This window comes from Typopeltis vanoorti, chromosome 25 (assembly GCF_054136105.1).
Source record: "Typopeltis vanoorti isolate ZY-2024b chromosome 25, IOZ_Tvanoo_1.0, whole genome shotgun sequence".
In the NCBI taxonomy this organism is placed as follows: domain Eukaryota; kingdom Metazoa; phylum Arthropoda; class Arachnida; order Uropygi; family Thelyphonidae; genus Typopeltis; species Typopeltis vanoorti.
In genome coordinates, this window is record NC_143573.1 from 10,865,587 (window position 1) to 11,109,379 (window position 243,793).

Consider the following 243,793-nt stretch of genomic DNA (forward strand, 5'->3'; position numbering starts at 1 on the left):
CCAAAAGAAAGAACTCCTGCTGTCATCTCAAGGGAAGTTGGGTCATTTTGAGAAATCAGGTACAAATATTTGACTCGTATTGTGACGGTTGATGAAACTTGGCTTCATCACTATGACCTGTGAAACCAAACAACAGTCAATGGAGTGGAGATAGTGGTTCTCCACGGGCAGAGAAGTTCCGATCCAAAACGTCAGCAGGGAAAGAAACTGAGAAGAGGCGTGATGCTTTCCCAGGAGAACGCACAAGTTCACACTGCACATGAAACCCAACTGACTGACTATTTCCTCTTCCCAAATTTAAAGAAACACTTGAAAGGAAGAAAATTTACCACAGATGATTAAATCATATCTGCAGGTTTTTTTATATCTGGTCCACACACAAAAGGTACAAGACCTATAGAACATTGGTGCCGTGGTGGGGGGGGGGGGGGGCAAGAGGAACGGAAGAAATGAGGAGCCTGTTCACATTTTGTTTGACAGCTGAGTGTCGTAATCTTTAGGGAAGTCGGAGTGGGGGAGACTGTTCCGAAGGACAGAAATAGGTGGAATAAAAGAGGAGGAAGTGAAGTTGGGTCGGTGACTTTTAAGATGGACTGTAAAAGGGTATTACTTAGCAGTGGCTCTTGTTTTAATGATTTTGAATAGTGGAGGAATAATAGTGGCCAATTGAGCAGAGTACTGTCGATGAACGTTATTGTGGAAGAGGCACAAGAAAGAAGCTTAACTTCTATGAGAGAGGAATTGAAGTGGATCTGTGTCAGAGTGGAATCATTAATAAGCTGGATTGCCCTCTTCTGGATAAAATCGAGCAATCTTAGAGAGGATTTTGGTGCACCCACCACAATTATGTGAGCAATATTCCATAGTTGGGAGGATTTGGGTTTCGCATAGAGTTAGAGACTGTGAGGTGTGAAGTAGTGTCTTGTGCGACGAAGTACATCAAGTTCTTTGGTGGCTGCAGAAGCTATAGTTGAAATATGGTTGTGCCAGGAAAGATCGGAGGTGCAAGTCAGTCCAAGAAGAGAAATATAATTGTGTCGGGATATCTCACTATTACTGAAGGTAAGGGGGAAGGGGGATGTGAGCTCTTTCTTGAGAAAGATCAGAGAGAGAACTGTGTGTTGATGGTAGTGAGGTTTACAAGGTTGTCCTTGCCCCACTGGGATATAGCTTGGAGATCTGAGTTCAGGTCCCTGGTCGTGGTAGATCTTGAGGATTCTAATACTTAAGCCAATAGGTTTGTTGAATGAAAAGGAGCAATGGAGTGTATTGTCGTCAGCAAAGCTATGGATAGGACTGGAAGTCTATCATACATAAGATAGCAGGTCGTTAATATACAGCAGGAAGAGAGTGAGTGAACGAACAAAACCATGGGGTACTCCTGCACTGGTGGCGAAATCGAAGGAGAGTAAATCGTCCACATGACACGTAGTGAGCGACCAGTGAGAAAGTTAGCGATGTAGAGTGGGGAAGGAAGACAACACAATACGATGGCAGTTTGGTGAGCAAACCCCTTTGACAAACCCGCTGGTCATTGATTACTTGATGTGTTTCTTGATAGTTCAAGAGTTGGTTATTGATGACCTCCATACATTTTAGAGTATGGCGGCCATCAATAGAGTAATTTGACGGTAGTGTGTTGGTTGAATTTTTTATCACCTTTCTTTGGGATCGGGGACCTGTTTCCATGGTGTCAGTTAAATACGATATACAGGATAGGTGTTATTTCTGGGGGCACAGTTTTTAACACAATAGGTGGGATACCATCAGGAACAGATTATTTGTGTTCAGGTCGTTAAATATTTCGGATTTCGTTTTGTCGGAAGTCTACGGAAGACATGAAGGGAGCCGTTCTTTGTGGAGTCGATGAACTTTGGCTAGGCCATCAATGCAAGAATTGGAAGAGAAGAGTGATGCCAGTAAGTTGGCCTTGTCTTTTGGTGAGGTGACTAGAGTACTATCGGATGCGAGAGTCGTGGAGACCTGGGTGGGCAGAAGTTGTGCCCAATGGCCTTGGCAAGGGACCAAAAGGAGTGACTTCCATTTGGGCAGGAGACGATTTGAAGCATTTCGCCTTTTCAAAGTCTGAGCTGGACTTGGTGGTTATTCTTTTACAACTGTTGCTGGCTGCAGTATAAACAGAGAGGGAAACTGGAGTTTTGGTCGTCAACCAATTGTGGTAAGCAGAGATTTTTTTTTCTTTTACAGCATAGGCACACTTGTTTGAGAACCAAGGCTTGGATGGTGGCTGAGAGTTTGGACTGGAATAGGGGATGAACACCTTCATTCCTGCGGGAACGATTTTTGTTATTCGATCTGAGCATAGGTGTTTGGATCAGAAGAACTGAAGCAGTAATCAGACCATGGGAAGGAGGAATAGAAGTCACGGAAGTCTTCCCAGTTGGCTCCCTTGTAGTGCCAAAGGACATGAGACTGTGAACTGGTGTGTGTAGGTTTTTTGAAGCAAAAGAGACTTGCATGAGGTTATGGTCCGGGTTTCCAAGAGGAGAACCAACAACCACGGTATACCTGGAAGGAAAGCTTGTTAGGAAGAGGCCAAGTGTGTTGGCAAATTGGATGGGATTGTCTGGTGTGTGTACATATGTATAAATAAATCGAGGGTCTCTTAATAAGACTTTCTCTCGTGATCCCTGAATACCTTAACATAGCCCTGATTATCTGTCTAATTGTAAACAACCGAGAATTTGATCGGAATTTAAATTTATTAATTAATATAAAAGATTGAAGATATTAACATTCTGCTTACATGCAAATCACTAATTGGTAAAGGATTAATTCAAAGGTCATGTGTTCTGACTGTTGCTTTGTTTGTTATATGCGGGCCTGGTTGGCTGAGTGGTTAGCGTATCCGCTCTCCAGCCAACAGGCTGCTGGTTTGAATCCCGCCGTGGACATGGATGTTTGTGAAAGTACTAGTGGCGGTAGATGGCGTTGGTGTTAGGTGATGAAGGTTGGTGGAGTAGTGAGACAAACAGTTGTAGAGTAGATACCCTCCCTCGATGAGTCTTTGGTCTCCCTGGAGGTATGATGTAATAATAATAATCCCATTATTAGCTTATTTTGTTGGGGGATTTCCATAAATCATTCACCTAGTTTCTCTGGGAGACTGGAGTTTTTTTTATCGTGAAAAAGAAATAATAAATGGGGGGGTAGAATTTACAGATATAATACTTTGGTCTCATCACTGCCTTAATGCTTCAGCCGTAATTCCAAAACAGCCAAACTACGTTCAGTTATTATAAACATTAAACAAGTCTGTTAATGTTTTTTTTAAGTATATATAAAAGCTTTTCTTTGCGCAAGTCTTTATTTCCTCTTCGTATAAAGCAAAAAATTGAAATGATAAATTATGAATCACTATAAATGCTGGTCTGGATGGACCATATTCTTTAAGACACATAAATTTCATCTCTGGTTTACAAACTCTCTTGGTGGAATTCACATTAAAACAGTAACTAAAAATATAAAAAATAATAGAAAAATATTTCTCTCATTAAAAAAAAAAACAAAAACGTTCTTAAGTGGCATTTCTGTTAGCATTTAACAAGGAGCTATGGATTATATACAAAGATAGTTGGAAAACTGAATTATTATATCTAAATATGATCAAAAACTTTAAATTGGCCATCAGTAGTAAGCTCGATAATTTGAAAATACTAATGGAATCGAGTTTTCTTATTTGTTTTTCAGAATGCAGAAATTATACTGTTTGGCCAGTTAAACGCCTTCTTGACACAGGATGAAAGTTGCTGAAAAGTTTCTATCAAGATATGACACCGTGAGTAGCTTCTTTTGTCAGTAACAATTTAATATTTAGCGCAATATTTAAATTATTAAGCTTAAAATAAAGTAGTTTTAGTAAAATATATAGAAAGAACAGTTAAAGTAGAAACAGATGTAACACCTTATTACAAAAAAAAACCATTCATCCACAAAATTGTAAGCCTAATGTAGAGCACATCATGCCGAGCCGTTTTCCTTCGTGCCAAAATGACTGATGTTGCAATGATGTATTCTTAGCACATGTTAGCATATAGACACTGAATCACCGATACCAGTCGTCTGAATATCACATTTTACTCGAAACGATTACTGCCAACTAGAGTTGTTTTATCCATCAGGTAATAGCATAATAATTTTTTGTCACAAGGAATAGGCGTTTGAGATTGATTCCAGGATGGCGACTTTTCTATATTTCATTCTCTACTGCACTTCAACTACATTTAACATATGTGGGATGAAATAAAAGACAAGAATGGTTTGGACGAGTTGGAATAAAAGATGACATAAAAGTGTTTATTAATGAAGTTGATGTATATTTTTGCTACATTTTTAACGCGTGAGGTATCCTCAACGATTTCTTCATGTTTGATAATTACTCATTTGAAGTAACAAATTTGGATAATTACCACTTTTTTTAATATTAAAATAGTACTCGAAACGCAGTTATTGCAGCGATTGTGATTATTTGTATATTGGAGTTTACATTTTATTTGTGTGGTTTCATTTAGTTTAACTGCCATTCATGAAATATCAGTTCACTGATATGTATGAAACTGGATTATTTCAGCCTTTTCTGTTATTAATATATGTTTATTTTTTTATCGATTACATAGTCGGCAAATTTTAATAATGCACTTTTTTTTGCCACGTACGTTTCGCAATAAAAACCACTGTATACAAATCATTAAAATGTCTGATTTTCCAAAGTGTGTTTGGAACAGCTAAAACACATAAGCTACTTATTCAAATCTCTTACTTAAAATTGCAAATAATTGCCATTCCGTCTATAAATAAATTGCTCAAAATAGTCGATTCCATTAACTCTCGTTGTCATCTGTCTATTTTTTAAAACTAAGAATCCCCCCCCCCTCAGACCAACGATCACAAGTCTAGCCAAACACACACCTGAGTCATAATACTATTCCTCAACGATGTACTGGTATGATCTGAAAAGGTAAGGGTATGGTATTGAATCAATTCTAGTCCCCTAAAAACCACTGTATACAAATCATTAAAATGTCTGATTTTCCAAAGTGTGTTTGGAACAGCTAAAACACATAAGCTACTTATTCAAATCTCTTACTTAAAATTGCAAATAATTGCCATTCCGTCTATAAATAAATTGCTCAAAATAGTCGATTCCATTAACTCTCGTTGTCATCTGTCTATTTTTTAAAACTAAGAATCCCCCCCCCCTCAGACCAACGATCACAAGTCTAGCCAAACACACACCTGAGTCATAATACTATTCCTCAACGATGTACTGGTATGATCTGAAAAGGTAAGGGTATGGTATTGAATCAATTCTAGTCCCCTTCCTAAAAGGGCCCCATCAAAGGTAAACCCTTCTGACCTATTTTTAGTTTTTGTTCTGAGGTACAAAACCTCAATTGCTAAGGCACTCCATTCAAATGAGTTGCTTTGATCAGATCAGATTTCATTACTGATATCAAAAAAAAAAAAAATAAATCAGCTAACGCCTTTATATTCCCGTATGCGGGGAGTAGGCGAGGCCATTTAGCCCTATCTAACTTTTGGAGACTGAGTGGGCAGTTCAATCTCCACTGGTACCCAATCAGAGACAGATGGCCCAAGGCTATCACTAATTAAGCGGTACACAGTGAAGAGAGACGGCTCAAATGTGCCGTCATCTCGTGGTCCCTAACCCTAACACAATATATTTAATGTCTGAAATAATGTGGGTTCTACGGTCGATTTTCTTGAGTTTACAGGACGAAAAACCCGAGTTTCCGGGAGGAAAAACCTGCTTGCCCGTGCCAGAGATCGACTAACTCGGGAACCATTACTGATGTTCCTAATAATAAATTGTTTGTTTTTTTGAACCATATCCCACATTAAGGTATCCGGAGAGTTCATCGAAAAGGCAATTTATCGAAAGACAATTCATCGAAAAGGCAATTCATCGAACGACAATTGGTTGAAAATGCAATTCATCGAAAGAAAAAAAAAATTCGCCCCAAAAATTTTACTTTTCGAAAATGTTATGATAAAAGTGATAAATTTAGAACAAACACTGAACCGTGCAGAGTGAAAAAGCAATGTTACTTTCATAGGGAATAATTAAAGACCAATATGGTTTCTTATTGTCTTTCTTATCTGATAACTGTTTCATGTCTGTTCATGAGACTGATTTCCTGTTTCCGGGAGGAAAAGCCCAGACTACGCAGGCTCCATTATTATTATTGTTGTTACTAGTAGTAATATGCGACTTCAACACAGCAGTTATTATGGAAGGAATTTTATTCCTTCCATAATAATTCAAATAGAATTATTACGGGATGAATAAAAGTTTTGAATAGCGAATCTGATTCAGATTCGCTATTTGAAACTTTCACAAAAAAAAAAAAAAATGTAGAACCGTTCCAGTTTTCAGTTCAGCTATATTCGGGACAACAAAGAAATAACGTGTCCAAATTATGTATTACAATAACTCTCTGACTTAGAGGAATTAGTAGAAGTTGTCGTTACAAGAATCTGTCTGCACGGCTCAGTTTTTGTTCTAAATGGATCACTTTTATCACAACAATTATTAGCAATTCCGCTTTGGCTGAATCAATTTAATGAACTTTTAGTTAAAATTTTCGGTGAATTCCATTTTCGACGAATTGGCGTTCGATGAATTGTATCTGCGAACGTAAATGCATTGAATTTGTAGATGTCCGTAACCTGCTTGCACGAAGTCTTACGTGGCTTCATAAAGTGCCCTGTGGTGTTCATTTCCCCGCATGAGAAATTGAACTCTGAACATTCATGTAATGGAATACTCTTAGATGGAAAGTCGACGTGTGAGACCTTGAAGGGGGAAAAAGAAAAAGAAACGAAATTGAGAAATAGTTTCAGAGGTCACGTAAGCCTGTCAAGTGCATGAGAATGTGATATATCTGATAAGAACTCGTTCTTCGCCTCTCTGGTTTCTAAATGTCTCTTAGAAACAATTACACGGAAAAAAACTCCGGTTAGGAAAGTACTAAGGAATTGCGTGAACCCTAATGAAAGACGTAAGGGAAATGTTCAAAACGTAAGAAAAAGAAATAATTTTCTTTCAGTGACGTATTACAGCAAGCTCGGCCAGTAGTACTATCTTAATATGTACTCGATAATACTTCCTGTCCGGCCCAGCAGAATGATTAAAAGGTGTTTAAAATGATGAATGGCAAAGAACCACGGGTGCTGCCTCTGATAGAGGTCAAAGATCATTTGTATTAAGGAATAAAAGGACAAATTATTTAAAGCGGCGATGATGGATTGAATTGGATTGGATTACCAACCTAATTAGTTATTTCTTACTTTCACCTGATTGGTTAAAATAAATTAGCAACAAATCCCATTGGCTGAAAAGAAATGCCATATCCATATTTGCTTTTATTACTGTGCTACGTTTTTAATTTATATCGAGAATCCTTTGGGAGATCGAAAAAAGTAATTAATTTTTAATTACAGAAAACAGTTACAAAGCTGACAATCTCGTGTTTTTAAAATTAACAGGAAAATGTGGGACTTGTATCATGAGAAAATGGGCTCAATCTATTTAACGTGAATTACTCGCTGAAGCAAAAACACACGTTTAGTTCACGTGACACGAATTAGAAATGTAGCAGTCCTCGGAAACTGTTGATAATAATCATCACCGACTCCCACTTACATAATGCTATGAGCAATAAACAATCGTGACTATGACGTAATGAGTCTAAATGACTTGAATTGTAATTTTAAGCCAGTTTGCAACCACCCATCATGAATGAGAACTATTTCATTAACTCAAATTAATTTCGTAAACAGATCCTTTAAAAATCATACCCGATCGTGAATCGACAAGATTTTCAATTTCCAAGCTTTCACTTGACAACAGTTCCCAATTTTCCCTTCAGAAATTAATAATTCTTAAATTTGATCATTAGTTTATTTTAGCTATTGGGTAATAGCATAATACGAATGAATTTTTAACATTCGAAGTCCTATACAGCTTACCGAAACTTTTGTTGTTCATTAAACTTTTCCCGGAGTGTCATAAAATTTTCAGCCACATTGCTTACCGAAGGATATCTAAAGAGGATAGATAGTAGGGTCTTTCGATTTCCATTATATTCTATCGATTTCCGTTATCTTCATATGCTTCAAATCTTCCAGTTAGCAGTTGTTCAAGTGTGGAAGGCGCATTTCCCTTTGTGAGTTACATTTTCTTCCATTTATCACTTTCAAAACGTCTGCTCTAGTGTACTTGGCAGTATCCTCTATTCTGGAATGCAAGAAGTCAAGTATTGAGAAATACTTGGCTTTTATTTTATGTTTATGTTGGACGATATGCAATGTATGCTTAAGGCCAAAACTAGGCTATGACCATTTTGGCTCACTTCCTTTGATTGGCACATGTTGAAAGCAAAGGGAAAGGCAGTGCGAATTTTTAGGTGTAACTAATAAAGGTGGGGTGGGATTAGATGATTCAAAATGTGTGGATTTGCATCTCTAAGTGATGCAAATCCACAAATAAGACCAGACCTCTCGTCCATATGCCTTTAAAACCAAGTAACTTGGCTTCTTAATAAACTAATCTTTGCTAATCATGGTGCAACTAATTCTATCTTCATAATCTTCTCTCTCTCTCTCTCTCTCTCTCTCTCTGTGTGTGTGTGTGTGTGTATGTGTGTGTGTGTGTGTGTGTGTGTGTGTACACAAACCCATCCTTATAATCGTTCTATCTAGCCATGATCAAACTCAAGACTTCACATTCAAATGTAGAGATTCTTCCTATAGTTCTACGGAAGGTACATATTAAATAAATCTTTCCTCATAATATTTGAAGTATAAATGTAATGATTCACTAAGTAACAAAACACAATTCAATAGATCACGATCTTAATTTCGGAAGATTCAAATTATCATGAAATAAACTACAAAAACTTGAAATGAGCAGCAAACAGAATGTGAACTGGGTCGTCTGATTATGCCGAAATTAATTTGATAAAATATTTATCCTAAATATCAGCGAACTATTTTTGTTCTCATTTGCCAGGCACGTAGTTCTTCCAGTCACTCTCCTAATGAGAAACTTGGCACAGCTCCTCTGCAATTCCAAACTAGCTGACAGCGGTAACTGTGACAATAATACGTCTCATTGACAGAGGGCTTTCTAAACGTAATTAATATCTATCCACCCATTTGGTTCATGCTCTGAAAATCGTTGAGTTTCATCCTCAAATGTGACATTTCTAGCTGTTTTGTTTTATTTTCTGTTTTAGATGAAATAAAAATTTATTTTTAGCAGAATTCGGAAATGAGTCCTCTTTAAAAGAAACACTCCATAGCACAGACGCAAAAATCTTCTGTTAGAAAGATCCGACTTTTGGACCTAAGTCCAAATAAACACAATCAAACCAATCTTTAGATGAGCATGTTGTACGCTGCTTAGTGTTGAAGTTTTAATTGAAAATTATTCTTTTGCAAACGTAAACCATGTGCTTCCATCTCCACTCAGTGCCCGTTTTTTTTTCTCTTACATTCAAATTCGTTATACACCCTACCAGTTTCACTTTGCGTGGGATTGGGTGAATGAATCTATCTCTTGACCTTCTGCATCTACTCTTCGCATAATGGAGTTAACAGAAATGTAAAACGTGAAAATGAGTACTTTATTATGTTTTACATTTCCAATATGACCTGTTGGGATCCGCCTCCAATACTGGAAGTCTGCCAGCTGAAAGTCTTAGACTAACTTTAGTTACGTGTCAGAAAACAAGGCAATTCATCAAATGGCTGAAGGACACGAAATAAATTATGAGAACTTTCTTCATTGTACATCGGAATTCAAAAACTTCTGGAAAATAAAGAAAAATGAAAGGCCACAAAGAAAACATCTACACGCTGCAGTTTGAGAATGGCGCTAGTTCCAAGTAGACAAGCATTAGAAATAAAACATCAGTGGGAAACTTCTGTCATAATCGAAGTGATAATGGGTCTTCTGGGTTACCATCAGAATATTAATACCTTCATGTGTAAAATTAATAATTTAAATTATGCTGCACGTTTTTGGAAACTTGTTATTTTGATCATTGTTTTTATATACCATTTTATCTTTTTGAGGGTTTGTAATAGGAAACTCTCGTTTTTTCTAAGAAATGCTGTGACTTGTGACATTGATCTAAAATATACTTTCCCGCAAAATGTTCCATTTTCCCAGATTTCACAAAGTGTGACGTCATTCAAGAATAACAGATATGGGGAAACTACTTCTGGGAAAGTGTGTGTCTGTCTGTCTGTGTAGACGAAGCTCTTCTGGAATGCGAAGAACCTTTATTAGTTTCAACTGAAATGAGTTAGCCGGTCTTATCTTTTACGGTGGTGGTAGGATTTTTGTTTTTTGTCCCACATCCAGGTAAACCGACCAGTAGAACACACGCAATTTACAGACAAAGAGTACTTATAGGCATAGAGCTAACCACCTTATTATTATTATTATCTGAGACCTCCGTGGAGTCAAGGACTCATCGAGGGTTGCTACATATCACCCAAACCAGCTATCATACCTTCCCTTAAATTCATTCAAACTTGATGCACTCACTACCCCTAAGGTCAAACTATTCCACTCACTGACAGCTCTCTAGGAGAAAAACCCAGCTCTTACCTCTTTCTTGACTGAAAATAAATTTAATTTCCATGGATGCCCCGTATTCTCTTCCCATCTTCCATATAACGAAAATTTTCATCATTTGAAATGCTATAACTCCCATTCAAAAGTTTATAACTCCGCCATGGGATCCTTAGGGGTCTCATGCCTGGATAAAGGAGGAGGGTCGGTCAGCTGAGTGTCGATGCTCTGACCGTAAAGAAAAAAACACGATTGTTATCTGATGCCTATACAATCAACAGCTACAACATGCCGACTTGGGCGTTGTCCGGATAAACAAGGCCCGCGATACCAATCGAGCGATCGGGGTTGGATCGAAAAGTGGGATACCGAAAGGAAACAGAAACAGAAACTGAAACTAACAGAACTGTTATCAGTAGGAACGTGGAATGTGCGGACACTCTGGATGTCAGGAAAATTAGAACTACTTCGTGAGGAAATGAAGAGATATCGCTGGGATATACTAGGATTGGCAGAGATGAGATGGACATCATCTGGAGAGCAATGGATGCGAAGTAATATGGTCAGGACATGACACCATGCACGAAGCAGGAGTTGGCTTCCTTCTTAGCAGCTCGAGAAGCACTGTTAGACTACAAACCAGTTAATAAACGAATCATAGTAGCAAATTTCAGGCAAAGCCATTCAACATATCAATAGTCCAGATATATACACACCCACATCTGACAGCACAGATGAGGATATTGACTTATTCTACAAAGATCTGACAGAGACAATAGAAACAATACCAAAGAAAGATGTGCTAATTATTGAAGGAGATTGGAATGCCAAAGTTGGAATAGATAATGATGGTTGGGAAAGAGTCATCGTAAAACATGGTTTCGGAGAAAGAAATGAACGAGGTGAAATATTGTTAGAATTTGCTGTGGACTACGAGATGATGATCTGTAACACAAGATTCCAACAAAAGGAGTGTAGAAAATGGACGTAGCGATCAAATGATGGGAAAACCAAAAACATGATTGATATGATTATGATTAAAAGAAGATGGATAACATCAGTATAGCAATGTCGAACTTTTCAAGGAGTGGATATAGACTCGGACCATAGTTTAGTGATTGCAAACATCAAATTGAAATTAAAAGAAGAAATATAAACCGCAACATAAGAATAGAAGAGATACAGCACGAATAAGTGACGCATAAATAGGAAGAAGGTATAGAACAGTGTTAGAAGAGAAACTTAAAAGTGTGGAGAAAGAAAAAAAACTCGAATTTAAGAGTGAAAAGAGTAATGAAGGCGATAGAAGATGCAGTTGAAGAAACAGTACCAGAAGAAGAGAAGATCAAGAAGAAATGGATTACACAAGAAACACTGAAGTTAGTACAGGAGAAAATAATGTTGAAGATAAGAAGGGATACATCAGAACAAATAGAAGAGCAATATAGAAGAAAGTGTAATGAGGCGAAAAAAGCCGTCACAATGGATAAGATGAAATGGTTAGAAGCCCAATGCAACAATACAGAACAGTACTATGGAGAGCATTAAACAAGGGAGGTATACAAAATGATCAGAACCATTAATAGAAAGCGGCAACCAAAACAAACCATAATTAAAGATGAAAAAGGCAAAGTATTGATGAATAAAGAAAAAATTGCACAGCGGTGGACAAGATTCTGTAGTGAGTTATATGAAGAAAAACTAGATTCATATAGCATTGGGAAACTGACTGAAGGATTGAAGCAGATATCAACACCAGGTAATGGGCATGATATGGACATTTTAAGAGGAGAGGTAGAAAAAGCAATAGGACGGCTAAAACACAACAAGAGTTCTGGTAACGATAACATTACTGGAGAAATGATTAAATATGGTGGTGAAAGTATGGTTACAGAAATGCACCAACTACGTAATATGGTATGGAAAGAAGGGAAAATGCCAGAGGAGTGGGTGAAATCAATATTAGTGACACTATACAAGAAAGGAAATATGCTAGAATGTAAAAAGTATAGAACAATTGCCTTGATAAGTCACCTTGGTAAAGTGATGATGATCATATTGACAGAAAGTTTGAGAACACAATTGGAAGCATACCTTGCAGACGAGCAAGCAGGATTTAGGAAGGATAGAACTGCAATTCAACAGATTTTGACAATGAGGTTAATAGCAGAGAAAGCTAGGAGAAAAAACAAAAACATATATACTTGCTTTGTTGATTTTCAGAAAGCATTTGACAGTATTGACCGGAAAGTGACATTAGCAGTTCTGGAATCCTATTGAATTGATAAAAACCTAATAGCTATATTAAAAAATGTTTATCAGAATGCAGTTGCAGCAGTTAGAATAGGTGATTTGGGGAAATGGTTTAAAACAAGCAGAGGGACTAGACAGGGAGACCCAATATCACCAAGCATTTTCATCGCACATTTAGAAAGAGCAATGGACAAATTGAAGGAAGATGCCAAAGAAAAATCTGTACACGGAATGAGAATTAACAATCTGAGATTTGCAGATGACATTGTTATTATTGAAGAAGACGAAAGAGAACTACAAAAAACACTGAAACTGTTAAATGAGAAAGGGAAGAGATTTGGACTTGTTATGAACTTGAAAAAAACAAAGACAATGGTATTTGGTGAGAACATGAAACAAAAAATACAAGTGGATGGAACTGATATAGAAAATGTAAAACATTTCACATATTTGGGAAGTAAACTGACATATGACTTGGACTGTAAAAAAAGAAATATAGATCAGGATTGCAAAGGGAAGAACAAATCTGAAGGTCATGGATAACACTGGAAAAGTAAAGTGATCAGCCTGCAAACAAAACTAAGAGTACTGGAAACATTCATCTTCAGCGGTGTACTGTATGGATCTGAAACGTGGGTAATAAATAAAGAATCAAGAAAAAGAATTTTGGCATTTGAAAGAACTTGTTACAGGAAGATTCTAAGAATAGGATGGGTACAGAAAATCACCAATGAAGAGCTCTATCAGAAGATAAACCAAAACAGAATCTAATGCAGAAGATTATAAAACGGAAGCTGCAATTATTTGGACACATCTGTAGAATGAGTGAGGAACGGAAGATAAAGACATTTATGTTTGGTATTTTGGATGGTTTAAACAGAAGAGGTAGACCATACAGAGAATGGATAGACGATATAAAAGATTGGTGTGGAATGGGTGTACAAAAACTGCGACACTGTGCACTGGACAAAGAAAGGCAGAAGAAGATAGTGAAACAGGCATCAGACCTCAACGGGCAGTGAGCCCATGGTTCATGATGATGATGATGATGAAAAGTTTATAGACCTCTATCATATCACTCCTCTTTCTCCTGTTAACCAGAGTCTGCAATCCACATATCGCAATCTGTTCTCATAATCTAAATCCCATAATCCGGATATAATCTTCGTACCTCTTCTTTGCACCCTTTCCACAGCTTCTTTATCCCCTTGGAACCTGGGAGACCAAATCTGTGCACAATAATCTATGTGTGATCTCAACAAATCCTTATAAAGAGGCAAACTGATTTCGTTATTCTTACATGGCAAGGTTCGCGTCAAAATCGCAATTATCCTCTGAGTTGTATTCGCAACATTTGCTATGTGACCTTTGAACTTTAAATTCCTCTCCACCAATACGCCAGGATCCCTTGCCTCTTCAGTTTCTTGTAGCATAACCCCGTTAATGTAATATGCCGCTAGAACTGTAATCACGCCTTTACACTTACTGGAGTTATGGTTACGAAATCCAAGGATACGTGGAAGTTAGTGGGCTCTTAATTGTCTGTTAGAAAAGCCACTGTTGATGATTAAAATATGGACACCGAGCCATCTTAAGTTTGAATTCAGTGTCAGATCATATTTTATAGCAAAACTAAACAATTTAAAGTGATATAGAATTAAGATGATACAAATGAATGATTCCTGATACAAGAATTTTACAAGAATGCTGTTGAGAAAAGCACATTTTATGATTGTCTATTTTTGCATTTTTAAATCTATTAGGTTCAGAGGAACAGCGTGCATGTTTATCTTTTAAATCAAAAGTTTTGCAATTTAAAAATTTCACTCAGTAAAACTAGTGTGTTTATAAATGAAGCTTAGCGCTCCAAGTTGATCATTAAACCAAGAAACTGTGGATCACTCGATAAAAATGAACTATTTAAATTGAGAATTACGGACCAGGCAACCAAGGCTAGTGTTAATATTATGTCTGTTAATTGCTTGTGTTCTCGTGGCTGGTTTGTGTGTTTATATAACTACAGATTATATCCTATTTAAAAAAAATCAAATCTAGATCGAGTCCCTTCTATTTGGACGTACTGACAGTTCTTCCAGTCCATTATTTACAAGCGAAACAAATAAACAGGCGAACAATCCATATAACAAGCTTTCCAGGGAAAAATTAGCTCGTGCCGTGCAACCCGAGTTAGTTTTTAGGTTACCAAAATTGCTCCAATTATCTCGTTTCTGATGCGTATTCACTGTAGCTGTTCGCTTTAATTGGATCGTTTTTCTTTTTCGACCGAGTCCACATGTTCAGTGGAATATTAACCCGAGAATAAACGCACATCCCGAGCACGTCCGTAAAGTCAACTCCAATCACGTGCGTTCAGCCCGTTCCACCTTGATACACACCTCGGAGTAAGGAAGGTGCGTCGCTTACTTATTCCACGATAATTACGGAAATAAATTATTAACATTTGCCGGCGAAGAACTCGTTACAATTCTTTAAATAATACCCAATGGGTGAGGACATTTTCTCCGCTAGTTTTAATTGTAATACATCAAAAGTTGTTACACCTTCTGCCTTTCCTTTCGTCAGCTTACAAAATTTGTTAAACCTGCTAATTAATTAGGAAGGAGTGCGTGAACTCTTATTTCCTGTTAATTTAAATTGCTGACACACGTACTGCACGTGTATAAACAAGGCACCCAATTATGGTTTCGTCAAATACTAGCAGGTAATAGTTTTATTTGCTCGGTGAAACGACAGAATTTGTACCGTCAAAGTTCAGGCCAGTGTGATGGAGGAATCTTCATTGTCACGCGATGGTACAACGTTTGAGATTAATATATTTGCACGAAAAATTGCACATGACTAGGAAATATTATTCTTCAGTTTGCCCTAAAAAAGATGTTCAGGTATTTTATAACCATATAAGTATTTTCTGATAATACATATGGCTAACCAAAGGTACATTGTCTAAACAACTCATGGCTTCGCGTTCATATTAATGTTTTTAGCTTTTCCGGATTCAAAAGACAGGAGTCTCCTCTCATCTTCCCTCAATAAAGTCCAGGCCTCACAACCATACAAGAGGATAGAATTCACCAAGGTCTTAGTCTGGTTGTGATTTCTATTCTGTTATCTCCCCACAATGGTTTTAATTTCTGTAGGGCCACGGTTGCCTTAGCAATTCGGTATTTAATGTTGGTTTTTTTGAGCGACCATCTTGACTCAACGTGCTTCCTAGATAAGTGAACTTGTTCACATTCTCGATTTGTTTATTGCCAATTTGTATTTTTAAGAATTCAGTGTCTGCTTTTGAGGTTATCATTGTTTTTGTTTTTTGGTAGGTTTATGTATAATCCATATGTTTTTAATGTTCCGAAAACGCGGCTGGTTATCTCTTGTAATTCTTCTTCACTTTCTGCCAGAAGATCGATATCGTCTGCAAAACGTAAGTTATGTATTCTTAGTCCGCCAATAATAATAATTAATAATGAATAATACATTAATTAATAATACGATAATTAGTAATACATTAATTATCCTTTCTACGCTACATTAACAAACAAGCTTTGGATCTGGGACCGAACAATAAGTGTTAAGCAAATATGCACGCAAATATAATTGTACAAGTCACAGCAGACACCATTTATTGGCTTCCGTAAGGAACTCCGAGCATTTAACTAATTGAGAGCTGCAAATGTCCCTCTTGTTAACAAAATGTCTTCGGTTATTTGATATCAATGGCGGAATAAGATTCCCATGATAAGTTCTGCTGAACTGTCAAGAAGGGACAGCTTAGAAGCAAGAGGTCCCCATTACTTTGGATTCCACAATTAAATCCGACTTGAGCCACCAATATTTGTGAATTCAAAGTGACTTTACCGGAAGGTATTCCTCTGAAATACTCTCAAGGCAGAACACATAGTAATCTCTAAAGCAACATTAACTGCAAGCTGTCAATAAGTGATATAACAGATAATCATGAAAAGTAGCTGTCTTAATAGCGTTCTTATACAAGTGACAACATGCTTTATGACAGTAGTTGAACCTAAACTGGTCTTATACTAGACATTACTTTATTTTACTTAATACTGCCATATAGTCCAAATTAAAATTACGAACTCCGCTAATAACCCTGCATATTAAATTTCATCAACCCAGAAAGAAATTATTTCAAATCGTTTTACCAAGAAACAGTCAACGTTTGGTAAACAATCTGAAATTGTGTTAACAATTTTTATTACTGGTTGCATGGATTGATAAATCCATGGATTGCAAAGATCGAGCTCTGCGTTCCAGAGCTCGATCTTTGGTGCAGACAAGTCGGGTTACGGAAGAAACTTACTTCCCCCTCCCCGCATAATCAACTTTACGAATATACACAATAAATACTATTTAACATTAGGAAAAGATTGCCTTTTCATCTAGCATGCAGCGAACATTCACTGGCCCCATTCTCACAAGCATAAACACATATTTAGGTACTAAAATAGTGTCTCTTTTTTAGAGGGGGGAGGAGGAGGATTTTTTTAATTTTACTCAAATGAATCTATCACTCAAAATTTCGTCTCTTTTGATGTTTCAGTCGTTTATACATTCCGCAAAAAAAACTGATTTTGTGAAGTTATTCATAACATCAAAACTCTACTTATTATACTTTTATTTATTTTATCCAAAGGTCTCGAAAAGTAACACCGTCGACTTCACTCTGCAGCTAACAGTCAACGCATCCAAACCACATTTGCCACAAATTCCCCTCTTACTTTGAACTTATTTCCGCAAGTGCTTTCTACCGAGCTCCATCGTAACGTAATCGCTATAACGATACTGACAGCTCCCCTTTAGTTACAATACCCTTGAAAAGCTCTCGATTTCTAGTGACCTAGAAATCAAGAGCTTTTCAACTGGAAGTTAACGAGCCAATCACGTATGAAGGTAGCTGGGATTTTCCGACCGGAAACACGGATCATTCACACAACAAAATAGGCAAACCAGCCAGATGAATCAATGCATCCGTCGCAGTTGATACGATCATGATTATTACCAAACCTTGCCGAGTCATTTTATCGTTTTCATGATTACATTACTGCTTAAAAGCAGTGCTAGTAGATGATAGTATTAATTCAGAATATCTGAATAGATTTTCTGTAATAGTAGATGAAGAAATCAATAAATCAGTACTAAATTGGATTCCATTTTCTGAAAGGATAATGCTGTTACAACTTAAGGGAAACCCCGTTAACATAAATATCATCCAAGCTTATGCACCCACAGCTGACAAAAGTGAAGAAGATGTTGAAGAGTTTTATGAACACCTAAAAGAGATTAAAAACCTAACAAACATAATATAAACATAGTGATGGGTGACTTCAATGCAAAAGTAGGAAGAGGGGGTGATGGAGAAATTGTTGGCGAACATGGCTTAGGCACCAGAAATGACAGAGGAGATCGCCTAGTCCTGTTCTGTCAGGAAGAAGATCTAACAATAGCAAATACCTGGTTTAAACTTCCACCCAGAAGACTGTACACTTGGAAATCGCCTCAAGATAACCAACATAATATTGTCAGAAATCAAATTGATTATATACTGATAAACAAAAGATTCCACAGTAGTATAAAGAGTGCAAAGACTTATCCTGGAGCAGATATCTCATCAGACCACAATCCCATAGTTGCAGAAGTACGTCTTAGATTAAAATCAGCTAAAAAATCACAAAAGAAGAAAAATAAAATTGATGTAGAAAAACTGAAAGACCCGAACATAAATAAAAGTGCCAAGACACAGCTTAACCTGCGATTACAACAGCTTAACATAGAAGAAAATAAAAGTGTAGAATTTCTTTGGAATAGCTTAAAGAATGCCATCGTAACAACAAGTATTGAAGAAGTAGGTTATGTGAATAATATAAAACAACAGGAATGGATGACAGATGAGATTCTTTCTCTTATTGATACAAGAAGAATGTACAAAAACAAAGACCTAGCCAGGTATACAGAAACACATAACATCATCAAGAAAAAAATAAAAGAAGCCAAGGAAAATTGGATGAAAAATTTATGTATTGAAATTGAACTGCTTCTGAAGAAACATGATAATTTCAGTCTGTATAAGAAAATCAACGAAATTTCCGGAAAACTGAGGAAAAAGCAAATAGTGTCTCTAAGAGACGAAAATGGAAAAATAGTTCTAGAAGAAGAGAATAAAGCACAGATTTGGATAAAATATGTAACAGAACTTTTCAATGATACTAGACAGAAGCCTATAAATATAAAAGATAACATTCAAGGACCAGCAATCATGAAATGCGAAATAGAGAATGCTATACGAACAAGTAAAACAGGAAAAGCCAGTGGACCAGATGGTGTGCAAACAGAATTTTTAAAATTAATAGAACCAGATAACATCAAACTTCTTGAAAAACTATTTAATGAAATATATGAAAGTGATGAATTTCCATCAGATTGGCGCAAATCTACATTTATCACTATCCCAAAGAAACCCAAAGCAAATTCCTGTGGTGACTTCCGACTTATTAGTCTAATGAGCCAAACATTAAAAATATTTTTGAAAGTAATTCAGAATCGCATTTATAGAAAAAGTGAAGAAACTCTAAGTGAAACACAATTCCGCTTTCGGAATGGTTTTGGTACTAGAGAGGCCCTTTTCTGTACCCAATATTGATACAAAAATGCATAGAAAAACAGAAATCTGTCTTTATGTGTTTCATAGATTTTGAAAAAGCATTCGACAAAGTCAGACACACTAACTTAATAGAAGTCCTTCAACAAACAAGGCTAGACGAACAAGACATAAGACTAATAACAAATCTGTATTGGAATCAGTCAGCTACCGTTCAATTAGACAACATTACCACCAGTGATATTAACATCAAAAGAGGAGTGAGACAAGGATGTGTGCTTTCACCACTCCTGTTCAACATATATGCAGAGGTAATCTTTAAAAAAGCATTGAAAGAATGTCCAGAGGGAATCACAATAAATGGAAAGATTGTTAACAACCTACGATATGCAGATGACACCGTGCTAATTGCAGATAACATTATGGATCTCCAAAAACTCATTGACAGAGTATACATAGAAAGCCAAAGAATGGTAATAAATATAAACATCAACAAGAAAAAATACATGATCATCAGCAAACATCCAGCCTCATCAATGAAACTGACACTCAATGGGAAAAATATTGATCAAGTGTCAAGATATAAATATCTTGGTTGTTGGCTTAATGAACGGTGGGATCCAGAAATAGATATAAAGACAAGGATTGAAGTTGCACGGCAGTCCTTCATGAAAATGAGAACACTATTCTGCAATAAAGACCTAAACATGGAAGTCAGATGCCGAATGCTGAAATGTTACGTGTGGTCTATTCTGCTCTATGGAGTTGAAACATGGACATTGAAGGAGACAACCATCAAGAAAATCGAAGCCTTTGAGATGTGGCTATACAGAAGAATGCTAAAGATATCATGGACAGAAAAAATTACCATTGAAGAGGTCTTAAAATCCATTGGCAAAGCTAAACATCTTGTACAAATAATCAAGAAACGAAAAACATCATATCTTGGCCACATCATGAGAAACAGCAAATACCAACTTCTACAAACTATTTTGATAGGAAGAATTGGTGGCAAAGGAACTAGAGGAAGAAAAAGAATATCATGGTTTGACAACATCAAGACGTGGACAGGAAAGAGCAGTGCACAACTGCTCAGATTAGCACAAGACCGCAGTTTGTTCGCCAAGATGGTCGCTGACCTTCCATAGAAGATAGCACAATAATAATAAGAAGAATAGATTTTTGTTTATCAATATTTAAATACCTTGCTTTGTCAATTTTAAATAACAATTCTAGTGATATAAACATTTCATTTATACCAATAATTTTAATAAACTTTGTTATCAGTAATTCGAGTTTATATAAACGACTCTAACATTGTAACAGGCAATCGTCCCTTCAAGAAAATTACTGTTGCATTGATATAGTGATAAAAATAAATATCCCGTACATAGTTTCCTATAATTTCACTGTCATTTCATGAGTAAAGGGATAAATATTCCAATTAGAATATGAATTATCATCTTAGCCTATAGACCACTTTTTTTTTGCAGAGCAGCCGCTAAGCGGCATGGCATAAACTCTATAGACCCTTTGCACGTTCAGAATTTTTGCTTCCTGTAGATCTGCGAATGTTCTTAATTGGGGGGGGGGAGATTCAAACATGGATCTCTCTCTCAATCCACATAATACTAGAGATGTGTTATGGGATTCAAATTCGATCAATTCGTCAACTGTAGTAACACCTGGAAGTCTGTTGTGTTGGGAGAACCACATAACAGCAACCTAGTATGGCTCATTGTCTTGCTGAAATGCATCTTTGTCCATCTGCTGCTATTGCTAACCCACTTCCATTTACATGCTTTACAATACTACACAGTAACCTCAACGCTAGTCGTATCTCTAATTCTATTATTTCAAATCTTATTGCTATTTTGTTATGTGGCGCATTCCTTTCTCAAAGTCTCTTTGGGCCACCGCAAACAGACTTCCTGTTTTAGTCGCTGTCCATATTTCACTTCCATACGCAAGCACTGAAATGATGTTGGCATTAAGTAGTTTTCTCTTATTTTTTTAACCATGCAGGCAACTTTTCTAGCTGATTATCTTTATGTAGTCAAAAATGCTTCGTTTCTTAGAGTGCTTGTTTGTTTTTGTTTTTCCTTAAAGGCAACTAATTTTTCAATGTATGGACTTGGATGATTTCAATAATATCTGCTTATTTCAGTTGATTTTGATCTGAATTTCTCAAAACTTTTGTTATAGTTATGCCATCTTTAAACCTTTTTTCCCTGTTTTCTTTGTCAAGGTTTCCTTAAGCATTTTCTGATTTTTTGGTTAACATTTCTTCATTTTGCTACTTCATTTTTATTTAACAAAACACTGTCATCTGAAAATCATAAACCACTGAGATTTTTCCAATGAATGGAAAAATCCGGTGACATCGGATCTCCATGTTTCGCCCCTCTCTCAATGTCCAATTATTTTCCTCGATGTTTCTAAATTTATACTAGCTAAGTTCTGATATAGTTTCTAATGTGATATATTTTACTGTGATGACTTGTTGTTTAAGTTATTTCATTGGTATAAAGAATGATGAACCTCTGTAACTTAGTTGGTTTCGATGGAGCCGTAGGGTTCGAATCCCGTCTACGAAGCAAATACAGAATCTATTGCGAAGAAGTTTGCTCTAAATCCTGCTTGTTCATGTGGCGGTGCATCATCTAAAAATCTTGTGGTTCTATTTAAAACAATAGATATAAAATTTTTGTACAACTGCGCTAATAAACCGATTGACCTATACATATTGATATCTTTGCTAGCAGTATGTATAGGTCCTTTGTATAATAATGAGATAATCATTGATTAATGTCAATGATGAGGAATGTTTTCTGTGTGTTCTGATAAGGCATCGTCGGCAAGACTGTTATTATTCTTTGCTAATTTAAGGACTTCCATAATTCTTCTTATGATTAATACTTCGCTGTCTACCTTATCTAAATGAAATAAAGACTTTGTGTCAGTTACCCATCCCTTGTATAGGTCCCGATACGAATTACTACATATTTCTGCTATTTTGATTCTATTGTAGTGTACTATTCCTCGCTTATTTTTCAGTTTTGGAATTCATTTAATTTTCTATGCAACCCATGTTTAATTATTTTCAGTTTTTTTTCTGTTTTAGTGATTTCTTTTGTATTTTTTTTTTAATGTATTTATGATTTACTGTGTCTTCACTTTCTGTTGTTGGTTTTAATTGACAATTTCAAAATCTCTCGATGTTTATTTTTATCCTTACTGTCACTAGTCTGTGATCATTATCATAGTTGACAACAGCGACATCTAATATTTTCCATGTTGTTCCCCATAATATAATCAATTTCATTAAAAATTCTCCATCTGGTGATTTCCAGGTCCACTTTCATTTGTTTCCTTTTTTAAAAAAGATGATACATTTTTTTCAAGAAACTTATATAGTCCTTGGCTCTCTGCAAATTCAGTCGGTCTTTGAACTGTTATTTCTTGCCTACAAAAGTCTCTCGTTATAATTTTCCACTGATATCTATTATCCCTAATACGATTGGAGGTTCTCATTATCATTTTTTTCATCTGCAGAGGTACATATTAGGTACATTTGTATTACGCTCATTGCACTTACTGATTTTCAGTCTAAGAGTTGTTCTTCGGGAGGTTTGTTTGAATTCACAAATGTTATTTTTTAAATCTTCTATGACTGTGATTTCAAATCCTGCTTGATCATAATCTTCCCCAGAGGTATGTAAAATATATTTGACTATTTCAATATTTCCATGCCAAAGTTTTGACATTATATTCAATATTCAATTTCCTAATCATGGTGGTCTTTACAGAAACATGTACAAATACCACCTGGTTGAGTTGAATGGCCAATTGTGAAATAACGGCAGGGGTCATAATATTTTTGACTACCTCCTGTACGAGTACATTCACAGAACAGGCTGCTGACTATCGCGAATGCGCTCGCCATGAGTCATGAATACTTAAATTTTGATAAAGAAAGTCACAGCAGATTATTAATCTTCGATTAATATTTATATTTGACATCTAGCATTTGTGAGCACATTGAGGCTTACAAACAGAAAGTGCTACATATCGTTGACACAAATTTGCCAAGAGATTTGTGTTAAAGAATAATAGATCAGAGAATATGATTTAGCCAAGTTTATCCACCATCACAAACATTGTTTTGTATCTCAGTAGGAAAGATTTTATTGGTAGCAGGATGTTCCTGAAAAGCCATAAAAATCAAATATTAATCTGACTTTTTATTACATAAAAACTCCCCTAATATACCTCGCCATTTCTCCTCCCTCATGCAGTTTTTCTGAAAATCATTAAACCACAAAATAATCATTTCATCGAGTCTTCATAAAAAAATAAAGCGCACAATATATATTAGTACACTTTTGCCCTTTGAAGCAAAAATCTATGATTAAAACAAAGCAAATTGAAGTAAAAAGTAAATGTGTATCAAAGGTAGCAGGAAAGAGAAATTGCTAAATGCCACCACCATCATCATTCTCGTGGCACATTCGCTAGATCCTTTGGCTGATTACGATCTGGGTCAGCAGTAGGTGGTACTATAGAGCAAGGGTGGAGTACAGTTCGTAATATTTCTTTTTGTCCTTTTTTGTGGTAGCTCCGTCAACAGTTGTTGCTACGGTAACAGTGAACACTAATGGTTTCACAAATTATAGTTCGTTTTCCTGAAATTATTCAATATACATGCAGCCACCAGGTGTCAATCTTGGCCGGACAGACAACCTTGCATCAAGAATAAGACATGACCGATAACTGTATATATCAAAAATGGGTACATCAAAAGTAAGGAATTTTGATGTCCTGTTGAGTGGACTTATTTACCACTAACTTTTGGAACGTTTCCCAGACGTCAGTTATATGATGTGCAAAGCGTTTATTAATGGTTAACATAACTGGCTGAAATGATGAAAATAGCTTAAATAAGCGCGCTGTAGTAATACCAATTATCTCATAAGACCGATTCTTCGCTGACGCCAGCATTTTTTAAGTGGATTTTGACAGTGTTGTGCCCATGGTTGGATTGTGATGTGCTGGGTAATATTAGGAGAAGTTTGCCTTAAAGTTAACCACAAAACAAGTGTGGCGCTACGCACTAATCAGGACCATCGAGCTCAACATGCACTCGCTTACACACGCCATAGTTCCTCTTCACTGCCTTTCTCTTCAAAATTGACTGTCTACTCTGTAAGGCGTCATCTAGAAGGTCACTCAGATTAATACGACAGCACTAGCGTAATCAAATTAAAGTGGTCACATGATCTGATGCCACCATAAATTATGCAGACATCGTAAACGCCAATTTGCTTTAGTGGTGTTACTGCCCTACTTGACTCAGGATGCAATAAAAAAAAGTCCTATCCTGTCAGGCATATCTTCAAGCAAATTGAAGCCACGCATACACCCAACCTAAGTGACACTTGCTCATTAACTGATTTGAAAAACTAAAGATTCATTTCTAAATTAAAAACAGTCTGCTGTGTTTCCATCAAGATATATCACGTGATAATTACTTAATGCGTGAAAAAAAAGACCAATTCTGGATCGATCGTGGCCCTCTTGGAATTAGAGCAACACAATATTAATGTAAAACTGTCTCCCTACAATATTATGCTCAGTGTTTTCACGAGCATATGAGTTGCGTGGAGAACACTCATAACAGTTGAGGATAGTTCTAGAAATATTTAGAAATCAGGGACGCGGACAGAATAATTAAGAAGGGAAGATCCGATTCCAGATACATGAAGAAACCTGACGAAAGTGAAACTGGAACAGGTTTCAATCCTTTATGGACTAGATTCCTTCCACGTCTTACTTTTCAAGGTGTTTTGCAGTTAGTTTTACATTTTTTCTATTTTCTATCAATGGTCCTAACAGACACTTAAGCGTCCACGACCTTTCCAAGTATTCTTGGACTTCGCAGCTATAACTCGAGGATAGGGTTGTTAGCCCTATGCCTCCCAATATGTCTGTAGATGTTTGTGTTCACAGGGCCGGTTTGCCTGTTGTGGGGGGACGAAAACTCGAGTTTCCGGGTGAAAAAAAAAACCTACCTCCGTAGAGACCGGCTAACTCACCTTTAGTTCGAAAGAGGCCATATAAAGGTTTCTTGCGTCACTGACGGAAATCGAGCCCAGGTGTTTCCGATCAAAGGGCTTCGTCTATACCGACTGAGCTACGAAGGATCAGTTTTACATTTATAACACATTAATAATGAAATTTATTTTTAAAGAAATTGAACACCCTGTTCATACTTTCACTATTCTAAATGTTGCTTTTTTTAATAAGGTTAAGTTGTGATAGCATAAGCTGGTGACTTCATTTCGCTCGCTTCTTTTTCGAGTTACTAAAATCCTGAAGTGTGGAGAAATCAGCAGCTATATTTCCTGCCCTTGGAGTCGAAAATTAGAGTGAAGCCTTATATTCCTTTAAAAAACATTTTGGGATACTATATAAAAAATATTTGAAGACAAACAGTATCACTTTTTAATATGAATAAATCCCTGCCTCAATGTTCCTACGACGGTTTAGGGGATGATCGTTCAAAACTAAGCATTGATGAAGAAACAAAAGGAGCTCCACTTACCACTGCATAAAAAGACACACGACAGATAAGAAAATGGTGAAACGTGAGAAAGGGATTAAAGAATAAAAGACATGACTTTGACAACACAGAAAGAGGAATGGAAAACTGCCTAATTTGGAATGTGTTCTGTCTCTCTTGATATCCAGTTATAGCGTGACAGGCAGCGCTGTGTTAAATGGATAGAAAGTTATATTCCTTATCTTTCTAAACAACAGACAAATAAATTCTACAAACACGATCAAAAATTGACTATAAATCAACAAAATGAATTAAATATGAAGTTAATTGCTTAGACTGATAAATTTGGAGTCGTCTGCTCTTGACCACGTTTATGTTTTTACTTAAATGCTATCTATAAACAATTTGCAATTAATATTGTCTTTTAATTAGTTAAAATGCTGTCCAATGCCTTCATCTAATATTTTAATCATAAAGGTAGGATTTTGTATTATTATTTCAGCTTGATTTTCTCATCGGTTTCATAAAACATCACTTCATTACAATACCCAAATCACTCATTCCTTTTTTTGAGTTACCTTTGGAGTTTTCCTCTTATACTTTGAGTTTTGTACTCTTCTTTCTGAAGAAGAGTAAATATAGAGGGAAAACGTATCATAATAATGGGGAAAATATTTACCAAGAATGTTTTCGATACACATTTTTCTCAGCCAAAAAATTGAGTCCACTGTGATCATTAAAATTCTTTCTCTACCCGTCCCTCTAATTATTGTATAATTTTCACTGATCGTAGTGTATTCTAGAAACAAATCAATTATTTTTATTCCATTCAGATTAATGATTACTGATGTGGAAAAAAAATACAGGAGCTGTTATTGGCATCTTGAATATTGAATAATGCAGCTATTTGAGATTTAAAATTACATCTTTGTGATTAAGAAAGAGAAAATTGATAATAGTTTTACTGCATAAAATATCTTACGTCCACAACTGATGGTTGAATGCGAAATAATTTTCAAATGAGACTTTAGTGCATAAAAATGTGAAAGCCGTTCTTCAGCAAATGCTGCTTAACCCTTGTTGTATAAAGCTAGATGACTTTTTTAAACGTTTATTTGTTCAGGCGGTAATAACACAGTATGCTTTGTACTTTGGTCAACTTCAAAGTAAGTCCGTTGATCTTTTTAATCTGGTTCAACCATGTTGGTCTTGGCCGTTCTCTTTTTCTTTGTCCTTCCACTTTGTCCTGGATGATAAGTTTTTCCAGGTTGTGATTTTCACGTCTTGAAATGTGACCAAAATATTTGAGAATTCTTTCATTTTCAATGTCACATAGCCACCTCTCGATTTTTAGTTGACTTATACTTTCATTAGACCTTTTGTCCATCCAGGAGACACAACATCCTTCTCCAGTACCACATCTCGAAGCTGTTTATCTTGTCCATAACTTTCTTGCTGAGTGTCCAAAATTCAGCACCATAAATGAAAATCGAAAACACTAAGCTGTTGACCAAGTTTTGATATAGTGTTGATAGAAATGTTTCTGAATCCCATCTAGAATGCTATAATGATCAGTTATCCAACATCATTGGATATTGCAGACCTTCTCTCAGCTCAAGCAAAAACAAAAGCTGCAGAACAGGTAGTAAACGTATATAATACATCGTCTTGTGGGATCAATTGAATCAGCATAATCTGGCTTATTGTTTCAGTTCGTTCTTCCTCTCAAAAACGCTGTTGCTCTAATGAACTAGTGATTGAGTTAATTTTTTTTCTTTGTTTTATTTCTGAGTCATTTTCTCTGAAGTGGGAAACAATACAGAGATGATAACAAATTTCATAACACGCTTATGCCAAACATTCTTTGTATTTAACTGCAGCTGTGCCCGATATAGAAGAAATAAAAAAAACCTACCATGGCCTAATTTCTTGATCGTTGGGATGAGAAAGGAATACTGAAGATGTATTGAAGTGACCTTATCGTTGCAGTCACTGATCCACTTTCCGATCTTACTGAAGAAAACGACTTATACCTTTAATGCTTTTGTCTTTGCCAGAATTAATTATTCGCTCAGTGACAACTTTCTGTAAGAATAAATAGATCTAGTATGTAAGTATTATGTCCTAACGTCTCAGGAGAAAGTGGAATACCCATTTCTTTATTTTTCTTCTTTGTTATGGAAGTGGAATTTTTAATTTATTCTTTGTAAATACGTTTATGCATTCAATTAACGGATATTTTCTTATATTAAAAGGAATCTCAAATCGTCCTTTGCTAAAGTTAAAAACATGCATTGCCTTTATTAAACCGAAAGCATTTGCGTGCGTTTCTCTACGGGAAGGTAGGCAGTGGGGTGGGGAATTATCAGATATTTCTTTCGCATTTACTTGTTGCGTGCTACATTACGCTGCAAAGAGAGATAGAAAGAACAAAAAAAAAAAAGTTTCCTTCGCAACACCGCCACGTTTCAGGTACATTTACTAGAGTAAAAGGCAAATATTTATCACCTGACTACTACAAAAATTTTTCATAGCAACATCTGAACTATTCGTTGTTTTGTCATCTTGTACCTTCATTGTGGATAAGGGGAAAAGTACTACGTACGACAAAACCGCCATAAAATTGATCTTCCACTTTGCAAATATCCATGCCACAGTGGATTTGAATCCACACCCTGCTGAACCACAGAGGGGAAGACGTTTGGTACTCACCTGACTACACTGGCTTTATTGAGAGGCTAAACCATTACTCGTGAAAATCAAAGAATGGAAATGGATTTCTTCAAGTGTTTTTGAAAAAATAAAAACTTTTTTCGAGAACAAAGAAACATCAGTAATGTAATGTAAAACTAAATTTTTAGCAATATCATAGTGCGATGAACATTTTTGGCATGTAAACGATAGATGTTCTTTTCCTTCAAATGGTAGGTTTTAGTGCTTAGTCACGTAAGTAGGCTTTATATAAATCTAATTAATGCGCGGATAAAAAGTGATTTATCCTATCTGCATAGTCTACTGTGCTAGTGAATTGTATATATTCTATGGATAGTCTTGCCTTCCTTATGAGATGAAAAAAAATGAATCTCCCAGAGGAAAACCCTGCCGCTTCTGTATGAGACTTCAATAGATACTAAGATGCCTTTGAAACACCTAGGTCCGAATCCCGTCTAGTACGCCAAGAAACCATTGAAGGCTTTTTCAAACCACGATGCAATGGTTCTTCTACACAATCAAACCAGGCCACATAATACACGACCTTAACAATGCACTGACCACGGAGCCTATCTATCTATATGTTCACTGGACATCCACAGATGCCGTACGTCACTTCGATGCTCAGTGATGTGCCACACCAGGCCTCGCCATGTAGTCCCGTTGTTTGCTTTTTCTGGAGACCTCAACTCTCTGAAGATTAGTTGCTCCACACACACACACATAAATTAGCTGGAATATAGCTGCCAATCGAGTGTAAATTTACCAATCCCCAAAACAAAGAAATTGCTTATAAGGTATATGCGGACAATCAACTTTTTATTTCACATATATTTATCATTTTAAGAAATCATTCACTCAAAGGGTTAACCACTTTCTTTCCCGAATTCCTCCATCAGCAGTCCAATGCATTGCTTAGAAGGAAACTTCGTTTTAACGACCTTTTAAGTGTTATAATCATGGTTTGGTTCTCTCTCTCTCTTTTAAAGGTTTTAAAGGCTGAATTTTGTTAGTTTAATATTTTTATAATCTGATCCTGACTTAATACAAGGTCCATTTAAAACAAAATTTTACATATTAGTGAATAAAAATAAACTGAAACTTAATGTTTTTAACAAAATGGGTTGGATTGTCTTCCTGTAAAGAGAAAGGAGATATCTGCGAAAATCTAAAAGATTTTAAAATTAATATAACATTACGTTAAACCAATTTTCAATTTGGTTTAATGCGATTCTTTATATTTTCAACGATTTTAATTTATTTCACCTCAGAGAGAGAGAAAGAGAGAGAGACAAGAGTCTACACGAACTACATCTCTCACTCCCAATCTTCCATTCCCTGCATGGCTGTTAAAAGAATTACTGGGAATGTTTCAAAGAACCTTTTTTCGGAATAAATGGAGGGTGAAGAACTGAGAAAAAAGAATGATTGTTCCAGAGAATAGATGCTATCGGAATGAAGAAGGAAAAAGCTTGTTAGGAGGAGTCCTTCAGTGAATGTTAAGCATCTGATACCGTCTTTTTATTATTCAGCATTAAAGTACAGTGAAGGGATGATGGACGACTGTGCCAAGGAATAATTTCCATAAAAACGTAAAGTATACGGTATAAAAACATAACTTCTTCGAGAGAGGAGATGAGCTTGTCAGAGGGAAGTCATCAGTTTATCGAACTGTCCTCTTTTGAACACCATCATTAAAGTTTTGGGGTTTTTTAGTGCGCTATTTTTAGAAAAGTAGGAATGATTTGCGTTAGTTTTCTACGCAGTAGTTGAAAAATGATACCAAGAGTTCCTCTTTACTTTACTTTACATGATGCCACTATTGTGACATCGGAATGACAGACAGAGAAAGAAGAAGGAAGTTGTACCCAATATCAATGGTTCGAGTTACCTGGAGAAAAGAAGTCACGCCTATGATATGCTTGGAATGAGAACTAGTTAAGAAAAGATTAAGGATGTAGAGAAAGCGATGAATAAAGACAATAGTTGGATCGTCCCTTCCAGCAATTACTTCTGGATCTATTTCAGCTTGATCATTGGAAATAGGAAAGAACAACAGTTGGAATTTAGCATTATCATCTCACTGTTAGACAGATGGAACTGCAGAACATTCAGCTGCACAAAACGTTGAAGATATAGGATTAATTTTCAGAACCTGTAGAACAAAAAATACTTCGTGAGAAAGAGAAGGTCAAAAGGAGACAATTCTAGATTTGACATTGTTATTCGTCATAATCAGCTACAATAGAAAATGAAATAAGTTGCATTTGATGGTTAACACTAATCGAAAGATTGTTACTGGATGCCTGAATAAAGATAGAACCAATTTAAAATTTCTTGATTATAAAGAACCTCACAATTCTGGGAAACAACACTGCGTAATAACTTCTTGATAATATCATTTTAAATGCAAATAGATAAAGAAAGTCCTATATCAATATTACTATAAAGAAAGAGTGGATAGACGAAATACTTCGTATGGTTCAACCTCTTTAAACTCGCTAAGAGATTCTGAAATGTATAGACTTATATTGGCATCCAAAGCTGCGGAGAGTAAAAGTGTTACCTTTTTTTTGCTCAGGTTTCTCAGAAACGAATAGTAAACTGCAAACCAGACCAGACCTTTCTCTCTCTCTGATTGATAATATATATTACTCGGACAATATTGACACCAGTAAAACGGATTTCCTGAGAGAAACCATCTGCTGCCATTCGAACATGTCTGAACTATTTTTTCTGTATTGCTTATAGAAAGGTCGATAAAAAGGCAATTTATAAACCATTTTATTCCTATTTCTTCATTCAATAGTTTCTCACCATAAACTAGTACTATTAACCTCTTCCACCCATTTTATACTTTGGATAAAGACAACGCTTACACTCCACACACATAAATAGGGCACTTTATTTCCAAGGGAATGATTGCAGTTATTTTTACTGGCTACATTTATATCCTTCAATTTTTAGTAACTTCATAAAACTTCACTTTCTGTACGGAAACAAAAGGATTGCAAGGTTTATCAATATTTTGGATACATGAAATTCACATTTGATGACTTTCTATATCGTATGTACAAAGATTCCCTCCTAAAAGCACATTTCACATAAAAAACATTTAAAAATTACTGACATCAGTTTAGATCAGTGTACAAATTTCAAGTGTGTGGGGTGGAGGGATTCGTCAAACGTGGCAGTAATATTTTTCATGTTCCGTATATTGTCTGAAACTTAGATAACTTAAATAAAATTACGTATTTTTAATTCAGGAGGCTGTTTTTCTTTGGACAATTGACAGTGACGTAGCTAGGGGGGAAGTCCTCCCCAGGCGGAACTTTGAACCTTTTGAACTTTTGCAGTTAATTCTAAAATACACTCTCGAGAACTCAGTTACTGCGAATTTTCCTCACAATTGCTGTGAGTGTTGCTAGTTGTGAGAGGAGTTTTTCTAAATAAAATTTGATTAAGAATTACCTACATTACTATGAAATAGACTTCGCCAATGTCATCGACGATTTCGCTAACAGAAAAGCAAGAACAATAACTTTTTGGAATGTTAATTTATTTCCCTATACGTCATTTTGACTTTTTGTAGTATTTTTGGTGTGTATTGAGAGTGGCGGCAAACTCAGGGACCGCCCCTGGCGGAAAAAGCTCTAACTACACCACTGGCAGTGAAATAATAGCACTTCAATTAGTATTAGAATGTTAGTTATGCCATTTTCTTTATATTTGCTTGGAAAGATTTTTCTAAAACTTATCACGGCCCTGAAACACTGTTCCTAGGAGTATTTCTATTTCGTTTCTTCTCACTCTGTTAGTAAACATCTATTTTGTTTAGATGCTGCCCATACTCCAACGTATAGGATAGAACTCATACTTATTACTCGTAGAATGGGATGTCAAATTTGCGGATTATTATTTAAAAACTTCCTAATCTTTCCACCTCATAAAATTCTCTCGGAACGTTTCTCTCACTCAATATTTTTTAAATATTTAAGTGATAATGAAAACGTACTCTCGGATCCAACTCTTCCAGTACATAGAGAAAATTATTTAGAGAGTTGGCGCTGAAACTTCAGCAATATCGATGTTTTAATTGTCATAAAATGTGCAAAAAGATGCATCAAACAAATCTGGAATGATTAAAACATAATATCTTACAAAGAACTAAAATACAAAAGCAAACCAAAAGAGAAGAGTGGACGATAGTGCTGCATGTCAACCAGTCTTCTGACTGACATAACAATCCAGCGGAAATTTTAAGTTTTAGTAACCGAATGAAATTATTTCACTTATACTCTGGATTTACATGTCCTAATATGACTTTGACCTTGCAAACTAGCTAGCTAATGGTGTATATGAGAATTATTTCAATGCATGCCAAACAAAAAATGCCTTCGCGTGTCATCCTCTGACACGCATTTCAATAATTTGCGTACATACTCGATGTTGGCAGTTAGCAACATTAAATAAAACAGTGTTTCTACGTAAACTAAGTTTGCATGATCTATAGGATCGCGCATGTTACTGTATGAGCAGTAAATTAAATTACAGACTAATTAAATTAATCCAATAGGGCTTAAATATTTATCTTATTCGCTTCATAGAAAGCGTTGACTCCAACCGTAAAAAAAAGGCTTACTACGCGCTGAAAATTTTAATTTATAAAGTATGCGATTATGTAATTATATTTTAATTGATAATTTTTATTAAAACACTAAGGAATGGTATTTAGTAGGTAACTAATGACTTATAGATGAATCGAAATACAAGTAAAAAAATATCAATGCCGTAAAAAGAACGAGAAGCAACAAGACAAAGATTTTCTATACATTGACGGCTTGTTGAAATCAAATGAGGACAGCAATACTCCATAATGCCTCGTAGGAAGCACTTCAGTACACGCGAAGCAGAATTGATTTCGCGAAAATGTAACAAGAAATCCTAAGCCAACCTTCAAGTGAAGAATTGTTCATAGTCATCCGTGGAAGACCTCTAATGTAGCTCAGCGAAATTAGAGATGGCTTCTGCTCATGATAAAATACTCAAGATGTCTCTCTCATATCACCTTACATGTTTGTGTGTATCCGATGCAATAGCTTCAAAAAAAAAAAAAGACAAAAACAAGATGGAAGTTGCTACTCAACTGTTTCAATAGATTAAGAGACGTACTCTTGGTTAAAAAATAATGAGATATAGTGGATCATATTTATAGCATTAGTACACCTGTGAAACTGCATCTCATGATAGTCTATTACATTAAGAATGTTTCTTGTCTTTAGTCTTCTATATTTAAACTAAAACAAGAAAAAAAAAAAGGAAATTGAAGTAGAGATCAGTGTATCATGAAGTGAGCCTAGACATGTATTTCCTGTCCGTAATAACGTTGTAGCTTCTCCGCGCTCTGTGCTTGATGATTCAGCGAACTACATAACGATCCTTTGCTATTACTTTTTCAAGGCCAGGATCTCTGGCCTGGCTATGTAACTCAGCGCCTTTCAGTACAAGGCACGGTATTAAAATTACCGGTAGTTAATAGCATAGAAGCATAAACCAGACAGACCAAAACAAGGCAAAAAACAGTTTCCCAGGCCTACTTTCAAAGTCAAGAGCAATCACGCAAAAGGTTTGCTACTACTGTGTAACCTTTTGGGAAGATTATGCTTGTGATAAAATCATAAGAATATCACACTCAGTAAAATAATGCGTTTGATTCATAAGTGGCAGCAATCCCTTGAGTAAAATGCTATGTTAATAACTCTTAGCATTCTCCTATGCAAAGGATAGGAGAATGCAATGAATAACGAACTTGTATTTTTAGTTTGTCTTCATTCTTATCCTTTCATCAATGACTTATGAGCTAAACCATTTTGCTTTAAGATGATCTGTACATGACCGAGGAAGTAAATTCTTGACATGAGAGCTAATATAATTTCGTTAGCATTTTTGCCTATGTGTACGTAATACAAACTGCAACATGTGTAAAGTTTATAAAAGAAGGCATTATAATGTTTTGGAATAGTCTGTTAGCTTCTGTGAAGCAGTTTATCAAACATACATCTGCGTTTAATAGGAACAAATATCCTACGTTTCCATAAATTTAATTTAAATAAATAACAATTTGGCTTTGAATATACATAATTCTAACTCACCGCAACTCGAATGAATACTTTTAGCAAAGAAGTATAGAATGAATTGTAATCTAGTAAAATGGTGGTTGGTTGTCAGAAACGCAGTGCATACGCTTAGGAATGTTGTGAATATTTTAAACACAATATCAAAGTGCTTGAATACAAAAAGCGAACATCTTCTGTGCAATGAAGATTTATGTAAAGGTGTAGCTCACACTTGGGAACCAAAACTCTGTTGATAAATCATTGTAGACGTACATATTTCTCTCCCTTCACGTCATGACTAATTAGCTATCATGTTGGGAAATTCATCTAAAGAATCAGTTAATTAAATAATTAGAACAGACATAACAGATGTGAGATCCTTCAAGAACGCCACTTAATGAGAAAAATCTGTTTGGAGTGGATTTCAACTTGTGAATTAGGGAGGAACAAGTTATATGTAATTTAAGTCATGTAAACGAAGTTTCACAATGTTTTATTGCGGATACGATTCTTTCACTGTAATGATTTGTGTTGTTTCTTATCTTAACCGATTTTTCTTTTTTGTCTGTTCTTCGGATGTACATTTGGAAAGGCAGATAGGATCATGACACAGGCCGGTTGGTGACCAAATCCAAAGGCTTACCCTAAACCTTTGGATAGATTGCCCCCTGAATCACAGACGATTTAGATGTTGTGAAGTAAATACGACGTATAGTCACCTGAAATAACTTTTACACTCAGAAGTTTTTCTCCATCAGAAAAAACATAAAAAACATTCCTAAATTAAAGCTTTATTTCTATTTTTATCAAAAATAGTGGACATTAGAGAAAATTTTAAAAAATGCTTAGGAATCTCTTTCCCATTAAAATAATAGTACAATAGAACCTCTCAGACAGTGGCGTACCCAGAGGAGGGGTGCAGGGTCCCGGCAACCCCAAAGAAAATGGAAAAAAACACTAGAAAAAATTTCCAGAAATCTTCTCCTAATTAAAATTTATTTTTTATTTATGTTGCGTCGTGTCTTCTGTTTCTATACTACTTATGAATTAGCGGTCACATAAGGTGGGAATACCCTATAGCTCTCGGGAATCACGGCCGCTGTGAACGCAAGGTGAACGAAGTAGTCCTCAGGCGGACCGAGCGCTACTTCGTTTGCCCGAGGCGGGCCAGAGGAGATCATGGATATCGTGTATTGGCGATCATTTCGAATGCTCAGTCATAGGCCATATGCGATGCGTAGTGTGTATTTCAAATCGTCTACTCAACTCCTCCCCCCCCCAAGATTAAATCCTGAGTGCGCCACTGCTCTCAAATGTCTCTGTAGCCAATGATAGGGATGTCCCCCAAGATTAAATCCTGAGTGCGCCACTGCTCTCAAATGTCTCTGTAGCCAATGATAGGGATGTCTCAACAGTTGTCTTCTGGTTAAAAAAAAAAAGGATTCGAATCCCATATCTATCTAAAATGCAAGGGAGTTCGAGGGATAATACATTGAGTTTACAAATGGCAGTAAACCATAACCCTAGCTGTGATTAGCCAATAACGGGAAAGATCCATTAAATAAATTATATAAACACAGAATTTTTGCGTGCTCCAAAGATTTCATTCCAGTATCAACTTAATCTGTCTACTTTGCCTAGAAATATCTTTGTACTGTTTCTTAAGAAATGAATAAATGTATCTTTCTCCCGCTCCCGTGATTTCCTTCATGCATTATGGGCAAGGATGGATTACAGTCCATCACCTCACTTCGTTAAATGCTTGCAGTGAAGAATTTCCTGGACAGATTACAAGACACGAGAATTTATTCACTATTCGCTGTCAGTCCTTATATTTCATCCTATTTATCCTATAAATGAATGATGCACTTTAGTGTGTTGTCGGTGTGATGCCTAAGAGTTCTTTATAGTTTCGTCCTTGAACACGATACCACTAGCTCTCTCTTATTACGGTAATCTGATAATTAATGAAACCTTCCTGCTTAACAGCAGTCTGAAATATAGATGATGATGCCATAAATGGATGAAGTAGCTGGGAAATACTGGACTAATGAATGAATCTTGGGAAAATTCAATTATGAGCTGCTTGTATCACTTCTCTTTACAGACGTCAGCAACCAAAGGTGATCATCCTAAAGTACATATTTTGGAGATGGCTGCTTGTAATGCCAGAATTCGTAAAATTCTACATTAAATATGCAAATACAGGATTAAATATTTGTAATGTTTTGAGTCCTGTAAACAATATTAGGAAAATATCGATGTTAGTATATACTTGCAACACAAGACAAGGTTTTAAGTGATGTGCAGAAAAAAAATGTAAACTGTTCGAATTACGGGTTTCATGAACTGGCGAAAATCCATTTTTCTTTAATATCAATCCCTCCCACGAAATGTATAAATCTTTGGTACATTGGGTAGGCTAAAGTTACATAATCCTAAAACCCTGCTCCAAAAAACAAACTTAGACCTTCAGTAAGCAGAATCTATAGCTCGCCTGCTATTTTTTTTTTGTTAATAACTAATAGTGTAAGAGGGGGAAATGTACATGTATTCTGAATACTATATAGGCTTATGAAAAAGGGCCCTCTCTTTTTTATGCTTATATGCAAAATAATCTTAACCAGCTGCAGTGTTATTGCTGTATGAAGGAATGACTATTTACAATGAGCTTTCTTTTAATTTTCATTTAAATAGCATACAGTTATAGTGTATCGCAGCTGACCTCAATTACTTGCTCATTGAAGGTTGGATACTGAATAGCTAAACTTCGACAGTTTTTTATGATAATCCGGATTAGTAGTACGCCTGTGGAATTTTACCGATATTAGAGGGACGTTACTGGGGCAATGGGACAGCTGACAATTAGTGATGTTACTCTAATAACACATTTGGATTAGTAATGTTACTCTAATAACACATTTGGATTAGTGATGTTACTCTAACAACACATTTGGATTAGTGATGTTACGCTAACAACACACTTGTGCAAATATGGCTGCAGCGCACTTCATTTATTGATGCTCAAACTGTCGCAGTGAGTGAAGTCAGGGAGTTAAATCACATGATAATAAATTTGAATATTTAATAAATTTTGTCTTTCACTGTTAACTAATCGAAGGATCTCAATCATGAAAAAACTTTTGACTGAAGTTCTTTAATCTGTCGCATACGTCAAGACAGTTTTAACAAAGCTTCCAAATAAAGGAAACCAAGAAAAATTTTAAAATTAAAGAACATCCATCACTATAGACTAATAAATATTAAAAACGCATATGTGTATAAGCAAAAGATAATAGTCTAGTTAGTTCAACTAGTTTCATGTTTCAAAAATTTTATCGATAAGTGTTATCCCGTAAGCTCTCTGGTCAAATTTCACACGAAACTTTTATAGTTTCTGTAGTCGGCTCTGAAATGATGTTGGATTTAATATCCACTTAATTTGTATAATTTTGCATCGCCGATGTGAAGCCTTTTGACTCTTTATTTTAGTAAAAATTTATTAAATCAATTTTTTTAAATTTATTAGGATCAGATCGTCAGTCTTAGCCTACTGGATATATTTTCTGTAAATTACGTATGTGTTATCATGGTGGGTGGGTTTGTTTTGTTTACGGGATGCAAAACTCGAATTTCCTACAGATAAACTTGCCACCTCCTTACGAAATGGCTAACTCACCTTCAATCGAAAGGCCTTGGAATGCTTTATTCGTCAGTCCTTCAACTTCTCTAGCTGAAAGTTTAGCTTTGTTTTAACTGCAATGACACCACTCCACTCTCCTTACCTGACATCACTTCACGGCATTAACCTCCATTTCAAAAGGGGTTCATACAGTGCGTGTCGTTATCAGACTGGAAGTCTCCTTTTTACATTTACTTTCATGAAAAGGAAAGCTTCCAGCTCCTTAACCTTCAGTAGCATCAACAAGGAGGTTATTCACTTTTATAAGAAACAAAAGCAGCCCATTTGTCGAGCCACTGCATGTTAAGCTACAGTAATAGTTGTCTAGTAAGGGCGACAGATGTGATCTTTTTGGAAATGCGATTAGTCAGTTCAAGATAAGTTTGACATGACGTCATGAACTGTCACACGTAGACACCACACATTCCCAGATCGCTTGAAATACTTTCCTTTTTTTTTTTAATGATATTCTTTATAAAACATTATTGCAATTAAGACTTATTCAGAAACTCGAATGTGATTGGCCAAATCGCCAAATGACGGCATGCATCGACACTAAACAACTAACTTATACTAACTAGTCATGCTTGAAAAATGGATTACTTGCCTATTCGTATACCTGTAACAACTCCAATATAAGCTGTTTTATGTTTTTAAAAAAAAGCCGAATATTATTTAAATTTGTTTTTGTTTTATTAAGAAGTTTTAATCTCAATATTCATATAAACTTTAGTAAATTAACAAATACTAATTAGTACATGTATTAACGTTAATAACGTAAATAACGTTTGCTATTTAAAATTCTGCTATATACAAAATATATAGCAGAATTTTAAATAGAAAACTAATGAAATATTCCGAAAACTGTATTTTAGAAGTACAGAATGGATTTAGAAAAAGACGATCATGTATAGACCGGGCCTTTTGCCTAAAATTAATAATAGAGAAAAGAAGAGAATTAAATTTAGAAACACATATTGCATTTATTGACTTTGAAAAAGCATTTCACAAAGTCAAAAGAAACATTATTTAACATATTAAAAGAAAGACAAATACCAAATAATATCCTAAAAGCTATCACAAGTATATATGAAAACAATCAAATACAAATAAGATTAAATCACTAGCTATCATATACAAGAGAGATAAACCAAGGGGTTTATATCTTTCGACAGGGATGTCCCCTCTCAGCAACTCTTTTTAATATTTGAATTAATGAAATGAAATGAAATAATAATAAAATGGAATAAAAATTTCCATCAAGGTATTAAACGTTCTCCTACTGTGAACTTAAACACTCTCCTTTTTTGCTGATGACCAAATAATAATTACAAATTCTGAAGATAACTTACAGAAAGCTATGTTAGATGTAAATAAGATAGTCAAAGATTATGGTATGATAATATCAACAGAAAAATCAAAAACTATGGACTTTAAAGGACAAGATCCAGTAAGAACTAAAATAGTAATAGATAACAAGATCTTAGAACAGGTGAATTCATTTAACTGCCTAGGATGTACGATCACATATGAAAATGAAAAAGATATAAATCTAAAAATTGCAAAATATTTAAAAATAACAGGTGTAATTTAACTCTATATTTAAATCAAACCTAGTTCAAAAACAAACCAGGCTAAAAGTATACAATACATTAGCCTACCAGTCTTATTGTATGGAAGTGAAATCTGGACAATAAAACAAAAAGACAAATGAAGATTAATAATAGCAGAAATGAAGTTTATGAGAAAATTTGCAAAGTATACCCTATTTGATCATAAAAGAAACGAAGAAATTATGAAAGAATTAAACCAAGAACCAGTAATGGAAAAAATTAAAAAATATAAACATAAATGGATGGAACACGTTCAAAGAATGAAAACAGAAAGATTACCAAAACAAGCCTTAAAGTACAAGCCATTAGGAAAAAGAAAACCAGGACGTCCTCTTAAACGATTCAACGATGACTTCTGAGGCAGGAAGGCCATGCTAAACCTAAATTCTTGATATGCATGATGACGATGATGACGATGATTAATTAGTAAGGCCGGGGTTCGAATCCCGCAAGAAGCATTTATAAGGAATTATGTAACGAATATGAGTTAAATCTCACACGGAAGTAGCATGTTTCGCCATCCACAAAAATATACAAACTGACCAGGATATACTTTCCTCGAGTTCTTAAATGCTTCAAATTAATCCTGTTTGCTTTTAGATAACTCTCTTTAACTTTAACGATCGCCGGCATATTTAACAAAATACCACACCAGTAAAACAGTTCGTACCTACCTAGCGCTGAGCGAAACTTGAAATTCAGACACAGAGGACCTGGTGGACATGCGATCCGCGAAAATAACCACATGGGGGCACTTGTTACATTTAGGATCCCGATTTGGGGATATCCCCCTTGCTTCAGCACGTTACTGCCCGTGCCAAACTGATTCAAAAATCGTCAGGAGAAGCGCCACCGTGCGGTAAAGGGCGTATTCAAAATGTTTGTGCTTACCGTATCTCCAGGGAGACATCTCGTGAGCTACGACAACGCCATCGATTGAGCGAAAAGACCTACAAACCGTCAGTAGTGAAATTACGACATATCCGAAACACCTGCACCGATTGTCAGCTCGCTCGAGAGTGCTGGGAAGTACTTGTGGAGACATCCATCAAGGGAAGTCAAAGATGAGTAATGTAGGCATGAAACTCTCAGAAACGAGGTCACTGAAAATAAGTCGACACTACTGCTCTGTTTCAAAGGAGGTTCCGTTTTTCACATTGTTTCTGATGGTAATATTACAACTCTCTATATAATTTCATGCACGACAGGTTTCAGAGGGCACAGTGCAGCGGGAAGGAACTTGCTGGCATTTTTCATGTGGAAAAATAATATTAAATATTTACAGGAAGGGAATAAGCTATTAAGTGTGTGTGTGTGTGTGTGTGTGTGTGTGTGTGTGTGTGTGTGTGTGTGTGTGTGTGTGTGTGTGTGTGTGTGTGTGTGTGTGTGTGTGTGTGTGTGTGTGTGTGTGTGTGTGTGTGTGTGTGTGTGTGTGTGTGTGTGTGAAACTGAGCAATTTAGTGTCTTGAATTAATTAGTAATTTGATTTGTAATTAGAATTGTATTCACATATACAATGCCAATGCCTGTTCAACTCTTGCAAATGTCCATGACATTACCTAAATATTAAAGTAAAATACATAAAATATGATAAAATGAAATAAAAGCTATCAATACCAAAAGAAATGAATATCGAAAAAAAAAAAGGGGAGCGCAAGATTACCTGAAAAGATACCACCCAACTAGAAAACTTAGTGACGACTCAAGAAGAGACAGGACGCGCCACCTGCCTAAAATCGCTGGAAAGATGGCAACAATGAAATAATTTCACAGGAATTATTTTCACAGGAAAACAAGGAAACGTTCACAAACGGAAATTATTTTCCATGTTTTGAGCACAGAATAATCAGTAAAAATGTGCCACTAATTTTTCGAACTCGCAGCTATGGAAATGCTGACGTAAGAAGTTAGTTTCTTTGCGTCACTTTAAACTGAATAAAAAACAATTTCAATCGAGGACAGGTAGTATGAAAATTCTGTCCAAAAGTCTCTGGATGTAAGGAAATGGAAAGACTGGCAGCACACCACTGCTGGATGTTACTTCATTATGAGTTAGTCTGTTCAGTGGCGCCATTTACATCTTGCAGTGTTTGCTTGTAAATGGGATTTAAATGTAAATGATTCCATTTTTATATGGTTCTGTTGTTTTTAAACTACGTAGTGTAAAGTATTAAAAAGACTTTGCATGAAGCAAAGGTTTAAATTCGAAAAACTACTTTTGAGAAGTTTCGAGTTTGAAAATACTTTTCGAGTGGATTTTATGTTTCGAATGTTCATTTAATTCATCATTTCAAATTCAAAATAAAATAAAAAATGTGAGAGAACTGATCGATGGAAATCTGACAACGTTTTCCGAAGATAATTTTGTAGAACGGAAATAATATTTGAGGACATTTTGGAGATTCATTTGGGATAGCAGGCAGCACAGAATACGATATACAAGAAAGATTGCCAGCCAGTGTATTTCTCTCAGTGACAAAAGAGCTGAATACAGTATATAAACTGTGACTACGTTATGCCAACACGTTTGTTTTATAGTCAGTTCGGAAACTTTTAGCTGGTGCATCGCGTACGAAGGTATTTTTGAAGGGCATACGAAAGTGCTTAAAAAGGAAAACTGACGCAATGAGCGAAGAGCAACAAAATTAATAATTCCATGAATATAATGGTCCAACATAACGCATTTTAAATAAAACAAACCTTTTTCTTTTACAATATTCCATGTAATTCTATATAATATAATATAATCTGTACATTAATGATATTGGGAAGGATTTGACAAGCGACATACAGCTATTTGCTGATGATGTAAAGATAGATAGGGCAATCGGGAATGATGCAGTACTTGCAGAATGATTCGAATAGCTGGAATTGTGGGCATTGGAAAATAGGTGTCAGTTCAATGTTAGTAAATGTAAAGTCATTCATTTCGGCATGATTAGATATACAATGTCGTATTATATTGGTGGGATTATGCTTGAAGAAACTGATGAGGCTAAGGATCTTGGAGTGTTAATAGATAGGAAGTTGAAGTTCAGGGGCCATGTGGCAAAGATTGCAAATATAACTCAAAAGATACTTGCAATGCTGAATCGAACGTTCACAAGTAAAGATAAGGATGTTATTTCACCTCTTTACAAAGCCTCGATTAGACCTCACTTGGACAATTGTGCGCAGGTCTGGTCTCCTGGTTTCCGTTGTGATTCTGATATATTGGAGAGAGTATAAAGGAGAGCGTACTCTCCTTTGTACTTTCTGTTTAAAAATGATATCGGGATTATGGAATACTGATTATGAAGACAGATTGAGAATTTGTAGACGGCAGACACTAGCAAACAGGAGAAAGAGGGAGTCATATGATTGAGATTTTGAAACTTCTGAAAGGGTCATACAGAATTTCAATTGATGGAATTTTTCAATTTATGGAGAATGGGGAAAGAACAATAGGAATCCTTCGAAGCTGAGAATGAAGGCCACCAAGAAAGGTGTGAGGGCTAGATTTTTCTCTCATAGCGTGGTGAGTGATTGGAATGGATTACCATTGGATGTTGTATGTGCAAGCAGTGTGAATGAATTCAAGAATAAGTATGATAGCTGGTGTGTGTGTGTGTGTGTGTGTGTGTGTGTGTGTGTGTGTGTGTGTGTGTGTGTGTGTGTGTGTGTGTGTGTGTGTGTGTGTGTGTGTGTGTGTGTGTGTGTGTGTGTGTGTGTGTGTGTGTGTGTGTGTGTGTGTGTGTGTGTGTGTGTGTGTGTGTGTGTGTGTGTGTGTGTGTGTGTGTGTGTGTGTGTGTGTGTGTGTGTGTGTGTGTGTGTGGCCTCCTTCGATGAGTATCTGACTCCCGGGAGGTCTCTATTAATAATAATAATAATAATAATTCAAATTTCCCGAACTAACCGCATTTTAAAAGCAGAAATTATTTCCATTCTCCTTCTTAAGTAGCTTCTCCAAATTGGCGGTTAGCAATCATGGTACTCCAAAGTATCCGATCCTCTGCCATTCTTTTGATCTCGGAATAGCTCTTGTTACCCATCCATTTCTTTACATCATCAGCACAAGAAGTTCTCGGTCTACCAGGAGATCTTCCCTCTAATTTTCTTTTCAGTATTTCCAGAGATGTTTTCCATGCTGATTCTCTTAATATGTCTCCTGCCATCTTGCACGTTCTCTTTATAATGTCTTCTGTGAGTCTCGTTTGGTTCTTATTAACTTCAGTACCTCTTCATTAGTTTTTTTTTCGTTCCAAGAAATCTTCAGTGCTTTCCTATAGCCCCACATCCCAAAGGCAGGCAATTTCTTCATTATGAATTTTGTATATGTCCACGTGTTACATCCATAATTCAATGTGGACCATACAGAGAATTTTATCATTCTTGTTTTAGGCTGTTTATTTATTCCAAAATGCTTCTTTTGCCTTAACTATTCTTGATTATATTTCTTTAACTGTTATTCCATCTTCTGTAACCATTACTCCAAATAATTATAAGCTTTTACATTTTGAACAAATCCTGTTGATACGCTTAAATTTGTGTCTTGTTGCTGTTTTTTTTTTTTTTTGCTAATTACCATATACTTGGTTTTATCTGTATTTAATACTAAGCCATAATTCTGACTCTTTTTGATTAGTATTTTAACGATATATTTTATCATTCTATTTTTGATTTCGCTATGAACACCAAATCATCAGCAAATCTAATATTGTTAATTCTAATGTCATTTCAATTTCTTCATATTCTTTCATTATCATTTCACTGTACACATTGAAATGTATAGGGGATATTATATACACCCTTGTCTCACTCCTCATTTGATATCTATTGTTTCATTATTAACGTCGTTTATAACTTGGGTCTTTTGATTCCAGTATAATTCGATCATTATTCTGAGGTCTTTTGTATTAATTTGAAATGTGTTTTAAAATAATTATATTTCTATTAACTTTTCATGGCTTACTGTGCTATTAAGAAATTTTATTTTTGAATGTAACTCTATAATTTTATTTTCTTTATCTAATTTCTGTACTTCTAAGCAATTACTATTGATCCATCTATGTTTTTCTTCTTTACATTTATTTATTATTTGTCTGTCTAATCATTTATATTCTTCACTTCCATTGGGATTATTTATCCAGGTTCTTCTTTTATCCATTAGTTCTAGTATCTCTTCAGTCATCCATGTTTTTTTTTTAATGTTTGTTTTTCCCAATACATTTTTCTGCTCCAGTCAATATTCTTTACAACTGTGCTATATTATTCCAAAATAAAGCCTTGGCGTTACTGTTATTTAATTTATCGATATTCCACTTGAATGTTCTAAATTTGTTATATTTTTTTAAACTTTATATTTATTGTAATGCTCACAAGTCTGTGGTCTTATCCACAGTCGGCATTTGGCATAACTTTTAAATTTGTTATTCCGTTTCCATATCTTTGATTGATCATAATAAAATCTATATGATTAGCATGTGTACTATCGAGAGATCTGCAAGTACATCTTGCTTTTTCTTTTTCTTCATAAAAAGTGTTTGTAATTAACAATTTATGTTTTAAACAAAATTCAATACATCTATCACCTGTGTCATTTCCTATGCCATATCCACATGGGTCTACAACAGACCTTAATCGTTCCTTTCCTATTTTGGCATTCCAATCAACTATAACTATTAACACCCTGTCTTTCACTCCTCCAATATCTTGAATAGTTTTCTCTATTTTCTCATAAAATTCTTCAATTTCTTCATCATTTTCAGATGTGGCGGGTGCATAAATTTGTAACATCATTAGTGGTTTTGTCTCTATTAAAATTGATATTATTTTTTCAGATTTCCTGTTAACATTAATAACTGAATGTGAGAACTCCTTTTCTATGACGAATGCGACTCCGTATCTAGACTTACTTTCTCCACTTCCCATAACTTTATATTCCTTTCCATTTGGAACAGTACTTCAAAATTCCATTGGTTCTACAGGGTGGCCACAAAATAACTTTCCCTCTTTGGAGGCATCTGTAACTAAAACCAATACACGGAATGAGACCACATTTTATATTGAGACTTTTGAAGGCACGGGAAGATGATTTTCGCTAAAAAAATATTTAGTATCAAAAGTCGCCGATAGGAGAAATTTTGGCGCTGGCGGAGACGAAAACAACGGGTAATTATAATTACATTAAAGGCAGATAAAACGGAATAATAACATTTCTGTACTGGTCCCTGCGTCGTCGAACATCGCAGTAGCAACGTCTGTTACTGTCTCTTCTTGCACTGCTTTCCGTCCTCTGCCAGGTCTAACTCCTAGTGATCCAGTTTCTTCATAACTTCTTAATCATAGCTCTCAGTGCTACAGCTGACATAGGACCTGTACGCAGGTTATGAAGCCTTCTAAATTCCCGAAGGGCCGCTGCGGCATTGCACTGTTTAAGGTAAACCAACTTAACAATAAAGCACGCTGAGGCAAGGTAGGATTGCGCATAATTCGTCGGTCATTCGAATAACTGCCTGAACGTTCCCAATCCCGTTTTAAGTGAAATTGGTGGCGCTGCTGTCACGTACGCACAGTAAAATTTGCATAATTCTTTTTATCTGCGTTTATTGCAAATATCTGACTGCTTTCGGCTCCGCCAGCGCCAAAATTTTCCCTTTCGGCGACTTTTGGTACTAAATATTTTTTTCGCGGAATTCATCTCCTCGTGCCTTCAAAAGTCTCAATATAAAATGTGGTCTCATTCTGTGATTGGTGAAAAGGTTAGCAATTGTGCATTTGTTAATGCAAGGGATCGAGTCGTCAAAAATGATTCAAATTTTTAACTAATTCAGAAAGCAATTGTCTCAACAAAAGTTAATCCGAATGTTCGCTTATGTTTCTTCTAACTCCAATGTATGGTCTAGTACAGGGGGTGGGCAACCTTTTTAAGTGTGCGACTCACCAAATCTTTGATGCAAAATTTTCTCACATGCCAACCTAAATTTTGGTTTCAATCATGTAAGATGAAAGAATAAAAATTAGTGAAGGAATTTTTACTTAAAAGTCCTTTACCTTGTTGATAGCGTGGATGTTTTTTTATTTGCCTTTAAGTGCAATGCTAGCTGCCATATACAGCAAGATGCAATCTTTAACATCAGCAAAAGAGTAAACAATAATTCTGATTTCTTTGGTTTTTTAATAAAGATCAATCAGACACATGTTTTTCCGATATATTACAGTGCACAATCTCATAATCGTCTTACTTGACTAAAGCACAATAAAAGAAAATAAAATTAAAGATATCCTTTTATTAATTCTTAATCCCTTACGAGTAATATATAAAAACTGCGAATAAATAAAAATGTTATTTTACCTACATAGTATGTTAAACAGACGTCTAACGGATCATTACCATTTTTAGCAGGAAACATCAAATCAAAACTAGAGAAAGAAAAATAATGAACGTTTTATTTATTTAGCATCCATGAGACTTCTGCTGCTGCATCACTGATGACAGATAATTTATATCAGGTTTATATTTTGTAACCTTTAGAGATATGCATGTGCTGCCACTTTCATCTGTAAGGCTACTCCTATTACGAAACTTAACAAAGTTCATCACTCAGAGCAATAATTCACAAGAATATGTAGATGCAAAAATGGATAGTAATGCTGTTGCAAGGGTTTTTAAACATACAGAACTTTCTGGAATAGTATTCCAAGTCCTGCGTTTCTCGTTTTCCGCACTTTTTTTTGTTACTTCCGTCTCTAATCGCTCCTTTTCAATATTTTCCAAGTCAACTCTGAGGTCAACAAATTTCTGCCTCCAAACTGAGATACTTTGAAAATCAATCAACTGCATTTCAAAATCATCGATATTTATCCACGAAAACATCTACAAGTTTAATTCATCCAGTGTTATAAATGTCTGAAAACTTGATAAATTTTGTAGTCTCTTCTAATTCTCTGAAATTAACAAATCCTAGAGAGAACTGCTCAACTCAACAGTTGACACAATGACATTTAAAAATAGCTTTTGAAAACATCGACGGTCTCTTTTGTCATCCTTTTGGAGATCATTGATGTATTTCTTTAGGTTTGGAAAATATCTAAATCTCTCACTGTCTACATCCCTCATAAAAAAAACTCAGTTTCATTTCAAATGCCTTTATGTCATCGAACATAACATCTAGAGTCTTACCAGAGCCCTGTAGTTTAAGGTTCAAGCTATTTAAATGTTCACAAAAATCTGCAAACAAATCAGCTTACAAACCCACACGATGTCATACATTTCTTTATAAGACATTTATTGATTAGTCCAAAAGAGATTTATCTCATCCAGGTCTTTGGTATACCGAATCCACTTCATTCAATAGATTCTGAAATTGGGTTTTATTCAAATCACGTGCAGAAATGTAATTAACAACTTTGGTTACTGTTTGCATCACTTCTTGAAGATCCTTTAGACCAGCTTTTGCATATAAAGTCTCCTCATGCATGATGCAATGAAAATTTATCAGTGGATGATCAACATGATTTGTAAACAGATTTACAAATCCTGCTTCTTTACCAATCATGCTGGGTGGGTGCACCATCTGTTGTAATGGATACCACTTTTGAAATATTAATTTATCCAATAGATAATTCGTTCATAACTGCTTTTCATATTTCAACCCCAGTTACAGGTAGTGTTTACATACAGAGGAAGAAAGAAAGGAAATCAAGAAGGGAATAAAGCGAAAAGTAAAAGGAAAAAAGTAAATTACAACTGAATGATCAAAGTTGTACAACCACAAGGAACATACAAAAAAAATGGCTTTCTTCATATAGCTTCAAACTTTAATGAAAATCGGTCACGGAGTGTAAAAATGGGGACAGAGACGTATGGACACTGACAAAAATTATAATTTGGACTCAAAAAATGTCATCATAATCACTCTCTGCATAAACCTACCAAGTTTAAGCAAACTGCAAAAATTAGTACAATTATAAGCCTACCTACACATGCCAATGAAAGAGAAGAGTGCGCATGTCATCTAATCACGTGCAGATACGTCATAATCCTGAATATTGATAATACATTTCACCTAACTTTAACAATAACTTATGTTTATGGCAATGTAAAGAAAATTTGCATTTATATCGAATAAATTAAACATTCACAATAAATACTTCCAATCTATATTTTAATGACTTACGATTTAATTAAATCCAACTATATACATTCTTTAGAAAACTGATAAATTCTTTACGAAACACGAAAAATATATATAAAATGATTTTAAAGGAGTCACGCCACGTTTGGCTGCCTGGCGAATGATGCAACAACTGAACGGGGCAAAACTTGTACGTCAATATATCGCGGGGGGATAGATGGCTTGGAAATAGAATGTTTGTTTCATTTTCTTATTACTTATTATTAGTAAAACAGTTGATAGTGTTTGTTTCTTTATTGTATTTTTATTTGGTATCGCTCTACTTAATAAACTTGTATTCTATTAAGTTTAAATATACAACTCAGCGAAGACGTGATATGTATTTATTTATTCAATTATTTTTTAAGATGAGCACTGGGTTGTGTGCTACGTTTGGCACGCGTGCTAAGGGCTTCCTATCCCTGGTCAAGTTGGAGTTGAAATCAAGTTGAGGATTATAATCACGATACCCAACTTACTTATTATGACGCAACTGCATCTAATAAGATTTTAATTTTTGAAAGCGTCTAAACTGATGAGATTGTCCTCGCATTTTAATTGCTCCTTGAATCCATTTAGCAACAAAACTGTTTTAAAATTAGGGTGTGTTTCAGTGGGAAAGACTTAAATAAATTTGTCCACTTTAACTAGTTACTTCCCAGTTGAGATTGAACCATAATACTCTTCTATATTTGATGGAGAGGAAGAGAGAGGACACCTTTAAAAAGTCAACTTATGCAGGAGATAACTCTGCCTTCTTTGCTATACTATCGAGTCTGGAAAACATCTCAACAATACTGAGATAAACAGTAAAGTTCAACTATCATTTCACTATAGAAAATCAATATTACTTCTATTAAGAGGTGGATTGCATTGCGACTTTTTAAAAAAAAAAAAAAATTATCTTCCTTCCCGTTTTACGTTTGCACGCATGCCCCTCACCATACCATATATGGTATGGTGAGGGGCAAATATTGATTAAACTGCTGGATTAGCATTTCTTATCCCATAAGGCAGGCTTCAATTGCGATTCTGTCATGCACTGAATAAATTATGAGATAAAGAGTACCTCATATTCCACAATATCTAAAATATGAAAGTATGGAGTATGCCTAATAATCCCATCAACTATGCTTATCGGAACCTTTTTCCTGCAGCTTACTTTAACTATTTACTTACTCAAGCATAGTGCAGATCGTTGAAATGCTGAGCACTGACAGGATCCAAAAAGCACTGTCTAATATTAAACTAGTAACATATACGTCTGTTTTAGATGTTTGAGGGATTTGATTAATTTTTGTAGATGCAATAAATGGCGTCTGACCTGTGCTCCCCCAACCAGTGGCATCTCGTGGCCTGAAATCGTGAGTGTGCTGCAACTTTCGAAATATACATACACATTGTAAGTATAGTGTATACGTGTTTGGATAAAATATGGAAATTATGGTAAAAATAAAAAATTAAAAAATTAAACATGAAACAGTATTGTTCATTATCGATAAAATTATACAGTTTGGCATAATTCAAAATTACTTAAAAATAAATTCCATTATCATAACCCCAGCAATGTTCTGAAATAAAAACTGTAACAAATGTTATGTCTTTAATTGTAATGTCCAAATATTTAAAGAGACGGAGTAAACACGATAAGCACTACGAACACTCTACTACTGGCGCAAACTGCATATAAACAACAGTGGAACTGCGCGACGGACAGTGCCGCATTACGCTAATAGCTCGTATCTCACTATGACGTGTATATGCTTGCGCGCGTAGCAATATGACACTGCGGTAAACACAGTGCTGCTAGCGCCCTCCTAAGTGCTGCAAGATGGATTTTTATTATTTTTTATACAAAATAAGAGAATTTTACAGGATTGTTGATGATAAAATTAAATATTACAAGCAAATATAAATAAATTAATAAATATATTTATGTATAGAGAAAAATTGGGGGTGCTGCAGTTCCGTTGTACTTATGCACGAGCCTCCCCTCTCCCCAACCAATATAATGTTTTTGCTTCAAAATCATTGTTCAGAGAGAGAAATTCTATAGATATGCCTCTTTAATCCTAGGGTATTATTTTGTGTCGTTTGTACTAATAATAAGCAATGAGTTGTTAATTCCATTGTTTATGATCGTTTGGTTTCCAACTTCAATCTTTTATTTCATTCTCTTACGATACAAATTATGTAAACATCAACAATGCACTTAAAAATGACAAATTCAAATAAGGTTTCTGAATTTTTTCTGATTTAAGAATTAAAGGCATTACTTAAAAAAAAAAAACTCCGTTAATTTTAAGACCAAAAAAGAGGATATACGTATAAAATGGGAGTAGGGGGGGGGGGGAATATTACAAGCATCATAAGATGATGAGAATTGACCGAAAGTTCTAGCCACAAAATTCCACAAGTTCTTTTGTTCAAATAATTATCCTTTTCTTTTTAATCTTGTCAAATGGAAAGGATTAGTAGTGCTGCCATCTATCGAGTACTTCTTTAAATCGTTTGCAAAATTCTGTGTATGAGTAGCGTCCCAACTTTTCAGACGTGGAGGGGACGGGTTTCAAGTGAAAAGTGATGGGGAACTGTATCATATATATCCAGAATCGAACTTGGATGTGGTTGTCGTGACACCGATAGTATAATACACATTAAAAAGTTCTAATGAAAAATTTTCGAAATTCACTCTACAGCAACTACTTAGCGCTATAATGCTGCAAAATGAAAAGAAAAAAATAATTGCTGGAAACTGTATTGTCGATGTTGAAATTAGAACTAAAGTAGAAGTAGCTATCAGTGCAGCGAATAAGGTGTTTAACACACTCATTCGAGTGTTACGCACAATTCATGTAGAAGGCTGTTTGCGTGCTCGTGTCTCCTTGACAGCTTGCCTTTGCACAGATACTTTTTTAAGACAATTTCTCGATATTATTGTAGGCTACATCTGGCTTGTAGGTTGAGCACCCCGCTGTGTTACCGGAGCTCCACTCCTTTCCTCGGCACCATCAATCTTTCCCTCCCTATGATTAAACAACCAACCCAACGGAAAATTTAACTTCATTTTTAGTGAGTTCACAGAATGCTATTTATTCGATGTATTAGCGACAGAAATGGTAACATACACTCACAAAATATACAGATTAATATTTAAATAATTATTCATTCTTAAATTACTAGTGGAGGGTATACGTTAAGTTAAATGATTTACAACGGGTGTCGTAATCAGTGGCGGCTCGTGGCTTGAAATCGTGGGTCTACTGCAACTTTCGAAATATACCTTGGATAAAATAAGAAAATTACACTAAAAATTAAAAAAAAAATTAAACATGAAAAAATATTTTATTATCGATAAAATTATACGGTTTAGTATAATTCAAAATTACTTAAAAATAAAATCCATTATCATAACCCCAATAATGTTCTAAAATAAAAACTATAACAAATGTTATGTCTTTAATTGTAATGTCCAAATATTTAAAGAGACGGAGTAAACACGATAAGCATTTCGAACACTGTACTACTGGCGCAAACTGCATATGAACAACAGTGGAACTGCGCGACAGACAGTGCCGCATTACGATAATAGCTCGCAGCTCACTATAACGTGCATATGTTTGCGCTCGTAACAATATGACACTGTGGTAAACACAGCTGCTAGCGCCCTTTGCCCTCCTAAGTGCTACAAGATGGATTTTTATTATTTTTTATACAAAATAAGAGAATTGTAAAGGATTGTTGATGATAAAATTAAATATTACAAGCAAATATAAATAAATTAATAAATATATTTATATATCGAGAAAATTTGGGAGTGCTGCAGTTCCGCAGTGCCAATACACGAGCCTCCCCCTGGTTGTAATCCACAGGGGTGAGGAATTTTAGACACGAATTTTAATACTGAAAGTAGATTAGCACTTTTTAAGGCAGAAATTATATCAAATTAGAAATAGAAAAGTCGTCATTCATGCTAAGGATTTGAAATATTTAGAAAACGCTCTTGACTTATTTTTTTTCTGTGTATTGTGCACGTCTAAGGGCAGATGTTACAGCTTGTTATTAGGATAGTACACATACCTCGGTACGTATATTGTCACGTGCTGTGAGCTATCGGTAATGCATGCGCATACGAGCAATCAGACGACCCATATACAACAACAGTGTCGTCGGCGGCAGCAATCTAATCATGTTATTCAAACCATGTTTTTGCTCTTTGCACTGTGATAATATATCATTGCAGCCATGCCATAGCGAGAGTGGGAGGAACCCTCTTGGGAGCAATTTTCCTGCATAGTTATCGGTAAAACGCAAAACAGGCCTCGAACTGAACTTTTATTTTCTTTCCACTTTTACACTATTTTCAAAATTAAACTAATGCATTATTTAAGTACTTAGGACTGTCGTGCAGCCTCTGTTAAGTAGGGTTAAATCAGAATTCTGGACCTTTATAACGAACACCTCTAACCTCTACGTACAGGAGGAGCAAAAGACATAAAGGTCAGTAGTGTCACTGTCAAGATGGCTATTTTTAATTCGATACCCAAGCCTTAAATCATGCCCATGAAATGATGGCAAAAGACTACAGAATGAATCTGATGCAAATTAACTATATTCGGGTTCTACGTCACCAGCTAATTATCTTGCGACCACTCTTCTACCCTGGTCCTAAGTCCTGGTCCTTTTCTTTTAGGGGGACCAGGTCCCAAAGGGACCCCTGGTCCCCCTAAAAGAAAAAGGAAAAAACACTAGAAAAATTTCCAAAAATCTTTTCCTAATTAAAATTCTTTTTTTTTTTTAATTTATGTTGTGTCTTCTATTTCTATGCTACTTATGAATTAGCGGTCACATAAGGTGGGAATACCCTATAGGCTATGGGAATACCCTATAGCGCTCGGGAATCACGGCCGTTGTGAAAGCAAGGCGAACGAAGTAGTGCTGGGGAGCTACTTCGTTTGCACCTATCTAGGCCAGAGGAGATCACGGGGATCATGTATTGGCGATCACTGCAGATGCCCAGTCATAGATATTGTTTTCAAATGTTTTATTTGAGGAATCTCGATTGAGTATAATTTTATTTTCACAATATTTAATTAACATATTTCTGCAATATTAATCTATTGAATAACTTTTCATACGGAAAACAAATTTCAGACTTGTTTTGGAAAAATGGTTGCTGGCTCCATCTCGTGGAAGATTTACGAACAAGGTTTGCTCTAAATAATAGGACAGCTTTTATTATCATGTCAAACTTTCTCTGTTGTGAATAGTGGTGATGCTGTTTGGCATTGCGGAAATTTTTTACCAATTTTTCAGCCGAATTAAATATATTTTGTTAATTAATAATTATTGTAAGTTTTTACATTGGCTTGTACAGTATAAGATACTAGATAAGAAATGTCTAGTGTATTATACTGTACTACACTACACTACCTTTCGAAAGAACAGAGCCTCCAAATTGTAATGTAAAGAATTTCAGGATAATGCCTTGCTCGCGAGATTAAAAAATGCATAAAGGCTTAATCAGAAGGCCTTCGAGTTAGATCTGTCTAATGTTATGGGCTTTGGCCGTAATTCTTAATGAGTCAAACTGAACTGTTTCGATAATATGGGCCGTCGCCAGAGTATATCGCGCCTTGAGGCCAACAATTACCCCCCCCCCGATGGATTATAAGACAAAAATATAATAAAATCTACAATTGCTATTTTGTTTTTATTATAAGAGAAACATTAATGCAAAACGATTGCATAATAATATTAATGAAATGTTTTTATCGCTCAATAAAAGTGTTTATGAGCTCTTCTAAATTTAAATTATAACCTATGTCTGCCTCTATCGATATAGTTGCTAGACCAACCAATCTTTCTTGGGTCATTGCTGTTCGCAAATAATTTTATTTAGTTTAAGCCTGGAAAAACTTCTTTTTGCACTTGTTACGGTAACGACGGCACCTATCGCAATATGGCTGAACGAGCGCCCTTATTAAGACGCGCCGTGAGGTAGGCTGCATCTATGCTACACTCTGTCAACGGTACTGGGTTCGATTCCAGTCGACGACTAGGGAATTTTTTTTTTATAAGCCTTTCTTCGGCCTGTTCTGAATTTAGCGAGAACGAAACATTCTAGAAAAGGAGGATTATCCTGATTGGAATTCAACTATTTCCACAAAGTTGATTTCTTATCCTCCTCCAAAGGAGAGTTGAGGTTAACATAATCAAGTCCATACTATCTTCAGCCAAGTTATTTAAACATCTGTAAGAGTTCAGATCATTTATATTCTTGATGTTTTTCATTCGTTCTTGATTTTCCCGACAATATCTTTCACATGTATGTGTGAGCGTTCGTGCGGGTTTGTATCATTACGCAGTTCCTTCTCAATGAAAAGAGATGGTCTAATTTTTCCTCAGACCCACAAAGATGATTGCAGTGTGTTACAAACTCTCTTTGCTGCTTGAAAGACAATAGTTTTCTTTTTATCTCTCTATTGCTGTTATCACTTGTATCATGAAAGAAATTTCTTCATTGAAAATAGAAACCATTCCAAAGTGCGTCCTCCTATTGATCAAAACCCAAGAAATCCAGCAAAATTACCCATCATCCTTCACCTGTTGCATTATTAAGAAATCCTAGAACAATAATGATAGTTTCTGGCTCTACCATGAGCCAGGCACGACACGAACGCCCCAGTAAATCAAGAATTTACAAACCCAAATAGAACTCCATTAATAATGAGGGGAAAACTTTTCTATAAGATCTATCGCTAGATGTTGAATGTCGGTCTCGTCCCACTTGATACTTTTCTATAAAGATCGGTATTACTTTGACCTACTTTTCAGAAGAATTTACGGAAGACTGAAATTGTTTATCTTTGTGTCTTAATAAAGGTCATTTATACCAGGCTCTGTCTTAATATTCTCGATGTTTATACAGTACGTTCTGTACAAAGGAAGTATAGAAGAATGAGTCATGCTGCACGCATATATTATGCGTGCAGCATGACTCCAAGGTAATATCCCGAAAGCTTTTCTTAGTAGAAGCAAGCTATAAATGTAATTTTAGGGAAACCTCCATAGAAATCTGAAATATTTCAGAGACTGGAAAACCGATGTGGTCAATATAATGTGTTATGAGGACATTCATATAAATGCAAAAAGAATTCAATTTCGTGGATGCGAGGAGATCCTCACTCAGCCGTGTGTTCCTAGACAATGGATGTCCCTGAGACCGACTGAGGTTTTTTTTTTTTTTTAATAATACACAACACTCAAACATTTCAGTGATTCCACCGTTTACCACATTTGTTTTCTTTGTGAGAACACATCCATCCTATGTCCTGTTTCGTTAAAATAACAACTGAATGCTGTGCTGCAATCAGTGGTGTAGCTAGAACTTTTGCCGCCTGGGGCGGTTCCTTGAGTTTATCGCCCTCTCAATACACACCAAAAATACTACAGAAAGTCAAAACGACGTATGGGGAAATAAATTAAAACACTATATTTCTTTTTGAAGTAAAACTTTAATTCCAACATTCTAAAATGTTATTTTTCTTGCTTTTTTGTTAGCAAAATCGTCGATGAGATTGGCGAAGTCTGTTTCATAGTAATGTAGGTAATTCTTAATCAATTTTATTTAGAAAAACTCCTCTCACAACTAGCAACACTTACAGCAATTATGAGGAAAATTCGCAGTACTATTACAATATCTGGAATGAGTTCCCGAGACTGTATTTTAGAATTAACTGCAAAAGTTCAAAAAAGGTTCAAAGTGCCGCCCGGGGCTGACCTCCCCCTCCGCTCCTCCCTAGCTACGCCTCTGGCTGCAATGCTAAAATTATTGTCATCCCTCCTCACGTAAATGGGGGAGCAATCATGATTGCTTCTCCCCCTCTGTATTCCCCCCATTTCTTGGGGGGGGGGGGGATCTGAGATATTCACATAGCACCCTCTGATTTTCCGTGACTCAATCAACAACATGCTACAACATAGTAATCACAGCATTAAGAAATCACATTCGTGTTAAAAGAATGTAATATCTGAAAAGTGTCTGAAGTTGATGTTGAAGTGTCTACTTGAGGGTACCACTTTTCTTCGAACGATGTTTTATTTCCTAAGATGTGCTCCTCCATTCATTCTCACGTTATCTGTTTCGTCCCGCAAATGTCTTAAGCTTCTTAAAGCGTATTAAGTTTATGGGTGCATAAAGTGACCTTGGCCGTCACAAACAGCTGGGGGGAACATGGGCGGGGTTACTTCAACAGCCTCGGCCCCTGATAACCTTGAAGTGCCATCAACTGCGCATCAATGGAAATTTCCACTGCAAGCCATGTTTTGGAGACGTTTCCTGCCAGCTGACTAAGGTCTTGACTCGCTCTCACTGGGTGTCTTTTTAAAGCGCTTTTACAATGCACGAATGTGGATTGTAAAAGCGCTTAATGCTTAAAAGACCGTAATGGATCTTCATTCAACGATTTTTCAGAATACTTGAAACATCTGCTTCTTTTCAGCAATGCATTACAGTATATAGGACCCTGGGTGCTTGACTGGCCTTCCACTTTACATCATAGTGAAATAATAATAAATGGAGTTTTAATTTAAATTGTAAGTCTTATTATAATGACTAGAGCCTTTAGTCATTAAAATGAGGTCTTCGTATGTTTCGCATATCATTTAGATGGTCGCATAGTAACGTTCTAGCTAATCAACTGATTACTTAAGGAATCAGCTGAAGCTGATTCCTTAAGTAATCAGTTTTCTTCAAAATGCATTAAGTAATGCATTTTTCTTCAAAAAAATTAGCCAGCAAAGGTTGGTCGATTGGTAGAGCCTCTGCTACTAATGACTCACAAAAAAGTTAAGCAAGTTTGAGCGCGGTAAGTAGTTGGAAGGTGTGATCAATCGTTCGATGCTGTTAGCATACCCTCCTCGATAAAATAACAACTGCAGGAAAATATGCAAAGAAAGGAAACCAATCAGCGGAGTTGCTGCATTTTCGCTATCTTCGTAGAGCCCTCACATTTTTCGACTTGTTAGATGTCTTCCACGGAGAGAAGGCAAAATTTATGGAATAATTGATTTTTAAATACAGGAAATGTGCCCTTTATTTATTGGTTGATTTTTATATCGTAAAAAAAAAAGTTACTAAGCTATTGTCTTGGTATTGCGTCAAAAACAAAGGCTAGGCTAACTCATCTTCAGTTGAAATCACTTATAAAGTTTCCTCCAGGATGTGAACCAAATTATATTTTTAACTTGGAGTATCATTGATACTACCTCAGCTACGAAAGTTTCCAATCACTAAAATGTTTCGTTTCAACTTCTCTTTAGCCATCAGGTGTGAGATGAATTTCATTGTCCAGTATCAACCCACTCTGCTTATGGGAGCCTATAAGTGTCTTGAAAAAGTTCATGTTCAAACTCTACATGATACTTAAAGGTTTATTTAATCTTTAGCTTATTCACAGTATTAAATGTACTATTTTTTTATGTTGAGCCCATACACGAGAGGTTGATTGATCAACCTATAGTACATCAGAACCATATATGGTTAGTTGGTTGGGAAAGGAGAAACTTGTTTACATTTGATTTAAAAGCCTGTATATTGTATTCCTTGAGGAAACATCAGGGAGAAGACTGTTCCACAATACAGCAGTAGTAGGGATGAAAGAGGAGGAAAAAAACTTGTTCTGCGGATTTTAAGGTATACTCTGAAGGGATGTTGGGCGGCAGCTGCACGTGTTCCAGCGGACTTAGTACTGTGTCTGGGAATTATTGATGGTATTTTAGATGAATATTTGCCATGGAAATATTTATAGAATACACAAATTGCAGAAACCAAACGTCTGTACGAAAGTGGGGGAAGTGAGTTGATAAGAGATGGACCATTAATCAATCTAATTGCTCTCCTATGTAATGAGCAAAGCATTTCGAGGGAGCTTTTAGGGGCTCCACCCCATATGCGAGAGCACTATTCAATAGCTGCAAGAGGAGAGATCTCATGTTGTCTGGAAATTTAAGTGTTATCAAAAATAATACTGGAAGAAAATGTTTTTTTTTAGAAATAAGACAGAACTGGGTTTTACTTACATTGAAATTAACGAGGTTATCTGAGTCTTATTGGAAATTGGTTTGGAGATCAGAATTGAAGGCAGTGATGGATGATGTTCTGTAGGTTGAGATAAGTTGTGTAGAGTACGGTTTGTCAAATGAAAGGGAGTGCTGTCATCTGCAAAACTGCGTATTGAGTTGGAGGTCAACTGAAGTAGGTCATTGATGTATAGAAGGAACAGGGTTGATGAGAGAACAGAATCTTGTAGAACCCGGTATTAGTTGAATGGTGAGAGGATAAGGAACCGTCTACCATCATCCATAGCGTGCGTCCAGACAGAAAGATGGTAATCCAACTACAGAAGTCCTGAGACAGACCAAATGATGAGAGTTTGCTTAGTAAACCTTTGTGCTATATCTGGTCTAAAGCTTTGGAGATATCAAGTGAAACCACTTGAGATTCGCCAGACTTCTTCATGGCATTTGTCCAGAGATGGCTGATATGTGATCGGCAGCGACGGAATCCATACTGGATTCTGTCGTTTATTAGCTGGGTGCCTTCAAGGTAAAGTAGTGTAGGAGTTGGGAATTGATGGTTTTCTCCATTACTTTTCACAGGACTGGGGTGAGTGAGATAGGAAGGTAGTTAAATTGCAGTGATTTGTAGCCCTTCTTGGGAATGAGTTGAATATGCACCTATTTCTAAGCTGTGGGATGGATATCAGTGGAATAAGAGTAAATACAAGCGGCATAGGATAGGAGTCAGTTCTGGTGCACAAACTTTCAGGACAATTGGAGGAATGCCATCAGGGCCAGGAGACTTTTTTGTGTCTTAATTGGGACAGTATTTTCTGATCTCTTTCTGGCAAAAGGATATAGGGGAATTGTATGTTGGGCATCTGGAATGGTTGGGGGGAGGACATTACCATTGTTAGCTAAGCATGAAGCCAGAAGACTGGCTTTTCTGCGGTGATGATGATGCAATAGAACCATCTCGGTATGAAAGAAGTGGGAATAGTGTATGCAAAAGTTACGACCAATTGCTTTAGAAAGAGATGACTAAAAGGCTCGACTGCCGTTTGGACAGGTTGCAAGTTTCCTGCTCTTTCAAACTGTGTTTTGAAGTGTTGATAGTTTTCTTATATCTATTTTGTTGTTGTTATCATCATGATATATCGTTCTTTAGTTGAATTTCTAATTGCTACACTTCCTCAATTTGAAATAAAAATATGTAATATGGATTTAGAAAATAACTTCCTAAACTGGGAATATTAAATGCATATATTCGCATCCTGCAAGTCATGTATTATCACATCTGCTTCTGTTCCATTGTCTTAATCGAAGAAGCAATTTGTGTTGTCATAAATGTTACTGAATGAACAGAATGTTCAACGCGACTGTGGGTTTGCCGGACTCATGCGTTAAATTTAAATTTAACAGTGTTTCCTTCAAATAATAAATAAATAATAACATGATAGACAACGGGGGGGGGGGATTCCGATATTTGCTCGAAAATGTAATGGTGTTTTGTAATAGGTGATGTCTGTTAGTTCTCTTTAAGGCCTTATAGTTGCAATCTCATTAGTATGCACTTTACGATCTTAGCAAGAAAGGTTAGCATACGCCATAATGTAGAGGTCAGGGACGAGAATGTAACTGAATTCCAGCAGGATGCTTCCTGTTCCTGCTACTGCGAAATGCATCAGGAAATTCTCCCTGCTGCAAATAGTAAATTGAGTAGTTAACATTATAAACGAGAATGGCTAAATCAACTCCAAATAGACCACCCCCAATCGCTTTGTGCACGATATAAATGACTGTTGAATTCAGATTAATATTCAAAATAAGTGCATTTCTATATTCTTACCTTAAAGCACCATTCTCACTCGAATATAATATTATCCAACAAAGAATATTCATGTCCAGAAGGCATTTCATTTTTATTCATTCGTATGGGGGTTACTCCAGTTCCTGATCCGTGCTGTAAGACTGGCTGAGCTCTCCTAATCAGGGATTAAGTATGCATTTATGACTGTAAATCCGTGTGTGTGTGTGTGTGTGTGTGTGTTCACGGGTCAAGTTTGCCTATTCTGAGAGACGAAAAACCCTCTACCTCCGTATGAGACCAGATAAAGGTTTCTCACATTATGGACGGGAATCGAACCCAGGTCTCTTCGACCAAAGGGCTTCGTCTACAACGAATGAGATACGGAAGCTCTAAGGCATTTCATAAGATATATTTATCTACATATATAGATATAACTGGTGCAAACATACAGTTGTGAGTTTTTAACATTTCTTATTCCATTCTGAAATCTGTGCAAAGTCAAATACGTTTGCATGTGCTTAGTGAAAGGAAACAACTAATAGTAATGAAAAACAGTTCGCAGATTTGCAAGTGGGAATAGTCCTCTTAAAAAGAGTGCTACGTCTATGCTAAATTATCAGCAAACCAAATTAAGATATCCCAAGTGTTTCGTAAAGAAACGATAATACGTTGTACGGTTTGGTTGGGCTTTGGTATGATGCAAGTCAGTGAAGATTGATTTTTATTAACGTAAAAATGATTTAGAATCATTTTAATTTAGTTGTGCATCAAAATGAATATACATATTTCTTCAAAATTCCCTTCGGAACTCATATTAATCCTAAATATGCCAGTGCTATGCTATCCGTATAGTATAATATCCATGTTATAAAGCAGACACTCCACTTCGGTTGTAAGATCCGGGTTCGATTGCTAGGTAGAGGGCGCGAGGAGCTTTTAAGGGACCAAAACAAAACTGCCTATAGAACACACTCAATTCACGGACAGTATAGTCGCATAGCGTTAGTTGCTCCAGCCATATGCGCAACCAGGTACTGTTGTGTATAATTTATGTGCAGAACATATTGCGTTGTTTATTTATTTATTGAAGAATCATTAACAATGTGATAGCGTTCATTTAGATTATGTGGATGTGCTTTTGAATTAAGTATGCCATGCGACATCGGATTCCAGATCTTGTTTGCTTCTGTACTTAACATAATCAATCATTTTCCGTGTTGCTTCTAAACACAACAGATCAGTGTCAGTCCATGAGTTTCGAGGCGGTTATCAATTGATCCTGACCATAATAGTTTTCATGACTTATACTTACTGAATAATATAGGATAATAACGGCTGTGGCCTGATGGAACAACAAAAAGATTCTAAGTTTCACTCCATCCTCGCCTTGTTTTATTCTTTCGTTGCATACTTTGATTTGTTTAGCCTTAAAAAATAAGTTTTAGATGTTTTAATTGCACTTATCAACAAAATGGAATTCCCTATATGAACAAGTTTGATTTTTTTTATTAGAAATGCTGCAGATCATTATTTTGTACGACATGAGCGGCGAAAGTCGTATAATAATTCTATTAGGTCAACTTAAATGGTGCATGCAGTACTTTAGAGGAGTTTGGATGAAACGACTTTTAGCTTGGCCATATTGCAAGCTGCCACATTGGTCGTTAACCAGTTCTTGCAAGCAGTGGTGTAGCTAGAGATTTTGCCGCCCGGGGCGGTCCCTGAGTTTGCCACCCCCCTCAATGGACACCAAAAATACTACATAAAGTCAAAACGACGTATATGGAAATAAATTAAAATACTATGTTTATTTTTGAAGTGAAACTTTAATTTCAACATTCTAAAATGTTATTTTTCTTGCTTTTCTGTTAGAAAAATCGTCGATGACATTGGCGAAGTCTATTTCATAGTAATGTAGGTAATCCATAATCATTTTTATTTAAAAAAACTCCTCTTACAACTAGCAACAGTCACAGCAATTCTGAAGAAAATTCGCAGTAGTATTACAATATTTGGAACTGAATTTCTCAAGACTGTATTTTAGAATTAACTGCAAAAGTTCTAAAAGGTACAAAGTTCCGCCCAGGCGGACTTCCCCCTCCGCACCCCCCTGCTTGCAAGTGCAATACAATTAGAGCAAATGAGGATGAGTGTGGTTAACGTCATTAAAATGGAAATGTTGGAAATAAACCAAAGAAACTATCAAACGAATTTATAAAGTGAGAGAGAGATAGGAGAATGTGAAAATAAGAATGCGTTTCTAGTTGTATATCGGTAGATTCAGGACATCCATAGCTATAGAAGTGCCAAACATTTCATACTGAATTGCGCAGTCTCGGTTAGAGTTGGATGTTAGTGAAGAGAGATCAAATATCAGTACTTAGGTCAGGGTCAGACTTATGCAGCGTAGATTGCTGTGGTAGGGCACTAAACTATTGAAATAAAAATGGACGCGGACTGAACTCTGAGAAACAGTTCTTAAATTAGAACGGAGGTCTTTGGGTATTACTGCTTCCAGGAGAACATATTTAGCAAAATATCATCCTATATGTTTGATATGGAGGTGATCTTGTGATGCAGGATTCTTCTCCTGGTTTGTTTTATAATCCCAAATTATGTCCGCAAAAGTGAAAACCGAACGTTGTTTTGGCATTCCACACAATTTTTCATCCTAAATTGTGAAGATTTTGTGGAAATAATTCAGGTGAGTATCGACATGGCAACGCACCATATCATAACAGAAATCAATGACCAACACATTTCATTGCGTTTTTGAAATAAATACTTATTAAGATATCGAGCAAATATATAAACACATTTCTGTGTTGCAATATCTGAAAATAGTACGGTTTAACAAGTACGATGACTTTTGCACTAAATTTGTACTTTAAAAATATTAATTTGTGAAGAGAGAACTCGAACTTTTTCACCATTATCTAGAAAGAATGCGACATGCAAACATAAAGTGATGAAACACAGAAAAAGGAACAGGCAAATTGGAGGCGAAATTGGGGAACATTCTAAAGCAGGGGAGGTCACCAAAATACGTTTTTGAAAACCACTACTTAAGCTATTAGCGAACGAAGCGTTCGTGTCATGGGGACATTTTTTTCTGGGGTAGTGGAATTTTCCATTAGTGCTCTGGCCCACACTGTCTCCTGCAGGCAGGGAGACTTGAAGATAAGTTCCCTACTTGAATTTGCAATAGCATCACAATCATTATTCGTAGATTTAATTCTTCCCACAGGTTATTAGTTAAGACTGCAAAAAAATTTTTTTTCAATAAAATCTAAGATGAAGAAGCAAAACGATGAATTTTTTGGCAAACAGACTTCTTTGCCAAATTTAGTTTTCGGGAAACTTTAAATAGAGTATGGCGACACAGAAAGATGAAGAGAAGAAGAAAAACTAGTTCAAGGAGGATATTTTATGGATTTCACCTAATAGTTGTTATTTTTCGGTCTTTTATTCGAAATAGGTTCTCACAGAGTAGAGAAACTAGATCAGTCATATAACATGATCCAAGAATTACCAAATATCCAAGACCTTTTGTATCAGAATATCCACAGATATTTATCTAATAATAAGCGATAATAAGATATTGGGTACATCTTATTCTCAAATAGTGAAATACTTTATCTTCACTAGTAATAATTAATTATTGCATGATCAAAGTTCGTTTTAGAACTTCATCGGGTATTAGAACTCGTCACAATTTTATGAGTGCACATTTTATATCCTCCAGTTTATAGTTCAAATAGAAGGCACTAAGACTAAATTCTCTTGATTTGAAACGATGCCCTCAAGCACTATGAAACTAAATGCAACATTAAAGAAATAAAGGATATTTATTTACAATAATATCGAATGTACTTGATAACTATGAAAGATGTGCTAAAAGAAATAGTGCTGCTAGTCCAGTTTTATATTCATTCGATGAGCGTTTAAGTTTTTTTACGTGTTACATATTTACGTGTTAGTCTGTGATAAAGAGGAGAGAAAATAGGCCTGAAAATACAGAACTGCGTGATTCCTAATGTGTTTAGCTGATAAGAGCTATATTTAATGGAAACTATACTCTATCGTATGATTTCTGAATATTATCAACTTTTGTTTACTACAATCCGGTTCCAAATAAACAACGCATCCGCAGATTTAATACTTTCAAGATCGTTTGTGCCAGTTGATCGGAACCATACCACATCTCTCTACCCATTAACTCTTTAACCTACATCTGTCAGTCAACACAACCATTCAGATATCTATTACTGGGTTATCAAAAAACACGAAATCACATGCTTGCTATTCACAGTATTAAAACGATTCCAAACAACACACTTGAAGTCAGTTCATCACTCGATGTTTTTTTTTAATCGTGTATATTCATGTTTAAATATTCTAGAGCCTTGAGATAAAAATAAAAAATCAATATAATGTTATACAGCTTAACATTTATAAACGTACTACTGAGATTTTTTTTTGCCTTAGAAGATGATCCAAAAAAAAGTAAATAAAGAGAAGCTTTTAAGAATATCACATTATTAACGTCATACCCACGAAACTTGGATATTAAGTTTCTATTTTCACCCCACAAAACTCGGATATTAAGTTTCTATTTTCACAACTGACGAATACTGTCTTTGATATGATTTAAAAAATCGAGTTTCCCTTTCTCTGGCAATCGTAAATTTTTACTTTTCATCTCCCTAAAATGAAACACAGTTGATTAATTTAAACCCATATTAAGCTTTGTGTGAAACCACTTAAAGTGCCAGAAATGCAGCGAAAGATTATTCGTTGTCAACATGACAGATTATAAAAACGATAGTGTACAAACATCACGTGACGGGTTGATAGATTATTTTAAGAACGAGTGTGTATTGAATGCCGTCGTTATACAAATAATCTTGAAATTCAAGCATGCGCATTTTGAGTGAGTGGTTTCTGGGTTGTTTTATCTTTCTGAAGGCCATTGCTTAGTTTAGTAGTTTAAACCGGAAAGACGTCACATCTGATCAGATTAGTGATTACATATTTTGTTCTTGGTCCTCACGAAGTGATGTACTTTAGGCTTCCGTCTTTTTAAGGTTGTGATTGTTGATTGGAGGGGTCGATTGATAGAGCCTCTGCTCCTAATGGCTCAGTTAAGTAAGTTTGAACGCGGTTAGTAGTTGGAAGGGAACCAATCGTTCGATGCTGTTGGCACACTCTCCCTCGATGAGTCTTTGGACTCCCTGGAGGTGTCAAATAATAATAAAAATAGCGGAATATCAATAGGCTGCCTGGCCGGTGGGCCTTGGTAGTTACGTATAAATATTCCTTTTTTTTATTTATTATTATTTTTTTTTATTTAAGGTGCATATTACCGAAACTTGCGAATTTTACTCCACTTGCATAAATTTTTAAAACAGGCGAAACATTTTTGAATTTTTTTGATTTTTTTTTACATATTATTTTTGCAATTTATTTCATACATCCATAATACGCATAAACATTCCAGTTATAATTATTTAATAATATACTTTATTAAATAATAAAGAGACTTAAACTATACTGATCTCTCGGGCAGTCGATTTGATTAGGACTGCTCTCTTAAAAGCCAACTTTGAATGTGCGCGAATTACAAGTGATCTTGCATTTATAGCATTTTCATACCCACATCATTAATATATTCTTCACAAAAATAGCTGTTGTCGCTAGTAGTACATTTAATTTTAACATTTAATGCATTGTTTCATATTGATGAAAAATTAATAATTCTCATTGATTCTCGTCTAATCAATATATCGATGAGAACAGCAACCTTTATCTTTGATAGGGATAAGTAGAAAAACATTCATGTGTTCAAAAAAAGGAGGCGTTTTCTTATTTGTGATTAAAAAACAGATTGCTGGTTAGGAAAAGCGTTTGAAAACTAATACTCATTAGTATGCGGACTTTTTAGTCGGCATTAGCTGTTGCTAGCTGGCTGAGGAAGGACGACTTCCTCATAATGCGATATTATTATGTCAAGGGCAGTGAGTCAAACTTCCGCTTTCTTTATCTGGCTCACAACAAATAAGATAAACGAAACTGGAATGAAAGAAGTCTTGGTCATTGCATGTTAATCAAACTGAAGCAACTAGCGTTTCATTGCTTATATACGCTGTGAAAACAGATGTTTCGGTATCATAGCAACGCATTCCAGCTGAAGCTACAATAAGCCCACTCACGTTGCATACGTGGGTACGTGTGTTAGTAATTCATGAAATAGCCGTAGGAAGAGAATTAAATTACGTGTTATTAATTTTAACGAATTTGTCTGTGACAACAATGGGATGCAGGAGTTTCATGTTATTCAAAACCCATTTGGATTCGTGCCAAAGCACCTGAGGCTGTCACGAGTTTCCCGTCTAATCATTTCCTCTTACAAACAGCAGAAGACTTCACTCGAAAAACTCAAACCATCTTAAATATTCTATTTTTGTGATGCAATGATTTGCTTTATAAACCCGAATAGTTCAGTTAATATGAAATATCAAGTAATTACAAAATCTGAAATCGGATGATAGTCGTTCATATATTTTTTTCCCCTGGATGTTTAAGTTAATTCATTTTTCTTATTAGTGTATATATTTTAGGAGAGGAAAGAAAACGAATAGTGCAGTAGGTTTAAAGCAAAGTATATTATTATTTTTTTTTCACACTAAGTATGTACCACACCTCTGTCGATGTCAGAACTGATAACCTCCATTCATAATTCCAAGTTTCACATAAAGAAAATTGTTACATCTTCTTGCTTTTGTAAATCATATTAATTTATTTAAAATTAATAGAGAATACATTAATTATTATATTATATATTTAATAATAATATGTCAGTAATTTATAATGATTTTTTATTATGTCTTATTAATCTGCCCATAGAAAATTTAAATAATTACTTACTATTATAATAACAGAATTAACTTATGTAAAATACTTAGGTGGCGCTTTGTGAATATAAACAGTTATTGTTTAATTAGCCTTTGTACTTGTACTGATATATTAGATAAATTAGACATAGGAGATCATGTACTTAAGATTATAAAAATGATTCACACCAAACAGAAAATGCAGCTGTTTAACTCTGGGGCTTCTGTAGTGAAAATAAAAAGAGGAGTTAGACAAGGTTGTATCCTTTCACCAAATCTATTTAATATCTCTAGTGAGACAGTGATGAAAAAGATTAAAAAACAAAAAATAGGAATTAGTATCAATGGTATAAAATACAACAATCTTAGATATGCTGATGATACCATTCTAATAGCAGAAAACCGAAACAAATTAGTCAAAATACTGCAGCTACTAATTGAAGAAGGTAAAGAACTTAAATTAGATATAAATGCAAAAAAGATCAAATTTATGAAAATCTCAAAAGAAAGCAGATCCAAGCTAGAAATATTCATAAACAATATGAAAATTGAACATACAACAGAATACAAATATTTAAGAACCTACTTTACTGCAGATGGAAAGCAACATAAAGAAATAAAAATAAGAACAGCCATAGCTAAAGATGCTTTCTGGAAAAATAAATATCTGCTCAAAAGTTCTGTGAGTATCGAGACAAAGTAAAGAATGATAAGAACATTAGTGTGGCCAATTTTCACATGTGGAAGTGAGACCTGGATATTCATGAAGAGAGCAAGGCAACAGATAATGGCCTTTGAAATGTGGTGCTATAGGAGAGTTCTGCAAATCCATGGACAGAACATGTGACAAATACAGATGCCCTACAGAGAATGAGAACACGGGGATCTTTATTACAGGAAATGATCCAGAGAAAGATGAGATTGGCAGGACATGTACTGAGAGGTTCAGCAGGACAGAGGATACTAACAGTTTTAGAAGGAAGAATTATGGGAAAAGGATCAAGAGACAAAAAACGAAGGACATGACTTGAAGATATAAGATCATGGACAGGATCACATGGCTATGCAGAAACAAAAAGGAAAGCCACCAACAGAGAGAACTGGAAGGACATGGTTGTGCATCCTCTCACTGAGGAAGCTACATGAAGAAGAAGACTTGTACTGATGATGCATGTGATACTCAGGCGAAAATTCTACGAATAAAGAATATTTTACGTGAGTTAATTCCGTTATTATAATAGTAAGTGATGTGTCTACTCATGGTATTTCCTTACTGAAAGTTATAATTTAAATAATCGTGTGATGGATACACCATTACGGCAGTATCGGATTCCTCTGAATTTCGTAATTTTTCAAAGCTATAAATTTGCTTTGTACTGACGTCATTTTTCAAATCTCAATTTTTCTAATGAGTAATAAAATTATCTCACCTTGCCGCAGATGAGTTTTTTTTTCCGGTATCATTTCATATGTAATAAACTTAAAGCACATATTTACTTAATTTAGCTTTTTTTTACGTGATAACTTGAGTTAAAAATACTGGACACCTACAGCTTGTGAGTGGAGGGAAGGAAGGAGAATAGCAAAAACTGTCATGACTACCTCGTTGTGGAGAATTAAATATGGTTGCCATGGTACTTCCAAAATCAGCCTGTTGTGCGTAGGCGTGTGTACTTGGCTAAACTGTGAAGGGTAGAACTGCAGGATAGAGATAGACATGAGCTCATTCTATTTCCCTAAATCTTATTATGCTAAATGACAATTTTTTTAATATAAAAATTTGAATTTGTTGTGTGCGAATATTTTTGAGTTCCACTTTTATCAAACCTTGAAAAACATTTGCAGGTTTGTGCTATTGCAACCTCAAGCCTCAAATAATTTGGCAGCGTCATCTTTGATCCACCCAACCAACAGTAGTTAAGGTCACATAAGGGGGGGGGGGATCTGGAAAGTTCTTAAACCCTTTAACAACCCCATGTTTCATCAAATTGTAATAATTTGTTCTTTTTATTTTAGGATATACAGGGTGTTCGGGATAAATTTGACATATTTATAATTAATTATATTTTTCCGTAAGTTACATGTATTAACACACACTTCTCTTCATTTAAAAGTTTGGACCCTTCTTCATTCATATACAAGATGTCAGAAAGGATGGATAGCTGGAACCCACCTGAATCATGGAAGAGAATAACTTGTATCATGATGATTCGTGCCCGCCATCAAAATAAGGATATTACGACTGCTGCCCAATGCTCCCTGAATACAGTAAAAACAATCAGGCATGAACTAGAGACTTGCAATGGTGACTACGAGGATGTAGCAAGAAGAAAGATCCCTAGCAGACGATCTGATTGCGTTCGTACAGCAGAATTCCTCGCAAATCTGCAGGAACAGGTGTTGAAGAACCCTGGCATTGGAATTCGGGCTTTGTTCGTGGAGTTGCTAACTGTAGTCAAGCCCTGGATAACAAGGGTAGCCAATGGTAGGCCGTATGTATGGCAGCAGGATTCGGCCCCTTGCCACACCTCTGGGAAAAGTCAAAAATGGTTGTCTGAAAATTTCTACGACTTCACCAGTCCAAATGTTTGGCCTCCAAACTCCCCAGACCTTAACCCCATGGATTATTTTGTATGGGGCGCAGTTGAAAAAGACACCAATCGCACTTCCAGTAATACAAAAGCCCAGTTAATGGATAAAATTAAAACAGTTTTTGCGGCCCTTCCCAGGGAGACTGTAGCATCAGCTTGTTCGAGGTTCCGAAGCAGAATTGAAGCTGTGATCGATGCTAATGGTGGTTATTTTGAGTAAATCTTGTTGATAGTATTGTAATTAACTCTGCCTGTAATGTTTTTTGTCAATTCATTAAATTTAATAGATACAAAGAAGATTTTCTTTTTCCTTACGAAACTGTCAAATTTATCCCGAACACCCTGTATAAGAAGACATCAAATTAGTTAATTTTTGTTGTAGGTATTTATCAGAACTTTCCAGACATCCCTCGTAGAATAGAGCCAAACAGTGAGAAGTGAATGCTCCCAGTAAGATTAAGGAGCAACCAACTAATGGAAATTTCAGAGCCGAGGTTCAAAATACATCCTCTCAGCACATAAGACAACATCGAAAAAAAAGATATTTTAGTCCAACGAATGCTGATCCTATTGCATCAAGATGAGCAGCTAAGAGTATGAAACAACCAGCCCCTTGCACAGCATTCTGCCTTGGGATATGATTTGCTGGTCGGAATTAAACCTCTGTTGCGTACCTCTGACCAACATATGACAGTGTGATCCACCACCTGCTCCTACTAGACCACTTGTACTTTAACATGAAACACCTGTGTCCAGCTGGGGACAGACAATAACGTGCTATGCCACTGGACCTATACTGTAACGAGGTAATTTAAGGAACACACCAGTGGCAGCTTGTGCATAAGCACTGCGACACTGCAGCACCCCCAAGGAAAAAATGGAAAAATTAAATTTTGTTTGTGTTTATAAATAATAACAATGCTTAGAATATTATATAAATGTAATACAACATGTTAAAGTTACAGAATATGTTTCGACATTGATTGAATAGTTAATAATTGGAATTGTTCGTTTAACGCTTTAGATTACGAAACAAATGCACTGCGATCTAACGCAGTGTCGGAATTTTCACATTCGGTGAGTTTCGGATATACTCGCCGATATTCGTTTGCACTTGTCACTACACGTAACAAATGAATCCGACACTGCTCGTCGAGCAGTGTCGCTACAGATAAATTGTATGCTTGCGCGGGTTATTTCTGTGAGAGATACGAAACTTATTATTGGTGTGTTTCGTGGTGAGGATGAAATAGTTTGGGTAACTCTTATTTTATTTATGGATTTTATTTTCAAATAATATTTTTAATAAAGCAAAATTTTTAATATGTAAATTTACTTATTAATAAATTGGTTACTGATTAGGAAAAAAATGGATTATTTTTCTTTTTTAGTATATGCATCACCCCCCACTTAAAATTTTCACCTGCCGCCACTGGAACACATGCAAGTCATTCCATCTTGGCTGGCAAATTAAACGGATCTCAGCCCAATCAAACACCTACGACATGTTCGAGTAAAGACATATGAGAATATGTGGAAATTTCACTATCCTCCATTCAGAGATTGCAGGATGTCTCGCGAACGCGCACACACACACACACACACACACACACACACACACACACACCATGGTCGAAGATGTGCACCAATAATATTCGATGTATAGTAGACTCAATGCAACGGATACAAGTCGCTAACAGAACGAAAGAAGGCCTATCGCAGATTAAATCTGAAGTCCTAGATTTGGATGCTGAAGAAATATTTGAATCTTCATTTAATGGAAAGAAACTTGAGAGTCCGAACCTGCGAATCAGAAACGTCGACGACAGAAGTCACAAGAACAGTTCAATAGATATATTAGATTGCTAGAAACACGAGGAAGCGGAAGTGTACTTGGTTTTGAAGATGACACCAGATGGCTATCTACCAATTTTAAAACTCTTAAGATTAAAGGAGTGTAGCATACTAGTAGTAGGCCAGGCACTTCTGACTAGATCAAGATAAAATAAGGAATCGTGACGTGATTGGTTGATAAGAAGATGACGCCATCGTGTGTGTGTGTGTGACGTCATGAGTTTGGAATGTTTGGAATTTCCCTGTGGGCATATGTGTCAATGCTTCAGTTCTTGTGTTTTGGTTTGCGTATGGAATATTTGGTGGATGATGGTAATGATAAAGATTCGTGTCGTGATTAGTGGTGTACTTCTGACCAGATCAAGATCAAGATAAGATAAGGAATCATGTCGTGGGTGTGTGTTGTTTTCAGACGTCATTTGTTGTTGTCAATAAGTGACATAATTTGTAAGTTGTAAATAAGTGACGTTATTGTTTTGAATGGAAAAGGGAGATATATTAGTGGATAAGGAATCGTGTCGTGATTGGTGGGACACTTCTGACCAGATCAAGATCATGATAAGATAAGGAATCGTGACGTGGATGTGTTGTTATCAGATGAATATAAGTGACGTAATTTGTTAGTTGTTAATAAGTGACGTAATTCTTAATTGTAAATAAGTGATATTATTGTTTTGAATGGAAAAGGAAGATGTTAGTGGACAAGCATTCGTGTCGTGATTAGTGGGATACTATGAACCAAATAGGGGTAGGGTGAAAGGGGAAGCGATGTCAGTGTCCTGGATGTGTGTTGTTACGAGTTGTATATATGTAAATGGTTTGCATATGGTATTATGGATGATGGATAGTGAAAAATAAAGTTTGGAATTTCGCTGGGGCCCTCATCTGTCAGGAACATCACATTGTGGGTGATGTTTAGAGATAAGGAATCGTGACGTTTTGTGTTTGGAAATTTCTTTGGAACATATGTCTCTCTGTGATATCACATGGAGTTTTGGTTTGCCTATGGAATTGTTGGCGATGTTTTTGAGATAAGATATCTTGGAATTTTCCCAGGGTGACACTCACCCTTCATTGTCGTCATGTTTTGTCTTTGGTTATCTATAGATGGCTGTACTAATTTTCCAATACATTTCGGGGTATTTCTTTCCTGTTAAAGGGTGGGATTCTTAGAGTAGAATCCAGTGGCGGGCACGTTTAGGCTTTTCTGAATAATTTAATTATATGCTGGTGTCCCACAAACACACACTTTTTTTTTTCCCATAGCTCATCCGTATTTTATTCTGTATTCATATTCTAATTCATATTTTATTCGTAATTCATCCGAATATTTTGATTTGCCTATAATTAAGATCTTAAAGATCAATAAATAAATAAATGAGTATGAGAATTTTAGTTTAGAGTGAATAGATGGCGGCAACGTTTATGATTTCTGAATAATTTAATTATATGGTGATGTCCCACAAACACACACTTTTTTCCCCCATAGCTCATCTGTGTTTTATTCTATATTCATATTCTAATTCTAATTCATACTGTTTTTTTATAATTCATCCGAATATTTTGATTTGTCTAAAATTAAGATCTTAAAGTTCAATAAATAAACAAATCGTGTGTGAATTCACTGTGATTTCAAAAGTGATCTTACTGAAACATGCATAACACATCAACGACACTGTTTGTTCTTTTAAGTTTACACATTTATTTCACAGATATTATTTACAATGTAATATGCAGAAATAGGAATTTACAGATATCACCAATGCATTTGGTGTTTTTTTTGTCGGAACATTTCTTTGATGAGGCATATGTGATTACCTGATTTTGATACTGCTTCCCAGAGGAGTATGCCTATTTCAACATACACCAATATTAGCAGCACTGCTATAAAAGCAAGTATCTGCCACTTTTGCGATGGTTCTTGATTTTCACCTGCAAAGAAAAAAAAACGTATTATTAGTGATTGAAAAGTTGGTAGATTACATCCTAATAAAGTAGTTATATTTTGGAAGTATCAAAGCTTTACAGAAATATACAAATTTGCCACATGAAACCGTGAAAAGTTGGTTAGCAACACAGCCTACTTATGTGAGACATAAACCCATTAGAAGGAAGTTTAAACGCAATGAAATCAAAGTCCGACACTTTTACACACTTTTCAATGTAATTTGTCTGATATGTCATCCCATGCAAAAGAGAATGGGGGGGGGAGGTTCTTCCTTATATGCATTGATTGCTTTTCCCGATGTGCGTGGGTTCGAACACTGAAGAAGAAATCGGCAGACGCTGTTGTTAATGCTTTTGAGTCTATTTTTGAATAAGTGCCATGTTATATAAACACTGATCAAGGAAAAGAGTTTTGCAACAAGAAAGTTCGTGCATTGTTTAAGAACCATGATATTTATTTCTACACGACAAGGAGCGAAATGAAAGCACCCATTACAGAAAGATTTATCAGAACATTGAAAACAAAGATCTACAAATGGATGACGTATACTAAAAGTAAAAGTTATACGAATGATTTGCCGACCCTTGTACATACTTAAACCTCACACCACACTGCGCTATCGGTATGGCTCCTTCGCAAGTTAACCTTCACAACGAGGATCGTGTTTGGAAATATTTGTACGAAACCCAAGAAGAGACTACCAAACCAAAATTTCAAGTAGGTGATAGTGTGGTTTTAAGTGATGATACCCACAAATTTAGAAAAGGGTATTGAGGTAACTGGACACGAGAATTGTTCACTATTGCTCAGGTTATTAATAGAAACCCTGTAATATATAGAGTTCGCAGTCGGGACGGAGAGATAGTGGAGGGAACTTTCTATGAACCTCAACTGCAAAAGGCTGATATACCCAATGAACTTCCGGAAGACGTGTATCTAATCGAACAAATACTTAAACAACGCAAACAGAAAAGAAAGCTTCAGTATTTTGTTAAGTGGTTCGGTTATCCCTCATCGTATAATTTTTGGGTTCGTAGCGAAGAGGTTTTACTTAACTCTTCCCAGTAACGTCAGTATGAAAATGTTTTCTACAAACACGAACGAAATTTCAAGTGGAATTACCATATGAGATCAGATTTAAAAGTAAATGGGAATTTGCTCTTGCCGAAATTCATCTTCCGGGACAATTTAATAACATCGATTCCGGTTACGATGAGTTTCATATGATACGTGGAGTTGGAGGAGAAGGAGGAGTCAACACTATTGACAACAAATCGCAGGAAATAAAGTTTTCTAAAAGTCTAAAGAAGGATTTTACAAAGTGTACAAGATTCCCCACGGCAGTTACAATTCACCCTCTGAACTTCTTCAAGCATTGTTTGATGTGAGTTCTGTGATTACTGGAAAAAAGAACCCAAACAACACCATTTCTCTGACAGTCCCAAAAGATTACAACCTGTTGTTTCCCAAGGAGGCTTCGGGTTTGGGCCTTCTACTGGGTTTTAATCAAATTGATGTTAAACTGAAAGGTACAATCACAGGGAAATATCCAGTTGATATAAAGAGGGGTGTAGCCGCATATTTTGTTTATTCTGATTTAATCCAAGAACAGATAGTTGGTGATACATGTGCACCATTGTTACGAGTTGTTCAGTGCAGCGCCAAGTATTCCTTCGTTTTTGCTCGCCCTGATTGTTATCCGTTACGAAAACAAACATTTCAGTCAATTAGCATCGAAATTCGTTCTGACAGCGGCGAGTTGTTTCACTTTCGTGGCGGCAAGACAATAGTTAAATTACAGTTCCGACAAGTCAAGGATGACTGATTATCTCAGATGTTACACACTGCAAGCAGGTGGGGCTCAAATGTTTACGGATTAGGTAGTTTTCAGAAGTGCCTTCTCCTTTCCAAGTCCACTTTTAAAACTTGCAGCTCAATTTGTCGGTCGTCAAGTCTTAAAAGCCGGTCAGCATATGATAGGAGATGTATTGGAAGGGGTATCTGCTCGTCGAGCCTTTATAAAGAGAGCATCAGAAGCTGCGAAAACCATTGCTGAAAAGGCTCAGAGTCGATTACTTCAGAGAGGTCAAGGAAGCAAGAAGAAAAAAACGAATACTAAAAAGCGCAAGCGAGATGACATCTTTTGCTGAGGATATGATGTTAGAGTTAGATTTTTTTCCCCACCCTCGTGTCAACATGCGTGTGGAAAGAAGTTCTTATGTCACCTACCAACCAATATCCAGTACTGATAGCGGAGGTCCTGTGGAGTTTTGCATACCAGGTACGTCTGAAGAATACTTGGATTTGGGAAAATCATACCTACGCGTTCGTGTGCGCATCACTGACAGTGATGGTAAACATATCGAAGATTCTACAGTTAGTGTTGTGAATAATTTTTTCCATTCCCTGTTCAGTCAAACTGGACTTTTTTTCTCCAAGATAAGCTAGTGAATGTTGCATCAGACACGTATCCTTATAGGGCTTATATTGAAAACCTACTAAATTATGACGGAGATGCTAAAAACAGTCAACTGACAAATGAACTATTTGTTAAAGATGATGTGGCTAATGTTAGTGATATGTTTACCATGAATGTGTGATGCGTAGATGACAAGGTCGAATTAACCAATCGAAACGTATCGAGATGCTTGGGCGAATACACGCTGACATCATGCATCAAGACCGGTACTTGATCAACAACGTTTCTGTTCGTGCTCGTATGGTTCGCAGTTCTCCCGAATTTTTGACTGCAAATGCTGATGCTAAGGCTAAAGTGCAAATTGAAGAGGCTACACGTTTTGTCTGCAAAGTCAAAATAAACCCAAAGATTCAACTGACTCACCTGATCTTGATCTTGATCTGGTCAGAAGTGCGCGGCCTACTACTCATACCCCTTCTGTGGAATGAAAATTCCTAGATCTAGGATAAACGTACATATACGAGTAAGAGGATGGTTTGAAAAGTTCTCAGGCTCAACCAAAGATGGCAATATTATCGGAGATTTGTTTTTCTAAATTGGTACATCTCTCGTAAGCATTCATGTGAAATTGCAAGTCGTTCTATCTTGTAGTTTGTTTTATACAGCTGTCTGAAGCAAAAGTGTTATCTGTATCCCTTGAAATGGATAAATTTGAGTATCGTGCGGTTATAAAATTCTTTGTAAAAGAAGATTTAACGCCAAGAAATTCATTCGAAGTTCATAAAAGTTTATGGGCACTCTTGTCCTTCTTTTTCTACAATTAAGAAATGGGCTGCCGAGTTTAAATGTTGCTGTACCAGCCTTAAAGTTGATCCACGTGAAGGAAGTCCAAAAAGTGTAACAACACCAGAAATAATCGATCAAGTACACGATATGATATTGAATGACAGGCGAGTCAAAGTAAGTGAAATTGCTGAGACGATAAGCATTTCAAAAGAACGTGTAGGATATATTTTGCATGAAGAATTGCAAATGAAAAAGCTTTGCACAAGATGGGTGCCGCGCAGATCAAAAACGCACTCGCATGAAAATCTCTGAACAGTGCTTGGAGCGTTTTAACAAGCATAAAAGTGATTTTGTGCGTCGATTTATTACTATGGAAGAGACTTGGATTCACCATTACACACCAGAATCCAAACAGCAGTCAAAATAGTGGACAGAAGCTGGTTGTTCACCACCAAAGAAGAGAAAGTCGATTCCATCAGCAGGAAAGGTCATGGCATCGGTGTTTTGGGATGCTAAAGGCATTTTGTTTATTAATTATCTTGAAAAGAGTAAAAGAATAACCGAGGAATATTATTCCTATCTTTTAAGCAGACTAGACGAAAAAATTCGTGAGAAAAGACCCGGTTTGCAGAAGAAAAAAAATCATCTTTCATTAGGACAATGCACCGGCCCACAAAAGTGTGTTGGCAATGGGAAAATTAAGGGATCTGCACTATCAGTTGTTGGAACATGCGCCCTTTCCCCCAGATTTGGCTCCCTCTGACTTCTGTCTCTTCCCAAAATTAAAACCCTTCCTCGCTGGTCAGCGTTTTTCTTCGAATCAAGAGGTGATTGCAGCTGTAGAAGGGTATTTTGCAGATCTTACTGAGAACCACTACAGGGAAGGGAAGGGATAATGGTGCTGGAGTATCGTTGGAATAAATAAATTAGTCTTAAGGGAGATTATGTTGAAGAATAAAAATAATTTTGAAATTATAAATTCGTTTTTTCATTGTTAGGCCAAGAACTTTTTCAGTCCACTCTCGTATGTATTAATACCATACGTGATATGTTATTGCACTTCCTCCCTGTTCTGGAATCGAATCCGCTCTTCCAACTTAGAGGTGGGGGAATGCCAACCACCGTGCTACCTTCATTTGTGAGTAGTTTATGTTTCATTTGTAAGGTGGTTCGTTTTTGCAATGAAATCTCAAAAACAACAAGAATTTTAGATGTAAAAACATGTTTTGAAACGAATTCGTGTGTTCTAACAAGACTGTAGGCCTTCTCATAATAACCGTAAGTTGTTCGTGTCTGTTTTAGAATAAAGTGCATGTTTTTGAAATCAATTCATGGAAAAATCTCAAGTGGTTTATGTCCTCGACCTTTGATCTGTTTTTGTTTGTTTCTTTGTTTGTTTTTTGTTGAAATGGCATCCAATGTGCGAGAGATATAATTCCCTTCACGTGATTGTTATGTGAGCTCACTTGAAGCAACACGAGATACTCTCCAATGAAATAGTTTTTCAGGCCAGTATCGTTTATATTATTTTAAAATAAACTTGCAAACATACCTGAACACGGATTCGTTGTGTTGAAGTTATAAATGATGTGTATACTTAGGGCTATCCAGCGGTTATCCAGCTGTTTTCTAGATTAAAATTCAGTTTATGTACCTTCTCTAGCTAATAAATAAAATGAAAATATTCCATTGAATTATTACATCAAGAAATTATTTTATTTTGTTATGAACCTACTTTGCATAGTTATTAGGACTGCATTCACTATAACACGGAACTCAACATATAGCGAATGACGCATTTGACAAGATAGGATTTATGGGCTTGCACATTCCCAAATTTAGTTCTTTCTACATAACAAGTCATAATATGTGAACCAGTTCCCTGTGTAGCATTGATTTGGTTACAATTATAGCGAACCACCTAAGACTGCGAGGCTGGCATGCCATCTCTTGGCTAATTCACCTTTTGTTGAAAATGCCAAATTCAAGTCTTGTTCTGATGACTGCGATTCAGATGTGTCCCTACTGCTAAAGCATTTATAATTCTATAGTATTTCCTTACATTGCACTTACAAGATAATACTTCATCCTGTAAAATAAGATTTCATAGACTCTTTGAAGTGAGTGTTACAACATTGTCTTTAACCGTGGAATGTCTATAGAATAAGTTGGAATTCAACATATGGATATGAAACACAGTTCACTTTATACACATTCCGACCTTGAATGTACATAAACGTCATCACGTGTATGCAAAATACTTGGTCACGTGCGCCATCACGTATTCTAGGCAATTTTTTAAGATACTGGTCAGGAATCGTCAACAGCGTTGATCACAATGGGAAAAACAAAGGATCTTTCGGAGTTCCATAAAAGGGCTTATTGTAGATGCCCGTCTAGCTGGAGCCACGATTTTAAAAACGCAGAGCTGACTGGTTTTTCAAAATGTGAGATATCCCAGGTGATTGATCGTCATCAAATTCCTCGCAATGTTGACTTTTTAATCCAGCAGGTGGCAGTTGTTTCATGGATCACAATCCAACTGTCCATCGCCGAAGAATTGTTCAGCAGTGGTTCAGCGAGCATGACAGTGACTTCCACCATCTTCTCTAAACGCCACAAAGCCCGAATCCGAACCCTATTGAGAATGTATGGGGCATGTTAGAAAAAAAGATCGGGGAGTAAAGTCCTCTTCCGTCAAATCTGAGCCAGTTAAAAGACTGTCTGGTATGTTGTAGACGTAGATGCAATCCAACGCCTTGTGGAATCTGCCGAACCTCATATGTGCTGTAATTCGGGCTAAAGGAGGTCCAACACGGTGTTAATTAAAAGTTTCTAATTCAGTCGCCTTCCAGTATTTCCTATTTGGAACTCACAAATGCTGTTTATTGTAAATCTTTCTTCTTTTCTTTTCAGCCCGTATTTTTCAGGCTTTTAGATTCTTTTGTTTCTCTATCCGGCATTATATAATAAATCAAGTTTGGTTGGATGAATTTCACTGAAAGCTGGTATATCTTTACATCCCTCCCTCCCCCCTTCTAGACACACAAAAGCACCTTTTGATATATATATATATGTGTGTGTGTGTGTGTGTGTGTTTATAAACTATGAACAGTACATGAGCTAAGCGTTGTACCTAATTCGACTGTTGCAAATGGCGCCATTACACAAGAATGCAATTAGAAAATGCGCTTTTTTTTTTTTTTTTTTTTTTTTGTCTCCGATCATGGTTATGCTTTTTTCGTCTATCAAAATCTGAACCTTCACTATATAATTATCTTTAATCTTACACCGAAACTACTGAAGTTCCACAAGATATACTATTCTTTCATTCAACAATCCTCTTTCATTAACCAATAAAAGAGTCAATCCACAACTGATGGCAGCACATTTAAATGAGATTTTATTTAACAAATAAGTAAGAATAAGAGTTCTGTCATTCTTCTGTGTGGGGGGAGTTCTGATAACTTCATGAAAACAAACCACGGATTGTTTCATTTCTCGAAAAATGCAAGAGAACATACCAAATTAAGTTGTAGAGTTTATTTTATATTGTTGCTGACCTAATAGGCTTAGTTTATTCAGCCGTAATCACAACTTTACCAAAAATCCAGATCTGTAGACAGGATGGAACGTTTCTTCTTCGGATAATTTGCAGACCTTTTATACATAATTATATCCCTAGTTCAGCTTCCTCGTTCAATAAATTAGGTTTCTCTTTCGCTCAGCTCATTTCCTTTGAACATCTATTAACTGGATAGAAATCAGGAATCCATTCCGAGCACAGAATGATGTTCTCGCATTTGGGTGGTGCCCCTGAAAGCTCTAAAAAAAATTCTTGACTCGGGTCAAGAATTTGTACACAAGAAAGCAATAATATTGATTAACCGTGGGTGTGAGTTCTGATCCCCAGGTGGGCATTGATGTTTCGGAATGATTGGGGAGGGGGGATGAAGTTCATTGTCCGGCGTGATAGAACCACGCTTATTGGAGGCTTCAAAAAGCTGTTAAGTCTCTACTGCAAGGTTTTCCATTTAATCTAAATATACGTTCAGTTTCTACAGTTTGCATTTTTCCAAATATTTTCATGGTCACTTTCATCTGAATGGTATCAGTAATCGCTCTCTTCCCCCCCCTTCTGAATCTGTTATCAAACATGCGAGTTGGTATTCAACTCACAGAATCAGTTTTAATGCAAGTGATATGAAGTCATTAGCCTCTATATGTGAGTTGCCCAGGCGTGAAGATACTTCACGCGCAAACTTTGTTTGCTTATACTTGGATAAAAGATGAAACCAAGAATGTAATTTCTTGGCATGTTTAATTTATAATCAGTTTTCGTTTTTCTTCATTATGTTCATTGTTTCCCCTGATGTGTTTCTGGAACATTCTCAGCTCTTATGTCTTCCTTAAAGAATAGAATTTACAGGCTTCAAATTCAATGTTAATAAGTTTCTCCTCAGTTTTCTAATCATCCACTGGTTAAAATACAATAAGATGAATAACGTCCTGTTTAAAAGAGCCAATATAGATAAAAAAATAAGTATTTCTTACATTTCGTTGGATCTTTATTACATATAAAGTGTGCAACTACTGTTTCGTAGAATTTTCCCAAAACATTGGAAATCGGGGAAGGTTTTTTTTTTTTTTTTTTGCTAATACTTCTCAACTAACTACGTTTGTATAAGATATCTCACCACGTGTACGAAGCCTGACAAGCAGGTGACCGGTGGGAACCGTCCTCAGTTTAATCTACGAGCGTCCTTGGCACTCAAGCGGAGATAAGATAGTGAGCAGCACGTGTTGTATTTATAAGCCCCGAATTGAAGTCCATACTGTTTATCAAGCTCATCGGCTTCCTTGTGTCAGAGATCTGTAGTTATGTATTTGTATCTTTAAAAACTTTCGCTCTTTAGACAAAAAATGAAAGGTTTTGGCAATAGGAATATGAATCATAAAAAAATAAAATATGAATAATAAAAAAATCCACTCTATAGGCTGATTTAATTTATGAGTTAACATAACCTGTTCTTCGATTGTTGTGCGCAAGTCACAAAATTAGCATATTGCAGATCTGCAAAGACAATGTTCCAATATTCGTTGATCGGAACTCGGCGGTGTATTATTTTTTATCAATGTGTGAGCTCCTTCCGATATTTTTGTCCGTGTGTTGAAGAGGGAAATCTAATATTTGCATCTAAAACCGGTTGACTTAGCTATGATCGAAAAATCTGCCCCTAACCCCCCTTTTTTTTCTGTCATTCGGGATTTTAATCAAGGTCTCAGTCGTTTATATTCTGCCCACGTAATAGTAATATGAATTTAAAGACAACATTTCCTCAAAATGAAATTTGTAATCACATTGTCGCTGTTAACTGAAAATATTTGACTTCGCGTGTGATAATTAAAGAAAAAAATAATCGTCCCAGTTTAGATAGTAAGTTGCGAAACTGAAGAAAAGATAGAGGCCGTTTAAAAAAAAAAATCGATTGTTTCAGAACGGAAAGAGATTTAGAGAGTTCTTAAGATACAAAAGATTCGTTATCTGAAAAAAGAAGATACGTCTCCTTGTTTATCGCTGATCAGTATCTTTGGCTATGCCACCAGTAAGTTATAAGCTTGCTCTGTGATTTTTTTTTTCTTTTCTTTCAGCTGTTGATTCTAAGGATCGGTCTCTATGTTTTTCTTCAACTTCCAAATATCTTCTTTAACCACTGATTTTGATGTCTTTTTCAGTACTTTTGGAACTCCAACTCCCCAGATTGCGCGTTTCTGAGTTTCAACTTTTATAGTTTAACAAAGCAAAAGAGATAAATATGTTTCTCATTCAGTTAAAGGCAAACTAGTATTTGAACTGAAAACGGATTTGCTGTTTTGATAGCAGCACATTAGCACTGCTCCATCTTTCTGGTGAGTTGCCTCAATACACTTTAGACAGTTCGTGGAGACCCTATTTTTTGGACATTCATTTTAATATTCGAAAGGTTTTACTGGCCCTGTGGTGGTTTGAATATTATTCGCCATAAGTTAGAAGAAATCAAGCAGTTTAAAGAATACGGTTGAATTTATGGAAAATTAAGCAATTCGAAGTTTGACTTATTTTGGAATTAATTCTTTTGAATAAAAAGAAAATGAAAAATACAGTTCAGTAAATTTAACTAGCATTTTAATCGGCAAAACTTTAAGATTTATACTATTAGATGTAAGAGATACATTGACGTTTGAATAATTTAAATTCAAGTAACTTTGAATGTTTAAGTACCTTCATGCATATATCGTTAATAAAACCTTGGTTCTAAAATTTAGGAAAAATAAGTTTTTTTTTTTTTTTTAATTATTTAATGGAAATAAAAAGGAATCATTGACATGTTTCGATGTTTGGGGAACCCTACTAAAGAGTTTTCATTCCACAATGGTAAGAAGATAAACAAAACATTGCATGTTAGGGTGTCCATCCCAAAATTAATTATTATTATTATTTTAAGTAACTATAGTAATATGTACACATGCACATACACACCCAATATTTGCTTACAAACTTGCTCTCATTCAGCCAAAGGCCAAAACTTCGCCAACCAATCAAAAGAGCCACCCACTTCTCACCTACCAATAGCTTCCATGTGTGATACATCCAACGTCACTTTCGGTCGCAGCCTTTGCCTCCGTACGCTCGGCTGAAGTTTGTCTGTTCGGAAGGACAAGCAAGCAGTTAGTAAATTCACGTACTATAATTCGTCCAACTTTTGGGTTTATCTTCGGAAAAATTGTAAACGTTTAAGTCAGCTCAGGTAAGTTTATCTTTTCCATGGTGGTAAGGAATAGTATTTGATGGAAATGTTTGATGTTTATATATTTCCAGAAATGTAGAAGCCAATGTTTCTCTACCTATGGATGCTGAGAGAGTGTTTTAGATAAAGCGCACGAACATTTAAGTAGTAGTAAATAATAAAAATTCAATATAATGATAGAAAGTTATTTTTGACCAAAAGAACTATGGGAGAGATTGACTTCAATTTGGGTTTATATAGGTCAAATTTATTTGAAACTAAGTAAGAAAATACGGACAAGTTTCGCCAACTTAGCTGTTTGGCTTCTTCAGGGTAAAAATAGATGTAAAACAATTTAAACGCTAAAACTGTTAATGAAGGAAGAACCGAAACAATTGTATTTTTTACAAAAAAAAAAAAAAAAAAAAACAGAAGAACGCGTACATCACACGCAATGGAGGTACATGATCTTACTTGTTATGTAGGGAACGTTCTGTAATTGTGATGTATGCGTTCTTCTGTTTTTTTGTAAAAAATACAATTGTTTCGGTTCTTCCTTCATTAACGGTTTTAGCATTTAAGTTGTTTTACATCTATTTTTACCCTGAAGAAGCCAAACAGCTAAATTGGCGAAACTTGTCGGTATTTTCTTACTTAGTTACAAATAAATTTGACCTATAAAAATTCAGTATTTTATTTAGTCTTATATACGTATCAGTAGTATATTGATACCTATGTAGTAGTGGACATTTACTTTCTTTTCATGTATGTAGACTTGTGATCCCACGTTGTGGGATCCCAACAGATAATCCGAATAATTCTCGCATAACAATTTTCCTTTGAATTTCATGTCGCTTCAGCATGCTATGTTCTGAGTGTGCTACAAATCAGAAGATTCTGATGAGTAGATTAATGATAAGGCTTTGTTGCAAGAGTGACTATTGTTATATGAAATCTGATAAATGAAAATTATCCTGGTGGTGTTGCATTGAATCATGATTACTCCTATATGTGAAGAAGAGAGCAAAGCCTCCACTCCTATTTTTTTTTTTTTTTTCTTATTGGAATAAGGCATAATTTTAGCACTACTAGTTTGCTACAAGTAGGCTAAAAATAAAATGAAATTAATGAAATTTAAAATTAAATTTCAAATATAATCGGATTCTATTGGATTTTTTTTAATCTATTTGTGATTCGAATTTAAAATCGAATCGAAAGAAAATTTCGCGTGTTCTTGTTGTGAACATATCTGCTCAGGAATATTTGAAACAATGCTGAATCTGGGATAGGCAAATATATGTCCCACCAAGAGTGATTAATGTGCTTATACGCATTCTAGAAAAATCCTAACATTTTCATTAAATTTCCGAAGATTTATAAAATCAATTTCAGTGAGGCAAATCTGGATCCAGCAGCACTCTTATTACGTCACATAATTTCCTTTCCATAGATTCTACTCTACGTTCTTAATGAAAGATTTCCCGCATGCTGTGAATGTAGAGAAAGAAACAGGTCTTCCAACCAAGTGATGTACAATCTTTTTTTTTTTTTAATATGAAAACTTCCATCTGCGATATGTTGTTGATAACTTGTATACAACACATTAAAAGAGGTAGTTAAAAGGTAAGATAAATAGTACTGCTATGAATGCAAAGCTTTTATTTTACTTCAAAAATAAATAAATCGAGGTGCCTGTGTGTTTCCTTGTGGTTACGATCCGGCGTCCATAAATGTCCCCCCCCCCCACACACACAAAAAAAGATGAAATATTGGTATATGTTCAATGCCTGTCGAAGTGAAGTGAATCCCTCGCATCTGTCCGGTTATGTTTCTTCCAACGATAAGTTTTGTTGTTGCATGTTATCGTTATCATTCATGTTAACATCACGTTATATAAAATGTGCACGGGGGAAGGGGGGGGGGGGGGATCTTCGTTCTGCGAAGATTATTTCATGAAATATTACGGTAGGGAAATAACTCTTAGAAAACAAACAAAAAATGTTGCCCAACACCATTTTTTCCCAAAGTGTGTTTGCGCATCACTGAATTGCCAATTGTCACATTTTTCAAGAACATAAACTTGGGAAAGAATGTCTGACCATAAACACGTCATCTAATAGCGAGGCTTCCCTGCAGTACATCAGGAAGCACACCCCAAATCACACTACTGTACTTTGTATTTGAGATCATTTTACGAAGCAGCGGATAATATGAAATAATAAAAAACAAGTATATATTCCTTTCGCAAAATAGAATAATCCAAAGGTTGTTAACCTTTCAGACCACATTTTTATGTTTTCTATCAGTAGATCTGCCAACCTACTAAAATTATTCCTCATATTACCATTAGATGCTGTTACGATCATTGCTTCATATTTTGCCTAACAAAATTATTAATTATACATTTAATTGCTCATATGTTTAATTCTAACATGTTTAGTTGTGTAATAGTTACATTTGTATTTCTGTTCTATTTCTGGAAGAGTGTTGTAATTTGCATTACAACACTCTTCCAGGCCAATCAAGGGGCCTTTTCCGATAATTTTCAGACCATAAATTTCATATGACATGATTACAGTGATTTCTATATAAAATTTCAGTTTTTATATCCGGAAACCTAAATATCAAAATAATCCGCTTTTAATCGTGTTTAATCACTGAATATTAAAAACGTTAAAACAAGCTATACATACAAAACATTTAGGCTTAATATTATTACTTTAATAACAACGATCTGATTATTTGTTTTTCAAAATGCTATTCTCGTAATTTGTAGATGTGAGTTTTATAGTAATCGAAGTTGTCATGGATAAGAATTATGTTGTTAAAAATTAGCGAGAATTAAAGCATATGAAGATCAAATTGCTTTCAAATATTTGGTTCGTAATATTGGGAGTGTCATCGAGATTTTTTATTTTAATGACCAAAAATTCGGCGAAAATACACCTTCCTAAAGAGTCCATCATTTATCCTCGAAAGGAAAAGAAGAGTGAAATAATAAGGTATCTTTGAAGCACAGTCAGAAGGAAGATGACGTGTACCCTTTGAAAAGAACAAGTGGAATGGGAGACCATTTCTAGCTATTTTACTCCCAAAAGAATGTGATTTATTTTTGGTCTTATATCGATGTTGGGAATTTTTCTTACCTCATAGTCGCATTTCTCTTATTTACAATAAGAGAAATGACAGAAAGATAGGTGGAAGAGAGAAGGGAAAACTCACTAGCTGTGCTTCCATGATTTGTCTTATTCAAAAGATATAAACGATGATGTCTAGATGGCCGAGTGGAGAGCGTATCTGTTTCTTAGGTGATAAATGAATTTTAGATCGCCGTCCTGCTTATTAAAAGCCAACACGAATGGCATAAATGTCGCTAAAATGGGAATAAAAGGAGTTAGCATATTTATTTTATTAAGCAGATGGCAAACATTACACGCAGGTCATGTACATATTATTATTATTATTTTGTTGTTGTTGTTGTTCTTTATTTTCAGCTCTTTTTAAATTCATACTTAATTCATTTTTTTCGCTATTGGTTTTATTCATGGTTTTGGCTATCTGAAAAGTAACCCTACTCTCAGTTGTTGGTTCTTCGTGTTTAACACTTCTAATTAAATGCCATCTCAGTTCTGATCAAATCCTGTTCGAAGTTACTATATCATTATTACATTCAGAAAATGCACACTGGTATGCAAATTAATAATTCTTCTTTAATATAATAAATTTCGTTTACTTACTATCATTTTTAGCCTAGTTGGTTAAAAGGAGCTGCTTGCTCCATTACCAAAGTAGCTTTTCTTTTATCAGATATTTTAAAGAAAAAGTACTTCTGCTTACATCAAGTTACTTCGCGAACATACAGCTAATAAATATTATACACTTCCTCATGGCCTAAGTTTCCCTACCTCCCTTGTCTGATGAGTAACTCAAACATGTACTTGCTTAAAACTTGGAGGAGATCTGAATCTTTCAAGTGGGAGAAGTACTGAACTATTTCTGATGAATAGCCCATACAGATAATGTGCGTGACGTAAAGAAATGTCTGCGGCGAAATACGAAAAATCTGGTTTCGTGGATGCTGAAAGAGGCAAAGATGACATATTAAGCTTAAGCTAAAAGTTTTCTATTTTTATTGCAAATCCCGCCCGGTTAAGGTTATAAACACACACAGTAAATTGAAATCATGGATGGATCAGAGGTTGTATAATCTGAAACCCTGCTGTATAGACAAAACATGGAACTTTTTCAAGCGACTTCAGTTCTGCACTAAGTGGTGACGTTAACCTGCTACCAGTCATTGATATAACCCATACATACATTGACACATTCACAGAATATAAGCTCTGTAATGTGCTGACTCATCCTCGTATCGCTCACTTGTTACTACCTTCAATGATTTATCGTGTATTAGTGTTGCTTTTTGTGGTTTCTGTTTAATGACACCCCGCAGTATCATCTTCAGCTTTCGAGAAACAACATAGCGTGCATATTGCAGTTTGATGTAAATACAATTTATGTGAATAAACGTTAAATCACTTATATTAATTAATGCACTTCTATTTTAAAACACATGCGAAATGGACATTAGAAAGAAACATATAGTGACGTGGTGAAATGAAAATTAACTTCAACATATTTCACTATGCTTGTCTGTCTGTCCAGAAGAATGTCAATTAACAGAAAATTGCAAGTGGAAAATCTTTTGGAAATAACCAAGAAACGTGACCCGAAGTCTTCAGTTGGAAAAAGGCTTCTCCCGATGCATCTTGGGACTCCATAGAGGTGGCAAGTAATAATATAATGTGCAATCGTTTCAGCACACCAGCTTCTTCGAACGATGCCAACTCTTACTTCAATGGAATTTTGTTGTAATTGTATTTATTGCTAATGTATTAGAACATTTGAAGTTTTATTGAAGAAAATATGTTTCTGAATCCATGAACTCACTGCGAAACTTCCTCTCTTCGAAAGAATTGAATGAAAGATTACGAGAATACAACTTTCAGCATGAAATGAGATTTAATATGGAGTCTCATGTTTGAAAGTTATTTTTTGTAAGTGTGCCCCATGTCCTTGCTTCTTCTTCTTCTTCTTCCTAACATGGAATATGGGCCATGTGGCCTGTTCCGGTCTCATGCCATCTCTTTCTTGGTCTTCCGATTCTTCTTTTTCCACTTATTTTGTATCTGTATAATATTTTTGGTAGTCTGCTGTTGTCCATTCGACAACATTCTGCTTGTTGTCCATGTCCTTGCATAAAATATAATTGTATCTGAGCTATGTACTAAATGTGTTGTACCACTTTTCTCATAATGGGTTAGTGTGTTGCAAGACTTGATGCTGATTTTTTGTGCAAAACTTGTTCTTGTGTTCTTCGAAAGTATTATTAGTACACCAATGAAGGGAGAATGTCTTGGACAAGCAATAATTCTGCATTCAGTTTATTCAAGTCAGCATATTGTATTACAAGAACAGGTTTACGTGAATAACATCGGAACATTGTACTGCAATGTCTCGATGCTATTCTGATAAACGCACGTTTCAAGTCATTCCTTTTGTGACATGGAGCGTTATCAAATGGGAATGTTTGAGGTACTATAAAACTGCCGTAGTTGGTACAGTACCTTTTATCCAGAACATGCATCTAGAACTCCATTTCTATGCACTATGACCAGTGTAACTGATCCACAACAGAAAAGCAATTCTATGTGATTAAATGCAATCTCCAAAATTCATCATTGAAACCACATGAGATTGTCGTTAAAGTGTTCCAAGAACACTGATAGAGGGAGCAAAAAGAAAAAAAAAAAAATGTCCTGTGGCGCTAATGATCGGAAAAAAGTTTTCCAAGCATTAGCGCATGTGGTGTGCGCAATGTGACCTTGACGGAACCGATTATCACTCAGTATAGAATGCTCTTAGCCAATGCCAACGGATGATATGTATTTGTTGCATTGTCAAAGGCTTGCTTGTTCCATCTCCTGGATGAACATTCGTGGATGCAATGCTCTGTTTATCTTGGAAGCACTTGCAGGATTGCTTATGGTGGTGACTGCTTGCTTCTCCAAACACAGATTTATTCAGGCTGATGTTGAGATAAGATAACCAGCCTTGGCAAAGAGAATTAGTTCTAATCATTCAGTATTTGGGGTTTACTTTGCTGCATCATTAGTCTGAACATCATGTATGTACTTCTCTCCAATGGTTTTCATTTCATTTTCTAACTGCGAATGCTCGAATGTTGCATGACTCCGTGTGAATAAACGAATTTTTCAAATGACGTTTATATCACACATTTACTAACATGGGCAGGCTAAAGATTAAATAATCTGTTAACCAAATTCTAGAGACTGGATATGGACTTTTCCAGCTTACAAAAAAGTGGCACAGCAGACTCGCACCACGCGTTGTAAAATCGTCTGCCATCTAAAGATTTCCAAACAGTCATACATCACTATGTACGACTGTTAGAAAGTGAATTCCAGACCCACTGGTCTCGAATTCACACGGCTGTGAGAGAGAAACGAAGTTATTCATTTAACTAATCGGATCGGTGATCCCAATGCCAGCATTGAAATCATCAATAAATTTTAGTAGGCAGTGTACAGGTAAATGACGCTGATATCAAGATCGATCACATTAATTGGTGCTTAATGTTGTGAGGTTATCGAATGAGGAAAGACGTGAAAACCAAGAAAAGAACAGGTAAGCTTTTAACTTACCTGTTCTATTGTCATGTTAATTAGCTTTTAAAATAAATTTTGATTTAAGTTCCATTTTTCTTGAAGTGAGAAAGTAAAATATGTAACAGATATTATGGAAATGTGGAAATAAATCATAGTTAAACTTTATTTGGATTGAAATGAGAGCAGTTATTGCCTGATAAAGGTGTGCTACTCTCATTGTGGCCGGAAGAACAACGCAACATCATCCCTTTTGATAAAGAAGACTGGCTTCGATTGTAGCGCGGGGAATCGTTATGAGAACTTTTTTTTTTTTTTTTTTTAGGCGGATGATGAGTTAGTAGATTTCATGCAGAATAACCGCTTTCTCAAAACAAGCAAACTGACTCCAGATATACACTCATTTAAGAAAAATGCATTTAATGGTTGAATTGTGTAGGTATGATACGATCTGCTCTGATGAGTTTGAGTTCTGAGAAGTGCAAATAATGTGCTTATTGGTTTAGTATTATAATACATTTTGTTAACTTATATATATATATATGTATGTATGTAAATGTATATATATATTGCTTCATCTTTGAAAATTTAACTTAAATTATTCACTAACCAATTCAATGAAATGCGAAACATATTTATAATAAAAAAAGTTAATGAAAGAATTAGGAGTTTCGGATTTTTCAAATTTATTTATATTTTATTCTCTTATTCGTTTTCCACATCTTTGCTTCATAAACATAAGCACGAGGGCACAACGTTTTTTTTTTTCCTTTAAAGATACTGCATGGATTTTTTTTTCTTTTTTAATTTTAGATGATTGATCTTAGTTTTGAATGCAGTTACGTTACCTGACGATATTTTTGAAGGGAAAAAGAAAAAGAAAACGTGTTATTAAAACATAAACTGCCTGCTTAACATTGTGGTAAGTTCCATCACGTTGAGTTTGTGGAAAAAATACCTTTCATTGTAGTCACCATATCCAACTTGTTCTCTATCATTGTAGTCACCATATCCAACTTGTTCTCTAGTTGATTCTAAAATTGTCGATCTGTTTCAAGAATATAAGATTTTTTTTTTTTGTTCTTTCTTCCAGAAGAAATAAGGGTTATAATTCTACAACTTGGAGAAGGCGACCACTAAATGCATGCAATAATGAAATTACAATACCAGATAAAAGTGCTTTATTATTATTATTATTTAAATTGGCAAATGGTCAATACTTTGATCAATTGACGGTACGCATTGTTAGCCGGAAAAGTTGAAAATTAAAGCGATACCATATCCGCATATCACGTGGGTGCCGGTACATATACCTATCGTTGCGTACCGTCACAAAAAAAAAAAAAAAGCAATGCCAGATATAATTCAGAACCACAGGCGATTGCAATGGTTGACTTCCGCTTTTTATTTCCGAAGGGAGTAGAGGTGCTCGACCTTTTTGGACCTGGGAGCCGGTCTGCAGAGGACTGCGGTGGAGACGGTCTCCCAGGTCCAATAAAGTTCCAACACCTCTATTCCCTTCGGAAATAAAAAAAGATGATAAATATTTATCACATTTTCATAATGAAAATACAAGTTGAGTGCTATTAGGTATATTGAAAGTATACCACATAGCACTTTTAACACGTTCATTGCCAATCACGCGATATCGCGCGATGTGAGCTCTCACCAAACGGTCGATCACGCGTTATCGCGTGGACCTCGCTAACTAAATGAAAAATATATAAAAAAAAATTGGCCACCACACGAAATTCCAATTTTCAGCTTGGCAATGAAAGTGTTAACCTGCATTTTCATTTTTTTTTCAAATTTTATTGAAATAATATCTCCAGCCAGCCCGATCCATTTAATCATTAAATGGATCGGACTGGCTGGGGACCATACTTTACGCTTTTGATTTGTAGAATACGGGGTCCTCATGTAAACTGTCACATTTCAGCTAGTTTCATATAATTAAGGCTGAGTTTAATTGAACACATTTGCGAAACCATTTGCAACCCGTAGAAGTAGGACTTTCGTTCTGCACTGATATCGTTGTATTCTATCAAGTAGAATGAGTGAATAACCGATCCAAGTATGATTCTCGTCAGCGACAAGACTGAGTACAATTGGACCTACCGCACTTGTATGAGGAAGTTGCCTAGTTACAAGTTATTTTCAGTATATGCAAACTGTGTTGCCCATGTAACTTCATAGCAGCTAAAATGTTTCATCACATCTATGCTGTAATTTTTTATCGTTTATTATATTTCCCTTGTTTATTGATGCTTTTCTTATACATAAATTAGGCAGTCATAGGGGAGGGCGGAGGGGGTGGTCCGCCCCGGGCGACTTTGAACTTTGCAGTTAATTTTAAAATACAGTCTCGAGAACTCATTTCCAAATATTGTAATACTACTGCGAATTTTCCTCACAATTGCTGTAAATGTTGCTAGTTGTGAGAGGAGTTTTTCTAAATAAAATTAATTAAGAATTACCTACATTATTATGAAATAGACTTCGTCAATGTCATCAACGATTTTTCTAACAGAAAAGCAAGAAAAATAAAATTTTAGAATGCTGAAATTAAAGTTTTACTTCTAAAATAAACATGTCCTTACGTCATTGATGAGAGTCGCTTTGAATCGAAGTTTTTCTAAAATTTTAGTTAGGAAGGACCTTGAATACAGTATTTTAATTTATTTCCCTATACGTCGTTTTGACTATTTGTAGTATTTTTGGTGTGTATTGAGAGGGGCGGCAAACTCAGGGATCGCCCCGGGCGGCAAAAGCTCTAGCTACACCACTGAGTCAGCACGTAAACTATGACAGGGCGTTATTTGATTTTCTAGTTTCGAAAGTCATTGACGCTTAGCACTGTCAAAATAGCACAATTCAGTAATAAAGACTATAGGGCGCTCGTTATCTTTCGAAATTACTATTGACAATCATTTCTTATTAGATTGTTGGCTGACATGATACTCATCGTCAGGAATCTGCTTCGTGTAACGAAAGAAAACATATGTTAAAGATGCCAAGCTATTTTAAACCTGGTTTTTCTCCATTTCCCAAGTAAGCAAACAGACAAATAAGTCAAGTTTGCGCCTGCACGTATTGCAAGTCTAGGTGAATATGTTAAAATAATCTAACTACAGTATATCATATCGTTTTAGCTAGTACGAACAAGTTTTGCCATATTCAAAGCAGTACTCGTCTAATTCTAAAATTAGACAAAGCACATTGAAGTTGTGCTATATTCCGGCTGAGAAATTAAATGTGTGGCAATACTGTATTTTGCATTACGCGTCATAGGTGGATACAGTAAACCACAGTGCTTATTTTTTTCATCGCTGTTAGAACTGCTTTGTCTATAGTTGAAGTAATCAATATTCTCTATGGTTGGTATGGACTATGTTCCTCCGGGAAGAGCGCATGCGCTTTTATCGATTTTCTTAACGCAAAGGTAATGTGCGATTCATTTCTTCTTAAAATTGTGACGTATTTTGGTTACTGGAAGTTGTCGGGTGTTCTTTACTGTGTCTTGTGGTTGCCTTCACATCCATTTGTTTGTAAGGTTATCGTTATGTTATTTTCTTCATAACGCAGTAATCTTTATTTGATGTATCAGTAAATGTTTGGCACATCATTACTCCCAAATGTAAATGTAATTTCATTTAGGAGTGTGTGTTATTATGTATATAGACCTGGTTTCCATACCGATTAAATTGTTTTATGTCATCTCGCCATTTCTCCTGTGTCGCTATCAAAATTTGAATGTTTTCTTCAGTTAATTTCATAGTTAATAGTGCAAGGAATTGTCACGAAATAGTTGATGCAGCTTTTTAAGTTTTTTAATATAGAGTATTCGAATATCTTTCTATATATGTTAGAACTGAATCTGTGTATTCGTAGCTATTTTATTATTACCATGATAAATTATGTCTATGATTAATTATTGCTTTTTTTAGTGTATTAGCAGTTATATTTGTAATATCATTATCTAACATACTAAACCCTCTCTCTCACATGTGCCCTCTGCAGAATAACAACAGGCACAGAAAGTGCAACTTGATTGACAGATTTATGCAAGAGTTAAATTAGTTATGGTAATAAAAGATATTGGTATTCTAGTTGTAGTTTCCATCAACTAATGTGTAACTTGTTTGGAAGTCCAGTTCTTGAGAACTGGACTTTCAAATCTTTCAAGAATTCAGTTACATTTCACACAAAAGCTACTACCTTCTTGAATTAAATACTTGCTATCTTCAGTGTTGCTTATGATGACAATAAATTGCTTACTTAATAACTTTCATTTATTAGACATAATGTTTTCTACTGGTAATATGTGGGATTTCATCCATCTCCATTAAACGGATTATTTAATATCATGTGATGAATTTTATTGACAAAACGAAGCAAGTCTTTGGTCTGAGTATGGATTTGGAATAGATTAAAATTAAATCAGACTGACTGTGGATGTCTGGAGGGAAAAACATGAAAAGATTTTTGACTTGATTCTTGTCATGATATGACAAGAATGATTTATGACATGATAAATCATTAAATGGGCCTTTCTCAGTTGAAGATGAGTCAGCTAGTTTCATGTGGAAGTAGTAAAAATAAATAATAACCCTGTTCTTCATCTTGCAAATCAGTCAGAGAACAGACACAATTAACAGACAGAAAATGAAATGCATTGAGGATGATGGATTGTGTAATGTATAGTGCCTCCTGTGAAGAATCCTCAAACTTCATGAAAGTGTCATGTAATAATAATATGAAATTGTGCCTTACCTAGATACATGGAGAGCATCGTTTGAAATCCTTGAGATGCTGTCATGTAATAATTTTTCAGCCCTCCCCCCCCTCCTTGGAAGAGGGTAATGAATATATTTATTTATTTATTAAAGAAGAGATTGAATCAAATGTAGATTTGGTGGGATGGAGAGGTTCAGACATTTCTAAGTCTTTGGACTAAGTTAAAAAAGCCAAGATTCAGGATTTCGATTGATCATCTTCTGGTGATCAGGCGAAATTCATTTCGAGACTGTCATATGTGGCGCAAGCCTTGAGACAACTAATCGACACAACTAATATTTCATGACCAGTCTCTTGACAACCTTCTTCCACGTTGGTCTGTTATTTGTCATCTCTTTAATTTGATCATCTCCTATATTTTGTTTTTCTAAAGCACTCCTAATTACATTGACGCATGTATATCTTGATCTTCAACTGAGTGTCCTTCCTGCCTTATTTTTCCCAAACCCTTCAATTTGTTAATCTTTTATTTCCTGTTCTGTTTAAGCGACTATCTCGAATTAGCTCTGCATAGCATTCTTCAATATTAACGAAGTCGCATTCTTTTCTGATATCTTTGCTTTTAATATGGCTCTGCTAGTGCTCTAATATGTCTTTACTTATAGATGAGCTTAAGTGTTGGTTGTTATTCATGGCAGTGCTTCATAGTATAGTATAGCATAGTAGTTTCTTTCATTTGATTCTATGCATGGTATCTGCAGCACAGTCAGCTAAACCTGACTGACCTTACTTATGGTAGCAGACGTATTTTTTATGTTCTAGGTGGATGGTATCAGATTTCTCAGTTTGGCCATAATGTAAGTTACAGGAACAAGGAACTTACATTATGGCCAAACATAATGTAAACACCTGGAACAGAGAGTGGATGAAGACGGCCAACTTCAGATAAGGATTGAATGCAGTGCAGAGATTGGGATCTTTTTTAGAGTTCTGACTATTTTTTCAATATGCCCTGGATATAAGGAACAATGATAGCATTATTGTAGTCAGTGTGTTGTGAGAGGGATGTGAGAAACATTAATTTGTTGATCTTTTTGGCATTGTAACCATTTGATAGGAAAGGCTAGTGAATAAAGGAGAATTCAGCTGTAAGATCAACCTGGGTAGAACAGAGCTTGGAGACTCTATTAACAGTGGTTTTGATAACACCATATTTTGGTGGGGAGAGGAACTAATGAGAAACTGTGTATGTATGTATGTATCTACCTATTTGGTGGATTTTTTTGTAAACGGAAAAAGACAGAATGCCATCTTCCCAATGGCATCCTGTCTTTTTAAGGATGCCATCTTCTTGGGATATGTAATTTGAGTATCTAGAAAAGGCAAGATATTTTCTTTTTTATAGTGAACTGGATTGTGGGGTGCTATTTGTTGAAATGGAGGAAGGATTAATGTGTCTGAGCCATGTGGCCAAATAGAAACACATCATCAGTGTATCTTAACCAGATGAAGGTTTGATAATATTAGTACCAACCGACAAGAGCATGTTTTTCAAAATGCTCGATATAATAATTGGCTAGAGAAAGAGAGCCCATGGCCGTACCCTCGATCTGTTTATAAATGGTATCTTTCCAAGTGAAATAGCCAGAATGAATGGTTAAATTTAAAAAAAAAAAAAAAAAAAATCAATGATATCAGGGAAGACAGACAGTTTTTAATATTTTAAATTTACTAAAAAGAGGGATATTGGTAAAAAGAAGTGACATCAAGGTTTATCATGATATCATTATTTAAAACTAAATTTTGGATGAAAGTTTTAAATTAGTGGAATTTTTAATAAAAGGGGAAGATGACCTGCAAGTAGGTAAAGAATTTTGCTAACTGCTTCTCTCACTAAAAGAAGGGAGTTAATAGCAACTACTATCGGGGGGGGGGGGGGGGGAGAAAGAGAGAATATTATTGAGTTTATGAATTTTTGGCAATTCGTATATCCAGGGGGAAGGACTGAAATGGTTTTCTTTTTTAAAACTATTTCAGGAGGCCAAGATGTGACATTTTTAAGAAGCCTTTTTAATGCTTTCTTTTGAGAATTGGTGGGATCATAATTCTATGGTTTATAAGCAGTGTGGTCTCTGAGCAACACATTCATTTTCTAATTATATTCACTAGCATTGATGACCACAGTAGCATTACCCTTATTGGCGCTAGTGGTTATGCTACTGCCTTTGCATAATTTACAGAGAGAGAGAGAGAGAGAGACGAGTTGGCTGTTAGATTTCTTCACGGGGGCAAAGGTTGAGAAAGGATGTTTGCTATGTTAGGAGTTAAGTTGTGAATACTACATTCTATGTGCAGCATGAAGTCTGAAGATGGAACTTGAGGTGCTACTATTGTATAGTTGTGCCGAGGCTAAATAAGCTAACAGCTGTTTCGTCAGGTCTTCTGGTTTGACAACTAGAAAGAGCTGTTCATATATCTCTTCTTTATTTTTAGAAATTCTTAAGGTGATTTATCTGATATATTAAGAGAGAATAGACCAAAGCTCAGGATTAAGAATTGATGACAGTTCTTGGAGAGTTAGCCAATCTATTCTCTCAGTAAAGTAAAGCTAGCCTGCCTGTAGAGTAGCTTTATAAGAGTGAAATTAAATCTTCAGCTTAACCCACATAGAAATAATTCCAGTTTCCCTACACCTTAAGGTTGAATCCCCCCCCCCTCCCCAAAGCCAAATATTATATTGAGCTTTTTGAAAAAAATGCTCTTCAGCCTCCCATCCAACACTGCTTAGGCTAGCCAACGGCACCCATAGAGGGCACCTCCCCTCTCATAGAACTCTTTAGGCTTTCAGTGTAATCCTTGTGTTTACAAAAATGAGTGCATTCCACTTATTTTTGTACAATGTTGTGTGTGTTTTTGCAATTTTAATAGTGTTTCCCTGAGAATATCTCAGTGACTGAGATGAAATCTAGGATGGATAAAACATGTCTGATTATTTTTATGTGCTGTATTTATTCCATTAATTCTTATGAGTTGTGATATTATTTAAGATGATAGAAGATGAATCATCTTAAATAATTCAGACACCACCATGTAGATTTTGAGCATTCTTGTGGAGCATTACATTAAGTTTTTTTCTCTAATTTACATTACATTTTTTCTCTAATAATTCTTTTCCATTTCTTTATCAGCAGTATAGTGTGATTTCAAATGTGACATTTTTATATAGTTTTACATGTTATGTATTCAGAGATATAAATTTTCAGTTAGCTGATTATTTTGTTCTTAGAAACAAGATTTAACATGGCCTCTAGAAGTATTTGCTCCATTTGGAAGTTAGTAACGAGTCTTCATCAGGCTTCCTGTCAGAATGTGCATTTTGCACACTCATCTAATTTCTTACTACAGTTTGCCAGACAGTTTCACAAAAGAGGTAGGACATGCATATTTTTTGTTATTACAGTAACTCAGTTATCTGAATATCAAGTTTCTATACTCATCTAATATATAAAAAAAAGGTTTTTTATGCCTTTTTCACAATTGATTGCTATGTATGTGATCATCACTATTGTTTTTGTACTATAGCCATTGCCATAATAAATTCAATATTAAATATTGTATTGTGCTAATGTTTTCAGTTAAATAATATTTCAAAAAATATTTAACTTTCAAACATAAAATGTCATGCTTTCTTTTTAAAAGGTTATAATTTTGTATAATCATGTTATTACATTGAAGGGAGACATAATTTTTATACTGGGAATGCTCTCCATACATCTGGTTTTAAGTAGTGCAGTATGGTGCAATTCATTCAGTAGTCATACATGCTTTGTGAATGTCAGAGACTATTCCATTGCTGCATTTTTTTAAAATTTTATTTATTTTTTTAAGTCATTTTTTTTTTGTACACTCTGAATATTGTTGAATCTCAAATATAGTTTAATGTAACTAAATACTATTTTACTCTTTTGGCTGAATATACTCAAAGAAGATAGTTTATTAAATTTAATTATACATATTATTTAATCTGTTTTACAATCCAGCAAAGCAATAAATAAATTAGATTGCAGTTATTTGAAAAAAATTGTCCTGCAGAGAGTTCAACCATATACAGTAATCTACCATTATCTGATCCCCAAAACAGCAATTCTTCAAAGTTTCAAACCTTAGGTCAGCTGACCACTGAGATTATGATGATGAACAGCCTATTTTCTACCCACTGTAGGGTGAAAGCCTCTCCTATTGCGGGAAGTTTGTGTCTACTACTCCCATGGTGACCCAGTCCATATTGGGAGAGTATATCTATATTTAGGTGAAGGAATGTATGAAGGTGGAAGACAATTGCATACATCCATGCCTATACGGGATTCGAACCTGCAGCCTATTGGCTGGAGAGCAGATACGCTAACCACTCGGCCAACCAGGCCGGCACTGAAATTATACTTTCCTGCAATTGTTACTAAGTGATGTTAATCAGTCATATATGTTTCTCTAAGGAATTAAATTCATTTCTAGCCACTTATGTTATCAAGCATTTAATAATAATATACTGTAGACTATTACAGTAAATGTAATGCTTCTATGCAGTCACCCGAATTAATCACGTTTTTATTTTTTCTCTTAACACTAGATGTCACTCATTTTGTATATGTAGAAGTATGGTATACTGCAAATATAACATTAAATGATGACATTGTCAATAAAATAAAAAAAAATGAACAGTGGCTTAAACAAATAAACTTTTTCTTTAGAATGACATCCTAATGGATGTAATTCTGATTTTTATATATATATGTATGTATGGTCTCTTGTTTGCATTTACTTAGCTATAGTGGTATCAATGTTTATTCTTTTCATCAATTTACTGTTTTGTAGTGCAGACTCAGTTTGCTTTTAGTTGCATAAGAAATATTGATGTTTAGTCTTTCTAAATTTAGCATAAGCAAAGATTACAAGCATTTATACATATCTATTTTTGCCATTCATGTGCTATGCTATGTGAAGAAATTTCATAGTGCTTACGTTGCTTGCTGCATGTTAAAAATCTGGCTATTATTTCTTTCTGAATTGAGTTAATTGTTTTCAGTAATGTAAAATTGTGACATCAGTACATATTCTGATTTCTGTCATTTGTATGCTACAGAGGTAAAAGATATCTTTTTTCTTGGTATAATTTCATTTTCTGTTAACTGTTTTACATGGAAATTTGTATTTACAGTTACTTCATAAATCCATAGGCTATATAGTCCTTAAAATGCTTGGAAATGAAACATTTTTTTCAGGAATGGTTCACTCATCATTTGGTGTCACAAGTAAACACTTACATGGACAGCAGTTAACTTTCAGTTTTGGATTAATATTTTACTGGAATGTATTACAACGCTAATCAGTCATATATGTTGCTCTAAGCAATTAAATTCATTTCCAGCCACTTATATTATCAGGCATTTAATAATAATATACTGTAGACTATTACAGTAAAATGTCAGAAGCATTTTTACATTAAAATTACTTCATAGGCCTGTGTAGCTCAGTGGAAGTAGCACTTGCATCTTCTGTGCTAGACTTCCTAAAGATAGACTTAAGTTCAAGTCTAGTCGCCGAGTGGAGGAACTTTTTCTAAGCCTTTCTTCCACCAGTTCCCAAGTTAGTCGATCTATGCATGGGCAAGCCATTTTTTTCTCCTGGGAACTCTATTTTTTCTTCCCATAAACTCAAGAAAATCGACCATAGAACCCACACTATAAGAACATACCCTGTTAGGGTTAGATCCAAGAGATGGCCACACTTGTTTACCAGTCTCTTCATTGGCTGCCACTTATAATCAGTGATAGTTTTGGGCTGGTTATCTCTGTTTTAGCTACTGGTGGAGATTGAACTGCCCACTCAGTTTCCAAAAGCTAGATAGGGTTAAAAGGCTTTGCCTGCTCCCTATTAGGAATATAAGGTTTTACCTGATTTTTTTTTAAAATTTCATTTAAGAAATACTTTATTATTATTATTAATTCTAGCAAGGATGATTGTTTAATAGAATTGTGTAATTTTACTTAAAAGCTGAATAATAAATTAAATTTTATGAAAAATTATTTAAGGCAGTGTATTTTACTAGTAGAAATATTAGAAAACACTACCCTGAAGAATTCTCAATTTTTACAGTTATGAAGTTATAACATAAAATTGTTTTACCCACTACTGCTTTTGACAATCAGAAATTAGTATTGTTTGTTTAGAGAAATAAAACTACCAATTACAGCACTTGGGATACATTACTATATATGTTTAGAAATTTGCTAACAGAATTAGATGATTTTTGCCACAACTAATTTAACTCATGATAGTGTTCCCATTTCTTCCTTGTCGACAATAACATCTGGGTTGAAATCAGACATTCACATAATAAATGATGTTTTAGTACTCCATATTAACATGACTATTGTAAGGGTATATGCTGCTCATAAATTCAAGCCTGTGATGAAGTTGCTCAATCAAAGTCTCAGCTTTGGCAGTGCTCCAAGGGAGTGGAAAGAGGGGAAGATAGCACCATTGCATAAAGATGGCTCCAAGACAGAGGTAGCAAACTACAGACCATTTAATATATCAGGAGTGGTTGATAAAGTATTGGAAAAGTTGGTGAAGGTAAAATACAAAGGTGAGTGGATAGGGATTGGATACTGTATAGTGGATAGTTTGGCTTTGCAAAGGGTAGGTCCTGTTTTAGGGACTTATTCACATTTTATAATAAAGTGACAACAGAATTGGATAAAGGTAATGGCTACACCATGATACTGCTAGACTTTGCCAAGGCATTTGATAGAATACCACATCGAAAGCAATTTACAAAAGTTAGAGCAAATGCGAATGGATATAATAATAATATACAATAAGAATATAATTATAATATACAATAAGATAAGAATATACAAGTATAGATCAGTGGATGTGGCGTTTGCACACTCGTCGTTTGTCTGCGTGCAGGAAGACTTGGTTGTTTCGAATCTAGTCGGGGCATAGAGGAAAATTTTCTAATCTTTTAGGTAGGGTTGGGGCTAATGGGGGTCTTAAATTCATGTACACTAATACTAGGAGTATTAGGAACAAGAAGGAAGAGTTTTTGGCCATGGTTGGCACTTCCAGACCACAGGTTATAGGTATTAGTGAAACATGGCTGACTGTAGATGATATAACTAGTGGGATTGAATGTGATGGGTATAGTGTGTTCAGGAATGACAGAGAGAATAAAATGGGGGGAGGAGTATTGTTGATGATAGCTGATGAGCTCCAGCCAAGGAGAATAGAAGTTGAATTGCAGGATAGAGAAAAGAGCACATTTGAGGCCATTTGGTGTGAGATTGTGGCTAGCAGAACTAAATATACAATTGGGTGCTGCTATAGACCAGGTGATGGAAAAGATGGTGGTGACAGTATGCACAAGCAAATAGAAGAAATGGGTGGAGGGTGATTATTATGGGAGATTTCAACTATGGTCGCATTGATTGGAGTGAGGAGAGGACACATGGGAGGAAGGAACTGGATTTTATGCGGTTATTAAGGGATAACTATCTGCGACAGCATGTAATGGAAAATACTAGGGGTCAGAGAGTGCTTGACCTAGTAATTACATCTGAGGATTTGGCTGTAACAAATATGACCACATTGCCACCAATCGGTGAGAGTGATCATAGGGTCTTAACTTGGGAGGTGGCTAAAGGTGTAGAATTTTCAATTAAGACAGGGTACGTGTGGAATTATCGGGCGGGAAAGTATGACAAGCTTAGGAGTTTGATTGGTTCAGTGCCATGGCATGTACAACTGCAAGGACTAGAAGTTGATAGTGCATGGGATGTAGTTAAGAAGTGCTTGCATGAAGCAATGGCTGACTGTATACCTAGAGTCCGAATAATAAATCAACTAGGGGTTAAATGGATGAATAACACCATTAAGCTTGAGTTGCAAAAAAAGAAACAACTATGGAGGGAATTTAAGGAGAAGGGTGACCGGCAGGCACATGAACGGTATAAAGCGCAGGCCAGAAGGGTGACGAGTGTGGTAAGAAAAGCAAAAAAGGATTACGAAAGAACATTGGCCAAGCAGGCTAAAGAGAATCCTAAACAGTTTTTTAGATATGTAGCAAGTAAAAGGAAAAATGTACATGGCAGATTGATTTTAAAGAATGCCGATGGTAGGGAGGTAACTGAATCAGTTGAGATAGTTGAGTTACTGAGTGAGCACTTTGCAAAAGTATATCATCCAGGTGGTGACATTGCAGAAACGAATAAACCAGTAGATTATACGGGAATTGTGGTTAATGAAGTGGAGGTGAGTAGTCTATTGCATAACCTCAATGTCAATACATCTGTGGGATTGGATGGTATACCAGCTCGTGTTGTACGAGAAGCAGCTAAAGAATTGTCAGTACCCTTGACCATTTTGTTTAATTTGAGTCTCGGGTCTAGGTTAGTCCCGAGCGGGTGGAAAGAGGGGAAAATAGTTCCACTGCATAAAGGTGGTTCCAAGACTGCTGTTGTAAATTACCGACCGATTAGCATATCAGGAATCATTGTCAAGGTCTTAGAGAAAATAGTCAAAAGGAAAATACAAGATTGGATTGAAGAAAATGGGATACTGTATCGGGGACATCATGGTTTTGTGAAGGGTAGGTCATGCCTCAGTAACTTGCTCACGTATTATAACACAGTGACGGCTGAACTGGATAAGGGTAATGGGTTTACGGTGATTCTACTGGACCTTGCCAAGGCCTTTGACAGGATTCCACATGGAATTCTAATCAGTAAATTGCAGCATATGGGAATGGACATAGGGTTGGTGAGATGGATAGGAGGGTGGTTGACGGAAAGATATCAGAGAGTGGTTTACTCGGGAGTAGAGTCCACAAGACGGCCTGTGACTAGTGGTGTGCCACAAGGATCTGTTCTTGGACCACTACTGTTTAATTTGTTCATAAATGATATAGGAAATGATCTGAGAGGAACAGTTCATTTGTTTGCGGATGATGCGAAGTTGGGTAGGGCAATAGTGAATGCAGATGACGTCAAAATTTTGCAGGATGATTTGGATAGATTGGAGGTCTGGGCTAAGGAGAATGGATGTCAGTTTAATGTGGCAAAATGTAAGGTTATGCATTTTGGGGTGGAAAGATTGGCAGCAGTTTACTGCATTGGTGGAACCCTGCTCCAGGAAATTGATGAGGCACGAGATTTAGGAGTGTTGGTGGATAAGGAATTGAAATTTAGGGGACACATTGCAAAAGTGACCAAAACAGCTCATCAAATCACTTGGTTGCTGAAAATACGTTGACAAGCAGAGACAAGCAGGTTATTGTTCCTCTCTATCGAGCCTTGATAAGACCCCATCTAGACTACTGTGCTCAGATTTGGTCACCTAGGTTTCTTCTTGATGGGGAGGATGTGGAGAGGATCCAGAGGCGAGTGACCAAGATGATAGCAGGTCTGTGGAATGAACCGTATGAGAACAGGTTGAGGATTTGTGGGTTGCAAAAATTGGTTGATAGGCGGAGGAGGGGAGATATGATTGAGACATTCAAATTACTGAAGGGTTTCTATAAAATTAATTCAGAAGATATTTTTGAGAACAGGGCTGGTTGTGGGAGGACTAGGGGACATCCATGGAAACTGGGCAAAAGTGTGGTTAGTAAAGGTGTTAGAGCTGGGTTCTTTACTTTTAGAGTAGTGAATGAGTGGAATGCGCTCCCTGAGTCTGTAGTGGATGCTGTGACAGTGAATGAGTTTAAGGCGAGGTATGATAGATACTGTATGAATGTCAGATAGTTGTGATGAATATGATTTGGGGCCTCCCTCGATGAGTCTAATGACTCCCTGGAGTTGCCCGTAATAATAATATGAGATTAGTAGCATGGATAGGGGGTGACTGACAGACAGTCAGCCAGCAGAGACTAGTATGCGGTGGAGCGGAATCTAGGAGAGTGATGGTAACTAGTGGAGTACCTCAGGGTTCAGTACTAGGGCCACTATTTAATTTATATATCAATGACATAGGGAAAGACTTAAGAGAGGATATTCAGTTGTTTGCTGATGATGCAAAACTGGGAAGAGCAGTAGTTGATAAAGGTGATATTCTGCAGGATGATTTAAATAAATTGTCATTGTGGGCAAAGGATAGTGATTGTCAATTTAATGTTGCAAAATATATGGTTATTCACTTTGGGTTGAAAAAGTTGCATATGTGTATCATATTGATGGTATTGGATTGCAGGAAATTGATGAGGCTAAGGGGGGATAATGGTGGATAAAGAGCTGTTCAGAGGGCATATTGCAAACGTTGGTAAAATAGGATTACTTGGATGTTGAAAAACATGTTAACAGAGGAAAATTACTATTCCTCTTTATAATGCTGTGATTCAGCCTCATCTTTACTACTGTGCACAGATTTGGTCACCTGGGTTTCTTGGGGACCAGGTGGTAGAGAGGATTCAGAGACAAGTGACTAACCCTACGAGGATAGGTTGTGAAGGTTCGTGGGTTACAAAGTTTAGTTGATAGGTGGAAAAGAGGGGACATGATAGAAACTTAAGACATTAAATGGGTTTTATAAAATTGTTGCAAATGAAATTTTTCAATATATGACAAATAGAGAACTAGGTGTCATCCGTAGAAGTTGTGTAAGAGTGTGATTAATAGGAGTGCGAGGACCAGATTTTTTGCGTGGAGAGTATTGAGTGAATGGAATGGATTGCCAGAATTGGTTTAGTGTTCCCTGACAGTGAATGGATTCAAGGAGAGGTATGATAGGATTTGTGTGTATATTAATTTGGTATGATATGTGTGATAAAATTTTTGTGTATAATGGTTAATTTGAGTTTTGCATGATGAATCTCCAGACTCATGGAGATGCTATAAAATAATATTAATAGTAATAATAACTCCTCTAATTCTGTTGATGCTAATCCCCCCCCCCCTCTCTCTCTCTCTCTCTGAAAAATAGCAGCAAACATTAATTGTACAGTACCTTCAATACAAGTTATACAGATGTAAAATTATTTAAAGGCATCTTGTTTCTACTTGATATCATTTGCATTACCATGGCAAACAATACAGGGTGTTTCAAAAAGAATGTCCCGTTTTGAAAATTGTATATCTCTGCAACCATGAACCGCAAATGAATAGACGCCATCTTCTCATTAACTAAGCGTCGCGGCTATTTGGGCACTAGTAGTGGCATCTAGCGGTCGTCATTTCACACTCTGGGCCAAGGCCATTCACATGGTACAAGTCGCATTCATTTGTGGTTCGTATTTGTTGCAGAGATATACAATTTTCAAATTGGGACATTCTTTTTGAAACACCCTGTACTTTAATTTTATTTTTCACTGATTTATACAATAGAATTGTAAAATTACTGCAGTACAGAAGAAACAAGAAAGAATAAAACATGACAGATATACATTTCAGTAACAATAAATGTTTCTTTTAGTGGTAATTTATCAGTAAATTAACACCAACCTAATTCATACCTGTTAGCATTGGAATCAAAGGACTCATTGAGGGAGGTCCATATTCTTCCATGCAAAAAGATCATCAAACTGGGCCATAAACCCATTCATAGTTTTCACACTTTGAGATGATGCATTCCACTCACTACTTGTGCCATGTAAAGAATCTACTTTTTTACTCCCTTGCTCACCCTCTTCATATAGCTTTCAGAGATGGCTACTAGTTCTACCCTTGCCTCCCCTATGTCTCAATCACATCCACCTTTTTCTATTCACAGGACTCTGCAACTTGCATTCCCTTAATTTCTCTCCTCATCTGACATTCCATAGACCTGACACTGACTTAGTAAACCTTCTCTGCACCCTATCCAGTACATCCTTGTCGCCTGGAAAACCAGGCGATGAACTCTGTGCACAGTAGTCTAGATGTGGCCTGATCAAAGCCTTATGCAGAGGAACCATAACCTCTTTGAATCTGCATATCAGTGTCCTCATTGCCATAATCCGTTATGATATGCTTAGAATTTTAGCAGTGTGATCCCCTAAACTTAGTCTTTGTTCACAGTCACCTCCAGATATCTCATTATCTCTCAGAGATGAGAGATAATGAGATCTCTCATCTCTTCCACCCCTTCAAAATTTCTCCATTAATTGTATACTCTGCTTCCCAACCTTGCCGACCAAATTTCAAGACCTTTTACTTTGCAACATTAACACATCTGTTCTACTCGTAGTTCTTCCAAACTTTGCAACTTTGGGAAACAGCTGCACATCTCCAGTTAAGCTTGTCCCAATGTCATTAACATACAAGTGTAAACAATACTGATCCCATAACAGATCCCTATGGCAATTCACTAGTGACTTCTCTTTTGGGATACCACTCCTCCATACACAATACATCTAATAGCCAGTCAACTGTCTAATTCACCAGTTTGTTATCTAATCCCATCTGTTTCAGTTTAGTTACTAGCTTGTCATGTGGCAGCCTATCAAATGTTTTTGAAAAATCCAAGTAGAAATCTGCATGTGCATTTCCTTTATAGAATGAATTTGTCATCTTGTAATATGTAAGCAGATTGTTAAAATATGATCCCCCCCCCTTTACTTTAACTTAATTTAAAAGTTAATTTTTTATTTTCATAATAAGACAAAATAGTTTGGAAAATTTCCCGTGGCTTTGGTGGTAGTGGGAGGAAGTATGATACACAAAGCAAACACGTATTAGGCAATCTTTTGCAATAGAGGGTCACTCAGTTAATTTCTCTATTTTACAAATATTGATTATGCGTTACCATTTTTTTATTTTTTCATCATCAAATTCCTAATATATAGCCTCGGGGGGGGGGGGGGTACAGGATCATATGATAGTACTACATGAACAGATACATCATTACTAACTTCGTATCAACAATTTTACTCCAGTTTAGCTGTTGTCAACATTCCAATATTATCAGGTGTTATATTTCTGTCCTCTAAGACACTTTGTTTACTGTATCAGTACATTTTGATCTTCCTCTGGATCTTTTTCCTGCCAGCCTGGCAAAGAACATTTCTTTAGCTAATCTTTCTACTCCCATTCTGTTTAAGTCACCATACCACCTGAGATTAGCTCTGCTAATACATTCCTGAATGGTAACAGTGTCAAGTTCTTTCCTAATAGCATAATTTTTAATATGATACTGTCATCTATTCATTCTCCTAATCTTTCTCAGGACTCCCATATCTGTGGTCTCCAGACTTTGATCAAGTATTTTATTTCTAAACCGGCTCTCAGATTCATTATTTAAAACTGGCTTCAACATCTTGTATACTGTTAGTTTGGTGTTTTGACTAATTTCTCTCTCTTATTCCATATAAATTTATTCAGTTGACTTCCTACAATACCAGCTTTGTTCATTCTGCTAAAGTAAAGCACTGAGATTAATCTCCAATTTTGATATCGGGTTTAATACCACTTTTCTTAATGTGATCCATATATAGATAATGAATAACAGTGGAGATAATGTGTACACCCTTGTCACCCTTGTTCTAACTGCTAATTTACAATTCAAATAGAGACTATGTAATGCTTGATATAATGTCCTATTTACACTATATAACTGTAGCATTTTGAAGAGCTTTCCTCTTGGCACCATGTCATATGCCTTTTCCAGATCTACAAAACTTAAATACAGATCTTTTGTTATATTCTCATGATTTCCCAACTATTTGTCTTAAAGTGAAAATCTGATCCTGGCAGCTTCTATTTGGCCTGAATCCAGCTTGTTCTTCACCAAGCTTACCTTCCACAATCCTTCTGAACCGTTTCTCAAGTATACTTGCCTAAATCTTATCGGGAACATTCAGTAGGGAAATACCCCTGCAATTCTCACATTCAGTTTTATTTCCCTTTTTATATATGGGTACTAATAGAACTCTACTCCAATCATCTGGAATTTGTCGAGGCCTTCTGAACTATGCAGTGCAGCTGTAAACAGAGGTGTTTTATATCTCCTTTTATATACCTCATAATTTTCCTGATGTCTCTATTTATCTCTTTAATATCTCTTTAAGCTATACTGCCTTCCGTACTTGCCTTCTTATTCCTTGAACACCGGAAAATTTATTTGATATGCTGTGCCACTGATGTCCATTTTCTAGTAATAAGAAGCGGTAAGTGCGTCCAGTAGTCTTCCCTTTATATTCAAATTACTCCTGATTAATTAATATTTTGCAGTCATGGTATACTATCTATCCTTTCTCCTGGGTTCCTACTAATTGGCTCTAATATTTTTCAGAACAGTGCATCAAAAAATTAAATATCAGGCGACACTCGATTAACAGTTAAGCAACACATTTATTTACCATAAAACAATTTACACTATTATTTCATCAAAGAAAAAAATTGCTTAGTTTCACTCTAAATAGCACAATTATGATAAGATTCCCTTTCAATTTATGATAATCATGTCACACAAATATCCACTCCTTTCCAATATCAAGTTTCTATTCTAAGCAATTATACTATTAATTTAACAATTAAGGAGCAACAAACTGTTGCTCCTTATTGTTATACACAAAAGAATATCATTACACATAAAATTTCAATCCTTCTGATACTTTGAAGAAAAAAATCGAACTCACTTTAGAGCTGCTACCCACTGCCTATTCTCATTCCCTGGCTTCGGATTGGAGTCCTGACCTTTTCCTCTCGTATCAGGTTTTTTCTCCCTTTTTATGGCGGCAATAGATTTACTGACATGTTTTTGTTGGGACGCTGTCCTCCCGTCACTCGGGCGAAAATTTTTGGTTTGAGGAGTACTTGCGTGCACGTTAAGCTAACAGAGCAATTCTTTCCCGCTCGAAAATTCCTCTGTTCAGACGATAGCTCCCGGCAAAGGTTTGTCATTAGATCAATTACTTTGCCTGGGGGACCGGCTTCTGTCATCTTTCTTTCAGACCACTGGCATGACTTCTCCTGAAGTTATGTCCTCGATGGCTTGCATCCGACGGACAACCGCTGGGGTACCGATGACGAGCTATGGATAACCAATACTCTATCTTCCGGCCAACGCCTTTTATTCACGTTCTTTCGGATCCCTGCACGAAGTCACGAGACCCCGAATATTTCGGTGCGATCCCTTGTTCTTCCTTGACACTGACCCTTTCTTTGCTCTTCTTCTACACTCCTTTAATCCAATTTGTTCGGGCAGCAGAAGTGCGTCTGAAGTTTGTCGGTCCGTCTGACACTGACCTTAAGTGTTTACAATTGGAATTCACCAACAACTTTCACATATCCTTATCTTAAGTTTATCTTAAGCAGAAAACAGTGTTCTAGAGGTGAATGGTGCGATGTAGTTGTCTCAGTAAAGGCCTGAACTATCAGTGTAAGAAGTACTATTGCTTCTTGGATTGATGGTACTGGCCACTGGTGACGAAACATTGTCCTTATCCCACTGAAGAAAGCAGAGAGAAAGAGAAATCAGTGTCTGAAGGCATTGGCTGTGGAATATCTTGAAGCTTGAACACTACAAGAAGCACTGTATGTTATACATTGCTCGTCCATTAGTCGCTTATCCAGTTTTTCAGAACCCACTGAAAAATATGGCATCTGGTTATGTATTATTATGTGAAAGTAATTGTGGTCTTGCTGCTAGAAAAAATAGTTGTATTGTTTTGGTCTTGGAGATCATTTGGTATAGAAATATACAATTAAGTTATGTATCAGACCATGAAACTAAAGAGTAGGCTTAAAACTTGCTTACTATATTTTTAAAATGAAACCAGTGATGCATAGGTATTGTTTAAACCTGAGTAAGGAAGTTGCATTCTGAGAATAGGAAAATGTGTTAGATAAGGGGTTTATGATTAAATTAACAGGAGCCTGTTGATTTCTTTACTCATTGACCTGGAGAAGAAGTATCTTTCATCAGAGTTACTTCTGGACTGTTCCCTGAAGAGATTTTAGCAAGTTAAAAAGTAACATGCAAAGAAGATAGAATGCGAATTAGGAGCCTGACAAGTATTACACAGTGAAACAAAATGAGAATATCATAGAATGTTAGCAGGAGTAACCAAAAGAATAATTGGAAAAATATTTTGCTGTGCACTAAACGATACAAAAGTGATTGAGAAATTTACGGAATGATATGAAAAATTATTGAATAAGTTGCTTAATGGGATTTGTGAATGAATATTATGCATACCATGGAACCTATTATAAAGGAAGTAATAAAGAATGTCATACAATGACAGATATATGTCAAAGAATGACATACTGAAGTAGCTATTGACAGAAATTACTCACTTTATAATCGAATCAAGAAACTGCTTTGTAAAGTAGAACAAATCAGATGGTGGATGGGGGGGGGGGGAGTGCAGCTAGACAGACTACAATTCGCTCTAATCCAGAGTCTTTTAATAAGATGCTATACCTTTTCACCATTTGTATCTGGTAAATGGCTTCTTCATTACCTCAACTGTGGTATCTATTCTGGGCCTGGCTCCCACTGATGAGACTTCAATAAAGGTTGAAACTGGTCTGGGTAGTAGCCCTTCCCATAGTGCATAACATTATACACACCTGAAAGAATGTGTACTTTGCATTGTAGGATACTAAGGCAATTCATTTTTAGAAATTATGGACTTTACAACCATTTTATAAATAACTCTTTTAATTTTTAATATCCCAACATTTCATTCTTCATATTAAGATCATCATCTGGAGCATATACAAATATACAGAACAAGCTAAATTACATTAAATACAGTGAGCTAGAGAAACAATGAATCGATATCACAAGTTATTCTACTGGCATGACCTCTAGTGAAAAAAAAAAAAATTATTTATTTATAAACTACATCAAGCTAAATTCTATTTCTGATAACATGAATAAACATTCTTTCTTACAGATAGTTTTCTTTCAGTAACAATGATGTCCTGCTTTTAGCATTACAATTGTTATTTTTGATTTTCTACAGTCCTGTTTATAGTTGCTCTTAGAGAGGAAGGTTTCGTGGGTTGAATATATGCCTTCCATATGTTTGGGATTTTTAGACCATCATTATTGTTCAGATTGGGGTGGTTGGTAATAATCTCACAGGCTTCTTTAAATTTGCGTTCATACCATGTTTTGGTGTGATGTAGAAAACTAGTGCTTTTCCAGTCAATTCTATGTAAGGTGTTCAGGACATGATTTGAAAGGCCAGCTTCACCATAATTATTATATTTGATGTGTCGTTTATGTTCTTTTTGTCTGATAAGAATTGTGCATCCTGTTTCTCTTATATATGGTATGTTACAAGTGCAATAAATACGGTATACTCCTGAGTGGGCCAGTGGAGGGAGTGGATCTTTGAATGAGTTGAGTAAGCTTTTTAATTTTGCAGGAGGTTTAAAGGTGGTTTTGAGGTTGTATTTTTGTAGTATTCTGTTTATTAATGTGATGTCCCTTTAATGTAAGGAATGGTTATAGTTTTATGTAGTCTGGTTTGTCTTTTATTGAGGTCTTGTAGATAATTTAGTTAATAGTGTTTTGGCTGTACCCATTTTTTTGAAAAGTATTGCTGATAACTCTAAATTTGTCTTTCAGTGCCTGTTCACTGGAGCAGATCTTCAGAGCCCTGTTTTTTAGAGTATTAATGATACCTAGTTTTTGATTTGCGCGGTGGTAGGAGTTTATGTGTATATATTGGTCGGTATGAGTCGGTTTCCGGTAAGCAGTGTGAAGGAAAGATTGCCAGAAGGAAGACGTGTGACAAGTGTATCTAGAAATGGAAGTGTGTTCTGATTTCTCAATCTCAATTGTGAACTGTATGCATTTGTGTTGTTTGTTTAGATGGCTAAGGAATGTGTCTAGTGTCTGGCAGCCATGGGACCGGATCGCAAAAACTGTCAACATATCTAAGTCAGACTTTGGGTTTTAAAGGAGAGGAATCTAAAGCAAGTTGCTCAAAATGTTCCATATAAAAGTTAGCTTTTTTTTTTAAAGTTAGCAATAGGGGTGTATAATGGCGAGCCCATGGCTGTGCCTTCTTTTTGTAGGTAGAAAGCGTTTTGCCATACAAACTAACCCGAATGCAATACATGTGCAAAGAGTGCCGCAGTATCCGGAGGGAATTTGTTCTGTAAAAGAAGGATTGTGTCATTGATTGGGACATTCATAAAGAGAGCAGAGACATCAAAACTGACTAATAAATCGTCTTTTTCTAATGTAATGTTTCAGATGATGTTTACGAAGTGTTGTGTGTTTTTGATATAGGAGGGGGAATGACCTACCAACTCCTTGAGTGTTGCTGCTAATTTTTTGGCTAAGTGATAATTCAGGCTATCGATCCCATCAACTATAGGCCGGAGTGGTGCGTTTTCTTTATGAATTTTGGGTAGCCCATAAATTTTAGGGGAACAAGCGTAGTGCAGAAATAGTTTTTTGACCGTATCTTCGGGCCATGTGGTAACTGACTTAAGTAGTTTCTCTGTTTTCTTTTTTATTCTATTGGTTGGGTTGTAGTTAACGAGTTGGTATGTGTTATTGTCTGAGACTAGCAGATTCATTTTTTCTACATAAGAGAAATAACACTACATATTTCTACATATGGAAGAACAGTGATGTTCTTCCATACTCTCACATAGAGGCTACCTCAATGGGTGGGGTTCTCGCCTTCCCCTCCCCTTGTCAGTTTTTTAGGGAATCTTTAGAAAAACAAGTTCTTGGCTCAGCCCCTCTCATCTACATATCTTAACCCTATCTGGTTAAGATATGTAGATGATGTGTTCCCCATTTAGCCTCATTATCCACACACACATTACTCTTTCCTCTCTTACCTCAGTAGTCTTTACCCTACAATCCAGTTTACCATGGGAAAAATAAATTAATAATAGTTGAGTCTTTCTTAGATACCTTGGTAACATGCCTACTCAATGGTAACGTTAACTTTTCAGTATACAGGAAGCCCACTCACACATTCACATACTTTCCCATCACCTCCCCCCCCCTCAACAATATGGTATCATTAAAACACTAACCAATAGATCCTAGAACCTTTGTTCCAATGTGTCCTTCCTTACAGCAGAACTTAATTGTATATCACACCTACTTATCTAATGGCTATAGTTCTCACAGTATTAAAAAAAAACAAAAAAACTTTCGCTCAATCTGCAACTTTCTCTTCAGAAAGATTTTAATAAGGCTATATCATTCCTTATGTCCAAAGCAGAAAAATAGCCAGTCTTAAAGAAATACAGTTTCTGCTCAGCTTTAAAGCTTTTACCAAAAGCTTGCTAACCTTTGGAAGAACATAAAAATTACATCTGCAATCATGACTATGGGCAATCAGGCCTCACAGACCATGGTTTAGATATGGCTCATAGAACCATTGCAAAAGACCACCATGCTCCAACACAATAATTTTATAAGAGAAAGACTTTTTGGAATCTGCAGCTGTTCTCAGAAATCAGCCTAATTTAAATAAATATATGGGTTGCATAAAACTTCTCAAAATATAGGAAATGGTAATACTTTGGGATCCTTGTTTACATTCTAGGCTGTCAACAATTGCCTCACCTAGTTAGGAATCTAGTCTTTTGTCCACGTTTTGCTTAGTTTTGTGTAGCCTTTGTGCATGTGTGTAACAAGTCTCATATTGTACTCCCTGACAATGTCTCAGTGACTGAGATGAAATAAAATGAGAAGAATTAAATAATATTTTAATCCTTTCTCAGTGCTGTATTATTATGTGACACCTCCAGGAAGTCCAAAAACTCATCGAGGGAGAGTGTGCCAACAGCATCGAATGATTGAATCCCTTCCAATTACTAACTGTGCTTAAACTTGCTTAACTTTTTGCGAGCCATTAGTAGCAGAGGCTCTACCAATCGACCAACCTTTACTGGTTCATTCCATTCTAGCTTCTAACATGAGTTTCTCCCAGCACTTCAGCCTTAACACACGAAAAATTTAATCCTCTTCTGTTGTAGATGAGACAGCTATTCTCTTTCTGTAGGTGGCAGGATTCCCCTTCACCTCCTGGAAACTAATTTTTCATTGTGCAAAACAAACTGGCAAGAAGAATTAACATGCAATCAACAGACATAATCTACTGGTCTTATAATCCTTTTGACAGTAAGCAACATCAGTTATCAATAGCTGAGAATGTAATGAATTGTGAAGGAGATGAAATATTTTTGCTTGAAGTTATTTCTTTATCCGTAAAGGTATGCTATTCTATAAGAAATTCTGTTTCTTTCCAGGTTGTTATTAAATAAATCATACCATAAAATTCAAATATTGATTAATAATTATTCAACCAAATATAATAACAAATGGAAATGCTTTTTTTTATTCACACCATTCACTGGAGTTCCTTTTATTTTTTATAGACATAATTATACTGCACTCTGAAATTTTCTATTTTTGAAATGAAGAAATATATATGTGTGTTTTCCTCAGTAAAATAATGCCTAGACATTTCTAAAGGTTAACATAATTTATTCACATTTTAATTTCCAGAATAAGTGCAAAACTTCAGCATATTCTAAAAATTATTCCTAAATTTTTGCCTGTCATCATATTAGTAGTGATTTCAGGAAAATAAGTAGTTGTCACCCATCCTGAAATCATTGCTAAAAATTTTATATGCTTTGTTTAAAACTTTTGCCAGAGGCTTTTTTGACACTGATTTAATTCTATGAATTTTGTAATTAGATTGACAGTTTGTAGTCAAATTGAGTTTCAAAATGAGCATTTGTTTTGAAATGTCATAATTTCCAAATTATTTTATCAATAGAATGGAATTGTAATATGTTTCTTAATAATAGCTAGCAGATAGTATTTTAATTTGTAGTTATTTACATCAGGTACCAGTACAGCAGCTAATGCTCTTTTAAACCAAGAAATTCAAGCACGAATACTTGAAACTATGCCTACAACAAGCCACTCTTTGAAAGTAATATTTCAGGATCATCAAGCTTGTGATTTCAAGTATATTTGGGTAAGGTTTAAATTTTTAACCAAACTTAATCTTAGATTACTACCCTTTATTTTGTTGATCTTCCTAAGACATATTTCTTGCATTAGTAATTTGCTTGAAATTTATAATAAAGTGAACAATGGAGTTGGATGAGAAAATGTATATTCAGTGATATTGCTAGATTTTACAATAACATTTGACAAGATTCCTGATAGAAGAACTTACAGCACAAATAGAAATAATTAAACAATAGGTTTAATTGATTTCAATATTTTGCCTGTCACAGAGACATCATCAGGAATACAATGTCAAAATTGTAATAACATACACAAGAAACAGTAAGTGGAAGAAATGAGATAGAATAAATAAAAACTGAAGTCCTATGAGGGGCATCCTCTATGGATGCTGTTGACTAGCCTTAGGTGTTTGGCAGGAGGCATAGGAATTAAAGTTTTCCAAATTTTGGGAAATTTAATTAAAATACCATATTCTTTAAGTCTGCTGCAGATTCTAAAATGAGTCTTAAAGTTTGTATTTGATGTGATGGAGCATGGTGGTTTTCTTTCATTTCATTCTATGTATGGTATCAAAGGTATGGTCTGCTATATCTGATTGACCATAGTTGTGGTGGCAGATGTATTTTTTGTGTTCTTCTAGGTAGATGTTAGCAGATCTCCCAGTCTGACCATAATATGATAATTTTCAAGGAAAAGGAACCTTGTATGCACCTGGAATGGAGAGATGAGAAAGCTGATCCTTAGGTGAGCAGAGAAAGTAAACCAGCTTCAAATGAGGTTTGAAGGCAGTGGAGATTATATTTCTTCAAATTTTTGGCTGTTTTTTCTGAAATGCCTAGATATAGGGAATAGTAATGGCATTACTGTATTCTTTATTTTGAAAAGGATGTGAGGTGGAAGGGACAGATAATTTATAGATTTTTTTTTTTTGGCCTTGTAACCATTACAGGTAGGTTTGGCAAATAAAGATAAGTTCTGCTGTAAGGGAAACTCGGGTGGAACAGAGGCTGGAGACTGTTTACAAGGGTTTTGATGATTCCATATTGTTGAGAAAGGGGATGGTGGGAAAGTTTATGTATCTACCTACCTGTGTGGGTGGGTTTTCTGTAAACTGAGAAAGAAAGGGTGTTATTGGACAGACATATGATTAGAGTATCTAAAAAAAGCAAGTTTTTTATTTTTTTTCTTCAGCAGTGAACTGGATTCAGAGGTGTTGATGTGGAAGAGGAAAGAGTCTAATGTGTCTGAGCCATGATGCTAAATAGAAAACACATCATCAGTATATCTTAACTGATTAGAAAGTTTGAGACTGATAGTATCAAGAGCATTTTTTTTTTCAAAATGTTTCATATAGAAATTGGCCAGAGGGATATCAAAAGACATCAAAAACCTGGGTTTTTGATATGTATAATATTAATTAAGGGTGGGTAGAGAGTGTTTTGGGAGGGGGGGGAAGAAGAATCTGAAGATAGAAATTTTTTGGGGGGGGTGGGAGGGAACAGGAGGGATTTAAGGGAAAAATTATTTTTGTATAAGTGCCTTCCAGGAGAAGTAACCAGTATGGATATCAAAATTAAAAAGATCAATAATGTCAGGTGGAGGGCATTTTTAAGTAAATTTAGTGTTAAAAAGGAGGATATTTGTGATTAAGGAGACAGCATCAAAACTCGCCATAATATCATTATTGTTTAAAACTAAATTCTGGATTAAAGATTAGAAATGAGTGAAATTTTTTATATAAGAAGTATGGCCAGTAAGTGGAATTAAGGATAGGTATTATTTCTGGGAAAATTCTCATGTTACTCCTCTAAAAATAAACTATTATTTTAATGGCTAATATAGCCTACTTTTGTTTAGGAGTGCCCCTTTTTTTACTATAACATTGGCTCTTTACCCCAAAATCTAGGGATTACTGAAGTGTTATGAAACTAATATCTTCTTTTTCACTACGTATTATTCCCACTTGCTATACAGGGTCTGCATGTTACTTAGATGCGACTACATGTTGGTACCACTCCCAACCGACGTGTCGCCTAGTCTGCCGCTGGGGGGGTATATTTTTGACTGTAGAAGTGTATGTTCACGGGGCCGGTTTTGCCTGCTTGTGGGATGAAGAACGCCAGATAAACTGGCAGAAAAAACCCTACTGCCCTCACTCAAGACCTGCTAACTTGGCTGTGCCTGAGGAAGATCCTCACATCTTTGATGGGAATCGAACCTGGGACACTCCATCCCCAGGCATATGGTTGCGAAGCACAAAGCCACTAGGCTAACCGCATGGACTTATATATGAAGAATTAAAAAAAATAGGAGAAATTTTGGACATACCTTTTTGAATGTTGTTTTCTGTCTCCTTATTGCGGCAATGTGCCTTCATATACTGTTAAGCTGTTGAAGGTTTTTTTTTGGGGGGGAGGGTAAACAATGTGGGAAAATTATTTGAAAAAATCCTGGGTTTTTGATATATGTATAATATTAATTATTAAGGGTGGGTAGAGAGCATTTTGGGATGGGAGGAGAAGGATCTGAAGATAAAAATTTTGGGGGTGGGAGGGAAGAGGGGGGGGGGATTTAAGAGAAAAAGTCAGAGGTGGGAGTTATGGGGTGTGAGCCATTTCAATAACTGTCATCTTCGGAACTCGTGGGAGAAGTGGATGCTATGTCATGTCGGTTAGGTGTTTCTCTTTGGTGTGCTTGTGTTGTCTCCTGTTGGTCGGAGTTGTGACCTAATTTTTATGTTGCAATATAAAAATAGATACAACATACGACATAAAAATTAGGTCACTGCTCCGACCAGTAGTTTTAAGTTGTTGTCGTCTTCAGAACTCATGGGAGATGACAGTTCTGTAACACTCTGTAACTCCCACCTCTGACTTTTTTCTCTTAAATCCCTCCTCTTCCCCCCCCCCCCCCCCCCCCAAAAAAATTCTATCTTCAGATCCTTCTCTCCCCTCTCCCAAAACACTCTCTACCCACCCTTTATAATTAATATTATACATATATCAAAAACCTGTGTTTTTTCAAATAATATCCCCACATTGCTTTACCTCCACTTCCCCAATAAACTCCCCTTCCTTTAACAGCATATGAAAGCACATCACTGGAATAAGGAGACAGAAAACAACATTCAAAAAGGTATGATCAAAATTTCTCCAATATTAGTTTTATAACACTTCAGTAATGCCCTAGATTTTTGGGTAAAGAGCCAATGACATAGTAAAAAAAAGCACTCCTAAACGAAAGTAGGCTATATTAGTCATTAAAATAATGGAATTAAAGATTTTGCTGTTTGCAATTTGACTGTTTGCACTATGGACTCTCCCTCCTTTAAATAGTCAAATTTGCAATTTGACTATTTAAAGGAGGGAGAGTTCATAGCATCTGCTATGGGATGGAGAGGGTAGTTTGTGTTTATGAATTTTTGGCAATCCATATATCTGGGGGAAGGAACTAAAAGTTTTTTTTAACTTCAGGAGGCTAAACTGTGATGTTTTTTAGAAACCTTTTTTAATGTCATTTTCTTAGACTTAATAGGATCATAATCCAGCAATTTATAAGTGGTCTATGAGTAGAACATTCATTTCTCTATTATGATCACTGGAATTGAGCACAATGGTACAGTCACTTTGTCAGCTTTAGTAATAATTATGTTCTCGTCTTTGCAAAGTTTATGTAAAGCATGGAGATGGCTATTGGAGAGAGTTCTTTTTGGCGGCAACATTTGTGATAAGATATGCCTAACATATTTGTTCTTTATATATATATATATATTTATTTTTTTTTTCCCCCAAACATTTCTGTACATCTGGTATTAATTTTCTGCCCTTTTAGATTTTCAACAAGGACCAGCTTTTTCTTTTTTGTTTTGTCAGCTGTCTTTTCTGTGTCTTGAAAAATTCCTTCACTTTTTTCCTTGTGGAATTTTCTGTGAGACCATGAACACAATATATCTATCACCAGTTCTGGTTTGCTGTTTCTTGGGCCTATGAGTTTGTGGGAGGTGTTTGGTGGTTTCATCAGTCTCACTTCGCAATACCTTGTTGATAGTAGGCTAGGACACATGCCATGCGGCATAAATCTCTCTGACCAAATGACTGAACTTGTGGACTCTATCATACCATTTTCAAACAGACTCAACTCTTTTCATCCACTCATCTTGATAGCAAAGAATGTCTACACTGTTAATTTCCACATGCTTATGCTGATATGGGGTTGCTAACGTGCACTTGCATCATACAGGCAAGGCAACATAGAACTCTGGAGTGTCCAGACACTTCTGGCAACATAGTGTGTAATCTTTCTGAGGAGATAAGGTCTTGAATTGGGATAAGAATTAAGTATTTTATGATTCTTTAGAAACTGTAGTCATTACATAAGGTGTTATGGGTGTATATGGTGAGTTCAGCAGTATAAGAACTTTCACTCTAACAAACATTGTTGCCTCTGTTGGGTGGTTTTTATAATACTGTGGTATTATGAAATATGATTTTTGTCTGTATGTAACAGAGAATTACAGCAAACCCCCCTGATTACTGTGTTTTTGAGCTTTTGTGCAGGGAAAAATCCTGCTAATATGTTGAATGTAATGTTTCCATTTTCCTTCTTGTGAATCCTCACTGTTGCTCGCTAGCTACTATGGGGGAAATCTCCATTTTGTTAGATCCTGTGCTGTTGAACTTGTGCTTGTTTGAGACCATTAAAAATTTGTGACTTTGACTCTTGAAGTTCATAACTAAGATTTCGATAAGTTTATTTTGGTTTTCTTTGATTGTTAATAAATTTTTTTGGTTTTGTATTGCTAAACTTTGTTCCTAAGAGCTGTATTAGAATAATTTCTTTGTGAATTAAATTCTAGATCATAAAAAAATTAGAATTGATGTTGCTGTGGGATAGGATCTTCCATTTCTGCAAATATAATACCTTGTTCCTGATTGCCAATAATGTAAATAAAATTAATGTAAATGAAAGCACATTACTGGTATTATTGTAAGGCAAACAAAAAAGGCTTGGAGAACTTCCAATTTATTTGAGAATGGTTTCCGAATTATCAGTTATTACTATATTTAATAAAAAAAACTAAGTTTCTGGTAGTCATAAAAATGGTGTATTTTTATTAGTTTTTTTGGAACATAACTCCTCTTTTTTGTACTGGTTCTTAGTCCCATATAACATGGATTCATATTACATGAGTTTGTAGGAACCTAACTACTGTCATACAACAGTTACCTGTAATTATATACCTATAAATTTATTAAAATAATACTGTGCTGTGGCATTGATTTGGAACTAGTGCTGTTGTCTACATGCTTAGAACAATGTAGGCAACTTGAAATCTTATCAAGATTGAAAGGGTGCTTTACCTAGAGTAATCCATTAATTTTGTTTTGGATCATTGAGGTAGACCAACTTTTCTTTGCAGTATAGCAGATTGCTTAATGAAAGCATCTGTATTGAGGACTGGCGAGTAATTCTGTGTGGGCAGTGGCACTTTTCTCATCCATTTGTGCAAAATGTTTTGGCAGCTTCTGTTGACCTTGCCAGGTTGGTGAAGATTGGTGGTCACAGTTTGGAGTGGTATGTTTGACTACCAGTGTGAGTGCTTAGCCATATCACTTTTAATAGCTTTGTCTTGGGATCATTTGACAGTTAAAAGGTTGGAATATTTGGGAATAACATTGCTCTTTGAGATTGGTGCTGCTGTCCTTTAACTTTTCAATCGAATTAAATGTAGTGCTTTGTAATATTTCACAGTATTCTGGATTTTCACTTCACAGCTATATATACCGAATTAGAAACAATTATGCAGATGCATATAAACATCACTTATGCAGCATGTATTCAAGATCCTTGGTCACATGTGTCACTACATGTTCTAGGCAGCTATTTAAGAATACTGATGGTCAGTAATCATCAATAGTATTGATCACAATGGGGAAAAACAAAGGATCTTTTGAAGTTCAATAAAAGCTTATTGTGCGTACCCATCTGACTGGCGCCACAATTTTAATAACAGTAGAACTAATTGGTTTCTCAAAAGGTAAGATATCTCTGGTATTTAATCCACATTGCTTTGTGTAAGAGGCATAAGTGTGGTCCTAAGACAGTCTGTCAGGAACGAGATTGCCATAATCTGAGAGGGTTTATATGGACAAACAGAACTTCCTTTGTGCCTCAATTGACCAAAGCATTTAGTGAAGGCTGTTCTTGACCCATATCTCACCAAACTTTGTATAGGAAATTGAAGAGGATCAGTATTGGCAGTTGCATCCTGTACGTAAAATAAAAGTTTCTAATTCAGTGGCCTGTATGTGTATATGGGATTACTGCAGCTGTTATATATATCCAGGTTCAGATTTATAAAATAAAGTTTTTGAAAAATTGATTTTGACCATTCATTTTAATAATAATAATAATAGTCACTTAACCACTGAATACAAACAAATCATATCAGTTGTCATATGCAGTTCAAATTATGCTCTTTAATTTGGTATACAGAATAATTATTTAGCATGGCACACCTTCAAAAAATGAAAACTGTTTTAATATGGTTACATTAATGATTTTGTATATAATATTGCTTTTTATGAAAATTTTGAAATTTTTAGTGTAATCATTGTCTTTTATCCACAATAACCCAGCAATAAAAAAATAAATGATGTTTCAGTTACGGGACAACTGCAATTGCTCATCATGTATTCATCCAGAAAATAAACAGAAAATGATTGATACAGCTGAATTAGACATTAATGTTCGTCCTAAGTCATTTGCTGTTGGTGAAGGAGGACAATTGGAAATGGTATGGCGTGAAAAAGATGGAGATCACTACAGTATATATGATCCTAACTGGTAAGAGTCGATTTTTATTTCACTACACTGAAATTGCTAATTACTTTTAAACAAACCACTCTGAAGTTTATAAATTAGACTTGACCATAAATATGGCAAAGTAGTAATGGCTATAGTGTTTTGCTATTGTGAAAAATTTTTTCAACTAGTTTGAATGAAATGCATACATTGCAACAACAGAATGTGATTAATCTCATATAAATTTTTATTCTCTGGTAGCAGAAAGGAAATTATCAAATGTATATATAGTGTATTTTCAGGAGTCTGTTTGTATTCTGAATATACAGAAATTTAGATAGAATGTGGGTAAAATTGATGGAAGCAGGAGAAGAGGAAGACCAAGAATTAGATGGGTGAATGGAGTTAAAGAAGCAACTGAAATGCGCTTGGAAATTCTGAAAGATATGGCCAGGGGCCTGAATGAAGAATGTATGTTCGTAGAATCACCAGGAGTCGAAAACGACTCGATGGAACATAACTTTTAGTTATGTTCCATTGAGTTAATGATGTTTAGTTATGGTTGTTTCAGAGATGATTGCTAAATGTCATGTTTGTTATTTTCTTTGTAATTAAGGCAGATGCAGAAATTGCATATTTCCAAGTTTTTCTGAAGGTTTAGAATCCTTTGAAGATTTAACTGTTTCAACTGGATGAAACAGTCATGCGAAAGGCTAATAGTTTTCATCAGATTTTCTTCAGCAAATGTATGTCCAATGCTTGTTCCATTTCATCTACACCCTTTTTTTTATGGACACTTTCAGTTCTCTTTTTAATTAATTAAAAAAAATGCTCTTTCTAAGAAATCATTATTGGATGCTTTCAAATTAAATCCATAAACAGTTTTGGTTAGCCTTTCATAAAACTGAGAGACAGTTTCCTGGAAAAATTGCTCTAGCATCAGAAATTTAAATGTTGCATAATCAATAACCTATTTCACCTTTCTAGAACTGAGCAAATCTTTTAGCTCTCCCTTGTAATTTTTCTTTTAGAATAAGCAACATCTGAGTATCTGATAATTTATCACCTAGAGACCTAATGGTTTCTGCAGTTTCAAAAAATACCTCAGTTTACCTTAGGTGTACCATTAAAGGTGTGATTATTCTTTCTAAATTAGTACATTTTGAAAATTCTTTATTTTGTGGAGATGGACAAATTGATTCCATTATATGTATATTTATAAATTTCTGTGACATTGCACTAACGATTAGTTTCTTACCACCATCTAAATTTATCCTAAAGAAATGTTAGTTTACCCAAATAAAACAAATCTCTTTGATTGCACTTATTTTAACCCCAAAAGCAAGATAAAGAATTATAATACAAAAAAAGTTATAAAAATTATGCAAATATAATTGTTTAAATAAAATTTGAATTTAAAAAAACTTCATAAGAAAACTTTCTTTCTCTCTCTCACACACACTCACTCATGAAGATTAAGTTTAATTTCAGAATAAAAAAAGGAATTAAGGTTTTACAAACAAGTAAAACAAATATTATTTTGTTAATCCTTATAACATTGACAAATCTAGTTCTTTACTGCAGTCATGTATATACATTGTTTTTTGTTCCTCCCACCCATGAAAAGGTTATTTGCAAAGCTATAGTACATTTTGTACTGTGGGTGGGTTAAGGATGTTTTTTTTTTATATTTTTATCAATTAAAAAAAAGTATATATATTATTATTTTTTACACTCCTTAAACCCTGTTCCAGAGACCAAACACTGAACCTAGTCACTTCAGAGTTCCAATAAGCAGGATAGTGGTCTCAGATTGGTCCATGAAATGTATCTCCCACTTAAAGACAGTCACAAGCATCCATGCTCACAGTGAGATTTGAACCTGCACCTGTTGGTTGGAGAGTGGGTACAGTAACTGCTAAGCCAAACCAGGACAGCAAATAAGTTCAAAGAAGAACTTGATTTAAATCAAATCAAACATCTGTCTTCAAAAAAATAAAATAAAAAATTTACTATAAATTTACCTTGCTTCAGTTAATCTTCCTAAAGAAACAATCTTGGCATAGAACTCTGACTAAACACTTTATTTATGTAAAAGTCCCAAGTTGCATGGAACCAATACTATTGTAAGCTCACTATTATAAACATTAAATGTCTAAAACCTATGCAATAATTCACAAATTTTCTTGTAAATGATGTAACAATTAGTATACAAAGCAAATTATGAGAAATTGCACATTTTACAGAACATTTTTTATGGCAGAAACCATGCATAAGAATAAACAAAGAAAATGGTGGAATAGAACAGAGGAAATGGCAGGAAATTGTACATTGACTACAGAATACAAAGGATTAGCGAGAAACCAAACATAAAGGACATAGAACATGTGAATACAAATATAAACAATAATGGGAGACGTAAGAAAGAACTTGATGGGTATGAAATTATAAAAGTGCAGAATTAATATTCAAATATCAAAATATTTCATAACTATTAAACTATTTTTCCCTTACTATGCTCCGTTTTTTGTCAAGAGAATGTTATTAGTGAAGGTTCTCCTTCTCTTGGGCAATGTCTCTCACCATCCTGCAAACCTTACTGAAGTTGGAACACCTATGGATGCCAATGTTGTTTATATACCAACAAACACATCAGTTTTGCAACCAGTGGACTGAGGGTAATAGCAACCTTTAAAGACTATTATCTCTGCCAAAGCTTCATGAAAATGGAGAGAGTTTTGGACAGGTCAGTAAAACTATTAAGGATTATTGGCAGTAATCGAACTGGCAAAAGAATGAAACTAACAGAAGGAGGAAAAAGAAAGAGATGAAGAGCTTTCTCTAAAATCTTTGAAAACAAGCAATCTACAAGTCATCCTTTCACCTGTGGATATCCTCACTGATAGGTCTTGTGAGATTGCCCATGACTGGAAGAAAAGTGCAAAAGTGAAAATGAGCACATTTTCCATTGGCCCTTATGAAATTCTGAAAGAAAGAAAGAGGAAATGCTAACAGTTAATACCGCCTACTTCCTTCAAAAAGAAAGGGGATGATCCTTGCCTAGATACTTTCAGAGAAATAAAATCTCTGCCTTATGCCACTTTCAAAAAAAGATACATTTTTTTTATCTAATTAAAATTTAGTTTGGTTATTTTATATTGTATTGTAATACATTTTGCTGATTTATATTTATAAAAAAAAAGTTTGTTTTTACAACTAATTTGAGTTTTAAATATAATATTAATATACTTCTTATGTCTGTTTTGAGAGAGGGCCTAGGACGTAACTCATTGACTTCAACGAGTTCTCTTAATTATTATTATGAGAGAGACCTCCAGGGATTCAGGAACCCATTCACACTATTTGCACACACTTAACATCCAAAGGCAGTCCATTCTAATCATGCACTACTCTATGAGAGAAAAATCTAGCCCTCACCCCCCCCCCCCCCTTCTTGACAGCATTCATTCTCAACTTCCATGGATGCCCTCACATCCTTTCATCACCTTCCATAAAATGAAAAATTCAATCTATGAAATTCTGTATAATCCTTTCAGAAGTTTGTAAGTCTCAGTCATGTCACCCCTCTTTTTCCTGTTTGCTAGTGTCTGCAGCCTACGAATTCTCAATCTGTCTTAATAATTATTATTAAGAGAGAAACCTCCAGGGATCCAGGAACCCATTCATGCTACTTGCACACACGCAACATCCAAAGGCAGTCCATTCTAATCACGCACTACTCTAAGAGAAAAATCTTGCTGGCCTGCTTGGCCGAGTGGTTAATGTATCTGCTCTCCAGCCAAAAGGCTGCAGGTTCGAATCTCACCGTGGGCATGGATGTTTGTGATTGTCTGTGATGTGAAAATACTAGTAGTGGTGGGGCGGTAGATGGTGTTGGTGTAGACCAGGGTTTCTCGAACCTTTTCTACAATGAAACACTTCACAAATCCTAAAATGTTCATGGAACACCTTGGTTATTTTGTAATGTATTAATTGGTAATTTAGCTTATTTTATTATTAATTAATAATTGATAATTAATTATTAATTAAACATCAATTAAACCATCATTAAATTAATTTGTGCTGATTTTCATTGACATATTCCATTCTGATCACCAAAAATTTATAATATTATTATAAATACGAGTGAATGCAGACTTTTTCTCCTGTGTGCTGGTTTTGTAGGGTAATATAAATAAAATTTATATTACCCTAATAATATAAAAATAAATAAAATAAAATATAAATAAAATAAGTGAGTAAATCTAAGCATTAAGAAAAAACAAACATTTATTGTCAAATATTAATTAGTAAAAACAAAAGACATAAAAATAGTAAAACACATATATTGCAAATTAAGTTCTTAATGACTCCAATGTTTTGGGGTCATTGAATTACAAATTCTTTTGATATCGGGCACAATATTAGAAAGTTGAATTATCATATTTGGCGTGTCGTCGAGTCTGTTCCTGGACTTTGATTTGGTTGCAGCATAATATGAAAATCCTGCCTCGCATAAATATGTCATTGTAAAAGGAAGTAAAACAAGAATAGCTAGTTTTGACACGCTGGGGTACTCTTCTGTTAAATTTGTTCAGAAATCATTTATTGGCAGTCTCTTGTATTTTTGTTTTAAATCAGAGTCACTAATTTAGTCAATTAGATTTTCATAGTCACTTGTGCTGAAGCCTGCTGGCTTGGCTGTCACTGTAAACGGATTCAGAACCCAGGAATTGTCCTTACTGGATTTTGGAAAATATTGCAAAAGGGTTGATTGCAAGTCATGCAAGTGTTCTAAAATTACGCTAGATACTTCTTCATTTACTTTAGAATTATTTCAGTCAAAAATTCATGCAAGGTGGGAAAACAATCAAAATTATTCTGTTCAACTGTAGAAATCCAGAATTGCAACTTCCTATCAAAAGATGCAATTTTATCTCTTGCATTAAAAATTGTAATATTCTTTCCTTGTAATGATAAATTAATTTCATTGCACTTTGTAAAAATATCTGACAGATATGCAAGACTCATGAACCATGAAGAATTTCTTAATAATTCAATAAAATTTTGTCCTAAATTATGTGACATCAAGAAGACCATTAACTCACTACGAAGTTCAAAAAGCCTCAATAATGCTTTTCCTCTGGATAGCCATCTCACTTCAGTATGTAATAAAAGTGCGTTATGTGCACTACCCATTTCATCGCACAAAATTTTAAATAATCTGGATTGAAGTGGTCGAGATTTTACATAGTTGATCATTTTTACAGCTTCATCCAAAATAGTTTTTAAATATGTAGGAATTCTTTTTGTTACTAGTGCTTGTCTATGCAAAACACAATGACTTTTGGTGGCTCCTGTAGCTACTTGCAGGATACATGTTACAACTCTGTTCATCTCTCCTACCATTGCTTGAGCATCATCTGTCCAAATATCAATACACTTCTTCCAACCGATTTCCTGTTTTGTAATATAATTATTAATACAGTTGAATATATCTTCTCCAGTATTCTTGTAGATATTCGCACATGAGTAAATCTTCTTCAATACTTTTATCAAATATGTAACAAACAAACACTAGTAATTCAGCTAGTCCTGCGACATCTGTAGATTCATCCATTTGCAATGAATATTCACTGCAAAGTCTAAGTCGATGAATTAGCTCTTTTTCTATATCAGCAGAAAGATCTTTGATGCGGCGTGAAACAGTATCATTTGATAATTGTACTGCATCTATTTTTTTAACAATGCTTGTTTAACATGCATGATACAATGTCTTTCACACAAGGCTTAATGAGCATCTCACCAATTGTATGAGCTTCACCATGAAGTGCAGCGTGGTAACTCATGCAAAAAGATGCCTCTATTGCATTTTCAGTTGTAGATTTTTAGAATTTTCTAGCGAGTCACGTCGTCTCTTAAAAAAATGTATATCTTTTCCTTTGTAATCGGTGTGTTTCGTTTCGAAGTGCCTATTAAGTTTAGCTGGAGCCAAAGAACTGTTGACTAGTATTTTATTACATAAAACACACATTGCATCAGGAGCATGTGTATTGCCAATACACGTAAATCCATAATTTAAATAACTTTCATGGTACTTCCGTTTTGGTCTGTTCTTAGATGACTGTTGTTCTTTAATATTAGCTTTTGAAGAAACCACAGTTTGCAATTCTATATCTTCTCCAATCATACGAGTAGATGTGTCAGCAGAAGTACTTGCTCCTCCTTGTGTTAAAGTTCCTGTCTTTAAACAAGAATCCATGGGTATTTTTTCAATAATATTCAAATTCCAATATTTGTCAGAGCTATAATAAAAACAAATAGAATTGTGTTGTAAAGGTAATTTTTATGAAAAACAATTAGATTATAAATAAGAAATGTCGAATAATATAAAAGTAAATGAATAATGCAAAATAGTAAAAAAAAAAAAAGACTACAACACACAAAAGTAAATATGAATTGTAACAATACTTCTAAGAAAAGTACTAAACCGTATCAAAGAATGTCAAAGCAATCTTAATAAGAATGATTTGATAAAATGTTCAGTAACAAAAATTAAACAGTTCGAAATAAATCAGATATTAATTATAAAATTAGTTAAAAGAGTAAGATGAATTCTTTTTTAAAAGCCGCCTCGCCTACTCCCTATATACGGGAATAAAAAGGCGTTAGCTGATTTTTTTTTTTCCGAGGGCTCGGTCCCAACAAATTTACTTGTAAATACCTTTCCAAATTTTTTTTAAAGTTCATGCATTAACATAAGTATTAATAATTAATTATGGCATAATCATAAAGAGTATTAGTACACTTATGTATGCGGTGTGGCATGTTGACAAATATAAATTACATTTAAATTAGTTATCAATCACTGGACTAATGAAATCTTGTAACATGTCGTAGTTTCTTCAGGCAAACATCATTAAATTAATTTGTGCTGATTTTCATTGACATATCCCATTCTGATCATCAAATATATTTATAATATTATAAGTACTTAGGAGTGAATGCAGACTTTTTCTCCTGTGCGCTGGTAGTTTTCCCCTCCTTTTGTACATCCTGGAGATCTTTGTAGGCTTGAGGTGGATGACTCACTATCTGTTCCATCACAAACACCTTCAATAAGAGATTTCTTAATACCAAAATTAAACAAGGTGCCTTGTCTCTTATTCATATTAGATTTTAACTTTGTATTCCTATTACTTTTAAAAAAATCACGGCACTTACACACTGTACAAGCACTTACACACTGCAAAACGAACTTGCGAAGAAAGTATTCAGTAGTAATAGATTTGAAAACCGGATACAAGACTACCTTGATCTTCAATTTCAGTGGAAAAATTTTCTTTATACTTGCTTGCTGATTGGTCACTGACATTTGCAACGCAGATGTTATTTCATTCAGTTTTGAGAACATGCTGCCCATTGTTGTAATCAGCTTGCAGGCAATTTTTACGATTGGTCATAAACGACGGTATTCTCTTTCCTGATTGTTGAAAGATTTCAATGTGTGAAAATTAACGATAATTCATGAATATTTCCATGTTTAAAAATGTGCTGCTTGGTCATTGGCATTTGCTACACAGATGTCATATCCTTCAGTTTTGAGAACAGAGGATATGACACCAATTGTTATAATGGGCTTGCAGGCAATTTTTATGACCCATCATAAACAGCAGCATTCCCTTTCCCAAATGTTGAAAGATTTTGATGTGTGAAAATTAACGATACACAGATGTTATTAGGTATTCTGGGTCTGAGCTTTTCGACATATTCACGAATATTATTCTCCTCAGAATATTTTTACTATAAAATATTTATTCATGAAAAATGCTTAGGAAACTAAAATGACAAATTCCAGAACTTCTCGTGGAACACCTATTCACCTTCCGCAGAACACAGTTTGAGAATTCCTGGTGTAGACAATGATTGTAGATGTGGCTTGTTGTAGTTGGTGAGTTGAGTTGTGGAGACAGAATTGTAGAATAGGTGCTCACTGCAGCTCACTAAATTCAGTTTCATTCTGTTCATGCAATTTCATAGCTACCTAATCAGTGTTTGGATAATTAAAGTCCACCCTTTATGATTACTCTTTTTTGCACCTATGTATTTATTTGGTGTTGCCTTTCTTTGTCATTGGCAACCGATTCACCAAGTCTGTAACAAAACCCCAGTATTTATTTAATCTTGTTAGACTCCTGCACACCAAATTTCTTCAAACTCGCTGCTACATGAAAAACTGTTACTAATATTAAAGTCATAGGTCTGCACTCTAACTGGATTCAAGTCATCTGATATCATTAGCAGCACACTCCCTCCTCTCCTATCCTGTATTACTATTATTATTACTATTATTACGGGCAACTCCAGGGAGTCATTAGACTCATCGAGGGAGGCCCCAAATCATATTCATCACAACTATTTGACGTTCATACAGTATCCATCATACCTCGCCTTAAACTCATTCACTGTCACAGCATCCACCACAGACTCAGGGAGCGCATTCCACTCATTCACTACTCTAAAAGTAAAAAACCCAGCTCTAACACCTTTACTAACCACACTTTTGCCCAGTTTCCATGGATGTCCCCTAGTCCTCCCACAACCAGCCCTGTTCTCAAAAATATCTTCTGAATTAATTTTATAGAAACCCTTCAGTAATTTGAATGTCTCAATCATATCTCCCCTTCTCCGCCTATCAACCAATTTTTGCAACCCACAAATCCTCAACCTGTTCTCATACGGTTCATTCCACAGACCTGCTATCATCTTGGTCACTCGCCTCTGGATCCTCTCCACATCCTCCCCATCAAGAAGAAACCTAGGTGACCAAATCTGAGCACAGTAGTCTAGATGGGGTCTTATCAAGGCTCGATACAGAGGAACAATAACCTGCTTGTCTCTGCTTGTCAACGTATTCTTCAGCAACCAAGTGATTTGATGAGCTGTTTTGGTCACTTTTGCAATGTGTCCCCTAAATTTCAATTCCTTATCTACCAACACTCCTAAATCTCGTGCCTCATCAATTTCCTGGAGCACGGTTCCACCAATGCAGTAAACTGCCGCCAATCTTTTCACCCCAAAATGCATAACCTTACATTTTGCCACATTAAACTGACATCCATTCTCCTTAGCCCAGACCTCCAATCTATCCAAATCATCCTGCAAAATTTTGACGTCATCTGCATTCACTATTGCCCTACCCAACTTCGCATCATCCGCAAACAAATGAACTGTTCCTCTCAGATCATTTCCTATATCATTTATGAACAAATTAAACAGCAGTGGTCCAAGAACAGATCCTTGTGGCACACCACTAGTCACAGGCCGTCTTGTGGACTCTACTCCCGAGTAAACCACTCTCTGATATCTCTCCGTCAACCACCCTCCTATCCATCTCACCAACCCTATGTCCATTCCCATATGCTGCAATTTACTGATTAGAATTCCATGTGGAATCCTGTCAAAGGCCTTGGCAAGGCCCAGTAGAATCACCGTAAACCCATTATCCTTATCCAGTTCAGCCGTCACTGTGTTATAATACGTGAGCAAGTTACTGAGGCATGACCTACCCTTCACAAAACCATGCTGTCCCCGATACAGTATCCCATTTTCTTCTATCCAATCTTGTATTTTCCTCTTGACTATTTTGTCTAAGACCTTGACAATGATTCCTGATATGCTAATCGGTCGGTAATTTACAACAGCAGTCTTGGAACCACCTTTATGCAGTGGAACTATTTTCCCCTCTTTCCACCCTTCATCTTGTCTATACTGCACTCTTTACACTCAATACCAGTTAGTATGTCTGCTTTTGATAGCCAGATCTCACTAATTCTACAATATGAGGTCCCAATATATTAACCAAGGCAATAAATTCTACTTCTTTGTTTCTGATACTCCTAGCATTTGCATACAGACATAATACATTACCTGCATGCTCTTTTATATACACTTGTCTTTTGTCTGCATGACACAGTTCAACAACATGTAGATCTCTGTTCTTATCTAGTTCCTTACTTATGCAGACATTGTTACACATTTTTGATAGGTCTGAACTGGATGAACACAGAATTGTTCTCTCTCTTCATAATCATTTCCATAATGATAACCATTCCTCTCATTACCGCATTTATCTAACATTGTTGCTCTTACACAAAAATTCTTACAATTCCTCCTATTACAATTCAGTTTCCCTGACTCTCTGTGTTAGGTCTTATATCAATTAATAATTTTCTAAGACGATGCCAAATGCATTCAAGTATAGGCCATCCCTCTTATACAAATCCAATCTTCCCTGAAACTCCCTCCACACATCCAAAACCTGCATTCATTCTTTCTACACAGCCCACGCATTGAATCATTTGCGATCATAGCCCTTCTTCGTAATTCATTTCCATTATATCTAGGTAATATACTAATAATTTTCACTATCTCACTGTTCACCCTCGCTTCTTCCAACAACCTTTTCACGTCCTTTCTCATACTGAATTTATCACTAGTTAAATCATTGGTACCTACCAGAATTACGACCTCTTTTGCTTTGCTTTGCTTTTCTGTTTCTCAATTGCTTGCATTATATTTTTAATTCCTGCTCTGGGAAAACTTGATGTTATAATGTGCTCGTCAATGGCATGTTTTACGATAGTCAGTATAACATCCAAATAACATCTTTCTTTTCATAATCAACTTTACTTGCCAGATTTTTGTTATTACGCACTAACTTATCTGATTCCATGCTTTGTTTTCCACTTGGCTGACTGAACTTTTTTATTCTTCCTATGTTCCTCTAAATACCGCTCAACTTTCTCTAGTTCCTTCATCGTCTGTCTAATAATCCGCTTTAACCTAGCGATCTTGGAGGTTAAATAATTTTCTTTAGTAGACAAAACCTTCTTGTTCACTATGTCGCTGTTCTTGTTAGCATTCTACTTCTGCATTTTTGGTACCCTTTTACAGCTGTATTTAATATTAAAATATATTATAAAGACACTAAAAAATACTTAAAACATGAAAAGTTTTTAGAGTATTTATGATTTCGTGCAAGTGGTATTAATGCTGAATCTTTGTTTGTATAGTTTCATACTCTGTTACGCTTCTTTCTTATGAATCCCATTATTGTTTGCATTTGTACTCTCTCTGTCTTGTCCCTTGTGTCATTAGTGCAAAATTCAACAACATTTCTGTTAATTCCCCATGCTTTCCTTTGTTCTGTTTCCTGCCATTTCCTTTGATTTCATACTCTATTCTCATGATGCAGTCATTTTCCCTGGGATTTTAACAGAAGTTATACTAAGCTGGTTAGTATAACTTCTGCTCTTCATGTTTCCATCTTCATCTCGCATCCTGATGGTACCATGTTAATATCACCCAAAGATAAGACAGACCTCTTGGCATCAGTTTTTCCCTCCAGCAAATTACCAAGGGAAATACCTCCTTCAGTACTCCAAACTGCTCACTGGTTGTTTCCTCTGATTTTTCAACAGAAGGACATCAGAAAAAATCCTCTAGTTGTACAGAAAACTTGTGTTCCTGAATTAACATCAATCCTATATTGCCTATGGAAGCTATCATATTCATCTGGAATCTACCTGCAACAGCATAGAAGCAAGCCTTCATTCCTTCTCAACTTCTGACACTTTATAAATCTCAAATCTTGAGCAACCTTAGAATGTTGTTCTTACATTTGGGGTGGTGCACCCCACACCATCGTAAGAATTCTTGTTTCTCTATACAGGAGAGCAATCTACCTAGTAGGTGATACCTCTCTCTATCTCTCACAGAAGTGAGAGAATAGTGTTCAACAACATTTCTGTTATTTCCCCACACTTCCTTTTGTTATGTTTCCTGCCATTTCCTTTGATTTCCATATACTATTCCTTCTAGGAGATGCTCAGTTGTTTATTGATAATTATGCAAAAATAGACAGGACAATTAGGGATGCTGCTGATATATAGCACTTACAGAATGATTTGAATAAGATGGACGTGTGTACAAATGTAATGGCTGTCGGTTCAATGTTTGTAAAGCAATATTCATTGGTGTAATGAGATTTCCAGTGGTGTATTATATTGGTGGAATTAATTATGCTTGGAGAAACTGATCATGCTAGCAATCTTGGAGTTATGGCAGATAACAGCTTGAAGTTCAGAGGTGACATTGCAAATACAACTCAAAGGATGACATGCAAGGATTAGAAAGTTATTTTGCCTTTCCAATGCCTTTATATAATCATACAGAAACTAAGATTTTGTCTCCTGGGTTCCAAGGCGATAAAGAAGTTGTGGAAAGAGTGCAGAGAAGAGTTACAAAGATGGTTTTAGATTATGGAATGTAGATCATGTGAACAGATTAAGAGTATGTGGACTGCAGACACTCGTAAACAATAGAAAGAGAGATAGCATTATAGAAATCTATAAACTTTTTATGGAAATTATAGAAATCTATAAACCACCATAACTTATATAGGAGGAGAGGATGGTAGGGGCATCTGTGAAGGGGATTTGTATGCTGCTAAAAAAGGTATGAAAGCTAGATATTTCTCTCAAGAGCAGTAAGTGAAACAATTAGTAATGAGTTCAGGTAGTGTGAATGAATTCACAAGAGGGTATGACAGCTGGTATATGGGTGATATGTAGCCTACCTTGATTAGTTTCTTGACTACCTTGGAGGTCTCTGATAATAATTAAACCCAAGTGTTTAACTGCAATCTCAGGACTTCAAGATCAACACAGGATGAGGTAGCAGGAATGCAGAAGTTCAGGAGATGCAGAAGAAATTGACTTCGTGAGTGGTTTGGCAAAATGAAACAAGAAAAATTAAGCATAAAGAAGACAAAATAAAAAAAAAAATGAAGTATCACTCTACAGATGCTAAGGATAGGGATATACAGGGTGTTCGGGATAAATTTGACATATTTATAATTAATTATATTTTTCCGTAAGTTACATGTATTAACACACACTTCTCTTCATTTAAAAGTTTGGACCCTTCTTCATTCATATACAAGATGTCAGAAAGGATGGATAGCTGGAACCCACCTGAATCATGGAAGAGAATAACTTGTATCATAATGATTCGTGCCCGCCATCAAAATAAGGATATTACGACTGCTGCCCAATGCTCCCTGAATACAGTAAAAACAATCGGGCATGAACTAGAGACTTGCAATGGTGACTACGAGGATGTAGCAAGAAGAAAGATCCCTAGCAGACGATCTGATTGCGTTCGTACAGCAGAATTCCTCGCAAATCTGCAGGAACAGGTGTTGAAGAACCCTGGCATTGGAATTCGGGCTTTGTTCGTGGAGTTGCTAACTGTAGTCAAGCCCTGGATAACAAGGGTAGCCAATGGTAGGCCGTATGTATGGCAGCAGGATTCGGCCCCTTGCCACACCTCTGGGAAAAGTCAAAAATGGTTGTCTGAAAATTTCTACGACTTCACCAGTCCAAATGTTTGGCCTCCAAACTCCCCAGACCTTAACCCCATGGATTATTTTGTATGGGGCGCAGTTGAAAAAGACACCAATCGCACTTCCAGTAATACAAAAGCCCGGTTAATGGATAAAATTAAAACAGTTTTTGCGGCCCTTCCCAGGGAGACTGTAGCATCAGCTTGTTCGAGGTTCCAAAGCAGAATTGAAGCTGTGATCGATGCTAATGGTGGTTATTTTGAGTAAATCTTGTTGATAGTATTGTAATTAACTCTGCCTGTAATGTTTTTTTGTCAATTCATTAAATTTAATAGATACAAAGAAGATTTTCTTTTTCCTTACGAAACTGTCAAATTTATCCCGAACACCCTGTATAACTTACAGCACCATCAAAATGTTAGGCTTAGCTCATACATAAAGAGCTTTATGACAAATAACCTCTCAGAGTTTAATCACCTTAAAAGTAATAGGAGAACTTCAGTTTTATGTTACCAGTGGTCAAGACTCTCAAATCCAAGCATTTGATTTTAAATTAGGAAGAGGAGAATATCTTAGACCCTCCCAGCACAGTGGACTTGGTTTTCCAAATTGCCGTAAGTATCATTAACAAAATATTGACCAATAGAGAAATAGCAGTTGTGCACAAGGAAGTCATCTTTATATACTTCTAATCAATGAACTTTCAGGTATGAAAATATTTTTATAAAGAGGAACAACTAAACATTTTCTGTAGAATTAGAATCCTTTCTTTGAATGTTACAACGGTGATCAGCATTAATTTTGATAAATTATAGAGACTACCACAATGTTAAGAATAATTACTTTAATTTCTTGATGTTTTGACTTTCATATTAAGTTCATCATCAAGAGTACACACAAAGAGAAAAAAAAATCTACATCAAAGCTATATTCCTGTTTTTTATCACATGGTCAGAGAACAAATTCATATTATTTTTTAATACAGCAATAGTAGTGGCCTAATTAATAATTTAGCATAAGTGTTTGTTATATTAAAGCTAAGATTCTACAGTAGTATAGTCCTAATTATAATTTGTAATGAACTTGTACAACAAAAGACTATCCATGTTTTTGTGCCTATCCATATTTTTTGGATATTTGGTCCATCATTATTATTAAAATTAGGGTGGTTGATTAAAATTTCACATGCCTCCTTAAATTTGTACTCGTTTTGATGTGATTTAAATGTTTTTCCAATCATTTCTATGTAGAGTATTTAGGGTATGATCAGAATTGTATGCATTTATATAGTTTGTAGCTAAGGAAGGTGTCTAAAGACTCGCGGCCATGGCGCTAGATAACGAAACCATTGCCAACATACCTAAGCCAGACAATGGGTTAGCTTACCTTCCTAACCTAAAGCTTCCATATAAAAGTTAGGAACAGGAAGGTAGCTGGTCCGAACTTTTATATGGAAGCTTTTAAGCAATTTGCTCTAGATTCCTTTACTTTAAATCCAGTCTGGCTTAGGTGCATTGACAATGTTTTCATTATCTGGTTCCACAGCTGCCAGACTTTAGATAGCTTCCTCAGTCACCTGAACAAACAACACAAATGTATACAATTCATAATTGAAAGTCAGAACACACTTCCATTTCTAGATACACTTGTCACACAGCTTCCTTCTGGAGGATTTCCTTCACTGTTTACTGTAAGTCTACACATGCTGGCCAATATATACAAATAAACTCTTACCACCACTCAACACAAAAACTAGGTGTCAGTAACACACCAAAAAACAGGGCTTTAAAGATTTACTCCAATGAACAAGCATCAAATAAAAATTAACAGCAATACTTTCTTTAAAAAATGGCTTCAGCAAAAATACTATCAACAAATACGTAAAGAAGGGGCTTGAGTGCTGTTCATTATTCATAATAATGCTTAATGGTATAACCATCACCAAGCTGAGTTCAGGGACTTTCATGACATCTTTTTTAGCCAATGGCTACAGCCTACATAAAATAAATAAAATATTAAATGCATCCCCATCACACAGAATCACAACAAAACCATTCTCATCCTATATGTTAAGTGTACCTTAAAAAAAATAGCCTAGCTGAAACCTTGAATTCAGCTAGCTACTTTTATACGTTCTCCTAAAGAGCAACTTGAACATCCAGGAGTGTATAAAGCTCCTTGTGCCTGCAGTTTAGCCTACTTTGGACAGACTAGTAGATCAGTTAACATTTGTCTTGAAGAACATGAAAATTACATCCAAGATCATCTGTATGGCAAGTCAGGATTGGCAAACCATGCTTTGGATACTTCTTCACGTAGGATCAGATGGAGAAAAATATTTCGGGTGCTTAAATGTCAAAGCTGTATAACTGAGCGGAGAACCGACCAGGGCTTCTGACCTAATATCCAATCCTCACCTTCTCATGGTGCACCCTGTTAGGTATCTACCTGGATACTGAATGAACGAGGATAGGCTGGCAATTTGGAATTTAGCTCACCAAATTGTATTCTTATTGGCTTAAACCACAATGTAAAATGATGGTACAACATGACAGAATTTCATTCTGGCTGGGACGTTGCCTGGTTAAACAAGATCCCTGTTGTTTTTGCCAGAGAGCCAGGGCGAACAGCAAAAAGTCAGCTACTAGAATAAATCCTGAAACACATCCCAACTCAACATCACCAGAGTTCAAGATCAGTACTATCACCGTAAGAAGCCTGAATGGTAAAGAAAGAATTGGATAAGTACCAGATCGACATAATAGCAGTGACTGAAACAAAAAAGATAAAAACTGGTGAAATCTTTCTAAGCAATAAATACAAAATGTTATTTTCAGACATTAGCAATCAGGGAACAGAAGAAGCTGTAGTATTCAACACTACGAGGCTAACCTTCTTAACTTCTTGATAGGAAGTTAGTAATGATGTAAGTTTTTCATGTAGTACTATCATATCCTGTACACCCCTTGAGGGTACATGTCAGGAATTTTATGATGATGATAAGAGGCTAGCCTTAGAATCAGCTATGAAGCACTCTCCCAACCTTAACAAGTATGGTTGCATTAATTTACCAAAGATTGAGGAGACTATAATTTTAAGATATAATAGCCAGACTTTCCTCAATTAACTTTATAGTTATCAAACCCATAGAGGATACCATGTAAGGACATTAGGTGTCAGTTACAATTTAAATTGTTTCTATAATTACTTAGTTTAGTGCTATGTGCCTGTCATGCATATTATTGTGTTCTGATGATGATATGTAGAAAACCAGCGAAATATTAGTGAGTTTAATAAATACATTTTTTTCCTCTTGGTGTTGGTTATGCTGTTAAGCATTATGAACTAACAAAAAAATTCTTCACGTAACTGCACCTAATAATAAAAATATATTACAATAAAACTGCAGCTGTTCCATACACTAAAAGAATATCAGATATAATAAACAGAATACTAAATAAATACAACCTTAACTTTAAACCTCATGCAAAATTAAAGATGTTATTCAACTTCTCCAAAGATACAGTAAAAAAATGCCTTAGAAGACTGAAATATAAGATATGATAATGTTGGAGTCTTTACAGATAACAGATTGATTTGGAGGAAAATTGTTGATAAGAAGTTAGTAATGATGTGAGTTTTTCATGTAGTATTATCATAATATCCTGGTATTATCAGGATATTATGATAGCTCAACCTGGAATATACCGTATTCAGCGTACCTGTAACTTGTCTTAAATAGGTGAAACTGGATGTATAATTCCTATCTAGAAAAACAGACATAAACAACTCATTAAAGTTCATAACTACAATAAATCTGGCCTTTCTGATCATGCTCTTAATACTTTACATGGAATTGACTGGAAAGGCCCCTGTTCATTACATCACACCAAAACAAGCACAAATTTAAGCCTAATCAGCCATCCTAATCTTAATAATAATAATGGTCTAAAAATCCCAAGAATGTGGATGGCACATACTCTTTTGTTTTAAGAGTTCATTAAAAAATTATGCACTGGTGTCCAAAACCTAAGGACGAACACCATTTTAGAAGATTACAACTGCAAATTCAGACAAATCAGCAGATACACATTAAATTTTTCAAATTACTCACAAAGGGCTTGTGGTAGCACTCAACAGGATAAAAGGCAAAAGGCTGCGCTAAACAAATTGTGTTTGAAGGAAACTCTTTTCGTGAAGGAATAAAGTTGCAAACTTGGATATCTTGTAATGTCTCTTCTTGTAGCAAGGCTTATATGTTGGTCATACATAACTGGTAATTGACTTAAGGAATTTACAACACATAAACGGATATTAATTAAAGGAAACGTTAATGAATACCTTCAATATTTCGGCAACATCACGTTGCCATCTTCAGCAACATACAAATATGGTATGTGCACGCAAGCACTAACAAAAGCAAATGAGAAAGGCAAGAAACTAATATTATTCCTAAAATCCAAATGGCTAATTGGGTTGTCTTGGCCATTGGGCTGAAGTTCTCATGATATAAGTCTCCCAAATTTGTTGAGGTATGGAATGTTTTTTAGAGCTGCTGATGATTCCATGAATAATCTTTCGTACTTGAACTGGCTGCGGTGTATTATTTTAGTTTTCTTCCAACGAATTCTATGGCGGGTATCTATGGCATGGTCTGCAAGTCCAGAGTGGCTGTATTGGTGAAACTGGATGTAGTCTTTGTGTTCTGAAATCCTGATATTTGCTGTCCTGCCTGTTTGGCCAAAGTAGGACAATTTACAGCTGCAAGGGACTTGGTATACACCAGGTCGGTCTAGGGGAAGTGGTTGGTTTTAATTAAAGTTTCCTATAATTAATATCTGTTTTATGTGTTGTAAATTCTTTAAGTCAATTATCAGTTATGTATGACCAATGTATAAGCCTTCAAGAATTACGATTATCCACGGAGATTCCATCGCATGGAAGGCCTTCCATCCATGCGATGAGGTTGAAGATATCAAATATATCATATGAAGATATCATATGGCAAAATGAGGTTGAAGATATCGAGATAACTAAATCATCTGACCTTCCTAAAACACTGCCGGGATAACAAGGTAATCCCAAATTGTGTTAAATTTAAGCACTGTTTTACTTCGCAGAAAGCTCTCCATATTTATAACCGCACGAGCTTCGCCCTACTACAAGAACAAATTACTGCGACGCATGTTCTCCTTGCCGATGAAAACAAAACCTTACGGGAACTTTCAGATATGCTCGGCCATGACCTTTGGATGATTCTTTATGACGTCTCATGCGCTTTGGCAACAAAAGAATTCAAAATACGTAGTCGGCACATGAAAAAATATGATAACTTGATAAATAATTCTACTTCCATACTACAACAACCACTCACCACGGTAGTCAACTTCTCTTCCATAGTTTTGAAGCCTGAAGCACTCACCGCACACTTTCACGTGGCCACAATTTCACCCTAGCCTCCTAAAAGAATACCTGCCGAGGAAATAATGATCCAAATAGAACGTGGGATTCGCAACCTACCATATTGCCAACAACGTCAGACTGGATTAGCCGGTGTTCTCACTAAAGCAAGACCTCCAAAGACGAATATGCAGCTCTACTAGAAATGAAGAAAAAAAAAGAAAAAAAAATAGTAATCACCAGAGCGGATAAAGGAAATGCCACGGTCGTTCTCAACCAAAAGGACTACACAGTTAAGCTTATTGCTTTATTATTAGACGGTACTACCTACCTCCTTATTGAATATAATCCTACCAGCTCTCAGATTAGAACTCTCCACAGACTCCTTAAGAAGGTAACTTCTTGGCCTGTGGAAGTTACCAACAAACTAAAAACTTTTAACTCTAGACCCCCCTGATTATATGGGCTTCCAAAAATACATAAACACAATGTGCCATTACATCCCATAGTGGATGGCATTGATTCTCCCACATATAAATTAGCCAAAGCGCTCGCACACTATACTGGCAACACACCATCACACATAAAAAAAAAAAAAAAAAAAAAAAAAAAAAAAAAAAAAAAAAAAAACTAAACTCGGCCCACTTCAAAGCCAGTATAGAAAACTTTTCACTCCAACGCACTGACATAATGGTCAGTTTTGACGTCTCCTCCCTATTCACAAATGTCCCACTCAAGGAAACCCTAGAGCTCATCCAAGCCAAATTTCCACCCGATATCTCAGCCCTATTTCAGTTCACAATGAACTCAGGCTATTTCGTTTGGCAAGGAAAATTCTACAAATAGATAGAGGGGACATCCATGGGTTCACCACTTTCCCCACACTTGGCCAGCTTCTTTATGGAGACCTTTGAAGAGAAAGCCTTAAACTCTGCCCCACAAAACCCACTATTTGGCTTTGATACATGGATGATGATGTTTGCTATTTGGCCACATGGCTCAGATACAGTTCACTCTTTCCTAACACACTTAAACAACCAACACCCCAGGGTCCAGTTCACCTTGGAAAAAGAGGAAAACAACACCCTCTCCTTCCTAGACACGCTAATCACTCGCTAGCCTGATGGATCTTTGGTTTTCTGTTTATAGAAACTCACCCATACAGGCAGATAACCTAACCCCACAACAATATGGGGTTATAAAAACACTATATAACAGGACAAAATTAATCTGCTCACCACTGAATTAAACCACATCTTCAACACTTTCTTAGCCAATGGCTACAACCTCCAAAAAATACTAAAACCAGTAAACCACAACCCCCCCCCCCTTCACAATAAAGATTACACTAAATCTATCACCACCCCCCACCTCTGGGAAAATAACCAACATCCTCAAAAAATATGATCTAACTTCTTGTTATAGAGGTATAAAAAGTTGGCATTCCTTATCTGCTCTGTCAAAGACCTACCACTCCCCCCTAGACCTACCTGGTGTATACCAGGTAGGTCTAGGGGGAGTGGTTTGGCAAACAGGCAGGACAGCGAATATCAGGATTTCAGAACACAGACTACATCTGGTTTCACCGGTACAGCCACTCTGGGCTTGCAGACCATGCCATAGATACCCGCCATAGAATTCGTTGGAAGAAAACTAAAGTAATACACCGCAGCAAGTTCAAGTATGAAAGATTATTCATGGAATCATCAGCAGCTGTAAAAAAAAAAAAAAAAAAAAAAAAAAAAGTTTCAAACCTCAACACATTTGGATGTATGAGACTGCCCCAAATTTGGGAGCTTACATCATGAGCACTTCTGGCCAAGACAACCCAATTAGCCTGCTAGGGGGCACCATTAGGACTTTAGGATCAATATTAGTTTCTTGCCTTCGTCATTTGCTTTTGTTAGTGCCTGCTTGCACATACCATATTTGTATGGGCCTGAAGATGATAACGTGACGTTGCTGAAGTATTGAAGGTATTCATTAAAGTTTCCTTTAATTAATATCCATTTTATGTGTTGTAAATTCCTTAAGTCAATAACCAGTTCTTGTAATGTCTCAGACATCATCTAGATGATTTAATGCAGCAATGAATTATTGGAAAACTTGAAGACTACAGAATTACTAATACTGATAGAGAGTTTGGAATCTCACATATCTTGTATCCAGACTCTGTAGCATTTGAAACAAATGGGATATGTTCCATATGTTTGCTAAGAGCTTGTCCTCTCTGTACCATGGAGTAGGAAGACAGATATTTGGTTATAACAGAAAAACATAATATTCACACACTGCAGTATGTCAGCTTGCAAGTCGGCTCCATGCAAGCACAGGCATGTGGATATCTCAACAAACGGTGGCAAGACATCTGTAACAAGTAGGCCTATACACCCAAAGGCCTGTAATCCACATACCTTTATCCTGGCTCATTGTAGATCACATTTTCAGTGGCGTTGTATCCATAAACATTGGACAAGACACCAATGGACTGATGAGCTCTTTACAGATGAGTGTCATTTTAATCTTTCCTCCGATTCTAGTAGATGACACTTGATCTGGTGTGGCTGCCTACCATCGCAAGAATGTTCTTGAAAGGAATATATACGGCAGTGCTGGGGTCATGTGTAGGGAGGCATTATGCTTAATGGATGGTCTGAGCTACAAATGCTGGAAAAAGGTACTATGACTGGTGAACAATATTGCAACGAAGTTCTTCAGTGTATGTTAGATTGTTCTGTGGTGCTGTAGGCAAAGAATTCATTTTTATGGATGGCAGTGCCACACTACATTGTACACAAGCAGTGAAGATACTTCTGGAGACCAAGGATATTAATCGATTCGAGCAGCCAGCATGCTCCCCAGATCTCAACTCTATAAAATGTACTCTGGACTCAATATGGAGATGCATTGCTGCTTAAAATTCTCCTCCAGAAAACAAACAAGGCCTTATCCTTGCTCTGACGGAGGAGTGGGCTAGTTTGCCTCAAGAACTTCTGTATCACTTGGTGGTAAGCAGCACAGTGTTGTGAGAGCTGCATCGCAGTTTGTGGGTGAACATATTCTATGCTGAAATGTCTCTCCACATAGTTTTCTGTAGCATTGTACATTAATTCCTTCTATGTCCTTAGGAAATTTGTAACACTTGCCAAAAACGTATTTCAATTTAATTTGTACGAAGTTTGACACATTTTTTGTGTAATATAATTGAGTAGTATACTGGCAATAAATTTGTCATGTTTGATTGTAGTAATGAAAATGTTTTCATATAATATAGTTTATCCTTAGCTTTTGGACAAGTGGAATTAGGACTGTAGTACTCCAGGATCTTAGCCTTAATATAACAAATACTTATTAAATTATTGATTAGGTCACTACAATTGCTGTATTGAAAGATAATATGAATTTGTTTTCTGACCATGTTATTAAAAAAAAAAAAAAAAAAAAAAGTAGGATATAGCTTTGATGTAGGTTTTTTTTTTCCCCTCGCTAGAGTTATCCATTAGAATAATGGCTCATCGAATCATTGTGACATTTTCATACTGTTTGAATTGTAATGTAATGTAATCTCTCTCTCTCTCTCTCTCTCTCTACACGTGTGAGCACGTTCCAGATGATTAACATAATATAAAGCTCGAAACATCAGGAAATTAATTATTCTTAACATGGTAATACTCTCCACAATTGATCAAAATCAATTTTCTGCAGAAATGTTACAAGGCATGTGTTTGTTTCTATGATCAGATTGCCACACACAGAAAAAGCTTCTGTTGAAGCTTCAATTTATACATAGAAAAAGTTCCTATTTTTCCATGTATAAATATCGGGTTTCTAAAATGTCTAAATTTATGATTAGATAACTTTTATCTCAGCAGGGGAACCATCTGCAATTGAGGCTAAAAGTTCAGGCCAATGATGTATGTTTATATTTTATCTGTTACACATGTCTGAACAAATAGAAGCCTCAAAATATGTCAAACCTGGTCTTGATAGTAACCTTTCCCATAACATAGAAACATATGTCTCAAAGGAAGTATCCCATGCATTATGTGATACAGAGGCAATTGATGCAGTCAGCAGCTTTTTTTTTTTTTTTGAGAAGGCTGGTCATGAAGATAATCCACATGTAAAATTTGTTTGCACATTTTTGAATAAAGGATTAAAACAATAATATAATTACTTCTTTGTTATGATCACATTATGAAAGAAAGGCATTAAATCTGATATCAAAATTGGGATGTTAATATCAGCTCTTTACTTTATGCTGCTGATAGTATACTTCTAAATAAATTCAGTACAATCTGCAGAATTCCTAAAATTGCTATAATGAATTTAGTATGAAAATCAGCATTAAAAAGACAAATACTAAAAATAGGTAGAAAAATTGAAAACACCAGCTGCATCCACAATGGAGAAACCTATTGAACAAGAAAAAACATTTCAGTTATTTAGACACAATTTTTAGTGAAAATGGCAAATTAAATATAAAATAGACAACACAATTTGCAAAGCTAGTATGGTAAGCAGTTCACTGAATAAATTTACAGGAATAAGAGAGAAATGAGTCAAAACATTAAACTAGCTTATGGATCTGATAATTGTGTTAGAAATAAAACACTTTATCAAAGACTGGATGCAACAGATATGAGAGTTCTGAGAAAGATTGTTATTATTATTTAGGCCTCCAGGGGGTCAAAAGACTCATCGTGGGAGGTCCTTCCCAGGAAACAGTATCATACGACTCTTTAAACTCATTAACCATTCTCGCTCTCACCACCCTCCATGCAAAGAAACCACTCCTCACCCTCTTGCTCACAGTGTCCTTGAATAACTTCCAGGGATGGCCCCTTGTCATCACTCCTTCCTGCTGTTCAACCAAGCGAAAGAACTCCCCAGTGTCAACCCTGTAACGACCTCTCAACAGTTTAAGTCTCAATCATATCTTCTTCTTCTTCTATCCACCAAACTCTGCAGTTCACATTCCCTCAGCCGATCCTCATAACTAACATTGTACAGTTTTGAAACTGTCTTTGTTATTCTCCTCTGTACCCTTTCCACAGTTAATTTATCCATTTCAAATCCTTGGGACCAAATCTGAGAACAATAGTCTAAGTGTGGTCTGATCAGGGTCTTATACAACGGAATGATAACTGTTTTATCTCTGCAGGTCAGCGTCCTTCTCATTATTGCAGCAATCCTTTGTGTTACCTTCACCACCTTTGCAATATGTCCCTTGAATTTCAGGTTTCTATCTATCATCAACCCCAGATCTCTTGTCCCCCCTCCATCTCCTCCAATAGAGTATGTAGTGTCCCAAACCTCAAGACTTTACATTTTACTGCATTAAACCGATATTCTCCCATTCATTTGCCCATCTGTCTAGCTTATTCAAATCCTCTTGTATGACTACCACATCTGCCCTATTACTAATAACTCTTCCCGGCTTCACATCATCTGCAAACAATTGAACATCTCCCTTGCAATCCACTGCCAATGACATTGATATAAAGGTTAAACAATATAGGTCCCAGTACTGGTCCCTCTGGGACCCCCGTTGTAACCCTCTGCCTCCTTGAAACTGCACACATGCACACAACTCTGATACCTATCGGACAGCCAATCCTGAATCCAGTTGACCAACCTGACATCCAAACCCATGTGCTGCAACTTAAATATCAGCTTATCATGTGACACCCTGTCACATGATAAGCTGATAAAACTGTCAAATGCCTTCATTAAATCCAAGAAAATGACAGTATATGCCTTTCCCTCACTACTGCTCTTGTAATTTTATTATAAAAGGCTAGCATATTACTAAAACAAGAACACCCCCTCACAAATCCATGTTGACTCACAGATAACATTACCATCATCTGCCCAATGTTGTATACGGTCCCTAACTAATTTCTCCAAGATCTTAACAACTGATGACACACAAACTGGCCTATAATTAGACACTTCCAGTCTGCTACCACCCTTATGCAATGGCACGATCTTACCTTCCACCATTCCCTGGGGCACCTTTCCTGTAGCCAGACTTTCATTGAAAAGCCAGGTCAAAGGAGCTGTCAGTTCCTTAGCACATTCTCTCAAAACCTTTGGTGAAATACTATCCAATCTTACTGCTTTACTGACATCCAGAGTACTCAGTATTTGGAACACGTTCTCCTCCTGCACCTCTAAACCTTGAACCTGCCCTATCCCTCTAGTATTAAAATTTACTCCTCCAGGATGAAATACACCAATTATACAGTGGAATTGTTCATTGAACAATTCCACTATGTCCTCTGCATCAGTCACTCTATTCTCATTTTTATCACACAATGTCATTCTTCCGCAATCATTTCTCCTCCTACTGGCCACATAGCTAAAAAATTCCCTTGGATTTTCTTTGGATCTTAGGGCCAATATCTTCTCATATTCCAGTTTCGCCTTCCTTACCATACTAGTCACTCTCCTGGCCTGTGTCTTATATCCTTCATGCATCTGCTCTTCACCTGTCTCTTTATATCTCTTCCATAGCCTCTTTTTCACATGCAGCTCCTGTTTAATATTGTTTGTCATCCACTTTACACCAAATTGTGTCCTCTTCTTCACTTGTGGAATACAGCTTACTATCTCTGCTAACAAATATTCCTTCACAATTTCCCAAGCAATAATGATATCCCGACCTTCCAATTCCTCCCTCCATGAAACTTCCCCAAGTTGATGTTTAAGACTATTGTCTTAAACATCACTTTGGCCAGGCTGATGCTATCAGCACCACCAATTCCTCTCCTTTATTCCAGATATTCCTGGCATTAGTATAAAGCATAAAAATACCACTATTTCTATACCCAGCATTATCCCCTCTAGACTCCACTGGGCTCACTGCTACCTGATGTTGTCCCCCTTCTCCCAAGTACCCTTTCCCACAAGAGGCCACCCCTGCTACCATCCACCTTGGGCATTCTAGTTTCCCTGCATTGACACACTGACTCGTCCAGATTCCTATGTCCTTCCTTATTCAAATACAAGCAATCTCTCGCATACAATTCCACTGTCCAAACATCCACATATTCCAATCCTCTCTTCTGACACATTCTAGCTATTATGTTATTCAATTTGGCTGCTCTTCTGCTCAGCTCATCACAATCATACCTAGGCATTAAACAGAGTTTGTCATCCAAACTCTGTTTAACATGCACTATCTTTCCTCTCTGTGTCTTCTTTCGTACTGCCTCAAACAAGAATCTCGTATCTCTCGCTGCCCAATTTACTTTACCTCTCGAGTCATTTGTTCCTACCAGCACAATCATCTCATCCACCTTTTCACCCCTCTTAATTGCCATAGCCACACTTTCTATTGTTCCTCCAGGCAAACACTCCTCACACATCCTATCTTGCACACCACTGATCATTAAGTCACCGTACATTACACCTCTTAACATTCCCTCTCTCCTACTGTTTCCATTTTATCATTCCCATAACTCTCTCTCATTCCCTCTCTTCTACTGTTCCCATTCTTTCCTCTTCTATCATTCCCATACCTCTCTTCCACTTATCCTGTTCTCCTCTTCTATCATTCACATAACTCTCTTCTACTGTTCCCATTTTCTCCTCTTCTATAATTCCCATACCTCTCTCTCATTCCCTCTCTTCTCTTCTATCATTCCCATACCCTTCTATTAGGGAAGCAGTGATGGCAAAAATGGAAGTATCTTAAAAACAAGGATGTTAGGAAAGAACTTGACATTATTAGCATTCAGGAATGTGTTAGCAGAGTTATCAGTGATATGATCACTTTAAACAGAATGAGGAAGGGTTAGCTAAAAGAGTATTTTTTGGCAGGAAAGACACAGAGGAAGATCAAGATGTATGTGGATAGATACAGTAGGAAGTACCTTAGAATACACCAAAATATAAAACCTGATAACATTGAGTCCTGAAAGATTAACAGATTAATTTGGAGAAAACCTGTCAGTAGGAAGTTAGTAATGATGTAACCTTTTCATGTAGTACAGTTATAACATACTTTAGCAACCAGTTGTAAAAACTTGATTTTATCTTTATAACTATCTAAAGTAACTAATTCAGAAGTTGGAAGAATTTTTTATATATATTTTTCATAATATATCTGAACTTGTAGTTCATTGTAGCTCCCTTTAGCTTAAATTCAAAATGATAAGCAAAGCTCTTTTGAATATGGATCTTCCTACTGTTTTTAGCTGTAATTATTCTAAATTATGATTATTTGAAAAAAAGACATGAATGAGAACAATGTTATTGAAATCATTAGTCCATCTTTGTGGTATTAACTATACTGGAAACAGGAAATCTTTAGGATTTAATGGTTTCCTCTGGAGTTGAGATATGATTGAAGGTTTGTTAAAATATCGAGTTGAAATAAAAATAAACATTGAAGTTGAAAATATGTGAAACCATAATATCAGAATTCTAGTAGCAAGGCTTATACGTTGGTCAGACATAACTGGTAATTAGTTTACGGAATTAACAACGCATATAAAGTATATTAATTAAAGGTAACGTTAATGAATAACTTCTATATTTCGGCAACGTCACATTGCCATCTTCAGGAACATAAAAATATGGTATGTGCACGCAGGCACTAACACAAAGCAAATGAGGAAGAAAGCAAAAAACTAATATTGTTCCTAAAGTCCTAATGGTGCCCTCTTGCGGGCTAATTTGGTAGTCTTGGCAGTTGGGCTGAAGTTCTCATAATGTAAGTCTCCCAAATTTGGGGTAGTTTCATTCACCCAAATTTGTGGAGGTTAGGAACGTTTTTTAGAGCTGCTGAAGATTCTTTGAATAATCTTTCGTATTTAAACTTGCTGCGATGATCGCAGTTCATCGCAGCAAGTTTAAATACGAAAGATTATTCAAAGAATCTTCAGCAGCTCTAAAAAACGTTCCTAACCTCAACAAATTTGGGTGCATAAAACTACCCCAAATTTGGGAGACTTACATTATGAGAACTTCAGCCCAACTGCCAAGACTACCAAATTAGCCTGCAAGAGGGCACCATTAGGACTTTAGGAACAATATTAGTTTCTTGCTTTCTTCCTCATTTGCTTTGTGTTAGTGCCTGCGTGCACATACCATATTTTTATGTTCCTGAAGATGGCAATGTGACGTTGCCGAAATATAGAAGTTATTCATTAAAGTTACCTTTAATTAATATACTTTATATGCATTGTTAATTTCATAAACTAATTACCAGTTACATAATATCAGAAATAATGAATGTTATGGTGACAATAAATATAGCGAAGATTACGAGATAGGAATTAAAATAGCTAAATATTAAAATAACTCTAAAAACAAAATAAAAATGTGAAAACAAAGCAAGGATGAATAAAATACAAATGTACACAGTTTAAAATGCTTTTAAAATGATACGAATAAAAGTGAAAAATGTATTTACAGGATGAAAGACTATTTTGGTGTGTCATCTTCAGTAAAGGGAGATTAGTATTGCTCACTATTAACCTTCCTGAGTATCCATCTCCCCTATCATCTCAAGGTTTTGCAGCTTCATAATATAAATATGTACAAGAAACTTTCTATCAGTCAAAGCATTGCAGTTCATTAATACAATACATATAAGGAATATTATTAACCTTCCTTTTCTGTTGATGGCACACTGAAATGGTCTTTTACAAAACCCCCGTAAATGTTCCCACCCTTTTATTTGTTATTTTAATAGTATTTTAAATTGTGTATTTGTATTTTATTATGCTTTAGATTTCTTAAGCCTTTCAAAACATATCACCTTGACTTTGTTTTTTCAAATTAATATTTTAACAAACCTTAAAACATATCCCAACTCTAGAGGAAACCATTAAATTTTAAAGATTTGCTGTTTCCAGAAGTGTTAATACCACAAAGATAGGCCAATGATATCATTACATCATTGTTCTCAGTAATGTCTTTTCCTAATATTCATAATTTGGAATAATTGTAGCCAGAACATCCACTATTGTATGGAGCTCCATATTAAAAAAATTTTTGCTTATATTTTTGTAATTTTTACAAAAAATACTTGTGGTGGTGGTCGATGGGAAGTAGAGGTTCGGTGTAGTGGTGGAGATAGAGAGTTGTACAGTGGGTGTCCTCCTGCGATGAGTCTTCGGACTCCTTGGAGGTGTCATGAATAATAATAATTTCATTAATACATATATATTTTTACTTGTAAAACTTGATTTTAAGTTAACAGTTTGTTCACTCCTATTTTGGTGACCAAGATATCATTACAAGAGGAGATGTTCCTCAAGTCTTTGTTGTGCAGAATGAAAAATGGTTTTTCAAATTATCACTTATTTTCTGAAATTTTCTTTTTTGCAGAGTAAACATATTGGTTTTTTAACTTCCATTACATGACATTTGAATTCTCTATTCCACGTGGATTTATGAGCAATATTCTTCTATTCCCTTTAATTCTTAGGTTGGACATAGTTGCTGGCTTCTTCATTGACTGTTAGAGTATTTTTCTGCTAATTTTGAGACTGATTATCTTTTTCTATGTCTTTATAATTTATCACAAATCATTTCATATCTGAATTTAATTTTTTTAAAGTTTTTTACAAAGAAAAACAATTAATTAAAATTTTAATTCAGTTGAAATAGGCATGTAAATTAAAGAAAAAGACGTGGAAAAAGATAATAAAAATTAATAAATGCATCAGCTTAATTCAATGTCACTTTCATTGTTAGATACTGAAGTATAATAATTGTACTATAATTAACTGTTTGATAATTGTCATTTTGGTCCAACAAGGGCCGATTTTTGTTTTATTCTTACAGCATGGCCTCCTTAGCTCATCCGGTATAGATGAAGCCCTTTGGTCAGAAAGACCTGGGTTCAATTTCTGTTAGTGAAATGAGAAACCTTTATCTGGTCTCTTTCGACAAAAGGTGAGTTCGCCGATCTCATACAGAAGTGAGGGGTTTTTTCACCCAGAAACTCGGGTTCTTCGTCCCTCAGAAGAAGCAAACCGACCCCGTGATATGGATTACACATACATATTACAGTCAGGAATACTTAAGACAGTCCCTCCAGCCATAGGTCTGATTCATCAGCTATGCTGGTCCCAAGCCAGATTAAAATAGGGGGGATGGAGATTGTGCCATACCTCCCTGTAAAAGGGGCTGATAGCCATTGTATCATCATACAAAATAAATAAATCTGATAAGTAAAAACAACAATATTTACTAATTGATGTTTTGTGCATTTGCACAATCATATTGAAAATATAAATACAAGTTTTTGTAACTATAATGTTGTACAACAGCAGAACAAGTGCAATATGCAGGTATGAAAAGCAGCTGTTGTTGAATTCGGTGGACTTTCAAAAATAATACTCTGTACAATGAGTGACAATGGTAGACGTCTATGTACAATTCATAAAACTGTATTATTTTTTATTAAGGAATTTTTGATGGTTTTTATGCAACATTTTAATTTTTTATATATTCATAAATAAATGTATATTTGGCCACACTAGAAGTACCAGTACTTTTTTTGGACCGAAATGATTTATTTATGCTATACTATAATTGTTTGATAATTGTAATTTTGTGTATTATACTGGATATAATAAGAGACCATATTATTGTTATTATTATCACTATTATATGTTTAGTATCTCACAATTAAAGTGATGTTGAAGTAAGCCGATTGAAAATAATACGATGTGCAGCCAGCAACAGTGGTAGCCCTACCTATTCCAAGCTTTAATTTGTGTGTGTGTATATTGCAACTATATATAGTTGCAAACAGACATTTGTAATGCCAATTTGCCATTAAACTTTGGCCTTTTTTTTTTCTTTTTTTTTTGCCACAAGTGGCATGGGATTAGATACCAGAGATCTGGAGTAACAAAGGAAAGATTGGCCAGATGGTGGTTTATATTTGGCAGGGTAAAGGTCAAAAGGGAGATCAAGATGAAGGTGAAAAGAATTTCATTGATCTATTGAATTGCAAGATCTCCAATAAGAACTCTCCATTATTGGAGATTTTTGCAAATAGAAGAATTTGAGGGTGGAAAAATTAGTATTATTTGTAACTAGATTCCTGAAGAGCTAGTAACAAATAATAATTCAAATAGTAATTCTTAACAATTTGAAAAAAAAAAAAAGATAATATGATAATGAACATAAAGTTTGCAATTCTTTTATATTTTGAAATGTCTTTTAGGCTTTATAAATATGGCCGAAGTTTTGCTTTAGACAGCTTTGAGTCTGGCCATGAACACGCCCACTTACCTCCTCTTGAACTGTGGGACAGAGTTTCTATCTGGAAAAATATGCCTGAAATTTCCTTTAAGGAAGTAATGGAAACTAATCAAGGACTTCATTCCTGGTTAGAAATGGTGTATAAATATGGTGTTGCCATTATGAGAGGTAAACAGTACTAAATACTTTAATAATAGTAGTCATTTCTCAATGCTTGTCAATTCTTTTGTTTTGTACTATAAAAAAAGATGCACTTTGGTATTTTTGTAGTATATGTCTATCACAAATATTAATAAAGCATGAAAAAAATATTACATGAACCAGTGATAAGTGGAGAGCTGAATTAAAGGAGATATATAATGACTATTATATCCTTTAAGACTATAATAATTAAATTAACATTAATTCATTTCTTATTTATTTTGAATCTGCAAACTGTCAGATTTGAGGTTGCTACTTACTCCTAATTTGATGTTTGTGTTATTATAATATAATTGAATCAGGTGTATTTGATTTTTATATTCTAGAAATTTATACTCTTTATATTTGTAAATTGCATTCTTTGCCCTCTTATTTACAGTGTATTTGCAAATACACTCAGCAAATTTACTGATTTATTGGATAATTATGCTTTCTGACTGAATTGTGCAAAAAATATTTCATTATGAAAATCAGATGAGAGAAACTTAGTTGAGAGTCCAAATGAAATCCATGAGTTCTTTTACTTGTAAGCAAAAGAAAGAATTATAGAAAGGTTACTTAAATGAACACTTATTGCAGGGAGATAAAAGAACAGAAGAAATTGTTGAATGACTGAGCAATTTCTTTTCAAGGATACCATCCAGATGAAAACAATATAGAGATGAGCATGCTGGGAATCAAGATGAAAATAGAAGTAGTTTACTGTGGAAGCATTTAGGATATTGAGAAATCTCATTGTAGATATAACCATGGGGTTATGAGATATCAGTCCTTATGTTATGGGAGAGTGCAAGACATGTGGAAGTGCCCCTAATGAGATTGTGTAAGTTGATCACTTGCATAGTGCCAGTGGTGGTGGTGGTGGGACACAAAATAGTTGCATTACTTAAAGAAGGTTCCAACATTGGAGTAACAAATTTGAGATCACTTAGTATCTCAGGAGTAGTGGTGGAGGTATTTGTAAAGTTTGCCAAGAATAGAAATGGGTGGATAGGAATATGATACTCTATGGAGAACAGCAAGACAATTTACAGTGTCATAAGGCTGCTGCTGTAACTGCATGGTTTGTGGACATGTACATCACTACACTTGACTGCCCTTACAGAATCCTGATCTCAACCCTGAACATGGGTAAATATGGCAATCTTAGTGACTTCGATTGCAGACATATTATCAGCACAAGACAGATAGGTCATTCTGTTGTGCAAGTGATGAGAACTCTATGGTCTACCATGAGTATATGATCAATAGACATACCAGCACCCAGCAAGCAAGTGGTGGCCAACCACGTCATTGATGATCTGGGTCGAAGTAGACTGTCCAGACTTGTACAGACCAACAGACTTGTACAGAGCAGCTGTGACACAAATCACATCCAGTTTCAATTTCAGAGATCCAAGCAGCATCAGCAATTGAATGGTGCAGTGTACCCTGCATACCATGGGCTACAGGAGCCAGCACCCTAATCATGTACCACTGTTGGCAGCTCGTCATCTGTCATTGCATCTTGCCTGGTGTCAGGACCATCAAAACTGGAGCTCTGCAGAGTTGACCAGAGTCCTGTGGTCTGATGAATCCTATTATCAGTTATACCAAGCTGACAGAAGGGTGTGGCATTGACAGAATGAGGCTATGGCCCCATCATGCTAAGTTGGCTCTGTTCAAGGAGGTGGTGGTGGCTCTGTGATGGTTTGGAGCACCTCCTCATGTGACACATTATGTCCCTTAGTGTGTCTGGAGAGGTCCTTAAATGCTGCAAGCTACTAGAATGTGTTGGCTGATCACCTACACACTTTAGTGGCCTATGCGCATTGTGCAGCCAATAATCTGTTTCAGCAGGATAATGCTGCACCACCCCACCAAGCCGCACAACCACCCAAGCATGGCTCAAGGAACACCCATATGAGTTTTGGACCATTCATTGTCCCCCCCGAGGTCCCTGGATTTAAATCTAATCTGTCTCTCTCTCTCAGATACTGTAGCACGAGAAATCGGATCCATGTATCTGGGACTGTCGTCTAAGGCTCACTTGTGGACAGTGCTACAACAGGCATGGCTGGAAGTACCTCCAGCATCTGGCAGGGTCAGTGCCTTGGAGAGTACAGGCTGTTATTCGCACTAGAGGAGGTCCTACATGCTATTAGATAGGTATCTCTAATGTTTTGTCCATTGTGTGCGTACTTTTTTTTTGTGTCTACCACCCACAGAATGTTTATATAGTAAATTAGTACTGTGGGTGGGCTAAGAAAAATTTTTATTATTTTCATTATATATATATATATGGAACATGGAACTTTTTCAAGCCACTTTCAGTAAATGGGCAATGGTCTGTGACATTGAAATTCATTCCCATGCAAAGGCAATTACAAACATCCATGTTCACTGTGGAATTTGAACCTATAGTCTGTTAGTTGGAGAGCAGATATGTTAACCAGTTCTCCAACTAGGTTGGCAAATTGCAGTGATAGAGGAATTGAAGAAGGTTTGATGATTCTGTAGTTGGACTGAAAAGGATGTAACTGCTGCTCATGTTTAACAGCCCCAGCAGAAAATGGATGCAGTTCATGCTGTTCTGTACATAACTATATAAGAGGTAGAGCTAAAATAGTGTGTTATATGAAATAATGGTTGATGTTAGTGAAAGTAGGATTATGTATCAGCTGAGTTGCTGTTCTGTATAGCATCAAAAATTTTTAGGTTTTGACTGCACCATCTCAAACATGCAAACAGTATTATAAAGATTGGCAGATTTGTATAGTTAGCAGCTGGATTGGTGGAAAGTGGCATCTTCAGTGGAAAAGAATGTCTCGTTTTTTGGAGGTTTTGGAAGCTGTCGATTTTGATGTATTTATGCCAACAGAGGCTGGAGGTAAATGTCAATCGAAGGAGGAAAGCTGATCCTGTATGGTGATTTCTGTGTTATTGAAGATAAAAAGTAGGTGAGCTGTGAGAGAGAGAGAGGGGGAGGGAGGGAGAGAAGACTGCATTTTGGTAAAGTTGAAGGTGACCAGGTCATCTTTGTCCCATTGATCTGTGGTATTGAGATCACTGTGCTGGCTATCCAAATACAGAGGCTGGAAGTAGATTGAAGGATGATAATTTACTGTGCATGCTTGGATGCCAGACATAATCATGCTCTGGAAATGTCAAGAGCAACAAAACATTTGTCAGGTCATTACTTTTAGCCAGTACTCTGCATTTTTTCTAGCATATCAGTAGAATGAAAAGCTTAAATGAATGAGAAGATGAAGAGGTCAGAGTGGTTTTCAGAATTTGGCAGTAAATACAGTAGATGAATGTTACTCAATAGAACAAGGAAACCTTAACCCAGAGGAAGTCAAAAGCAGTAGATTCTTAGTTTAGCATTCTCTGGCAAGCACTGTTACCTCTTATAAAGGCACAGGCACCAGCTTTGCAGCAAAAGAAATCGTACTAAGTGGAAGTTGGTGTGAATATTGATGTGGTTATTATAGCTGCAATTTTAATTTCTGTCAAGAATAGATCTTGTCTTGATGTTTGCAAGTGGTGATGACATACCTCACTAATGTTGGCATTGTATGCCACAGATCATGTTAAAATGGATTCACACAAATCTCTAAAAATGTTTTGGGATTTTGACATGTTTAATATATTTTGTTTTGTAGTGATTTTAAAGTTTAGATTTCAGTTTATTTTATTTAGAAAATAGTTGAAAAGAGTAAGTACATATAGTGAGATAAGATACTTTTGGACAGGCTGTCCCTTATCATTTGTAGGGCCTGGTGCAAAAGCACAAATGGAGGCCCACATACCATATGTTTAAGTATTTACAAGTTATAAATCGGTCTAACAAACTTTCACAAATATACCTTCATAACAACAAAAATTACAAAAATATATTTAAAGGCGTGGTTTTTATATGAATGAAAGTCAATAAAATATCAAAGATGACTAGATGTAATTATTGCACATATCTGGGTTGATGGGTTGGCAATGTTTGGATGAGTAATAAAAATAGAAATGCATAATCATAATTCATAAATTATAATATATTCTATAAAATTTATTTTCCCATCAGATTGATCCCGAGTATCTCATTTCCCCCCTCCCCTCTCTTATTTAATAATTTATTTTGTGTTTGTTATATACACACCCTCTAAAGCACAAAGCCTGGATCTAAAGATGCCACCGGTTTTGGACATATGCCCATGCAGAGAGCAATCAGTCTCCTCCATAACATGGCCATGACAGTGCCCCCCCCTTCTCAAACTGCCCCTCTAACCCCAACCTGGCAGAGTTAGGATTTGTTGTGATCCGTGTACACTTTTTTTACATGGTAATTAATCATGGATATGCTAATGTTTTATTGGAGATCACTAGATACAGTCGTTTTCTTGTAAAACATGAGATTAATTTTTATGCACAGGAATACAGATATGATTGGTATGAAAATGTTCTTGTATAATGAAAAAATATTTCCCTTCTCACAAATACTACATAGACACCAACAAAACAGTAGCTTTATTGTGGTATTCAATACAGTGCTCTGATAACATATTCAAATTTTCCGTTGCACAAAATATGTGGTCACACTTTTCATAGTATAGCAATATGGCAGAACCATCTGGAAGGACATAAAGGTGATTGGGATAAGCAGCACAAGGCATAAGAGAATTTGGGGTGAAGGGGATATTGCAGTTTATGTATACTAATGCCAGAAGTATTCAAAAAAAGTTGGAGTTTTGGGCATTGGTTAGCTCAACTTGGCCTAAAGTTATAGTCATTAGTGAGACTTGGTTGGCTGAGGATGACATAGTTAGAAATAATGCAAAGGGTATATCTCCAGAGAAGAAAGAAGGAACAAGATTAGGGAGGGGTTTTGTTAATGATAGCAGAAGAATTGAAGCCAAAAAGAGTACAAGTACATCAGTAGGACAGGGATGCAAAGGGCAGTTAATTTGAGGCTATTTGGTGTGGAATAGAGGCCAACAGGAAAAAATATATCATTGGTTGTTACTATAATCCAGGGAATATGAAGGAGAATGTAAATGGCATGCATTGGCAAATTAGCATGATGAGTACAGGTCACACAATTATCATGTGTGATTTCAACTATGGAAACATAGATTGGTAGGAGGAATGGTCACGGGGAGAGAAAGAAATGGAATTTATACACCTGCTAAGAGTTAATTATCTGAGATAGCATGTATTGAAAGGGACACAAGGTTCAAGAGTGTATAATCTAATCATAGCATCAGGAAACTTAACAGTAACCCATCTGCACTTCAGGAAAGTGCCTGTGTTGTTTTCACTTGGAAGAGTACTAGACATGCAGAATTTTCTGTTAAGAAGGGATATATGTAGAATTACAAAGCAGGTGATTATGACAAACTTGAGGAGTCAGCTTTCAGCAGTGCCATGGCATAAGATTTGGATGGGACAGATGTTGATGGTTCATGGTTGGTGATCAAGAAGTGTTTGAAGAAAGCAATATCAGACTATACCAGATTCAGAGAGAGAAATCAGGTAGGAATTGGTTGAATAACATCATTAAGCAGGAGTTGCAAAACAAAGAAAAAAAGTTGTGGAGGGAGTATAAAGAAAAAGGTGATGACTTTAAAAAGTGCTGATGGTTGAGATATAACAGAAACAGACCAAATAGCTGAGTGATAGCAATATTGCAATTCTGGATGTGACAACTGATGGGAGAACAGAGGTTGAAGAATTGGAGGTGCTTAAGATACTGCAGAATTTCAATGCAAACATGGCCATGGGATTAGATGGTATATTGGCCTGTGTATTATGGTAATTTGCAAGAAAATTATCAACTCCTCTGACCAGGTTGTTTGATTTAAGCCTCCATTCTGGGAAGATTCAAATGGTGTGGAAAGAGGGCAAAATAGTTCCACTGCCTAAAGAGTCTCCAGGATAAGAAGTAGCAAATTATAGGCCAATTTGATTAGTATCTCAGGATCTGGCGTTAAGGTATTTGAGAAGTTGGTAAAGGAATTCAGGACTTGGGTGAATAGGAATATTGCCCTCGTAATTTGCTTATTTTTATAATAAAGGAATATGATAAAGGAAATGGATACTGCTGGACTTTATAAAGGCATTAGATAGTTACACACACAGAACTCTGTTGAATAAATTGGAGCAAAAGATAAAAATACAAAATATTTTTGAATTAGTCTCCATATTTCCCACAGAGGAAATTTGGGAAACTGAATAAATTAAATTGCAAGAAATTGTAAAAAAAACACAACAGAGGATGTTGCTAGAAATAGAACACAGGAAATCGCCAGGGGAAAAAAAAAGGAAATAGCAAAGCAGGAAACATACATAAAGTATACAAAATGACAATACGAAAAAGTAAAAAGGCAATGATGGAGACATAGGAAACAACTAAAAGAGTATGAAATCAGAAATAAAAATCTACAATTAATGTTTAAATTTTGAAATGTTATAGCAGCTTAATGTTGTTTATCTGAAATTTTTATGGTAAAACTAAATATGTGAGTCTGTACCATTAAAATCATAATAACCAGAGAACTTGGTCACCCCCATTTAAAAAGAGAAAGGGAACAGAAATAATGCATATTAGTCTGTGTGATACGTGCAGCTGACGTCAATGCTCTCTGACCAGACAGAGATCTAACGATGTACAGGTAAAATAAATTGATACTGTTCTCTTAGAATTGTAAATTAAAGAAATGTAAAAAAAGCTTACATTTTTATAGTCTTCACATATTTAGTTCATTATGAAGATTCAAGTGACATTAGATTAATTTAGTCTAATGTAACTTTTCTAAATTTAAAAGCTAATTCTAGATTTCTCTTTTTATAATTTCACAGTCTTCTAGTTCTTTCTTATCTCCCTTATTATTGTTTGCATTTGTACTTTCATGTTGTCATTTTGTGTGGCTTATCTATAGTTCTTGCCAGAACTTTTGTGTTTTGTTGTCAGTGTATTGTTTCTTACCATTACCTTTTGTACCATTTCCCATGATAATCTTATTTCCAGCAAATTTCCTTTGTTCTATAGTCAGTGTATGATTTCCTATCATTTTCTTTGTCTTTTGATTGTCATTTGCTAGGAAATTCAGTTCACCATCATGAAGGTTTTTGGCTTTTACATTTTGCAATAGTGAGCTTAAAATATCATTGGTTCTATGAGACTTAGTCTGGGACTTTTTTCTATAGTTTTTTGGTAATGTGGAATTTAGAGCATCCAAAAAAAATTTCAAACTTAGAAATGTTATTTCAGTAAATCTACCTTGAGTCATGACGTCACCATACCTATTCTGTCTGCCACTCGTAGTAACATCACACCATTCATTAAGCAGTAGTAGTATCAACACCTATGCACTGTCCAACTTCCTACACACCGAAGTAATTTCTCATCAGCTTTCTTCATTCCATCCGTCTCTATTCTTTGGATCAATATCCTCCATACTATTTTTCCCACTGAGTACAATCTCCCACTCTTCAAGAAACATATCACCAGGCTACAATTTTTCTCCTTAATCACTTGCCCACTGTAGTGTTATAGGTATTGTAATCTTACATGTGTGGAATCATCATAAAAAAATATATATAAAATAAATAAAAATAAAAATTATTCTGTGATTTGTTTGAAGTCAGAGTGGTGAGATGTACTAACAAAATTGTGTGATTAAATGTCTTGAATATCAAAGTATTATTTTTATGGCTATTTTGCCTGCTTTTGTTTAGGAGTGTCCCCTTTTTTAATGCCATTGGCTTTTTACTCAAGAATTCTTAGAGCATTGCAGATGTATTTTAGAGACAAATATATGTAGCATAATAGAAGAAAATTCCCACATACCTTTTCTTGGATGTTGTCTGTCTTCTTTCTGCGGTGTGCATACTTCTGCTGTTATAGTGTTGAAAGGGGAGTGTGTGTGTGTGGGGGGGGGGGGCTTTGGCAATGTGGGATAATTAATTTGAAGAAAAAAAAAAATTCTTTTTAAGGGTGGGTGGAGCGCTTTTTTGTAGGGTGGGAAAAAGATGAAAAGGGGGGGCTGAAAATAGAAACTGTTTTTTAGAGGAAGGGGAAGGGTTTATGGAAAAAAGGGGCCAGGGAGAGGGTTGACGGGGTGTGAGCCATTTTGACCATGTGGGTCATCGTCTGAACTCATGGAGAAAGTGGATGCTATGTTGTGTTGGCTTGGTGTTTCTGCCTTTGAAGAGTTTGTGTCATCACCTATTGGTCGGAGTTGTGACCTAATTTTTATGTTGTGAAGCTTCCAACACTCGGAGAATTATGTAGGGTCGGTGGACGTTGATTGAGTTCTCGTCACATTTTATGGCTATTGTTTCCGATATTCTAAGCATTGTTTTGTTGTCTTGTCTGTCTATTATGATGGCGTTGTTGATTTGCAGGGTATATTTCTGTTCAAGGGCGTGAACTGCTATTTCTGTTTTCCCTGTACTTTGTATTCTATTTCTCTTTTTGATGTTGTGTTTTTTAGTGTTTAAATGTTCTGGAATAGGGATGTTACAGTCATCATGGAAATGTTCTTGTGGTCTTGCCCATAAAGACCTGATGGTAGAACATGTGTAGGTGATATCACAGTCTTTTTGGCGGGGAAATTTGTAGACTACGTTGTGGTGTTCTAATATTTCTTTGTGTGTGTGAGATTTAGTCGGTTTTAGAAGATTTGCCAATTTTTGGTTCGTGGTGAATACCAGTTTGTAGTCAATATGTTTGAAAATGTATTTGTAGGCTTTGTATGTGTTCTGGATGTATGGCAGTTTGATAACTTTTTGTGTTGGGAAGTTTGTTTTGGTTGTTGGGTTGTTTTGATGGGTTTTTGCTGTCCTGTTTGCATAATTAAATAGTTGTGTGGGATAGTTGCGATTTTTTAAAAAAAGTATATCAAAGTATAATGTTACAGAGTATAAACCTATGCAAGGTATCTGTTGTCAGTGGTGCACCAGAAATCTCACTGATGTTTTTTTATATTTAGTATATAAGGGAGGTTTATCATTTTATATTAAATTTTTTCTGTAAACTAAGTTTTTTTTAATTGAAAAATTTTATTTTAAATACTTTTATTAAAGCATCTTTGGAATAATTATTGTCACTTTATTTCATTCTTTTGTTATGTAAGATGTGCATGAGAAAAATAATAATATACCACAAAATTCTGAGGGAAATGTTAAGATAGTCTTAAAAAGATTTAGCCAATTCTAGCATGCACCTTTAAAAAAAAAAAAGGTTCTCCATTCCTATTATATATTACATTATTTTGTATAGCAGTCTCTGCTATAATGCTCATCCATTGTACTAGGCATCTGGTTTTTAAAATCTTCAGATTTCTTCATCTGAAGAGGAGGAAAATTACATGGTCCTAAATAGACCATGTATTTTATGTTCACTTGTTCTCTGATTGGATCTTATTGATTTAATTTGAGTAGTACTGAGCCTCTTGAGGTGTAGAACAGTCATAAAAATGAACCAAGGCTCTTATATTTTCATCCTGAACTGTAACTGTTCATCTCTTGTCAGTGTAGTTTATAATAAGTTTTGTAAAAGAGCTTTAATTTTTTTTTTCTTTTATAAAATGGAGGGGACAGTTTTTGTTTTATATGGCATTGCTTCAGAGGTATATTTTAAATTATATTTTTTTAACCTTTTGCAGGTACACTTGAAGGATAAGCAAATAAAAATTTGCACATTAAGTTTCTTCACAATTGGCCTACTTGTATATAGAGACTATTGACTTTACATCAGTTGCCTCCTTGATTATGGGAAGGGTTACTTTCCATCCTGGTTTCAGACTTTATTGAGGTCTCATCAGTAGGAGCTGGACCATGAAAACTGAGCTTTAATCAATGCACAAGCTCATATAATTTCCATATACAAGTAATAAAATAGTATATGTATGTGCACTCAGCATGTTTATATACAGTAAACTAGTTGTGAAGATAATTCTTGTGAAAATTTTGCTTTTACTTAGGTAAAGGATTAAAACAAGAGTATAATTTCTTGCCAAGTATAGATTAAATTTCAACCAAGTGGAAAAACTTTCTTCAACAGTCTAATCCAGAGTATTTTAATATAGTGGTACATCATGTTACTCCTGGATTCAGCTCTCATTGATGAAACCTCTCGGTTAAAACCTGTGTGTGTGGGGGGGGATATCCTTCCCATAATGAATAGAATAGCATTATACATATCCAAAAGTTAACTTGCTTTGCATTATGGGATGCTGAGGTAATTGTGAAATCAACACCAGTATACAAATAGTCAACTTATTTTGCTGACACTTGGGTAAAACATTTCTTGTTGACTAGAATTTACACTGAAATTTGTTGAACTGTGATTTTATAATTGTCTTCAAAGCCCACAGATTCCTCTTTTGTTGAACAGTCGTATTGTTATCATATCTCTGTTTAGCACATCAACATTCAGTTTTAGAATGAACTCTCATTTGAAAAGTGAACTGGAGAATGAAAAATTACACTAGGTTCTCTGCATTCTTATGGGAATTATAGAATATGGTGGTGCATTTCTAAACATTGTCTTAATTTAGCTATTTACCAGCTTATTTTATTTATCATCAGATTCCTGATATGTACTCTTGGGGTGGGGGAGTTATGTTAGTACTACATCATCAAATTCCTGTCATGTACCTTCAAGGAAGGGGGGAGAGGGTATAGGATATCATAGAACTACATGAAAAACTTAACATCACCACTAACTTACTATCTACAATTTTCCTCCAAATCAATCTGTTACCTGTCAAGACTCCAACATTATCAGATCTTATAATTCTGTCTTCTAAGGCACTTTTTACTGTGTCGATCCACCTATATCTTAGTCTTCCTCTGGATCTTTTTCCTGCCAATCCTGGCATAGAAAACTTGTTTTGCTAATCTTACCTCTCCCATTCTGTTTAAGTGACCATACCACCTGGGATTAGCTCTGCTGACATATTCCTGGATGCTAACAATGTCAAGTTCTTTCCTAATATATTCATTTTTAATATGATATTGCCATTGATGTCATCTGTTCACACCCCTAATCTTTTTCAGGACTCTCATCTGCAGTCTCTCTTTGGTCAAGTGTTTTATTTCTAACCCAGCTTCCAGATCCATAAGTTAAAATTGGCATGAACACTGTCTTGTATACAGCTAATTTAGTGTTTTGATTAATTTCCCTCTTATTCCACATGAATGAATTCAATTGACTTCCTACCATACCAGCTTTGTTGATTCTGTTTTCTTTTTCCATATTTAATTTACCATCTTCATTAAAAATCATGCCTAAGTAGCTGAAATGTTTTCCTTGTTCTATAGATTCTCCATTCGCAATGCATTGTCTTTGTCTTGTTATTGTCTTTGACTTGTTACTGCTGAACTTCATACCATATCTATAACAACAGTTATTGAATTTAGTCAGGGAATCTTGCAGACTTGTACCAGATTTATTTAGAAGTATAACATCTGCATAAAGTAAACAGTTCAGATTAACATCTCCAATTTTGATATCAGGTTTAATACCACTTTCCTTCATAATGTGATCCATATAGATAATGAATAACAGAGGGGATAATGTACATCCTTGTCTCACATCAGATTTAACATTAAACCGTCTTCCTGTACTTCCTTCAATTCTAACTGCTGACTTACAACTCAAATAAAGACTAAGTATTGCTTGATATAATGCCCCATTGACACCATATAACTGCAGCGTATTGAATAGCTTCTCTCTTGGCACCTTGTCATATGCTTTTTCCAAATCGACAAAACTTAAATACAGATCTTTGTTGTATTCCCATGCTTTCTCGACTATTTGTCATAAAGTGAAGATCTGATCCTGACAGCCTCTATTTGGCCTGAATCCAGCTTGTTCTTCACCAAGCTTTTCTTCCACAATTCTTCTCAACTGTTTCTCAAGTATACTTGCATATATCTTGCTAGAAACACTCAGTAGGGAAATACCTCTGTAATTCTCACATTCAGTTTTATTTCCCTTTTTATATATGGGTACTGTGAGAGCTCTACTGCAATTATCTGGAATTCTTCCCTCTTTCTAGGCCTTCTGAACTATGCAGTACAGCCACTGTAAGACTTTTATACCACATACTTCAGCATTTCTGGTCGAATATCTCCCTTTCCACATTTCAAGCCTTTGATGGCTTTTTCTACTTCAAGTATGGATATGTATTCCTGACTGTATGCCTGTTGAGTGTTTTTTACCACTGTGCTGTCATCACTGCTTGTTTCATTTAGCAATTTTTCAAAGTAATTACTCCATACTTCAAGGATATCTTTTTCTCCTGTTTCCATGTCGCCTTTGTCATCTCTAATTCCTTTTACAGCACTCTTTCCTCCATTTCTGAGCTTCTTCAACAACCTCCAGAATATTTTGCCATCTTCTTGATATTTATTTTCTATGTTCTTGCCAAAGTCCTCCCATGACTTTTGTTTAGCTCATTTTACACAGTGTTTAGCTTTCTTACATTTGTCTCTGTATTCTTTAAGAGCACAAGCTGACTTATTTGCCAGGAATTTTTGATATGCTTTCTTCTTTTCCTTCACTGCCTCTTTAACTTCCTGTGTCCACCATGGAGTTCTGATTTTTCTGCCCTTGCAGATAACCTCACCGCATACATCTCTGGCTGAATCATTCAATGTTTTCTTCAGGATTTTCCACTGAATTTTCAAGGTTTGGTTCCTGTTCTCAAACTCTTGCATTTTTTTTCTTGAATAATGTACTTGTATTTTAGTCTACAGTTCACATATGAGAGCAGCTCAACTTTTATTCACTTTAAAACTTCTTTACATGTTCTTTTCAATATGAAATTCAATTTTATCCTGCTCAAGACTAAATGGTGATCACTTCCAATTTCAAATCCTTTGTACACTCTAGTTCTGCACCAGTGAGAAAACATCCTTATTAACAATAACATAGTCAATCAGACTTTTCTTATTCCTCTCCATGTGAATTTATGCACATTTTTATGTTGGAACATTGTGTTAGTAATAACCAGTCCATGATTATTACTGAGCAATAACCCAACAAGTATTTCTCAATATTATTAGTTTTGCTATTTTCTCCAAATTTTCCCAAAATATTTTTTGTATATATGACAATCATTTCCTACTCTGCTATTTAGATTCCCAACAAGGATGAAGTTTTCCTTTTTCATTGTGTTAGTTTGCTAAAGCCTCCAAAAATTCCTCCACTTCTACCTTAGTAGAACTTTCTGTTGGACCATAGGCACAAATAAGTCTCATTGTCCAGTTCCCATTCTGATATATGCCTACATCACTCTACTTGATATTGCCTGCCATTCAAGAAGATTAGCCTCGTATTTAGTGTTGAATACTATAGCAACTCCTTCTTTTCCTTGATTGTCATTGCATGAGTATAAAATTTTGCATTTATTGCCCAGAAAGATCTCACCAGTTTTTGTATTTTTTTTGTTTCTGTCACCCCTATTATGTCAATCTGTACTTATCTATTTCCTCAGCTAACTTCATTTCTTTGCCATTCAGGCTTCTTATGTTTATAGTACTGATGTTGAGTTGGTGTGTTTCAGGATTTGTTCCAGTAGATAAGTTTTTGCTGTTCGTCCTGCTTCTCTGTGGAAAAAAACCCATGAAAAATGCATTATAGTACTACATGAAAAGGTTATATCATTACTACCTTCATGTTGACCATTTTTCTTATATTAATATGTTATCTGTGAAGACTTGAGTTTTATGATCTTATATTATTGGCTTCCTCTGAGCCATTTTAGCAAATAATGCTTGTTTCACTAACCTTTCCTTTTCCATTCTGTTTTATGTTAGTCCCACTCAAGAAAGGTTTCTTTGTGAACCTATAGTACATTTGTACCATGGGTGTGCTAATGATTTTTTTAATCCTTTTATTGATTTTCTATTTATTTTTTACCATGTCTTGGAAACCCTGCTCTAGAAACCAAACATAAAACTTTTTCAAGCCACTTCAAGTCTCCATCTCCCACCTAAAAATAGTGACCATACTACCTGATATTGCTCTGCTAACGTATTCTTTGAATGCTACCAATGTCAAGTTTCTTTTGCTCATTTTTTAATATAATACTGCCTTTGATCAATCTGTTCGCTTCCCTATTTTTTTTTTTCTCAGAATATTCATATCTGTGGTTTCCATTCTTTCATGAAATGCTGTATTTCTAATCCACTTTTCAGTTCCATAAGCTAAAATTGGTTTCCAGCACTGTTTTGTTTATAGCTAGTTTAGTGTTTTTGCTAATTTTTGACTTACTGCATATAAATTTATTCAGTTAACTTTCTACCATACCAGCTAATTCTGTTGTCCGTTTCCATATTTAGTTTCCTGTTTTCACTAAAATTTTTGTCTAAATAGCCAGAATGTTTTATTGTTTCTATGAGTTCTCCATTGAGGATGCAGTTGATATTTTCCATATTTCTTTTTTCTCTACTCTGTCTTTTTAATTACTGATTTCATACTAAATTTATTACATCAGTTATTCAGTTTAGTCAAGAAGTCATCCAGATTTTCACTGGATTTTTTAGGAGTATAACATCTGCACGAAGAGCTGTGATTAGCATCTCCAATTTTGATATCAGATTTAATGCCACTTTCCTTCATAATGTGATCCATATACAGGATAAATAATAGTAAAGATAATGTGCACACTTGTCTCAAACCTGATTTAACATCAGATCACAAAAAACACACAAGAAACAATAAATGGAAGAAATTAAATTATACCTACATGAAGACAAGTCTTATGTGGGACACTAGCTATGAATACTGTTGGCTAGTCTTGGGCAGGAGGCCTAAGAGTTAGTTTCCCAATTCTTTGGAAGTTTTATGCAACCATATTTATTTAGGTTATGCTGGTTCTTTAAATCTGCAATCAATTCCAAAAAGTCTTTCAAGTATGTATTTACTGTGATGAAGCATGATAGTGCATCTTCCTCTATGCATCTGATTCCTGGAGATCTCTTGTAATAATAAATATTACTAAGAACACTCAATATGGATATCCTTTTTAACAGAGGCATAGTGAGGCTATGGCCAATGTGGCCCCGGCCATAGGCACAAAAATTGATAATTTTAAGGTTTTTTTTTAGAAGGTGCAATTTTCTTTCCTGGCCGTAGATGCCAACTGTGCAATTTTGTTTCCTGGCCATAGGTGCCAAAATTTCCTCACGACGTCTCTGCTTTTTAATGTGCTCACATTTAGTTTTATTTCCCTTTTTATAGATGGACACTCTGAAAAATCTATTCCAACTTCCTCAAATTTGACTCTCGGACCTGCACTGCATAATTTGCTTCAAATTGTGCAGTGTAGATACTAAACCTTTCATGTCTCCATACTTGAGCATTTATGAGTGAGAATACAAGTACATAAAGTAATAATGATTATAAGAAGAAAATTCCTGGCAAGATATTTAAGACAAAAATGCAAGCGAATTAGAAAAATTCAAACGTGGTATTAAATCCATGAACCTATTTCTGTTTGCAGTATAATTGAAATATTCAATTCAAGTTAGTCCTCACTATTTTTCTAGTAAGTATCACTGCTGTAAAGAGTCTTTTAGGCTGCTTGAATAGATAATATTTTTAATTACTTTTATTCCATGGTTTAAAGATCAAAACTTATTCCAGATTTTTTTCATTGTTTACATAATTCATTACAAAAAATTGAGTATTTTTTATTCTAATAATATGTTGAGACTTAGTAAAAACACGTGTGTGTGTGTGTGTGTGTGTGTGTGTGTGTGTGTGTGTGTGTGTGTGTCCCCTTCCTACAAAAAGGGTTCTGTAAGGATTTTTTTTTTTTTTTTCTGTTTAATTTTTGCATAATTTGGAAACCCAATTCTAGAAACCAATATAGAACTCTTTCAAGCCGCTTCAGTAAGCACGGGATGTGGTTTCACACCAGATAACAAAATTCATCTCCCACTATAAAGACAATCGCAAAAAACATCTCTGCCCATGGCAGTTGAACCTACAGCCTGTTCACTCGAGAGCAGACAGGCTAGCCAGCCAGACCAGCAATTTCTAATTAAGAATTTATTTCTAATGAAGAATTAATAATTTTCTAATTATGAGCTTATTTTTTACAAAGAATGACTTTTGTTTTTTTTAGATGTTCCGTGTAATAAAGATGAAATTATTAATATTGTAAATCGATTTGCCTATGTGAAAACAACAATTTGGGGACAGACCTTTGATGTTCTTTGTGAACCTATTCAGAGTGATCCCAGCCATTTAGCTTATACAGGCATGTATTTGGAGCATCATACAGATATGAATTACAGGGAAAAGTCTCCAGGTAAGAATATATTTTAGATATGAATTTTATTATCTTGTAATGCTTCATTTCATTTGAAATAAGTCAAAAATTTATATACCACCCAATTTTTTAAAACCATGACAGAGTAATTGAGAAATCACTGTATAATCTTTATAATAAATAAGTACTAATCTTTTTTGCCCTTGTTCAGAAGAACAACTGTATTCAGATTCCAAATTTTTATGGTGCCATCATAAAAATAATTACTATGTTTATTTCTTGATTTGAATATCATGTATTAGGTTCCAAAATTTGACACACTTATCAGGCATTTAATTTATGGTGCATTTTCTGTTGAATAACTCTGAAGTAATAAGAAGCCAGTGCAGAAAGGTGCATCAAATTAGGAGGTATTACTCATTTGGTTAATTGGTAAGAATTAACTACCACAGAAGACAATGGCTGGGCCTGTCATGAGTTAATTCTTACTGTTTGTAGAAGAATTGAATGCAAATAAGCAGCTGGCCAACTATGTTCTTAACTTCTGTTACAGAAGATATTTAAAGAAAGTTTTTTTTTTATGTTGGGAAACATGAAAGCCTAATTTTTATCATTAATAACAGGGGTTCATGTGGCTTTTAACACATCCAAGGATGATTGATAGTAACTTAGGAAAACCATAAACTAAAAATTTCTCCATTCCAACATAACAGGTATGATTTAAAAAAAAAAAAAAAAAAAAATTCATGGTCAACATTTGAACGTTACTGCACATTGTATTTTGTGATATCTGACAATCAGGAGTGTTAATTCAGGAAGTAACTTAAACTGCAAATTGATATTCAGATATGATGCATTGGGGCAGTATTAGTTAGGTTAATTTGAACTTGCTATGGTGTATTCAGTGTAGTTCAAAGCTACGGTGTAATTCAAACTACGGTGTAGTTCAAATTCGAAAGACTATTCATGGAATCAGCCTCGGCCCTAAGAAACTCTCCAAACCTCAACAGATTTGGTTGCATGAGACTGCCCAATTTGGGAGGCTTACATCAGCAAACCTTCAGCCCAACAGCCAAGAATACCTACTTAGCCTGCTAGGGAGCACCATCAGGACTTTTAGGAGAACAATATCTTCCTCGCTTCATTCTCAGTTACTGTGTTGTAGTGCCTACATGCCTTGTTTGTAAGTTCCTTTTGAAGATGACAACGTGACGCCGAAATATCAGAAATATTTATTAAAGTTTAATTTAATTTATATTCTTATGTACATTGTCAATTCCTTAAGTTATTTAGTAATGCATAACCAACATATAAGCTTGTCTACAAGAATTATAATAAATTTAGTTTAATCCTTTATCCAAGTGTAAGCAAACAAAGTTTGCGCCTGAAAATATCTTCAGGACTGAGGTAAGGTGGTACATCACTAGGCAACTTGGAGAAAAGGTGGACCAAGCTCTCATCACTCTTTGTCTCGGTATCTCCCATAATGCAAAGCACATCTCTTTGCAAGATGTATACTGCTATGCATTAAGGGAAGAGCCACTACCCAGACCAGTTTTGACCTTTATTGAGGTTTCGTCAGTGGGAGGCAGACCCAGAGTGGTGATACTAAGGCAGAAGCAATGGAGAGGTCATATTTACTTATATGAGTCGCCAACCTGTTTAGCACCTTATTATTAAATTACTCTGGAATTATATTAAATTACAATAAAGGTTGAAACCGGTCTGGGTAGTGGCCTTTCCCTTAATGCATAGCATTATACATGTCTGCAAGGAGATGTACTTTGCATTGTGAGAGATACTGAGACAAGGAGTGATGAGAGCATGGTCCACATTTGCTCCGAATTGCCAACAGATGTACCACCTTGCCTCAGTCCTGAAGATATTTTCAGGTGCAGACTTTGTTTGCTCACACTTGGATAAAGGATTAAACTAAATTTATTATAGTCTAACCAAGTGCAAAATAAACTTCCAACATCCTGCTTATTAAACATACATTCTCCTACTAAGAGTCTTGGACACTCCTCTGATTTCATTGCAATCAGAGGAGCAGACTACATAGTATGTGATTTTGTGACCTGTAATGGAAAATAAGTATTCACTTCACTTTATAAGTCATTTTGACTTTTTGATAAGTGACAAATACACTGAAAGAATTTTAGAATTAACATCACTTCAGAGAGAAATAGTACTTGGATGTTAATGTGGGGGAAATATAAGTACATACTGCTTCATAGCTATTAAGTATTCCCATAGAGGATAAGATATAAATAATTAAATTCCATATGATGATACAGCGTTCCCCCTTTATCCAGGAGTTCACGGTACCATCTATTCCCCCCCCCCCCCCATTTTTTCCGTGCTCCGTAACCGGCATAGGTTGACGTATCAGACCTATGGCTGGGTTAGTATTCCTGACTGTAATCCGTGTGTGTCCTCTGACCGGTTTGCCTGCTTGCGGGATGAAAAACACCAGATAAACTGGCGGAAAAACCCTGCTGCCCATGCCCAAGACTGGCTAACTTGTCTATGGCTGAGGAAGATCCTTGAGCTCCTCACGTCATTGACAGGAATCGAATCTAGGACACTCCTTCCCCAGGCATATGGTTGTGAAGTGCAAAGCCACTAGGCTAACCGTGCGGACAGCATAAGATATGACCAGGCAGGACTAAAATACTGATTTAAGAGCTTATGCTTCTTCAGAAAGTTAAAGGCTGAGGCACTGTAGCTTCTAAATGTTGTTAGAACACCTATGAGAGCTCTTCCAGTCTGAATTTTTTTTTTTTTTTTTTTTTTTTTTCCAGTTTAAATTTCAAGCTTTCATTCAAATGAATGAACTTTTTTTTTCTTTTCACTTGCCATTGTTTATTATAAAAAATGAATTGGACTGAGACAGACAAAAACAATGGTAGGGTGTTTGCTCCCTACCATTGTTTTTGTCTGTCTCAGATATGCCCACGTAATGTGCAAGCCATAAACCGGAGTGTTGGGTAACAGAGAATGGGGACTCTGTTTTAATTGCTTTTGAAAGATTATTAGAAAAAAAGGAATGACAGAACTATGGTGGAAAATATTCAGGTACAATGTAGTCAGAAGCACGTATCAATCCTTGGAAGTGGAGAAGGCCACAGAGAGTTTAAAATGCAGAAAGGTACCTGAAGTAGATGATATTCAACAAGTTATGATGGAGGTATAAAAGTTTTGCAGTGGCTGCATTGCACAATTCAGAAGGCCTGGTCAGAAAGTTGAATTTCAGGTAATCAGAATAATGCTCTCTTAGCTTCCATCTATAAAAAGGGAAAAGGAGTTGAAATTGGAAGTGATCATCACTTAGTTATAAGTAGGATAATAATGAATATCATAGTGAAAAATGTAAGAAACTTTAAAAGAATTAAAGTTTAGAAGCTTTTACAGGTGAACTGTAGATTCATCTGTACGAACATAATTCAAGAAAAAATGAAACATTTCAGAAGCAGAAGGTTTGTGGTTTCAGCAGCAAACTGATAAAAACATTGATTCATCTAGGGAGGTATGCAGGAATTTCTTTGCAAGGAAAGAAAAAGAACTCCATGGTCATAAGTTAAAGAAGCCATTATAGAAAATAACTTTTGTTTTTTGTTTGTTTTGGGATTTATGGCCAAAGCGGCTAAGGATATGAAGCTAGTGTGTTATTTCTGTAAATTGTGTGTGTGTCAGTTAAAGGCATCCCACAAAACAGGACAACTTACAATTCTTGTCAGTTGTCCTGTTTTATGGGATGACAAACCTGAGTTTTGATAGGAATCTGAAAAATATGAAAGAATATTTGAAAGTTTTTAGCAAGTGAGTTGGCAGATGCCCTAAGAGAATGCACAGAAAAATATGAGGCCAAGCTGTGTGTAAAAGTAGGTAAACAAAAGTTATGGGAAGATTGATAAGAATATAAAAGAATAAATAACAAGAAGGTGGCAAAATACTCTGGAGCTTATTGAAAAATCTAGAAATTAAGGAAGAATACAATAATAGGATTTAGAGATGAATAAAGTAACAAACTGGAACTAAAGATATTCTGGATATCTTGCTTAATTACTTTTACAGACTGTTAAAATAAAAAAAAGCAGTAGCAGAAAGAATATGCAATAGGAATGCAATCAAGAGTATGTGTCGATACTTGAAGTAGAAAAACTACCCAAAATCTGAAATGTCGAAAGGTAGCTGGAGTAAATGATGGAAGGGAAAAGTTGTTCAGAATATTAAATTAACATTAATTTGCATTAACATTATACAAAGCAATACATACTCTGTATTTAATTTGTAAGTTAAAAATTAAATTGAAGGATGTAGGTTTGTTGCAAAATCAAGGATGAGACAAATGGTGTGCTCTATGTCCACTTTCATTTGTCATCTGTATTGTAACATTGTTTGTGCGGTTAGCCTAGTGGCTTTGCACTTCGCAACCATATGCCTGGGGAAGGAGTGTCCTAGGTTTGATTCCCATCGCCGACGTGAGGAGCTTAAGGATCTTCCTCAGCCATAGCCAAATTGGTCGGTCTTGGACATGGACAGCAGGGTTTTCCCCCAGTTTATCTGGAGTTTTTCATCCTGCAAGCAGGCAAACCAGCCCCATGAACACACGGATCTACAACCATAAATACTTAACCCCCCACGAGGGGGCTCAACTTGCCCCAATAGGGATGGGGGAGGAAAGGGAGGGAACTCCATACGAATAAATAAATAAATAAATTGTAACATTATGAAAGAAAGTGGCAATAAAATTGATGTCAGAATTGGAAATGTCAAATTTAGTTCTTTGCTTCAGACAGATATTCTGCTAAACAAAGCCATTGGCAATCTCCAAGATTCTTGAACTAAACTGAATAACAGCTGTAACAAATTTAGCTTGAAAATTAGCAATAAAGAGACTGAACTATGAAAATAGGCAGGAATATGAGAAACTTCAATTGCATTCTTAATGAGAGCCTGTAGGACAAGTAAAATATTTCAGCAATTTAGGTAGTTTTTAATGAAGATGACACTTCATTAAAATATGGAAATAGACTGTATGTATTGATAAGCAAAGCTGGTGTGATGAGCAATTGAATATATTTATATGGTATGAGAGAAATTTGCCAAAACACTAAACTAGTAGCATACAAGACACTATTCAAAGTAGTTTTAACTCTTATGGATCAGAGTTGTGTTAGTAATCAAACAGTTTAAAGAAGACTGGAGACCACACTGATATGAGAATTCCAGAAAGGTTAGTGAGACATGTTTGATGCCATGATGGCAGGAAAAAGACCAAGAGAAAGATCAAAATGTAGGTGGCTGGATGCAGTCAGAAGTGCCCTCAAAGGTAGAAAATTTAAGATATGACAGTGTTGGAGTGTTAACAAGTGACAGACTAATTTGAAGGAAAATTGTTGATTAATGGAAATTTAATCTTGTAGTACTGTTATGCTTTTAGATGCTTTGTCAGAAATAATAATCCAAAAAGAATTTTCCATTATGTGTAACAAGTTTAAAAGAATGAGAAAGCACCTGAAGAGATACCAGATAATATCCCTTCAGTTGTACTAAAAGCTTGTGTTCCAGAATTAGTACCTCATCCTATCTTGCAAGCTGTTATACTTGTCTAGAATCTTACCAACAGTATAAAATCAATGTTTTATATAGTCTGTTCATAAATTAGGACATAAATCAGCCATCAAACTACTATTCTATTGTTCTCACTTCAGTACTCTTAAAATTAATGGAAAAAATCATTAATGGCCAACACCTTCACTACTTTGAGATTTAGAGACCCACCAATTAATTAGTATTCACCAAAGTGGATTCCCCCCCCCCTACTCTTATTTAACAAATCTCCTAACTAACTTTACCTCGCCATCCAAGCCAGGGAAAAGTTTGGAGAACATATGTAATTGCTTTTAATATATATATAAAATGACTATAAAATGCCATGGAATTCCAAGGCATTTTACTGTTCGACATCATGGCCTTTTTACCATGTTACCATCTTATGTTTTCTCCCTCTTACCCTTTGGCATATATTACCTGTTTCTTCTCTGGTCATTCATTATGATCAGTTTCCTCTCATCATATTTTTCCATCACTGCTGGTGTACCTCAGAGTTCTGTGCTTTTATGTACTTTCCCTCCTACACTGCAAGAATCATTTCTCACTTTCATTGTAATCCTATTTGTAGCTTTGTTGATAACTACAGTACACTGTATTTTGTTTTCTTGGTTCACTCAATCTTGTAGTGCTCAAATAACTTAAGCTTTAAGATCATAATCATTGCTTGAAACACTGATCTTTTTGTTATTCTCAAGTGAGGGAGGGGGATAATCTAGTAAATTTTAATGTTAACCAAAACACAATCCTTTTTTATTTCCCAGAAGAAAGACGGTGTTTCCCCTGACCCTTAATTTTGATAATATTCATCTTGCCAACAGATAGGAGTTTTTCTCTTAACTTTCACATGTTGCCTGTCCTGGGATAGTCACATCACATTCATATCCTCTTCAGCTTCAAAAATCTTTATATTCTTTTTAATTCTGAGCAAAACTTCTGTTATGCTCAGTTTATAAATCTTAGGATATTGTTCCTGCATTTGATGGCAACCAAAAATCTCTCTCAGAATGTCTGATTGTATCCAGAAGCGAGCTTGTTTACTTAATAGATGATCCCCTCTCTTACTGACACCCTCGTCACTTTCCCACAGATACACCTTTTTGCATTTTGTATATTCATTGGTGCAACTCCATTGAACCAAACTCCAGCAACCGTCTATGAACATGGACAGCTGCTGGAGTTTGGAACCAAATCATGTACGGTTCAGTTCCATATTTTGATATTACCAATTTTATAGCTTATCAAACCAAATTCATCTTTTTTCTTCATTCTGTCTTCTTTTTTTTTTTTTTTTTTTTTTGGAACGGCCTCCCTATCCTTTTCCCAATGAATATGATCCTCAGCAGTTCAAGAAATAAATTGACAGATTTCTTTCTTCTCTCTGTCAAATGCCCACATGCAGCAGTGTCATATTATAGGTATGAGACTTGTTACATCTGATCTTCAATGATGGTCTGATGTAACAAGTGCTATTATGAGTTGTTTATATAGTACAGTCATTGCAATAATGTTAAATATAGAGATTTTTTGTTGTGTGAGTGTTAATAGTTGTATGAGTCTTTCAGTATGGAGTAGTTTTTTTGAAAATTGCTGTACAAAGTGTTCATTGAAATTAAAGTTAGTATAAAATAATATACTATATTATGCTGGTCTTGTTGCGTAAGTTACATTATTGGTAATTAGTTTACGGAATTAACAACGCATATAAAGTATATTAATTAAAGGTAACTTTAATGAACAACTTCTATATTTCAGTAACGTCACGTTGCCATCTTCAGGAACATAAAGATATGGTATGTGCACGCAGGCACTAACAAAAGCAAATGAGGAAGAAAGCAAGAAACTAAGATTGTTCCTAAAGTCTTAATGGCCCGTGCCCTCTGGCAGGCTAATATGGTTGGAAGACAACCAAATTAGCCCGCCAGAGGGCACCATTAATATACTTTATATGCGTTGTTAATTCCGTAAACTAATTACCAGTTATGTATGACCAATGTATAAGTCTTGCTACTAGAAAGTTACATTATGTTTATTTTCAACTTTGTTTTACTGTTTTTTACCATGCACTACCAAATTCATATTATTCAGTAGTAATCTCCCAAGTGGATTGATTTTCTAAGCTCTGAAATTCATTGCTTTTAAAACTACTTGTATTGCTTAATATAAATCTCCCAAATATTCAGAAAAATTAAATCACTTCCTGTACAACTTAGAGACAGGTGCATGATATGGAGTAAGTACCATTTGTTACCATTGTTCAGTAAGTAGATGGTGTGTTTTTGTAATTTTTTTAATGATAATCCAACCACGAAACGTTGTAAACCTACAGCACACTAATATTGTAAATGATAGCTCTAATGACCAACTAGCACTTTTTTTTTTCAAGCTACTTTCAATAATCAGAATGGTGGTTCCCCACCTGCAGATAAAAATCATCACCTAAAAATATTTAAAACATTCGTGAACACAGTGGAATTTAACTGTTCAGCTTTTGGATTGGAAATGAGAGATGTTATCTACTCAGTTAATGAGGCTAGCAACTTTGTATGTTTTATGGTTTATTCTTTGTTGATCCATTCACAATATAAATATTTGCTTATTAGCAATGTAGTGATATATTTTGTCATTAAGATAAATATTTCACTATAAATAGTAATATGGAATAAATTATTGAATTTACTCTTCCTGATTCTAGGATAGTTTTTAAATGCTTAATGTGTAATGAATATTTATTATAATATACATTCTGCTGTATCTGTATAAAAAAAAGTTTGAGATAATAAATTTTTTTCTTATAGTATAGTTGATGATTATATATTTCTAATTCTGTACTCATATCTTTGCACTTATAAGATATTATACAGTAACAAATAGAAATTGTTTGAATTAATTGAAATCCTCTAACTTCAGCATTCATCTTTACAATAGAAAATATTTTGCATATTAAGGACTAAACGTAAAGTAGTTGTTTATTGTAAGGTACTAAGAGATGCAAGAGAAAGGGAAAGATTACATCATGAGTTGTCCCTTTTCTCTTCCCATCCTCTATGATTAAAAAAGAAATGTTAGTTAGCATTCTTTTTTTAGATTCCATTATAGTTTCTTATTATTCACCCTTGTGCAAATTCATGTGAACATAATAGCACCTTTTTCATTTAAAAACAGTTATTCTGTGATTAAATTGAAATTTATTTTATTAGCAATCAAAAATTCCAGTGTGTAAGGATTTAAAAAAGACGTGTAAGCCTTTCATAAGTTTTAGGAATATTTTATGATATCATTAATTAGTAACAGTAGTTTGTAGATGAATGGAGGCATGGTTTACATATTTTGAACATATTTGTATATATCTTACATTGAACTGAATTACATGAATTTCTTGTTTCTACATTTATTATCACATGTTTAAAAATTAGAATCTATAAAGCAAGTGACAACTGCTTTTAGTATGTGGTTTAAGTGATAAGTGCCATCGTTCTACCTGTGTAGCTGGGAGTTCAAACTTTGGGTACACGTGAGGGAAGATTTTGTCAGTGTATTAAACAAAAATGGATCTGTATCTTTTTGTAAGATTTCAAATTTCAGAAGCCAAACTGAGAAGTATATTTGTTAGACCTAAAAATTTAGAAAGGAGAATCTCACTAAAACTTGAACCAGAAGCCAGGAAGTAGTTCAGAGATATTGTTGAACGATTTTTGAAAAACAGTAAAAATTGAAAATTTATAAAGGTTCTAAGTTGATTGATTAATTAAAATGCTACAAGATGAGGGACAAAATGTCACTGAAGACTCACTTTCCTTCAATCTCATCTGATCTTTTCTTGAAAATGGCATAGTGAATCATAAGGGTGGTTCCATGAGGATACCATAGTGATGGAGCAATGATACTAAGAAAATGGAATGTTAGTATAATAGACTACTGGATTCTTTAAAAACATTAACATGAAAATGTTTACAATATGAAACAAATGACTTATCACCATATATTTCAATTTTTTATTTTCATTTTATTTTTGTAGTTACAAATATTTGATTCATTATATTCTTCTTCTTCTTCTACAGCTTTTCCCACTTAAGTAGGGTCGCTGTTTGTGGTGAGTCTCCTCCACAACTTCCTGTCTTGGGCTGTAGCCATATCCAAGTTCTTCATCCTCAAGTCCTCTTCCACCATCTCCCTCCATCTCTTCTTTGGCCGTCCGTGCTTCCTTTTCCCCTGCACATCCATTCATTATATTTATAAATGTTCTAAGTTGATTGACTAATTAAAATGTCACTAAAAACTCGCCTTCCTTCATTCTCATCTGATCTTTTCTTGAAAATTTTCAAGAAATTTTTAGCCTAAATTTATGTTTTGATATACTTAAAACAAAACCCTTATGTACTGGATGGGCATTATTTCAGTTTTTAAATTCTGTGCCGTCAAATACAAAGAATTTATCCTCGTTACTGCAACTTAAAGTACTAATAAAAATAAAAAATAAAAAAAAAGAATTAAAGTAAGTCTTTTTTTTTTTTTAATCTGGCTTTTCCACTAGTGTCAACTAACATTAAAAATAATAAATTTAGTTTAATCCTTTATCCAAGTGTGAGCAAACAAAGTTTGCGCCTGAAAGTATCTTCAGGACTGGGTTAAGGTGGTACACACCAGGGCAACTCGTAGCAAAGGTGGAGCAAGCTACCAACATTCCTATCTCAGTATCTCCTATAATGCAAAACACATCTCCTTGCGGATATGTCTAATGTTATGCATTAAGGGAAGGGCCACTACCCAGACTAGTTTCGACCTTTATTGAGGTCTCTTCAGTGGGAGCCAGGCCCAAGTGGAGATATCAGGCAGAAGCATTAGCAGGTCATCTCTACCTATAGGAATTGCCAATTGGTGTGCCACCCTTTTTTTAATAATTTACTCTGGATTTAGAGAAAGAAAAAGTTTGCTACGAGTTGCCCTGGTGTGTACCACCTTAACCCAGTCCTGAAGATACTTTCAGGTGCAAACTTTGTTTGCTCACACTTGGATAAAGGATTAAACTAAATTTATTATACTCTAACCAAGTGAAAAATAAACTTTTAACATTAAAAAGTTTGTCCAATAACATTAAATGATATCATTTTAATGGTTTTTCATGTTAAACAAATTTTTAAAATCAGCATGTTCTAAGCCAGGCATAGCAACCTTTCCTAGTTTGGGGGCCCAAATTATCATTCTGTCTCTGAGTCAAGGGCCGGACCAAATTATTAAATAAAATAAATGAATATTAAATGAATTAAAACAAGTTGCTACTTCATATTTCATTTATTTATAATATAATGCTTTGGTATAAAGCTCTACATAAATTTTATAATATAATGAACGACATAACAATTTAATGTGAAGAAGATTGGCCTTGTACTTCAACTACGAGACTATCAATATTGCCGTTAATATTACTTAAGGATAATCACATAGAATTTTCAAAGTTTTCGTCCGTTATTCTTGTCCGAATTTTTGATTTATTGTATTTCATCCTCAAAAAAAAACTATCGCACATATATGTGCTGCTGAAAAGACAAATGATTTTTCTTGAAAAAGCACGTAAATTTGTATTTTCTTCCACCAAATAAAATTTGTAAAAATCCATCAAAGCAATGTTATTAAATTGTGATTTTAGCACTAAATCCGCCTGAAGCTCAATAAGTTCCATCTGTAAGTTTTCTGGCACATTATTTACATCAGCATCCATCGGACGAGCAAATATAGTGAATGTGGAGTCTTTGTTTTTGAAGTCGGCAAACCTTGTATCACATTGCTCTATTAGTGCCTTCAGTTCATCTCCATAACAATTATAAGGGATATTTTTATGAGTTGCTAGAGTAGGAAAATGATAACAATTTTTAGTTCTTATCTGACTTTCCAACAATCTTAGTTTATTACAAAAAGCTTCGACATGTCCATGCAGTTCATGAACCAATTGTCCTTGTTTTTGCAATTTAAGATTTAGTTCGTTTAGATATCCGGTGACATCTACAAGGAATGCTAAATCACACATCCACTCATCATCTTTTACTTGGTTAATTGTGTTTCCTTTTATGTCGATAAAATCTGCAATGCCTTGTCTCAGATCATAAAATCGTTTTAACATTTTACCTTTACTCAACCACCTCACTTCACAATAATAAGACACATCTTCATAATCCAAAAAAAGGTCTGCCAAATACTCCTTAAATTGGCGTTGATTAAGTGCACGTGACTTAATAAAGTTAATACTGGCTACTACAACTTCCATAACATTTGTGAATTTAATCGATTTTGCCCACAGATTTTGTTGGTGGATAATGCAGTGAAAATTTGTTAAAAATTTCCGGATGGATCTGTAGTTCTATTGCTCTTTCATGAACTATTCCAATAAATCCCTTCTGTGCACCAACCATTGCAGGGGGTCCATCAGTGCATATGCCAGATAGTGAACTCCATTTAAGCCCAAGACTGTGTTGACTGTTTTAAATATATCTTCACCGGTAGTTGTTCCTTTTAACGGCCAAAGCGCTAATAATTCTTCTGTGATGTTGAAATCCACATCAACTCCTGGAATAAATATTGCTAGTTGTGCTGTATCGGAGGCATCGGTGCTGTCATCCAAAGCAATTGAAAATGCTTCCAATCTAGCAGTCTTCTCTTTTAAACTTTTTTTGTTTATTATTATTAAAACAGTTAAGGAATTGAACAACGTAGTTAAGGATATAAATTAAATTAAACTAAACTTTAATAAATATTTTCCCATATTTTGGCAACGTCACGTTGCCATCTTCTAAAGGAACTTACAAAAAAAGTTACGTGCATGTAGGCACTACAACACAGAAACTGGGAATGAAGAGATGAAGCTATTGTTCTAACAGTCCTGATGGTGCCCTCTAGCGGGCTAAGTAGGTGTTCTTGGCCGTTGGGCTGAAGGTCTGCTGATGTAGGCCTCCCAAATTTGGGGCAGTCGCATACAACCAAATTTGTTGAGGTTTGGAGAATTTCTTAGGGCTGAGGCTGATTCCATAAAGAGTCTTTCAAATTTGTATTTGCTACGGTGTATCATTGTAGCTTTCTTCCACCGTATTCTGTGGTGTGTATCCAGAGCATGGTCCGCAAGCCCAGAATGACTGTATTTGTGAAAACGGATGTAGTCCTTGTGTTCAGAAATTCTGATATTCGCTGTCCTGCCTGTTTGGCCAAAGTAAGACAGTTTACAACTGCAAGGGACCTGGTACACACCAGGTAGGTCTAGGGGAAGTGGTTGGTCTTTAGTGGATATCAAATGATATCCACTGATGATATCAAACTTTTTTTGATATTTAACCACAAAGCTGGTTTTGACAATGCTGTGGTGCTGCGTTCTTTGCTTGTTGAACATTTGCTGCTGGGTATCCAAGTTCTTCAACTTCTGTATTTCATCTTTTCGTAGTTGTCCATCAATTTTTGGGTGATCCGCATGCCTCGAAGTAAAGTGTCTCTTCAAGTTGTATTCTTGGTTGACAGATATGGATTCGTTGCTCAGCAAGCATACAGGCAAACCTTTATTCAGAATAAAATAATAATCCTCCGTCCAGTTGTCTTGAAATTGACGATTCTCTGCATCTACTTTTCTTTTTTTTGCAATAACCCCTGACATTGTCCCAAATTTATAAGCGATATTCAGAACTGTCAAACAAAACTGTCTTCTACACCGCAGGCACTGAACAGAACACAACATCAACGCAGGCACCGAACATAACATTAATGCAGGCACTGAACAAAACACAACACCAATGCAAGTACTGACACATTGTAACACGTTCACACACGCTGCTCAAAGTGAGAAAGAGACCTTGGTTGTTGAAAACATGGTGTATTTTGCACAAGTCATATGACGTCAGCTTAATGTGAGTTAGTAGAACACACCATGTTTTCTCCCACCATGAATCAGACAAACTTTGCTGAAATAGATTAGGGCCAGATTCGGCCCGCATGCCGGGGGTTGCCCATGTGTTCTAAGCCTCCAATGTACAACCATTCACTTATATAAAATGGCTAATGAAGTTAAGTGTATAATTGTGTATGTGTATAACAGCTGAGCATTTGAAGATCACCTTTTGAATTTTCAAGCAGTACAAAATCTGTAATAATTTAGTAGTAAAGAGGAATACATGCATGTTTATCAATTCAAAGTGTTATTTAATGTTTTAGAATGTTATGATTATATTATTAATATACTAACCATTCCTTTAGCTACTTTTGGTGGCTTTTAATCATCCAGCAAAAGCCAAAATTTACTTTGCCTAGCCACAGGCTATAATTTACACTTGTAAATTACATTAAGACTTAAATCCCTCCACCCAGGTTACTGAAGGCCTGAACTGGTGAATGCCTTGTTTTGTCTCCAGAACAGGGTGTTCCAGTTTCTGTCCCCCACTCTCTTCTTCATGTAGTGCAAGTGATAGTAATACCCTTCAAGGACATTCATCATTTAATCATTCTGACTAGACCTTCTACTTGACAGAAACCCAAAAATGCAGCTACAATCAGCTGTTGTCCACCTTCAATATTCTAATTACATATTTCATAACTCCTTTCTCCACTAGGGTGGTACCTCTATTTTTGTGAGATATATTACTGCTTGCCAGAGAATGGCTAATTTAGATTCCTCTGCTTTTGATCTCCTCTAACTCAAGATTTTGTTATCCCATTAAGAATATTTATCAGCTGTATTTACTGGTCTACACACTACAAAAACACACTGACTTTTCATCTTCCACTCTGTGATGCTTGACTGTCTGTAACCCACTTATCCAAATGGTGAGATCATTATCCTAGGTCAGTGTTTCTCAAATTTTTCTGGCCATGGCCCAGACTAATGGCTTTGAGAGTATATGGGGTGAGATAGTTGTTTATAAGATACGTTTTTAGTGGGATGTTACTATAGATCAGGGAATATAGATGGTGATGAGCAATAAATGTTTAGACAAATTAGCTTGGCAAGTGCAAAACAAATGATCATTATGGAGTAATTCAACTATAGTGATATAAACTGGGCAGAGGAGACAGTGTGCAGTAATAAGGAAACTGAATTTTTGAATTTCTTATGGAATTATAAGGCAGACAACTATCATAGACTTAGAAACCATCTTGCAGCAGTAAAGTGGATAAAAGAATTTGAACAAAGAGAGGTCAGTAATATATGGGAGATAATTAAGAAAAAATTGTTGACAGTATAGGTAGATTGTATACCTCAATGCATACAGCTTATTGACCCACTATCCCCCATACACCATACCCTTTACCGATAGATTTTTTTTAACCACCTGTGATTAAAAAAAATTCCAATTACATATTTTTTGCTCAAAGTGAGAGCAAAAAATTGTAGAGTAGTTGGCATAACATATATAAACTTTTTTTTTTTGTTGGAAAATTATGATTTCTTGGTGCATTTCTCAGTACCATGGTGATACTTTGGCTAATTTTATATACTACTATACACTTGCATGATGAGATACACAGCATGTGCCAAAATATTATGCATATTATTATATTGAAATTTAATGAATTGTGTACTTTCTGCCTACTCATCATGTGCCGTGTGCACATGATATGATTGTGGCAACTTTCTTTTAATCCTGTGCTCTTGGCCTTGGATTACACTACAATTATCATTAAAAATTGTGAGTTATTCATCTAAGCTTTGTCTATCTAATTCCTAGGAATGGCATACTGCTTTAATCATACATTAACCTTTTCCCTAGAATTTCACTGCCAGTATTTAACTAGCTTAAGTAATCTTTCTACATAATGGAATAACACTCTTTTCTTATGCATTTTCACAATTATTATCTTCTTGTTTAATATATCCTAATTTTGTTCACATATATGTAATTTACACTCTTAGATGCCAGCAAATTTTCTATTATAGGGTCTTTGGTTGTTAAATTATGAAAGAATAAATTCTATTAGGAATTTTATCAATCACAATTTAACAAAGGTTCTCTCCCCCCTTTAAAATTTTTCCAGAAAAATTTATTTTTCTTTGTGTGTCCCCTTCGCTCCTGGGGGGGGGTGAGGTCCTTGTCAAGGATTTCCTGCTCCTTATCCATTCCTCATACTGTAGATTTCTTTTATTGTAGAAGCACCGTGTGCCTCTGTGGTTGTTTGCATCTTCACTTAGTTTATCAATAGTATAATCTGCCCCCTTGGATTCCCTCCTTTCCTAATTCTAATGTAATTTACTTCTGAGACATCAGGTTGAATCTCATCTACGTCTAAGCTCCCATTGCCAACAGAATTTCCCTGTGATGTTCCTACTATGATGGACACACAGTTTACATGAGGGCTTGTCTCTCCTGACAAAGTGTGCTCCTTCATGCTCAAGTTATCACCTGCTAGCTTACCTATGGAATCATTAATTTGGTTTTCAGGGTTCCCTTTATGAGATCTAATTCTGGATGAGTTTCTGCCCTTCTCGTGCAATTTTGGTTCAAACCTCTCTTAATGTTTTGCCTTCTTCCTAGGAGATATACTTCTTTCCTCACATAATCATCACACTTAAAGATGTAGCTTATCAAAAAATCATTACCCAGAATCAGTTTTATGTGTGGGAGAGAAGATCCTGTCAAGAGCAGACCAGATAATAGGAAGATTACAAATGGTGTTCTATAGGGTTCAGTACTGGGGCCATTACTGTTCAATGTTTGTTAACAATATTATCACAGGACTACTGGGAGATGTTGTTTGCAGATGATATGAGGCTCGGGAGGGTTATTAGTAATCGTCGTGATGTTTTGCTCTTCAGGAGGATTTCAATAAGCTGGAACGGTGGGTTAATGAATGGATAGATGGGATGTTACTTTAATGCAACTAAATGTAAGGTTTTAAAATTTGGGATCCACAGATGGGATCCTTTATATTCATTTGATGGAGTTATACTGGAAGAAGTGGAGGAAACAAGGAATCTTAAGGTGATTGTAAATAAATTTGAACTTCAGAGGACATATTGCAAAAGTTTTGAAGACATCTCAGAGAATTGCTGCAATATTGAGGACATTTGACTATGAGAGATGAAAGGACTGTGGTTCCATTGTATAAAGCTTTGATCAGACCACATCTGAATTTCTGTGCATCAGGATTCGAAGGGGTGAAGTAACCTTGGAAAAGAGATGGATAACAAAAATTATATCACGACTGTACAATGTTGATTATGAGGATAGACTGAGGGCATGCGGACTGCAGACTTTAGTGGATAGATAAGGAGGGAGATATAATTGAAACATTTAAGCTGTTGAAGGGTTATTATCGTATTAACACTAAGATTTTTCATTTGGTAAAACAAGGGGAAGAAAACGAAGACAAGGATCCATCCCTAAAAATTACAAAAGGAAGTAGTGAATAAAAGGGTAAGTTTTTTACATGGAGAATGGTAGAAGCTTAGAATGCATTGTTTGAGAGGGTGGTGAGAATGCAAACTGTGAATGAGTTTGAGTGGTATGATACTTTGTATTGACTTGTACTGACCTCCCACAATGAGCTTTGTGTCTCTATGGAGGTCAAGAAGATAATAACTAGAGAACTTTCACCTGGAGATGCTGTGTTGATTATTGTATGGTATTTAATGTTATTTCCTTAGAATTAATTTAACTTGAAGAGTCAGAGAGAGTGAGCTCATATAGAGTAATTTTAGAATGGCCATTTAGTTATCCTGTATTTAGTAAGAATTTGAAGGTTAGATAGAGAATAGTAGAAACTGTTTACTAACTGTAATTCTACAGAGAATGATTTCCTTAAAGAGATAGTGAAATACTTAATACACAGAGTTTGTATCTGTTATATATATTTATATATTTGCAGTGAATATTCGTTTTCACTTTTATAATAGAACTTCATTTGATATATATATCAAATGAAGCTTTGTGTCTCTATGGAGGTCAAGAAGATAATAACTAGAGAACTTTCACCTGGAGATGCTGTGTTGATTATTGTATGGTATTTAATGTTATTTCCTTAGAATTAATTTAACTTGAAGAGTCAGAGAGAGTGAGCTCACATAGAGTAATTTTAGAATGGCCATTTAGTTATCCTGTATTTAGTAAGAATTTGAAGGTTAGATAGAGAATAGTAGAAACTGTTTACTAACTGTAATTCTACTGAGAATGATTTCCTTAAAAGAGATAGTGAAATACTTAATATACAGAGTTTGTATCTGTTATACATATTTATATATTTGCATATATAAATATTCGTTCACTTTTATAATAGAACTTCATTTGATATATATATGTTGATCTTTAAATGTTGATCATTTCAACATCATGAATATTAATCTGAAACATTTTAACCAATTAAAACAAAATTATATAAATCACATTTTTATCTTACTCCATGACTGACTATAACTAAAAAAAAAAAAAGTTGGATATATAAACAAGGTGGGAAATAGCCTACCTGATACAGTCGAATGACACTAGAACAAACCAGCACATAAAAGTTTCATATATAACAAATTCAATTCATAGATGATCCCTCCCTCACAGATGAAGTCTATCAGCTTTCTCTTGCAAAATGTTCTGCATGTACTTCCATGGTTTCTGTTCCATTGAACCAATAACCATCATTCCTCCACTTCCTGTTGGACTTCTTAAACAAGAGCAGTAACTAACCAGCATCCCTTTTTCATTGCAGCTGCAAACACAATGAACCTGCTTCTCTTCCTCTTTTATTCCCTTTACCCCTTTCCTTTCGAATGCCTTTCTCATGAAGTATTCCCAAACTATAGTACTGCAACTTTTCAAGAAAAATGTCAGTATGCCCCTTTCTCACTACTCCCAAGATCTCAGGTATAGATTCATCTGCCTCTATGGGATAAATATAAAAATTATATTTAATGAATAAAGACCTAAGCAGCTCCTGGTAATTACTATTTATTTGTGTGCCATTTGTTATAAAGACGTATATTAAATTTTTTTGAGTTCATCTTGGAACTGATTTCAGTCTTGCTTTTAGATGGCCACTGTCTGATTTAGCTTTGTGTTGTACTTCATCCAATATCCAGTATTAGATACATAAACTTGTGTGTGTGTGTGTGGGGGGGGGTAATTGGTTCTTCATTGTTGCTTTGCACGATTGCATCCTTCACTTAAAGGAAAATAGTTAAATGATCTGAAATAAGTTTAAAATCTGTGAATACAGTTATAAAGTTGAAAAATTATTTTTTTTTGCTCTGAAGGATAATGTGAATTCAAAAGGGTAACAACTGCAAAGGTAAAAACATAGTTTTTCTTGATCCCTAGATATTGGAAGTTTAGTTGTAAAGAACATGACTACAGTTCACTGCAACCTCTTAGTTATTTATGAATAAAGCTTAATGTGACTGTAATTGCAACAACTCATTATAGCAGCAGTCTGAGAAAAATTGTCTTTAGTTTGTATGTATGGGGGGGGGGGGTTCGACTAAGAGAAGAAGAGGATTCTGCTTTTTTAATAAGAATAATTTTTCATAAACTGAATGAGAGTAATGAAGCATGTGAGGTGACTGCGTGAAGAGAAAATGTTAACCAAAATACCTTTGTCAGAACTACTAAATAGTTTGGGTATGTATCTCATACAAAGCCATTAAATTGCTAGTTCCAATAGATGACATGATAAACACTAACAATTATATCTTAGTTTTAAAAGCAGAATGTTGCCCCATTTGTAAGTGTAATCTACAGCAAAAACTTTCTTTCCAGCGTGATTTATGTTACTGGTTTTAGTGCAGGTGAGAAACATGGCATTGACTTCTTAATATTGTTTTTTTAAGAATGCAATACAAAATCTTCTTCTGTTGCATCAAAAAAGTAACATATGTTACTACAATAAAGTCGCTAATGTTACAAAAAAAAAAAAATTCATCTACAAACAAAAAGGCTTAAAGAAAAGCATAAGTATGGAAATCAACCAATTTGTCTTTAAAATATGTTCCATTAATTTGTAAAGGGTGTATGTACAGTGTGGTTCAAAAAAAAACAAAAAAAACTAGTACTGAATGGCATATTTCATAGCACATGTACTAAAGGGTGTGTCAAAGCTAATACTGTTTTTTATTTTATTTTATTTTATATATTTTTTTTTCACTATATCATATAACCTGTATGAAAATTTAATATTCTATAACATTTTAAATAGTATAATCTGAAGTGCATGTACATAGTCAGTTCACTGCAGTTAGTATGTAGTGATCTTTAAATTTTACTTATAATGAATTTCCCATTTACAGCAGGCTGTTTAATTTCCAGTTTAATAGCAATGCAGAATTAATAAATTTTTTTTTTCAGTGCTGGAACATTTTTATTCAGATGTATTAATTTTCTTATTTTTCTCTTCTTATCTGAGGTCAGAAGTATAGCAAACCCTAAGTTCAAAGTGACTAATGTGGAAGGTGTGGAACAGTGTAAGTAAACAAAACCCACCAGCAGCATAACATTATTATCATATGAATAACATCAGTAGCCAGAAATTTCTTATTGCTTCCTGTAACTTTAATTTGTTTTACAAATGTGTAAAGCATTATTTCATATAAAAATTTTGGTGTATCAAATATAGCTATTTCTTCAACTGTAAACCAAGTTTTTCCTAAAAGCAACATAAACACAGAATGTAATTTTTCTCAGCTACTGATGTTTTTCAGTTTGTTTTTTGTCACAGGTGAAGATTCTGAAGTTTTGTCATCACACCAGAAAAATCCATGTACTAAAAATAAGCACAGGTACTGAGTAGATTTTCAGATTGACCAGCTGTTCTCTCTTCTGTTAACCTGAGTGCAAAGGAAACAGATGCTTTCTTGCACACAAAAAAAATAATATATTTTAAAAAAATAATTGGCTTTTCAGGTTGGCAGCAGAATTAATATACTTTTGTATACTTGATGCATCAAAATTTTTTTAACTTTTTTTTTAGAAAAAAAAAATTAGCCCTGGCATAACACACCAGAGCATCAAGGACGTGGCATCTGGATCAACTTGCCTGGATACTTTCATATATTTTTTTCTGTTAAATCTGGTGTGAAGAAAGTATGTCTGTCTGTTTGTTATGTGCATATGTATAGATTGAGTTTTTCTGTATACATAGCTAAATCTTAACACTGGTAACATGTCTTTCTTTACTAAATGCAGGGTTACAAATGCTTCACTGTCTAAAAGCAAATGATCCAAAAGAAAGTGGAGAAGACTATGGAGGTAAATCATTTTTTGTAGATGGCTTTTATATAGCCAGATGGCTCCAAGAAAATCAACCTGCTGCATTCCATATTTTGTCTTCTACTCCGGTTACATTTTCTATTAAGAGTCACTCAGTAAGTATGTGTTTTAATTATTTAATGTTCAAATAATTTGAACATCTTCGGTGACTGTTGAGCATTCTGTCATTTATACCCTTTTTTTTTTTCACAAAACATCTTAATTTTTTTAATATTATCTGAATGAAAATTCATTTTCTCCATCTTCAAATTGTTGATGCTAAATGAATTATCAGTTTGCTTCATTAGCACAATTGGATAATGTAAAGGGACCTCTTAGATGGGTAGGGAAGAATTGATATATTAGTTTTCATGTTTATCTACTGTTCTTGTTGTGAGGCTTATACCTTGGTTGTTTGTAACACTTATTTAAGGATTAACATAAAGTCAAATTGGCATTACCAGTGAACCAACTGCAATGTGCATCAAGCACTGCATTGAATAAGTAAGACCAAAGCAGAGCAGCAAAGGTGAGCCTGAAATCCTGATAGTATTCCTTAATAGGCTAGAATGAGTGTTTGTTCTCAGCTGTTGGGTTAAAGTTCTAAGGATAGTGCTTCCCGATTTGAGGCAGTTTCATGATGCAACTAAATTTATTAAGGTTAAGGTATTTTCTTCTTAAGGCTGAGGCAGATTCCAGGAAAACTACGTGTGGGGTGTAGTTATTAAGCCCTGAGTAGCAGTAGGTGGAACCAGACATAGTTCTTGTTCAGCAATCCTGGTGTTAGCTGTCCTGCCTGTTTGGCTGTAGTACGAGATAGCTTACAACTGCACAGTACCTGGTAGACACCTGGCATGTCTAGGAACTATAGCTGGTCTTTGGGCAAGTTAATAAGAGTTGCCAATTTTTATGTGGTGTGTAAGCAACTACAAAGATGTATTTTTTAGGATTTTTGTTAGTTTTTCAGATGTGCTTTGGATATATTGGGATGGTGATAGATTCGGTGTAGTTTCTGTTCTAGAGAGAGAGAATGCCAAGGATATGTTTGATTTCGAGCCAAGGAAATGAGGCATAGAAATCATGAATGAAGATCGTTCTAGTTATTATAATGCCAGAGAAATATGAACAAGAAGTAATACTGGGTGAGTGTCACACTGTTGAAGAATAAATCAGATCCAGACTAGTCCCAAGTTCCTCACAAACAAATATCCACATTACTTTTTTGATGTGAAACATCTGCATGTGCATAGGAGTAAACTTGGAAGATGATTGCCACAAAGTTTGTGATGGAAGTAAGTAACTATTCTAACAGTGTATACAATCTCTCTACAAGTCTCTGAGATGGGCTTCTTTGTAATAACTGAGAATTCCAGAAAACAATGTGTGACCTACTTACCAATCTACCTGATGCCACAGCCATTGACTTCAGCCACCACACCAAGCAGATGACAAAACACTATGCACATAAGAGGGGGGGAGGATTTTCGGGTGGGTGGTAGGGATGCAGAACATCACAAAACATAACTAAAAATAAGATAATTCTGAATAATGACAAGCAGAGTCTTACTAAATAGCTTAAGGAAATTACAACATACAATAGAATATACATTAAAATAAATTTTAATACACTTCCAATATTTCAGCAATGTGACGTTGCCATTATTCACAGGAACTTAAAAACAAGACGTGCATGCACACACACACACAGTAATGAGGAACAAAACAGGAAGCTATTCTTTCTCCTAAAAGTCCTGATGGTGCCCCCCTAGCGGGCAATGTTGGTATTCTTGGCCGATTGGGCTGAAGGTCTTCTGATGTAGGTTTCCCAAATATGGAGCAGTCTCATGCAACCAAATTTGTTGAGGTTTGGATTGTTTCTTAGGGCTGAGGCTGATTCCATGAATAGCCTTTCGTATTTAAATTTATTACGGTGTATCATGGCTTTCTTCCAACATATTCTATGGCGGGTATCCACCGCATGGTCTGCAAGACCAGCGTGGCTGTATTGGTGAAACCGGATGTAGTCCTTGTGTTCTGATATTAGCTGTCCTGCTTGTTTGGCCAAAGTAGGACAGCTTACAGCTGCAAGGGACTTGGTATACACTAGGTAGGTCTAGGGGGGGGGGGGGGGAGGTTGGTCTTTAGTGGAGCAGATAAGGGATGCCAATTTTTTATAAGGTCTTAACAAGAAGTTAAGTCATGTTTTTTTAGGATTTTTGTAATTTTTTTCCGAGGTGACTCGGATATAGGGAATGGTGATGGATTTAGAGTAATCCTTGTTGTGAAGTGGGGGGGGGGGTTGTGGTTTGTTGGTTAATATATTTTGGGGATTTTTTTGGGGGGGGGGATAGCCATTGGCTGAGAAAGTGTTGAGAATGTGGTTTAGTTCTGTGGTTAGGGCATTGTCATTTGAACAGATAAATTTTGTCCTTTTGTGTAGTGTCTTAATGACTCCATATTGTTGTGAGGCGGGGGGATTGTTGGTGAATGTATCTGCCTGTATGGGTGGGTTTTCTATAAACTGAGAAAACCATGGTTCCCTCAGGCTGACGGATGACTAGTGTGTCTAAGAAAGGAAGGCAGTTGTTTTTTTCTTCTAGGGTGAACTTGATTCTGTGGTGTTGGTTGTTTAAGTGTGTTAGGAAGGAGAGGAGTACATCGGAGCCATGTGACCTAATAGTGAACACATCAACATAGCGAAGCCATATGGTTGGTTTTAGTGGAGCACAGTTTAAGGCTTTCTCTTCAAAAGTCTACACATAAAAGTTGGCCAAGGGTGGGGAGTGGAGAACCCATGGCTGTCCCCTCTATTTGTATGTAGAATTTTCCTTGCCAAACAAAATAGCCTGAGTTTATTGTGAACTTAAATAGGGCTGTGATATTGGAAGGAAATTTAGCTTGGATTAGCTCTAAGGATTCTTTGAGTGGAACATTTGTGAACAGAGAGGAGACATCAAAACTGACCATTACGTGAGTGTGTTTGAGTGTTAGGTTTTCTATGCTGGCTTCGAAGTGGGCTGAGTTTTTTGTGTGTGAAGGTGTGTTGCCAGTATAGTGTGTGAGGGCTTTGGCCAAATGTTTAGCTAGTTTGTATGTGATAGAATTAAATGCCATCCGCCAGGGACATAATGGCACATTTTCTTTATGTATTTTTTGGAGTCCATATATAGGGGGGGATATGGAGTTCATCATCAAATTCATGCCATGTACCCTCAAGGGGTGTACAGGATATGATAATACTACATGAAAAATTTACATCATTACTAACTTCCTATCTACAATTTCCTCCAGATCAGTCTGTTACTTGTCAAGACTCCAATATTATCAGATCTTATATTTCTGTCCTCTAAGGCACTTTGTACCATATCAATCCACCTATATCTTGGTGTTCCTCTGGGTCATTTTCCTGCAAACCTGAAGAGAACACTTGTTTTGCCAATCTTTCCTCGCCCATTCTGTTTAAATGACCATACCACCTGAGATTAGCTCTGCTAACATATTCCTGGATGCCGACAATGTCAAGTTCTTTCCTAATATCCTCGTTTTTAATATGATATTGCCATTGATGCCATCTGTTCATGCTGATAATCTTTCTCAGGATTCTCATATCTGCGGTCTTTGGTTGAGTGTTTTACTTCTGACCAAGCTATCAGATCCATAAGTTAAAACTGGTTTGAACACTGTCTTGTATACAGCTATTTTAGTGTTCCGACTAATTTCTCTCTTATTCCATATGAATTTATTCAGTTAACTTCCTACTATACCAGCTTTATTGATTCTGTTATCTATTTCCATATTTAATTTACCATCTTCTCTAAAAATTGTGCCTAAGTAGGTGAAATGTTTTACTTGTTCCACAACTTCTCCGTTCACAATGCAGTTGACATTTTCAACGATTCTACCTATTTTCATTGTCTTCGTGTTTCTATTGCTGACCTTCATACCACATCTATTAAACAATTATTCAATTTAGTCAAGGAATCCTGCAGACTCGTAGCAGATTTATTGATAAGTATAACATCATCCACATAAAGCAAAGAGCTGACATTAACATCTCCAATTTTAATATTATGTTTAATACCACTTTCCTTCATAATGTGATCCATATAGATAATTAATAACAGAGGTGATAATGTACACCCTTGTCTCACACCAGATTTAACCTTAAACCATCTTCCTGTACTTCCATCAATTCTAACTGCTGACTTACAACTCAAATAAAGTCTAAGTATTGCTTAATATAATGTCCCATTGACATCATATAACTGTAGCATATTGAATAGCTTCTCTTTTGGCAACTTATCATATGCCTTTTCCAGATCTACAAAACTCAAATAGAGATCATTGTTATATTCCCATGATTTCTTCACTCTATGTCGTAAACTGAAGATCGGATCCAGAATCCAGCTTGTTCTTCACGAAGCTTTGCTTCTACAATTCTTCTCAAGTATACTTGTATATATATCTTACAAGGAACACTCAGTAGGGAAATACCTCTGTAATTCGCACATTCAGTTTTATATCCCATTTTATATATGGGTACTATGAGAGCTCTACTCCAATCATCGGGAATTCGTCCCTTTGTTCAGGACTTCTGAACTATGCAGTGCAGCCACTGCAAGACTTATACTACCATACTTCAGCATTTCTGGTCGAATATCATCTACTCCTGCTGCCTTACCATATTTTAAGCCTTTGATGGCTTTTTCTACTTCAAGTATGGATATGTATTTCTGACTATATTCCTGTTGAGTGTTTTTTACCACTGTGCTATCACTGCTTGTTTCATTTAGCAATTTCTCGAAATAATTACTCCATACTTCAAGGATATATTTTTCTCCCATTTTCATGTCACCTTTATCATTTCTAACTCCTTTTACAGTACTCTTTCCTCCATTTCTAAGCTGCTTCAACAACCACCAGAATATTTTGCCACCTTCTTGATATTTATTTTCTATGTTCTTGCCAAAGTCCTCCCATAACTTTTGTTTAGCTAGTTTTACACAGTGTTTAGCTTTCTTACATTTTTCTCTGTATTCTCTAAAAGCAGAAGCTGACTTATTTGCCAGGAAATTTTTGATATGCTTTCTTCTTTTCCTTCACTGCCTCTTTAACTTCCTGTGTCCACCATGGAGTTCTGATTTTTTTATCATTGCAGACAACCTCATCACATGCCTCTCTGGCTGAATCAATCAAGGTTTTATTCAAGGCTTGGCACTGAATCTCTAAAGTTTGGTTAGTATTCTCAAACCCTTTCATTTTTTCTTCAATAATCTTTGTGTATTTTAGTCTACAGCTCACATCTGAGAGCTGCTCAACTTTAATTCGCTTTAGAACTTTCTTACATGTTATTCTTTTCAATATGAAATTCAATTTTATCCTGCTCAAGACTAAATAGTGATCACTTCCAATTTCAAATCCTCTGTACACTGGTGTCCTGCAGCAGAGAGAAAACATCACTCTCAACAATAACATAGTCAATGAGACTTTTCTTATTTCTTGCCTCTTCTCTCCATGTGAATTTGTGCACATTTTTATGTCGGAACATGGTGTTAGTAATAACCAATCCATATGCTGAGCAGAAATCCAACAAATATTTGCCATTATTATTAACTTTGCTCTTTTCTCCAAATTTTCCCAAAATATTTTTGTATGTCTCACAATCATTTCCTACTCTGTTATTTCGATTCCCAACAAGGACCAACTTTTCCTTTTTCGTTGTGTCAGATGCTTTCTCCAAATCCTCAAAAAAATTCCTGCACTTCTACCTTAGTAGAACCTTCTGTGGGACCATAGGCACAAATAATCTGACATTGTCCAGTTCCCCATTTTGATATTTGCCCAAATCACTCCACTTGACACTACTTGGGACCATAGGCACAAATAATCCGACATTGTCCAGTTCCCCATTTTGATATTTGCCCAAATCACTCTACTTGACACTGCCTGCCATTCAAGAAGATGAGCCTCGTATTTTGTGTTGAATACTATGGCTACTCCTTCTTTTCCTTGATTGTCATTGCCTGAATAGAACATTTTGTATTTATTGCTCAGAAAGATCTCACCAGTTTTTGTCTTTTTATTTTCAGTCACCCCTATTATGTCGATCTGGTACTTGTCTAATTCCTCAGCTAGCTCCATTTCTTTGCCATTCAGGCTTCTTGTGTTGATAGTACCGATCTTTAACTCTGGTGATGTTGAGTTGGGGTGTGTTTTCATATTTGTTCCAGTAGCTGACTTTTCACTGTTTGCCCTGGTTCCCTGTGCGAAAACAACGGGGACCTTGTTTAACCGGGCAACGCCCTAGCTGGCATGAAATTTTGTCATGTTGTACCATCATTTGTATTTTGGTTTAACCAATAGGAATACAATTTGGTCGGCTAAATCCCAAATTGCCAGTCCATCCTTGTTCGTTCAGTATCCAGGTAGATACCCAATAGGGTGCACCACGAGAAGGTGAGGATTGGACATTATGTCAGAAGCCCTGGTCATTTCTCCACATTCCTTTAAAGGCTATGTGGTGGTCTCTCTCAGTTATACAGCTTTGACCCTTAAGCACCCTGGGGTATGGAGTTAAACGGTTTTAATTTGTTAGTGACTTCTACAGGCCAAGAAGTGATCGAGCCGGTTTTCAGTTCACAATGAACTCAGGCTATTTTGTTTGGCAAGGAAAATTCTACAAACAAATAGAGGGGACAGCCATGGGTTCTTCACTCTCCCCACCCTTGACCAACTTTCATATGGAGACTTTTGAAGAGAAAGCCTTAAACTCTGCCCCACAAAAACCAACCATATGGCTTTGCTATGTTGATGATGTGTTCGCTATTTGGCCACATGGCTATGCACTCCTCTCCTTCAACACACTTAAACAACCAACACCCCAGAATCAAGTTCACCCTAGAAGGAAAAAAAAAACAACTGCCTTCCTTTCTTAGACACACTAGTCACCCACCAGCCTGATTGAACCTTGGTTTTCACAGTTTTGGAAAACACACCCATACAGGCAGATACATTCACCAACAATCCTCCCCCCCCCCTCCTCACAACAATATGGAGTTAAGACACTACGCAACAGGGCTAAACTTATCTGTTCAAATGACAATGCCTTAACCACAGAACTAAACCACATTCTCAACACTTTCTCAGCCAATATTTGTCCCCCCAAAAAATCCCAAAAATATTGAAATCGATAAACCACAACCCTCCCCCTTCACAACAAGGATTACTGTAAATCCATCACCATTCCCTATATCCGAGTCACCTCTGAAAAAGTTACAAAAATCCTAAAAAAACATGGCTTAACTTCTTGTTACAGACCTTATAAAAAAATTGGCATCCCTTATCTGCTCCACTAAAGACCAACTCCTCCCCCCCCTCTCCTAAACCTACCTGGTGTATACCAAGTCCCTTGCAGCTGTAAGCTATCCTACTTTGGCCAAACAGGCAGTACAGCTAATATCAGAATTTCAGAACACAAGGACTACATCCAGTTTCACCAATACAGCCACTCTGGTCTTGCAGGCCATGTGGTGGATACCCACCATAGAATATGGTGGAAGAAAGCCATGATACACCGTAATAAATTTAAATACGAAAGGCTATTCATGGAATCAGCCTCAGCCCTAAGAAACAATCCAAACCTCAACAAATTTGGTTGCTGGAGACTTCTCCATATTTGGGAAACCTACATCAGAAGACCTTCAGTCCAATCGGCCAAGAATACCAACATTGCCTACTAGGGGGCACCATTGGGACTTTTAGAAGAAAGAATAACTTCCTGCTTCATTCCTCGTTTACTGTGTGTTGTGCTTGCGTGCACGTGTCTTGTTTTTAAGTTCCTGTGATAATGGCAACGTGACCGAAATATTGGAAGTGTATTAAAATTTATTTTAATGTATATTCTATTGTATGTTGTAATTTCCTTAAGCTATTTAGTAAGAACGTATAACCAACGTCTAAGTCTTTTCACAAGAATTACAACAAGCAGATTATTGGGCCTAACTTCACTGTTTTCATGCAAATGTAGCAAGATTGTCAAGAAGGCAATGGAGTTGAGTGTACACCAAAATGAGAACAGTAAAGCATGTTATTATTCCTCATATTGATATTATCGTATTTACTTGAATATAACGTGCACTTTTTTTCCCAAAATGAAAGTTAAAAAATTGTGGTGTTGGGATATATGCAGGGATTTTCAGGAAAAAACTAAATTGACGTTTATAATTAAATCCTCAGCATTCATTATAATTTATAATTGTTCACATTATTTATAAAATGATTGCATTTAAATTTTAATTATCGACGTTATTTACAAGATCGACTGTCCATCTTCATCATGTGATATATTTGAACCCTTAGCAACAATGCTCATCATCAAATTCCTGTCATGTACCCTCAAGGGGTGTACAGGATATGACAGTACTATATGAAAAAATTACATCATTACTAACTTCCTATCTACAATTTTCCTCCAAATCAGTCTGTTACTTGTCAAGACTCCAACATTATCAGATCTTATATTTCTATCGTCTAAGGCACTTTGTACCGTATCAAGCAACAATGCTTCTGTAATTAAATTAAAACAAACCGTTTTATTACTGCTTGTCCTTTTATCATTTCAGAATCATAAGATCACCATGATTTAAAAAAAAAAATGGGTGTGACCTTACCTGGAATCTCCTATTCGCTATTGCTACTTCTGGCCTCGAGAGCAGTTTCCTTGTGCATTGTCAAGGTCATCTTCCCATCCAGGACATTAGAGATGCCAGTTTTTAAAAAAAAAAAAAAAAAAAAAAAAAAAAAGTCAATTATTTCTGGCACAAAGCATGTCCCAATCTCTCAAAATCGAGTTACACAACAGTTCTAGTGATGGTCTCTGAATCTTCCTTGCCAGAGTCTGGTAGTCATCTTCTTCATGTAGAATTTTCATACGTAGTCCTTGAATGGTTTGTAGACTGATACATCCAAGGGCTGCAGACAAGGTGTAAGACCACCAAGAATAATGGCCACATCAGTCTTCACATCTGGGAAAAAACCACCATGCTCCACCACAGTAAATCCAAAAAAGAAAGACTTTTTTCTGATCTCGGAAAAATCTCTGTTTTATCTGAGATCTCAAAAAAAAACCCAGAAAAACTGAGTGCGGCACTCAGAAATCAAACCAAATACGGTTGCATTAAACTTCTGAAAATTTGGGAAACATTAATTATCAGAGATCACACCTTACATTCTAGGCCACATGCAATTGCCCATAGAGGATGCACCACCTAGATAGGACTTTAGTCACCCATGTGTTTAGCTTAGTATTGTGTTGTATTTGAGTGTGTGTTACATTAGTTTTTGTAATCCCTGAAGATGCTCAGTGACTGAAATGGAATATTGGAAGTATTAAAATCAGTTTTAATCCTTTCTGAGTGCTGTATATATTCCATAAAGCCTCTAACATGAACCACTGAAGTCTTGTTTAGGATATAAATGAAATTATTTAGATAAGAAGTTTAGTGAATAAATGTATTCTTTTGTGATTTGTCATATTAAAATTAGTGTTGAATGCCTTATAAGAGACACCAAATTGACTGCTACATTCAAGTTTTGGGAGTAATAAATGAACCTACCTCAGGATTTAAACCTTGTGAAATATTTAATTTTCACTACTCTCATTAAATGAAATAATTTTTTGCTGGACTATTTGAGAATGTTCAGAAGTGAAATGAACTATAAAGGATGTTGTGAATGATCAGCTGTTTGTGAGAAGAGAATTGTAGTGATTTCTATATCTTCGGTATCTGAAGATTGAACAGAAACGAGAAAGGTTAGAAACGAAAATCTAATTGAGGAAATCCTTTAAAAATAAGACGTGTGAAGTTTTATTGTAGTCATTAGTCCATATAGGATTTATTTAGCTAAAAATGAAAGAAAATTTATTGCTTTCAAGTTCCTACAGAGATAAGTCCAGTAAAGTCAGCAAGTCATGACCTTGTGGTTTTATTCAATGTTTTCAGTTCAAAGTATTCATTTGCTTTATCGACTTCGAGAAAGCATTTGACAAAGTCCAACATACTAAAATGATTGAATCGTTAAAAAAAGAATTGGATTAGATGTTAAAGACATCGGGATCATCTAAAACATAACCAAAAGTCATCTGTTCAAGTTGATATTACAGGTCCCATTGACATCACACAAGGAGTAATAAAGGATGTGTGCTGTCACCTCTCCTTTTTACCATATACTTAGAAGCCATATTTCAAAAAATCTGTAAAGGAAGAGATTAATATAAATGGTGAAATCATCAATAACATCTGATATGCTGATGACACAGCTCTCCTGACTGACAATATTCAGGATCTTCAAAATCTTCTTGAACTAGTGAACAAAGAGTGAAAAAATGGGATTAAGAATAAATATTACCAAAACTAAATTAATGGTCATAAGCAAGAAACCAATTGACAATTTAGCACTTTCTTTAAACGGGAAACAAATAGAAAGAGTGACAAAATTTAAATATCTCGGATGCTGGTTAAATGAAGAATGCAATCCAGAAATGGAAATAAAAGTTAGAATTGAAATTGCAAGAAAAATACCAAGAAATTATATACTTGGTTTAATCCTTTATCCAAGTGTAAGCAAACAAAGTTTGCACCTGAACTATTTTCAGGACTGTATAAGAAAGGTAAGACTTCACATCACTTGCCTTAGTATCCCATAATGCAAAGCATTATGGGAAGGGTCACTACCCAGACTGGTTTCCCTGTTTAAGTGTGGGGTTACCTCCCCAAAAACTCGTACAACCACTCAGATCACCTAACAGTGAGTGACCTGAGTGATTATTTAACTCACTGCTGGCTCTGCTCAGTGACAGGCTCCCCTACCACCAAGCAGAACCACTCATATCCAGGAAAAGCATCAGCCAAGGAAGCCCTAATACAGGCCACCCCAACGGACCCAAATCCTGGATGCTCAAAAGCCCCCTAATGCAAAAACCTTAAGGGAGCAAAATCCCTGCTCCCCCGGAGTCAAACCACCAACCAGTTTCGACCTTCATTGAGGTCTCTTAGTGGGAGCCACACCCAGAGGTGATACTAAGTCCTTAAAAGTACTGGCTAGATGGGTGAAGCAAGAATGCTTTTCATATTCCCCGTTTTCTGTAGAGGACAGTGTAAGGATAGGGTGTTATTGAGCTATATAAAGCTCTGATCATGGCAGGAGGGTAACAGCAATAGCTGAGCCTCAGAACTTCATTGGCTACAGCATTGTCATCCATTACCCTCCCTGGATACCCATTTTAGTCGTCTCGTACGACATGCATGAGCTACATTGTGGCTATTCTTATCCCAGCCACCACATGGGAGAGGTGATACTAAGATTGAAGTAATGCAGAAGCCATATTTTCATATACAAGTTGCCAAAAGGTGTCACACATTATTATTAAATTACTCTGGATTAGAGAAAGTTACTGGAAGTTTTTTCATTTGGTTATACTATAAATTAAAGATATACCAAGAAATTATATAAATAATAAATTACACGATAACCACAGTAATTAACTTTAATGAAATAAAAGTACAAATATTTCGTACTGAAATTAACAGTACATCATCAGTGTAGACAACAATTCAAAGGAATGGAATACAAAGTACATAGCAGTCGATGGTTTACCAATTAAAAACTGTTCTGCATGCTAGAAATTAATAAAATATTATTAAATAATTCTTAAAAACTATTTCTTTGATGGTTACATAAGATAAGAATCTCCCAAACTTTTGGGAGAGAGAGAGAGAGAGAGACAATCATTTTGATTCAGATTTGGCTGATGTAAAAGAATTTCGCAACTTTCTTTGAAAAGGTGTTCAATTTAAACTTGCATCTATGGAGAATACGAGCTTTATCCCACTGGATATTGTGTTTAGTGTCAATACTATGTTGTGCCACACCAGACTTTTGAGGTTTCATGTATTCAATAGAATATTGATGTTCATTCATTCTTTATTTTTCACAGAATGGCCTATTTGTCCAAAGTATGTTAAATTACATTCACACTGTATCTGGTAAACGCCAACTAATGATAGAGGTGCCAGTTTGTCTTTTGTAGATGGCAATAAGTGAGAAATTTTGTTGGTAGGAAAATATGTGGGAATGATTCTGCTAATCAGTTCTGAGATGCCATAAATATAAGGGATTGGAACGCTGCAGTCTGTTGAAGAATCCTGAGGTGTTGGAACATAGGAGCCAATTATCTGCTGGATTTGATTAGGGTTGTAACCATTAAATTCCATTAACGTTTTGATAGAGAAAAGTTCTTGTTGTAAGCTCGAGGGGGGGGGGTCTTTAATTAATAGAGCACACTTTATGTGCTCTATTAATTAAAGACTTGATAACACCAATTTTTTGAGAGGTGTGATGATTGATGAATGTATCTGCTAGTAATGGTCTGCGGGTTCTAATCCCACATTGGGCATGGATGTTTGTGATTGTCTTTGGAAATACTAGTGGTGGTGGTGGTCAACAGTAGATGCCATTGGTGTAGTTGCGGTCAGTTGGTGGATTGAGCGGCTGAGGCAGAGTTGTGGAGCAGTGCCCTCCCTCGATGAATCTTTAGACTCCCTGGAGGTGTCTAATAATAAATTACCAGAGACTGTGCGTGTAAGAAGGATGTTCAAGAATGGTCAACTAGGCTTGTTAGTCAGCTTTGATATTGTTTCCCTCTTACCAATATTCTATTATCTGGCACTGTTAATTTACTATATGAGATTACCCTCCTGATATTGCAAAGATTTTTGAATTTGTTATACATTCAGGATATTTCAGCTGGAAATATCCTGCTGACCCATAGCAGTACCTTCACTAGTTGAAGGTACTGCTATGGGTAGACCTCTGTCTCCATCTTTGGCAAACTATTTTTTGAACCATCTGGAAGATACCTTGTTTTCATCCATTCATCCCCAACCTTCTCTTTGGTTTCATTATGTTGATGACGTCTTTGCTATTTGGCCGTATTCTGAAGAAGAACTTACTACATTCCTACAACAGATCAGTAACCTTCACCCACACATTCAGTTCACCATGGAAAAAGAAAAGGCTGGTAGTTTACCATTCTTGGACATCCTTCTTACACGCACAGCCTCTGGTAATTTATCAACCACTGTTTTCATCGAAAGTTTGCACCTGAAGTATTTTCAGGACTGGGGCAACTCGTATAAGGAAGCTAAGACTTTGCATCACTTGCCTTAGTATCCCATAATGCAAAGCACATCTCCTTGCGGACATGTATAATGCTATGCATAATGGGAAGGATCACTACCCAGACCAGTTTTGACCTTTACTGATGTCTCTTCAGTGGGAGCCAGAAGTGATACTAAGGTTGAAGTAGTGCAGAAGTCATATTTTCATATATGAGTCACCAAAAGGTGTCACAACTTATTAAATTACTCTGGATCAGAGAAAGTTGTTGGAAGTTTTTTCACTTGGTTATACTATAAATTAAAGATACCAAGAAATTATATACTTGGTTTAGTCCTTTATCCAAATGTAAGCAAACAAAGTTTGCACCTGAAGTATTTTCAGTACCGGGCAACTTGTATAAGGAAGCTAAGACTTCACATCACTTGCCTTAGTATAATTTCTTGGTATCTTTAATTTATAGTATAATCAAGTGAAAAAACTCCTGATGAAATCAACACTGTGTAATCACAATTTAAATTTAGAGCTTAGAGTACACATAGTTAAATGCTATGTTTGGTCTCTGTTCTGCTGTGCAGTGCAGAAACTTGGACCTTGAAGACAACATTGATTAAATAAATAAATAAAAAAAGAATAAATAAAAAATTGAAGCCTTTGAGATGTGGTTATATACAAACAAATGTTAAAAATCCCATGGACAACAAAAATGTCCAGTCAAGAAGTACTGGAAGAAATGGGGGACATCACGTGAACTTTTAGATACCATAAAAAGAAGAAAAACTACGTATCTTGGTCACCTACTTAGTAATGAAAAATATGATACTTTAATTGATTATAAAAGGGAAGAGAAATGGATGAAGAAAATCTTGGCTGGCAGACAGTGGACTGGCATGAGCTCTTAGGGACTGTTCAGAGTGGCCGAGGGTTGCTCAAAATTTGCCAACCTATGATAGGAGATGGCACTCAAAGAATAAACCCAAAGGATAATTTGAAACTGTTGATATGGTTTTAGTTATTTCTTCAGTAAAGTGTGCTGAGACAATTCAGAATAAATTCTTTTCTATACTTCTTTAATGAAATTGCTTGATGAGATTCCTTGTTTGATCTTGCATGGTTTCTGGATTATCTTAGTCCATGCATACTTCTAATGTGTTATAAGTCTAATATTTCATGTGTGGGATTGGTATTTATCGAATTTGTGAAACATTTGGATTTTGCACACATGCTGATGTCTGCAAATTCCACTTTGCATTGCACAAGATTGCACAGATTTGTCTGAACTTCTACATGTGAAACCATGTTGTGGGCAATCATCTCGTATTACCAAAACATAGGAACTTCTTCCCAAGAGTTAGGGGGAAAAATTATTTAACCACGCTACCAGCCAGGACGTATATATACGTCCACATTTCCATGGATACGAAGTTCATATTAAAATTGTAATACCATTGATATCACATTGAAATTATGATGGATATGAAGCTTTTGAGGAGCGTATTTGATCTCTAATGGCTGGATTAAAACTTGCATCTTTTCTGTGGTATGTTATACACAAACACTGATGATTATTTAATTGGACATAAATTACAAACAAATGTATGTTGCATGTGTTATTTAACTTATTCTTGCTATGCACATTGTCAGCTGTCTCACAGTGTGCTTGTTCATTGGATGAGACATGAGAAATTGTCTTGTGTATTCTCTTTGCACATTGAATGAACATGCCACAATTTGTTTTGTGTCCTTCCTATTGAATTTAATTTCTCTTAGGTTTTGGGATATATAATTAACCAATAATTAAGAGAATTTCCACATTTGGGTATTATATTAAATTGGTAAAGCTTAAGAAAGCTCACTCCCATAAACATATAACCTAGAAACAAGAATCACATGTGCATAAGAGTGGTGAGTTTAAAGTAAAAAAGAAAAGAGTTGATTAAAAAAAAAAAAAAAAAAGGAAAAACACCTATAAATTAATTCTTCATATGTATCCTCAGAAATGTGGTGACAGGGTTATCCTGCAGACAAAATTTTAGCCTATATTCTCTCTCTCTCTCATGAGATCATTCATTGTTGTGTGTAGCTTATGAGATATGACTCTTTCAGCTGGTAGCTGAAAATTTGGATCTGGCTGATGAGAATAGGATGCTGCACTTTTAGGTCCTTTGGTAGAGTTGTCTTCATCCATTGTGTGTCTCCAGCAATTTAGTAGCTGGCAATGTACTGTTATGAGGTAAGGTTAGTGGCAAGTTTGGATATTTAATTCAGTTTCAGCTTTGCAGATGACTATGACTACTAAGCAAATTACCATCACTTGTATAGTCTGTCTCCATACCTTTTGGGATAGCAGATGTGTATCCTATAATCATTCTCATGCTGTGTGTACATCTACTGCAACATATATTGAGGAAAAATAGATCTAGTCCTGATTTTTCGTTTCTCCAACTTTACCTTTTTCCAAAGTTGAAATCCGCATTGAAGGGCACCCATTTTCAGTCAGTGGATGAGGTAAAGGAGAAAACAGCAGTGCTACTGAAGCAGATAACACCTGATGATTTGCAGCACTGCTTCCAACAATGGAAAATTCTTATGCAATGGTGTATAGATAGAGAAGGGAAAGTATGTTGAAGAAGATAACAATTAAGTTGTACAATTGTAATAATAAACTACATTTTTGCAACCAGTCTCATTATTTAATAGCCACAACTCATATATATATATATATATATATATATATATATATATATATATATATATGCATCTCTTAAAGAAAATAGTGTGCCACTAATAAAACAGAAATTTGAAAAGATCCAAATACACTACACATATGGTTATTAGTTAAATTTCATTCGTTGTTACTTTCTGACAGTAGCCGCATTCTTTTGTGTGAGACTTAACTGGTAATTAGTTTACGGAATTAACAACGCATATAAAGTATATTAATTAAAGGTAACTTTAATGAATAACTTCTATATTTCGGCAATGTCACATTGCCATCTTCGGGAACATAAAGATATGGTATGTGCACTCAGGAACTAACACAAAGCAAATGAGGAAGAAAGCAAGAAACTAATATTGTTCCTAAAGTCCTAATGGTGCCCTCTTGCGGGCTAATTTGGTAGTCTTGGCAGTTGGGCTGAAGTTCTCATAATGAAAGTCTCCCAAATTTGGGGCAGTTTCAGGCACCCAAATTTGTTGAGGTTAGGAACGATTTTTAGAGCTGCTGAAGATTCTTTGAATAATCTTTCGTATTTAAACTTGCTGCAATGGATTATTTTTGTTTTCTTCCAACGAATTTTATGGTGGGTATCTAAGGCATGGTCTGCCAGCCCAGAGCAGCTGTAGTCTTGGTGTTCTGAAATCCTGATATTTGTTGTTCTGCCTGTTTGGCCAAAGTAGGACAATTTGCAGCTGCAAGGGACCTGGTATACACCAGGTAGGTCTAGGGGAAGTGGTTGCTCTTTGGTAGAGCGGATAAGGGATGCCAACTTTTTATATGGTCTGTAACAGGAAGTAAGGTCATATTTTTTGAGGATATTGGTTATTTTTTCAGAGGTGCCCTGGATGTAGGGGATGGTGATAGACTTGGTGTAATCTTTATTGTGGGGGGGGTTGTGGTTTACAGGTTTTAGTATTTTTTGGATTTTTTTGGGGTTATAGCCATTGGCTAAGAAAGTGTTGAGGATGTGGTTTAGTTCAATAGTCAGGGCCTTGTCATCTGAGCAGATTAATTTTGCCCTGTTATATAGTGTTTTTATCACCCCATATTGTTGTGAGGGGGGGGGGGAATTGCTGGTGAATGTATCTGCCAGTGTGGGTGGGTTTTCTGTAAACAGAGAAAACCAAAGATCCATCAAGCTGGCGGGTGATTAAAGTGTCTAGGAAGGGGAGGGTGTTGTTTTCCTCTTTTTCTAAGGTGAACTGGACTCTGGGATGTTGGTTGTTTAAGTGTGTTAGGAAGGAGTGGAGTGTGTCTGAGCCATGTGGCCAAATAGTGGATTTTTGTGGGGCGGAGTTTAAGGCTTTCTCTTCAAATGTCTCCATAAAGAAATTGGCCAAGGGTGGCGAAAGTGGCGAACCCATGGCTGTCCCCTCTATCTGTTTGTAGAACTTTCCTTGCCAAACGAAATAGCCTGAGTTCATTGTGAACTGAAATAGGGCCGAGATATCGGGAGGAAACTTGGCTTGGATGAGCTCAAGGGTTTCTTTGAGTGGGACATTAGTGAATAGGGAGGAGACGTCAAAACTGACCATTATGTCAGTGTGTTGGAGTATGAGGTTTTCTATACTGGCTTTAAAGTGGGCAGAGTTTTTTATGTGTGATGGTGTATTGCCAGTGTAGTGTGTGAGCGTTTTGGCTAAATGTTTGGCTAATTTATATGTGGGGGAATCAATGCCATCCACTATGGGACGCAATGGCACATTTTGTTTATGTATTTTTGGGGGTCCATATAATCGGGGGGGGTCTAGAGTTATAAGGTTTAAGTTTGTTGGTGACTTCCACAGGCCAAGAAGTGACTTTCTTAAGGAGTCTGTGGATAGTTCTAATCTGAGAGCTGGTCAGATTATATTCAATGGGGAGGTAAGTAGTACGGTCTCGTACTAAAAAATTTAGCTTACCTTTGTAATCTTTTTGATTGAGTACCACAGTGGCGCTTCCCTTATCAGCTTTGGTGATTACTATTTTTTTTGTTGTTTTTCAATTCTTGTAGGGCTGTATATTCGTTTTTGGATAAGTTGGATTTTGGAGGTTTGGCTTTAGTGAGAACACCTACTACATCCAGTCTCACGTTGTTGGCGATATGGTTAGGCAGGTTGCGAATTCCACGCTCTATTTGGATCATGATTTCTTCAGCAGGTATCCTTTTAGGAGCTAGGGCGAAATTGTGACCACGTGAAAGTGCGGTGAGTGCTTCAGGCTTTAAAACTGCCGACGAGAGGTTGACTACAGTGTTGAGTGGTGGCTGGGGTACAGAAGTAGAAGTCTTTGTCAGGTTTTCGTATTTTTTCGAATTCCTTTCTTGCCGATGTGCATGAGATGTCATGAAGTATAGACCATAGATCAAGGCCGAGTATATTAGAAAGCTCTTCCTTTAGCGCCCGTAAGGTTTTGATTTCATCGGCAAGGAGAACGCGCGTCGCGGTAATTTGTTCTCTTAACAGGGCGAAGCTAGTGCGGTTATAAATTCGTAGAGCTTTCTCGGAAGTGAAACGATGCTTCAATTTCACACAATTAGGGATCACTTTGTTATCCCGGCTTACTACTACTATTACTACTTATTACTACTAGAATTTGTGTGAGACTGGAATTAAATCACTTCCATCACTTGAAAAATTTTGGCTATCCTGTTTCATACTGCAATGGCAAGATAAAACTCAGTAAAAGGAATTAAATTAGCACTAATTTCCAATAATTCTGAAGGTTAATTTTTAAAAAAAAATTTTAACCATGAACTCCGTAATTAATTGTTGAAATCCTGTTTTCAACAATTATATAAAGATCTTTGTATAATTCTTCATATTGCACCATACATGACTTCAGTTCATGTTTAAACTGTTCACATCATTCAGTATTTGGATCATGTGTAAGAAAACGACTTTGCAATTTTATTAGCCATTTGAAACCCTTTAATTAATCCTACAGTGAATAGAATCTCTTAATCGTCATCACTTTTTTTTTCTTTTTCATTGAGATTCTCAAGGACAGCTATTTCTGTTATTTCGTCATCACTAACAGCCTTGTCAACCATTAATTCTTTGACATCTGCAGACGAAAAATCAAATCCTCCACCAATTGCATGTGCTAATCTGACGATATTGGGATATTCAGTTGTATGCAAAGGTACAGGGTTTTTCTTTTTCACACATTCTGGCCAAGTACAGCATGCATTTTTAAAGTTGATGGTTTCAGTTCTGAGAATGCCAACTTAGAAAGTTTGATGCAATCCAAAATAGAAAATTTCTTCCTCACATCAATAACTGTCAGTAAATTATCCTTATCTTCTTATGTAGCAATCACACCTTGGTCTAGTGGTTGTATTAAGGATGTTGTATTAGGTGGCAGAAAACAAAATTCCACATTCAAATGTTCTAAAATGGACAAGCTCATTGTCTATAATGAATAAAACTTTAAAGTCTAGATTTTTTTCCATCAGATAGCTATTAACTACTAGAACAAAACATTGATGGAACCATTCATTAAAAATTTATTTTGTAACCCAACCTTTTATATTTGCCTTCCAGTGCACTGGTAACATGTTAAAATCCACACCTTTCATTGCCTGCAGTCTTAGGGATCGATTAATGAGTAATGGTTTAATATACGATCTCCTGCAGCATTGCTGCAAAATAATAGTCATATGATCCTTAGCTCTTTATAGCCACAACACTTTTTTTGTGATTTCGCTATATAAGTTCTACTTGGCATTTGTCTACATTCTGATAGAGTAATTCCTGATATTTAAACATCAAGGGGATTCCCCATGTTATTTCGAAATTGTATAAAAAAAAAGGGGGGGGGGGAAGCCATGTAAAAAGGGAATTTGCTGTGTGTATGTGATCATAGACTTTTACTCAGTTGTTGTGATACATTTTAAAACATAGATTTAATGATTTAAAAAACCAAGATAACTTATAAAGATTTTAATGAACTTTCTATCGCACTATTCAACAACCGCGTTGTTGAATAGTGCGATAGAAAGAGCAAAACAGCAGCTAGAGTGCATGAACAAAAGTAAACTGAATGAACCAACCAATAATAAAAGGTATGACAGGAAAAATAGACGTATGAATGTGAACATGAACAAAATGAAGGATAGAGTGCTGTATGGAGACTCGTTAGTACGAGGTGTGTTAGTAGAGGATTTGACAAAATCGTACCAACCTGGTGCGACCATAAAGGACGTAACTGAGTCTATTAGAGAGCAAAAGGAAAGGGTGAAAGAAATGATTGTTGTGGCAGGTACGAATGATTTGAAAGGAGATAAAATGGAAATGATAGAAGACCTGAATGAATTGTTTGAGGTAGCAAAAGAAAAGAGTGAGAGAGTTAGAATGATTATTCTTTTGCCACTGTATGACAGTGAAATGTTTAAAAGTAGGGCTATAATTGCGAATGACTTTATGCGTGGGTTATGTATGACGAGTGGTGTGGAATTTGTGGATGTGTGGAGTGAGTTTGATGGGCGAAAGGATCTATATAAGATGGATGGCTTGCATTTGAATGGTTATGGTGTAAGAAGACTTGAGAAAGTGTTGCTGAATGTAGTGGATGTGCAAATTCAGGGAAACTAGATTTGTTAAGGGGGGGGGAGTAGAGATACAGTCCTTATGGAGGCAGTTGAATGTAAGAATGAATATAATATGCCAGAGCAAATAAGGACAACAAATCTGAGTGGGATAGTTAATATAAGGCATCAAGGTAGGGTTGGGGCTAATGGGGGTCTTAAATTCATGTACACTAATACTAGGAGTATTAGGAACAAGAAGGAAGAGTTTTTGGCCATGATTGGCACTTCCAGACCACAGGTTATAGGTATTAGTGAAACATGGCTGACTGTAGATGATATAACTAGTGGGATTGAATGTGATGGGTATAGTGTGTTCAGGAATGACAGGGAGAATAAAATGGGGGGAGGAGTATTGTTGATGATAGCTGATGAGCTACAGCCAAGGAGAATAGAAGTTGAATTGCAGGATAGAGAAAAGAGCACATTTGAGGCCATTTGGTGTGAGATTGTGGCTAGCAGAACTAAATATACAATTGGGTGCTGCTATAGACCAGGTGATGGAAAAGATGGTGGTGACAGTATGCACAAGCAAATAGAAGAAATGGGTGGAAGGAGGGTGATTATTATGGGAGATTTCAACTATGGTCGCATTGATTGGAGTGAGGAGAGGACACACGGGAGGAAGGAACTGGATTTTATGCGGTTATTAACGGATAACTATCTGCGACAGCATGTAATGGAAAATACTAGGGGTCAGAGAGTGCTTGACCTAGTAATTACATCTGAGGATTTGGCTGTAACAAATATGACCACATTGCCACCAATCGGTGAGAGTGATCATAGGGTCTTAACTTGGGAGGTGGCTAAAGGTGTAGAATTTTCAATTAAGACAGGATACATGTGGAATTATCGGGCTGGAAAGTATGACAAGCTTAGGAGTTTGATTGGTTCAGTGCCATGGCATGTACAACTGCAAGGACTAGAAGTTGATAGTGCATGGGAGGTAGTTAAGAAGTGCTTGCATGAAGCAATGGCTGACTATTGTATACCTAGAGTCCGAATAATAAATCAAGTAGGGGTTAAATGGATGAATAACGCCATTAAGCTTGAGTTGCAAAAAAAGAAACAACTATGGAGGGAATTTAAGGAGAAGGGTGACCGGCAGGCACATGAACGGTATAAAGCGCAGGCCAGAAGGGTGACGAGTGTGGTAAGAAAAGCAAAAAAGGATTATGAAAGAACATTGACCATGCAGGCTAAAGAGAATCCTGAACAGTTTTTTAGATATGTAGCAAGTAAAAGGAAAAATGTACATGGCAGATTGATTTTAAAGAATACCGATGGTAGGGAGGTAACTGAATCAGTTGAGATAGTTGAGTTACTGAGTGAGCACTTTGCAAAAGTATATCATCCAGGTGGTGACATTGCAGAAACGAATAAACCAGTAGATTATACGGGAATTGTGGTTAATGAAGTGGAGGTGAGTAGTCTATCGCATAACCTCAATGTCAATACATCTGTGGGATTGGATGGTATACCAGCTCGTGTTGTACGAGAAGCAGTTAAAGAATTGTCAGTACCCTTGACCATTTTGTTTAATTTGAGTCTCGGGTCTGGGTTAGTCCCGAGCGGGTGGAAAGAGGGGAAAATAGTTCCACTGCATAAAGGTGGTTCCAAGACTGCTGTTAAAAATTACCGACCGATTAGCATATCAGGAATCATTGTCAAGGTCTTAGAGAAATTAGTCAAGAAAAGAATACAGGATTGGATAGATGAAAATGGGATATTGTATGGGGGACAACATGGTTTTGTGAAGGGTAGATCATGCCTCAGTAACTTGCTCACGTTTTATAACACAGTGACGGCTGAACTGGATAGGGGTAATGGGTTTACAGTGATACTACTGGACCTTGCCAAGGCCTTTGATAGGATACCAAATGGAACCCTAATCAGTAAACTGGAGCAGATTGGTATAGATATAGGGTTGGTGAGATGGATAAGAGGGTGGTTGAAGGAGAGATATCAAAGAGTGGTTTATTCAGGAGTGGAGTCTAAAAGACGTCTTGTGACTAGTGGAGTGCCACAGGGCTCTGTTCTTGGACCACTGCTTTTCAATTTGTTCATCAATGATATTGGAAAGGATCTGAGAGGAAGTGTTCACTTGTTTGCTGATGATGCAAAGTTGGGTAGAGCAATTGTGAGTGCACAGGATGTCAAAATTTTACAGGATGATTTGGATAGTTTGGAGGACTGGGCTAGTAAAAATGGATGTCAATTTAATGTGGCAAAGTGTAAGGTTATGCACTTTGGGGTGAAAAGAATAGCAGCAGTATATCGCATTGGTGGAACCATACTCCAGGAGATTGATGAGGCCAGGGATTTGGGAGTGTTGGTGGATAGGGAGTTGAAGTTTAGGGGCACATTGCAAAAGTAACTAAAACAGCTCACCAAATCACTTGGCTTTTGAAAAATACTTTAACATGCAGAGACGAACAAGTTGTTGTTCCTCTGTATCGAGCCTTGATAAGACCCCATCTGGACTTCTGTGCCCAGCTATGGGCACCAGGGTTTCTTCGTGATGGGGAGGAAGTGGAGTGGGTCCAGAGACGAGTGACCAAGATGATAGCAGGTCTGTGGAATGAACCTTATGAGAATAGGTTGAAGATTTGTGGGTTGCAAAAATTGGACGATAGGCGAAGGAGGGGTGATATGATTGAGACATTCAAATTACTGAACGGTTTTTATAAGATTGATCCAGAAGATAATTTTGAAAATATGACTGGTGGTGGGAGGACTAGGGGCCATGCATGGAAGCTGGGCAAGAGCGTGGTTGACAAGGGTGTTAGAGCTAGGTTCTTCACTTGGAGAGTGGTAAATGAGTGGAATAAGCTTCCAGAGTCTGTTGTGGGTGCTACGACTGTGAATGAGTTCAAGGCAAGGTATGATAGATACTGTGTGAATGTTGAATAGTTGTTCTTGACATGATGTTAGGGCCTCCCTCGATGAGTCTGTCGACTCCTTGGAGTTTCCCGGAACAATAATAATAAATAATAATAATAATACAACTAGTTTTGGCTTATAACAGCCTTCCTCAGGTATTCATAAAGGAAAAAATAGTAATAAATATCATAGTATCTAAAACAACTGGAAATCACAGTTGTTTTAGATAAATCTATGCTTTAAAATATATATATATGTAAATAAGGATTTTTTTTTTTTACCTTAGGAATAATGTATATTAGGGTTATCAAGTAATTTGATAAACTTGGTTATTTTACTCCTAATCCCAAGTAAGCAAACAGTTATGTTTGCACCTGAAACGTAGTTCAAGTCGTAGTTCAAAGGTGGTGCAACACCAAGGCAACTCATTGTAAAGTTGCCTTGGTGTTGCACCACCTTTTGACTTGAACTACGTTTCAGGTGCAAACATAACTGTTTGCTTACTTGGGATTAGGAGTAAAATAACCAAGTTTATAAAATTACTTGGTAACCCTAATATATATATGCCTCTGTTTGTCTTATCAACAAAAGAAATATTTGCTGTTCAGCATGTGTTCCATGTAATTGCTCTGTAGAATTACTGTTTCTAATTTAGTCATGTTATAGAATTTAAATGTTGTTAATTGTTTTAAGGAATCATTGAAGTCTGATAAAATTTCTGCATAATAAGTGTTTTGTTGTATATAAAAAAAAATTAATTCATAATACATTTTACATGAAATATCTTTTACTTGGATAAACAAACATTTGGCACACTTATATATATATATATATATATATATATATATTTTTTTTTTTTTAGATGAAGTACAGCCAGACGATTCCTATTATTTGTGTTGATAAGGATGGGGAAGTTCAAGAGGTTCATTATAATACTAGGACCATGGCACCTTTACAAGTTCCTTCTCATCTTGTTATGCCTTTTTATCATGCATATAGGTAAGATGACATACATCTAAATATTTTCTGTTTGTATTTGAAATAACATTCTTTGTGATGGTGTGGATACATTTTTAAAGTTTCGCTTTCAGCCAGCATATTCATAATTTGATGTACAGGCAAAAACAAATTTACTTAATTTCAATACTAGTTCCAACACAAGTATTTACAGCATTCTAAAGATTTTCAGTATTATACTTATTCTCCTCATCAATAAAGTAAAGTAATACATTCTGATGTAGTTTGTTGCACAAATTATAGCACACAAATTATAACTTTTTTTTATATGTACGCAGTATTTGTCAACATTTTATTTATTCTCTAAAGGTATAAAAGCAGTAGAAGCAAACTTCTTACATATGAAAAACGAATCGTGTAGCTGTTTAGTTTTTTACTCATATCATTGATCTAATATACTGAGCACAGCAACAAACAACTTTATTGAATGTGATGGTTTTTACATCAGATTTGGTATCCATGAATCTGTAAATGCATTTATCTCTATCTTTTCTTTCAGGGTTACACGGTGATCAGCATTCATTTTAAAAATTTTTATGGAATTTACAACCGTGTTAAAAACTTTTTTTTTTTATTATCCTGACGTTTTCGATCTTCACATTAAGATCATCATCTGGAGCGTACATAAGTATACAAAACAAGCTGAGTTACATCATTAACTGTAAGCTAGAGAAACAATGATTTGATCACATGTTATTCTACTGGCGTGACCTCTGGTGGGAAAAAAATAAATAAATAAATAAAAAAATAAATAAAATAAAATAAAATAAATTTTTACATCAAGCTAAATTGTATTTTTACAATGACAAGCATAAACATTCTTTTAGATGGTTTTCTTTCAGAAACAATTGGTGTGCTATTTTTAGTATTGCAATTCTTATTTTTGATACTGGATTTTCTATAGTCCTGTTTATAGTTGTTCTTGGTGAGGAAGGTCGAATATATACCTTCCATATGTTTGGGATTTTTAAACCATCATTGTTGTTCAGATTGAGGTGGTTGCTGATAATCTCACAGGCTTCCTTGAATTTCCATTCATACCATGTTCTAGTGTGATGTAGACAGCTGGTGGTTTTCCAGTCAATTCTGTATAAGGTATTTAGGGCATGATCAGAAAGGCCAGCTTCATCATAATTATTATATTTAATGTGTCGTTTATGTTCTTTTTGTCTAATAGGAATAGTGTGTCCTGTTTCTCCTATATATGGTATGTTGCAAGTACAATAAATCCGGTATACTCCAGGGTGAGCTAGTGGAGGGAGTGGGTCTTTGGATGAGTTGAGTAAGTTTTTTAATTTTGCAGGAGGTTTAAAGGTGGCACCTTTTAACTCCACTAGCTCACCCTGGAGTATACCGGATTTATTGTACTTGCAACATACCATATATAGGAGAAACAGGATGCACTATTCCTATTGGACAAAAAGAACATAAACGACACATTAAATATAATAATTATGGTGAAGCTGGCCTTTCTGATCATGCCCTGTGAATACCTTACACAGAATTGACTGGAAAACCACCAGCTGTCTACATCACACTAGAACATGGTATGAACAGAAATTCAAGGAAGCCTGTGAGATTATCAACAACCACCCCAATCTGAACAACAATGATGGTTTAAAAATCCCAAACATATGGAAGGTATATATTCAACCTTCCTCACAAAGAACAACTATAAACAGGACCATAGAAAATCCAGTATTATAAATGAAAAATAAGAATTGTAATACTAAAAATAGGACACCAATTGTTTCTGAAAGAAAACCATCTAAAAGAATGTTTCTTCATGTCATTGTAAAAATAGAATTTAGCTTGATGTAAAAATTTATTTTATTTATTTATTAATTTTTCACCAGAGGTCATGCCAGTAGAATAACATGTGATCAAATCATTGTTTCTCTAGCTTACAGTTAATGATGTAACTCAGCTTGTTCTGTATACTTATGTATGCTCGAGATGATGATCTTGATGTGAAGATCGAATCGTCAGGATAATAAAAAAAAAAGGTTTTTAGCATCATCATCAAATTCCTGCCATGTAACCTCAAGGGGTGTACAGGATATGACAGTACTACATGAAAAAATTACATCATTACTAACTTCCTATCTACAATTTTCCTCCAAATCAGTCTGTTACTTGTCAAGACTCCAACATTATCAGATCTTATATTTCTATCGTCTAAGGCACTTTGTACCGTATCAATCCACCTATATCTTGGTCTTCCTCTGGGTCGTTTTCCTGCCAACCTGGCAGAGAACACTTGTTTTGCTAATCTTTCCTCTCCCATTCTATTTAAGTGACCATACCACCTGAGATTAGCTCTGCTAACGCATTCCTGGATGCTGAAAATGTCAAGTTCTTTCCTAATATCCTCATTTTTAATATGATATTGCCATTGATGCCATCTGTTCATGCCTCTAATCTTTCTCAGGACTCTCATATCTGTGGTCTCTAGTCTTTGGTCAAGTGTTTTACTTCTGACCCAGCTCTCAGATACATAAGTTAAAACTGGTTTGAACACTGTCTTGTATACAGCTAATTTAGTGTTCCGACTAATTTCTTTCTTATTCCATATGAATTTATTCAATTGACTTCCCACCATACCAGCTTTGCTGATTCTGTTGTCTATTTCTTTATTTAATTTACCACCTTCAGTAAAAATCGTGCCTAAGTAGCTGAAATGTTTTACTTGTTCCACAGGTTCTCCATTCACAACACAGTTGACATTTTCAATGATTCTGCCTATTTTCATTGTCTTTGTCTTTTTATTGCTGACCTTCATACCATATCTATTACAACAGCTATTCAATTTAGTCAGAGAATCTTGCAGACGTGTAGCGGATTTATTTAGAAGTATAACATCATCCGCATAAAGCAAAGAGCTGACATTAACATCTCCAATTTTGATATCAGGTTTAATACCACATTCCTTCATAATGTGATCCATATAGATAATGAATAACAGAGGGGATAATGTACATCCTTGTCTCACACCATATTTAACATTAAACCATCTTCCTGTACTTCCTTCAATTCTAACTGCTGACTTACAACTCAAATAAAGACTAAGTATTGCTTGATATAATGCCCCATTGACACCATATAACTGCAGCGTATTGAATAGCTTCTCTCTTGGCACCTTGTCATATGCCTTTTCCAAATCGACAAAACTTAAATACAGATCTTTGTTGTATTCCCATGCTTTCTCGACTATTTGTCGTAAAGTGAAGATCTGATCCTGACAGCCTCTATTTGGCCTGAATCCAGCTTGTTCTTCACCAAGCTTTTCTTCCACAATTCTTCTCGACCGTTTCTCAAGTATACTTGCATAGATTTTGCCAGGAACACTCAGTAGGGAAATACCTATGTAATTCTCACATTCAGTTTTATTTCCCTTCTTATATATTGGTACTATGAGAGCTCTACTCCAATCATCGGGAATTCGTCCCTCTGTCCAGGCTTTCTGAACTATGCAGTGCAGCCACTGTAAGACTTTTATACCACCATACTTCAGCATTTCTTGTCGAATATCATCTACTCCTGCTGCCTTTTTCTACTTCAAGTATGGATATGTATTCCTGACTGCATGCCTGGTCAGTGTTTTTTATCACTGTGCTGTCATCACTGCTTGTTTCATTTAGCAGTTTTTCAAAGTAATTACTCCATACTTCAAGGATATCTTTTTCTCCTGTTTTCATGTCACCTTTATCATCTCTAACTCCTTTTACAGCACTCTTTCCTCCATTCCTAAGCTTCTTCAACAACCTTCAGAATATTTTGCCACCTTCTTGATATTTATTTTCTATATTCTTGCCAAAGTCCTCCCATGACTTTTGTTTAGCTAGTTTTACACACTGTTTAGCTTTCTTACATTTGTCTCTGTATTCTGTAAGAGTAAAAGCTGACTTATTTGCCAGGAACTTTTGATATGCTTTCTTCTTTTCCTTCACTGCCTCTTTAACTTCCTGTGTCCACCAGGGAGTTCTGATTTTTTTATCCTTGCACACAACCTCACCACATGCCTCTCTGGCAGAATCAATCAATGTTTTCTTCAGAGTTTGCCACTGAATCTCCAAGGTTTGATTCCTGTTCTCAAAATCTTTCATTTTCTTTTCAATAATCTTTCTGTATTTTAGTCTACAGTTCACATCTGAGAGCTGCTCAACTTTTATTCGCTTTAAAACTTTCTTACATGTTATTCTTTTCAATATGAAATTCAATTTTATCCTGCTCAAGACTAAATAGTGATCACTTCCAATTTCAAATCCTCTGTACACTTTGGTGTCCTGCACCAGGGAGAAAACATCACTATCAACAATAACATAGTCAATGGGACTTTTCTTATTCCTAGCCTCTTCTCTCCATGTGAATTTGTGCACATTTTTATGTTGGAACATGGTGTTAGTAATAACCAGTCCATGTCCTGAGCAGAAATCCAACAGATATTTGCCATTATTATTAGCTTTGCTCTTTTCTCCAAATTTTCCCAAAATATTTTTGTATGTCTCACAATCATTTCCTACTCTGCTATTTAGATCCCCAACAAGGACCAACTTTTCCTTTTTCATTGTGTCAGTTGCTTTTTCTAAAGCCTCAAAAAATTCCTCCACTTCTACCTTAGTAGAGCCTTCTGTGGGACCATAGGCACAAATAAGTCTCATTGTCCAGTTCCCCATTCTCATATTTGCCCACATTACTCTACTTGAGACTGACTGCCATATTCAAGAAGATTAGCCTCGTATTTTGTGTTGAATACTATGGCTACTCCTTCTTTTCCTTGATTGTTATTGCCTGAATATAACATTTTGTATTTATTGCTCAGAAAGATCTCACCAGTTTTGGTCTTTTTTGTTTCAGTCACCCCTATTATGTCGATCTGGTACTTATCTAATTCCTCAGCTAGCTCCATTTCTTTGCCATTCAGGCTTCTTACGTTGATAGTACCGATCTTTAACTTTGGTGATGTTGAGTTGGGGTTTGTTTTCAGATTTGTTCCAGTAGCTGACTTTTCGCTGATCGCCCTGGTTCCCTGGCGAAAACAACGGGGGCCTTGTTTAACCGGGCGACGCCCCAGCCGGCATGAAATTTTGTCATGTTGTACCATCATTTTTTATTTTGGTTTAACCAATAAGAATACAACTTGGTCGGCTAAATCCCAAATTGCCAGCCCATCCTCGTTCGTTCAGTATCAAAGTAGATACCCAACAAGGTGCACCACGAGAAGGTGAGGATTGGACATTAGGTCAGAAGCCCTGGTCGGTTCTCCGCATTCCTTTAAAGGCTATGTGGAGGTCTCCTCTCAGTTATACAGCTTTGACCCTTAACACGGTTGTAAATTCCATAAAAATTTTTAAAATGAACGTTTATCTCTATACTTGGGGAGAAAACTAAACAGATTTGAAAAAAGATAAATTGTGCACATGTATATAAATTGTACAAGAAACCTGTAACCATACTTAAAATAGTGGTAAGATGGTATTGCATTTGACTATTGTCCAATAAAACAAAATTTGGATTTGTGTTAAATAAAAATATTACAAAATCATCATCATCATTAAATTCCTGACATGTCCCCTGAAGAGGTGTACAGGATATGATAGTACTACATGAAAAACTTACCATAACTTCCTATCTACAATTTTCTTCCAAATCAATCTGGTACCTGTCAAGACTCCAACATTATCAGATCTTATATTTCTATCTTCTAAGGCATGTTTTACTGTATCAATCCACTTATATCTTGTCTTCCTCTGGGTCTTTTTCCTGCCAACCTGGCAGAGAACACTTGTTTTGATAATCTTTCCTCTCCCATTCTGTTTAAGTAATCATACCACCTGAGATTAGCTCTTCTAACACATTCTTTGATGATAACATCAAGTTCTTTTATAATATCCTCGTTTTTAATACAGTTACAGTACTGCCATTGATGCCATCTGTTCATGCCCTAATCTTTCTCAGGACTCGCATATCTGCAGTCTCTAGTGTTTGAAGTTTTTTTTTTTTTTTTTTTCTAACCCAGCTCTCAGATCCATAAGTTAAAATTGGTTTGAACACTGTCTTGTATACAGATAATTTAGTATTTTGACTAATTTCTCTCTTATTCCATATAAATTTATTCAGTTGACTTCCTACCATACCAGCTTTGTTGATTCTGTTGTCTATTTCCATATTTAACTTAGCATCTTCACTAAAAATCGTGCCTAAGTAGCTGAAATGTTTTACTTGTTCTATAAGTTCTCCATTCACAATGCAGTTGATATTTTCAATGTTTCTGCCTATTTTCTTGTCTTTGTCTTTTTAATGCTGACCTTCATACCATATCTATTACAAAAGTTATTCAATTTAGTCAGTGAATCTTGCAGACTTGTACTAGATTTATTTAGAAGTATAACATCATCTACATAAAGTAAAGAGTTGAGATTCTCGGGTTTAATACCACTTTCCTTCATAATGTGATCCATATAGATAATGAATAACAGAGGGGATAATGTACATCATTGTCTGATGCCAGATTTAACATAAAACCATCTTCCTGTACTTCTATCATTTCTAACTGCTGACTTATGCCTCAAATATATACTACGTATTGCTTGGTATAATGCCTCATTGACACCATACAAATGTAGCATTTTGAACAGCTTCTATTTGGCCTGAATCCATTGTTCTTCACCAAGCTTCCCTTCCACAATCCTTCTCAACCATTTCTCAAGTATACTTGCATAAATCTTACCAGGAACACTCAGTATAGAAATACCTCTGTAATTCTCACATTCAGCTTTATTTCCCTTTTTTACGAGGGATATTCAGAAAGTAAGTTCCGATGGGCTGTCAGAGAAACAAAAATATCCTTACAAAAAAACTTTATTGGAAATTAAAGTAGACATCTTTCACTACTTTTGTACATGATTTCCGCCATTGTTCAGGCACTTATCATAATGGGGCACCAAGAGTTGTATAACTTCATCATAGAAGGTTGCTGCCTGTGACGCAAACCACGTATTGACTGCTTCTTTGACCTCGTCGTCATCTTGAAACCGCTGGCCACCAAGGAAAGATTTCAGATTTTGAACAGGTGAAAGTTGTTCGGTGCGAGGTGAGGACTATGTGGGGGATGATGGAATTGTTCCCAGCCATGTGTGGGTGGGCTTTATCATGAATCAAAATAAGCATGCCACGTCGTTTATTGTGGATCGCACGATGCACTTTAAGGGTTTGGCAGTACATTACTCGCATTGATTGTGGAGCCTTGACTGAAGAAGTCTACCAACAAAATTCCTTGTCTGTCCCAAAACGCAGTGCACATGATTTTCCGAGTGGAAACCATTGTCTTCAATTTCATCTTGACTGGTGATGAGGTGTGCCTCCACTCCATGGACTGTTGTTTGGATTCAGGGGTTGCATGCGACACCTAAGTCTTCTCCCTGGTGGCAAGTCTGCTCAGGAAAGCATCGCCATCCACATGGTGTCAAGAATTCCAACACACTGCCCAGCCGATTCACTTTGTGTTGTTCTGTAAGCATCTTCGGCACCCAGCGTGCACACAATTTCCGATAATTCAGTTTCTCTGACACAATTTCACAAAGACATGAATGTGAAACTTCTGGAAATTGCAGCGAGAGTGACGTCGTAGTGAATCCCCTATTCTGTTGAATTTTCTCTTCAACTGAACACACCAAATCATCAGTTACTAAAGATGGTTGCCCGCTCCGTTCATCATCATGCACACCTGTCCTTCCTTCATTAAAAAGTCTTACCCATCATTGTACCATTGAATCACTCATTGCGTGTTTGTTCTCCGTAAACCTCAATAATTTGCCATTGAATTTCAGCTGTTTTAATTCTTCGCTTTCAAGAAATGGATAACTGACCTAATTTCACATGTGGCAGGCGGTTCGATTTTCTTAGACATTATAAACACACACACCAAGAAGCATACTCACTGCAAGAATGTCTGAAAATGGCATCAATGGCTTGCTAAGGAATCAACAAACTCAGCACACATGCACAGCATTGTGATCGCAGCTCTGCATATATATATATATATATATATATATATATATATATATATATATATATATAGGTACTATGAGAGCTGTACTCCAATCATCTGGAATTCGTCCCTATGTCCAGGCTTTCCGAAACTATGCAGTGCAGCCACTCTAAGACTTTTATACTTCCATACTTAAGCATTTCTGGTCAAATATCTACTGCAGCTTCCTTTCAATCAGTTGCATGAAAACATTTTTCTTTGTTTCTTTTAGATAAATAAACCATTATTTCAAGAAAAAATTAGTTTTTAAAAATGCTTCTGGTAGTAGATCAACATAAATAATCTGAATGTAAATCACAAAGAATTAATTTCTCTGGCAAGAACAAATGTAATATTATCATATATCAGGTCCTCAGTTTACACATATTCAAACTTACATAACCTAATATTTAGCCATTTTTTTCAGCACCCAACTTTGAAGGTACTTGCAGAAATTTTGCAAAATCTGTTAAGCAAGTTGGAGAACACAATCGGTCATTCTGTGTCATACTACTGATTTTAAAAGAAGTGCTCATGTGTTTTGTTCATTGTGACTTCACTTTGATAGTATTTCATAAATGTTATTAGTAGAGACTTATAATTGTGAATTAAATATATACAACTATAGTTTTTCTCCATTTCTCCAAGGAGAGTCCCACAAGGGTTTAAAATTAAGTCTCATGCTATTTGATGTCAAAGTGAATTCTGTAGCAGAATGGCTTCCTCCTATCAGGAATATTGCCATCTACAGATGAAATTAACCATCTGTAGGCAGCTTACAGTATTGAGACCATATGTTTTTAGATAAATAACAAGTTTAATTAAACTAAAGAAATAACACTACAAGTTTCATAAATTGTCTTACTTACATTGTTAGGGTTATTAGCAAAAGTTGTACAAAAGAGAAACTTCAAACAATTATTTACACATATTAATGATATGTACCAATTGTACATATCAATTGTGCACTTCTTGGCATGGTTCTCACATAAAGAAAATATTCTCTAAACAGTGATGCAGCACACTAATCACTTTATGAAACTCCAACCTTATTGGAACATATTAAAAAAAAATGGTGGGAAATGGATCTTGGGTGAGAACTTTTTGTAGTAAGTAGGATTTTGCATGATTTGTCAAGGCCTATATGTATATACTTAGTCTGCATAAATACTGTCACAACTTGAACAGCACTTAAATCTTTAATATATCAGTAAATCGCTTACAGCTTCAGCACACACAAACCACATGTATAACATGCATATAGTTGCACTCAGTTGTTTGTCTACCACCAAAGATGTGTCTTTGATTTTATCAACCTCTGCTGCATAAGTTGTGGTGTTAGGGAGTGTCCAGTAGAACAACAATGGTCTCCCACCCCAAGTTATCAGTTAGTGCATGTGACATCAGGACGGGAGCCGATGTCACATGCACTAACGCACGCAAACACACGCAGGATTACGGTGGTGGCCTGCCCTCACAAGCTGATATATCTGAATGCAGCATGGTTGACTTGTTTTTTGGTGGTCAGATTCATCTTCTGTATTGTTATATCAGTTAATAGTGTGATAATACACAAACATCCTACTGATCCCGAGTGTTTTTGGCATGTTGAAAATAACAGGTGGCTGCATTCCAAGCTTGAGAAGTGCTATTACAGCTATACAGTTCTCATAATCTCCCCACTGCACATTAAGCTAGACAGCTCTCTCTACTCTACTGATAAACTGAAGAATGTTGGCTGTGCACCACACCGCTAATGGAACCAAGCTCACTCAATTCTGTGAGCAGTGCAGAGATGTGCAGAAATTGAAACAGTATTTATTTATGACAAGACTGTGGTGTGGGTGAGAGAGAGAGAGGGAGATTTTTTTTAATTGCCATTTGTTATGTCAATTAAAAAATCCTTGTAAGGGCTTAGAATTGTGCTGTCTTGCTACATAACATTGTTTATCTTTTATTCTGGTACTATTACTTCATCTTTAAATTATTTTCTACTAAGGATATGCATGAAACATTGGATGAAAATTCTGCTTGTTAATTTACTTGCTTTGCTAAAGTGAAAGGGGAATTATTAATGTGGCCTTATTTTAAAAGATGTAATTATACTTGTTTCATTGTCATTGCTGTCTTGTGACCTTCTCTCTCTCTCTCGCTTTTAATAATTCTAAATAACCGGACATTGTGATAATTAAGTGCTTTGAAAGAGAGGGAGATTTATAAACAGTTTTATAGAATCACACTAATGAAATGGAAGCTCCTTTGTGGACGTAATGAAAGCTGTGATGCTAGCAAAGAATATTTTATATTTGACTATATTCAAAATAATATTTTATTAGGTTACAATTATTTCAGTAAAACTGCAATCCAGATTTTCTTTTGTTGTTACAAATATTTGCAATCCATTTCATATTTTTGACTCAGTTAATAGAAATATAACTTTCTTTCTATTGAGATTAATGGCCAATAAAATGAGGGAACCAAGTTCGGAGTTAGCTTTTCACATGGTCCCCGGTGATCTCGTGACTTTTAATAATCGTCGAATTCTTCATGGACGTACCAGTTTTGATCCAACAAAAATTATAAGGTAAGTTTCGCTAATTTTAATATATGTTATTATTATTATTATTACGGGCAACTCCAAGGAGTCCTCAGACTCATCGAGGGAGTCCCAACATCATGTCAAGAACAACTATTCAACATTCACACAGTATCTATCATACTTCACCTTGAACTCATTCACAGTCATGGCACCCACAACAGATTCTGGCAGCTTATTCCACTCATTCACCACTCTCCAAGTAAGAAACTTAGCTCTAACCACACTCTTACCAAGCTTCCATGGATGCCCTCTCCCCCCCCCCCCCACCCCAGTCCTCCCACTACCAGTCCTATTCTCAAAAATATCTTCTGAATTAATCTTATAGAAACCCTTCAGTAATTTGAATGTCTCAATCATGTCACACCTTTTCTGCCTATCAACCAATTTCTGCAGCCCACAAATCTTCAACCTGTTCTCATAAGGTTCATTCCATAGTCCTGCTATCATCTTGGTCACTCGTCTCTGGATCCTCTCCACCTCCTCCCCATCAAGAAGAAACCCTGGCACCCATATCTGGGCACAGTAGTCTAGATGGGGTCTTATCAAGGCTCAATACAGAGGAACAATAACCTGTTTGTCTCTGCTCGTTAAAGTGTTTTTCAGCGAACAAGTGATGAGCTGATTTTGTCACTTTTGCGATGTGTCCCCTAAACTTTAACTCCCTATCCACCAACACTCCCAAATCCCTGGCCTCGTCAATCTCCTGGAGTACAGTTCCACCAATGTGATATACTGCTGCTAATCCTTTCACCCCAAAATGCAAAACCTTACATTTTTCCATATTAAATTGACATCCATTCTCCTTAGCCCAGTCCTCCAAATCATCCTGCAAAATTTTGACATCCTGAGCATTCACTATTGCTCATACATGTGTGTGTGTGTATAGACTTTTGGGAGCTTGCAGGCGATTTCAGCTGACTTAAGTATATGTAAATCAAAATTTGAGTTTTACATTTTTTTTTTTAATTAAGACATTCAAAAATTGCTTTTATTAAATGTCTTAACCAATCAGTGAACCTGCTCTCATTCCAGTGATGATATTCAAAAGGCTTTATAAAACCAAAGTGTTAATTTGTATACACTGTGAATCAATATGATTATTGAGTAGTCAATAATAATCTTATTTCTTGATTGAATTTTTTTCGAATTCAAATTCAAAATTATATATTGACTTGTTAATTGGATATGTGGTTTCTATAAATAAGAACTACCACTACTCAAGTATACTGTCATCTGACTTGCCTGAGTATGTTAATCCATATAAGGAACAACCTGATTAAATTTTTGGTTATTGATTGACATCTTTCATATTAAGAGTAAAGAAATACAAATGTGAGTGCAGAAAGATCATTAATGACATGATACCATCTTTAGCATGTCTTGTACAAGATTCTCTATAATTGTTAACAAGCCATATAAGAATTAGGAGCACGTGAAAGGCTTTCAAAGCTGCTTTTTCAGTATTGCTATCAAATTGTTATATGTATCCTTAGGGAGTATACAACACATTATGATAGTACTACATGAAAAAGTTACATCATTACTAACTTCCTATCAGTTGATACAGTCGTTTTGCTAACCTTTCCTCTCCCATTCTGTTCAGGTAACCATACCACCTGAGATACTTGTTCATGAATGCTAATATTGTAAAGACTTCTTTTTAACATGATACTCCCAGTGATATGGCATCAGCCATCTACACACTCTCCTAATCTTTCTCAGAACTCTCATATCTGTACCCTCCAGTCATTGATCAAGTGTTTTATTTCTAACCCAGCGCTTAGATCAGTTTCTCACTTATTCCATGTGAATTTATTCAGTTCACTTCCTACCATACCAGCTTTGCTAATTCTGTTATGTTTCCATATTTTTATTTGCCATCTTCACTAAAAATTATGCCTAAATAGCTGAAATGTTTTTCTTCACATGTAGGCTTATCCACTGACGTTATAGTTGATGGTTTCAATATCAGTCAATTTTCATTGCCTTTTTATTGCTGATTTTCATAAATTTGTTACAGCAGTTATTTAATTTAGTCTGGGAATCCTGCAGACTTGTACTGGATTTATTTAGAGTATAACATCAACTACATAAAGTAAAGAGCTGAAATTAACATTCCCAATTTTGATATCAGGATTAAAAACACTTATAGTAAAAAAGAACTTGACTATATTTCCTCAACTTCAGCTGTGGTTTTGTTGATGATATATGTGAAGTCTAGTCCGACTCTGAGGCAGAATTACTTCAGTTTCTAGAGAAAATAAACTCCTTATACTGCTCTCTCGATCAACTATCCAAAAGTTTTTTTTTTTTTTTTTTTTGGAAACCTTGATAATTCATAATCTCACAGGTCACAGCATTTGCAACACTTGTAGTATGCCCTCTAAACTTCAGTCTACTGTCTCCCATCACCCCCAAATCTCATCCACTTTCTGGAGTACAGCACCATCAATTTAGTACAGACCCCTTATATTTTTGCACTCCTAAATGCTACACTTATATAAAACTACAATCCCACTCCTTTGTCCAATTCAAAAGTTTATTTAAATCTTCCCAAAGAGAATTAACATCAGTAGTGCTACTTATAATTCTCCTCAACTTTGCGTCATCAGCAAACAACTGAAGATCCCCAGTCAGTTCACATGATATATTGTTTACAAACAAATTAACAGCAGGGGCCCAAGAACAGGACACTGGTCATTCAGAAAGCCTATTTCCATCCTCTGCAGCTTGTACCTCAACTTATCATGTGGTAATATATCAAATGCTTTTGCAAAGTCCAAGAATATCACTCTATATTTTTCTCCCTTATCTAACAACTCATTACCCTATCATAACCAGTCAAGGGCATTGCCAAATGTTGTGCACATTCCTTAAGAATACATGGTGATATGCAAGTAAATTGCTAAAACAGAACCTATCCTTCACAAATCCATGCCCACCATAATAATGCTATGTCCATCAACCCAATCCTGTATTCTATATCTAACCAATCTCTCCAACCCCTTGACCACAACTGCAGTTATACAGACTGGTCTATAATTGGAAACTTCTATCCCAGAACCATGCTTGTGAAGGTAAGGTACTATTTTGCCTTCTTTCCACACCTTAGGAACTCTATCCATTGCAAGACTTTAAATAAATAACCAGTCAAGGACATATCGAACTGTTATGCACATTCCTTAAGAATACATGATATCATCTATTTCCACTGTCTTATTAACGTTTAACCCAATCAGTACCTGATACACCTCTGATTCTTTCACTTCCAATTCTCCTAATACTTGCCTCCCTTCTATATATTGCACTACATCATTTACACCAACATGATATACACTGATAAAGTTCTCATTCGATAATTCCACTTATACCCTTTGCAACTGTTATTCTGCTGCCATGACTATCCACCAGTGTCAACCTGCCATAATTATTCTTTCTCTTGCTTGCCACATAGCTGAAAAATTCCCTTAAGTTAGCCTGACCAGCCACTCTCCTCTCATTCTGCACCTTTTCTTTCTTTACCATGCTCATCACCTTCCTAGTGTGCACTTTATATTCTTCATGAATCCATTCACCACCAACTGTCTTGTCTCTCCTTTTCCAGCACAGTTTGTTTGATTTCACTCCTACACTGTTTACTCGCTTAACCCTTGGTATGCAGTTATACATTGCTTGTGTCAGTTACTATCTTGGAAATTTCCATGCTCAGCTACTCAACATACTGATGCTAACTGACTACAGAGCTTCCTATAATCACCTGCTTTATATTTCCAATTTTGGCGGTAACCTTTTCTTGTTTCACCACTTCCCAAACAAGTACCACGATAACTATCACCAACCAGTGGCAGTGTCAACACCTCATTAACAACTACATCTAGTTACTATTACCAAATCTAAAATATTAAAGCCTCTAGTTGCTTCAGTCACATGCTGCTTAAGATATTTATCGCTTAGAAATTCAACAAACTCGCTCTCCTTGTTCCATACACCAGTGGTGTTCAACCTTTTTTTACAATAAGTTATTCGGCGATTTACTCTCTTATATAGATCACGTTCCCCCAACCTGATATCTGATTACGCACAAATAAACAACTAAAAAAAATACATATCTAAAAACTTTATTTGTGTATTTAAAAATTTATTTATCACTTATAATTATTTTAATACAACAAAAAAAAACAAATATATTGGAATAAAATATTTATTTCTCTATTTTGAAAAAACAACTGATTGATTACAAACTCACATGGAAATGCTGGTTGATTAAAAAAAATAAAAAAAAAAAAGTTAATGTGAAATTTGGCATTGTTTGGACCTCGCAATATTTTCATAGTCAAGTTGATATGAAGAAGTGGCCCCCACCTGCTATTTTTCCCAATGAATACAATTTAAAGTCATTCAAATCAAATGTAAACAAATTCCTCCTTTCCCAACCTACCACACCACCCATACACAGTACTAATGTACTATAGGTTGACCAATCAACCTCCTGTGTATGGGCCCAACATAAAAAAAAATCACAGACAATCATACAAATGATCATTTGTAATTTGGTTTCATAATTGATTTTTTATGACGGTCATATTTGAAAAAGTGGATTCTGATAAGTATGTTGATCCAAAACATGACAGAATTTTTCGTGCAATATCAGTTAATATTGGGGATTTTTCATGTGCATACTTCCAAATGACTTCATTGTTTATTGATTTTAAATGTAAACTACTCTGAAGGTATATTATCTCAAGTTCTACTTCAACTTGTATAATAAATTTAGTTTAATCCTTTATCCAAGTGTGAGCAAAGTTTGTGCCTGAAAATATCTTCAGGACTGGGGTAAGGTGGCACAACACCAGGGCACTCCTTGCAAAGGTGGAGCAAGCTACCAACATTCCTATCTCAGTATCTCCCATAATGCAAACACATCTCCTTGCAGATATGTCTAATGTTATGCATCAAGGGAAGGGCCACAACCCAGACTAGTTTCGACCTTTATTGAGATCTCTTCAGTGGGAGCCAGGCCCAAGTGGAGATACCAGGCAGAAGCATTAGCAGGTCATCTCTACCTATAGGAGTTGCCAAATGGTGTGCCACCTTTTTTTAATAAATTACTCTGTTGAAAGTTTATTTTTCACTTGGTTAGATTATAATAAATTTAGTTTAATCCTTTATCCAAGTGTGAGCAAACAAAGTTTGTGCCTGAAAGTATCTTCAGGACTGGGGTAAGGTGGTACAATACCATAGGTAGAGATGACTTGCTAATGCTTCTGCCTGGTATCTCCACTTGGTCCTGGCTTCCACTGAAGAGACCTCAATAAAGGTCGAAACTAGTCTGGGTTGTGGCCCTTCCCTTAATGCATAACATTAGACATATCTGCAAGGAGATGTGTTTTGCATTATGGGAGATACTGAGATAGGAGTGTTGCTGGCTTGCTCCACCTTTGCAAGGAGTGCCCTGGTGTTGTACCACCTTACCCAGTCCTGAAGATACTTTCAGGCACAAACTTTGTTTGCGCACACTTGGATAAAGGATTAAACTAAATTTATTATACTCTATCCAAGTGAAAAATAAACTTTCAACATCTTTCTCTAAATCCAGCCCACTAATTTTATTTGAAATTTTTGTGATGTTCAAGTTTTCTTGAAATGAATTATTGATAAAAGATACAATCATTTCAGTTTTATTAAAATCTTTAAATCTTGAATTTATTTCTTCAACTGATTCTATTTGACGAATAAATTCTTTTAAATCATAGCGAAGCATTTATTGATTTTGTTCAAAAAATTTTAATAAATATGGGAGATGTCTAAATTCACAGTCATTTATATTTTTCTTTAATAAAAGTAAGTATTGTTGGAAAGTTTTTATTGAACTTAACATGTCAATTAAATTTTTATCTCTACCTTGTAACTCTTAATTTCATACAGAAATCTACTAAAAATGATAAGTGTAACAACCATCTTTTATCACTCAATTGTGGATAAATATCTCCTTTTTCAACAAGAAAATTTTTTATATCGTTAATTAATACAAGAAATCTTTCTAAAAATTGACTTCTGCTGAGCCAGCGAACATTATTGTACAACAAAAGTTCCCTATCATCATTTGCCTTTAATTTAAATAACTGCTATTGCAGGGCTTTTCCTTTAACAGAATTACAATTTTAAATGTAATATCCACAACATCTTTTGTGTTTAATCTTTTACTGCACAGTACGTGTTGGTGAATAATACAGTGGTACGTTAAAAATCTGGATATTTGTCATCGTTTTTACATAATGAAATGAAGCCTGATTTATTACCTATCATTGCAGGAGCACCATCAGTAGTAATAGACACAAGTTTAAAAAGCAGAAGTTTGTGTTATTTCACAAATTCATCAAATGCCTTCTCCCATGGTCCTTCCCAATAATGGTATAATTTTCAAAAGTTCTTTACTTGAATAATCTTGAAATACCATGCAAATAAATACCATTAACTGAGTAATAAATAGTCATTTGATTCATCAAATTGTAATGAAAACGCAGCACACTGGTGAATATCTGACATTACCTGGCTTGGACTAAACTTTTCTCCGGCAATTTGAAACCTTGTCTGCGGCCTAGAAGTAGTCTCTCTCTCTAGCGACGTCTCGAACCGAGAAGCTCCTTTCTGGAAGTGGGAAACTCCTCTCTCAAGCAACGTGGATCCGGGCAGTCTCTCTGACGACGACTCTGGACCTGGCGGCCTCCTCTCTGACAGCAATTCTGGAACCAGGACCATTTCTGCTTGCTTCAGTCCCTTTTTATTAGGCCTCCTCTGAGACCTCGCATGAAGTTTGGCAATCCCCAAAGAATTGGTATGAGTCTTTCATCTTAAGTTTCTAGTTCGGCACGCCTTTTGTTCTCCTCCGCTTTCTTTTGATTGTAAGTTGCCGGCCATCAGAAAGTTGTTTGAACTCTTTCTGACTGACTTCGGAGATGTTTACACTTAGAGCCTGCAAGCCTTTCTCATACATAACAATCTTTCTAATGCTGCCATGTACAGCTTTGGCGACAAAAATATTGCCTTTGTTTTTAACACTATAACATATTCTTATTAAAGCAGTATATACAGTTAGCTTCAAAAGAGTTATTTACAAAAACATCTAATACAAACTATACTGAGACAAACAAAGTTTATTTTTTTACAATATTCACATGGGACTTAACCTAAGTAAAAAAATCTATGTAATGCTTTGGAATATTTAATATTTAAGCTACAATCAAGTTTTTACACTTTGCTTATAATCGTATTCACTCGGCTCGCTGTTTGACTTCCACTGATCCAAATTAATTCATTCACCCGGACTTAAGGAAATTACTGATTTGACAATTTTGACAAAAAATAAACAATAGCAATACACTTAAAGTGAATTAAAAATAATACAAAATAATGATAAATAAATTATGTTTTCAGTTTTAATTAAATTTGTAAGGAAGGAAGAATACACAAGAGATCGACGGTTGAACACCCCTGCCATACACTGTCCTCCTTTCATCCTGTATTCCTGTAATTAGTCTCTCATGAGGATCACCTTCTTTTTACATGTCCAACCACTTTTTTTGAACATTTTACAATCAGTATTCCTTAGCCTATAACAACATCCTAGCCTGTTAATTTCAACTTCAAAATCTGTGCATGCACTATCACCTTCCACATAAGGGACAATTTCTTCGACTTGTTAACAGCACTTTTCACGTTTCTATTCCTGACATATCTTCCTCAGCCAACCAAATTTCACTTATTCCAATTATCTTTGGGCATACTGACTTAATCATTGCAACAAAGTCAGCTCTTTTGTTTCAAATACTCCTTACATATTTGTACAACATAACAATCCCCGTGTTTTTGAGGCCATTCTCTATTCTAGCTGCTATACCCCACCTCTCCCATTTCCCTGAGACTGATTTCCATTCCTACCTGTCTCATCCTCACCTTTTATGCATTCCATCACCTTATACTGTTGCAACCAGTTTTTCTCTGTACTTATTTTTTAATATCTATTAATCCTACACAGAACAGGTCACAAAATCTATATCCAAAATGCTGAATCCCTTCAGGAAAATCTGAATAGACTTTTTACTTGGACAAAAGAGTGGGGTTGTAGTTTTAATATCAACAAGTGCAAGGTATTGCATTTTGGAGTGCAGAAATATATAAGGCTGTGTACTATATGAATGGTGCTGTACTGAAGGAAGTGGATGAGATTAAAGATTTGGGAGTGATGGTTGATAGTAGACTGAAGTTTAGAGGGCATATTGCAAAGGTTGTGCATTGTAGTGCTGCTATGATAGGTACTCTAAGATGCAAGGATAAGTGGTTGTGCCACTGTATAAGACACTGGTCAGACCACACCTGGACTGTGGTGTTCAGATGTGGAGACATTGGAGAGGGTCCAGAGGTGAGTGACTAAGACGATATGGGGACTTTGGAATGCTGGCTATGGAGAGAGGTTGAAGAGATGTGGATTTGCAGAGTTTGGTGGATAGGAGAAAGAGAGGTGATATGATAGACATTTAAGTTAGTGAGAGGATTTTATCAGATTAATCCAGAGGGGATTATAAAAAGAGTAGAAGGCAAGAACAAGAGGTCATTCTTGGAAGTTATGTAAAAGCATGGTGAAGAGGGAGTGCGAGGAGTAGATTTTTTACATGGAGAATTGTCAGTGAATGGAATGCATTACCAAAATGTGTTAATGCAAGGAGTGTTAAGGACTTTAAGATTCTATATGATAAATATGTTGTCAGTTGAGGGAACCTCCCATGATGAGTCTGTCGACTCCATGGAGGGTGTAATAATAATTATATTGAACTCTCTAAAAAAAAATGCATCTGCTTGACATAGAAAGGGCATAAGATACACTGTCCAGCAAGTTCCTGCTTGGAATATGACCAAACATGTGTTGAAGCTATGCAGGCTGTTGGGAGAGGACACTTTAATATTTTCTTTCTATTCCATTAAAAAAAAAATCTTTCTATTCTATTTCATTAAAAAAAAAAAAAAAAAAAAAAAAAAAACTTAAAAACACTTTATTAGTGCAAAACCATGGCAACTCCAATGCCAAAAGTTATGTTCTCATACTCTCTCTGATAAATTTTTAAAACATTCAGAAAGAATGTTTTAAAAATTTGGATATAAAAGTATAGTGGGATCCATAATATTCTTCCTTTTAATAATAAAACTGTCACGTTAGAGAACATTTTAAAAAAAAATAAACTCAATCATACATATTGCATTTTATTCCTTAATAAAAATATTAATGGAACTTATTTTAAATTGCTGAATACAGAGAATATGGTAATTTATGATGTAAAAAAAAATTTTTTTTGAAAGTCTGCATTTGCTTTCTTCATATTTTCCCTTTTGAAAGAAATTGTACTGCAGAATAAGTTTAAGGCTTGGCAATCCTTTCTTCTATGGAATTGATAAAAAAAAAAACTAATAGCTATATTAAAAGATGTTTATCAGAATGCAGTTGCAGCAATTAGAATAGGTGATGATTTGGGGAAATGGTTTAAAACAGGGAGACCCAATATCACCAAGCATTTTCATTGCACATTTAGAAAGAGTAATGGACAAATTGAAGTAAGATGCCAAAGGAATATCTGTACACAGAATGAGAATTAATCTGAGATTTGCAGATGACATTGTTATTATTGAAGAAGACAAAAGAGAACTACAAAAAACACTGAAACTGTTAAATGAGGAAGGGAAGAGATTTGGACTTGTTATGAACTTGGAAAAAACAAAAGATACGAGTGGATGGAACTGATATAGAAAATGTAGAACAATTCACATATTTGGGAAGTAAACTGGCATATGATTTGGACTGTAAAAAAGAAATAAAGATCAGGATTGTAAAGGGAAGAACATGGATAACATCTGGAAAAGTAAAGTGATCAGTCTGCAAACAAAACTAAGAGTATTGGAAATATGCATCGTCAGTGGTGTACTGTACGGATCTGAAACGTGGGTAATAAATAAAGAATCAAGAAAAAGAACTTGTTACAGAAAGATTCTAAGAATAGGATGGGTACAGAAAATCACCAATGAAGAGCTCTAACAGAAGATAAACCAAAACAGAATCTAATGCAGAAGATTATAAAACGGAAGCTGCAATTATTTGGACACATCTGTAGAATGAGTGAGGACTGGAAGATAAAGACATTTGTTTGGTATTTTGGATGTTTTAAACAGAAGAGGTACCTGTATCGTCTGACCATACAGAGAATGGATAGACGATATAAAAGACTGATGTGGAATGGGTGTACAAAAAAAACCAACACTGTGCACTGGACAAAGGAAGGTGGAAGAAGATAGTGAAACAGGCATCAGACATCAACAGGCAGTGAGACCATTGTTCGTGATGATGAATCCTTGAACAACTGAGTTTGGCCTGTTGTCTAGTGTGTTAAGCTATGGCTAAAATAATTAAGAATTTAAACATTTTTCATTTGCATCAGTTTTTTTTTATTAGGTTAATTGCATTGATTTTTATTCTCTATGAATGTTGTAATATATATGCATGTTAACTTCTTTATAGTATACCACCTCATAAAAACAAAAATGACTTTTGTTAGTGCTTTTATTTTATTTTTTTTTTGAAAGCAGTATTAAGCAAGAAGAAAAAATGTAAACAAAATGGGGAGGGGGATTCAAGAGTGTAACGGACAAAAAGAACTAATGTCCTATCATAACATTTTCTAAGGCTAGATTTAAGATGTTTGCAGTGGTTTGATCTAAGATGATTGCAGTGTGAAGATTTTCCAGAATGTCAGAAATAGAATAATTTCTGACACTCTGGATATACAAGTAGTTTTGCTTGTATTAATAGAAAGGGGAACATGGTATTTTCTCTCATGCAGGGATTGTATGAGAGAAATGTCTCAATATGTATGGTGTAGAAAATTGAGAGTTGTGTGGGTGGCCAGTATGCCTCTTCATCAGCTAACAGGTTATGGGTTTGAATCTTGTTGTGGGCATGAATGTCTTCAGATGTATATTCAGGGAATCGGGGGCATGGATATTTGTCCCAAAAATTGATCAGCCAAATATTTCCTTTCTTCCGAGATGATAGTAAACTCTTCTATTTATGTTCTTACTAAACTGTTAGCAAAATGATTCTTTCTCTTCTCACAGGAAACTTCATTTAGAAATTTTCATCTTCAAATTCAGACCCTTGATCTTATTAAACCCCCATCCCAACATTTCTGAATCATTCAGATTTATTAGATTTACAGCTTTGACTATTTTACACAAAACATTAGAAATATGCAGTCATCTAAAGCTCTTATTCTTTATCCTAAAAAGATGCGAATATCATTCCAGCACTACAGAACATTGTTCTTACAAAATGCTTAACAGAACCCTGAGTATAATAACTGTACTGTGTTCATGATGTGTTTACTCCCACAGCTGAGATTAATGCACTAAAAATGTATATATGATAAGCCAGCATTTAAACATATGCTTTACTAAGATACACAAACAGTTGCACTCATGCACTTAATATATGCTTTACTAAGATACACAAACAGTTGCACTCATCCACTTAATAACTAATATTTAAGGAAATTGACAGCGTATACTGGAAATATAGATTAAATAAACTTTAATATACACTTTCCGATATTTCGGCGAACGTTACGTTGCCATCTTCTTGGGAACTTACTGAAAGGACACGTGCACACAGGTACTAATACAACAAATGAGACTGAGGCTAGGACACTAGCGTTTTCCTAAAGTCCTGATGGTGCCCGCTGGCGGGCTATATTGGTAGTTCTTGGCCTTTGGGCTGAAGTTCTTTTGATAAAAGTTTCCCAAATTTGGGGCAGTTTCATGCATCCAAATTTGTTGAGGTTTGGCATGTTCCTAAGGGCCGAGGCTGATTCCATGAATAGTCTTTCATACTTGAACTTGCTGCGGTGTATTACTGTGGCGAGTATCCAGAGCGTGGTCTGCAAGCCCAGAGTGGCTGTACTAATGAAATCGGATGTAATCCTTGTGTTCTGAGATTCTGATATTTGCTGTCCTGCCTGTTTGGCCAAAGTAGGACAGTTTACAGCTGCAAGGGACCTGGTATACACCAGGTAGGTCTAGGGGAAGTGGTTGGTCTTTGGTGGAGTGGATAAGGGATGTCAGTTTTCTATGTGGTCTGTAACAAGTGGTCCAGTCATGTTTTTTTAAGATTTTATTGATTTTTTTCTGAGGTGCCTCTGATGTAGGGAATAGTGATGGATTTAGAGTAATCTTTTTTGTGAAGGGGAGGGGGTGGTGGATAACTGGGTTAAGTTTTTTTTGGAGGGGGTATCAAATTCACCCTGGAAAAAGAGGAAAACAATAACCTCCCCTTCCTAGACACACTAGTCACCCGCCAACCTGATGGAACCTTGGTTTTCTCAGTTTATAGAAAACCCACCCATACAGGCAGATACATTCACCAACAATCCCACCCCCCCCCTCACAACAATATGGAGTTATTAAAACATTATTCAACAGGGCAAAAATAATCTGTTCTAATGATCAAGCCCTAACCACAGAACTAAATCACATCCGTGACACTTTCTCAGCCAACGGCTACCCCCTCCAAAAAATACTTAACCCAGTTATCCACAACCCACCACCCCCTCCCCTTCACAAAAAAGATTACTCTAAATCCATCACTATTCCCTACATCAGAGGCACCTCAGAAAAAATCAATAAAATCTTAAAAAAACATGACTTGACCACTTGTTACAGACCACATAGAAAACTGGCATCCCTTATCCGCTCCACCAAAGACCAACCACTTCCCCTAGACCTACCTGGTGTATACCAGGTCTCTTGCAGCTGTAAACTGTCCTACTTTGGCCAAACAGGCAGGACAGCAAATATCAGAATCTCAGAACACAAGGATTACATCAGATTTCACCAGTACAGCCACTCTGGGCTTGCAGACCACGCTCTGGATACTCGCCACAGAATAAGATGGAAGAAAGCCACAGTAATACACCGCAGCAAGTTCAAGTATGAAAGACTATTCATGGAATCAGCCTCGGCCCTTAGGAACATGCCAAACCTCAACAAATTTGGATGCATGAAACTGCCCCAAATTTGGGAAACTTTTATCAAAAGAACTTCAGCCCAAAGGCCAAGAACTACCAATATAGCCCGCCAGGGGGCACCATCAGGACTTTAGGAAAATGCTAGTGTCCTAGCCTCAGTCTCATTTGTTGTATTAGTACTTGTGTGCACGTGTCCTTTTAGTAAGTTCCCAAGAAGATGGCAACGTAACGTTCGCCGAAATATCGGAAAGTGTATATTAAAGTTTATTTAATCTATATTTCCAGTATACGCTGTCAATTTCCTTAAATGTTAGTTATTATGTCTAACCAGCGTATAAGCCTCTCAACAAGAATACTCATCCACTTAAAAAAATATATATATAAAACCGGGGCTATTTTTACCAATTACAGTTCTTGGGAGAGATATCACTTGTCTTTTTTTTTTTAATGCTGATATCTACACCACCCATAAAGTAGATGAAATACATACCAGCTTTTCTGTTATAAAGAGTAGAATATAGTGTCCTATACATCACATTACTTTTAACCCCAAACTAATAACAGCCCTTAGTTTAAGGACAAAGTCCATCTTTAATGAATTCATGTCTAGTGAGAGCTTGTTGCTTGAGAATATAATGTCCCTTACCTGTCATATGGGCACAATTTTTTTTATGCATATGTCAATATATTATTTAATGCCAGAACATTTGCATAAAACTGATGTTTATGAACTGTCTTCATTGTATAGAAAATCTCAAAACATTTTCTTGCAAAGTTGAATTTATATATATAACATTTGCTTTCAAAAATATGCATCACATTTCTGTGCTAAGCAAAGTATGTTTTATGATTATATCATGATGTCTACAAAAACTTCCATGGAAAACAGTTACAATTTGGATGCACAAACTAGAACTAAGATTTTTTTTTTTTTTTTTTTGCATGCCATCCTATATGTAACACCAGCAAGAATGTGTTAAAATATCAATCGGTATATAAATAAAGCTTTGTGCCTGCTGTAGACAAGAACAACTTAACATCCCCCAACAAAATAAATGCATAAATAGTATCATTCTGGCAGAGCAAATCAAAACTAGCAGACCATATATACACAAGATGCTTTCACCAAAATTACATCAAAAACTAGTACTATATAGACACTGCTCAAAGATTATATGAAGTACTGTGAACCGTACCCAAGTAAGACTATTAATTTACCCAGAAGTTGGAATGTTTATTTAAATACCATTTTCAGTAGTTTCCCTTAAGCCAGATGTTAAGTTTTTTTTTATACATTAGTTAATTGTTTTGCAGTAACTTCACTGTAATATCCTGCTGATATTTATTTTATTCTCAGTATGTTGATTCTTGTAGCATAAATGTTTGGCTGAAAAATGAATAATTACCTGTGTATGATTTACATTGTTAAAATAAAACTAATTATATTTTAACTATTTTTTTTCTTTTCTCCCCCATTATTCCTAACCACTTGTTCAAAAAAAAAAAAAAAAAAATTTTCTCAACTGCTTTACATATATACCTTATGAATGTGAAATTATATACAGTTGACTCACTATACCAAACTACCAAAAAAAAAATAAATGAATGATAAGTACAGTGCTCCTCTGAAGGAAATTCACTATTCCTTGATTTAAGAGTTTGCTATAGAAAGAGTCAACTGTCATTATATCAGTATTTGTAAAATTTTGCATTTGTTTAACCTACATTTCAATTCTGATTTCTTACAGGCACCTTCAAGGATGCTATGTAGATATTGATGAGGTCTTCACACGATACCGCTCAATGATATCAGAATAAAACTTATTTAGTTGTACATTCGGTTATCCTTCGAGTTGTATGATTATAGTTTCCACATTAATATTACCATTATTTTCATTGCCATGTATACAGAAAAATATTCTCACTAGTGATGGGAAGGGATCCGTCACTCAACCCATCTTTCAGTTTTAGGAGTCTGTAAAAGGGAGGGGTTCTCCTTTTTTTTTCCCTATATATAGAAATTAGTAAGTTTTATTTAGCTTTTTTTCAGTGACCATGTCACACTATCTTCTTAATCTTCACTTACACAACTGTTTTTTATTCACTTAATTCTTATGTCTTTCAAATAACATGAATTTTGACAAGGAGTGGAGCTTAGCTTAGTAGATTCAAGTAGTGTTTTTTCTATACACCAATTGATGTAAGAGTTATCCTATTACCTTTGTAGGTATTTTCAATATGTTATCCATTGTAAAAATGGTATTTAATAGGTTGTTCCCAGGTATCAGTGAGATACTAAGGAAAGAAACACTAATCAATTGTATTAACTCTTTTGCTTAGTTATCAAATAAATTATGTTATAATCCTGTACCCAAGCTTAAGCAAATCTTCATCTGCAAATTTTGATCATAAGAATTCAAAATGATTGATTTGTTTTACTCTTAAATTAGATTCTTGTTTTAAGAAGAATAATATATCTATAAAGATTTCTACAATTGAAGGAATTTTATCATTTATATAGTACAATCTTTTGTCTTATAATGGTTATTTTGATTGAAGGAGGTCACATGCATTTCTTGTGAGGCCTGTTTAAATTAGTATAATCCAAAAGAATTATACTCTATTACCATTGTTGCTGAATTTCTTACCATTAGTTTGTGCACAAAAAGTTTTATAATTTGATAGTGTTGTTTAATTTCACATAATTTGAATACTAAAAATAGTGGGCTTAAACTACAATCTGAATGCTTGGTCTAGTAACGATCCTAAATGCCATATCTGCTAAAATCTATAGTCAATGGCATATGTATATAGATGGACAAAAAATATCTGTGCTTGTCTCTTGTTGTAGAAGACTTCTAAATATATTTTATTTTTTTGTGCAGAGCTGTATTTATGTATGTGGCAATGAACAAGGACATGTCATATAGATATGGAGTTGCTTTTTTGTACATAGTATTATATTGCTACTGCATGCACAATCCATTATATAGTGCTGTATGGAATGTAATTTCTTGCTGATATTGGTGCTGTTATTTCATTTGCAAGGACATTTACTTATTTTTAATAAATATGAAAAATTCATTAAGCATTGTTTATACAGCATTGTATAAATGTGTATATGTAAGTGTGTGTAAATATATATATATTTATAGAATATTCTGGGCCTGAATTCTAATCTTGATAAATTAACATTTATGTGATGCTGATTCGTTTCTGAACAGTTTATGCTTAATTTTAAGTAATTACAAGTTTTGTCTTTGAATACATCCACCTGTGATATTTCAGTTTTAAGATATTAAACATGTCCCATGAGATTTGCTTCATATTTTACTACTTGCAAACTGTTGCAAATTCCAGAACATATATTTGTGCACATTAGTAATTTCTGTAAAAAGTAACATATCACTTATTTAAGAAAGCACTGCATACTGTAACTTTTATTCAGAACTTTATGTAAGGTTTCTCTTAACTCATTAAAGTTATGTAAACTAGTTTCTGTATGAAAAAGTTCATTCTCTGATATTTCAGTCTTCTCATAACATCGCTCTAGCAGATCTGCAAAGACATTGCAGTATTTGATAGTTGGAAAAATTTGGGTATGAATCCATATCAGTGATTTTTCGGCAATAAGGCAAGTTAGCCATTCTTTAGATGATAGGATTTTTGTCCTGCAGAACAGCCAGAAGAATAACTGCAATTAACAGACAAGCTACATGGACCCTCAACCTCTTATATTACCATTTAAAAATTTTTTTTTTGCT

The 243,793-nt window shown here is 35.6% G+C and overlaps 1 protein-coding gene across 6 annotated transcripts; it reads left to right on the plus strand.

Annotated features, from left to right (window-relative positions):
* Window positions 1-84,370: 84,370 nt before the first annotated feature.
* LOC150092536 (uncharacterized) lies at window positions 84,371-243,523 on the plus strand. 6 transcript variants are annotated; one of them, XM_090414686.1, is made up of 11 exons: window positions 84,386-84,505; window positions 91,981-92,089; window positions 99,191-99,334; window positions 116,724-116,857; window positions 123,518-123,699; window positions 154,662-154,867; window positions 171,019-171,204; window positions 191,916-192,094; window positions 216,186-216,322; window positions 226,822-226,953; window positions 241,778-243,523. In XM_090414686.1, exons 3-11 carry the CDS (start codon window positions 99,205-99,207, stop codon window positions 241,845-241,847), a joined length of 1,356 nt encoding a protein of 451 aa, XP_090270812.1. In that variant the 5' UTR covers window positions 84,386-84,505; window positions 91,981-92,089; window positions 99,191-99,204; the 3' UTR covers window positions 241,848-243,523. The 6 variants fall into 6 exon arrangements, with proteins under 6 accessions (XP_090270810.1, XP_090270812.1, XP_090270815.1 ...); XM_090414688.1 differs by lacking the exon at window positions 84,386-84,505 and adding an exon at window positions 85,107-85,122; XM_090414684.1 differs by lacking the exon at window positions 91,981-92,089 and having other exon boundaries at window positions 84,371-84,505.
* Window positions 243,524-243,793: the final 270 nt, after the last annotated feature.

Excerpts from the sequence above, each read along its gene's own strand:
- LOC150092536 (XM_090414684.1), top strand. The coding sequence starts at position 99,205 with ATGGCCTCTAGAAGTATTTGCTCCATTTGGAAGTTAGTAACGAGTCTT. Across the intron at positions 123,700-154,661 it reads AGTATATATGATCCTAACTG|GCTTTATAAATATGGCCGAA; the intron begins GTAAGAGTCGAT and ends AATGTCTTTTAG. Across the intron at positions 216,323-226,821 it reads CCTTTTTATCATGCATATAG|ATTAATGGCCAATAAAATGA; the intron begins GTAAGATGACAT and ends CTTTCTATTGAG.